The 286,857-nt window shown below is 48.8% G+C and overlaps 1 protein-coding gene, 1 long non-coding RNA gene and 1 other non-coding gene across 3 annotated transcripts; 2 read left to right on the top strand and 1 right to left on the bottom strand.

Annotated features, from left to right (window-relative positions):
- The first annotated feature begins 96,029 nt into the window (after positions 1-96,029).
- On the top strand, positions 96,030-96,102 carry TRNAA-CGC (transfer RNA alanine (anticodon CGC)). Its single transcript has one exon. It is a non-coding gene; the product is annotated as a tRNA-Ala (tRNA).
- A 7,172-nt stretch (positions 96,103-103,274) lies between these two features.
- LOC140688598 (uncharacterized) lies at positions 103,275-105,159 on the bottom strand. Its single transcript, XR_012063296.1, has 2 exons — positions 104,947-105,159; positions 103,275-104,553 (listed from the first exon to the last, which is right to left on the bottom strand). It is a non-coding gene; the product is annotated as an uncharacterized lncRNA (long non-coding RNA).
- Positions 105,160-105,324: 165 nt separating this feature from the next.
- NFASC (neurofascin) lies at positions 105,325-280,735 on the top strand. Its single transcript, XM_072948373.1, has 31 exons — positions 105,325-105,440; positions 185,199-185,307; positions 207,768-207,948; positions 214,728-214,833; positions 215,737-215,933; positions 216,397-216,519; positions 218,980-219,150; positions 229,814-229,925; positions 230,343-230,527; positions 231,826-231,957; positions 234,781-234,924; positions 235,581-235,692; positions 236,044-236,210; positions 236,702-236,849; positions 238,087-238,211; positions 239,086-239,130; positions 240,436-240,537; positions 240,983-241,180; positions 241,994-242,064; positions 243,404-243,626; positions 245,656-245,771; positions 247,368-247,572; positions 248,726-248,848; positions 249,912-250,085; positions 252,505-252,519; positions 257,901-258,140; positions 261,613-261,729; positions 262,935-263,087; positions 268,794-268,925; positions 271,046-271,115; positions 274,510-280,735. The coding sequence occupies exons 1-31, from the start codon at positions 105,334-105,336 to the stop codon at positions 274,739-274,741; spliced, it is 4,335 nt and encodes a 1,444-aa protein (XP_072804474.1). The 5' UTR covers positions 105,325-105,333; the 3' UTR covers positions 274,742-280,735.
- The last annotated feature ends 6,122 nt before the right edge of the window (positions 280,736-286,857 follow it).

The following is a 286,857-nucleotide window of genomic DNA, read 5'->3' as shown; positions in this document are numbered from 1 at the left end:
GATGCCCAAGGTTTTTCCTGAGTGACTGGAGCGCCCATTTATTGAGTTGGGGAAGAATGGGGGGGAGGATATAAGTTCTGTTTTGGAGACGTTAGGTTTGAGATGCCTGTTAAATGTCGAAGTGGAGATGTCACAAAGGCAGTTGGAAACTGGAGTCTGGAGTTCAGGGGAAGAGGTCTGGGCTGGAGATATAAATTTGCATATAGATGGTACTTAGAGTAATGAGAATGGATGAGATCACCTAAGGAGTGAGTGCTGATGGGAAGGAAGGGAGCCCAGAGGCTGCAGGTGTTTAGAAGTGCTTTCTGGCAGATGGGTGGTCTAGGAGAGTGATCAGTCTGGGTAAACTGAGGCCTAGATTTCAAGCATCCTGTTCCCTTCCACCCCAACTCCTATAAAATTCTCAGGGCCTCAGATGCAGACATGGGAACTGAGGCATCCGAACGTCAACAAGGGAAATGGAGACCAGACTGAACTAACTGGGACCTGGACAGGTCCCTGCCCTTCCTTCCGCAGACCGCAGCCTTCCCTTCGGTAGAAGGTGCGTGGTAGGTGCTTGCTCTTGGAGGGTCCTTCCAGCTTGAACTCTCTGACTTTACCTCCAGACAGTCTGGTTGCACTCTGGAGACCTATCTGACCTCAGGGAGACAGTTGGCTTAATACCTCATTCCCCTAATCAACAGTGTATGTTGATCCCTAATAATAACAGGATTCTGAATTTGCAAATTCGCCTACTCATTAACACTTTTTTGTAGTCTCCAAATCAACACTCAGGCGCTTTGTCGGTGGTTCACAGCCTGGTGCAGACTGAGGAAAACTTTGAGCCGCCTGAGGCGCCTGTTCCCAGCTGAGGTCAAATGAGGCAGCCCTCTGCCTCCTTGCTTCAGCTCTCATACTGTAAAGTGTCCTTTTCCTGGTCTATTTGGTGCCACACTTGGTCTCCTTTTTGTGCTTTTTGTTGGTGATTTTGCTGTTTAAAATGGTCCCCAAGCACAGTGCTGAAGTGGCGCCTGGTGTTTCTGGGAGGAGGAAGGCTGTGATGGCCTGACGGAGAAAACAGGCGAGTTAGGTGAGCTTTGTTCCGGAGATGGTGCTGTTGGCCGTGAGCTCAGTGTTAATCAATCAATAATGCATATTATTAGGTGACTTTAATCAGAAACACACATAAACAGAGTTATGTATTGACTGATTGACGAAAATATTGTGACCAGGGGTTCACAGGAAGCTAACCCTGTATTTCCCCAGGAGCGTGGTGCACGATTTGCTAATTCAGTGTTCACAGTGATTTACAGACCACAACGACTGTGAATAAGAAGTAACTGTACTTAGTTGTTTGTTAAACCCTAGTATGGAGGGTAGGATTTAGCTTAGTGGTCAAGTGCACGCCTAGCATGCATGAGGTTCTGGGTTCAATCCCCAGTGCCTCTATTATAAACAAACAAACAAATAAACAAACAAACTTAATTGCCTAATTGCCTCACCCTCCCAAAAAATAAAACTTTAAAAATAAAAAAAAATAAAAAATAAACCAGTATGCAGAGCCCCATGAGAAGCAGATTTACTGACTAGGGTACAGGATCATTTTTGTCTTCCGTCTTATCATATCCAGTCAAATGTGTTTCTCAGAGTTACTTAGATTAGTTCTTTTCTTTCCCATCCCCTTCAGTGTAGGGATATACACTGTATACATTTATATACAATCTGGTTTCTTAGTGTATTCCATTTTGAGTTGCCCCAGCATTCTGGTTATTTCTTTAAACTTTGCATACAGTAAAATTCACTTCTTGTGGTGTATAGTCCAAGAAGTCTTAAAAAAATTATTGTATTATTTAACCACTGTATTTTGGCAGAGGAAGGGTAATCAAGTTTATTTACTTTAAGAGGAGGTACTCGGGATTGAACCCAGCACCTCAAGCATGTTAAGCATGCGCTCTACCACTTGAGCTGTACCCTCCTCGCTCCAACTGGTCTGGACAAATGCATAGTTGTGTATGGACCACCACAGACATGATATAGAACAACTCCATGACTCCAAAAAATTTCCTTGTCCTGTCCCTCCATGGTCAGTCCCTCTCCTCACCACCAACCCCTGGCGACCACAGATCTGTATTTTGTCTTTATAGTTATACCTTTTCCAGAATGTCATATAAATAAATAGAATCATGCAATATGCAGCCTTTTGGATCTGACTTCTTTCACTTAGCAAAACGCGTTTAAGACTGATCCACGTTACACGTTAACCCGTAGTTTGTTCCTTTTCATTGTCAAGTAGTATTCCGCGCCACGGAGGTGCCGCTGTTTGTTTATCCATTTGTTGAGTAAAGAACGTTTGGGTGATTCCAGTTTTGGGTGATTTTGAATAAGCGGCTAAACATCCATGCAGAGCTTTCTGTGTAAACGTGAGTTACCGTTTCTCTATGAGGATTATAGGGTCACATGAATACCAAGCCACATTTATGAGTCTTACTGCTTAGAAAATTCCACAGGTTTTAGGAGCTCTGTGCCAGAAACAAGGATGAAGACCAAATATAGATTTCTTATGATAAATCACTGTATCACAGATGGGAACTGGAAAAGGATGGTGGAAGGATCAGAGAGGTGGTCCAGGTATCAAATAATCCATCAGTAGCTTGAAACCAAAGGTGGTCAAAAGGAGGTAAGTCACCCAGGAAATCACAGAAAGACTTTGAACTTTCCACAAGTCATTACCCTGGGGAAGGGTTGTTGAGCCAACCTCAGGCAGATCTTCTCCGGAAGCGTGAGCCTAAGTGGCATCTGAGGACCCCAGCAGTGAGGTGCGTCTCTCTCCTAGGAGCTGGCTGCTTGGCACGGCCAGGTGAGGTGGACGCTGCAGGCTGGGCTAGAAGCCAAGTTGACTCATCAGCCCCAGGGTGAGCGTCCGAGGAGAGGTTGGTTTGATTGCTCTCACGGTGAACCCTGATGCAGTCACAGCACCAAGGTGTCCCAGTGCTTTGACTGCTCTCTCCCTGGGCTCCTCATGGAGATTGACAGGATCTAGCAACCCAGGTAATTCTATTGTCAGTTTCAGCAGCCTCCTGTACCTCATTAGACAAAAGCAGAGAGAAATGAGCAAAGAAGGATGTCAGCTCCAGAGCTGAGGGGGCCTGTTAGAGCAAGCAGTTTTCAGAGACGACAAAGTAGTGAGGAATTTATCTGGGCCTTCCAAGCAGCCTTTCTAGGCCCTTCGCGACAAAGCACTGCAGAGCGGAGCCAGTGTGGACTGGTCGGGTCCCGCTGCAGGCCCTGCTCATTGAGGGAGGAAATGAAGGGAGGCCAAGAAAGACTGTATTGTCCGACCCTGGGGTCAGAGACTCCTGCTGGTGGTGGAACCTACCAGGGAGGTGTCTCCGGGTGGCCTGGGTGTGAGCAGCCAAGTAGATACAGTGTTAGGAGTCCAAGCCTTATTTGCTTTATCTGGACCTTTAGGATTTCACTCAGGATGGATAAATTGTAATAGACTATGGAACAGGGCATCCTGGGCCTATAGGAAAATAGGAACCCGTTACTGTCCCACACTAACATCCTGTCCCCAGCCCTGGCCAGAAGCACACGCAGACTCACACAGATACACACGTCACACACTCAACACTCACATGCAGAGCCTCGTGTACAAATGCACGCAGAACACTAGACCAAATACCTAGGCTCAAATTGCACGTACATACAACATATACAGGTTCATGCGAAAAGCATTCGTCTACAGAGTTTTATTCTGTGGCTTATGGCATCAGCCTCTTTGCCATCTAATTTCATCTCGGATGTACGGAACTTACACGCGCTTTCACACCCACCCACCATTCTCACAATGCACAGCACACACTCAAACACCCATGGCACAAATGTACTCACATACACACAAACACACGTGCCTCTTCCATTTTCACCGTGCACGAAGGCTCCTGACCACTCCGATGCCGGCCCACACTCCACATGTGGACACCCACGTCCTCACACTCTCTCCACACAGATCAGCAGAGCCACCTCCCTCCTGTCATTGACATGCATCACCTGTCCTGTCCTTAGTTCCTTGCACTTGGCTTCGACTGGGTTGAATGCCAGAGTCTGCCTGGCGCCAAGCCCAGAGCAGCAGTCCAGAAGCAGCTGTCCTGTGGGAATGAGGCTCCCTGAGCCTGGGGTGGATGCCTGCCAACTCTGGTAGGGCCATCAGGAAAGCAGCCCTGGAGGCCGGGCATGAGTCCGCACGTGGCACCTGCTTCCCATCCCTCCTTTCTCCTCCTGGACATTTGGGGGTATTCCAGAGCTTCTCCAAACGAGAAGCATGAGTGGGGCCCAAAAGAGACACCAGCTTGGAGAACCCGAGGTGGAGTCTGGGCTGCTGCCTTTCCCGTCAGCCTTGCTTCTGCATCCCTGCAGCCCATGGTCCAGAACCTGCCTAGGACAATGCATTTCAGCTGATAAATATGAATGTATGTCAGCCTGGGAAACGACCAACACTGCTCTGTGTCGCAGGGCTATCTGTACATTATAAAGAGACACGCAAAAAGGAGGAATTTTTGAGGTTATTATGACCAACACCAGGTAACCAGATCATTTTCTTCCCCAGTTCACCGCACCTTGCGCTATCTGTCACGAAGTCATAGTCACCATTATTTGAACGTCTGCTATGTTCCAGGTACTATACTAAATATTTCATAAACATCTCATTTAATCTGCACAACATCCTTGTTCAATGAATATCACTGTCCCCATTTTACAGTCAGGAATCTGAGGTTTGAGAGGCTGAGTAGCTTGGCCAAGGTCACACGGCTAATAAACAGCAAAGACAGGATTTGAACTCAGGTTGTTGCTTCCCCAGCCCGTGCCTTCCCCTCCCCACCAAGCCTTATGATCACCAGTCACAGAATGTAAATTCCGTTCACACACCCATTAGCTAAGTCTAAGCCCCTCTTTCTGTCTACATTCATCTCTCAGGCTTAAACTCTAAGCCGGATTATAGATGGCAGGGGCTGCATTTATTGAATTCATTTCATAGCACTCAGCGCACTTCCAGGGATATATAGTAGATTACTTTTAAAAATAAATAATGGTTCTGTGAATTTCAAATTGCGTCTGGAGTTAAGAGACCAAGTTCTACCTCTGTTTTTAGAAAAGAACAAACTTCAGAGAGACTTGGGCATGATTCCGGCACCATCACTTGCAAGCAAATGCAACTTTGCCCTTGGCATTTCCTCCCTCTGGCCTCAGTCTCCTCGTTTGTAAAATGAAGTACGAGATGTGGTGATCTCTTGGGTTCCTTCCAAACAGGACTTTCCAAGAGCCTACTGTGTCACAAGATACAGATGGAAGCAATGATCTAAAATCACTTCACGTGCTTAGACGGCAGACTACCTCCTGAATACCGTCTCCTGCCTCCTCCTGTGCACCTTCTTGGCTGATGGCTCCTTCAGGAGTCCAGATGCAAGGTCCTTTCACTGGAGAAGGAAGGTGCCCTCTGACAGCCTGCCTGACAAGACTGGGAGCTTCCCAAAGCCACAGTCAGTCACCCCAGCCAGGTGCCCAACACTTCATGTGTTGAACATTCCCCGTGTTCTTAATGAGTCTGTGTTATAAGGAAAAATGGTCCAGAGAGATGACTGACGGGCTGTGAGAAAGAGGGCTGCAGACAGACAGATGATTTGAGGACATGGGTGTTCAGATTCTCCTGGGTGGCAAAGCCTCCAGGCACCTATTGGCAAATGGGGAGGGAGACAGGTCCTCACTGATGGGAAGACAACAGCCATGCAGGTTCACCCCACACATCCATTTCCTGCCATCAGCACATGATTGGTAAAACAGTATCAGTGTCCTACAAAGAGCTAGTCTGGGAGAAGGGGTCAGGATTCTAGACCTGACTCGGAGGCACTGGTTGACTTCCAGTGAGTCACTCACATCTCTGAGCCTCAGTGTCCCCATCTTTATGCAGCTACATTCTTCCAGGCCTCACCATTCTGGAGGTACAACCAAAGAATAATGGTGCAGGCACTAAGGCTCTAGGTTTCCCCAGGGGAAATACTGGAGACTTGGTTTCCAAATACTCCTCTTCTGGTTCAAAGTCTTCTTGGGACAAGAAAGAAAGTGGCCAGGACCCTCTTCTTCTATACTCATGGCATTCGCCCTCTGTTCTCTGTCATTCACTCACTCACTCATTCCCCCTTTTGTGAATCTCCTGTAATTGGAAGCTCTGATCCCAGCAAACGTGCAGGTAAATGTTTCACCCCAGCATTGAGGTGAGGGGCATGCCTGGTTTGTAGGGCTTGCCAATTGCCAAGGTGTAAATGCTCCCACCAAAGTTAATTTCAAGATACCAAATGTAACATCACTGAATGCAAAGCCAGGAAGAGATGGGCAGAAGTGCACCATTCTATAGTGTTTTCATATGCAGATACCCTAGACACCACGAAAGCAGAGAGAGTAATAAAATGTAGTAAAATAATTAGGAAGTGAGGAATTCTGAGTATTTCTTGCCTTTCCTTTTATAATTTATTTAATTTTAACTTTATGTAATTTGCTTTTTAGTAATGGGCATCTTTTAACAGCTGACTCACAATGTGCCTGAAAAATGCATGGTCCTCCCTCCCACTTCCGTCCTTTCTCAGACACGCCAGGATTTGCAGAGGTCCGTAGCTGCCCTTGCTGTGGGAGCCTTGGATGAATTAGGGGCGTTGACTTCTGCATGCCTGTTCTGTCTCCCTTCTTTAATCTCAGTTTCCTTGTCTGTCATATAAAACATTCCTCCCAGACCCTCCCTCCTCTGTTGGGATGGTGTTGAGAGACATGAGGTCAGGGCAGTAGTGACACCTTGCATCTTATGAAACCTTACAGTTTACTAAGCCCAAATTTCATATTAATTCTCACAATTCTGTGAAGTGAAGCAGATGGAGCAGTGAAGTTAGTGGCTGGACCATTTCACATCAGGCCAGCAAACTTTTTCTGCAGAGGTCTAGAGAGTAAATGTTTTAGCCTTTGCAAGCCATATGGTCTCTGTGTAACTGATTCTGCTGCTATGGGCTGAAAGCAGCCATAGACAATGGGTAAAAACATTAGAGCAGCTGTGTTCCAGTAAACTTTACCTAGGGACGATGACATTTGAATTTCATGTGTAACGAATTCTTCTTCTTTTTTTTGTTTCTTTTTTTCCATTTTTTCCAGTTTTATTATGTAGAATTATTACAGTTCAGCTGCACATGCACATTATATTGCATATAAATATGTATACACAGTATACTGCACTTTTTTTAGTTTTCATATATATACTAATTATTGTTTCAAAGAACAGACTAGATCTTTAACTTTTTAAACTTACATAGTCATCAAAGGAATAAAGCCAACCACAAAATAAGAATCAACAGAACGCGGAAATCCAATCATAAAGGACAGTCAAATGTGCTTACACATATTCAAGAAATCAAAATAATATTCTTCTTCTTTTGATTTTTTTAACCATTTAAAAATATAAAAATCATTCTTAACTCCCAGGCTATGTAAAAACAAGTCATAGGCAGAATCTGATCTGCCAGTAGTAGTTTAGCATCCTTAACAGAAGCAGAAATTAAGCTTCAAAGAGAATATGACTCATTGAAGTTGATATAAATGGGCAGAGTTGGGACTGGCTTGGTTTGGACTCTGTTAAACATTCCACTAAACCAACCTGTCACCAAAAGGAGCCAGTCTTGCTCTTTAATACATCTTTGGGGGGAGGGTAGTAATTAGGTATTTATTTATTTATTTATTTATTCTTTAATGGAGGTACTGGAGAAAACCCAGGACCACATGCACGCTAAGCACACACTCTACCACTGAGCTATACCCTTCCCTCACCTTTAATACATCTTGAAGGACCTGGGGGCGAATTTTCCACTGTGGAATTCTCTGTAATCCCTGGGGGGTTGAAGAGCATCTTTCCTCGCTGTGCTTTTCTGACTCTTTAACTGTCCTGGGCCCTCCTATGCATCAAAGTCAATCAGAAGAGGTTCGGGGACAATGCATAGTTACAAGCCACTTGTAACCCTGCTCCCCTTCAGTTATGGTAGAAAATAAAGAACCCACTGTTTTTACAACTGCTGATTTTATGACTGTCCTATTTCCTCCCAGGCATCCTAAATTTTCACAAAGCAGGACTCCCTCTCTGTTCAAATATTGCGTATTCTCAAGTGTGTGGTCGAGGACTCTTGTTGTAGGAAGAACTCAGTGACTAATGGCTAAACTCCCTCAAGCCATGGTGATGCGTACCAAGAGATCAGTGCCACCCACCTGTCTGATTTATTCTCCCGCTGATTGTACTATTATGAAAAATTTAAAACATCCAGAAGAGCTTGAAGAATTGCGTAGTGAACACCTACCACCTAGATTCTATAACTAACACTTTGCTGCATTTGTTTGATCACAGATCTGTCCATCTATCCATCCATCTGTCTGTCCTTATGCTTCTGACACATTTCGGTGTAGGTTGCAGACACTGGTACACTTAAATTCTAAACATTTTATCATCTTATCATTAACTAGAGTGCAGTATTTGTTTGTGCTTATTTATTTATTTATGGCCTGGTATACATTTTAGAGGCTCTGGAAGGCACCTCCAGAAAACAGGTCCCCATTACACTGGCGCCCTGATGACTTTATTTGGGCATTTCTTTCCCTGACTTTATCAGGGCTTTGATAATGCAGATACCTTTGGTGAAGAGAACTCAACTGCACCCAGTGGTGGCTGGAGTAGTGGAAACAGCCTTTGGCCAGGTCAGGCTTTGCATCCTCACTCCATCACTCAGTAGTTGCATGTTCCTGAACAGAAAAAAAATTTTTTTTTTTAATCTCTCCCAGCCTCTTCACATGTAAAATGTGGTTAATAACAACTACCTTAAGATAACAATGGTGAGGATCACAAATTGTGTTTGTGAATTACCGGGTAAATGACAGTGTGGTAGGAAAACCAGATTGAGAAACTATGTCACAAAAAAGTGAGCGCTCTGTCCGACTTCACCCCGAATCCACCCCAGGAAGATCATCCAAGCTTTGAATACTAGGGTTTAGGCTCTTCTTACCCTTTGGTGAGAGCTAACCACTTCTTTGTGCCTCTACTCTAATTTTAAAACAGAAAACAAAAGAAGATCTACCTGCAAATTACCAAAGCCGTGGCTGGGACAGAGTTGGCTCCAAGGGGAGGAGAGAGAGGCTGCTGCTTGGACTGCAATGGGGGTTGGGGGAGTGCTTTGAACCCCAGGGGAGAGTGAGAAGGAGGGAGGACTGGGCAGGTTCTGTAAGCGGTGGAGACCTGCCCTCCACACCCACACAGCTACCCAGGACACAGCTGGCCCTCTTACAGGGCCTGGGGCACTAAGGCCAAGTCGGCGTGGAGGGACTGGACCCCAGGAGCAGCCCTCACCTCCTTGAAGGGACCCTACAGGTTTGGACAATGGGCAGAAGCCTTTCCCCAAGTTTTCTGAGTTGAGTAAGTACCCTAAACACCCGAACCACCTTAGAGAGGGAAAGGGGTTACCCCGAGCAGAGTGGAATGTCCCACCAGCTAGGTAGGTAGCATCTCAGAGTTATATTTAATTTAGAAAATTAACAATTTATCCTCGCAATGTTCTTTCCTTCTTTTTTCTTCCAGAAAGCCGGTGTCTTGAGAGATGTGCCAATAAGAAATGGTTCCATGGCAGAAAGGGAGCTGGGGACTCTGGAGGGCTTCTTCTCCTCTGGCACGTTTCTGGTCAGAAACAGACCTGAGAGGTCCTGGGAAGACTCTTGTGGGCACAAGAGTTCCCACTCCCATCTGTGGGCAGGAAGAGGGTCCAAGGGAGGGGCCGAGGGAGCTAAGGGGAAGCGGCCAGAAGACGGGCACCTGGAATCCCTTCACCTTCTATCCCAGGACCTGGCAGGCTCTTCTGCTCCCACTTGTCTCCCAAGCTGCTTCTTCCTGTAGCTTGTCTGCTGGAGAGTGAAAAGACAAATAGAGCGTGGGAAAAATTCAGCAAAAATAATTACACGTTCCAACAAATCAATCAGAACTGTATAAACAGCCTCAGGCAGGTGGCGAGTCAGGGACGTTCAGCTCTACACCCGCCCCCCACCCCGCGGCAGCTCCAGTGCGAGTGCCCAGGACGCGGGACCAGAAAGAGTCCTGGATGCGATGTCTGAGGATCCGGGTGTGAGTGCCAAGGCCATCCTAACCAGCTGTGTGAATCCGGGCAGCCCACTGCACCCCTCCTAGTCTCCATTGCTTCACCTAGACTGAGATCCGAATTGTATCTACTACTCAGTGTCCCTCATGGCTTGCAGGAGACAAATCTCACAGGATCTGGTAGATGCAAAAGTGCTTCAGATAATCTCTTGAATCCACCCACTTGTCTCCATCTCTATCAGTGCCTCCTTGACCCAGCTCCCACCACCTTTCATCCAGCCGCTGCCATAGCCCTTACCGACTGGCTTGTATCCACTCCAGCCCCACTTCTAAACTCTTTAGTGAGCTTCCAGCCAGCTTGATCTTCTAGAATCCAAAGTCTGACTATGTACCCAGGGTTGTCTAATCCCTGAGCACTGCAGGGAAAAGTGGGACCAAGGGTTGCAAGGCTAAAGGTTTGGATTAAGAGAGAGAGAGAGAGAGCGCGCTGGAGAGGAGGACGGAAACGAGGCTGGACAATTCAACAGTGCAGGGAATGCGTGATGGGAAGAACATGGAGTGTTCTGTGCTTGGTGTGGTGAGAGGGTTTCAGGGGTCCTGCCCTTGTGTTGTTTAACAACTATGGGGGAAGACAGTTTACAAACATAAAACACAAAGAGAGCGCAATCAAATGCCAAGTGGTGTGCTTCTAATTGTAAAATATTTCTGTTTGCTGCCGAAGCCCAGGGATGCTCATGGTGAAGGCCGGACTTGAGACGAGACCTTTGAGAGCGAGCTGGGTTACAATGGAGAAGGGTGGGCTTTTGAACGAGGGGATCAGATTGGGCTACACTTGGGCAGAAGGGGACACAGCCACGTGGGGAACACGTGATGGGGAGAAGGGCCCCGGCACATGAACGAGCTGGCTGGACTCTATGGGACAGCTGGCTGGGGAGGGGAGTCAGGTGAAGCTGGACTTCAAAGTCTAGCCTGAGGAGATGAGATCTAATTTAGACTAAATGTGGACAATCTGATGAATTATTGAATGGCTCAACGGATAATTTCATAGCTCAGAAGTGGAGGAAGCAAGAGAGAAACTCACTGCTCAGGACTTAACTCTGACTGGCCCCAGGGGATGCTTGTTGGCCATTAAGTGACCAGGAACCTAGAGAAAGTGACTGTCATCCTGGAGTGGTGACAGCAGGCCAGGGCCGTGGTGGTGACAGCAGGCCAGGGCACGCTGGCACGGCCGGCATCGGTGCTAAGTTTGAGGAAAGGGCATTTGAAAAGCCCTCCTTGGGACAACAGAGGGGTCAGTCGCCTAGTCAGAGCTCAGGAATGGTGGTAGAGATAGTGGTTGCTTGGAGGGGTGGCCGAGGTTCACAGATCAGGGCTCTGAAAGCGGAAACCTGCAAGACAGTCATAAATAATTCTAAAGAGAGAAGGCATTGGCTCTTTCTCAACACCACACACACACACACACACACACACACACTCTCTCTCTCTCACGCCCGCATTAGGCATCCAGGCAGTTAATTCTTCCAGACACACCACTGAGAGCGCCAGGAGCCTTGTACCCTTGAAATGGGCTGGTGTCACAAGGCTCATTTCAGAATCCCTGCGGGAGTCCGTAAGGACAGGGATTTCCTCTCCCTCAGCCTCTGCAGGAGGCTCTGGGCCTCCCTGCCTCTGACTCCCAGGCCTCCTCCCACTGTCAGGGGTCTCTGGCCATGCCCCCCTCTCTGGGTTCCCCTCCAGCCTCCTGACCTGACAAAGGCCCTCGCCTCGTGCTCCCCCCAGCATTAGCCCAAACAGCTCAGAGGGAAGTAGGGACAGCATTCCATGCCCCCACCCCAGTGTTATAAAGGGGCTTCCGGGGCAGCTCCTGGTACAGGGCAGGCGCATCAGGCCGAGCGACGCCCTTACTGCATGCTTGCCCTGTGCCATCACTCTGGGCCCTCGGGGTGTGCTAGTGAGCAGAAGCCGGGAGAATTCCCACACCCGTCAGGCCTCCATTCCCAGGAGGGGAGAAGGGCTACAGTGACACGCAGCAAATCGTGTGGCGCATTAGAAGGTGACCCGTGCTACAGGGAACATAGAGCAGAGCGGGGTGGGGGGTGCACTGCAGTTTTAAACAGGGCGGTCAGGGCAGGCCTTCTTGGGAAGCTAGCATTTGAGCAAAAACTTGAAGACAGGAAGGAGGAGGACTGCAGGCAGTGGAAACTACTAGAGCCGAGGCCCTGAGGTGGGAGGGGCTTGGCCTGTTGGAGAAACAGCCTGAAGAGGAGAGGAGGAGCAGGGCGGGAGGTGGGCAGACGTGTGGACTTCGACATGAATGAACAGCTGGATTCAGGCCTCGGATCAAATGTCACCCAAACCCGAGGTCCACCTTTGACCTCTATGCTCCATCCCTTCACCCGGCTTTGCTGTCAGCACTGCTCCTGCTACAGAAGGCAGGGTCAAGAGAACCCCGAATTCCCTGAAGGGTTTCAGCAAAGCATGTTTAAAGGCCAGGTAAGGGAGGGGGGGTCGCAGGGTCGTGATCAGCTCCTGTACCATCCTCTGATTGGTTGATGTCGAGGTAACAGGGTGGTTAACACCATCAACCCCCAGGCGCCAGAAGGTCTGGGGTCACTCGATCTCAATTAGCAAGTAGTTAATTTCTTCCCTTTGGTGGTGGTTTTAAGCATCTGAAAAACTGAGGAAATAAATATACATGAGATGCTGTTACCTGGGTATTTCAGAGAGGAGCTGCAGAGGATGCGGGGCAGGGCCTGACCCTGGGAGGCACCCCGGGGTCCTGCTTGCTCACACTCCTACCACCCAGCAGCATGTGGTGTATTTGTTTTTCATCGTCTGCCTCCCTGAGAGAGGATGGAAGCTTCCGGAAGGCAGGAGCTTTGCCTGGATGTTCTGCTCTGTCCGCAGGGTCTGGTTCATGGTAGGGGCTCTATCAGCATTGCCTGATGTCAGAAGCGCTTGTGAGTGTGACAAGGACAGGGTACCTTTCATACCAGAGGCTGCTGAGAAGCCTGCAAAGGCAGCTCTTCATTCCCTGAACTGCAGGGAACGTTCTGACGCACGCGGGCTCCTGTCGTCTGGCCGGGAGGACCGTAGCGGTGTGCCACGGGGCTCTTTCGTTGGCCTGGATTGCTTGAGGGTAGGGGTGAGCAGCGCGGGCAGGGTCCCCTGTAAGCACTGTCCTGAGATCTTCCTCGTAGGCAGGCAAATATTTCGCTTTCATTTATTCAACAACAATTTGTTCGGCAGCTGCACTAGGCCAATCGCAGTGCTTCTGGACTTTGGTTGGGTGGAGAAGGAGGGAGCAGTTGGAGTGATGCCACCCTAGCCCTTATCAGGAGCCCCGGGACCAGCCTTCACCGTGCAGATCGGTGGAGAACCCCAGACGCACGCCAGGCCCTGGGAATGCAAAGCTAAATAGCACCGTACCTGCATTCAACAAGCGGCTGACAGTCCAGTGGGTGTGAGAGCCGTGTAAACCAGCATCTGCGAATCCACAGCGCTAAACACAGCGATGACGCGCACAGAGAACACCAGGAAGGCCCAGCAGCGGGGCCTGCACTGAGCTGAAGGTGGGTGTTGCATCAGCCTGCAGTCTCGTCTGAAGTGCACCCAAATCCTTGTCCTGCTGATCCTGGAGAAAGGAAGTGACTTGTGGGTTAAGCACCGTGCTCCGCTGGTGGCCATAATTAGTATTCCTGAGAGAGTAACTAACACAATTCTAACATGCAATTCATGCCGTCACCTTCCTACCCATGAGGAGACTAGATGCCACCTGAGGGGAGTTGATGGAGAGAAAGGAGTGGGTGCGGGACCCTCCCCTCCCAGTTCTCTGTCCCCTGTCTCCTTTTGGTGGTCTCCATTTTTAGGTGCCAAAGCTTTCAGGCTCTCTTGGGGAGTTCTCTCTAGTCCTAGAGAGAAAGATTTGATAAACACACTAATTAACACACTTACTCTAATAGGCTCATATCTGGGCGCTCCTCCCGCTATGCTTTCTTCTCTCCCTAGCTGCATCCACTGGGTTCCATTAATTAAAAGTTCCATCTCCATACAGGTGACGTGTCTTCCTGAACCCCTTCCTCACCCCCTGTCTCTGAAGCCAGCTCTTACCGCCCATGTACTGGCTAACAACAGGACCTGATAAATACAGGGTTTCTTGATTTTAGTATGAATTGGACAAAGGCTCCCACGGTTATCTTTGTGGATAAACTAGAGAAATAAATTAGATAACAGTATATTAGATAGAGACTTTTGGAGTTTAATAGCCAAAAAGAGTGTTGACTATTGTCATCATAGAGGTAAACAATGGGGCTTTTTCATTGACCTTGACTTTTTTAATATTTTAATCAGTGGCTTGGATAAAGACTGAATAGCATAAAGTTTAGAGGGAAAGATAATACAAAAATCAGCAAAATGAGGTGTGTAAACACAGACGAGAGACAAACCAGATTGCTGGGTGACTCTGGAGGCTCTCCCTTGGGCAGCCCAGTAGAGTGCTACTCTGTAGAAGGGCTTCAAAAACTTGGGTTGGAACCAATGCCGATACGCCAACTTCTCACACAGTTCATCGGGAAATAGGGCATTTCTTACGCCAACAAGGTTGTAACCCAGATTGCAAAGTTCAGGATCTATCCCCTCCCACCTTCATCATTGATATGCAAAGCGGTGGGGCACCACGTTCCCTTGGCCCACGGCCTAAGCATCCCTCTCCGTGGGCTGGCAAGGGTCTGGGAGGACGGTGTCCATCCTGCTGGCCATTATGCCTGAGCATCTCTGCTTTGAATCAACATTGTATGTCATTTGTAGTGTTTATCCTTGTTCCTTACTCTGTAGATGAGTTAGAACAGAATTTTTTAAAGATAAAATGTTATATAGATGACTATGCTGCATGCAGGCTTAAAAATCAATGATGTAAGTCCACAAGGAGTTGGAGGCTTGGCATCAGAGTTTAAGAGAGACCCATAAGTTTGGTGGACTCAGAATGAGTAAGGGAAGTGACCATATGGGCTGTGACTTGGTCTGTATTTCAGGAGAGGACACGGTGCCCATCTTGCCACCCCACCCCTGGACAACTGTGCTTAGTATTGCCCATTTGAGTCCCAGGAAGAGGCAGAGCTAACGGCTGCCACCGATGTATAGACAGAGCACTTACAAGGCTAGTGGAGCAGCCAAGAGAGCCAGATGGGAGAAGACTAATTGGCCAAGGCTGACAAATTCAGAGTAGAGCTGGCCCAGGCTCATGTTTCGGAGTCTAGAGCAGAAGGGAAGGTCGAGAGAGACAGGGCATGGACCTGGATGACTATGAGAGGAGCAGGGGGAGGAGCCAAAGCATACCATACCACAGGAGCAGGTGGTTACAGGGCTAAGTCAATTACCGAGGAGGGAAACTGATAAGGACTGAAGTCAAGGAAGAGCAGGTTGGAATGCTGCAGCTGAGGAGAACTTCTGGAAGGCTGATGGCTTGGCCGAAGCTCCACTATCACTATCTACCTTATTTTAAAAACTATTCTTTAAAAAAAAATCAAAGCAATGCATAGGTAGTTTTTTGTTTTTGTTTTTGTTTTTGTTTTTAATTCAATAGTACCACGGAGTCTAGAGTGAAAAAATTGCAATCCTTTCTCCCTAATTTTTGGAATTCCCACTTCCTGGAAAAAACTGCTTACAACTCTCTTCTCTGTTTCTTCTGCTTTTCCCCAGCCCTCTATTTCTAAATACCAGGATTATACTGCTCTTTCTTGGTTTTTCAGTTTTAGTTTTTTTGGATCCTACACCAAATTTCCAGCATTTCCACCATACCTGTACAATCACTTCTTCCCACCCTCCCATTATAATATTGTCACCTTGTGGGTGAAATCAATATTCAGTGTTTATGATGCTATGGTTATGGAAATGTAATTCACTGCTTATCGGGGGATACAATGAAACTATTTTATTTGGGGGATAACTTTATGTTTTGCTGGAGTTAATTGTTGCTGTATTGTTTGCTTGCTTGCTTAGTTCTCCACGTACTTATCACAGCTTCATTTCCAATTATCTAGTTGAACAATAAAAATTACCTCAATATGTGCAAACATATTCAGTAGTTTGTTTCTTTTTTTTTTCCTTCTCAAAGATTTCTCTCCTATATCCCTTTTCTTTCTGTTATTTCTAACGTATAGCTGTCTCAGCTTGCTGCACAACTGTCATCATGAGCTTCACTTTATCATTAATTTGAGACTTTCTTTTGCCTCTCTCTTGTGTTAAATTTCTTGTTTTCTGGATTCCATGTTTTCTTCTTTCTTAGTTTATTTACTCTTTTTGGCAGAATACAACTGCAAGTAGCTTCTTGTGAAAGATAAGTGGGAGGTTAATTTTTGAATTCTCGCATATCTGAAAATGTCTCTGTTTTTTACAGCTTTATTGAGATATATTTCACATACCATAAAACTCACCCACTTAAAGTGTACAGTTCAATGGTTTTTAGTACATTCACAGAGTTGTACAAATATCACTATTTAATGTTAGAACATTTTCAACACCCCAAAAAGGAAACCCTGTATACATCAACCCTGTATAGTAATCACTCACTATTTCTACTCACCCCACTTTTCCCAACTCCCTTCTCCAACCCCAGGCAGCCACTAATTTACTTCCTGTCTTTATGGATTTGCCAATTCTAGACATTTCACGTAAGTTGAACCATATCATATGTGGTATTTTGTGACTCATTTCTTTCACTTAACATAATCTTTTTCATGGTTCATCCATGTTGTGGCATGTATCAGCACCTCATTATTTTTATTGCTAAATAATATTCTGATGTATGAATGTACCATGTTTTGTTCATTCAACAGGTGATGTATATTTAGGTTGCTTCTACTTTTTAGCTATTTTGAATAATGCTACTCTAAACATTAATGTACAAGTTTTTGTGTGTGAACATATATTTCATCTTTGGTGTGAAATTGCTAGGTCACGTAGATAACTCTATGTTTAGCATTTTGAGCAACTGCAAAACTGTTTTCCAGAGTGACTGCACCATTTTACATTCCCACCAGCAACGTATGAAGGTTCCAATTTCTCCATATCCTCATCAATACTTGTTTTGTCTTTTATTTTAGCCATCCTAGTGAGTATGAAGTGGTAGCTCTTTATGCTTGACTTTACATTTCCCTAATAATGATGGTAATGTCTTTTCATGTGTTTATTTACCACTTGCATATCTTCTCTGGAGGAATGTTTGTTCAAATCCTTTGCCAATTTTAAAATTGCATTATTTGTAAGAGTTCTCTATATATCCTGGATGTATGTGATTTGCAAACATCTATAATTCTTTGGATTATCTTTTTACTTTCTTGCTAGTGCCCTTTGCTGCACAAAGGTTTTCAAATTTGATAAAGTCTAATTTATCTATTTTTCCTTTTGTCACTTGTTTTTAGTGTTGTATCTAAGAAACCATTACATAATCAAAGATCACAAAAAGTTACTCCTATGCTTTCTTCTAGGAGATTTAGTTTTAGCTCTTCATTTCAGTCTATGATTTATTCTTTTATAACCACTTTTTATTGAAATAGTTTGTTTACAATGTTTTGTTAGTTTCAGGTGTATAGCAAAGTGATTCAGTTTTACATATATATATTATTTTTCAGATTTTTTTCCATTTAAGTTTATTACAAGACACTGAGTATAGTTCCTTGTGCCATACAGTAGGTCCTTATTGTTTATCTATTTTATATATAGTTGTGTGTACATGTTAATCCTAAACTCTTATGATCCATTTTGAGTTAATTTTCACATATGGTGTGAGGTAAGGGTCTAACTTCACTCTTTTGCATATGGATATCTAGTTTTCTCTGACTATTTGCTAAAAAAAATAACTGTTCTTTCCCTCACTGAATTGTCTTGGTACCCTTGTTGAAAATCAGCTGACACTAAATGTGAAAGTTTGTTTCTGGACTCTTGATTCTATGCCATTGATCTATATGTTAGTCCTTATGCCGGTAGTACATTGTCTTAATTAATGTACCTTTGTAGTTCATTTTAAATTGGGAAGTATAAAGTCTTCCAATTTGCTCTTCTTTTTCAATATTGTTTTGACTATTTTGGATCTCTTGTACTTCCATGTGAATTTTAGAATCAGCTTATCCATTCTTATAAAAAGAATCTGGGACTTATGATAGTTATCGCATTGAATCTGTAGATCAGTTTGGGGACTATTGCCATCATGACAATGTTAATTCTTCCAATCTATAAACGTGGGATTCCTTTCCACTTATTTAGATCTTCAATTTATTTTTAAAATGTCGTGTAGCTTTTGGTGTACAAGTCTTGTACTTCTTTTGTTAAATTTATTCCTAGGCATTTTCTTATTTTTACTGTGATTATAAATGGGATTGTTCCCTTAACGTCTTAATTTTTAGATTGTTCATTGTTGGTATATGGAAATGTAGCTGACTTTTTAATATATTGAACTTGCATCTTGACACATTGATGAATTCATTTATTAATTCTACTAGTTTTTAGTAAATTTCTTAGACTTTTCTATATATAAGGTGATGTCATCTGTTAGTAGTTTTATTTCTTCCTTTCTAAGTGGATGACTTCATTCTTTTTCTTGACTATTTGACCTCATTAGACCCTCCAGTATGATGTTGAATAGAAATGATGAGAGCAGATTTCCTTGTTTTGTTCCTGATCTTAGAAGGAAAGCATCCAGTCATTCACCACTAAATATGATCTAGCTGTGGCTTTTTCATAGATGACCATTATCAGATTGAGGAGCTTTCCTTCTATTCCTAGGTTGCTAAGTTTGTTTTTTTTTTTTAAATCATAAAAGAGCTTTGAATTTGTCAAATGGTCTATTGATATGATCATGTGATTTTTATCCTTTATTCTATTAATATGATGCATTACATTGATTGATTTTATTAGGTTAAATCAATCTTGCATTCCTGGGACAAATTTCATTTGGTCACAGTGTATAATTCTCTTTTATGTTTCTGAATTTGGTTTGCTAGTATTTGTTGAGTATTTTTGCATTTATATTCACAACAGATATTGGTCTGTAGTTTTCTTGTGACATTTTTGGTTTCAGTATCAGAGTATTACTTGTAGAATAAGTTGGGAAGTAGATTTTATATATTCTTAAACTTGTTTAATACTTTAATTGGATTGAAAAAAAATTTCTTTTGGAACAGAGGCTATCAAACTTCTGTAAAGGAGCAGAGAGTAAATATTTTAGATTTTAGGAGCCACACATGGTCTCTGTCACATATTCTTCTTTGTTTTTGTTTTATGTTTTTCTTTTTATAGCTCTTTAAAATTTTAAATATCATTCCTAGCTCAGGAGCCATACAGAAACAGTCTGTGACCTGGATTTGGCCCACGGGTCATAGTTGGCAAATCCCTGCTTTAACATTTCAAAGGTATTGCTCCATCCACTTTTGGTTTCTTTCCTCATCCTTTCTATGTAATCTTTGTTGTTTTGCTTTGTTTTTTTCTCTGAAAGCATATATGTTCTATTTGTCACTGGTGCCTGGAAATTTCTCAAAAACATACTCTGGTGTAGGTCTTTTTTATTCCTTATACTAGGAAACCTGTCAATATGAAAACTGCCAACATGGAAATGCATATATTTCCCTTTGGTTCTGGGAAGGCTTTTTTTTTTTTTTTTTTAGCATTATTTATTTGCCAGTTTCTCCCGCATTTTGCTGTTCTCTTCTTCCTGAACTCCTATTATTCATTAATTGATCTGGCTTTCTTAGCTGTTCTCTACTATTACCTGCCCCCCCCATCATTTGTCTTTTTATTCTGACTCCTGGGAGATTTCCTCAACTTAATTTTTCAACCTTTAAAAGTTTTTAATATTATTAATTTTGATATTTCATATATACACATACATATAGAATCCTGTTTTTGTTTCATGGATGGGATATATTCTCCTATATCTGTAAAAATAGTTAACATTTTTTAAAGTTTCCTTTTATTTTTCATTGTATGTTTCTGCATTCTTCTTCTTCTCTCTGTTGTTTTTCCTTTGGGGAAGACTTGTCTAGTTGTTTTCCTCCTGTTTGTTGGTTGTCGATTGCCCGTCCGAATGTAAGAGTGAGGGGCTTAAAACCTGATGAGAAATTCAGCTGTGCTTGTCAATTAGTATGCTTAACTGGTGACTGCGCAGGATCCTGTCCTTTTGAGGGGAGGAGGAAAAAAATACAAATTTCTTTATTTTTGAAAATCTTTTCTACCATGAAAAATTATCTCATCTCCTCCCTAGGGGTAGGAGGAGGTGTAGGATTGGCTGTCAGTGTCCTGGGAACCAAGGAGAGGAAAAGGAGGACCCGAGGTAGCAGAGGACTCGTATTTCAGGATATGGACTTTCATTCCCCTTTGCTCACCCTTGGCTCATCTGTGTTGATATTCCCGGGTACAAAGCCCCTCTAGTCCAGTCTCTTAAGAGAATTAACCTCTACTCTTTTGCTGGGGCATGACTGGGATGAGTGCATAGTTCCAGGGGTAAGCAATTGGATCTGGGGAATCTAAATGCTTCTCGTAAAGATTTTCAACCAATCCCCCTATTTCCGCCCCACCCTACAACTCCCACTGAAGTGATTCCAGGTGTCTCCAATTCCAAAACCTTTACAAAGCTCTGGGGTATTAAGTGGCTCCTTCTCACCGGCTAAGCTTTAATTTTCCTGGTCTGCTAAGTCAGTTATCACTTATACACCATAATTTTACTTTCTAATTTTTTAAAAAAACATTTCTGTTCTATCTTTGACTCTTATCTTCTTTGAACTTGAGAGTTTAAGACTTTACATTATTTCACTCTAACTTAAGCAAGATACTGGAAAGAAACTCAGATAAGTATGTATGATCAATATGTCATGTTTTAAAGGAAATTATTACATCCTTTTAAAAGAAGGTGATTCTATATCCATTGGTAATATTCTCACTGAGGTGCAGTCAGTCACATCCTGTGGATACTTGGGACCCCCACGGCTGGTTCTTACAGGTTCTGGACCTTCCACAGAAGAATTCTCAAGTCAATAAAACTAGAAAAAGTGAAGCGAAATAAACCCAAAGCAATGAGGAAGAAGGAAACAATACAGGTAACAGTAGAAATCAGTGAAATTGAAAACAGTAAAACAATAGAGAAAATCAATGAGCTGGTTCTTTGAAAAGATCAGTGAAATTGACAAACCTCTAGCAAGATAAACCTCCAGCAAGAAAAAGAGAGAAGACACAAATTACCAATATTAGGCATGAAGCAGGGAATAATACTGAAAATTCTGCAGACATCAAAAGGATAAGAAGGGAATGCTACATACAACTCTATACAATTACATTTTACGACTTAGATGAAATGGACCACTTCCTGGAAAAAACAACCTACCATAATCTACCCAATATGAAATAGATAACTTGAATAGCTCTATACTTAAAAAGGAAATTGAATTCATAATTAAAACATTCCCCCCAAAGAAATCTCCAGGCTTATCTTCTTACTGATTTTTTTGGTCTATTTGTTCTGCAATTGTTGAGAGAGGGGTATTGATGTCTTCAACTATAGTTGTGGCTTGTCTCTTTCTCCTCAGTTCTATCAGGTTTTGCTTTACATGTTTTGCAACTCTGTTGTTTCATGTATACATGCTTAAAATTGCTATGCCTTCTTGAAGGCTGATCTTTTATCATCATCTAATGTCCCTCTTTGTCTTTGACAATTTTATCTGATATTAATATTGCCACATTCGCTTTCTTTTAATATTTGCATGATATACCTTTCTCCATCTTATTACCTTCAACCTGACTGTATTGTTATATTTGAAATGAGTTTCTTGTAGACAGCATATAACAGGTCATGTTTTTAAATATATTCTGCCAACCTCTGTCTTTTAATTGGTGTATTTAGACCATTTATATTAAATGTAACTATCAATGTGTTAGGGCTAAAGTCTACTATCTTGTTTGTTTTGTTTGGTTCCTCCATTATTCATTTCTCTGTTTTCTTTTTCCTACCATCCTGTGGACTACTCAAACAATTTTTAGAATGCTGTTTTGATTTATCAATAGTGTTCTTAAGGATATCCTTAAGTAAAGTATTGTAAAGTACTTTCAGTGGTTGCTATAGGCATTGAACTACATGTAGTAACTTATCACAGTCTACTGATGCCATCAATTTGTCTGAGTGTAGTAGAAAACACCTAATATCCTTTATGTCCCTTTATCCTCCTTTTTTGCAACATAGTTTTCTTACATTTTTTTCTCTGCAAACATTTAGAACCACATCAGACCATGTAACAATTTTTCCTTCAACTGTCAACTATTTAGAAAATTCAAGAAGGAAAGCTTATTACATTTACCTGCAGTTTTACTCTTTCTATTGTTCTTTTTCCTTTCTGATGTTCTGACTTTCCTTCTTTTATTATTTCCTTTCTGTTTCAAAACATTCCTTTAGCTATTTTTCAGGGTAGATTTACTAGTGACAAATTCTTAGTTTTCCTTTGAGAATGTATTAACTTCTTTTCATTTATTTTTATTTTTTTTATTGAGTAATAGTCATTTTACAACATTGTGTCAAATTCTAGTGTAGAGCACAGTTTTTCAGTTATACATGAACATATATATATCCATTGTCACTTTTTTTTTCGCTGTGAGCTACCACAAGATCTTGTATTTATTTCCCTGTGCTATACAGTATAATCTTGTTTATTTATTCTGCATTTTAAAATCCCAGTCTGTCCCTTCCCACCCCCTGCCCCCTTGGCAACCACAAGATTGTATTCTATGTCTATGAGTCTGTTTCTGTTTTGTATTTATGTTTTGTTTGTTTTTTCTTAGATTCCTCATATGAGCGATCTCATATGGCATTTTTCTTTCTCTTTCTGGCTTACTTCACTTAGAATGACATTCTTCAGGAACATCCATGTTGCTGCAAATGGTGCCTTGTTGTCAGTTTTTGTGGCTGAATAGTATTCCATTGTATAAATATATCACATTTTCTTTATTCAGTCATCTGTTGATGGACATTTAGGCGGTTTCCATGTCTTGGCCATTGTAAATAGTGCTGCTGTGAACACTGGGGTGGAGGTGTCATTTTGAAGTAGGCTTCCTTCTGGATATATGTCCAGGAGCGGGATTCCTGAGTCATAAGGTAAGTCTATTCCTAGTCTTTTGAGGAATCTCCATACTGTTTTCCACAGTGGCTTTCCTTGCTTCCCTCTCCCACTCTTAATGATTTAGATGTCTTTTACAATTTTGTCTTTATTGTATTTGTAATTCATGGTAGTTATCACCTTTCCAGTTATGAGTTTCTCATTTTTGTAGCATCCTGCTTCTTTTCTATTTAGAGTAGACCTGTCAATATTTCTTTTACCATGGGTTTAGTGTTGCTAAACTCTTTAAATTTTTGCTTGTCTGTGAAGTTCTTTAGCTTTCCTTCTATTCTAAAGGATAGCCTTGCTGGATAGAATATCCTAGGCTGCATCTTTTTTTCATTCAGGACTTTGAATATATCTTGCCACTCCCTTCTGGCCTGTAGTGTTTGTGTAGAGAAATCAGCTGAGAGCCTTATGGGGGTTCCCTTGTAACTCACTCTTGGTTTTTCTCTTGCTGTCTTTAGGATCATTTCTTTATTCTTGATTCTGGCCATCTTGATTATGATATGTCTTGGTGTGGGTCTGTTTGGGTTCTTCCTGTTTGGGACCCTCTGAGCCTCCTGTACTTGGATATCTGATTCCTTTAGGTCTGGGAAGTTTCCAGTGATGATTTCTCCCAATACCTTTTCAATCCCCTTTGTTCTTTCTTCCCCTCCTGGAACCCCTATTATGCATAGATTGGCACGCTTTGTATTATCCCATAGGTCCCTTATATTGTTTTCATTGTTTTTAATATGTTTTTCTCACAGCTGTTCTGACTGGGTGCTTTCTGTTGTCCTGTCTTCTAGGTCTCTTATTTGTTCCTCTGCATTAGCTAGCCTGCTTTGTACAGCCTTTAGGTCAGCTCTCATCTCAGCAAATGAGTTCCCTAATTCTACTTGGTTCTTCTTTACAGCTTCTATTTCATTCTTGACATATTTTATACCTCTAAACACTATTTCTTTTAATTCCTTCAGTACTTTGAGCACTCCCTTTTTGAAATCTTGATCTAGTGGGCCATCAATGTCTATTTCCTTGATTGTGCTTTCAGGGGATTTCACTTGATCTTTTAATTGGGAGTGGTTCCTCTGCTTCTTCATATTGCTCATATCTCTCTGGCACTGTGGCTTAAGGAGTATAAGTTATCTAGTTCTCCTGGAGATCGTGTGCTCTTAATGATTTTATTGAGAGGTCTTTGTGTCTTTGCCCTGTTTCGCCTACTCAGCTTGCTGTTTCCAGAAGCCCTCTGTTGGCGCCTTCATCTGTGCTGCTCCCAGTGGCTGTCGGCTAGCAGATTGCACCTGCTCCTAACACTGGGTCAGGAGCTGAGCTCTTACCCAGTGGGCAGGCGGGTCACTCCTCCTCCTGATGCCACAGTCAGATGCTGCGCTCTGGGGAGAGGCAGGTGGGCAGATTGCGTCCCCTTCCAGCACCGTGGTCAGGTGCTGCATTCCTGCCAAGAAGATGGGTGACCGCCCACCCTTTCCCGGTGCAGGTCACTCTGCTGCTCTGTGCAGCTGCCCGCTCCACCTAGGGTCAGCGCTCTGAAGGTGGGCTTGGAAGACCACGGAATGGCCCGGCCCCTGCTCCGTGCCAAATCTCAGCTCCTTATTTGTCTTGGCGGTGCGAGTTCTCTGAGGTGCCATGGCAGAAAGATCCTATCTGCCTTGGGCTGTAAACAAGTCTCAGTCCTGCCTAGGAAGTTGCAGAGCCCTGGGTGCGGATTCAGGCCTCGGCCTCGCCCCCAACCAGGCACTGCGCACAGGAGGAGATGGCGGCTGTGGCTGCACCTGCTTCTCTTCTCGCAAGAAGTGCCGGTATTGTTGGCGCAGGTCTGAGGAGACAAAGGCTACGGCGCCCCTCCCCCCAGGGCACACCAGACACGTTGCTTTGCTTTTTTTGCAATTTATGGGGGACTGAGGTTGTTCTGCTCCATATTCACTCCCAGCCACAGTGTGCAGCCCCCTGCAGTCCCCCGGGCTGCCTCAGTGCAGCCGCCCCAGTCCTCCACCCAGCTTGGGTGGCCTGTCCCGGCCCCAGCTGCTGTCTCGCGTCTCGGGCTGGGTGTCATGGGGACCCTTTGTGCTCGTTTACTTCAGTTCTGTCGGTCAAGGGGTGCTCAGGGCAGATCTGAGCCTTGGAGGCTCCCCTTCCATCCCACTGGCCACTCTGTTGGAGAAGGGAGACCCAGTGAACGAGCGCCAGTCCTCCTTTGCTGGTCCTGCACTGTTTTGTTTTTTCTTCTTTCTTTTTCCTTTTCTCCTACCAGATTTTTGGCGTCTTTGTCTTTCGAAGAGGGCGGTGTTCTGTTGGAGTTCGGCAGGTGCTCTGGTTGGCTGCGAAGGTCTGTAGATGTGAGTTTTGGTGTATTTGTGGGAGAGGGTGAGCTACAAGCATCCTTCTACTCCGTCATCTTGCTCCCCTCACTTCTTTTCATTTCTGATGGATATTTTCAATGGGTATAGGATTCTGGATTGACAGCTCTTTTCTTTTAGTACTTGAAAAATATTGTGCCACTTCCCTCTGGCCTCTATAGCTTCTGATGAGAAATCGTTTGTCATTCAATTTTTTTTTTCTCCTTTGATAGTGACATTTTTCTCTGAAATATATCAAGAGTTTGTGTTTAGTTTTCAGAAGTTTAATTATAACATATTTTGGTATTAATTTCTTTTGGCTTATCTTGTTTTGGGTTCATGCTGATTCTTGAATATGTAAATTTATGTCTCTTGTCAAATTTGGGGAGTTTTTAGTCATTAGTTCTTTGAGTACCTTTTCAGCCCCAACCTCTTTCTCTTAGCCTTCAGACACTTAGATGAAATGGATGTTAGATCTTATGTTATTGTCCCACAAATCCCTGGGACTCTGTTCTTTTCTTAAATTCAGTCTATTTCCCTTCAGTTATTTAAGATTTGGTCATTTCTATTGTTATATCTTCAAGTTCACTGACATTTTTTAATGTCTCCTTCGTTCTTTTGTTGAGCCCATCCACCGAGCTTTTTTATTTTGAATATTGTATTGTTAAGTTATAAAATTTCCTTATGGTTCTCTTTTATATCTTCTCTTTCTTTGTTGAGACATTTTTCCAGTTGTTTCAGGTGTGATCATAATTGCTTGTTGAAGCATTTTACCATGGCTACTTGAAAATCTTTGTCAGGTGATTGTAACATCTTTGTTATCTTGAAGTTGACATCTCTCTCTCTTTTTCACTCAGTTTGAGATCTTCCTAGTTCTTGATATGAGAAATGATATACTGAAACCTAGATGTCTTTATATTATGTTATGAGATTCTAAACCTTAGTTAAACCTTCTCTTTTATCTGATTTTCTCTGACAAAGCTCCAATAGAGGAATACAGGGTGGATAACCACCTTATTATTGCCAGGTGAAGGTAGATTTCTAGTTTCGCATTCAGCCTCTGCGACAGCCAAGGCAAGGAGATTCCTCATTGCTGCTCGTCTACAGTGAGAATTCCAGCTCTCCACGTGGTCTCCTCTTGCACAGTGAGGAGGCTTTGCTACCATTTATTGATGATGAAAGTCCTGACTCTCTGCTGGGTCTGACACCATTCCAGTGGAGAAGGGGAGAGGAGCCTCATTATTGCTATGAGGGGGTATGAGTCCAGGCTTCCCATGTGACCTCCACTGACACAGTCATGGGGGGTATATTGTTACCAGTGATCAGAGATGACAGCTCCAGCTCCTTGCTTGGCCTCCTCTGCTAGCATCCTGGCAGGTGTGTTGGGTACCTCATTACGGCCTAGTGAGGATAGAAACAACTTAAGATTCCCATTCAGCCTTTGCTGTCTGTCATGGGTGGAAGTAGGGCTATGTTTTCTTTCCTGAGGTGTTTGGCTGGAGTGGAGCAATACTTGTCTAAACATTTGCTGTTTTGTAAGGCTGCCCCTTTCCTGGGCCTTTAACTCAACCAGTTTTTTTTGTTGTTGTTGAAGATTTTTCTTTTTCGGCATGCCTGTTGGTTTTCTGAGTTGCTGCCTTCTTCAGCTCTAAGTCTGGGATGTACGATGCTAAAGGAAAACCCATGGACCTCACAACCATGTAATTCCTCAGGTCCTGAAGTATCTAGCCAGCCTGCTTTCAGCTGTCCACCTTTTAGAGTCTCCTTAGGTTTCTGTTATAGACAATGTCCAGGGTTTGGGGGTATACTTAGCAAGAGGAACAGGGGAAAGTACATCTATTCCATTGTCCCAGAAGCAGGAGTCCCCCATACATTATTTTTTCCATTTTATAAATGAGGAAACAGACTTATATATGTTTGTCCCAGATCACAAGATTCTGAGCAGGATACAGACTAATGACCATTGAGCTGCTCCTCCTGCCAGAAACCAAGGGGCTCAGAACTTGTAAGAGCCAGCAGTGGGGGCCCCAACCATCCACAGGCTGTTGTGGCTCAAATCACAGCAATTATCTGTGCAGCTAGAATGCAGTCTCACATTTGTGTGAGTCTACAGCCAGTCCTCTTTCCTCCTGTGACACAGGCCCGTGGGGCTTGGGTCCAAATATAAGAAAAGTGGTCAGATGAGATAAAGTTTAGACTTATTTCTCATGGATTCAAAGGGCAAAGCTGTCCGATCAGAGAACAGAAACCATCCATCAGAGATGCTATCAAACAGGGTCTCTAAAGGCATGGTTCAATGGACCACCTGCATAAGGATGTTAAACATGTCATTAAAAATGCAGATCCAGAGGTGATTGTGTATGTGTGTGCTGCTAAAGATTGTCATCCACCGCTACAATGGAAAAAAAGGAGAAATATCCATGACCCTGTGGAGCTCTCCAGACTGATTCTCCGGGGGGAATGGCCCCAGTCACCCCACGTGGGTGACTGCCCATGCTGCTCTTTCAATTTCTGGTAAAACTAGCCCAGCGAGCAAGGCCAACCCAGTCCCTGCTTGCAGGAAGATGCCATGAGCCTCACTGCCATGGACACCCTCTAAGGGAAGGGAGATTTGGAGGGGTGGGGGGTGGTTAGAGAGGGACCTAGTCAGAAGTGGCAGATGGTAGAAGACTAATGGGATTAATACTAGACATTCATTAGCTAAGGATTCTGGAAACTTGCCAGCCCTCTCCAGCAAATGGCCCAAACAGCCCCCTTAATAGCATTAAGTGAAATTACAAATCAGAGATGCCGACTAATTTATCTCCCTGGGGTTTCTTTGAGACACTGTGCAGTGGGGGTGGGGATGATCCCTCCGTGGGGCAGCCATGATCCCTCCATGGGGCGTCCACTGCTTCTCTGTCGGTGGCTGAAGCAGTTGGGCCCCTTGGCCAGCTTCCTGCCACCCTGATCTGGAGGGGAGGAGCCAAACAAACAGCCCTGAATCATGGTCAAAGCTTATTCCTACTTTGTACAAAATAGTTAAACAACAAGTTTCTACTGTACAGCACAGGGAACTGTATTCAATATCTTATAGTAACCTATAATGAAAAAGAATATGAAAAGGAATATATGTATGCATATGTGTGACTGAAATTTTATGCTGTACAACAGAAATTGACATAAAATTGTAAAACATCAATAAAATTTTTTTTTAAAAAGCTTATTTCTAAACCCATTCCACTCCACCCCACCCCATAGCACAAAGCTACCCCTCAAAGAGGAGCCAGGTAGAGGCAAAATGCTCAGACCCAGAAATTTCCATGGCCACAAAATTTAGGTTGGAGCGGTGTCCTGGGCAGGGGTCATTGAGAATCTGAGATGCCTCAGATTGAGGAGTGGAGGTTCTCATACATCAGGTACCACTTTTCCTTCCAAGGGCAGGGAACATATTCTGAAGACCATTTGAAGCTTAGAGACTTAGAGGTTTGGGGACCTGAGTTACTTCCCATCTCTTTCAGCATGTGGTTCACCACATCTCTTGAGTCTCCCCGAGGGAAGCTCTTGGACTCTCCTGCAGAGGCCCTGCTGCTTCATCAGGACCCTTGCTCACCTCCTCCACTGCCTTGGCCTGGCTGATGGGGAGATCCATCATCCACTGCTCCTTATGACAAACCTTGGTTACCTCATCACCCACACCCCTCCTTTCTTCTAGGAAGACAGATGGGAGAGTTAACCAAGCCAGGTTGAGAAGTGAGAGCAGACAGTTAAGCAGTGGGGGCTCCTGTGAGTGGCTGAGCCCCCGAGGGGATGGGCTGGTGTGCCAGATGGGGAGACCTCAGCTCCCAGGATGCTTCTGTGTCACCAGCAGCCATCAAATCTGCCTGTCTGAATCCCATTGGCCAGGCTTGTTCTCCTGCTGGGAACAGCTTCTCTGCCCCTCACTGAGACCAATCGCAGCACAGTCAGCAGCAGAGTGGGCCAAAAGCAATTCTCCATGATATTTACAAGGGAGGATGGGATTTAGCACACTGCATTTTCTCTGGGCTTCCTGGGGGTCTGATGTCATCAAACCCACAGCCAGAAGCACCTCAGAGTTGGGGTGGGTGGTGAGCACACGTGTGTGTGGAAGGGGGCCTGCTAAGGCTGCCCACAGTTTTGCATGCACAAGTAAGCGCAGGTGTTTCCAGGTGCCCGGTGAATAACCTTGTCTATACTACATCAAAATGAGAAATCAATTCCGGTAATTACCCTATTTCCTCGATTCTAGTATGGCATTGATTATAAGATGCACCATTGACTTAATAGCTGCTTCAAAAAAAGAGAACCTTTACTCTAAACATGCACATCTATTTTAAGACACGTCCTTATTTCAGAAATGTTAAAACCTGTGTGGGAGAAGAGGGGAGATGCCTGTTATAATTAAGAGAAAATGGTAATTGGGAGATAGTCAAACCAATTGCCTGATTGAATTCATTAGTAAATGCAGTCAACATGACTTATTGGACTGGTCTGTGAGAGAGAAACTTTTTAGGTGAGAGATTTTGTGCATTCGTGTGCACCCTCGACAATGACTCAACCAACCTGAGTTCAATGCCTGAGCCCCTGTCTTTGCCGGTTCTCAGGAGCCCCTTCCCAAAGAGCATCTCCACATGTTCACTGTCAAGTCAGGCATCCGATTCTAACTAGGTGATCCCAGAATTGAAGACAAGAAGGGACCCTCATTTCCTTTCATCTGGCACTGTCTTCTGAGCACAGTTTCTCCCCACCTTTCCGGGGGACTCAGATCTCCCTCCTTTGGTGTCACCATCATGCAAGGCTCACACCTCAGAGCTGTATCACAAGGCCTGGGCAGTCTCTTCCCACCCACTGTCCCACGTGAGGACTGAGAAAGACCATTATCATTTGCCTCCTGCCTGCCCCTCCCTCCTTCTCTTCCAGGCCATAGCCAGCAGCCAAACTGTCTGTCACTCTGTCTCCAGCACCACAGGCTTCCCCAACCCCAGCCTTTGGTGACGCTGTCCTCACCTGGCAGGGCTTTCGATGGTGATCAACACTCCAATCTATTGTTTTGAAGAGGAAAACAGGTGGGCTTTAGACACACACTGGATTGTGAGGGGCCCTGATCACAAGTCAAAGGGGGATGTTATAGTTCAGTGGTAGAGCACCTGTTTAGCCTGTACAGGGGCCTGGGTTCAATCGCCAGTACCTCCATTAAATGAATGAATGAATAAATAAATAAAATCAATCTAATTACCTTCCCCTTCAAAACAAAACAAAGCAAAACAAAAAACAAGTCAGCAGGACACCTGAAAGTTCTGAGGGCTGAAATGGGAGGTGGTAGGAATAAACATCTTTGAGAAAATGAAAAGCAGAAGATTCGGATCCATACTGGAGGGTGGGAGGAACTGGCTGGGGGCTGAGTGAACAGGGCGATGCAGTGGTCCAGGGAGAAGACAGTCAAGAATAAGACTTAAGAGGGAGAGAGTCTTTACCAAGGTGCTGTGAAGAAGGCAGGGATGGTTTCAGGGGCTTCTAGGTCTCTCCCAGGTCCTTCATTCTTCTACTTTCACCTGGTTTTTCTGTTTCATTCAGTGGTTCTCAACCTGGGAGTTAGGGTGCTGCCCCTGCCCAGGAATGTTTAGAAATGTCTGGGGGAGGTTTTTGTTTGTTTGTTTTTGGTGGTGGGGGAGGGAGGTAATTAGGTTTATTTACTTAATTTATCTTTATTTTTTAAATGGAGGTACTGGGGATTGAACCCAGGACCTCATACACGCTAAGCACATGCTCTACCACTGAGCTATATCTCCCCACCCAGGGGAGTTTTGATTGTCACTATAACTGGGTCTCTACTGGCATTTAGTGGCTGGGGCCAGGGATGCTAAGAACGCTGAAGTTCTTGGGATGTCTTGCATGTGAAAGGATTACCTGTTCCCAAAACCAAGATACACAGAGTGGAAAATATTAGTCCCTGCCCTCCTCTACCTGGCCTCTAAGGGCTGGCTTACCTAAATTTGTCCTGACTGCCATTCTCTATCAGACTGATGTGAAATTTTCAAATAGATCTTTCTTAAGCAGCTAAGAGAAGACAGATGGGAAATTATCAAAGAAAGCAACAAAGCATAAAAACAGATGAGCATCAACAGATTTCTGAGTCGAAGGAAGATCAAGTCAATTCAGTCTAGTCACAGACGCACTTTTTTCCCACGCACAGTTCTCCTGATTGAAACAGTTTACTAGGTGCAGAGGCCTCATTTCTCTCCTTATTCTAAGGACACCATAGCAACTCGTAGTTCAGGCTGGTCCGGATGCTGTCCTGTTTAAGCTTTCCAGGGGTCAATTTCTGGACCTCTCTCTGGGTCTGACCCAGAAGGACCATGGGCTTGAATCCACTTCAGTCTTAAGATGCCCTGACCTCTTGGCTCTTCCTAATCTCTGATTTTTCACACTAGTCCCAAGCAACAGGTCTGTCTGAGCAAGGTATGGTCTTCTGATTCGCCTTTTAGGGTAAGAATGAGGCAATGCTAGCAGCTATAACAGAGTACTCATAAGCTCTCATGGCTTAGCAAAATAAAGGGTTTTTTTTTTCACTCACTTAAAATCAAAAACAAGTATTCCTAATGGGTAGCAACTCTCCTCCAAGTGGTAATTCTGGAACCTCGGCTCCTTCCATCTGGTGGTTCCTTCCACATGTGGTTTCTCTGGTTGCCATGCTTACCTTCCACCTTCGACATGTGGTTTCTCTGGTTGCCATGCTTACCTGCATCAAGCCTGCAGAAGAGGAAAACGCCTGGAGGATCACCTGTGGTGGTGTTCATGGGCCAGACGTGGAATTGCCACACAGTGCTTCCTCTCATATTCTGTTGGCAGGAACGCAGACCCATGACCTCCCCTAGCCGCAAAGGAGACTGGGAAATGTAATCTAGCTGTGCATGTAGGAAGACAAAGGGTTTGGTTTGATAATCAGCCACTGATGTCTGCCCAAATCCCCCCACATACGGGCTTTTAGATGTCCTGTTGTCATTTTTTCTCTACTATTTTTGGCTGGTACACAGAAATTTCCTAGTTAAGAATAAAAGACTGGTTCTTTAAAAAGCAAGACTTAGAATTACCATATGAGCCATGATTCCACTCCTGGGTGTATACCCCAAAGAATTTTAAACAGTAATCAAATCCACATACATTCATAGCTGTACTATCTGCAACAGCCAAAAAGTGGAAGCAACCCAAATGTCCATCAATGAAATAAATGGATAAACAAATTGTGATATATACAGACAATAGAGTCTGTAACGGAGTACAGGGACACGTTACAATGTGGGTGAACTTCACAAATGTTATGCTAAGTGAAAGAAACCAGACATGAAAGGTCACATATTACGAAATTCTATTTATATGAAAAGTCCAGATAAGAAAACCTACAGAGATAGAAGGCAGACTAGTGGTTGCCAGGGCCTAGCGTGGGGAGGGGAGGGGAGTGGAGCGTGACTGCTTATGTGTACCGTCTCCTTTAGGATGAAAATGCTTTGGAAGTAGATAGAGGTGGTGGTTACACAACACTGTGAATGCACTAAATGCCACTGAATTGCTGACTTCAAGCTGGCTAATTTTCTGTGAATTTCACCTCATTAAAAAATTTTTATGATTCTAAAAAAAAATCAATGGATGGGATTTTTAAATTTTTGTTTTTAGCGAAGCCCAGCTTTTACCTATTATTCTTTGTTAATTTTTCTGGTCTTTGTCACGTACGATGGTGCATATCAGCTTGGCCTGGTCCAGCAGTCTCCTTCATCCTGTGTTCCCTTTAGAGACTTTGGGGAATTAACTGACTTTTTCCCCCCTAGCTCTTTAGATTCTCCCCTTGGGTTTAGTTTCCTGTAACAAGAAATGCATTTCTAAGATACAGAGTGATGCTGTGTCGGAGAGCTTGTGTGCTGAATAATGACTGACGTACCTTGGACTTGATTATTCTTACTTAGCCACTATCTTAACTTCCATCCACTTCGGAGGCTTCTGAGCTTCCTTCCCACCACACCTGCCCTCTTCCAGGAGGACTCCTTCACCCCTGTCCTCTGGGTGCTGTCCAGGAGGTTGGGAGCCAGGCATTTTTCAGCCTTTTCTGCACACAGGAGCCAAATCTCCACTGCAATTTAAAAAATAGTTTAAAAAAATTAATCATATTCTGCTCATGTTCAAATAAAATAGCACTTAGCATGTTGTTTTGTACTTCTTTTAATATAGAACTTTTGACTCTTCTAGACTGTAAGCCCTTTGAGGGTGAGAACCATGCCTTAATTGCCACTGTATTCTTAGAACTTAATACAGTGCCTGATATAAAGTATTGCTCAATAAATATGAATTAAGGGAATGAACAAAATGTAATAACATACAGATAAGAAAAAGGTTGTTTTCTCATAGGAATAAACAACTTGATTAAAACCATTCTCTTGTAGTGAGAGCAGCTTTTACCTGAAATCAGTGGATTGTTCATTCCTGGACACCAGCACAAAAGAACCATTATCTAAGGCTGGCACGAATTATAAGCAGGCAGGCTCAAGGAAAGAAACAAACTGTGTTATAAATAGGAGTCTATAACTCAGGAAACAGTGGAAAGCGGCAGACCGGGAGCAGTCAGAATAGAAAAACCAGTCCTTCTCATGGAGGAGGGTGGGCAGGCTCTGCTATGGGCAGTGGGGAAACCCAGACAGGCATTCTACTCTGAGTGTGTGCGAATGGGTGATGGCGCAAGACGTGATCTTAAAACCTACAATGAGGTATCACCTCACATCAGTCAGAATGACCATTATTTAAAAGTCCACAAACGATAAATGGGGGAGAGAGTGTGGAGAAAAGGGAGCCCTCCTACACTGTTGGTGGGAATGTAGTTTGGTGCAGCCGTTATGGAAAACAGTATGGAGATTCCGCAAAAAGATAAAAATAGACTTACCATATGATCCAGCAATCACACTCCTGGGCATATATCCAGAGGGAACTCTAATTTGAAAAGGTACATGCACCCCAATGTTCACAGCAGCACTATTTATAATAGCCAAAACATGGAAACAACTTAAATGTCCATTGACAGATGACTGGATAAAGAAGCTGTGGTGTATTTATACTGGAATACTATTCAGCCATAAAAAAGGATAAAATAATGTCATTTACAGCAACAGGGATGGATCTGGAAATTGTCATTCTCAGCAAAGTAAGCCAGAAGGAGAAAGAAAAAATACTATACGATATCACTTGTATGTGGAATCTAAAAAAAGACAAATGAACTTATTTACAAAACAGAAACAGACTCACAAACATAGAAAACAAACTTATGATACCAGAGGGAGAAGGGAGTTGGAAAGGATATATTGGGAGTTTGAGATTTTCAGATACTAACTACTATATGTAAAATAGATAAACAAGTTCATACTGTATAGCACAGGGAACTATATTCAATATCTTACAGTAACCTATAATGAAAAAGAATATAAAAATGAATATATATATGTATATGACTGAACTATTATGCTGTACACTAGAAATTGACACAACATTTTAAACTTACCATACTTCAATTTAAAAAAAAATTCTGAAAAAGAGATGATCTTACAGAAGCCTATCTAAGGGAAAAAGAGAATACGCCAGCAGGATTGGACCTGGGTACAGGGCAGGGGGAGTGCTACGAGCAGGAAGCATGGGAGAGCCATATGGGTAGGTGGTCGGCATCAAGGGAAACTGGCAGCTGTCCAGGCTGTGGGCAAGATTTCTGGAAAGAATGGTGGCATTAATAAGCATCCTGGGAAGCTAGACGGGAGCAAGGCTGGGTCTTGGCTTTGGAGGACCTGGGTTCTTGCCAAGTTTTCTAGGCAGATATTCAGGCCCAGGTAGAGGTGTTTGGTGAGAACCTGGTTACAAACAAGCCCCAAGAACTAGGTCGTGTGGTCAGAGCAGGGCTGGGTGGCTTACTTCTGGGCTCCTGATCAAGGCAGGGCTCCTTAAACCTGTGCTGTGACGGAGGTCAAGATGAGTCTCAGAGGCTGAGGCAGAATTGAGGATGTAGATGGGACTCGAGTGCCAGAGTCTAGGGTCTAGAGAGTGGGGAAGGGAGGCCTTCGGGGCGCAAAGAGCCATTAAAAGTTAGACCTTTGAGAAGCAGACTTATGTGGTTGCCAAGTGGGTTCGATGATCAGGCTGGGTACCTACAAATTACTCCACTGGATTTCATGTGTATACGTCTTAAAGATTTTCTTTCCCCGCAGCACAGGAGATTTACAGTCTTAATGACTGAGCTTATCAATTCTAGTAACCTTCTCTAGAATGGAAGTATATGAGAGGGCGAGAAGAAAGGGCTTATGTCCTGAGGTCCAAGAAGGGAGAGGCGCCCTTCCCAATACCCACAGCTACGGTGGCCACACAGGGTCTTCTGGTGACCACGACCCCACGGGGGGTTTCTCCTGCCTCCACTCTCCAACTAGCCAGCTGGCACACCTCCTTCCCCGAGGGCTCCAGACCAGTAGAGCTGTCTGTTCTCTTACTCGCTGGTTGGGTTGTTCACCTCTTTCTGGATATGTTCCCCCCAGCTCTCAGTACAGCATCCCCAGGCCGGAACCTGGGAGATCCTGAGTAAATTCTGAATGGACGGCTGGCTTGGCTGAGGGCCGGCCGCCTTCTTTCCTGCCTGTTTTGAGTGTGGTTCTCCAGTCTTCTAAGCAATTTTATGAGTTAGCCTGTGGTTTTTCGATAAATTTCCTTTTCAGATTACACCAGTCTAAGTCAGTCCTGGTATTTACAGGAGCCCTAGCAGATATAGAAATTGGAGTCTTAACTGGTGGCAGGAAACAGCTTTAAGAGGACTGGAGGAGTGTTTGGATTTGTAATTTGCCTGGTTGGAGCTGAAGGCAGTGGAAATCCAGCCAGGAACTCTAGCAGCCAGGGTGACTCAAGGGACAAAACAGCTCCTGAAGTTCCCACCTGCAGACAAGGGTACAGAAGCTGCGGAACAGGTGTTCTCAGCGCCTGCCCTCCTGATTTCAGTGCAGCTGTGGGACAGTCACATTCAAGGGTGCCGTCATCTCTCTGCTTTTCTGCCTCAAAGCTTTCTCCAAAGGAACGGAAGAACGCTCAGCCCGTGAGCCGCGTAGCCAGCTCCTGAGTGCAGGGAAATTGACATTCCTGAAGGCAAACCTCAACCAAATGAGGATGGGAGCCAGTGGGTAAATGTTCCCATCCCTTTCCTTCAGAGGACAATTTGGAGGCACCTCCCACACGTGCTCCTGAAGACCCCCAGCAGGAGTGAGCCCGACATATTTAGCAGCTCAGTCACGCGTCCTGTTCATTTTTCTCTCTCTCCTGTCTCGCTCTCCCTGGTCCCCCATCTACCTCCTGATGGAAACTCCAGGTAAACGACCTGCACCCAAATCTGAGTCTCGAGCTTGCTTTCAGGAGAGTCCAAACTAAGGCAGGGAAAGTGTGAAGACAAGAGGAATTCAAGGGTGGGAAGTGGGAGGGGAGATGGAGCGGGGGCTGCAGGTCTGCCAGCACTGGGAAGCTGAAGGAGAAAATGGAAATTCAAATTCATAAATTTCAGCCCAAGGTGTTTATAGAAGCCTGGGGACTTTCTATGACCTTCCTAAAAGGCTTTTTTTCTAGCTCAGTTGCAGGAGTGAGATAGTCAAACTCACTCATAAAGTTTAATCCTATAGGTGGTCAAATGACAAATTTCGTTAAAAAATCACAGCTTCTCTACATTTCTAATGGGAAAGATAAGGCATTTGACCAGCAAAGAGAGGGGCCCCAGCAGCTGGAATGAGGATGTGGGGGAAATTTGGAAGGATTTGAAGTACCCTGAACCTCTCACCCCCACTGAGTCTTGCTTGCCCGAAACAGTAGCTCCGTCCCCTCTGACTGATGCAGCTGTTTCTGCCTGTTTGGAAACTCTGTGTGGACCCACGATGTGCAGTCACCTTGCAAGGGGAGGAGTCACTACGTTTTTTTATCTCCAGAAAGAAAAAAAAATGACTGGAGGTAGATCCCAGCATCCTGGGTGGTGGTGGTAGTGGTTAATTACGCAGTCAAACCCTGGAAGGGAAAATGTACACATCCAAATTACAACATGACATTATTAATTTGAGTCACCAAAAATCTGAAGAATTCAGGTGAAAACAAATTATGAGAGAATAAAGCCAAGGAGAAAGGAATGCAATATTAGATTGTCTAAATTTGAGAATTCTCAATTGAATGTCCCAGCCTAAATCACTAATTCTGCGTTCTAATTCTGTCTGGTCTACTAAAGCATGGGCTCCATGTCGGTTCTCTCTAAATGGAGTTGATAATGTAGAAGTTCCCTGGACACAGGGAGGGGTGTATAGAAGTTAGGGGGGGTGGAAACGTGGAAATGGGTTTCTGTGGGACACACCCACTTATTCTGAGAGGACCCAGAACACACTTCTCTCCCTATTGTCTTGAGAAATATATATTTACCAAGATGTCTAAGGGGCCATGCCCTGTTGCCCTAGGGTTATGGTTAAGGCCAAAGATTAGGACAGAAGTTGCTAAGTATCATACATTCTAAATCTGGAGTCATCGACCCACCTCCATGCAGGACATACAGGGGCGTATCGTCACCACTGACACCATACCTGTCCCCTGAATGTGCAGTGACACCTGAAAGACAGGTGTTAGTCTTTGAGGGGTGCAGTATTTATGATGAGGAGCTATTCCCTCCCTTCGTATGGGCGGAGAGGGGAGAGGCAGAGAAGACTGCCATTCCACATCCTGGTTGGATGTCTGCTTAGCTGATCTGAGCAAGGGAAAGGAGACCCGGGGACAGATGGTGGGGCGAGGTGTGTGTTGGGGGTGAAGGTGGGCAGTGAGTTTGTACTGCTATCGTTTGGCATGGCAAAGACCCACAAGCTTCCGATGGTTGGGTGGGCATAGCAGAAGGGAGCTGGTCTTGAGTTGTCTTGTTAGTGACCCCGTGTGAGGACCGCCTACCCACCAAGGTCATTCTGGCAGCTGGAGACCAGTATTGAGGATGCTCTGCAAGGATTAAAGGGTGGTAGGGAAATAAGCCAAGCTGGAGTCGATCTCTTAGGTCAGGGAAATGCACAGGGCAGATCCCCACAAGGCGCCCCCCTCCCCCTAAGCTCACATACGAGGGTCACATTTGGTGCCTGCCCCGCAAGGGGCTTGATGACCTGCTGGGGAAGCAGGAACAATTGATAGACAGAAAACTGCAGCCTCACCCAGGGAAGAAGGGAGATGTTTGCCCTTTTCCTTCCTGCTCCTCTACCTAATCAGATAACTGCCGAAAACTCCAGGAGCACCAAAGGAGGCCTGATTTGAGCTAAAATGGAAAATCATGGCCCCTCACCTCTTTCCCGCTCCTAAATCAGTTCACAGAGATGGAGCAAAGGGAAGGGCAGGTACCCTGAGGAAAGATCCCGCAATCCCCCTGTGGTAATGCACTGAGTCTCCCCCGAGCCTTCCCGGAAGGGACCTGTGGTCACTTACCAGGGTAACTGTGTGTTGATCGGGTAACTGTATTACCCAGATCTTTCAAAGATTATTAGACACCGGCTCTGGTATAACATTAATTCTTGGGGACCCAGAACACCACTTTTTGCATTGGTCAATGTGAGGCTTTGGAGGCCAGGTGATAAATGGATTTCTACCTGAGTCTGTCTCATGGTAGACCCACTGGGGCACTTAGCCCACCCCAAGGTTATTTTCTCAGCTCCTGATGACACAATTGGGATAAATAACCCGAGAAGCTGGGAGAATCCCTGCCAGGCTCCTGATCTGTGGACTCAAGTCTGTTGTCTGAGGAGGGACCAGGTGGGAGTCTCTGGGGCCCTCTCACAGCTGTGACGGGCTTGCAGCTTTCGAAGGAGCCAAGAGCAGGAGACGTTTCTGTGGCTGGTCCAAGTTTCAATGCAAGCAGCTCTGCCCGGTGCCTCTCATGACCCAGCAGATCCAATAGTGATCAGTGTGTGTGCTGGGTCAGGGTTCCCTGTGGAGCCATTGGAGGGTACCGGCTGGAGACTAGCAGTGGGGGCCCCTGGGGTTTTGGAACAGCCTAATCACTTCTTTGCCCTGTAGCTATTCATGTAAGAAACAACTCTAGACTTTCTTCCAGAACTTGTAGACTGAGCACAAGAAGACACCAGGAGCGCACGCAACTCACATTGCCCATCATGAACTGGGGACGATCTGACCAATAAGCAGAGAAAAGCATGCCCAGCACCACCACACCGCCAGGGGGAAGCAGTGCATTTGGGACTGAGTCAAGCGGGGCCTGGAGACACATGCCAGTTGCACTGGGCTCACTCCCGACACACCTGTCCCCGTCCCGCTGCCACCCCGCCCTCAGCACCCACCCATGGCCTCATGGAGAGTGCCCCATTACCTGTTGACTGCAGAGGGATAAGTGAGTCTGACTCACAGATGGCTCTGTACAGTATTCTGGAATCACACAGTGAGGGACTGCTGTGGTGTCCGAGCATCCCTTGGGGCCAGCCTTGAAGGACAGCAAGGAAGGCAAGTCCTCCCAGGGCCAGTACCACCACAGATCCTCCCGGGGCCAGGACCACCACAGATCCTCCCAGGGCTAGGACCACCGCAGATCCTCCCAGGGCCAGGACCACCTCAGATCCTCCCAGGGCCAGGATCACCTCAGAGTACTTTGACCACTCAAATGAGAAGAGAGGACCTGAGGTAAACATCTAAAGTGACTCATGAAGAGTAGCAAGTGGTTTGGCCCGAGGAGCAGGGATTAGAAAGGCACTACTTAGAAGGTTTCGAGAAGGGGTCTGTGAGTGGACCCATAGCCCCAAACCACAATACCCTCTAGTCTGCCTCCTGCCTCCCGTATGTCCCCACTCTGTCCTCCAAGTGACCGTGCTGACTGCTTGGGCTTCGGTTCTGGCTCTGCCACTTAACACTGGGCTTACACTTTCTTAGACTTTCTTTTCTTGTCTTGTCTTATTATTTTTTACTTAACCTTTCTGTGCCTCAGCTTCCTAACCTGTAATAGGCAAGGCTTGCGGCACTACTTATGACAGCCAAAACACGGAAGCAACCTACATGTCCATTGACAGGTGACTGGATAAAGATGTGGTATATCGACACGATGGAATAAGACTCAGCCATAAAAAAGAATGAAATGATGCTATTTGCAGCAACATGGATGGGCCCAGAGCTCATCATACGAGGTGAAGTGAGTCAGACAGAGAAGGAAGAACACCATATGGTATCACCTATATGTGGAATCTAAGATATGACACAAATGAACTTATTTACAAAACAGAAGCAGACTCATAGGCACAGAAAACAAACTAATGGTTACCAAAGAGGAAAGGGGGTGGGGAATAAATGAGGAGCCTGGGATTAGCAGATACAAACTGCTATATATAAAACAGGTAAACAACAAGGTCCTACTGTATAGCACAGGGAACTATATTCAATATCCTGTAATAAACCACAATGGAAAACAATATGCATATTTATGTATAACGGAATCACTTTGCTGTGCACCAGAAGCTAACACAAAACTGTTAATCAACTATACTTCAATAAAAATAAAGTAAATAAAATAGGTAAGGCTGGTGTGAGGATTAAATAATATATAAGTATTAATTATTATTATTGTTATATTTATAGATAATAAAACAGAAAAATATCGATAAATAATACAGAAGCAGAAACGTAAAAGCAGAATTGGGCCCGAAGCAGAGTGAGCGCTCGGTCCGTGCTAAGCAGGCGCTCTTTTCCCTGCCCTCCCCGGTTCTCCGGGCACGTGCCCAGGCAGACCGGGTAAGGGCACTCTGCCCCACCTCTGTGTATTTAGTCCCCAGCAAGTGCCTGGCATATAGCAGGCTCTCAATAAGTACTTGTGGGATGAACAAATAGAGTCTGGACTCAGAATCAGAGATACAGTCCCTGTGCTGTCATTTACTAAAAAACCTTGGACAAGTCACACAGCAAGTAAAAGCTTCAATTTCGTGAATGACAGCACAAATATTAAGCTGAATGGTAGGAAAGCACCACTCTAGTAGGTCAAAAACAACTGAATATTGGCAATTTCATATGCTTCCACCAAATTCTTACCCCCAGGGCTGAAGGGAGGCCCAAATGAGGTGATGGCTGTGAGAGAGATTTATAAGCTGTAAAGTGCCGTACAAATGTCGCTACTGATTATCATCAGATGTGTGTGGCAGGCCAGAGATGATGTATTGGAGCAGAAGAGTCATTTCGCTTAATTCTGTTTGTATAATAAATAGCGATTTGGAGAAACAGACTAAAATTTTAAATTCACGCGACAGATGGCATCTGAGCTGGATCTGAACTCAGGATTCTAATTAAAAGGGCCCTGGGCTTGGGTGGGCCCCTACGGGAGGGCCGGTGCATTTGAGGGAGGCCTTGCAGAGAACCGTGGGTCTGAGGGGCAGGGGCCTGCCTGTCCTGCAGCCTGTGAGCAGTTAGCATTCCGCGGCTCTTGGAAACCCCTCAGGGATTTATCCGGCACTCTGGTTCCTCCAAGAGCACGCGCTGTATTTGTTCACACTCACTACGCACCTCTCAGACTCCCACGGTGACAGCCTCCCCAGAATTCCTGATGCAATAGGAGTATTCCTGGTGAATGTCAATATGAACAGGTCCACGGGAGCCTACAGCTTCCAGTTTGGACCACACCCTCCATCCCCAGTGACTCTGAGGGAAGAGATCTGATTATAGACCAGGGTTCCTGCTGCAAATGTCCTTCTTGATGTCCTTTCACTGGCTCAGATGGGTGACCATGTCTGATACCATATGAGTGGGGATGGGCTTAAGGACTTCTGAGATCCAGCAGAATTAACACTGAGCTGCCCTTAAGTCAGAGCCCTCCAATTGCTTCTTTTGTGTACATTTTGCCCTCTTTACGTCTCTGTATGAAAAAGACTTAAACTTAGTGTGAGTTTAAGTGATAAAATCACCCACCATTCAAGCTGGAAGGGTTCTCAGAGATCACCCAGATTAGCACTCTTGATGTCATGTGACGTGTTTTAAACTCTGGGCTGTCAGTGATAAGAGTATAAGTGTACGACATAAGATAGTCCTGGGCTCATCTGAATCTGCCCCTCACCAGCTGTGTGACCTGGGGAGCATCGCCTGACCCTTCTGAGCTTCAGTTTCCTCCTCTGTAACAGACTTCTCAGTGTCGTAGAGAGTCAAATAACATATAAAGTGCCCGTCATACCCAGAGTGCTTATTAAAAGTTTCATTTCACTGTGGAATAAAGACAACTTTTTTGACGAATCAATGAGCAGGTAAGATTTTTGGCAACACTAGTCAAGGGGGAAGAGAGGAGAGGCGGGCACGCCAACAAATCTGATGTCACACTTAATTTATCTTGCTTTGGAATATGACTGGCAGGGTTTTTTTTTTTTTTTTTTTTTTTTTTTTTTTTTACCAATTTTTAAATTCAGAAAACATTTACCAAATGCTTATTATGTGCCAGACTAGGTTAAGTTTTGTGGGTGCGGAATATACTAGGATGGTGTCCTTACACTCTGGAAGGTGACCCTTTAGCTTGGGAGACTGACGGGTGAACAAGTAACTGTGATGTTGTTCTGCAGAAGAGGTGCTCGAACAGTGGTATGTACAAGGGAAAGGACATTCCAGGCAGAAGGAGCGGTTTGAACAAGTGCCTGGAGGCATGAAAATCAATTTGGAGAATGTATCAGGTAGGCATAGGCTTGGCAGCTGACAATAGAAAGCTCAAAATAGCAGGGGCTTAAGCAAGCTTGAGGTTTATTTCTCTCTCACGTAAAAGAAGTGCAGAGCCAAGCAGCCCAGGGCTGATGTGGCGGCTTCTCAGTCATCGGGAACCCAGGTGGTGCAAGGAGCTACTGAGACCATGGTCTTCAGAGTCACATTGTCTGGATTTAAATTCTTAGGCCATGAGACAGTGAAGAACTTACCTTTTCTCTGTGTTTCCTCAGTTGTGAAATGAGGATAATGAAATTACCTGTCTCATAGAATTGCTGAGGATTCAATGATTTCATATAGGAAATCCATTTTGAACACATGATGGTGCCATATATATTTTAATATTCTAATATTCTACTCTAACATCCTTAGCACTTGGCTTTCATTTGCAAGGTCACCTCATGGTCCAGAATGGCTGCTGGTGCTCCAGTCATTACACCCCAATTCTAGATAGCTGCAATAAGAAAGGGAAGGAGGACAAAGACCCTACCCTCCAGCTGAGTCAGCTTTCTTTAAACGTTTTCCAGAGTTCCCACACATCACTTCTGCTTATATGCCACTGGTCTGAACTTAGTCACATTGAGACAGGAAGGAAGGGGGAAGGGCACAGCCATTAAAAGAATGACGAACCAATCAGCACCAAGATAATGGTGGAAGATTCAACTCCCAGTAGACCTTGAGTTCCGTTATACACTCATTGTAATATATTAGCATTATAAATGACACACCCACAGGTGCCATGACAGTTCCAAAGCTGACAATAAAGTTCAGAAAGTGGGCGGTGGCCCAATTCCTGGGAATCCCACTCCCTTCCCCAGAGTAGTTGGAATAATCCTCCCACTTGTTAGCATATGAAGTTACCATGCCCCCACAAAAACCAACAACCCCTACACCTGTGGCCGCTCTTCCTTCTGAGTGAGAGGGACCACACTCTGTCTATGGAGTGTGTATCTACTTTTGCTGTAAACTGAACACCCACCCCATGCCTCTTGGCTTCTCTGGCCTTCTGAGATGGCCTACACTTGGTCTACAGAGTGTGTACCTCTCTGAATAAATCTACTTTTACTCCACTGTGGCTCTCTCTTGAAGTCTTTCCTGCACAAAGCCAAGGACACTCACTTGATGGGTCGAGTCCCAGGGACTCAACCAAGACCTGGGACACAGCCATCCACTCATGCCCCATTTTTCTGTATCAACATGGCCTCATTTAGTTGTAAGGGAGGCTTGGAATCCTGGTCTTTTAGCTAGGTTCTCTCAGAAAGAGAAGGAATACAGATTTTGATTGGTATGATGTGATTTATAATAAAAAATGTTATTTGGTCTCCATTTCTGGCAAAGAACTCCTAAAACCTTTGAAATTTCCAGTGATAAGAGCAATAAAGGTGTTTTGTTATGTTAATGAGGTGACTTTGGGAATGTCCCTAGGTGATGAAGGCTGAGGGCTGGTTGCCAGGGAAACCAACAGAGTGATTTGAAGTTTGGAAGTTTCAGTCCCACCCCCTGACCTGCGGGAAGAGGAGAGGGACTAGAGATTGGGTTCTATCACCAATGGCCAATGATTTAATTAACTGTGCCTGTGTAATGAAGCCTCCATAAAAACCCAAAGGCTTTGGAGGGCTTCCATGCTGGTGAATACGTGAAGGTTCGGGGACAGTGACACACTCAGAGAGAGCATGGGAGCGCCACACCGTTTCCCCATACCTTGGGATATACATCTCTTCCATCTGGCTGTTCCTGATTTATATCCTTTTACAATAAACTGATAATCCAGTAAGTTAAATGTTACTCTGGGTTTTGTGAGCTGCTCTAGCAAATTAAATGAACCCAAGGAGGGGTTTGTTGGAACCTCCAGTCTATATAGCTGGTTGATCAGAAGCCCAGGTGACAACCTGGATGTATGATTGGTATCTGAAGCTGGTGGGTGGCGGGGAGGAGTGGTCTTATAGGACTAAACCCTTAACTTGTGGGATCTGATGTTACCAGGGTCAAAACTGGGTTGATTTGTAGGACACCCAGCTGGTGTTAGAGAATTGCTTGGTCATGTGGGGAGACTACCCACCTTCCTCTCACTGCCTAGAACGTTTCCAATTGGCAAGTTGCAGTAGCTGCCGGGGAATAACAGATAAGCCCCAGCAGGTGGGCTCCCACACTGAGATCCCTGACACATCACAGGTACAGTGAGGTGTGAGTGAAGAGATGTATTCAGGTTTTTAACCTAAGTGGATATCTGCCTGCCTGTGAGCAGGGACCGGATTTCTGGTTGGGGAAGGGCAAGTGCGTGCAAAGGCACCATCTCTGACAATCAGTCTCTCTCCACGTCCTCTGTAGCGCTGTTTTCACGCTCCTTCTCCTCCAGCAGATTCCTGTTGGTCTACAATCGATGTGCAATATGTAACCCTGAAAAATGAAAGGTGCCACTTCTTAGGAATGTGCTCCCCTGCCCCCCTCCCCTCTTCGCAGACAGAGCCCTGGAGAACACCAGCACCTGGGGAGAGGAAGAAGAAGAGCCCATGGGTCTGCTTAGGACTCTGAGGGCCCAGCTTCCTGGTTGCTTTTATTGAATAAACGCTACTTTGCATAAGTGAGTTTGCCAAGCACGGGGGTGGAGTGGGCCAGGATTGTTTCTCAAATGAAGCGAGAGGGACTCAAACATGAGTGTTTCAATGTTTACTCCAACTGTGGTTGGTGGCAGAGCAGTGATCCAATCGGAGACCCTTCTGGAAAGCATACCTGCTCTGGAAGCTCTATCTTTAGGCTCCGGGTCCCAGGACCTTGCCCATCCTTTGAGAAGGTGGCCTCTCTGCTGAGCCCCTTCCAGGCTAAAAGATTGGGCTGGCTTTTCTTCAGGACCCCAAATTCTCTGTCCTCAGAGCACTGTTCCTGACCTGTCAGCCCCTGCTGCCCTCACCCAGGTCAGCAGGCGGACTGGCCATGATGATAAAAGCAGGGTGCCCAAGCTACACTTAACATTCAGGGAGATGCAGTGTCTTTGTTATCTAATGCATGTCTACCCCCAAAACTAGTAGCTTAACATGAGAATAAAAACCACACATCATTGTCACTCCCTCAGTTTCTGTGGGTCAGAAGTCTGGGAGAGACTTGACCAGGCAGTTCTGGCTCAGGGTCTCCATGAGGCTGTGGTCAAGGTTTCTGTGGGGCTGCATCATTTGAAGGCTTGACTGGGGCTGGAGGATCCACTTCCAGGGCCACTCACCCATATGAGTAGGTGGTCCTGCTCTTTGGCAAGAAGACTCAGTTCCTCTCCTTGTGGACTTCTGAGGGTGCTTGAAGGTCCTCGTCACATGGCAGCTGGCTTCCCCCAGAGCAGGAGAGCCAGGAGGAAGAGAACCTGGCAGGAGATCTCCTTCTGATGACCTTGCCTCAGAATCACCTAGCATCACTTCCACTACATTCTATTTTTGAGAATTGAGTTACTAAGTTTGGCTCACATTCATGGGGAGGAAAATTAGGTTCACCTGTTGAAGGGAAGCGTACCAAGGAATTTGCAAAAATATTTAAAAACTTCAATATGGGGTTGAGGCCTGGGGGTGGCTGGGATAAAGGAGGCCACAGGTAGAATCCGATGGAAACTTATGAACCTCATCCACAAGCCCCTAGGAATTTAAGCAACTGTGGAAAATTCTGTTGGGTTAGGGTCTTACTGGAGAATCCTGTGAGCTAATCCAGAAATTTCCAAATGCCAGGTGGCTTTCATGTTGTCTCAGAAATGCCTCTATTTGGTTAATACTGATGCCCATGAGGCCTCAAACTGCAAATTGGCATTGCTGCCACGGTTCATTGCCTCCTCACTAGAAAGCACCTTTCCATGCTGTGGAAAGGGAAACTGACACCCCAAAGGTGGAGCAATTTGACTTCCATTCCCCTAGTGAGGCCCAGGGAGGAGTCTGAGAAAGGTCTGACCTATAACCCACCTCTCCACACCATAGCATCTCCCTCCGAAAAATCCAGAAGCTAGCATTTATGGGAAACTTCCAACATGCCAGCAATGCGCCAAGTGTTTTTATGCTATTTTATCCTCCTCCCAACCCACTAAGGCAGGCATGGATCCCTCCCATTTTACAGATGAGAAAACTGAGGCACAGGTTCAAAAGATTATGCTGTAGAAGTAACCCAAGGTCATTCAGCCACTACCAGATACTGTGATTCTCAGCTAGCCCTACAGACTCCAAAGCTAATGTTCTTCATCTCCACGTTCCCCCACCTCATAACGTTTCTAGCTTCTGGAACCACATCTGTTTTGCTGCCTCCATGGTACCTGGACATCTCTTAATTCCCTGTCATAAAGCTGGGTTCTCCAAAATGTAGAAGCCAGAGGGCCACGATTCCTTTGCAGGGAAGCAGGTTCCTATCGCCAGAATCCTATAAACGGGAGCCAGAATCCAACCCCTCTGGTTACTTAGAGCTCCCACGTCACCAACCCCCTTTACTAATGCCAGGACCTTGGGGTCATGAATGGCATGATCAGCTCGGTCGCCAGTCCTGGCAGCAGCGGCAGTCAAGGTCAACAGTGATGGGGGCCGATGGTCTCTTACTCACCTGCCCGAGTGCACTGCCCGTGCATAGAAAAGAAACAGATTTAATTGCTTTGTCAGACAAGGGGACCACAGTAGGCTAGTGCCTTTAGAACTGTGTGTCTACCAGGGATGGGGGTGTTTTATGGGGAGGGTCTGCGGTGCAGAGCAGGTGAGAAGGATCAGGATGTGAGGGTCTTGCATTCTTCTTGCTTCAGAAGTCCACTCAGATACAATTGCATCTCGCGTCATGGTAATCTTGTGTTCACACAACGGTTTCTGGAGTTCAGGTGGTCATTAGAACATGACCTTCTTCCTAGAGCAAAGGAGCCTCGGGGTAGACGGGAGCGAGAGTGAGTGTGATGGGAAGGTTAGGGGATGTTTAGCACAAAAGCAGTTGAACAGAGATGGGAACAGTCAGAGAGAGAAAAAAACAAGTTGCAAGAATTCCAAGTTGCTGGGGAGGGTGTAGCTCAGTGGTAGAGTGCTTGCTTAGCATGCACAAGGTCCTGGGATCAATCCCCAGTATCTCCATTAAAAAATTAAATAAATAAACAAACAAACAAACCTAATTCCCCTCCCCACCTCGCTGCAAAAAAGGAGAATTCCAAGTCAGAGTGAATCAGCAAACAGCTTGAGCATCAGGGAAGCAATTTTGGAACAGAGGCTAGTTTACCGCTTCGCTAATGATTGGCCGGAGCCCCGGGATCCACACCCAGGAAGCCAGATCAGTGTGTGTGGGGGGGTCACACCCACACCGCCTCTAAGGGGCCTGCATGAACAAGTGCTGGTCCTTTAGGAAAGGCCGTGTTTCTAGACATTGAGGCTTGCCAGCTTCTCCGTGAGAGGTTAGTCTGATCAATTCTTCCTGTGTACTGGTGACTGTGATGAATCCCCCTTCCTCAGACGAGGCCAGTTTGTAGCCTGAAAGATGATCAAGAAAAGGGGCGACTCCAAGCCTAGAGATAGACTTCTACTCTGCTGTCTTTGAAGCATCAATGTGGCCCCATCGCGCTGCTCAAATCCCACCACAGAGCCAACCACCAGCCTGGCCTCTGTCTGAGAGACTTCAGGCTTCTCTGGTGCAAAGCAAGAGAAGCCCCTTAGCCCACGACCTCCCTTCGCCGATGCCCGTGGAGGTGGGCCGCTCCCCAACGCCCCTCCCCTTCTCCCCCTACGCCAGGCGGTCTGCTTACCTAGAGCCCGCTGTGTCGGGCCCCTAATCTGTGTGCCAGGCATGCCCTTCTGTACTTAAATATCTTAAGTAATTATTATATAAACGGATGCAGTATGAGCACACACACAAGAGGTGTTTCTAAGAAAATTAAGGTGAATACTCTGGAAAGAGCCCATAAAGGCAACTTACTTTTAAGAAAGAAAGCAAGAAAGGAAGGAAGGAAGGAAGAGAATTTCTATCTAGGTGTGGTTGAGTCATCTGTAAAGACTAGTGAGAAAAGGGTTGGGGAGGTAAGTTCTGAGTCCCACCGACCCTGCACTCAGGTTACCATGCAAATGTTTTCAAGTCCTTGTGGGTAAAACAGAAATCTTTGCTGACGCCTTAGGAGCGTGACTCACGGAAGAAAGAATGAAAAAACTGTGGGTCGATCCTTACGAAAAAGCCCATGACCTTACATGGAAGAATTTGCAAATGTTCACTTATAATTTTCAAGAGAAACCAGTGTTTAAGGTAGAAGCTGTTTGGCTGAGCCCCAGTTCGAATGAGGCTTTTGCCCCAAGTAGGTGGCAGCCGGAGCTTACAGAGCCTAACAAGAGGCCACAGCCCTCACTGAAGGCTAATTAGAAAATCAATGCCTCCAGGCCCAATTGACAATGCAAATCATCTCTGTGAACTCCAGTGTCCTGGCTGCATTAGGCTCATTAGAGCCTGTCAATGGGAAAAGGGCTTCAGATTTCCATAAAGAAGCAGAGATCTTTACTCAGCAGACCTGGACTTAATCGAAACTTCCAACACGGTGACCCCCCGAACTTACTCCGGTTAACAAGTGCTGATGCTCCGTGATAGACGTCACACTCCCGCCTTTGCCAATGACCCCCCTTGCGGTGATGCTCTCTCCTGTTAGGTCCACCTCTGTGCCTCACCTGGGTCGCTCAAGGTTGCAGAAAGAAAACCTTACTGTAAAAACTTCATGACCCTCAGACTGGTACCCAATACCACCTGGTGCTTCCACTGAGAGCTTTTTTCTGGGGAGAACTTTTCTTCCACGACAGGAGACACCCATTTGATAGCATTTCTTCTTGCCTCGAGCCTCCCACGCTTGCTCCTTCACTTCTTACTTTATTGGGAGGATAGAAACCATGTGAAGTGCACTCCCTCATTTTCCCAAAACTTCTTCCCTTTCTCCCCTTCTTCTCCTTCCCCTGGTTATGATCAGGAAAGCTCTGTGAGGGCCAGGACCCCTCTGTTTGTCCTCAGCACCCAGTACAGCGCCTGGGACACGGGGGGGGGGGGCTCTTCAAGATTGATGATGAGTGAATGAATCAGCTGTCCTTTCCTGGTTGACCAGGCCTTCTGGAGAGGAGGGAGGAAGAGTCCTTCACTTTGGCCTAAGCATCGAGATAAGATAAAAATGAAATCATTGCTGTCATTCAGCATCACTGACAAGGATGCTGCACTGAGCCCACCTTTCCAGGCTCATCTCAGTCTTATTTGCATCTGTCACTTGCATCTGCGTGCACTTCTCCCAGCAGGCTACACTGCGCAGGTCTGAGTCCTCAGCGGGTCCACTGCTTGACACATAGACAGGGTCCATGAGAGGGTGCTGAGCTGTTGAGTGTTCCCCAAACCTCACGGTCCCTCTAGATCCCTCCCTTGTCTGCTCTTCCCACATCCAATCCGCTAGCAGATCCCTTCAGTTTTTACCTCTAAGACAGGGATCAGCCAACTTTCCCTGGAAAGGCTCAAACAGTAAATACTGTGGGCGTATGGGCCACATGGTCTCCACCTTAACCACTCAGTTCTGCATGATGGTGTGAAAGCAGCCACAGACACTACGTAAGTGAATGGCACGGCTGTTACCATAAAGCTTTATAAAAACAGGTTTGGACAGGATTTGGCCCAGTTTGTAGAACCCTGCTCTACAGTCTATGTCAAAACTGTTCTTAGCAAAAGAAAATAATGTTGAGGAGAAAGAGCCATCCTTGGTGCCTTCTGTTCTCTTCCAGAAGTAACCTGGGGAGGGCTGTGTAGCCTTACGTGGCCAAGTGCGCGTGCTTGTTTTGTATGCGCCCCAGAGCACCCAAGCTCCTTTCCTGGCCTTGGATAGAGCTCCCACTTCACCCTTCTTTCCCAACAAGCTCATATATTCTAGACAAAAAGCTGGTGGCCCAGCACTGCTTGAATGACCTTTCCCAAGTTACTTAACCATTAAGGACCTCTCTTGTGTCATTTGCAGAACTGGAGGAGCATCGCTGCTTTCCCCATGTATTTAAAATGCTTAGCACAAGGAGGGAGGGTATAGCTCAAATGCTAGAGCGCACACTTAGCATACACAAGGTCCTGGGTTCAGTCTCCAGCACCTCCTCTAAAAATAAATAAACAAACCGAATTACCTCCCCCACCCTGCCACCAAATTAATAATAATAACAAATAAAACAGTGCCTGTCATGGAGCAAGTGTTTAACAGCAGTGTCCGTGTTGGTATTGTTGTGATCATTATATATGTTTGAGAACATGAGCCCCTGAGTCAGTCTGCCAAGGTTTGAATCCCAGTCCGTCACTTACATATAACCTTGGGGAAGTGCCTCCTTTTACCAAACCTGCCAGGGTGCTATGAAGATTAAATAAGTTGTATACAACGTGCTTGGCAAATATGAAGCACTGTGGAAGTGGTTGCTGTCATCATCACTGTCAGGACCAGGACAGAATCCCAGAACCCTCCAGCCTTCAGCATCCCTGGTGGCCAGGCATCATGCTCAGTGCTCAGTCCCTTGCAGAGCAGGATCCCAAAGCTTCCGTCATGGTCCTCTGCATCTCCAAGAGAGCATCTTCTTTCTTGCCTGCTTTAAACCAGTGGATGATACCTTTCTCTCCCCATGCTCTGCTTCCTCTCTTGCCCCTTCACCCTGAGGATACTTGTGTCCCTGGTATTTATTTAGCTCCTATAAGCAGGCTGCTTGTACTGTGGCGATTAGAGTCATACAAACCAGGTAAGCATAGAATTCAGCGTATTAGCTCCCTCAGAGACCTCACTCACTAGCACTGCTCACAGCCTGGCAGGTGAGGAACGCGGGAGGGCAAGGGGCCGGGGTTCATTCCTCTCCTGAGCCCTTCCAGCATCTGCTGAAGCAGCTCACCCTTCCTCCACATTAAGTAGCCAGAAGACTCCTTTCCCCCTTGTTTATACGGGGTAGACTCCACTCTACTGACGTGTCTCCATTGGGATACCTGTGATTTTCCCATCACGCGAGGGCGCTGAGGTTCCTTTAAAGGTCAACGGACGCGCTTTAATTCCAACAGATTTCTAGAGACGCAGATGTCCCCCGTGAGGAGTGTTGCCTGATTAAGTTAAGAACTAGGGCAGGTGGTCGGACTACGTGGGGCAGGGCTGATAGAAGAAAGGCAGGTAACCTTCGGTACCTGCCCTTGTTCTCCATTTAAAACACGCACTTAATTATCTTGCGGCACAGAAACTGTTTTTAGAAGCTGTGAAATACTCCAGTGAGGGAAAGGTTAAAAGAAGTAAAACCTCCCAGTACAAATCGAATGCTTTGTCATGAACAAAACTGTTATAAATTCCTTTTCTCAAAACATTTGCTTGTTTATCTTTTTTCCCCACCTCCAGGCAGCCTCCAGCCTTTTCACAGGTCTAATGCAGGCTGTATGCAGTTTCTGCTTAGATTACAAATGTTAATTATCTCCTCGGCACCTCTGCCTCTTTGTTCAGAGCTCCAAGCCTCGGAGATCAGCTCCATTTTCAACTTCCCCCACTTCCCGCACGAGCTCTGAATTTCTTCTTAAAACAGGTACTCCTTCCAGGGTCTTCCCTGAGCTCTTTCTAGTTTGCTCACTCAGGTTCCTTCCTCCCCACAAGAGTCTTCATTTTATCATCTGACTTCTAAGGGAACTGAGGCTTTATTCCTTCTGAACAGCCACCAAACAAAACAGAAAATGAATCTACGCTCTCAAAAGGAGCTGTGCATTGTAAAAGCAGGGACTGGACCCTTCCAGTCAATGTAGTGCACTGAGCTGATAGAAAAAACCCTCCCTTCACAGCCCACCGCCCCCTCTCCAAAGAGGATGTGCCGGATAACATATAACAAAGGAAAAATTTTAAACAGAGCCAAGCTCAGCATTAAGGGAGAGAAATCCCTAACGCTAGATTAACGAGGAGGAGACTCAAAGTCAGGGTGGTTAGCAGCCGCTAAACCAAAATGGCTCATGGAATTACATAGCCAGCTGGGGGTGGGAGTGATGATGCCTGCCTGGGGCACGGAGACTCGGCTGCAGCCCAGGGAGCAGAGTCGAGCAGTCGTGAAGGTAGTGATTGTGAAGGGCTGACCCACCCGTGAGACAAGAATAGGACAATCTCTACCAACAGCCTTGGAAGTTGATGAGGGAAGTTTGATGTCCTATCTGGCCGTGGATTGCAGAGTCATTCTCAAGACATCGGCATAAACCAACTGGACAGGCTTGGGTTCTAAATTCCCACTATGCCCATGGCACAGGGACCCCAGCTGAGAGATTAACAGCAAAATCCAGCCAGAAACTGTTGAATCCTATAGGACCCTGCAGATGCCTTGTGAGACGGGACACTTCCACAGCACAGGACATGTGGGAATCCCATGGGAAGTCATCCCCACTGAATCCTCACATCCTCACAGTCAAGTATTATATGTCAGATTGAGGAATATACACCCCAATATCTGGGAGTAACAAAACATTTGAAAGAAACTTTATTAAGTACCCCTAAAATGTTGAAAATAATAAAGAAGGTATAAACATCAGGAAAATATGAATAAGACTATATAATAAAAAAAGTGTAATTGTCAGAAAAAAACATACAAAAATTCTAGAAATAAAAATATATAATAGTCAAAACTCAAACACTCAATGGAAGTTTGAATAGTAGCCTTTCCAAAGTCAAAGAGAGAATTAGTGAATTTTCACACTAGATCTGACGTAGTGACTTAGAATGAAGCTCTCAGGGAGACAAAGAGATGAAACCCAGGCTCAGAGGCACAGAGGATACAATGAGCAGGCTGGAAACAATATTTAATGAGAGTTATGGAAAGAGAGAAAGGGGTAAAGAAAATGCTCAGGGTTGAGAACTGTCCACCTAGAATTCTATACCCAGTTCAACTGTCATACAGAAATGAATGTGCAATAGAACTGTTTGTAGACAAAGATTGAGTTTGCTCCTCACAGACCTACGATAAAATAGACTTTTAATGAAATTGAAGATAAAGAAGTAGGTCTTAAAAACTAATAGGAATATTTAAAAGACATATGATCCTAAAGCAAACCTGTGGCTAAGACCCTCAGATTCAGCCCAAAACCTTAACTTTACTTAAACGGAAACAGACTCAGAGAGGTAGAAATGACCTACCCGAGGTCAAATCCAGGTCAAATTGTGCGAAAGAGGCTGAGATACTTACATGTTCTGATATAATTTTCCAGCCATCTCTCTCAGAGGTTTGTTTGGCTTGAATGAAGGGGCCCTCGAACCCTCGGCAGTTACAGAAAGTGAGAGGCAGGGCGTGTTGCTCCAGCACGGGGTTTGTTCAGTTATGTTCGGTACAATATCTATTGGGCTGGTTCTATTGTTTTGTATATGTGTGTGTGATTAAAGACATAAATTCTACGTTTAAAAAAATAACACCAAAAAATGAATAATGAATAAGGAAATTGGTTTATATGTTGGTAAATCTGAGTATCAAATATTTTAAGTATCTAATTTGGGGTAGTTTACTTATGAAATGTAACTAACATCTTGTTTTCACTGAAGATATCATTTGTATGAAATTGCCATTTTTATTGCTTAGTAATTCTTGAACACTGGCTCAACTGAATAGATGGCCGTATCTTGAAAGACAGGAGGGGAAACTCAGATGCACAGCATTGTAAAGATCTTGTCTAGCTCAGGAGAAAGACAGAAATGAGTCATGTTAGAACATATGTTAAGTACATATGTTAAAATGCTAAAGGTATAGAATTCAACAAAAGTGTGTATAAAAAATTACGTGTAATTCCCAAAAGGAAAAAAAAAAAGAATGTATAACTCACCAGTCAAAGTTTTAAAAAATGAATTAAAAAATCCTGGATCAATCCAATGGTGGGCAGGAAAGGAGGGAAAAAAGTGACAAAGAAAAGATTTAGTAAACGGGCTTTGAATTTGGTGAGACTGGAATTCAAAACTTGGCTTTGTCACTTCCTAGCTCTGTGGCCAGTGCCATGGGCAAGTTACGTCCCTGCCTTCCTTCCTGAGCTTCATTTTCTTCAACTGCAGAATGATGGTCATCAAATCCCTGCAGGGTGGTGGTGAGCAGTGAATGACATGTGAAGTGGACGGCTGTGGCATACAGTAGGTGCTCAGCAGTTGTCAGCTCTGCCCTGTCTTCCGGTCCTGCACCACCCTCACTGCCTTAATCACACATGTTAAGGGAGCTTTCCCTTCTAGTGATGTTTGTCTTAGGGTTTTTTCATCAGGGTTCAAAAGGGAAGAAAGATGAAAGCTCTGTAAAGTACGAAATGCTCTATGTTGTTATAGGAGACTGTTGATCCTGTTTGAAGCCTTTGAACCCGTTTCCAGGTCCAGTGATGCCCTGGCTCTCATCGTAGTCACTTCTGCTTCTCCCTGGTTCACTGAGAAGGAGCTTTCTTTCCCCCACCCACATTCATTTATGCATTCATAGAGCTGAGTGTCTACTATGTGCCAGGAATTGAGGGTGCTCATGTGGTTTTTAACACTACTGGACGTAAGAGTCCCTCTGAGTGGCTTGCTAAGCAATGCCAGTTCCCCCGAAGATTTAGATTCAGTGGTAAGGAGTCCCGGAATGTGCATTTTTAAATTAGTGCGCCAGCTTCCTCTGCTGCAAGTCATTCTTGGCTCAGACTGAGAAAGGTCGGCCTAGCTCTTCGGGGAGTCAGGGGGGCTTGCCCTGCATCTCCTCTGTGCCTGCCAAGCCTTCAAGCTTTCTGTTGAAACTGCGGAGCAGAGAGGGAGGGTATGTTGGAATCTGTTTGGTGGCTTCATCCTCAAGAACGTGGGCCGCCTTTACCTCCCATCTTCCTCCTCCTCAGAGGAAATGAGCCTAATAGCAAAAGCTTTAGGCCTGATGGATCCTGTCATTGGGCCAAGCACCTGTGAAAGGCATGTTTGTAAGGAGTGGAGCCCAAGACTTCCTGCAGGGCTGCCACTCTACCTGCTCTTTGAGTCTGCTGTGGCCGCTGTGTTACGAGCCCTGACATTCCTGTCCACTCTGGTCAGATGTGAAGTCTCCAGCCGCGTTAGCTCAGCATCTGCCCAGGGCTGCCTGGGTTCTGCCTTCACTATCCTCCAAGGAGATCAGCAATTCTGCTTCTTGGTTTCACTGGACTGTGGAGAGAGGGCGAAGCCAGTCTTTCCAAGGGAAAGCCTGCTGGACCACACGCACAAGTGTGCGATGTGTCTCTGTCTGCGGGGAGGCCAGCACCAGCGTGATGCAGAGGCCTGGAGTCCAGGTGCTGAGGTGCCCTGGTTCCCAAGCTGTTCTGATGGATCTCCTTCAGCCCTGGCCTCTGCAGGTGGCCCACTCTTTGTTCTGGGTTACCTTTTTCTCAGCTGTTTGGAGTCCAAATCCTTTCTCTCCTCCACACATTTTGCTCTTTCTAAATGTCTTGCCCACATCCCTGGGCCTACCTGGTTCTTAGCTTTTCACAGACATGGCCCGCAACATGCAAGTTTCTCTTAAGGGAGACAGTTTATCAATTTACTGACTGTTAGACTGTAAAGGGCTTTCAAAATCATCTAACAGAACCAACTGCCTTGCTTCAACCTCCCCCTCTACATTTTACAGGTGTGAAAACGATGTGCAAAGGAAAAAGTGACTCCTGTTCATTTAGGTCACAAACATCCACGGACACCTCGTCCTCAACACCAGTTAGACCCAAGGCAGAAACGATAGCATTCAGATGCAGACGGAGGGGGGAGTGGCTGGGGGCAAAAATTTAGGGAGGAGAAGCAGCAGCTTCAGAGCTCTGCACACAGCCTACGCCGTGGCTCTCTGCGTGACTCGGTTGGCTGTCCTATTCCTCCTGTTTCTAAAAAGCACAGAACATCTTTCTTTCCATACGATCTCACTTACTTTCAGAGCAGTCTTGGACGTCAAGGGAGACGTGGCTAGTTCTCCCCTCCTACATACCTGAGAAATCAGCTGAGTCCCAGAAGACTCACTGGATTTGCCCGTGGTTGTAGGGCCCAGACTTTGAACCCAGGTCTCTGACTGCCAGCTCCACGCTCTTTGCATCTCTGATTGCTCCCCTGTGAAGGGCCACTTTGTCAGCCCAGACTGGCAGTGCCCGTCCCTTTAGGGAAGAAGCAGGAAACAAAGGCACCTCCCGTTGGCCAGTCTTTCTCCCAAGGTGGAGGCACGATTTGTCCCCACGGCAAAGAAAGTGAGGACCATGACAGGAGCTGCCACCGTGGGAGGGGGATGGCCCTTGTGCAGTGTTGCTTGGGGGGCCACGTGGAGGGGACATGCCAACGTTCAGTTCCGCACACAGAATGTTGGGAGAAATCCCTCGACTGTCCAATCTTCCTGCGCCCAGCTTTCCCATTGTTACATAACCACAACACTGAGGCTTTTTTCTTCCTCATTTTTTTGGTCTCAAGATCCATGAAAATGTATTGTCTTCTTTCCACTATCTAGGCCTAAGAGAATCCCTCAGAACAGAAACCAAATAAATAACAAGAGGCAATTCAAGGGATTTATGTCCTAGTCTGTCACCTCTCTGCACTTCAATTGTCCCAGCTGTTCCATGAGAATAACAAAACGTGCCTTGGCCCCCTCAAAGGGCTGATATGAGACTCAAATGAGAGCATAAATATGAAAGCGGCATGAAAACAGAGAGCACCGTATAAATACACAGGCATCATGGGTGAACATCCATTAGCATCACAACAATAAAACCTTAGCTCCCAAAGCTTCCTGCTAACCACCCTCCTCCTTCAGAAGGCAAATGCCGGTGAATCAAGCTGATCTCAGGAATTTCTCTCTTGATAAAGTATCTTCTGTCCTGTGCAGTTCATTCAGCCCCATCACCTCCCCTTTCTTTATCTACATCATCACCTTGAGACTTGGTCTTCCGGAAATAGTCACCTTGAGGGCCTTTAAGATCTCTGTTCATCAGAGAAGGCATCAACCATGCTCACTAGGCTGTGCTTACGGTGAGGAGGAAGGAGAGTCAGACGTTTCAGAAAGCTCTTTAACAAGAATTTTCAGAATAAAACTTAGTTATTTAGAAAGCTCAATTTACCAGAACAATCCATTTCATGAATGTTCTGTTAGTCAGTCATGCTGCCTTGTTACCTCCAAAAGCTTTCCAATAAGTGTTTGTTGAACTGAATTGAACTCCACAAACCCTGTCTTCTCTCACCAGGGCTGGAGAAGGATGAGGAATGGGATCCAGCCAGGTGCCTCCAGCCTGTGCTTCTCTGAGCCAACTGGAGGGTCCCCTCTGCCACTGACAAGGTCTTGGTGGGCAGCATTCGAGAGCCATCCCCTACAGGGCCCTGAAACAAGTAGTAGTCCTGGGAGACAGCAGCAGCCCAGTTTCCTCCTGGTAACTGGAACCAATCGCCTTAACTAGTTATGGAAACTCTTGCTCTGGCTGTTGGTTCAGTGACAAGAGGAGCCCCCAGTGGCCAGGAGGGAGTGTCAGCTTCCAGTTTAATGGCACTGTGGCTATGTGTGTTCCCTGTGCAAGTATTCCTCCCCTGGGAGCTGAGATCTTAAAACCTACCAAGATAGAAAGAGTGCACACATCAAGAAAAAAAATTCTGTAAATGTCTTCCTAGGTATAATCGTGAGTGGTGTCATTTTCACCTCTTCCACTTGGTTTTCAGATCTTTACGTTTTGGCTTGGAGGGAACTGGCACCACTGTTTGGTCAAGTTTAAAGCATGTATGGCATCCTGTAGGATGACGCCCCAGGCTCTCAGGGTGTTGTCACCCAGCTCAAGTCATAAGTGAGCCTCTGTTTGCTATTCCACTCTCTGTCAATCTCCAGATAATGAGGTCCATGGCAGGATCACTGAATGCCACGGGCATGAGCCTATTACTGCACAATTTTTGCATTGATATGAGTCCCTTTGTTGAAGGCCAGGCTGTATAAGATATCATGACAGTGAATAAGGGAATCTGTAGATCCCCTGGTTCCCTGATGACAGTGTTGGCAGAAAAATTTCAGGCAAGGAAGATAAATCTGTCTATAGACTAGGTATCTATTTCCATGAAGACAAAGAACTGCCCCTTCCAAGGTGGAACGAATGCAACAAAATTAGGTGATTAGCTGGTCCCCATGGTAGCCCTGGAATGGTAGCCTTTCCAGGGCTCCGTGTTGCCCTCTGCTACTAGCAAGGTGGGCCCTCAGCCATGGTGATTGCCAGAAGCCGCGGTGAGAGGAAATCCCGATTGTTGTGACCACTTCTGCCACTGTGGCCAATCTATACATGGGCCCATCAAGCAAGCCGCAGGGTCCATAAGGGAAAGAAGTTGACTAGTGCCACAAGGCTGGTCATCTTGTCTACCTTATTTTTTGAAGCTTCCTCTGCAGTGAATGATCACAGCGATCACTTCCTTGGATCATTTATAACTCCACAAGATATTATTCTAAGAGTTTTATCCACATATTTCTTCCCCAGTTCTCTTTGTCATATCAATCTTCCATTCTTGGTCTTTCCAAGTCCCTGACCAGTCAAAATAATATTTTAGCACTGCGCACTAGACTGTATAGATTTCTTTTTCAGCCCATCTTTCCTTCCAAGCAAAGAGATATTCTTGTCCAAGTTTCTGCCCACTGAGAAGTTTTTTCCTTCATCACTGTCTTTCAAGGCTGCTCTTAGTGGGGCTGTACTGTATCAGCCACTCACCTCTGGCTGGTGCCAACACAGAAACAGGTTTATCTATAAACCAGGCTTACAGTTGGTCCTTCTTCTATTAACTGGCCATGGAGTTTCCCATGAGACCGCTGATGTGGGTTGAGGAAGAGATGGTAAAACAGTAAGAGTAAATGCAATGGAATGTGGCATTGTAAACTGACTATACTTCAATTAAAAACAAACAAAAAAAGAGTAGATGCAATGGGAGTCTCAGTCAACTGACCTGCACCACCCAGACCCACTCAGGCCTGGTTTCCTATGTACCATCCCCATTTGATAATGGAATGATGCTGCACACACCTAACTTTATGATTTGGCAGATAACACCGTAATGAACAGCTCAGGTCACATCATCACCTGGTATCCTTTGGTCAAAGATTCTGATACTTCGAGGACGTTGCACCCACTAGGTCATGAGGCCTAAGTGGTGGAGCAACTTGTGCTTCAGCCTGGGCTTGGTATAGAGCCCTCTGTTGCTCTGGGACCCACCCTAAAATGGACAGCCCTATGGGCTGCTGAGCAGATGGGCCACAGTGGAACACCCAAATGTTGCTTTCAAAATTCAAAGAGTCTCGTCAAGCATTGGGCCTTTTTCTTTTTGGCGCACAGGGCAAAGTGGAGCACTTAACTTCTAACTTCGGAAGGGCTAGCCCAAGATGATTTAGCCCACCGGATCCATACGATACAAGAAAAATGGGGCGCAAGAGGATGGCCATGTCCAAGGCCCTAGGCGAGCCCCTGGGATGCGCCCGCATTACGTAAGGATCCTTGGCTTTGCACAGGAAAGCAAGAGTGAGCCATAGCTGAGTAAAAGTGGATTTATTCAGAAAGATGCACACTCCATAGATAGAGTGTGGGTCATCTCAAAAGGCAGAAAAAAAAAAATAGGGCAGGAGAGAGAGCCCCAGGATCCAGGGTTGTTGGTTTTTACGTATGGGCTCAGTAGCTTCATATGCTAACAAGTGGGAGGATTAGTCCAACTGCTTTGGGGAAGGGGCTGGGATTCCCAGGAACTGGGCCGCTGCCCACCCTTGGACCTTTTATGGTCAGCCTTGAAACTGTCATGGCTCCTGTGGGGGTGCCGTCTAGCCTGCTGTTGTATTTTAATGGATGCATATTGAAACTCGAGGTCTACTGGGAGACGAATCTTCCACCATCTTGGTGCTAATTGCTGTGTCATTCTTTTAGTGGCTGTGCCCTGCCCCTTTCCCTCCTGTCTCACCCAGACATCTCACCACTGTGTCAGGCTTCTAAATTTTGGGAGGTTTCTCTTCCTATCCCCTGACACGCCCACACCTTACCGAGGCTTTAGGGGTTCTTGCTGCACCCTGCTCACCAAGTCCATTGACATGATGTCATCAAAGTAATGGACCAGCATGAAGCACTGTGAGGTACCAAGGCTCCTTTGGATTATATGAAAGCAGGAGAGTCACTGTAACCCTGAGGACCGTGGGTGTAGACCCCTGTCTCAGCCAGGTGAAAGCAGGCTGCTTCTGATTGTTCTCACTAATTAAGATAAAGAAAAAAACCATTTGCCAAGTCAATAGCTATCTGCCAGGTGCCATCGCTCTAATAAAGACAGCACGTCAGAACAGCAGCTGCGGTCAGCAACAGCTGCCTAATCGAATGTAGCATGATCTATAGTCATTCTCCACGACCTACAGTGCATTTGCCCTGAACAAATAGGTGCTAAACAGGGATACGACTGGAACCAGCATCCCTTCATCTTTCGAGGCTTTGATGCTGCCCCTAATCTCTGCTGTACGCCAGGAACGTGGTGCTGCTTTTGGTTCGCTCTTTTGGCAACAGGATGGGCAGTGGCTGGCTTTCCAGAGGCTTCCTCTTGGCCTTTCTCACCGAGTAGTTCTTACTCCATGGATCAGGGAATTAAAGCAAGGACTCTTCCAATTGCCTTTTTTTGTCTGTTCCATGGGCCCACTAGAGTTATTGCAGGACAGCTCACGCCAAGATTTCAGTTATCATCAGAACTCCTGAGTTCCTGCTCTGTCTGATGGACCATGGTGGGTTTTAGGATCCCCAGAAATTAGCATCAATTCAGAGCTAGTATCCAGTAACCTACATAAGGGTTGTGTACTTCCCTTTCTCTTGTGCCCAGTCACCCTGGCAACTGGCCCCTTAGGTACCTCTGGGGAAGGCGTGGAAGAAATTTACAGGACACACTTTTGGTTACATTTTAGGCTTCCATAGAGGAACCTGGCCTCTCCTCTCAGTCAAAGGGTTCTGAGTTTGTGAATGACCTTGTCTCAGCAAACTGGCTGGGAAACTAAGAATGATCACTACGGCTGCTTGGATCCGCTTTCTACCCACCACAATAATCATTTTCCCAATTATGTAGATCTATGCTGTCTAACAGGGTAGCTACCAGTCACATGTGGTTACCAGGTACTTAAAATATGACTGGTCCTAAATGAGATATACTTGTGTGCAAAATACCCTCTGGATTTCAAAGACTTAGTACCAAAAAAAGTAAAATATTGCATCAAGAGGGTTTTATATTGATTATATGTTGAAAAGATAATTCTTTAGATATGAGTTAAATAAAATACATTTGTGAAATTATTATCATGGTTTCTTTTTTACCTTTTTAATATGTGGCTACTAGAAAATTTAAAATCACAGATGCGGCTTGCGTTATATTTGTATTGGACAGTGCTGATGTAGATCAGGCAATCTTACAGCAGGTTGCACACCTGTTTCCTTCCTTTGAACCGTATGATCACTTAGTCACCACCGTAAGTCCATGTGGGACAAAACAACCTGATTACTATTCTACACTTGCGGTTTATTAGCGGAACCGAGCCTACTTTGTTTCCAGTAGGCTATCACTGGGGGTCTCATTTTTGCAATTAGTGTTAGAGATCCCAGTTCAGTGGCAGCATCTCCCACTGTTGTCTCTGACCTGCGGAGGACGGCCACCCCAGGGCTTTTCAAGGATGCTGTCTTCTTACTGATGAATTTTTAAATGCTTTTGTGAGGGGAGTATCCTCTGTGCCTTAACGGAGGGATTAATCAGGTTGCATGGAATAGATACATTTCAATTTCCCATCTCCTTAACCTTTGGATTCCTCTACAGTGTGCTAGAGAAGTTTGTCAGTACTCAGCCTCATCAGACACAAGGCACTATCAAGTCCAGTATTTAATTACTCAATCAAGAAAACTATTAGAGCCACTCCCAGGTGCTTAAACTATATAATATCACACCTTGAATCCAAGGCAAATTCACCCATATTGACAAATTTGATCCAATCCAACTATATTTCATCCTCCTTGGCCTAATACTCTTGGCATCTATTCACAGATATATATTCCCAAGGTTTTTGACAACACGAGTGGGAATGCAATTCCTTCACAGTATAACTGTCTCCTCCTGGAGAAGCTCTTACAAATTCTCCCCTGGGCTGTGATGAGATGTGACTGTCACTGTGAGTCTGGTGGCAGTGAGACAAGCTGGGGCTCGGTCTTGAGGACAATAGATGTACCTCTTGGAAGACAACTGCCCTGTGTGAAATAGGTAGGTCTTTATGCAAAGGACTGCTTTCTCCAGCAAGAGAGTCAGAAGGTCTAGGGGTCCACCTACCTCCATTCCATTTGTGTCATTCCAAATGTCCTTACCCCAACTCAACGTCCAACTCCTGCCAAGCAGTGCTGTAACATTAGCATAGAGACCTGATAAAGTTGTACATCTCACAGGCATTGCAAATCTTCAATCCACACAGTTGGACTTTAGGCCTGACCCACAGTTATGTCTTCTCTGAGACCGCAGGAGATAAGGATTTTAAGGCCACCACAGCAACTTCCTGGGTCTATACTCATGTCTTGAGTTGGAAGTTTTAGGTTTAAATCTCCTCGATCTCTTTCTCCCTCATAAACTCTCTAGCACAATCAGAAGTAACAAGCTCTCCCTGCAAATATTGTAATTACCAGGGTTACCATGGTAAGTGAAGCAGCCACTTGGTCACTTAAAACTTTGTTTCCCACGGACTGTCCGTCCTACATCACTCTCAGTGATAATTTGAATAATTTTAGTGCTGCATCATGGTTCAGTTTACCAGGGTCCCACTTCATAACTGATCTAGCAATGAGGTCATTTATGCAGTCATTAAATAAGTGAGAGCCTGGTCCCTGAATCTTACTTGGAAGGCTGTTTTCTGGTACTACACTTATTACCAACTATCATATTAGTCAAGATCTCAGCAGGAAACAGCAGCTACACCAGGTGGTATAGATAAAGCTCTCTCTCTCTCTTTTTTTATTGACGCATAGTCAGTTACAATGTGTCAATTTCTGGTGTGCAGCACACTGTCCCAGTCGTGCATATACACACATATATTCATTTTCATATTTTTTCACTAAAGATTATTACAAGATATTGAACATAGTTCCCTGTGCTATACAGAAGAAACTTGTTTTTTAATCTATAAAGCTCTCTTAATGAAGAGCTGTGAAGAGGTCTGAGCAGGGTTAAGGGACCAAATGAAGGCTGCTAAGGTGCTCAGTGCTGAGCAATGGTGTAAAGCCATCGCTACCCAGGGCTGAAAAAGCAATGGAAGAAATAGCATCACCAAAGGAAAAAATGGGAGGTGGAGATATGGAGCAGGGGACACATGGCAAGAGTTGTTGTCCACGGAAGGTCACAGCCACCGCCAGAGACATGACACAAATGCCAGGGAAGGGGCAGGTGAGAAATACCCATTGGCAGACCCAATTGGAAGCCAAAGGACAAAGGAACCCAGGTGACGCAATCCAAAAAAAAAGATGAGCATCCTGGGCCTCGAGTGACACAAAGAAGGGCTGAGAATAGAGTTGAGAGAGGAGGACAAAAAAGTTACCAGCCCTCTAGGTGTTGCATTTTACATGAACAAACTCTTAATCCTTTTAACCTAGTATCAATAAGGTGTGTACTATGATAATCCCCATTTTACAAATGAGGAAACAGACTTGCTCAAAATTATACAAATAGCATGTGGCAGGGCTGCAGTTTGAACCTGGGCAATTTGAACTTGAGTTTTAATTCATGCTAAGTGAAATCAGTTAGGCTGGAGTAGAGGGTTCAATTAGAGAAGTGGAGACAGAGATGGGGGCCAAAGCATGGAAAGCCTAGAAGACTGGTCTAAGGAATTCTTCAGCTCTCTCTCCACATCTCCTCCCACAATGCTTTCTCAAGCCCTGTAGGAATTAGGAAACCCATCGACCCTTTGCTTCCTCTTCTAAGTAGCCTGAGCAAGAGAGTCAGCCTCGAAGAGTCTGCCGAGTGCTGCTGGCTGTGGTGGGCTCTTGTTGTCTGGGCCTCCTGTTACCCATTTCTTTCATGTAGCAATTATTTCATCATATTGTTCGGAGGGAGCTGTTGTGGGACACAGGGCAGACCGCTGAGCTGGTGACTCGAGGTGGAAAAAGAATTTACCAGAGATAAAGGAGACGAGCGAAGGAGTTTACTAGCATGTGCTGCCACAGACAACAGTGGGTCACACAGACAAGAGGTGCCTGTGTGAGCCCCGAGGGGCGGTAGTTGGGGTGTTTTATAAGGCAGGGTGACCAGCTGGCTGATCGGCTTGTGCACAAGTCTGACGGGTTGTAGCTGAGGTAAGAAGTTTAGGGTCTGGGAAGGGTGGTGGTTTATGAGTCTGATAAGGTGAGCTGAAATGAACCAGCCTGATGAGACGTTATTTAGGGCTATTAATTTGTCAGGGCAAACAATAAAGAATGTACCTTATCTGTTGAGGGACAGACATCTGAGAGCCTGGAAATGGGGGTCATTGGACTTTGAGGAACATCAGTTGGCCCCACAGGAACCTCCTTCCACCCCTCTCAGCTCACATGTTTGGGGCTGAGGTCCTAAGCAGCCCAGCATGTTGCATTGGCCCAGGGACAATAATTAAAGATGCGTGCAGGACCCAGGTCAGGTCGAAAGGCGCCAACAAAGGTCGATTTCTGAAGTTTCATGAGAGAAACAAGAACCTGAGAGGAACTGAGGTTACAGCTTTTGCTGCCAGGTTTTCTACAAATGGAGCCAAGACTGAAGCCAACGCAGAGGACAACAAACTGAGAGGTGACCAAAATCATGTCCTTGGGACAGGTTTGAGCCCTGAATCCAGCCATAGCCACAGCTGGCCCATCCTTGGACTTTTGTTACATAAGCCATAAATTCTTTCTTTTTTTTTCCTCTTTCTTTTTAAAAAATATGTTTTATTTATTTATCATCATATTGTTTATTTTTTTGGCTGGGGAGGTAGGGGAGGTAATTAGGTTTATTTATTTTGGGAGGAGGTACTGGGGATTGAACCCAGGACATCATGCATGCTAAGCATGCACTTTACCAATTGAGCTACACCCTCCCCTCTTTTTCTTTCTTTCATTCTTTTTATTTATTTTTTTTTAAGAGAGTTTTCTGCCTTTGGTAATCAGAAGGCAAACGAGAGGAGCAGGTCCTAACCGTCTCTGGAAGGTGCTCCATCTTTGCCCTTTATCCCACAGATGTTTAGAAGCCTGGGGAGTGGGGCCAAGAAGGAAGAGGTGTGTGTGAGATGGCAGAGGGTGAGAAGGCCCGGGAAGAGAAACGCACCCTCTGGGATCAGAGACAAGATAAACGCTTGAATCAACACACACCCCCACAGAGGTGTATTTAGTAAACTTTCTTTCTCACAGGGCTTGAAAGATCAAAATTGCTTTTTAAAAAATAATAAAAAGGAAACAGCCACTGTGGTTTCTTCTGACACCAGCCCAATTTCTTGGCTGTCACAATACTTCCAAATAACATGTGTTAAGACTTCGCTGGGCTGTCTCTTTCCCCCTCAAACCCAAGGCGAAAAACAGCAGCAAAAGCCTGCAATTCCAGCTGCATAATAATGTTTGATCAGAGGCTTCCTGAGATCTCTAATATTCCGGGAAGGTTTATAGCCGGAATATAAACCTGATGTTTTACCCCACAACTGCAAGATGGCTTCCTGCAAATATAATTCAGGCTAATGGCGCAAACCCAGGCTAACAGCCTGAACTACTGGGTTTGTTACATAGCCATCTTGGATAACCTTTGAAATCCACCTGGTCAACCTTTACAACTAGAAAAAGTGCAGGTCGTCATTGTCTTCCTTGTGGGAGACGGGCTGCTGGAGTTGCAAAGTTACATTTCCCTGTGGCCCTGAAAGATTTCTCCCTCCACCCGCTCAGACTCCTAAAGTCTCTCTTTTTTTCTTTTCTTTTTTTAAAGACATTTGTCTAAATATTAATTTGATTTATTCTGATGAGCTTTAAAAAAAAAAAGAGGAGCTATTTCCCTCTTTCACAGACCCATAAACACCCAAAAAGGATATCTGTATTCATTCACATGTATTTATTCATTCACATTTTTTCCTCCAGGTATAGCTCAGAGGAAAAAATGCAGCTTCTTGTATTCAAGGTTAGTCTTTCCATCTATTGTTTTGATCCCATCTTACATTTAGGACTTAGTCTCCACTTATTCTTACTCTCTCCCATATTTTTAAAAAGCGTGCGATTAGCTTTATTGAAGTGTAATTTACATATAGTAAAATGCAACTATTTTAACAAATGGGTGAGTTTAGGCAAATGAATACACCTGGGTAGGCACTAGCCCTGCAATCAAGATGTAAAACTGTGCTGTCTTCCCCGAAAGCTGCCTCCTGCCATCAGTTCCCCAGCAATCACTGCTGAGAAGTGACAGATGTGATTTCTGTCACCATAGATTAGTTTCAGCTGTAATAGAATTTCCTATAAATGGAATTGTACGGAATGCATTTTTTTTATGTTTGACTTCTTTTGCTTCTAACACATTCCGAGATGCATCCTGCTGCGTGCATCAGTAGTTCACCCTTTTTCTTGCTGTGCAGTATTCCATTGTATAGATAGACTATTGTTTATTTATCCATGTACCTGTTGATGGATTTTGGGGGTGTTTTCAGCCTGGAGCTATGAATATGATTATATAATCTTTGTGTAGACATGTTTTCACTTGTCTTGGGTAGACACCCAGAAGTGGAATTTTGAGTTGTATGGTAAGTGTATGTTTGCTTAATAAGAAACTGCCAAGTCTTTTCCCAAAGCGGGCATACCATTTTACACATCTGTCAGAAATATGTGAGAGGGCTACTCACTTCATATTCTTACCAACACTTGGTATTGTCACTCTTTTTGACATTTTAGTGGATGTGTAGTGTCCCCCTCAGTGTAGTTTTTATTTTTAAACAACTTCATTATGATATGATTCCTTTACGGTAAACCACACATATTTCAGATGTACAATTTGATGACTTTTGATAGATGTGTACACCAATGAAACCACCACCACAATCAAGATAGCTAATATTTCCATCGCTCCCCAAGAGGTGCAGTTTTCAAATTCCCAATATTCCCTCCCCACCCTCTAACCCCCGGGTAACCATGAGTCTGTTCTTTATGTCTGTGAGTCTGTTTCTGTTTTGTAAGTAAGTTCATTTGTGTCTCTTTTTTTTTTTTTAGATTCCACATATAAGCGATATAATACGATATTTTTCTTTCTCTTTTTGGGTCACTTCACTTAGAATGATGATCTCCAGATCCATCCATGTTGCTGCAAATGACATTCATTATCTTATTCTTTTTTATGGCTGAGTAGTACTCCATTCTACCCTCATTGTAGTTTTAATTTTCATTTTCCTATTGGCTAAAGACGTTGAGCATCTTTTCATGTGTTTGTTGGCCATTGTATCTCGTCTTGTGAAGTGTCTATTCAAATCTTTTGCCTTTTTTGTGTTCTCATATTACAGAGTTGTAACACTTTTACAACTCATAAAGATACATTGATATCTTTATTTTAAAATATTATATATGTAAATATACATCTGTTAGTCTTTTCATTTTCTTAAAGGTACCTTTCAAAGAGCACACATTTTAATTTTGGATGGGTCCAGTTTATCTCTCCTATATGTCTAACCCTTGCTGGCTCCTTCCCTTCAGCACATAAATGTGCTCAAGTCCTGCAATAACTACCAAACCAAACTAAACAAAACCAAGACAACCACCACCTCCGCCTCCGTCTCCAAAAACCCTTTATTGAACTCGCATCCCTTACTAGTACTGCTGTATCCTTCCTCATGCACAGCCGAGCAGTTCAAAAGAAAGATCTCATTTATTGTAGCTACATCTTCTGAAACCCATCCCCTCTTTAGCCTGCTCCCACCACTTCACTGTGAAATCTCTGGCAGAGTCATGGACCCCAAAGAACAGCTGGGTTCTAAGCTCTAGGAAAGCAGGTGCATATGAAATTCACCACCCTCGGCTTGCAAGGGCAGGGCTGGGGGGCAGAGCCTGGGTGGAGGCGGGGCCTGTGTGGTCTGGCAGACGTTGGTGGGGACTGGGAAGCCCTTTCACCACTCTCTCTTGGTGTTTCAGTCTTACTTTCTCTGGGTTTCCTCTAATGTCTTTGTGTTCCCACCTAAATAACCATCACATCAACGCATTCCCTCAAAGATGACTGATGGGGAGTGACCTTAGGAGAGCGCTTGGTGAGAGTAATCTTTCCTGGCCTCCATTCTGGTGATGCCACCGGCCCCAGCCCTTGGCTTCTCCATCACTCCACTCTCTTCAAGCAGGCTCCTGGAGCTTATTGTCCCTGACGCCCCTGCGGTGCTGGCCAGCGCCCACACTCTTCTTCTCCTATTCGTTCCCTGTCTTGCTTGGCAAATTCACATTGAGTACCTATTGTGCACAGAGCTCAGCAACAAAATCGCCGACTTCCAGTTGTGTGTCAGATGCTGCCCTCAAGAAGCTCACAGTCTTGATGGTGAGACAGTTGCATCATGTGTCATCACAGTGTGACGTGTGAGAGGACAGCCCAGTAACAGCCAAGGCAGCCTGGGGGACTTAGTGCGGGTAAGGAGCTCCACGCACTGGGACAACTCCCACCAAGGAGGGTGAAGGCAAGTGTCAGGGAAGTGAGGTGTGAGGGCACAGGCCTTTACGGTCAGCAGATGAAGGATGCTTAGGGAACCTGTGGGAAGCATCACAGGATGTAAGTACTGCAGGACGTTAAGTGTTTTCTCTTTTAACAGAAGTGGGATTGTAGCCAAACGTATGGCTGGACTACATTTCCCAGCTTCCCCTGGTGTTGGGTGGGGACACAGGGCTAAGTGGTCAGCAGTGGAATGTGAGCGGAAGCGGCGTGTGCCACTTGGAGCCAAGGCTTTGTGACAGTGGGTGTGCCTCCTTCACGCTCTCTTCCCTTTCTGAGAGCTGGACGGGGATGATAAAAAGGCCCTATGGAGACAGTAAGTAGAGCCACAACATGGAAGGAGCTTTGGCCTTCCGTGACTGTGGAGCAAAGCCACCCTGCAAAGCCAAATAATCAGCCAAGATTGTTACATGAGCAACAAATACACTTCTAATGTGTTAAAACATGGGAGCTTTTGAGTAATTTTTATTGCTGCAGTATGGCCTGCCCTACATAATACATTCTGATTATGATGCATTTGTGAAAACTCTACAAAATACTCACGTATGGCTAACCCTAAGCCTAACCATAAACCTAATCCTAATGTTAAACCCTAACCTTAACCCTAACCCTCACGCTAACACTATACTCAGCCCTAAACCCTAACCCTAGCCCTAAATCTAGCCCTAGCACTAACCCTAACCCTAGCTTTAATCCTAGCCCAAGCCCTAACCCGAAAGAAAAAAAAACCAAAAACTCATGTGTGTATAAAAAAGAAGTGGAATGAAATATACCGAGATGTTAATAACGGTGGTTATCCACAGGTGGTGGGATTATGGGAGGAGTGCATTTTCTTCGCAATTTTCTGCCTTTTCCAAATTTGTGACAACAAGCATGTATTATTTTATAGTCATGACAAATATAAATTCTCTAAATTCAGGCAGTTACAGAGATAATAACAAGCTGAGAAAGAGCCTCACTACCGGAAGGCATTTGGAAAGGCTATTCAAGCACAGAATTTAAGGACAGAAAAAGCAGCGGGAAAAAGCAAGAAAATAATTCAGTGCCACATTCACTGAGGACCTGGTTATGTAAAGAGAAAGAGCAGGGACATGACTGAGGACAGCCCCAGTCCACGCCCACCTGCATTCTCGCCCGCCTGCCCACCTCAGGCCTCTGTCCACCTGAAGCCACGCCCCGGTGCTACTAGCAAGTGTCAGGAGGGAGGTTCTGTTTTACCTTCTGTTTGTATTTTCCTTCAGATAGTGTAGGGAGCTGAAGCTATACACGAAGTTAACAGAGATTCTAGGACCAGAAGGTGGGGATAGGAAAGGGGGCACAGGCGGGACGTAGAGGCCGCACGTGCTTCCTGAAACCTACTCCGCCCTTGTCTCCATGAGAACATGAAGTCCTGATGGTCCTTCCACCCTCTGGCCCCTCGGGCCACTGGGTACTTTTTCTCAGCCCACCTTTCAGCTCCTCAAGGTCCATCCTTAGGCCTCTGCTAATACCACACTCCCTTCTGAAATGGTTTTATCCTCTCCAGCGCCTCCCAGGCTTACCCTCCATTAGCTCCAGATCCAGACGGACAGCGGCCTCTGTGGTGTCTCCATCAAATTCCACCACTTTCCACTTCCTTCCAGGGACCCTATCTCACCACCATCCAGCCCAAAGAAACCTGGGTGTTTACATCTTTTTTTTTTTAATTGACATATAGTCAGCTTGCAATGCATCAGTTTCTTTTGAGTGTATCCAGTTCCCTTCATCACCATGGCCACGGCCTCTATTCGAGCTACCACACTGCTCTCATTTTTCTATAACAGTCCCCTAATCTATGTCCAGAACCTCAAGACCCTCCCCTTTCCACACAGCCCCAAGAATGTATTTTTCCCTAACTTTAAGAAATTGTGAAAGACTTCTTATATATAGAAAAAGACATTGGGAATAAACAATAGAATCAATATCTGTATACCTCCCCCTTACCCAGGATTAACAAGTGAGAACATTTTCTGCCTATTTTCTCACAGGTAAATATTTCTAAAACACATTTACAACTTTTACAACGTCACTTTCTTCATTCAGAAGTCTCAGTGGATCTAAATTGCACTCAGCATAACTTCCAAACTCCTTGACCTGTCTGTCTTTTAAGACCATCTGCAGTATTGCAGTGGTTCAGAGCGTGGGCTCTGGAGTCTACCACTTACCAGCTTACTTAAGTAGCTTATTAGTACGTAATTCTCTGAGCGTCAGTCTCCATGTCTGTAAAATGGGGATGATGCCATGGGGCTGTTTGAGGAGTAGCTGAGACGTACAAGTTGCTGAGCATAGTATGGGGCACCTGTTAGATTTCTACTTCTATCCCGAATTCCAAGGCAAGAGAGAAAAGTGAAGAAAAGAGGAGGGAGGCAAGGAGCTTTAAAAGAAACAGGAAAGGGAAAGGAAGAGGAAAAACTGAGTATAAGGAAAGAGGGAAAGAGAGGGACTGAGAAGATGAGAGGAAGGACATCTAAATGGAGAAAAGGAAAAAAATGAAGGAAAAACATAGCAAAGGAGGTACTTTTCCCAGGACAAAAGAGGCCCTTTCAGGATGAAAGGGAACTGTCGTGTCTGGGAGGATTTGGTGTGATCATTAGGGATGAGGAACTAGGGGTCAATGTCAGCAAGGGCTCCCCAGGCACCCCAGTGCCAGGGCTTGGTCACTGGCCCTGGAGCAGCTCCAGCAGGGGACAGTGTGGAGCAGCTCCAGCAGGGGGCAGTGTGGGGCCCTTCCCCGCTTCGCCCACAATTCACTTGCTCCCTCGGGATGCTGGGGAAACACCAATTCTGTTGATGCCAAGTTACTTGGATAGATTCTGCTACTCGCTGTTTGAGAAATAGGACAGGCATAGAGCTTTCTGGAGATTAATTTTTGATTTATTGGTGGTAACAATGATTTATTCTGATACACCCCAGGGTAAAGAAAGGGCTGTAAATATTTTAAATGCTGTTAGCTGGTGACAAGAAACATCGCTGGTTGGAGAGCAGGGCAGATGGGAATTTCAAATGCCTTCCCTAAATTACTTAAAAGCAAACTGTGAACACTTGCTAGCTTGTTTAAGATGGAGGCTGGGGGCAGAGGAGAGAAACGTATTGCATTGTTATCTTATTAACTCAGACAACATCTTATGTTTTCTCCGCAGAGTCCATTTGCTTTCCCCACAGATTGGATTGGATTGGCTTTCACAGCCTGCTGAGGCAATTTAAGGAGACAGCTTTCAGACTCTCACTCCTGAAGAGAGGAGTGATCAGGGACCAGAGCCACTGGACCCACGCTGTCCTGCAGGACCCAAGGAGCCCAGGACTGAGAAGCAGGGTGAGATGGTGGGGAAAGCCTTGGACCACGAGTCCCGGCCTGGCTGTACAACCCTGGGTGGGTAACTTTGACCCTGAATCTCAGTTTCTCCACCTGTACCATGGGATGCTGGCCCTGCTGGTGTGGCAGGCTGAAGACTGTGAAGTATTTGGTGTGATTCATGGAAGAAACAGCCCCCTTGTGTTTGCTTTTACAGCCTTCTCTCCCCTTGGTTCTCACATAAGCCCTGATTCTCAGGCAGAGAAGGGATGGCTATTCGCCCTCACGTGACACGGAAGCTGTGGCTGAGGGAGGGGAAGTGGGTGACGGTTAGCGTCAGGCCCTCTGGAAGCCGGGACTAGTGCGAGGCTGTAAGGCGCTTGCCCCAGATGTGCAAAATTTAAAGAGGTGCCAAAAAACTCAGTAATCCAGATGAACAATGCTTTAATGCAATATTTTTAAAGATCAAAACTAATGCCAAAATCCACAATGAACAAAAAATGCAATTTTAAAAATAAAGACAGAATCAGTTCCCATCTCATGAAACAAACTTTCTCTTCCCCCTGAGCTCAAAGGCGGGGGTTCCCTGCGGCAGAGGAAACACTGCCTGCGGCTCGGTGTTGGGATTTTGTCCCTCTTGGCCTCTCAGTTCAGGTTATGATGCTTTTACTTCTCTAACCTCCAGCTTTGCCCCCAGAGGCAGGAGAGCCGAGCCGCCTGCTCACAGGCTCTGGAGTACAGCCCGGCTGCCCTTCAGCCCCTGTCCCATCGTTTACTAGCTCTGGGGTCTTGGAATGCTTGCTTTACATTTTGTAAGCCTCAGTTTCCTATCTGTAAGCCTCGGTTTTCTCATCTGTGCCTGCCTCCTGGGGTTATTGTGAGGATTAAATGAGATAATGTGCAGAAAGCATTTAACAGAGGGCTAGGTCCATAGTAAGTGCTCAATAAACATTAGTTAATATGTTAAGCCCTAAAACGGCATCATGTCCTCAGCCCCAAAGTGAGACAAATTATTTTCTAAAGAGACACGATAGTACCTAGAAGGAAGGAGAAATTCACCCCAGGACAGATCTCCCTCCACTCCTGGAAGCCACTGGCAAGACAGTACAATCTGCTCGTTCCTGAACCCTGACCTGCTGGACCACCTGCCACAGTGTCTGTCTATCCCCGCCAGGCGGAGCAGGTGCTGCAAGCCAGCGACAGGCCACCATGGGAAAGCAGACCCCAGGGAGGCTGAGCTGAGGGTCCTGGTGGTGCAGAGCTCCCCATGGGCACTGCAGCTGGTCCTGCTTCCCTTTCGGAGTTGGGTGTGTAGCGTGGAGCTAAATTTATGGCCCATCTTTAGCAAGCGCGTAATCCTTCCTTTCGTGCATTTGGTTACGAACCTCCATCTGAGATGTACGCTCTTCCTTTGCCTTTGTCTTGTTTCCCCTCGCTTGTTTTAATTTACTTTAAGCTGCCTTAAATCCACTTCGAAACAAGGTGAGGAATAAATAAATACAGCCTATCTGTATTTAAACAGCTTCCCATTGTAAATGTATATATTCTTGTGTCTCTTTTCCAAAAATGACTGCCTGCTGATGCCTGCAAATGGCTGTGTTTGCTTGTGCTAATTGTGTAACTGACTGGATTTGAAATTGAGAGCTCTGATGAGTACCTAGGAAGCAAGGAAACTGAGGGTTTTCATTTGCAGTATAAAAGGCAGGGTTGGGCCCAGGTGTCTGCCCTAGGAAGAGTCTATTAAAGGCAGTGGTTCTCAACTGGGGCCAACTTTGCCTCCCAGGGGGCATTTGGCAAGCTCTGAAGAAATTTCTGGTTGTCACAACTCCGGGTGCAGGGGAGGCATCTGGCATTGCTACTGGTGTCCAGTGGGTGGAGGCCAGGGAGGCTGCTACACACCCTGCAACACGGCCCCCAAACAAGAATGGTCCGGTCCCAAATGTCAACAGTGCTTGGCTGAGAAGCCCTGGCTTAAGGGGAGGCTAGTTCTGGGAAGAGGGGGAAGGGCAGAGGCTTGTATACATAGAAACCATGCAGGCAGACTTCCAGCAAGAGGGAGCAGCTGAGGGCCCGTCCCCTCAAGTCCCAGGCGTCCCTAGGGCTCCCAGGGGGTCACAGGAGAAGCGAGAGCAACCTGGGAAAGGAAGGCCTTCTCAGTCCAGGAGGGGCCGGGCTCCAGCTGGCTGGGTTGGAGAGGGAGCCTTTCGCTCAGCACCGAGTAGATTCCAGTTGCCCTTCTGCCTTTCTCCAGTGGGATCTCGGCCCCACCAGGCCTCCCTTCCCACTGTGCTGGCCTGGGGAGCCCCAGGAGGGGGCCCGTGGGTGGGAGAAGCCATGGGAAGGGGCACCTCTCTCTGCGGGGTGGCGTCAGGCTGGCCAACTCTCTTCTCCAGGCAGCCACGTGCTCTGTTCTGCTAACAACCTGCAGCATCCCCATCCACCCCTTCTGGGACGGGGGCCGTCAGAGCCCCTGAGCCAGGGCTGGGGCGCTGCACCCGTGGTTTCTCCACGCCCTGTCATTCCGCAGACTCTCCTGATTGGAGTGCATCACCTGCTTCTTTCAGGGATCCTGGCCGGCGCTCTCTCATTCATTTACTGAATGTTCACTGAACACCTACTGTGTATCCAGGCAGCGTTCTAGGTGCTCAGGCTACAGAAGTAAACAAAGAAAAGGTCCCGGCCCACCATCCTCTCACCTTCCACCTGCAAAAGCCTCACCCCTAGTGGGACGGAGCATCAGTGTGTCCGGCTCAGCGTCACACCTGTAGCGTGTGTGGCCTAGTGAGGCAGCTTCCTGAGGCTACACCCCCAGACCAAGAAGCCATGCTGTCACCCTGCCTGCTACAGCTCTGCCATCAGCCAGCTCTGCACACTTGGGCCAGTCACTCAGCCTCTCTGGCTTTCATTTGCCTTGTTGGTAAGTCGAGGGGTTGGACCAGATAACCAAGTTGCAGATTTTCTGCACTGGAATTAAAACGTCCTGGCCTGGGTTGCTGCCCAGATCCCAGGTTGAGGGCAGCAGAAGCAGGCATCTTGTGGCAGCTGTGCACAGCCCAGGCCTTCCAGCGGGGGGCCTGATGGGGGGGGGGGAAGGGCTGGGAACTCCAGGTCCTGCTGTTGGCTGTCCTGGCTACCTTCTGGGGTGTGGAGATGGGGTGAGCTCCTCTGAGCCCTCCGAGGCCTTCTGACTCCTTCTGACACCCTTCCCTGCCAACCACACCTCTCTCAGGGCTATTGTGTTCTCCCAGGCCCAGGTGCTGCAGGCCAGGTGGCCCCAGGCCCCCAGCACAGCAGCGCTGTCCTGCTGGTGCCAGCTGGCAGGCCGAGCAGCTTCCTCCCAAACTCGCACAAAGCTTTCTGGATGCTACCAGCTGGCTAGGCTGGCTAGAGACCATGGAGGCCCCCTGTCTCAGGGTAGTGTTGCCTCCACCAGCCCAGACTTACAGGCCTTGCTCCTGCCCTGACGAACCTTCTGGGCTAGACCTTAGCAACCTCCCTTTAGAAAGTCAGCGGAGATGGAAGATGGGGCCATGGCAGGTGAGCAGTGCCCACGTCAGGCATGCTGAGTCTGCGTGAAGCACGGTGCTCCATGACTGGCGCCTTCATAGAGAGAGCATCGCGCTTAAGCTCACAAGCCCTTGGTGAGGTGGGTCTTCGCACAGCCCTTTCTCAGTGAAGCCTCGGAGCTTAAAGAGGTGACCTGACTGTCCCAGGGTCACACAGCTAGCAAATGGTCACATGACTAGACAGGGTCCAAACCCAGGACCATGGGCTCTGACAGCTTCCCTTCACCCCACACGGTTCACTGTACGGAGCCCATCCCATCCCTTCTCCCTGCAGGGTCCGGCGCACAGCTTCCCGGCCAGGCCCACCCCATCCGATGCCGGCAAATCAGGTCTTGTGGAGCATCTTCCACGACACCTTCCAGTGGGGCCGGGGTCTAAGGAATGTCCCACCAGCCTTGCCTCGACCTGGGCTGCGGCTGTATGGGAGGCAAAGTTTGCTAGCCCAGCAATCGGGGACAGGGCCTCTTCTCCCCTTTGAGTCTGCAAGAGGCCAAGATGAGAGAGTGTCCTTTTCTCTCCATCAAACTTCTTTTCTTGGCTGGATGAAGAGTCCCCTCCTCCCTCCCTTCTTCCTTCCTTCCCTCCCCTTCTCTCCCATCCACATCTTCCTCTTCTCCAACACACCCAGTCATTGACTTCCCTTGTGCTCCCAAGAACCTCGTGCACACCTTGTCACAGCCTTGTCACCTGGCTTTATAATTGCTTCTTATTGTCTGTCTCCCCCAGCCTCTTAGAGCTCACATCCCTGCCCTGGCCCAGTGCCTGGTAGGCTAAGGGCCCTTGAGAGAACCCAGCACCTCCGTTTGCTCCTTCCCACAGGTGCAGGGACTGCTGCTCTGTGCCCGGCTCTGGGCTCGGTGCTGGGAGGTGTTAGAACCAGAAGACTCCTCCCTGCCTTCAGACTCCTGGATAGACATGAGGAGATCAAGACAGTCCATGGGGATTTTACAGTGACCTGAAAAATAGTCAGACTTTTGGAAAGAGAGTATGAGGACAGAAGCTGTCAGAGAAGTCACTAAGGGGGGGGGCTCCTGAGGGATGCATGGAGTTGACTGGTGAAGGGGGGCTTCTTCCTGGGGTGGGGGAAAGGGATGGACAATGAGGGCCAGGTGTGGAGGAGGCAGCTCCCCAACGTTGGCCAGATCAGAGGGTTGGCACCGGGGGAGGGGTGGGAGAGGAGGAAGAGGACTGAGGGCAGTTCCTGGTCCACCCCTGCTTCTTTAGCACCCGCCCCTCCACATGCTGATGGAGGCCCGCGGATGCACACGCTCACTCTCTCCTCACGGCAGCCCGGTGGGGAGGCAGGCCAGGTGGACAGCAGAGCTCACAGAAGCTCCGAGAGGTCCAGCAAGGGTTCAAGATCAAGAGTCAAAGGGCAGAGTCAGCCTAAACCAAGACCTCTGGGTTCCACAGTAGGGGGTGCCCGTGGATGGCAGCAGTGGCCCACAGGGTCCACGCTCACTCATTCATTCCCCAGGTATGTCTTGAACACTGGACATCTGGGTGCCAGGGCTTTGCCAGGTGGGCGTAGCGTCTGCCTCCACAGAGCCTGCAGTCTAGTGATGAGACAGGCTGTCAATTTTTTAAAACTCTTATAAATATTTCTATATATATAATTACAGTATGTACTTCATTTTAAAATTATAAACCTCAATTTTTACACATATATATGAATTTTGAAGAAAAAGTGCAGGGTGTTATAAGAGCAGGTACCAGTGGAGCAGGGGCCCGGATTTCTTTAGAGGAGGTCCTTAAGGACGATGGCTGGGAACTTCTAAAGCTCTGTGGGTCTTTGTTCTTAGATGTAGTGATGCGCTGGTAAGTGGTTAGTAACTAGCTGGGGTGGGAGGTCGGGAGCCCCAGTTATTAACAATGTCAGTTTCCCAAGTGTGACTGTGCCTGCCATGGCCGGTTCCCTGCTAACAAGGTGAAGTCCCTGAAAGCAGACCGCAGACATGCAAGCACGGGCTCTCATGAGCTCCAGCCAGGGGCTCCAGCACACCACTGGATATGCTCTTTTGGGGGGAGTGGGGGCTTTGAGGGGGCTGTTGGGGCTCTAGAGCACCCCAAGTTACTCCTCCATGCTCCCCTGGCCAGTCCTCCTCTGGGGAGATGGGAGAGGGTTGTTCCTGGCCTCTTACCTGGACCATGTTTGGGGACTTGCATTGTGGGTCACCGGCTGACCCCTACAGGTGAGCACAGGGTCTGGCCTGGCAACCCTCTCACCTGCTGTGCTCCCAGTCAGGTGTCACATCAGGTGAGTCTCCTTCCAGGCCTCTGTGCTGTGCATACAACACACAGGGGACAGTGCCCTCACCCAATCTTCAAAGCAACCCCTGCAGCCGGAGGTCAGGATGAGCCGCATGCCCCCTGCAGACAGGGTCGTGACACTGCCAGTGCTTTCAGTGTCAGGGGTTGACAGGGCAGGCAGCTGTGTCATGGAGAAAAGAGCACCGGTCTTGTAGCCAAGACCTTGGATTTGAATCTCAGCTCTGCTGCTTCCAGACAAGTCATGTCACCGTTCCGAGTCTCCCTCTCCTCCTCCGTGAGCTGGGGGAGGGGCTGGTACCAACCTCCGGGCATTGTGGAGGGCAGGATGAGATGACCTCTATGAAGGCACTTTCTTGGTGCTGGACACTTGAAGCCTGAATCCTGGGCCTCTGCGTGTAATTAAGTGTAAACTGCAGTGACCATTTATATTCTACAGGATCATGGCATCTGGGCGCTGGAGTGGGCTGAGGAGGTTGTAGATTCCTTCTTTCTGCCCTGTTGAGAGGTCCCGTTACAGTATCCCTGATGGCGGGCGCCCTGCTTGATCTGATCTAGAGGCCCAAGTGCATCACACGTGGGAGCCCCAGATGGCACCCAGGGTTGGAATGTTCTTCCTTTCACCGATCTGAAATCCGCCTCTCTGTGTCTGTCAGCAGCCCTCCCCTGGATGCACACATACACTCTGACACACATCAGCAGGGGCATAAATATTTATGACATGTGGCTAATGCAGGCGGCTCATAGGATTCCCAGCGCTTCAGATGGGAGCTTTTTGCACAAGAAGCCTTTTATCTGGGGAGAGGTCCTGCACAGGGAGTGGTGGATGCAGGCAGCAGAGAGGAGCCTCGGCCTCTCTGAGTGTTTGGGAAGCCCGCCCCTCACTGCAGCAGCCCCAGTGTCTGAATTTGAAGGGAAGGTCACCTGGCAGCCACCATCTTGGTCTCTGGAGATAGAGAATCAATCAGATTTTGGAGGCTTTTACTCAAGAAGCCCCTTCCTGGCTCTGCAGGGCCAGCCTCAAGGTGAATGGGTCCCTAATCAGAGGGGTCTAAACGCGCCTCACCTGACTGCCCTGAAGCTGAGCTCTCCCAGGTGGTAGAGCAGAAGGTTCTCACTCCTGCCCTCACTGGCTTCCAGGTTTCCTCCAGAGCTGAGCCCAGGGAGGAGGTCTAGAAGGCTGTGCTAACTTCCAAAAGGCCCTCAATAAAGTCACCCTTCCCCACATCCCCAGCACAGGAAATGCACACATTTCAAAGACTTCAAATGGTGCAGCAAGAGCTTGTACACATGTGGGGTCAGTTCCTCCCACGGCTGGCCAGCCGATACCCCCAGTGTGAACATACATACTCTGGAGCATCCTGGGGAGACTGGACTCTGGACTCTGAGAGGGGTGGTGAGGAGTGGTGGGCAAAGGGCTGAAAAGAGGAGTGGGACAGTGCTCAGCCTGTGCCTGGGCTTCAAGCTTGGAGCCACCCTGTCCAGGTGCCCCTCTCCCGAGAGCATCCACAGGGCAGAACCTGAACTGGGAGGTGGGGGAGGGGGAGTTTCCCTGGAAGGGAGTAGGATGACTTCTAGCTGGACTCTTGATAAAGCAAGATTTCATCAGCCCAAAGCCTATCTTCCATACCCTTCCAACCCTACACCCTAAGCTACTGCCCCTCCCAGTCTTAGATTCTACACCCCTTTTCTACAAGTATCTCATTTCATTCCACTTCTCCCTTCAGCAAAACGAGTTTTATTTCCCCCACCTTGGACAGCTCCTCTTGCTGAAGAAGAGGAGAAAGTAGGGTGATGAAGAGTGTGAGACTGAGAGCTGGGCTGGGCGCCCCAGATCCTCATGTATCATTTAGGCTGGACCACAGGACCTTCTCCACAGGAAATTGCCCCTCATTCCACCCAATCCCAAGATCAGGGCAATCCCTGCCCCACATTCTCATAACGCCCTGGGCACATTTCTATCACCACGCTAACGACATTGTATTAATTTTGCTCATGTGACTGTTTTCCTCCAAAGACTGTAAGTTCCTTGAGAGCAGAATCTGTGTGTTGTTTATTCATCTTTGATTCTGGCATGCCCACCACAGTGTCCAGCACATAGTAGGCACTTCATAAACGTTTGATGCAAGCTCCCCTGAGCTTGTGAAATTCTCGAGAGAAAAAATGAGCTTGTGAAATTCATAAGAAAAGAAAATGAAGCCTCAGTACCCACGTATCAGTGGTTAAGGTCGGGGGAGGGGGGTGGGGAAGGCAGTAATAGAGAAGAGAGACCGGCTGGCATTTGTTCATGTTTCCCCGGACACTGTGTGGGTGGAGCCAAGGGCGGCCACTGCAGCAGTGGGAGGACGTGCAGGGTTCTGGGCTCTTGGGGATGAAGCCAGATGCAGGCTGCTGTCTCTGCGGGAAAGGACCACAATCCCTGCAGCACAGAAAGTGACTGCACCCCCAGCCCCCCAGGACCAAGTGCCAGTATAAGGTGGGTGAGCAGTAAAGACAGCTAAGAGCTCAAGACCTCTTTCAGGAGCGTGCCGCTCTGGTCTTAGCACTGAGCAGGGCACAGAGATGAGTGAGGCCCAGGGCCCCACCTTCTAGGAGCTCCCAGCACCTCTGGGGAGGTGAGACTCACAGTGCCCAATGAGCAGCGCAGCCAGGCTGCAATTGCAGACTGCCTCATGTGGTGTGACTGTGAGTGTCCTAGGGTGTCAGGGATGAGAGGGGTGACTCGTTACCACAGCCGCTGGCATTCCAGGTGATATAAGGAAGCACAGACACCTCTAATGGTACCCGTACAGAAGGTCTGCAGATCCCACTAGCCACACGTTGAGAGAGGGGGGAAGGTCGCCTCCATAGGCTGGAGGGAGGGAGTCAAAGCCTTGAATGAGCTTTAAGAAAAGAAAGCACTTAGTTAGGGAGAGAAGAGCAGGGCGGACCCGCGGCCACTCCATCCACTCAAGTCTGGGAGGAGGATGAGGGTGTGTAGTCTGCACCGTGGAGACCCTCCCCCCAAGGATGACTTTTTTTTAAGTTTCAAATCAAATCATTTAGGAGAGAGGGTATAGCTCAGTGGTAGAGTGTATGCTTGGCATGCGCAAGGTCCTGGGTTCAACGCCCAGTACCTACTGTTTTTAAAAAAGTTTTTTAATAAATAAATAAACTTAATTCCCCCCAAATAAAATAAAATTAATTAAAAATAAATTTAAAATTAAATTAAAGCATTTAAAAACTGTAAATAGTTTTAAAGGGTATTCATTAAAAGACTCAGCTCCCTGCTACCCTGACTAGCTTCTCAGATTCCACTGGCACCTGTCTCTTGTGTTATCATTCCAGAGATTTCTAAGAATATAAGAGTTTATATTTTAACACAAATAGCAACACACTAACTTGTTCTTTTTTAAATTAGAAATATGTAGGTGATTATTCCATTTCAGTCCCGATAGAGTTGCCATATTATTTTTGAAGGCTTCATAGTAATTTATTGCATGCATGTGACAAATGAACTTAACCAGAGCTCTGTTGATGTAGAGCCAGGTTGTTTCCAAGTATTTCCTGTTGTAACTGGCATATAAATAATATTCTTGAATATATGTTATTTTACACATGTGGTATATCTACAGAATAGCTGCATCAAGAATGTACATTTTAAATTTGAGATATTACCAGTAATCCTCCAGAGATACTGCTGTATGAAAGTACCTGTTTCCTTCCTTTCCCGCAGTGCTAAACTTATTTGATCTTTTGCCAATCTAAGTAAAACCGATGTCTCATCATAGTGCTAATTTGCATTGTAAATGAATTGAGCATCCATACACATGTTTAAAAGGCATTATTTTCCTTTCTTTTCTGTGAAATATTTAAATCCTATGTCTATTTTTTTCTATGAAATTGTTGGTCCTTTTCTTATTGATTTGCAGGAGTTCTTTATTTATTAAAGTTACCTGTTTTTTATGATTTTGCAAATACTTTCCTAATCTGTCATTTGTAGCTTGTAGCTTTTTTATAGTGATTGTTTTATCTTGGCGTTTTTTGTTTGCCAAGTAGAAAAGTGTGGTTTTTATATGTCTGAGCTTATCCGTCTTTTCTTTCATGATTTTTCTGGTTCTTGTAGAGTTTCCTTTTTATTTTTAAATATTTGATTGATGATATAGAACAAATTTTGTAGGAATGATTGCTTTTTTCATGTAACAGTGTAGCTTGGATCTCATTCTTACCAGCATATGAAAGTCATTTCATTCTTTTCATTATGTGAATAGTTATTCTATCATACAGATTTATTATAATTTATTAACCAGTTGCCCAAATTATAGCTAAATCATTTCCACATAAGATGCCATGATAAGCAATAATGTAATGAGTAAGCCCCTTAAAGATATCTAAAACGTAATTTAGTTTAATGCTTCTGAAACTATCATGTGCTTATGAGTCATGTGGGGATATTGTTAATAAGCGACTTCTGATTCAGTAGGTCTGGGGTGGGGGCCTGCAATCCTGCATTTCTAATAGGTTCCCAAGTTATGCTATGACACTGATCTGTGGATTCACATTTTGAGTAGCGAGAGTTTAACCAACTTCTTGTATGAGTCTTCAGTTCCTTGTAGCAGCTCATCCATGGGGGATCCACAGGGGAGTAAGTAGCATTCACAGGCCTTCTCATTCCATCTCTGAATGGATCCATTTGAGGGTCTTCTTCTTATTAACTCAAATCCGTATTTCTTGGCCCTAATTCTATATCCTGGATCTGAACCATCACTCACACACCAGCTCTTCAAATTTCTGCTAAGCAGATTTCTTTCCTATGTCTTTTCTTCAAGCAGAACATCTCCTCTTCACCTGCTCCCTATAAGGCAGGAGTCGTTGGGAGGGCAGTGGGGGACGTGGGGGACGGGGGCAGGGGGGGAAAGAGGGCTGCCCTGCCCCGGCATCCTCTTTTTGAACTCCAGTCTCTGTTGTAAGTTTTTCCATGTCTGCTTGTCCAGGAACAGTCATTAAGTCTTCTCAGTGCTAAAGGTCAAAGTCATGTCTTGCATCTCCCTGTTCTGAAGAAGACCCTCTCACACTGACAGCGGTGGTGGGGGGTTGGGGTTGGGGAAGAGATCGCAGAACTGGAGATAGGATGTGCTGACAAAGGCTTAACAACTGCTCTCCAGAAGAGGAAGGAGCCTCCCCGATCTGCAGCTGATTTCCATGGTGTAAATTCTCCCACCGTGGCTGATTTCAGGCTAAGCAGCGTGCTGTCACTGTGCACAGTGACACAACATTATACAGCATTTCCACACCACAGACTGAATAACGTAAATAACCTCAGGACAGAATAGACTGTATTATGGTAATTAGAAAGTGATGAGTTTTTAGTGTTTATTACCTTTTTAAAATATACTTTACTTCATTGTAGCTTTTAACAGTGGCTGTGTGTAACAATTGGCTTGCAAAATATTTTGGAAGTTCAACCATTGGCTATTTTTTTTCTTTTGGTGGAGGTACAGGGGGTTGAACCCAAGACTTCGTGCATCCTAAGCGCATGCTCTACCACTGAGCTATACCCTCCCCCAAACCTGGGCTCTTGTAAGCCTGTGTAGCTGCAGCGCTTTCCTGGTGGGCGCCTATCTTGAAAGTTGCAGTCTCTCCCCCGTCTTGAGCCTCCTGGGAGAGAGCAAGCCAGGCCTTCTTCTCTGGAGGCCCTTTGCTCTCTGCCGCCTCTAAGACCCCTTCACCTCTTGTTCCCAGCCTTGATGGCCGAGGCCACATTTCCAACATCAGCGTTCTGCTGCCCTCTAGTGGCAACCCCTGCCCTCTGTGGCTGCCTCAGAGCTTAATCCCACAGCAGGACCCACTGGCTCCGGCTCTGGGGCAGGATCAGAGGCGGCTGGGGGCAAGTTAAACAGTCTCTCTCTCTCCCACTCCAGCCTTCTGGAACCCAGGGGGGCCCAGCCCAGCGAGTGAAGGGCCTTCTAGACCTGCTAGCACCGCCTCATCCCAGATTTATGGTTTCTCACTGCCCTCTGCCTTTTCGGAGGGGTGGTGATGAGCCGGGCAAATGACTCTTTCCCTGGCACTGTGGTGCCATCTAGTGTCTCTTCCCTGTCAGCGACATATGCACCTGCAATGACAGCCGAGTACCGGGCACCTCTGAGAGGGAGCGGCTCTAAGGGAATTCTGACTCCAGTGCTGTCGTTTGCTGTTGTTTTTGCTTTGGGGCCCCACGGGGAACTCTCGCCGGTCATCTGCATTAGAGTTCGGGCTTCCTGTAATCTCAGAGCAGCCGAGAAGAGGCGGGAAAGAGAAAAGGCCGCGTCAGCGCTGCACCAAAGCTTTCTCCACAGGGCGGGACCTTCTGGCTGGAATAGCCCCAGTTAGAGCTGAACTCTCCAGCTGGGAGGACCCTACGTACTACTGGGGCTTCAAACCGTATTGGCCAAGGCCCTCAGTAAGAAATACGTTTTGTAGCATAACAACCCAGGACACCCTGTGTAGAGAAGGCTCAGGGAGCAATATTTACTATATTTACATGTGCAGTGCATTTTGATATCTCCATAATTTTCTATCTTATCCTTTCCATTAAAAAATGTTATCACAATTTAAAGTAGAATTCACCGCTCACGAATGAGTTACCGCCTGCAGTTTGCAAAACATTGGCCTAGGCTGACCTCCCATTTCACTGAGAAGAAACAGCGGACCAGGAAAGAACACACTTGACCAATAACAAATCAGGGGCAGATCCCGATCTAGAATTCAGGTCTCTGAGCTCGTCTGCCCTCACTCCGCCGCTCCTCTGGGCTCTGTCCCAGGCTTCGCTTTGCACTGAAGTCCAGAGGCCTCACTCTCTGTGGCCCTGATCCAATTAGGACAGACCATCAGGATCTGACTGCAGGCTCCTCTAAGGCCCGGAAGTTGGGGATTGCCAGCTGCTCTCTCTCAGGTGGTCCCATGTGAACTTCTCCTGTTCCAGCACAAGGTGGCAGTACAGAGAAGCAAACGGCTTTGCTTCTCGAAAAGGAAAAAAAAAAAAAAAAAAAGGCGTGGTTGGCTCCTTAGCATCTTTGTCTGAGGTCAGGAGCCTGCGGGTAATATTTTACCGTTTGGAACTCACTTTCAAAGGTTCAAGGGTAGGGGTCTACTTTTATGACTGAACAATCAACAATAAGCGTTGACGGAAATACAAATCTGTACAGTCTTCCTAGAAAGTATTTTGTCATTATGCTTAAAAATGTTTAAATGTTCAAACCCACAGATCCAGCAATTCCACTAGCAGGAATTTAATATAGGTGCTAATTATATACACAAAGATGTTCACTGCAAAATGTTATATTTTTAATGGAAAACCCTAAATAATATCAACATGGAATTAGTTTTAAAATTCTGGCACCACCACCACAAAAAAATGTACACTGTGCAGCCATTAGGTATAATGACGTAGGATGTATCAAGCCATTTATAAAACAGCGTGTGTGCTGTGACCCCATTTGTGTAAAGTGTCAGGGATTCTCTAGGTAGTGGGGTGAAGGTGGGGTGCTTCCTTAAAGAAGGGAGGCACTTGCAGAAGTTTTCAAACCATGTAGCCTTCCTTAACCCCTCGCCCCAGGAAACTGTGATTTTCTCCTCCGGGAGAGAATTGCCGGAGGTGCACACATACCTATTTGTGTGTGGGATGTGTGTGTGTGTGTGTAGGATGTTGGTGGACGTTCACCAGAAGGGGAGCAGGAATTGGTTCTGAGAGGTGAGATTTTCAAGTGGTTTTTCAGTAGTAATAATAATACCTTGAATAATTATGATAAAATATAGCTTGCTTAAGCATTCACCTGTTCAGTAACATTTGGGTTTTCAAGTTTTGGGCTGTTACAAATAAAACTGCTATGAATGTCCACATACAGGTTGTTGTGTGAGCATATTTTCATTTCTGTGACATAAAAGCCCAAGAGTGCCACTGAGACTTGCTGTGTGGGCTGGGATATGGTCTGTCCTGGAGAATGCGCCATGTGCGCTTGAGGAGGATGTATATTCTGCTGTTGGGTAGGGTGTTTCACAGATGCTGTTAGGTCCAGTTGGTTTATGGTGTTCTTAACGTTTTCTGTTTCCTAAGCTGATCTTCTGTCTAGATGTTCTATCCATTTTTGTAAAAGGGGTATTGAAGTCTCTATTATTGTTGAATTATTTCTTCATTTCTGTCAGTTTTTGCTTCATGCATTTTGGTCTTCTGTCATTAGGCACATATATATTTATAATTGTTTTATCTTCCTGATGGATTGACCCTTTTGTCATTATGAAATGTCCCTCTTTATATCTGGCAACATGTTTTGTTTTAAAGTGTATTTTGTCTGGTATTAGTCAGTATAGCCACTCCAGCTTCATTGTGGTGGTGGTTTGCAGGATCGATCTGCTTCTTTCAGTCTGTTTGTATCTTTCAATATAAAGGGTATCTCCTGTAAACAGAATATGGGTAGATTTTTTTTTTAATCATTATGCCAATCTACCTTTATTTGGATTGTTTGGTCTGTTCATATTAAATGTTTTACTGATGCAGCTGGATTTACAACTGTTATTTTGCTTTTCATTTCTCTATACATCCCATTTTTTTTGTTTCTCTTTTCCTCTTTTACAGCTTTCTTTGCATTAGGTGAATCTTTTTAATGTAACATTTTAATTTCTTTAATGATTTTGAAACTTCTGAAAAATTATTATTTTAATGGTTGCTCTAGGCCTTTTACCACATACATTTCAACTCACTACAACCAGGTTCAGAGTTACACTAGCTTAATTCTAGTGACGTTAGAAGTGTTACTCCTATATGGCTCAATTTCCTTCCCTTTTGTGGTACTATTGTTATGGCAAGGAGATTTTTTAAAGTACAGATTTCTACATCAAACTAAAAAGTTTCTGTACAGCAAAGGAAACCATCAACAAAATGAAAAGCAACATATAGGATGGGAGAAAAATATTTGCAAATTGTATATCTGATAAGAGGCTAGTATCCAAAATATGTAAAGAACTCACATAACTCAGCAGCAACAACAACCGCAAATCCATTAAAACCCAGCAGGCGATCTGAACAGACATTTTTCCAAAGGACGTGCAGATGGCCAACACAGTCATGAAATGGTGTTCAGCATCACTAACCATCAGGGAAATGCGAATTAAAACCGCAGTGAGATATCACATCACACCTGCTAGAACGGCTAGTATCAGAAAGACAACAAAGAGCAAGTGCTGGTGAGGACGTGGAGAAAAGGGAATCTCAGTTCGCTGCTGGTGGAAATGTATACAGGTGCAGCCACTATGGAAGACAGTATGGAGGTTCCTCAAAAAGTTAAAAATAGAGCTACCACATATGATCCAGCAGTTCCACTGGTGAGTACATGTCCAAAGGAAATGAAAAAACTAACTAAAAAAGATATCTGCACCCCATGTTCACAGCAGTATTATTTACAATAGCAAAGATGTGGGAACAACCTAAATGGCCATCAATCAATGATTGGGTAGAAAACGTTTGAGGTATGTACACACAATGGAATATTATTCAGACATAAGAAAGAAGGGCATCTTGCCATTTGTGGCAACATGGATGGACCTCGAGGGCATTCTGCCAAGTCAGACAGAACAAGATACAGAAGTCAGAAAGAAAAAGAGAAATACTTTATGATTTCATGTATAAGTGGAAGTTTTAAAATAAAACAATTGAACAAACATAACAAAATAGAAAGAGAGCTACAGATACAGAGAACAAACAGGTGGCTGCCAGGGGGGAGGCGGGTGGGGCAAGGAAAGAAATAGGCGAGGGAGATTAAGAAGTATAAACTTCCAGTTGCAAAATAAGTGAGTCATGGATATGAAATGTACAGTGTGGGGAACACGGTCAGTAACTATGTAAAATCTTTGGTGACAGAACTAGACTTAACTTGGTGATCATTTTGAAATGTATAAAAATATGGACTCACTATGTTGTATAACAGGAACTAAAATAGTATTGTAGGTCAATTATACCTCAAAAACAAACAAATTCATGGAAAAAGAAATCAGATTTGGTTACCAGAAGTACAGGCAAGGTGGGAGGGGAAATTGGATGAAGTTGTCAAAACACATAAATTCTCAGTTATGATAAATACATACTAAAGATGGAATGTACAACATGATAAATATAATTAATGCTGCTGTAAATTACATATATGAAAGTTGTCAAGAGAATAAATCTTAAGAGTTATCATAAGGGAATTTTTTTTCTATTTCTTTAATTTTGCATCTATATGAGATGATACATGTTCACTAAGCTTATTGTGATAATCATTTCATGTGTGTGTAAGTCAAATCATTATGCTGTCCACCTTAAACTTACACAGTGCTGTATGTCAATTAGATCTCAATAAAACTGGAAGAAAATGCAAAAAAAAAGAATACATGGGAAAATTTAACTTACCCAAAAATTTCTATGAAGTGAATTTTTTCATAACTTACATGACGACGACTAATTTATTCTGAAGTCATTGGGTGCCCAAACTTGACCTGTCATAAGGCAATTAATTATAGCTGTATTCATCTCATTTAGTATGAGTGTTCATGCATTTCACTGCAGAAGTACTAATGTGTTTGATTTACAGGATGCTGCCCCAGACGTCACTGGGGTCGTATAATGTACAGTATCTGCAACAAATTGTCTTCCTAAAAGTCTGAACAATGAACTCTAAAATACATCTGGCTTATCTTCCCAAAAGCTTCTTTTACAGAAGGATGGTCACTTGTATTTCTTCAAGTCCTTTTGGTCCAGGAGAAATTCCAGAGGCTTGAAGTTCATGGCCATGGTGAAACCAGAACTCCCCATAAGGAGCCTCTGAGTGACCACTGAGATGCCAGCTTCAGCCTCTGTGTGGATCAGTCAGACTATGGCCCTTTGAACGTCACCTGCTGCAGAGCCCTGGACCATGCTTCACTGGGGAAATTTCAGAACATCCTGGCAGTGGGATGTGATGTGATCAACCTTGACAATGATAGCAAAGTGGGGGATATTATTTACTAGATACACTCACACTCATGTGGGCAGTCAGCCACACCTACATGACTGGCTCCCAATAAGCTCAGGCGAGCTTCCCTGGCTGGCAATATGCTGTATATGTTGCCACTGTCTACAGAAATAATCGATAAACAACCTCTAATAGGAATATAAGAGTTTTATTTGAGCCAAAGTGAGGAATATTGCCTGGGAGATGCAGATTCAAGAAGCACTTGAATTGTGTTCCACCAGACTACTAAATGGGGGAGGCTTGCAAAGGCAAAGCCCACAAAATTACACAAATTATTTGTCGGGAATTAGAATTAGAGCTGGCAAGGAATAAGGGTATTTGTTAAGTAAGGATTGGTTGGGGTCCAAAATGGCTGCATAGTTACAAAGGGGGACCTTGAGGCCACAGGTTGTAGCTGGCAGCTGCTAGCAAATACGTTTTGAGAATGGCTGGTAGTGTCCTTGAATCTGATACAACTCAGAAAATTCAGGTTCTGAGTAATGCAGGAACGTGTCTGACACCACGTTGACAATGGCCACCCAGCTCCATTTTGGATGCTTGAACCACAGTTAAACCATGTTGATGTTTAAATGCATTCTTTTCTGTGATGGTTAAAGCGGATGTACAATGCATGTGTGGTAGGCCATAAAGCAGGCTGCTTTGGTCAACCTAAAGTTCAGGTTAAATGAGGTACAAGGCTGAATGACTTCCGCATACCTCAGTATGTGAAAATTCCTTCCACCACCACGGATTGTTGCTGGGAAAATTTAGCACTGTCCACACGTCTCCTCTGGGAGACAGCACCTGAAAGTCTTTTCCTGTTGGTCTCCTGGGTCCTGACCTATGTGTCTGTTCCCTCTGTTGATTTTAATCTGCTTCCTTTCACTGTCATAAACTGTAACCATGAATATAACAAATTTTCTGAGTTCTGTGAGTCTGTCTAGTGCATCACTGATCCTTCAGGTGGTCTTGGGGATCTGTGAGACTGCAGCCCCAGCTTCCTCCCTAAATCAGACTCCAAGTGGACCCTGAATGCCAAGCCCTTCTGTCCCATTCTCACTCTTCCACATGCCCCCCCACAGTGACCAGCTGAATGTCCTCTGCAGATCAGTGTGCTGCAGCTAGCTGCCAGCTATCCTCATCCCCAAGGTCGGGGCCCATGGGAGCCAGTGCAACTCCCTGAGCTCCCCTTCAGCCCAGCAACTGAACACTAAATGCTGGTGGGGATGTGGAGCAACAGAACCTCTCATTCATTGCTGATGGGAATGCAAAATGGCATAGCCCTGTGGAAGACAGTTTGGCGGTTTCATACAAGATTAAACAGTCACCTTCGCTTTCTGGCTTCTGAGCTGCTTCCCAGCCACAAGTCCAATTTTGGAACTAAAGCTTGATTTGGACATGGCAGTTTCTTAGCAATGACTTCATGAGATCCTATATAGAAAACTTGCCCCAAACCCCACGCAGTTGAGGTTCTGCGTGGTCACAGCCTCCAACGAGTCACTTCCGTTCTGCAGGCTTCAGTTCCTTAGCTTCCCTTGGGAAGACCGCTCATAACGTGTGGTGTCTGTAAGGGCCTCACCAGCTGCAAAGTGGTCTGCGTACTTCAGGAAAGAATATTTTCAGAGAGAGCACAGAGCGTTCTGTCCTGACTAGCTATGGACAGAAGTCAAAATTCTTGTCTATGTTTCCTTTGTCTCCACTTTCCTTAGGAAAGAAATATTTTCTTTTATTACTAGCAAAGAAAAAGAAGATTTCAAGAAGCTTTGAAAAATAGAATGTAATACCCTGTATCATATGTCGTGAGGGAAATGCAAATTAAAACAACAATGAAAAAAAAAACCCAGCAACAACAGCGAGGTACCACTACACGCCTAATAGAATGGCCAAAATCTGGAGCATCGGCCCCAAATCAACTGAACACGAAACGCCGGTGAGGATGTGGAGCAACAGGTCCTCTCATTCATTGCTGGTGGGAATGCAAAATGGTAGAGCCACTTTGGAAAACAGTTTGGTGGTTTCATCCAAGATTAAACACACTCTTACCGTGTGATCCAGTAATTGGCTTTTACCCAAAGAAGCTGAAAACTTTTTCCCATATGAAAACTTGCACACAGATGTTCACAACAGCCTTACCCATAATCGCCAAACTGGGAAGCAACCAAGATGTCCTTCAGTAGGTGAATGGATAAACACACTGTGGTCCATCCAGACGATGCTATGTTGTCCTGCACTGAAAAGAAATGAGCTATCAAGCCATGAAGAGACATGGAGGAACCTTAAATGTATATCACTCTGTGAAAGAAGCTGGAAAAGCTACCTACTGTGTGATTCTGACTGTAGACACTCTAGAAACGACAGAACTATGGAGACAGTAAATGCATTCATGGTTGCCAGGAGCTGGGTGAGGAATGGGTGAATTGTCAGAGCACAGAGGAATTTTGGGGGCAGTGCAAACACTCTGTATGATACTATAATGATGAATACATGTCATTAATACATTTGTTCAAACCCATAGAATGTACAAAGCCAAGAGTGAACCCTAAGGTAAACTGGGGGAGACAATGATGTACATCGTAAGTTAATCAATTGTAACAAATGTACTGTTCCGGTGAGTGACAGGATATGAGGGATCTCTGTACCTTCCACTCAATTTTGAACCTAGAATGTATATATGTGTGGATATATATATATAACTGAATCACCATGCTGTACACCAGAAACTAACACAACATTGTAAATCAACTATACTTTAATTTAAAAGACTATTTAAAAATCTTGAACCTAAAACCTCTGTTAGAATATAAAATCGTAATTTAAAAATAGATTTGGGCGCAGGGGACACATTGACTCGTGTTTTTATGCGTCCTTTGCCCTGTTTCTTTATGGGCGTCTGTTAAATTGGCTGTAACTATAGGAATGCTCCCTTCCCCTCTCATTTGACGTAATCCTCCTCCCACCTTTTCACCAAGGCAAGTCAGCCTTGGCCACAGGTTTTACCTTCACTGTGACCCCTGCCCCCATCATTCTAGGGGCTTTCCTGTCTTTTTGCCCCCTCCTGCGGTTGCCCCAGCAGGTCCCTGCGTGGCAGGGCAACAGCACTCTGGTGAAGAGTTTCTCCAGAACCACCAGAGCCCAGGTGATGAGATGGGTATCATTGCCCTCCTGACTCCAGCAAGTGTCCCAGCCTCATCCCTCCCAACACGTCTAATGAACCAGAAAACAGAAAATTAACTTCGTGAAGATGCATATGGCGTTCCCCAGGATTAGGGTTCATCCTCATCCCTTCCTCTCAAGACACCCTCATCCCTCTGCACCCCTTTTTGTTCCCCATCCAGCAGACCAAGCAGAGACCAGAAGGATTGGAAAGCCTCTCCACCAACCACCCCAAGGTCATAGCAGAGTGACCGAGTCCCCACTCCCCCTCAAACCACCACTGCACCCCTAGGAAGAGGAGCAGTTCACAAAAGCTAAAACCTAAAGCTTTAGCTTAAACAGTCATCAAATGTTGCTTTCTGCATTTGCTCGAAGACATTCAGCTTCTGGAACCACAGCCCATGGGTTTGAGTCCGATTCTTCAGTTTGCCAGCTGGGAGGCCTCGGGCAAAGTACTTCACCTCTATTTTCAGCCTTGGTTTCCTCGTGGAAATCAAATTCACTGGTGTAATGAATCAGTGTGTTTAACAGACATCAGGTGTTTACACGAGGGACAGGCACACAGTAGGCACGCGCTGTGTGAGCTATTTTTCTTTGATGTAAAAATGTACAAAATTACTTACCAGCGAGATAACTAAACTTCCACCATCCCATTTCTGTCTCCAGCAAGTCTGAGCAAAACTCCTGAGCCCTGAGGATATGCCATGTTCTAGAACTTTTGATACAGCACCAATGACCCCGTGCTGTAAAGCAGGGAAGCAGGGAAAAGTGGGCCCCAAACCAACTCCAGCCAAAAATCCCTGTAGCTAAGGGTTTGGCCCTGCTTCCTCCTGCACTGAGGCTAGAACCCCTTTGCCTGGCATCAAAGCTTAGGCCAACCTCGCTTAACTGTGGGTCTCCATCTTGGTCTCTTACTACTGAACACCCTAAGGGCCTTGACTAATTATTAAAGGAGCCTTCCCTGTCCCCTAAACCAGTATTTTGAAACATCCATTTTTATACCTTAGGGCAAGGCACCACAGTAAAAACTGAGAGAGCTGAAGGATTTTCCTTTCTTTTATAAGGTGAGAAAAGGGCTATCTTGAATGCAATCCCCTTCTCAGATGATTTGAGAGAAACAGAAATATGAAGGTTGAGGACCTAGAAATCAGTTCCCTCAAAACTGCTCCTGTGCACATACTTGGAAAGTCTTCTGCTATGTACAAAAATAGATGTACCCCGTCTTGAAGCCTGCTGTTCTAAGGTGCAATGTCTTAAATGCAGAGGACACTTACTACATTTAAATGTATTTATCTCAAAGAAGAAACAGCAGAATCAAAAGCACAGAGACAGGAAATCCAGAGCAGGTTTGAGGAACAGAGGGCAGTCTGCTCTGGCTGAAGTCGAGGGTGCAAGCAGAGAGAATTCTAGGAAATGAGGCTGGAAAGGAAGGTTGGATCAAAGCACCGGGGACTTGAACACCATGTCAAGGTGTTTGGGCTTCAACTTCATTCCATAGTCACTGAAGAGTCTTGAGTAGAAGCAGTGGCTGTGGGATGATGGCAATAATCCTTTCTTGGGAATCAGAAGAGCTGGGTACAAAGTTTGCCCTGGTATCTGTGGACTTCAGGGAAGTCCCTCTGAGGCTTTGTGTCTTTGGTCAAGTTCCCTAGAAGCAGAGCCTAAGACAGGGATTTGGATGCACAACTATTGAAGGTTTACTCTCAGACACAGAGCATGGGAAGCAGGATGAAGAGAAAGCGGCCAAGCCGGTAAAGATCTTGGTCTGATCCACAGGGGCTCTGGGTGTAACTCACTCCATGGTACAGTCCTCCCTGAGGTAAGGGGCCAGGCTTAGCATCCTGCGTGAGTCATCACTGGTCATCACGCCCTGCAGGCATCCCCGGGAGCAGCTGCTCCTGTCAGCAGAGAAGGACAAGGGGAAGCCATTCAACACCTGGCAGCTGGCGATGGGCGTGCCGGGCTCTAAAGGGGCAACAGAGTCCACTACAGCTGGTTTCCGCTTCTTTAAAAACAGATCTAATACATCAACCTCGCTGAGCTTGTGGTGGGAGCCATGAAATAGAAATTCTAGACTAGGAAGTGGCAACAACAGGGAACAGAACCGTGTGACTGCGCAGCTTCAGGGCAGTAGTGCCAGAGCCAGCCTGTGTCAGCTCACAAGAGCCCACTGCTAAATTTTCAAGAACTTGGCTGTGAAACAGAATTGAGATAGGAAAGAGAGGGTAGCTATTTCAGGAATGACCTAGCAATTAACACCAAGATGGCGGAGATTCAACTCCCAGGAGGCCTTGAGGACCAATATGGCGGGAGGTTTGACTCCTGGTAGACCTTGAACTTCATTACACATTCGCTGTAAGACATTAGCATGGGAAATGTCACTCCCACAGGTGCCATGACAGTTCCAACTAAACTCAGAATAAAGGTCAAAAAGTGGTGGTGGCCCATTTCCTGGGAATCCCAGCCCTTCCCCAAAATAGTTGGAGTAATCCTCCCACTTGTTAGCATATAAAGTTACCAAGCCCATAAAAACTGTCGCCCTTCACACACTCTCCTTTCTGAATGAGACGGACCACAATCTGTCTACCGAGTGTGGATCGCTCTAAATAAATCTACCTTTACTTAACTGTGGCTTGTTCTTGAATTCTTTCCTCCATGAAGCCAAGGACTCACACTTGGCTGGGTGCATCCCAGGAACTCAGCCAAGACCTGGGACATGGCCATCCTCTTGCCCCACATTTTTTTCCTGTATCAGAGTCATTATTTAAAATTAAATTATATAAGCTTATAATTAAATAATTCTATTAAAAACTAAAGTAAGAAATAATTCAGTGGGGAAGATATAGCTCAGTGGTAGAGTGTGTGCTTCGCGTGCACAAGGTCCTGGGTTCAATCCCCAGTGCCTCCACTAATAAATAAATAAATAAATAAGCCTAATTACCTCCCCCCCTCAAAACAAACTAAACAGAAATAGTTCAAAATGCATCATTCCCTAATTATTCCACTACATTTTTCTGCTGTCTATGATATTGACATTATTCATGTCTGTGGTACTGGTGTGATAGTCAGCTACTGTGTGTCTCTTCCCACCTCCACATGCTGTGACTTCATACTGGTACCTTGATATTGACTATGGTAGGAGAATTGACACCATGGAAATTAGAAAATGCTACACATCAGAGCTTCTCATTTTCCCCCCAGTGAACTTATTGTTAAATATTTACCAGCACATTCCTTGCTTCAGACAGACTCATTCTCCCCTTAACACACAAAAACATGCACACAATAGCCAAATATTTGACTGTCCAAGGAAGATTCTCCCTGGGCAAGGGGAGGGGTAGGTGAGAAGCTTTTGTTTGTTCTTGGAATTTTTACAGCTGGGTGTTATTAAGGGAAGAAACAACACCTGGGGGAGTTCGCCTCCCGTCCCCCCACCAACCATTTTTGCAGGTAAGATCCACCTGGTCATGGTACCTGGTCCCTACGTAGCAGAAGGAGCTCATGGCATATGAAAATTTCTCAGATGCTATGAGTCACCTTAAGTTATGGCTGTTCAATTCATTTCAAATGCTCTCTGCATCTGAGAGATGGGCACCACTCATTCCAGCCCCAGCAGGAGGGAGTGAATGACAGGGACTCACTATGACCCAGGAGCTCCCCAGCAGGAAGATCGCATTTCCCCATCTCCTCACACTTCAGAACTGAAAGATTTAGTCCATTTGCAACCCTGAGAGAGAGAGAGAAAGAGAGAGAGCGAGAGAGAGAGAGAGAGAGAGAGAGAGAGAGAGAGAGAGCGCGCACGCGAGAGCAAGATTTCATTATGGAGGCTGTTTTATTTACAAAGTCATTGTTATCTAACAGAAAAATGCTTTGTTGTAAATGAACTCTCAGAGGACCCTTAATGGGAAGCCTGCACACATAGTTGTGAAATTGTGACAAATCTTGGGTTTAGGGCTTAGAAACACACATCAGCCAATCTGCCCAGTCAGATCTACTCTCCTGAGTCCGCTCACCCAGAGGAGGTGGGAGGCAGGAGGGCCACCCATCTTGGGCCTGGCCTCTCCCACTGAGCTTACAGACATGACAATGTATTGATGCATATTTAAAGCAGAAGTTTCCTCCTGCTCATTTCCCAGGGGGTCTGTGCTAATAAATTGGCATTCATAAGATAAACTAATTGAGGGTGGCCAGGCCCACAGGCCAGGTTCTCAGCTGCTACCTCCTGGCTCCCAGCTGATGCTGACGCTGGAAGCCAGCGGGAATTGTGCTGAGGGGCAGAGGGTGGTAGAGGGCAGAAACAGAGAAGCTTGGGTTCTGGAGCCTGGGGTCTGGAGTGCAGGGCCCTGGCTTGCTTCAAAATGGAAGTTCAGCCTGCTCTGCTTTGCCCCAGCCTGGAGGGTCTGGTCCACTGCAGAAGGAAGCATCCTGTACCATTTGGACCTATGGCTCCTTTAGCAGAATGCGATCATAGCCACACAGAAGGTGGAAAGGACCTGCAAGATAACAACGGCCACATTTTCCAGATAGAAAACAGAGACACGGTTGGACAAAGAATTTTTGTACATTTGCTATGTGCAAGAGGCAGTGGCAGAAAGACAATTTGGAGGCTGAAATGTTGCAATGGGTAGGACATTTCGATGGTTTATGGAAAACAAAGGGAAAGATTGTTGTAAATCATACCTAGAAAATCAGAGACTACCATCTCCTGTGGTTGCCACATAAAAGACAAATATCTGGGGGGCTGTGTTTCAGTAGCCAGATGTTTATTTCTGTCAAGTATAGTTATTTCTCCAAGAAATAATTCTAGCCAAGGAAAGTTCATTTCAAATATAAGAAAGGAAACAGACATTAGTTTTTAGGCTATGAGGACAGCCAAACCTCTCTATATTTCCTTTCTTTGGTCTGTTCATTCTTTGTATATTTGATGATACCCAATAATAATTTATTTACTTCAGCTAACCTGTGTTTATTCATCAACAGGGCATTCTTTATACTTATAGATGTTCTCGTGACTGCCTTAGACCATAAATGTCTGTGTGATTCTCTGAGCTAGCACAGCACCACCTACTGGGAGGGACTTGATTCATCAAGGCCCACTCGGAACAGCTGTGCAGGTTGTGCACTGCACAACTCCAGGTGGCACCAGTCATGCGTTAGTCCAGTGCTGTTCAGCAGAACTTTCTGCAATGATAGAAATGGTCTTCAATCTGTAGCTGAAATGTGGCTAATGTGACTGAACTGAATTTGTAACTTTAGTTTATTTAAATTAAAAACCACCTGTGGCTAGTGGCTACTGTCACTGGACAGTGTGATCTGTACTCACAGCAGCTCTGCTTTTATTCATGCATTCATTCATCTACTGAACAAATATTTATGGAGCTTCAGCTGTGAGCAGCATGCTATGCTAAGCTCTGTGAATGCACCGAGAGTAAGACACGGTCCCTGCTCTCAGGAAAATTCCAGTCTAGTTGGGGAGATGTGTTTACAAAGAAACACGCTATGAGGGGCGCTTTACCACATGCACTGCTGCCCAGGTGAGAGGCTGGGCCTGGCAAAGGGAGAGATTTTTTTTCCACCGGACAGATGTGTCAGCTGTGTCTTAAAATAGGAGGACACCACAAAGACAGAATGAGCCAGAGGTTTCAGGAAGAGGAATTGTTTAATACGTTTTAACCATTTGGTTGCCATGGCATGGCTACACCTGTGGTTAGCAGCGCACAATCCCTCTCAAGACTATTTGCACAAATGCATCTGTAAGATAGCTGCATTGAAAAACAAGGAAAAAGAAAAAAACCTCTGGGTTTTCTAAATGCCAGGATTCCCAGCTGGGAAGGGATCTTGTTCATTCCCGCTTGGGGACAGGATTATGAAGCAATCTGCTTAGAAATCAGTCTTTAAAGGCTGCTGGAAAGGCCAGGTTTCCTATATTTAGAGAGAGAAAGAGTCTGAAGCTGGGCTGTCTTCTTGCTGGCTGGCTGGTTGGAGGCAGCAGCAAGAGAAATGTCTGCAATCGTTACTCTTGTCAATAAACAGGTGTGGTCATTCATTGCAGTAGAGAAGGGCTCCAAATATTCTACTTTCTCTAATATATTTGTGTAGCTGAGGTTTGCCCCAAATGATCATGGCGGGTAGCCTTTAGATGGGGACACATGCCCTATACAAGAGTAGGCATTGGGGCAGCTGCAACCTTTGCCTAATTCACAGATCACGGAGCAGGGATGGGGCCATAAGGCAGGCTTATACTTGGGGCTGGTTACCCTCTCTTTGCGGGCCTCACTTCCCCTCTGCCTGCCTCCCTGTTCACTGCCCAGTCTACCAGCAAAGGGACTTCACTTGCCTAGGGTGGAAAACTCATTTCATATCTTGGGGAGGGCTCCAGATCTGGGAGCTAACAGTGTGAACACTGTGTGTGTTTTTCAAGTGATCTTAGGGGCTCAGTTCTCCTGCTCTCAGCAGTAGATTTTTTTTTTCCAGAGCAGAAAGTGAGCAAGCAGGGAGAAAGATGCTCTCCAGCCTGGAACGAGACTACACCTTTCCATTCCTTTGCCTAGTCTTCAAGGTGGGGGGCTGAAAAGAATAGATACTGAAGAAGGTGCCAGATGTGGGGACGATTAGGGGCTTGTGGAAAAGACCACCAGCACTGTGGTTTGGCCAAATGGGAGAAGGATCAGTGCCCATTTGGTTCCCTCTTTCCTTCCCTTAAATCTAGGTACACATTGAGATTTGAACTTTCCTCCTGACCTAGGGAGAAGGGAGGAGATGTTCAGGGAGAGGCAAGAGAGATGAAGGCTTCCAGCTTCTTGGAGAACCTATGGAAAATCAGAGCCCCCCAGTGGCTCCTCCCGTTGTTTTTTCTGCACCTGCCTCCCTGCCCCTCTGCACTGCCTGGGACACAGATTTCCGGAACGTTCTAAAATTTGCTCCTTCTTTACTCCCTATGAGCATGCCACTCAGCTTGCTTTTCCACATCCTCGCCCATCCACCTTGCTCTACCTTAGTGTGGCCATCACTCTGTTCTCGTTCTTCCACAGGATGCCAGAGCCTGTCCCCCAGGGACAGTGTAGGGAGCGTGAGGAAGTGGGGAGGGGGCATACTTGGGAGTCCCGGAGATCTTTGTGTAACTCCCAGTTCCACCATCTTCAAAGTTAGGGGGCAGTCCCCAAGACCTCCCGCACTTCTGACACCAGCTACAAGCTTGGCCCCTCCCAAGACCACCCCCAGGTTCAATAATTTGCTGGAAGGACTCACAGACCCCTCTGGACACGAGTACACTCACAGTTACGGTTCATTACAGGAAAAGGACACAGAGTAAAGTCAGCCCCAGGAAGAGGCGCACAGGGCGGAGCCCAGGAGGGCTCCACACGCGGAACTTCCGGTCGTGGGGACAGTGCTATGTCCCAGCAGTGATGTGTGAGGACATGCACAGAGTACTGCCAGCCAGGGAAGCTCACTTGAGCCTTGGTGTGAGCCCGTTCATTGAGGCTCAGTCACGGAGACGTGGCTACCACTCACGTGGTTGATCTGAGTCTCCAGCCCCCTGGAGGTGGTGCCCCAAGCCCCCACCATAAACCGCATCATTGACATGACTATCCACTGTGGCTGACCCTCCCTCCCGCCCCCAAGGTAGACAAAGACGCTCTTGTCACACAGGACATCCCAAGGGTTTAGAGATTACTTCCCAGAAGCCCAGGGCAAAGGCCAGACCTCTCTTTGGACAAAGTTAATCCTTTACCACATCCCATCTGTGTGATGTTACAATTTTACTAACCTCACTGGGCCTCTATTTCCTCATCAGTAAACTGGAGACAATGACGCCCATCTCACTGGGCTTTTGTGCTGATTCGGTGATCTGACATATGGGAAGGTCCACGAGCATGAAAGGCGTCAACAAAAATCAGGTCCCTCCTGATTTCCTCTAGGTGCTCTGTCCTCATCTCCTAAACTGGTCCAGAACATCAGTCCCTCTCTATTCTTCCAGCATCTTACACCAACTTGCTTTTATTTTTTTTCCCCAGAAAAAGATAATATTCTACATGTTATTAAGCTGCCCCTCTTTTTAAGAGATGTGTGTGTGTATTGTTATTTTTTAAAGTGACTTCATATCTCTCCATTGCACAGATTATCACAATGTATTTGATCACTGCCCTCTGAATGGGCTACATTGAACATCCTTGTGCATACGTATTTTTGTGATTTGTGGCAGTGGGTCTGCCAACGAGATTCCAAGAGGTGGATCTGAGGGGTCAAAGGCTGCATTAAAGTCTTGCTCTGTATCAAGTTAAACCTCCAGCAAAAAATTCACGGAACTGCCCATTTCCCCACACCTTCTGAGGACCATGCAGAGAAGGGTGGTTGGAAGGGTATGACACACACTGGTGGGCCCTGTCCCTCAGCATCCCCTATACCTGTAATGCCAGTGCTGCACTGAGACAGCGTGGGGGTGGGGGTGGGGGCCTTCTCTTGGCCTGAGCCCGGGTTAAGGCCGGGCCTGTGCAGTTTGGTTGGGAGCCACAAGATTTTGCGGCATGTAAAAGTCACCAGTGACTCACTTCTCACCATGACAGAGGACACAAGGAGGGAAGGTTCAGGTCTGGGGTCAGCAGAGTCCATGCCTCCTGGGGTTTCAGCTAGAACCAGAGATACAGACTCAGGAGAGAAAAGGAAGCAGGAAGGCCAGATAAATGTCTGGAAAGAAGAAAGCAGCCATGTTCTGCCCTTGGCGTTGAGTCAGCCTGCTCCTGACACGCTCGGAGACCAGCCTGCACTGGCAGGAGTTGGTCTCTGTCCCGAGTCTATCACCAGTAGGTGGTGCCCCTCCCCTGGTCAGGACAGCCAGCAGCCTGGGGACATGGCGGCCAAGGAAACATCTGCTTTGCCAGCCGCAGGTCCTCTGGTGACTATGCACTCCCCTCAGGCCCAGAAATAATTTCTTTATGCTCAGGCCATGAGACGAGTTCTGGTTCAGTTTCAGCTAACAAATCACTGTGTGAGTTTCTGTTTCTCTAGGCCTCGGTTTTTTTTGTTTGTTTGAAAAAAAAAAGGCTAAGAAGAGAAGGCTGGGTAATAGCTAACATTTGTGCAGACCATTTTGGTTGACAAAGGGCCTTATCTCATTGGTGTTCACTTTACCCCCATTTTACAGATGAGAAAAATAAGTCTTAGAGAGTTTACGTGGTCTACCCAAGTTTATCTTGCTGGTCAGCCAGGACTTGCTTGGCAAATCCTGTGTTCCTTCAACTTGACCATACTGGAAGATTCTAATATTGTAAATATAAGGTTTTTAGTTCCCACCCTGAAATAATTAAGTAGTTTTAATTAGGTGCTTTGAATTATTCCTTGAGCAGGTTACCTGAGTTTTGGTTTTCTGATCTAGAATAATCATAAGTAATATTTATTGAGTGCTTATTATATGACAAACACTAAACTGCATGAGATGTTTCATTTATCCTCACAACTCTCAATGGTCCTAAAATTATCCCCATTTTACAGATGGAGAAACTGAGGCTTGGAGAGATCAACAGCAGTGCACTGGGCATAGAGAAACCAATAGAGACGGGAACACATCAGAAGGCTCTAGGAGAGAGTCTTCAAGAAGATAAAATTGATAGACTACCTGACAGGTCTGAACAAATGGACATAGTTGACAGAGAATTTAGAGTTGAATTATAAACAATTACTATATATCAAACAAAACAAATAAACAAAAAATGACAATGCTTAAGTCCAGAAAAAAAACCCAAAAGTTTGGAGGAAATGAAAAAGTCAGTGGTGAATAGGATGTAAGTAGTTATAATAAGTACTAATTCTGATATAACCAATGTCAAGATACGACTAAATTGGGAGGCTGGAGAGGAGGACAGGAGGGGTATATGTGAGGTGAAGAGGGTCCTTCATAGGGTAGAATCAAGAGATAATGCCTAAAACAGAAGCAAGAAGGAGCAATATGGCACGTGATTTAGAGATACGGAGGCAAATAGCCAAAGAAACAGATCAAAAGAGTAAGAGGGATGACTTCCAGAAAGGGGAACGCATGAGGGAAACATATTTTATAAGAGATCCTATAGAATGATTTGGCTCCAATTCAACTACATGCTTGCATAGCTTTAATACTTTTCAAGAGAAATAAAAGGAAAAATAAATAAATTGCCCCGATTCATCCATATCTGAGTTGGTGGAGGTGGGATCTGAATCCCAGCAGGATGTCTCTAGAGCTAAATGTCACTGCCACTGTGCCATAGTACCTGACAAGTGTCTCCCTCCCAGCACTGTGAAAAGCCAGTGGACGCTCTAAACAAGAAACCCAGCAGCTGACATGCTTAGAATAAATGCTTAGAAAAGGGAAATTCTTTATTCCGTGGGGACAGCCACAATTGGACACTTCCAGCAGGGAGAATAAGAAGGGTCCTGCCTTGGGTCCAGGCCTGAGGGGCCCTGGTGCTTTGAAGCATCTTCTAATTTTTTTAAGTGTTCTCCCAGTGCCTGGGGCTGGCTGGGGACATCTGGACGGGGCTCCTTCATTTCCAGATTCTCCCCTTCAGAGAATTTTCTAGCGCTCTACATCCTCTCCTACATCTCTCCAATGGAGTTGGCCAGACAACCCAAAAAGCTCCAGGACTGGCTGCTATAGGGTCATCCCAGGGCCTCGCTCTGGGAGGATGCACCATTTTATTCACAGGATTGTGTGAGATTTGGTTGCCAGAACGATGTTGAGACAAGATTTTGAGTGAATTCAAATTGTTTGTATTGACAGGGACCCTGCAAAGTCTTTTCCCCGGGGTCCCTGACACCTAGGAGCATCTATGCTTTTAGGTCTTGTCTTATCAACCCCTCTCTTTCCCATCACAGAGCCTTTGACCAATAGTTGTAATTTCAAGTCTCCGAGCAACTGTCTTGAAGAGTGGGGCATTTTGTTAGGTACTTGAACGATTTCATATATCACTGGCAGTCATTCGTTCCTTCAGAAAGTATTTGTTCAGCACCTGCTACGTTCTAGGGCTGGGGACAGCATGGGGACAAGATGCATCCCTGCTGTCCCAGAGCTCACAGGCTGGAGGGGAGACAGGGAGGCAGGAGGGTACAGCTCAGTGAATGGGGTACCAGGGCAGGAGCTGGGCTGAGCAGCACAGAGAAGGGGGCTGAACGTGGTTCTGAATGGGACCTCGGGGGGAGCTGCCAAGGGAACTGTGGTTTGGGCTGGGGGGTAGACTGGAAGCTTCTTCCAAGTGCTCTTCGTAGCCTGAGAGTCTGCGATGTCCCACTCCAGATCCTTCCACGGTTTCGGGTGATAATGAGCTCAGGTCGCTGCTTGTGCACATCAGCCAGGGCCTAACAGAGGTTCCATTTCTGAGCTGGAAGGGACCTGAAGCGATCATCCAGTCAACTTTTCGTTGTTCAGTGGAGAAAACTGAGACCCAACAAAGAAGTGTCTTACCCACGTCAGAGAGTCACAGAGTCAGGAGGGGCCCTTGGGCCTCTGGCCTCCCAGTCCTGGGCTTCTTCCACCTTAACTCAAGGCTGGGACAAGGCCTGAGCCTCCTTCAGGGAGATGAAACTTCCCATTTTTAAAAGGGGACCATTCCACCCCCAGCAGGTGTCACAACATTTCTCACATCCCCAATTCGGGACCCAACAACCCTTCAATCAACAAACGTTCCTGGAGAGTCTATCAGAAGCAAGTCTCCCTGGGAACACACGCTGTCCGACAAATTTCTGCCCCCAAGAAGTCACAGTCTGATGCTGGAAGGGCACATACAGGACAAACACGTGATACCCCTGGGTCTCCAGCGCATCTCCTCCCGTGTGCCTGGTGCGCAGTAGGCGCTCGGCGGACGGAAACGGGCACTAGTTATTCTCATTTTCAACGCGAGTCCGCAGAGAGGCCCGTGCCTCGGTGAGAAAAGAAAGGAGGCGCTTTTCTTCCCGGTCCAGGCTCTGCAAACCGCCCCCCAGCGCGCGGGGCGGGGCGGGGCGGGGCGGGGCGGCGCAGGAGCATCCCGCCCTCCTCCTCCTCCTCCTCCTCCTCCTCCTCCTCAGTCCGGGTCCCCGCTCGGCGCGCGAAGGGAGGGGCGCGGGGGCGCGCACGCAGGGTGTCGGGGCGCGCCGGGCTCGCGGGGACGCGCACGGGCTGGTCTCTGCCCTAATGCGGCGGCTGGCGGCGAGCGGCGCTGCAGCGGACGCGGGGGAAGCGGCGGCGCCGGCAGCGCACAGCGCCGACTGCGCCCAGGGCCGGAGCCCGAGCCCTCGCAGGTAGGTGAGCGCGGACACCGGCGAGATGGGGCTGGGGGTAGGACGGGGTTCATGGAAACCCATCCAGAGACACCCCCTTGTTCCCGCCCTCCTCTGTCCGTCTCCGTCCCCTGACCTGTCCCCATCCCCCTCCACCCACATCCCCGACCTCCTCTCCACAACGTTACCTGCCCTGAATCCATCCTATGTCCCAGTCTGGGCCTTGCCCCATCCAGCTCCCAACCCCCTGCCCGCCCCAACACCTTTTCTGTCTCATTGGCCGTATCCCCTCCCCCTTCCTGCCCCCTCACTCTTTTCCCCTTTCCTTCTGCGCCTGCCTCCTCCGCGAGCCCTGCCCTTACCTGTTTACCTCCACACCCCACTTTGTATGACCCCATCCCTTCTGTTTTTCCTGCCTGGCACATCGGCCCCTCTCCTTGCCCTCCCTCTTCTGGTCCCCAGCTCTTACCCCCATTACTCCAGGTGCCTGACTCTCCATTAGCTCCTTCACAGTTTCTATCCTTCCCAGGTCCCCTCTGCACACCCTGTCCTAGCCCCTTCCCAGCTGCCTCTTGGTTTCCTCTCCAACATAGTCCGTCTCAGGAACCCCATTTTCTTCCCCTTGGCTCTTAGCTGGCCTGTCGCCCATCACCTTCCCCACCTGCCCTTCCTGGTGCTGTTTGTAGTCACACGGCTTGTGCTGAACCCCCTCACCTGCCGCTGGGCCCTCCTTCCCTGCTTGGGGAGGCCTAGGGCTCTGAAGGCCCTGTGTACTCGCTGTTGCAGAATCCACTTATAACCTTTTTCTGTATGTTTGATCCTATTTATGGCTTGGGGGCAAAGGATGCTGGGTGTTAGCAGGCCTCTCTTATGTTCTTCTTCAGCTGCCCTCTGCCCCTAGTTCAGGTTTGTTTCCTAGATGGACGGGGGGAGGAGGTATGAAGCATAGGGAAACCAGGATTGGGAAGAAGCAGGGTTCAAACAGATGGCTGAGCATTCTCTTCCTGGTCTTCATCTGAGCCCTGGGATGCAGAGGCCTGGAAGAGGAGCCCCACTAAGGGCTGGAGAATTTGGGATTTTGGAAAGGATTCTTCCTCAGCCTCCAAGTCAGCACTTTGGCATCGGAAGCTGTCATGAGTGGCCCATGGGCTGGGCTGAGAGTGGGCAGAGTGCTGAATCACCTAGACTCTGGTCCCCATGGCAGCCCCTCTCCTGCTCAGAGCCAAGTTCTGCTCCTGATTCCTTCCTTGGCATTTGGCAGTGGTGTGTGTGTGTGTGTGTGTGTGTGTGTGTGTGTGTGTGTGTGTGTGTTGGGCAGATACCCTCTTCCTCAGTTAGGGGAGTGGGTGACAATGCCCCTTTCTTGCCTGTCTGTCTCCCTGGGATGAGGGCTTGGTGTGTTTTATCTACCCTTGGAAATGTGATGAGCCCTGCTGCGCCCCTGTCAAATCTCCTGCAAGGGCAGACCTGGTTGGGCAGGAGTTGAACTGTTTATGTGGAGTTGGAGACCGGCTGGTTCAGAACCCACCAAACTTGAGACATAAGTAGGGGAAGCCCAGGGAAAATGTGTGCAGAGAGTGGGAGCCCCTGGGGATGGGGCCATACCAGCTGTGGGAGCAGGGGGTAGGTAGAAGCAGCAAGGCAGAGACCTATCTCCCGCTGGTTTGGGGGTGATTGGATCTGGTGGAATTGCGTGGCAGGAAGAATTGAAGATGGGGGGTGGGTCTACCGGGCATCTAATACATTCTACCTTTTGTCCTGACAGAGCTGACACTTCTGAGAGAGTAATTTCTTCCTCTTGTGTTTGGTTTCAGCTGAAGGGGTGTGTGTGTGTATGTGTGTGTATGTAGAAAGAGAGAGGAAGAGAGAGGAGAGAGAGAGAGAGAGAGAGAGAGAATAACACAAATGAGGAGGCTCACTCACACTTAGCCCAGAATTTGTGTTTGCCACCGTGAAACAGCAAATGGCAGCCCAATTTCCACCCTGGGGACCTTAGCTAAAATCCCAAGGCTAAAATTGGAGGTTAAGAGCAAATTGCTGACAGATCCTGTCCCTTCTCCTCAAGTCTCCCTCACTTTAGAATCTGAGTGGACTCCTGATTCAGCTCATGAGCAGCAACTCTGAATGGGACTCAGGCAGTGCCCAGCAAGGGCGGGTGGTGTGTGGCTGGGGCACTGGCTGTCCTCTGCTTTGTCAACCTTCCGTGCCCTCCCATCATGAGTGGGGGTGGGGAGGGGAGCCTTCCTGGCATCAGCGCTCCCAGGTCTGCCTGCTTTTCTTGGTCCAGGGAGGAGGCATCATCACCTGGAGCCGTTGTCGAGAGCTGATTGGATTAAGTTTCTGACGTTGAAATGCTTGATTGGGGCTCGGATTAAATGGGGGATTCTGATAACAATGTACATGTTTCTCAGTTTTGTGCAATGAATCTCACCGCTTATCCCTTGTTTGACATCACAAAGGCTACACAGGGATAAATTGAGGCATGCAGAAAGGGAAGCCAGCTCCCTGCAGAGCTGGAGCGAGAGCTGGCTAGCTCCCTGTGGGCTGACGCAGACCGTGCTCACTGGCCGGATCTTTCAGGGGCACACTGAGGAGGTGGCTGATATCTGGGGGTTGGGTTCTGGCTTTGGATATCTGCGGAGGGAGGGAGGTGCAGAGGAGGGCCCTATTTCTGCAGTGACTGAGAGACAGGATTCCAAGGCTCCCATCACTCTGTTGCAATGTGTTCCCTTTTCCTGGCGCCACTCTTCTCCAAGACCATCCAAGAGCTGGGGTGGGAGGATCATCACTCAGTCTAGAAAAAGAAATTCGAGAGAGGCAGAGAAGTTCAGTACTCAGTCTGTTTGGCCTCGGGGAAGAAGGAGGAAGGAAATGAGAAGAATTTAAGGCTCGTTACATATTTATTCATTCAGCGACTGCTAATGACAAGTGCTGCTCTGCTAGGTGCTGGATCGCAGAGATGAAAGGTAAGACAGGGTCTCTCAGAGTTGCCAGTGTCATGGGGAAGAGAGACAAGAAATCAGACAAATAACACAGATAAGCTTGAGTGCAGACATGGGGACAGGGATGTTGAACAGCAGCATCTTTCATTCTCGCGGCATCAGCCCCCCCTCCTCCGCAGCTAGGAGATGCCATCAGAGTGATGGCTCAGGGCTGACCCTGAAGTTGACTGTGAAGAAGGAGGTGAGGGAGGAGGTGAGATGCAAGATGTCACCAGACCTCTGGCTTGAGGGGGGAAGAGAGGATTCTGGTGTAGCTGCACCCTGCTGGGTCCTGCTTCAGCCTGATGGGAGGAACTCTGGGACAAGAGCGAGGCTGCTTAACTCTCCTATTCCCATTTCCTAAGCACTTGCATTTTAGGGGCAAAGTGTGGTCAGAATATGCTTAGAATGTCAGCGTGAGTTAGAGGAAAGAAGCCCAGTTTCTGCCCTCAGGAGCTCCTGTCTGGTGGGGAAACAGCAAAGACACGCACAAGTATGTGCTCAGAAACCAGATGAGTAAACACATGGTGAGTTCTGGTGTGTGTGGAAGGGCCTTGGAGTTCTGGGAGGTTAGAGTCAGGTGGGAGTCATCAGAGAAGTCCAGGTAGGGGAGAGGAGGTGGGTGGTGATGGGGGATCCTTTAGAAGTTACTCTCTTGAGCACAGGTCACCACAAGCACCCAGCTGAACTGGGAAGGAGCCTGAGAACAGGGACGCCCAGCCTCACCCTCGGAGCAGTTCATTTCATTAGTGTGTACGGACCCTTGGGATGTATCTCAGGAACTAAGCATAGAAGTCGAGTTGGAAAGACAGAAATGAAAAACAAATTATAATTCAGTACAGGAAGTGCTCTAACAGAGGTTAGCTGGGTTCCTGGCATAGTAGGAGCACAGCTTCACGGTCCCGGTGGGCGGCAGGACCTGGGCGGTTGCACCGCACTGTTTGGACGGACTTGCACTTTGGCTCAAGCAGCCTGATGTCAAACTTTTGAGCATTTACTCCAGACGCCCAGCTGGAGACCAAGCCCCGCTGCAAGGGCAGATGTTACACGCATACAGCCTGGTCCCTGGGGCTGCAAAGGAGCGCTCTGGGAGCTAACGGCTGCGTTGGCTGCTTGAGTAGGCACTTTGACATCTTTGCTGACCTGGTCAGATTGTGCCAGCCAGCTTGAGAACTCTTACACCAGCCTCCTTTCCTTAGGTTTTGAGACAAGTCAGGAAAAATAAAAGTGACATAATACAATAGTCATCATTAGAGAGCGCTTACTATGTGCTAGGCACCCTACTGTGTGCTTTATATGCATCCTCTCATTTAGTCTCCGTAAGGATTAACCCTACAAAAGAAGTATTGTTCGAATCCTGGTTTTACACACAATGAAACAGACCCAGAGAGGTTGTAATTTAAGACTGTAGAACAGGTAAGTTGCAGAACTAGAATTTAAACCTATATTAGTTTGACATCAAATTCCATGCTCCTGTCCTGTAAGCTCACTGCCCCTGGTAGGACTGGAATGCTTTATCCACTTGTGCAAGGCTCTCTAGGGAAATCTGTTAGAAGTTAGCAGGCATTTTTGAGTACCTTCTGAAGAATACGGAAATCTGGTTCCTGCTTTCAAGTAGGGGAAATAAGATGGAGACATGTGAAAACTCTTGGAAATAACGTAAGATGTTGGACAGTAAAATTCCAAGGGAAGGAGTGATGCCTCAGTGTGGCTGTGGGAGTCAGGGAGGTGACATGGTATCATAGAAACTGCTCAGCCTTTGACATCAGACAGACCTGCATTCGAATCTTGGTTCTTTCACTTACTGAGGATCCGCAGTTTCCCAGTCTGTAAAATGGGGGTATTAATATGAACCTTGAAGAGCTGTTACAAGGATTAAATGGAATAAGGCAGTGAAGGGCCCCACACCCTCCCAGGCTGGCAGTAAATACTCACCACATGCTAGCTGCTCTACACAGAGGGGTGGGAATGGACCTTAGCCTTGAAGAATTGGTAGAATTTTAAAACGGAAGGGATGATGAGAGTTTTCTAGATGAGGGCACCCACCAGGGGCATAAGCAAAAACTTGAGGGAGTTCAGGCTTTTTGGGGAAGAAGTGACGTGCCTCACCCTGTCTGCTCTCCCCAGGCCCCTGCAGTAAATTCTTACATAAAAGTATGTCCTCATGCAGAGCATGAGGGACTTATATTTTACTTCTGGCTCCACCGTTAACAGAGCTTAAATATGTTTCTCTCTCTGTAAAGCTAGAAGATTGCTGAAAGTCTCTAGTCCCAGAAGCCCGTATCTCTGGGATTATGTCATTGATTAATTTCTTGTCTTGCCTTTCCTTTCCCAAAAGCCATGCCATGAAAAAGTTGGAGTGCCTGGGGCCCGGTGGGTCATCCCCTCCTGGCCCCTGTGGCTCCCCTCCTCCGAGAAGCAGCTGCCTGAGCATCTGCCTTCTCCTTCACCTGCTCCTCCTCACTCTTCCCCTCCCAGGCTGGGCCAGCCCCTCCTGAAAGGCCTCCCTGGCAGCCCCTCTCCCCATCATTATGATGCTAATCGTGTTGTTAATTTTTCTGAGATGCAGAAAGAAAGCTCCAATCTGTTCTAATGAATTTAATTAGAGAGGGGCTTGGAGGGCTTCAGAACCTCTTACCAGGATCACAATAAACAGAGTTAACGAGATAAACAGCTTGGGATCAGTGGCTCAGGGCTAGGAAGGGAGGATTTCTGACTCAGTCCTAGAATGAGGAAGCCCCTGGCACTGGCGGCGGAGGAAGGCTGTGCGGGCTGTTTTCCACCAGATGGGTTCCCTTTTGAGCTCCTTCTGCCCGCCCCACCCAGCTCTGTGTATGCAGTTGCATACTAAGTTCTGCCCTTGGGTGACATGACCCTCTAGAGAAGTCTTATCCTTCTCGTCATCATCACTAAACATTTTTTGGGCACCTGCTGTGTGGGTAAGGAATACTGCACCATCTTCTAGAGCAAATTGGAGCCTCATGGGACCTTGTCTCTACCCCAGAGGAGATAAGAGATATATGTTCAAACATAAGAAATATTTGCTAATTCCAGACAGTAAATGCCTGAAGGTTGACAGGAGATTACATAGGACTTCAAAGACCTGGAAAAACCTCTTGCAAGAGGAAGTACTTGAGATGGGTCTTGAGACATCAAGACTTGAAGACCTAAGAATCAGAGCTGCTGGAGGAAGAGCAGATTGAAAGGCAGGGATGCGCAGGGGATGTTTGAGTCAGGACGAATAAACGGCATGGCTCGGAAGGTGGGTGCATGTTGTTTGGTAGTGAGGGGCGTGTCTGGAACAGCGTATTGAGATGTGATCCAAGAGGACCCTGAGTGCTGGAGCCTTCACTCTCCTAAAGCGGGGTCTCACTGCTTTCTTTCTCTGAGCACTTGGGACGATCAGCTTGGGGAAGGGTTCAGGACAGGATGATTCTGCCGTTCATGCTGAGTTCACTTTCTTGGATCCAGCTGAGGCCAATTGGGGTGGGTTGACCAGATACTAAATTTTGTTCTCGGATCTTGTGACTTTCTGGGATGAGAGTGAATGGCTGGCAGAGGAATTCCAAGGACTTTCCCCACTAATGAGAGTTTCCTGCTTCTTTACTGATGCTAGCCAATTTGCTTTGGCAGTGGCTTTTTTTGGGCAAATATTCTGTGGAATCTTCCAGTTCCAGGGTCAGTGAGTTTCATAACTCTTCTCTTTATAAGATTAAGAGTTCTCTGAAGGTGTGTGTGTACCTGTGCATGTGCCCTCGTGTGTGCATACTGCTTATGTTACTGAAATTCTTCCAACTGGATTCTGGTTCTAGTGTGATCATTATTTGTAGTGCAAAAGTTTTTAAACATTTCTGGGCCTTAATTTCTCCATGTGCAAGAGGGAAAGAGTCATCCCTGTATCCTATTGTATATAGATCCATACTCTGAATTGTATATAAATCCATAAACTGAATGCTTTGAGAATAGAATTTTAAACATGAGGAGGTATTATAACTGTCATTTTTGACAAGAAATATAATATTGAGCTGAAATTTTAAGTCAATTCTCTCTCCCGCTTGGAAATTCTTGACTTGTGAGAGACTAGCCAGAGTTTTACTTGGGGGCACCAGCAAAAACTATGCTGTTTGTTATTTTCCATGACTTATCTGGGCTTGTGCATAATTAGCAGTGGAGTTAGTACATTGCTGTCAGGTGTTGGCTGGCCTATCCATGTGTGTTTGTATGGCAGACATTATTACAATGCCACTGTTACGATACCCATTGTGTGGTATTTTTCCACATGTTGGATGTGACGTGTTCTTTATGAAAGAAAATGCCTCTGAAGCCACAGGCAATTTTCCTATGCTGATGAAGCAAGGACAGAAACTGGATCTCTTTCTGATCATCGTCACAGGCTGAATGGAAATGAAGCCTTTGTGACTCATGTTGGGAGTTAAATCGGAGTTCTCTGGCTGATCCCAGCCCTGAGCTGAGCCTTGGCTTGTTTTTACATAGTATTCATTCCATCTGCAGTTAGTCTTTGAAGCCTCTATTTTGTGCATAGCACACTTCTGGGTGGCAGCTCGTCTTGAGAGAATCTTCAACTCATAGAATGTTAGAGATGGTTTAGTCCCGTATCATTATTTTACTGATTAAGAGGAAACTGAGATAAAGAAGGATGGCATGACTTGCTTATGGCTGCATGGCTAGTTGCAGGCAGGGCTAGTTCTTCCACATACCAGACCACTAGGAACTTTAAAAACTACATAAGAACCTACTGACTGTACAAGAGGATATGTAATTAAGTTCCCTAAAGCAAGATCTAAACTAGATATCCTTTGGGGTGTCAGAGAAGAGAAGATACCAATGTAGACTAAAGTCCTTTGGGGAGATTTTGGTGGGGTGAGGGAGCGTAATCAGAGGTCTAGAGGAAGGAAAGTATGCTTGGGCGTTGAATTGGCCAGGCTGGGACAGTGGAAAGTGCATCTGGGGGGGCCAGTTGAGACCAGACTCCAGAGACTCTTGACTCTGACTAAGGAGTTGGACTTTGTCCTGGAGTTGGTGGGGAGCATTTGAAGCTCCTTTGCTGAGCTCGCTCTTGCTCTGAAGGCAAGATTGTGGTGTTAGGAGAATTGAACGGGAAATCCCTTCACAGGCACCTAATGGTATCTGGGGATAGTCCCTTCTGTTGGAGTGCCTGGGGAAAGGGGGAGTCCTGAAACCTTTTCTGGTAGGGAGCTTGCTGCTGTCCAGGGTCCTGACCTGCCCTCTGAAAGATTTTTCTCCCAGTGATGCCAGGTTAGAAGGTAAAGCCAGGGAATGCTTAGAAGCACCCAAAAGGGATCTGGAAAACAATTCTGGCTAGGACTGGGTAGCATGTGGGCTTTCTGGCAGCGAATCAGTTTGCAGCATCTGACTTCACAGTCCTTGTGATGAAAGCAAAAGTTTGGGTTGGGGGAAACGAGTAATGGCCCTTTTAAGGAGGAGCGAGCATGTGTGTGCACATATGCATGCTAAAATGACCCAGTTTGTAGCCCTGTAAAATCTGCCTTAGAGTCTTTGTATTTACATGAGTATCCCAGTACATTGCTTCTCTCGTTGTGAAAATGTACTCTTTCTATTCAATGTTTCAGAGTACCTAAAACCTCTCCAGCACACATGGAGAGAGCAACAGAATTTCCCAGAAGACCTTACTCTGCTTCAAATGAAACGTCTAAATGATCAACAGTAGTGCTGTCCAATAGAGCTTTCTGTGATGATGGACATGTTCTGTATCTGCACTGTCCAACATGGTAGCCACTAGCCACAAGTGGATACTGAGGACTGAAATATGGCTAATGTGGCTGAGAAGTGAACTTTTAATTTAATTTAATTTTAATAGCCATGTGTGGCTAGTGGCTGCTGTATTAAACTGCACAGCTCTAGCGTCAGAATCCTTGTAATTTGCCGCTTACCTTTGCTTATTTGGCCCTCATACCTAAGCCTCTTTGACTTGGGGTAAAAATGGACTACTGGATGGGGATGAATTTGACACAGTGCTGGAGAAAAACCCCATGCTGAATGTGAACTGCAAGTCTGCTCCTGGGCTGTGAATTGTGCCCTTTTTACTTGTCCCAATGAGAACAACCATACATGATGCACTGCGGTTTTCCTTTCGAGGGCAGGGAGAAGGCTCCTTGGATTCTGGCTCTGGTCCCAAGGACCTGATCTGAGACTTTTTGGAGCCTTGAGTGGGCCAGCAACACAATGTGTATGGCCCTGGACAGTTGACTCTGCGCTGAAGTGAGGGACAGATGATTGCTGTTATATCAGCACATCTGACAGTCAGCAGAGCGAAGTTCATGGTCTTGATCTATCTCCCTTTCTGACTCAAGGCATCATTTCATCTTGTTTACCTCGTTTAATGGATGAGGTGTGGGTCCGTGGTAGAGGTACCAGAGTGGGGAAATGTCTTAAAATGCCAATCAATAAACAAGTAATAATAACCTGCCAAAAGACTGGAGCAGAAATTTCCATGTGTTGGCACGTGCCAGTGCACAGAGATCTCTGTAACCGTATCCTAAACACATTTGGTTTTTCTGGGTCTCTGGTCTTAGGCTTGCTATGTAGAAGTCTGGTTTCCTAAACCAGATTGTGTGTGCTTTTTAAAGCCATGCCTTACAGTTTTCTTTCATAGAATCTCAGTGTTCTGATAGTAATCCTTAATAAATGCCTGCTTGTGAGTAGCTCTTTGTTAGCCTGGAGCTGTGGGTCTGACTCCTAGAAAATGTGTGCACATGAATACAAATAATATTTATCAAGCCCCTGCTGGGCAAAAGTCTCTGTACGTGGTACTGTGGGCAGTGACAAAGGAGGAGCCAGGGATAGTTGATCTCAGTCTAATGGGAGAGCAAAGGCAGGCACGTGTGAAAAATCATACACGCACACACACAACCGATAGACAGAAACAAAGACCGAAGTGGTGGCAGGATACAGGGCTGGGGGAGGGGTGCAGGATGCTGGAGGGGCCGTTTTATGTGTGTGTCTCTGTCTGGCCGTCTCTCGAGGATTCCCTGCTTCATGAGGCTGCGCTGGTACCAGCCACCTCCATGCCTGCAGTGACAGTGCCGCCTTTATGGTGGGTCAGGCAGCTCGCTGTCTCACGGGGGCTGTGCTGAGGCGCTGCTGTCCTGAGCTTGCCTCTCCTGTGGTGAAGAGCGCTTGGGGGGCGGGGTGGGGGGAGTGGGAGAAAACTGTGAAGGGGGAAGGAACTCCTTTTCCTTCTTGTCACTTAAATGGTAACAGGGTCCACTCTCAGACTCCGTCCTTGTCCCAGGAGGGGCTCGTTTGGACTCCAGCAGCTCTTGTACGTGCAGATCTGTGATGCAGTCTCAGGTGCAGATCTGGAGGAGACAGGAGAAGCTGAGCTTAAGGATGTGGCTCTTCACAGTCACCTGAGCCTCCTGCTCTGCTCCCAAGGGGTGCGCACTGCCTGGTGGGGGGCAGGTGGGCTGCATCTCCCGGCTGGGGCTGGGGAGGGACTTCTCTGGTTGACTCACAGGGAGGAGTCTGCCCTTTTCCGTCCTCCATGCGTGCATGAGTCACTGGGGATCTTGTGAAAGTGCAGAGGCAGAGTCAGCAGGGCTGGACTGGGCCTGGATTCTGCATTTCTAACCAGCCCCCAGGTAATGCCAATACTCCCGGTCAGCAAACCACATTCTGATTGGCAAGGCCGTACACGTGTGTTCTCAACCTGGCAACACATTAGCCTCACTGGGCGGAGATTTTTAAAGATACTGATGCTGGGGCCCACTCTGCACCAAATAAATCACGATCTCTGAACATTGGATTTGGGCACAGGAGTGTTTAAAGGCCCTCCTGGTGATCCTAATGTCCAGCCCAGGCTGAGAACCACTGGCTGTCTGGATGGTTTTTCTCCCCCACAGTACCACATACAGAGACTTATGCCCAGCAGGGGCTTGATAAAAGCTGATCTGCTTTTTACCTGGCTATTCTGTCCTTACCCTAGGAGACTAAGAGCCTCGAGGGCACAGAATGTCTCATGTCACCAGCCTTGCCCTGCCGTAGTCCTCACTTGGAAGGTGGGCTCACTCCATCGCTTTGGCCACTGCTCCCAGGGATGTACCATCAGCCATGAGCGACCAAAGAATGTGGCTGGTCTAGAGGTGGCCAGTTCTAACTCCCAGAACCAGCCAAAGTGGGCACCCGGTGCCTAGAACCATGCCCGGCATGTAGTAAACTTTCAAGAAATAGACATTGAACGGATGATTGTTCCAGTGTGAGGTGGCAGAAAGGGCACTGGATTAGGGGTCTGAAGAGCAGACGAATTAGGGATCTAAAAGGACCAGAGCAAGTTAGCTTTAATTTTCTCAGTTGCGAAATGGGGATAACAGTGCCTACCAAATAGGACAATTTAAACAGAGTAATGTAGGAGAAAGGGCTTTGTAAAGAGCTCGTGTTGTGCAGATAAATGATTGTGCAGGGATTCATTTTAAAAGCAGCTGGCTAAGCTCTCGGTATTGGTCTTCCAACCCCTGCTCTAAGAGACCCTCCCAGGTCCCACGGTGCATGCTTCTGTCCACAGAGCAGCGAGGGGCGAGGGAGGAGCTGTCCACTGGACACCTGCTCTGGGTCAGGTGCTGTGCTGGATGTCGGCTTTTATCACCTCCTTGATTCGTCACAACCTTTGGATTGGATGTTCTTATCTCCATCACATGGGGACAAATGGGGGCTCTGAATGGTCCTGAAGCAGGATCTCTCCAAGTGACAGAGCTGGAACTAGATCTGACTCTGGAGTCTCCCCATCCTGGCTCACTACCCTGCGGGCAGCTCTGGGCTCTCACGTGGGCTGACGGCTCCTTGTTTGAGAAGCTTTCTTGTCTGGGAGCCACATGTACTGAGAGTGAAGTAAGAACCTGGGCATCACAGAAACTCCTGTCTTCACTTAGGGAATGGGTCTGATGGCACAGGAGTCCTGGCCACCATGGCGCTGGAGAGTCGCTGCTCAGAGTTGTTGTCAGGCCCCAAGGCAGAGGCTGTGACGCCTTCCCTGTAGAAGAGTCACCATCTGTCCCCACCATCCCCTCCCTGCTCGACAGAGCCACTGAACCCAGCTCTCGTCTGTTTTGCTTACCTAAGCTTACCTTTCATTCTGGTACTGAAAGAAAATGGGAACCACAAAGGGAACAATCTCATGAGCCTCCCTTTATCTGCAGGTGGAACATGGGCAGAATATTTTCATCATCTGCTGCTCACGCTCCCATCCTGCGGTGTGTGTAGAGGGGTCTCCTCCAATAGACTTAGCCCCGGGAGGGGGTCCCAGTGTCTGTTATTCTCCCGCCCACCAGCTTCAGCAATGTTGCCCATGTCACAAGGGCACATCCCGCCAGGAGTCAGCCTGGCTAAGCTGCTCAATAAAAGAGGAGGGAGGGCTGATTTGCATGGTCTGACCCGTCTGGAGGGATCCGCCTAGTCCAGGTGCTTGTCTGTCTTTACCTAGAAGACTTCTTTAACTCAGGACCTTATCAGGTATTAGCTGAGACTAACTGAATCCACACTGAGGAAGAGAACTGTACAAGTTCACTGGGCGGGGAGCAAGTATGACCACGTAGATGCTGCAGGTTTCCCACGGTGGGCTTTGGGTACAAATTTCTAATGCTCCTCATTGAGAAATGACTAGCTCTCTGTTCATATCTGGCCCACATTTGTCCTCTTGCTGCGTTCTAACTTGGCTGATTTTTGTCTTACGTATTCCCTGAAATTCTGTGCTGAGCTCCCTGCATCAGAACCAGTATTGCAACATCCAGAACGCTCTTAAACTTTATGAATTGTTCAAAGTTTATTTTTAAGTGCAGACAGTTTATCCGTTGTACTGCTTCAGTATGTCTCTGCTAAATACCCATTTTATATTTGGGTTTTTCTTCTTCTCTTTCTCTTTAAGAATGTCTAGTGTTGAGCTCTGTTTCCTGTCTCTGGCTCTGCATGGTCAGCTTGCTGCCCCTCATGGGAATGAAGACTTCCAGTTAGGAAGACTTCCAGTTAGGCCTGGGCTGAAAGTGCATCCCGTCACCCGAAAGCTTGGCCACCCACGACCTGTCTGTGTCATTTAACGTTGTTAAACACCCCGTCTGACTGTAGAGGTCAGGGTCTTCGTGCTTCATCTTTTCACTCCCGTGGACTACAGCTACTCCAGGGCAACCTGCCCTGGGTAGTTTAGGGATCGGCATGAGTCTGCTGGGCTTCTGGGACTTGGATGGGTTGGCAGGTGGGGCCCCAGGTCTCTGGCTCTATTCCTGTAACATTTAGCCGCCTTCACAGCTGCGGGGGCCTCCACTCCTCACTGACAGCTGGGGACTGTGAGATGTGCACGTTAGGAGAAAGCAAAGGTGAAAGGAGATACAGCACAGGACTGTGAATGCTGTGTGGCTGGGCCCTTCGGGAAGGTTCTGGAAGGCTGATGTGGGGCAGGAGGAAGGCGAGGGTCAGGGCCCCATTCTGCAACAAACTGGGAAAACCCTCTCTGAGCATATCCCCTCTTTCCTTTGTATTCTTAAACCTTGAAAAATAAAGAGAAGGCTTTGGGATGGCATCCTAAAAGGTTACAGTGGGGCTTCTGAGAGCAAGAATGCTTTGTTTCTTCATGGGCTGGTGACGTCATCTGGGGTCAGCCCCGATGCTGGCATGTTGGGGACAGACCGAAACAAGCCAAGGACTACTCAGTGGTGGCTAAAGATATTCTGCTGGCTTGGACTATTTTTGCTCCAGATCATTCATCTGCCTTCTCCCCTTTCTGCCCTCCCAGGTCTGTTTCCCTCCGTTCCCAGTGTGGGATGCCCAAGGGCATGCATCCGGTCTGGGAAGCAGAAGTGTACAAGAGCAAGACTGCCTGGGTTCCAATCTGTGTCTCTAGTCACTAGTTGAGTGATCTTTGGCAAATGACTTAAATCTTCACTAATTTTCGTCTATGAAACAGGGAGTTAAATAGTACCTATCCTGCATGGATTTGGTAAGATTAGTTTAGATAATGCACATGAATTTCTTTGCCTAAAGCCGAGCAAATAAGAAGTGGCTGATGAAAGTGAGCCGTTGTGACTTCCCTGCCGTCACTTCCTCCTGGTGGCTTCCTGCCCTACCTTAGTCAAGACACCTAACGGCTTTGGGGAGCAACCAATGGTATTTCTGAGCCTCAGATAGGTGCTCATTTGTGTGCTAGGTCCTGTGAGAATTACAGTGGAGAAGAAGAGGCAATCTTTGCCCTCAAAAACCTTGCACTCTAACTGAGCAAGCACACTAGGCATCCATGTGTGGTGAAGACTGCTAACTACACAAGGTGATGAAGAATAAACGCACAGGCATGGTTTGGACCATAGAGCTCTTGGAGTCTGAGAGAGAGTTCATTTTCATCTTGAGCCTGGGAGACTCAAGAAGGAGATTTAGGATGGAGCCTTGAAAGATGGAGCCTTACTCTTTCTATGCCCCTAATGAGCTCAGTAGGGAGGGTCTCCAAAGGGGAGGGAGGGTAATTCAGAAGAAATGGACAGTCTAGTCCCTTTAAGCCCTGATTTCCTAATTTCATGCCAGCCACATCTATAGAGAAAAAGGATGATGGGCCAAAAGGGATGACTTTTCTGAGGCACAGACACAGTGAGGAAACCAATATAAAGTTAAATCAACAAAACAGAGGTAGAAGTGAGATGCACGTATCAGGCCAGGGTATGAGAGTCCATTTCGCATATGAAGCCACTTCGGTTTCCTTGTTCTGCTTCCTATAATCTACTTGTATCCTTATCATACCCTTGCCACACCAGGTCAATACACTGAGCTAATGTGGCATTTCCACTGTAGACGTGGGGAAACCAAAATGTAGAGAGTTGGGGACCCGGGGAGGAAGCAGCATGAGTCAGGACAGAGCCAAGCCGAGTTGCCTCCCTCCTGACCCTTGGCCTGTGGATTCCTCGTCTCGCTCTCTCCTGGGCTTCTCCTGTGACACAGGTCTCAGCTGGTGTCTAGTGTAAGGCCAGCCCTGGATCCCGAGGTGGGGGAGGGAGGGCAGGCCACCACCCAACGCAAGACCTTTTCCCGTTCAAGCATCTCTGGCCCAGAACACCATGTGACCATCCCTGCACCCTCCCAGCTCTGGCAGGGTTTCAAGTCCTGGTCTCAACAGCCACGGGACTTGGTGGCCAGGCCTGGGAACAGCCCATTGTCTTCTTGCATCACCGCTGGCTGTGTGGCTGCTGGCTAGCTTGCTTGTTCAGTTTTAATTTGTTTTGTGTGGGCTGCTCTGAGCCCTATATTCAGCCACAGCTGGGCAGCTGGCACCTGCTCAATGTTTGGCCCAGTCTAGCCTAGGATTCTCCGTGGTACTGATGGAAGACCGCTGGCTCTGTGTGTGTGTGTGCGCATGCGTGTGGGGGGTGGGCAGGAAGGTGTTAAGCTCCATGAAAAGCAGACTTCTTTCTCTACAGGGGGCTCATTTTTGAGTGGAGATAACTCAGGCTGATGTGTGTCTTTTGGGAGCCACTGTGGTTTTCTTCTTGCAGGTGTGTGTAAATGGACCTTGGTTATCAACCTGGCCACCAGTGGGAGGACAGGAGGTGTGCTGTGGTCATGGGTTCTAGGCGTTAGTAGCCCGTGACCTCCCCCATCCCTGGTTATGGTCATCGCAGCAGCAGCAGCAGCAGCAGCAAGAAGAAGAGTGAGGTTATCATAATGACAGCTTCCAGGTATTCAGAGCTTACTATGAGCTTAGGGCTTTTAATAGGTGTCTTATTCCACACTCACCCATGACGTATTTCCAGTGGCCTTGCTTTACGGGCAGTTTGGAAAGGGAGGCACAGGAAGACTGATGGGTTTTTTTCTGAGGTCACTCGGCTAGTGAGCTGTGCGGTGGGGCCTCAACTCAGATCCTTCTGATTCCAGTCGGACTCATCTGGTGGAGGGGATTAGATTTTTTTATTCATTTTTTAAATGGAGGTACTGGGGATTGAACCCAGGACCTCGTGCATGCTAAGCACACACTCTGCCACTGAGCTGTACCCTCCCCCTAAGCTCTTAACCTTCGTGCTGTCTGAATGCTGAGGAAATCCTTCCCCGCCAGAAAGTCCGCTGTAACCCTGACCACCACCCTGTTCCCTCCTGCTGGAGGAAGAAGAGGCAGAGGTCTGACCAGCTGATGGGTTCCTTGGTTATGGGGGGGCCTTAGAATCTCGTGGGATGCTGAGACATCTGAGCTTGGGGAGACCCTGGGGTTAAGTCACGTTATGTCAAGCCCCTCACTCTGCATAGGAGGAAGACGAAGCCTGAGGAAGGGACTCACTCAAAGCTGGACGGCAACGTGACGGCAATGCGAGGAGTAGAACCCAGTCTCCCGGCTCATAGCCCTGGGTTGTCTCGCCATCGTCTGTTAGCAGAGCACCTTTGCTGCCCCACGGCCCTGCTGCCACCTCCCCAGATGCTGCTTTTCCTGTGAGCAGGAGGCATGGGGGCAAGGAGTGGTGGTGGGAGTCGTCAGGTTTGTCTCCTTCTGAGGCAGAAGCTCACAGGACCCCTCCAGAGCCAGAGGAACGCAACTGCATTAGTCTCCGCTGTGATGCTGGCAAGCGCATGAACACAAAGCCAGGTGGAGGCTGGTGTGGGCCTTGGGACTCACTTCTGGCTCTGCCTTTGTCTTCCCATTAACCCACTGGAAACAGTGATCATTTCCCCAAATCGCAGAGGGGTACACTGAGACTGAGGGACCCAGAACCCCAGCCAGGGAAGTCTGGGAACTTACCCTGTCCTCGTCCATCCTCTGTCCAGGCACTGACACTACCTCTTAGCAGGGCTCACCAGGACCCAGTGGGTTGGATGCCATCCTACAATTCCCTTCATCATTATTTTTTGTAAATCGTGTTAAAGTAAAACATGCATACAGTAAAGCACACGAATCCATGGTTTATATTTCATAAATGTTAGTTTGCTGATTATAAAGGTAAAAGTTATACAATTTGAAACAAATGAACAAATAAGGAAACCCAGTCACTTAGAAATAACAACCGTTAAGGTCTGATGTTTATGCTTTCAGCTGATCTTATTCTGGTTTGAGAGTCATGCTAGTAGTTGGCTGTTGGGGACAGAGGACAAGGACAGGGGTCACAGAGGGTCCTTCTTAGGATATTTCACTGGTGGTCCTGGCTACAGCTTGACGTCTTCTTTTCCCCCCTTTTTAAAAAAATTTGAAGTATAGTCAGTTTACAATGTTGTGTCAGTTTCTGGTGTGCAACATAATGTTTCAGTCATACATATACATACATATATTCCTTTTTATCTTCTTTTTCAAAATAGATTACTAACAAGATATTGAATATAGTTCCCTGTGCTACAGCCTGATTTCTGACCTTTACCTGCAGCTTAGAAACATTATCATCCCCGCCCCACTGTTAATAAGTCAAATAATCAGCAGTAACACCGTGCAGGCCATTGTTTATTGAATCGCCTGCATTGTTCAAAATACAAAAGTCAGGTTTGACGCTTTGGGAAGAGAGTTCTAGAGCACTTGAGGTCAGGTGTGTCCCCAGGGAGACCAGTTGGCTGGGTAAATGCTGGGTGTTCACACACATCTGAGTTGGAGCCTGCTTCTCAGGCCTCCCTTTGGGGCTCATGAGCAAGGCTTAGAGGGCAGCAGCCACTGAGTGGAAGGATGTAGCCCCATTCTTGGGCTCGTCAGCCTCAACTATTTGTGCCTGAGTCTTCCTACGGAGATCGGCTTCCACTGGGCATTGAGTCATTTTACGTGAAGTGTTCAGAAGGGTACGTGGTGCTGCCCGAGCTCTGCCAGTGTTCGCTGATCCCACCGTCATCATGCGCACCATCTCACTCTCCATGCTGGGACAGAAACTGTCAGAGCTGCAAGGGACCAAACACGGGCTGCTCTGTGACTCTCAGACTTTAGCCTCATCAGGGCTTCTTAGAACACGGGTTGCTGGGCCCCACCCCCACAGTTTCTGAGTCAGGAGTTCTGGGATGGGGCCCAAGAACGTGCATTTCTGACAAGTTCACAAGTGCTGCTCCTGCTGCTGGTTCAAGGACTGCACTTGGAGAACCACTAGTCCAACTCTTTCATTTTTGCAAGGGTGGGCCTGCTATGGTCTGAAAGTCTGTGTCCCTCCAGAATTCCATATGTTGAAAACCTAATACTCGAAGTGATGGTGTTAGGAGGTGGGGGCTCTGGGAGGTGATTAGGTTGCGAGGGTGGCGCCCTCATGGATGGATTAGTGCCCTTATAACAGAGACCCTAGAAAGCTTAGCTCATCCCTTGCACTGTGTGAGGACGCAGAGAGAAGGCAGCTGCCTGCAACCTGGAAGAGGGTCCTCACTAGAACCTGACCACAGTGGCAGCTACCAGAGCTGTGAGAAGTCTGTTGTTTTTAAGCCACCCTGTCCGTGGTGTTTGGTTGTGGCAGCCTGAAGGGTCTAAGACCGCACCACGTCCTGGTCCATTATCCTCCGGGAAGTGCAGCAGCTGGGGGGGTGAGGGACTGCTCTCTTAACGAGACAGAAGCTGTCCCAGCTCTGTGGAAAGGGGGCAGGAGCAGACACAGCATGACTCAGGGCTGAGGGATAGGGGCAGGAGTGCAAATCCTGGCCACCCCCACCCCTGCAATTTCAGTTGTTCATCCAAGAACCACTTATCAAGTGTCTCCTGTGGGGAAAGGGCCACTCTTGGCGCTGCTTGGGGGGACCACGCCAACAGGACAGTCTGTGTTGCCACAGCGTGTCCCCCTCTCCTCCTGTCTGCTCCGTTGACAGGGCCTCACCCTCCAATGGACTTTGGAGTCACCCTGTCACTGCTGGGTGCACAGGGAGAGGAGAGGGCTCTGAGTCGAGAGGCCAGATGCCAAGCCTCCTTCTGCTCTGACTCATCAGGGGACCTCAGCTCAGTCATCCTCTAGGCTTCAGCTTCTTGATCAGAAAATTCCGTGCAGCAGTAGGTGGGGTGACGGTTGAACAAGACTCCTTCCCTAGCCTGTGATTCGAGACCTCTGGGGGCTCTCGGATGGCTGATGTCGTCTGACTCCTTGTCCGTTGTTGCTGAGTTAAGATCCTTACTCCATGCTTCCCTCCTTAATATGAAACAGACTGGGGCTCTCCTGGTGCGTGGGGTGTGAGGACTTCGAGAGCAGGTGCCGTGTTCTCTGCTGGACCCTGCCGACTGCAGGGCTGGTTTTGCCCTGAGAGTTTTACTTTGCTTTTCTTAGTCATCTATTGTTTCGTTTATCCATGATGGACCGTGAGTGGAGACAGGACACAGATGGAACTTCGCAGAGCTAATGAGGCGCACAGTAATAATCCTACAAATGTGCCTGAAGATGTTGCTCACCAGATTGTATTCATTTAACCAGAATTTTTATATAGCACATCAAGATGTTTCTAGTACTCAAAAAAAAGTGATAATTATCCCTAAAGTGGATTTTCATTCACTGGAAATAAACACTATTTACACCTATAACAGAGAAGTGCATGCAGATTAGTCTGAATGTTTCTCTCTTGCAGAGACAAAATTTCAAATTTACAAAGCACGCAAGATAAGAATTTCCAACTTTATGATGTGAGAGCAGCTTCTGACTATACCTTAACATTCGATTAAATTGCTACACTATAATTTGATCTCCAGGCCTGACGTGATACAATATGCCATCTAAAAATGTGTTAACAAGTAATGCTTTTTCTTATCTAGTTAACCTGAGCTAAATTGGACAGGATATGCCATTTGCTAAATTGGGAAGGAGGAGAGTTGAATTTATGCAGGTAATAATCATTATTAAAGTTGGTGTTAAAACTACTCTTTATAAAAATTTTAATGATAACCTGATCTAAAATGGCATATTTTTAAACTGAAAAATATGCAAAAATAACCAAATCATGTTAGCACTTTCTTGGTGTGATTACAAGATAGCAAGATGGGAAGCGTTAACAAGAACAACCTCTAAGATTTCCTCTGGCTCTGATACACTGGGATTCTAGGATGGCGTGGGGTCTGAAAACCACCATGAAAGCCGGGAGAAGGTAGTAGATTGACGGGGGTGGGTGGTGGACACGGTGTGCCCCCTTCCCCGCAGATTGTTGTTGGAAATGGAATTAGACACGTTCTTTGAGAGTCCAGATGTCAGAACTACAAAAAGCATCATTCTGTCCAACTAACCCAAGAGCTTTCTAACCATTAGACTCATTGGATCCTAGAATTGGAAGGGGCCTTAGACATCATCTGATCCTACTAGAGCTGCCCCAAATAACTGAACTGAGAAGCCTTGCGTAGTGTGAGCTCTGTGTCTCAGGGAGCATTTAAGCAGAGGCCAATTGCCCCCATGCCTGGGATGCTGGCCTGCCCCTCTGGCCTCCATGGCTAGAACCTGCCCGTGGGGCTCAGAAATGAGTGTGGCCAGATGGACACTACTCTCGCCCCTTCTCTCCCATCAGCTGAAAGTTGCATTTGGCAAAGATCACTCTGGGGATGGATGAGTTTGGGGCCATGTCCTAGGACTCTTGGGAGCTTTGCTGTGACACCATAGGGGCTTCCCGTGGCCTCGTAGGCGTGCCTCGACTGGGTGAGCAGGCCAGGGTGTCTTCAGGGGCATCAGAGTTTTAGCCACATGTTTGAAAGAGGCAGTAATGCCCTAGACTAGAGGAAAGGCCCTTGGACTTGGGGCGCATCTGAGGCCCCTCCTAGCCTAAAGCATCTTCTGTATGTGATGATGTGATGGTGTCAGTACACACTGTCTCCGTGCCGCTTCCTCCCAGCCTGGCTTGCTGCTTTTCTGACCACTGAAACAGATGGGAAGCAATGTCGTGGAAAGCCCAAACCCTAGATAATCTACAATCCACGTTTGGTTTCCAAATGACCTACTGCATAGCTTTTTTACACAGATTATCTTTTCTAATTTTTCTTTTGTTGAGGCTGAAAACAAATGCTTTGATATACTTCAAGTCCATATTAGAAGTGAGGTCCCCACTACATTTGCTGCAGATAATTGATTGCTTTTAGTTCCCCATAATCACATTAGCTTATATTCTTTTATGTTAATCCTCTTCAGCTTTGGTCATTTCCTCTGTGTGTGTGTCCCTCATATCCCCCACTTAGACTTGACTGGCTTCTCTGAGCCCCAGCCTAGAGCCTTCTTTCTGCATCTCTTTACAGTCAAGGCTCAGTAACCGGCTCTCATTACTTTGGGGTGCAGTTAGGATGAAGCCAGTTGAAGCATAGGGTTTATAACCCTGAGCTGGTCCTTTAGGCTCTGTTTCTGTCTGGGGGAGGCGTTTGCTGCATATGTGTGTGTCCTGAACACAGCTGTTCATACAGCGCACACTCCTGATGAGGTGTCAAACCCATGCCAGCCGCTCTGTATCTCACTGACATGCTGAGAGAAGGCTGATGCTCTTGGCTTGCCCGCTCGGAGAGTGAGAAGGGAATCCCCGTGGTGAAGGTGCGAATGAGTTTCTCAGCTGGGTTCTCAGGACACCCTCTTTCTGCCTGTGGCTGTCACCATCAGGATCCTCTAGGCACACCTGGCTCTCTGTTGGTGGCCGGAAGAGGGATGGGGGAGGGGCTGGAGAGGGGTGGGCCAGAGGAGAGCGGATTGGCTTCTTCTCTGCTCTTCTTGGTGTGGAGGGGGGTGCCGAGGCTCCAAGCAAGCTTCCTGGGTTTCTCTCAAACCCAGACCTGACCGTAGTGGAATCTGGCTGCTAGATCGTTTGCTTACTGCCGCTAGGCTGCCTGCTCCTCACTCCAGCCTGCAGCCTTTCTGTCTGACCTGTGCATAGATGCTCACTGAGAGCCTCAGTTCTCGCCACTCCTCTCTCTCTTGTTCACCCAGTCCTTGGGCAGTGGGCTCATCCAGTGAGCCAGGGGTTGCGTGTAGGTAGCCTCGTCTTCTCCCGTTTTCCCCACGGGGCCCCTTCGTTTTGTGCCCGCTTGGTGAGTGCCTGTCCCAGGGGAAGGGGCCAGCTCAGCAGCTGGGAGCCTGGCCCTAGACAGCAGAGCCCGGTTGGCTTGCCTCCCCCCACCCTCCTGACCTGGGAAATCCTCTAAGCTGACCTAATTACCTGCCACGAGGAACAGCGTACTGATTCCTGGCAGATGTTGCAGTTTGAGGAGGGAGCGGATCCTTGGACAGGTGGGTGTGTGCCACTCTGGGATTAACCTTTTGTTTGCTGTCTCCCTGGGACAAGTGTCTCCTTTCACTTTGCCATCCCTGTGGGCGTGAACCCTTTCAGAGCTCTTCCAGCCTGTCTGTCCTCCCTGGTCATCCATCCATCTCTGGTACCCAGGAATCACAGGCCCAGCTCAGCACAGACCTGCCTCACCTGGGGCGTTTCTGCTCCTCTGTCTTGGCGGGGAGCATCGTCAGGAGATGGTGTTTTCAGCCAGAAGCCCCAGTCTTTCCTCCTTCAGGGTCCCCTTCCACCCCTGCCCACATAGGAGCTGTTCAGTCCCCTGGAGAGTCCTTGGTGGGAAGCAGTTTTCCACTGAACCTTCTCCAGGCTTCACTGTGCTGACAGCTGCTCTTCCAGACCCCCCAGCTTCGGGGACGCTGGAACCCTGGGGGGTGTTGTGCAGGGCAGTTCACCTTGCTTATCAAGCAGCTATGGAGTGTGTGCTTTATGTTAAGTTTACAGAGCGTAGTCTCATGCAGTTCAGCGTGCAGGGTTCTTTACCTGATCGGCCTCCCTTGAGCTTCCGTATAGTGGTTCGAGAACTCTGATTGGGAGCCTGGATGAGTACCCTTGGGACTCAGGCTCAGTCAATGAGGGAGGCATGGAGCCAGAATCAGCTCTCAGCCCACCTGACTCCAGCCACAGGCTTTCGCCACCACCACAGAGGCAGCATTAGTGCTTGGCAGATAGACCGTATGTTTGCGACTTAGTCCCTTTCTCAAGCTTATAATCTCAATATGGGAAGAAGACTTACACGTGGAGAAAAGGACTCAAGAATGCCATTCCAGGGGGAAGGTATAGCTCAGTGGTAGAGCACATGTTTAGCATGCAGGAGGTCCTGGGTTCAATTCCCAGTACCTCCATTAAAACACAGAAATTAAAAAACAAAACAAAACAAAACAAAGAACACCATTCCATTAACTTTAACTGGCACCTGGTTAACAGCAGTGGAGTTAGGAGGGAGAAGTCCGCTGGTGACTAGGGTCGCTGGGGAAGGCATTGCGCAAAAGTCAGGCTTTGAGGTAGATGTTAAAAGATAAGTAACGTTCTGATGCATGGAGAAAAAGAGAGAAGATGATACATAAGGAGGCAGAGGGAAAAGGCAGAGTGAGGAGACCTCTAACTGCACAGTGAGATGTGTGTGGGGAGCAGGGGGTACTGAGCGATCACTGATCATGTGCATGTGTGCGCATTCTGGATGTAAATGTCTGTCAAACATACATAAAGGTAGAGAGACTAGACCTCCCATAACCTAGGGCTTAACTTTAAGAAGTTATTTATTAAGATGCAATTTGCATGACATAACATCTGTATGGATTTGCCTGTTCTGGACATTTCATCTTAAAGAAAGCATTTAATATGTAGCCTTTTGTGTCTAGCTTCTTTCACTTAGTTTTCACTAATCCACATTGTAGCATCTATCAGGACTTCCCTCCTTTTTATTGGCTGAATAATATTCCATCATATGTATACACCATAATTTGTTTACCCATTCATCTTTTGATGGACTTTTGGGTTGTTTCCACCTTTTGGCCACTGTGAATAGTGCTGCTATGAAAATGTGTGTATGTGTACTTGTTTGAGTACTTGCTTTCAATTTTTTTAGTGTATGCCTACGAGTGGAATTGTGGGGTCGTATGGTAATTCTGTGTTTAACCTGTGGAGGAACCACCAAACCGGTTTTCCCAGTGGCTGCACCATTTTACATTTCCACAGTGATGCACCAGGTTTCCAGTTTCTCCACATCCTCCCCCAGAGCTTGTCCTTTGACTTGAAGATCACCCCTCACAGTTTTACGCACTGGACTCAGTACAGCAGGTGCTGTCTCTGTCTCACAATGGGGCCCTAAGGCCACCCACCTTGTGCCAGGGGCCTTGGATGCTTCTGTCTGTTATCATTCCATGTTGCCCACTGGTTCTGCCTTCAGGGCAGCCTTGTGTTCACTTTGGTTAGGGAACTGGGCCCCGGGAAGTGGGATGACTCTGCTGTGGTCGTCCTAACCAAGAAACCCAGGACGGCTGCAGTCTCCTGCATGGCCTGGCCCTGCCTTCCCGGCACCAGGTCTGCTGGCTGGTTTCTGGGCTGGGCTGTCCTGTCTCTCACGTGCCTCTGTCTCCCAGCTTCAGGCCCGTGGAAGCCCCTTATATGAACACGTGGGATGTCAGAGTTCTCTGGCTCTGCTCCTGAGTTGACGTTTTCATTCTGTGTGGCACCAGTATGACGGCTGGCTTTAAGGAAGTCCTATTTGGTTGGTGTATTTCTAGGGCTGCCATAACAAAGTGCCACGGACTGAGTGGCTTAAACAATGGAAATTTATTTCCTCATAGTTCTGAAGCCTAGAGTTTCAAGGTCAAGGTATCGGCAGGGTTGGTTTCTTCTGTGGCCGCTCTCCTTTGTTCGCAGATGGTCCTCTTCTCCCTGTGTCCTCTGTGCGTTTCCCTCTGTACCTGCTCTTCTATAAGGACTTTCTATAAGGTGCCTCTGTCCGATCACATTGGATTCAGACCCACCCTAATGACCTCATTTTACCTTAATTTTCTCTTTAAAAGGCCAAAATGCAGTCCCATTCTGAGGTACGGGAGGTTCAGACTTTAACACATGAGTTCGGGGGACACAGCTCAGCCTGTAACAGGTGGGTAGGGCAGCAAGGGTGCATGATGGTGAGGGAGGCAGGGAGGCTGGGAGGGAGGGAGGGTTAGGGGGCCGTTGTGATTTTTCTGGGCTCCCGTTTGGTTTCGGAGTGACTCTCTTTGAGGCAAATATGGAACAGGTGGAGGAGAGGAGATTAGTAGTGGCAGTGAAGAGGGCACTGGGGGCTTTGGGGAGGTGGGAAAGCAGTGTCCAAGATCAATAATTTATTCCTGGATCCCACGCAGGAGGGCGTCGTCATGGCAACAGGCCGGCTCTGAGTGGCTGGCCTGCCGGCTGCCTCTCAGGGCTGCCTCTCCTCACGCTACCCTTGCCCTCCCTCCCTCCCACTCTTTTTTCTGTGTCTCGGGAGCCTTCTCCTGAGGTGGAGCCCGGCTGCGTTCAGTGCGGGACTCTGGGCTCACAGCAGCTCCTTCCCCACCCTGAGTGCCCCTGGGTCGATGACTAGGGCCACAGCCTGGCTCCTTTTTTCTGGAAAGACCCCCCAGAGGTCATCTCACTGGCTTTTCACCTGCCGGTCCTCTCGCCTTAGTGCAGGTGCTCCGCCTGCTCCTTTTTCTCTCAGCCTGTTTCACACCGTCTCCCGACACCTTCTAACAAGTGAGAAGAATCAACCTCCAGCCACGCCCACTGCGCTTGGTGCCTCCGTCCCTGGAGAGATCGATTCAAGCAGGGCAGCTGGGCGCTGCCTCCCCCTGCCGTAGCCCCCAGGGGAGTCGTCCTTGCTCTGCCCATCACTGGCTGCCGAGGCCGGTCCGTCGTTCCTTCCTCCTGGCCTGAGTGCACGGGAAGATGCTAGGAGCATGCGGCTGACCAGAAAGTCTGTCCTCCCCACCATATTGTAGGCTCCAGGGTGCCCAGTAAATACTGGCGCTCTGTCGTGCAAGAAGTGAAAGCAAGGTTTGAAAAAGGCCTCAGGTAACGACTGAGTCAGAAACAGGCCTTGCGTGCGTGGGTCTCTCTCCACATCTTTTCCCGGAAGCTGGGTCTCTGGTCCAACAGCTGCACTGAGCCTCAGCGATTAAGACCATTGAATTTTTAAAGTCATTTTTTCATATGTGTTCCCATTCACTACTCCCGTGATTCACTGGCTGTCACAGCTAATAAGGGATCTGAGTTGGTAATAACCATTTAAGACTTAATGTTATTAGTCTTGTAATTGCTGCTAAGGGTCTTGTCTGGTCTCTTAATTTGCAAATCCTTGCTCACAAAGATTAGGAAAACATACCCCTAAGCTGGAGGCTGCCAGCGGGGCTGGGTGGTTGGAGAGCAGCCTCAGCTGCCTGGCTGGTGTGTGAGTTTCCTGCTAGAGCCTGGAGCTGGGCAGGCAGATAGGCCCAGGGAGCATCTGTGAGTCCCTTGGAGACTTGGGGAAAGAAGGGAGGGGGTGCCTTGCCGAGGTGGCGACCTGAGTTGCCCTCATGCAAGCAGCTGCTGGTGGGGAGGAGAGTCTTCCCTGCAGGGGAAGGACGGCTTCTTCCCTGCCCCCTCCCCAGCCCACGGGCTCACAGCCCCGATGACCCAGAAGAGATAACAGTGATGTCCTAATCAGATGGTCCTGATGCTGCAGGCAGAGATTAGAGCTGACAGGAAAGCCAGCTGCATTAGAAATGGCCTCCTCTGGCTTTATCTCAGGAAATGTCCCGGCTTCTCACCACAGGGGATCTTTTTTCACACATGGCTTGAGCCCTCATCAGAAAGCATTTATTGTGGGCTTGATGGTTTTGGTGGGGTGAAGGGCCAGGGCAGCGGCTGGTTGTCACTGGTGTGTGGGCCAGTGTCCCCACACCATCACCTCTCTCCCACCTGTGACGCTCTTAACACTGCCGCCAACCAGCCAGCACTGCCGCCCTCCGAGCTCCACTCTCCTGCCAAAGACGAGCATAGAAACTCTGCCTGCTTCTTTTTTCTTTTTCTTTTTTTGTGGTAAAATGCACATAGCATAAAATTGAACATTTACCCATTTTGCAGTGTGCAGTTCAGTGGCATCTCATTCATCCACAGTGCCGTGCATCATCACCACCACCTAGTTCCAGAACACTTCCGCCACTCCCAGAGGACACCTCCTGCCGACTAAGCAGTCCCTCCCCGGTCTCCCCTCCTGCAGCCCCTGGCAACCACTAATCTCCTTCCTATCTCTATGGATTTGCCTGCTCTGGACATTTCATATAAATGGGATCATACAGTATGTGGCCTTTTGTGTCTGGCCTCTTTACTTAGCGTAATGTTTTCAAAGTTCATTCACATTGTAGCAGGTGTCAGTACTGCCTCCCTGTTGTGGCTCTGGAATATTCATTTGTATACACCACATTTTGTCTTTCTGTTAATCTGTTGATGGGCATTTTGGTTGTTTCCTGTGCATAGTGCTGTTATGAACACTTCTGTACAAGGTTTTGTTTGAGCACTTGCTTTCAGTGTTTGGGGGTATGCACCTGGGTCTTATGGTAATTCAATGTCTTTTTTTTTTTTAATTGAAGTAGCATCAGTTACAATGTGTCAATTTCTGGTGTACAGCACAATGTCCCAGTCATGCATATACATACGTGTATTCATTTTCACATTCTTTTTCATTAAAGGTTATTATAAGGCATTGAACATAGTTCCCTGAGCTATACAGCAGAAACTTTTAAAAAATCTATTTTTATATACAGTGGCTAACATTTGTAAATCTCAAACTCCCAAATTTATCCCTTCTCACCCTCTTTCCCCAGTAACCTTAAGATTGTTTACAATGTCTGCGAGTCTGTTTCTGTTTTGTAGATGAGTTCATAGTGTCCTTTTTTATATATATATTCCACATATGAGTGATATCAAATGGTATTTTTCTTTCTGTTTCTGGCTTACTTCACTTGGAATGACAATCTCCAGATCCATCCATGTTGCTGCAAATGGCATTATTTAATTCTTTTTTTGGCTGAGTAGTATTCCACTGTATAAATATACCACAACTTCTTTATCCAGTCCTCTGTCGGTGGACATTTAGGTTGCTTCCGTGTCTTGGCTCGTGTGTATAGTGCTGCTGTGAACATTGGGGTACATGTATCTTTTCAAATTAGAGTTCCCTCTGGATATATGCCCAGAAGTGGGGTTAATTTGGTGTTTAACTTAACAAGGACCCACCAGATTTGCCCACATCTTTACACGTGCCAATCTCTGTCTTCTTTTGAGAGAGCGGGCAGCCTGCTGCCTATGCTCATCCTAGGCTAGGACCTTTGGCAGCCACTTTTGGAAAGGTTCTGGTTCCTAACACCTGGTCAAACACAGTGACGTGGGTGGGCACAACGAAGGACTCTAGCTGTGAGATGGAGTGATTGTTATTAATGATATAAGCAGATCTTACTCATTCGTGCAAGTCTTGTCCTGCAGAGCTGCACCGTTTGAGGGCTGCACACTTGTTCCTGTGACGGAGACAGTGCTCAGAATCTTGTTTCATCCTCCCTGGGAATAGTCTTCAGAGATCTTCCTTTGATAATCACTCTTTGCTTTTAACACTAAACAGTATTCCCAACTGCGTCACCCACCGTCTTTCCCATTGTTAGCTCTATCTTTCAACTTAAGGGAAAAAAAAAATCAAATCTACCCACATAAGATAAAAATTTGCCACCTTGGGGGCCCATCAGAAGAATATGCCACAGGCTTTGAAAGCAGTTCCCAAAGAGAAGCTTCAGAAATGTTCTGGGCACAGGCAAGTGCATTGTTGGAATATGTATATAGCCTCCCGAGGGGACTTCTTTGAAGGAGTCAGCACTCATTTGAATGTCTAAATTCTGGTGTTTCATTTAAAAGATCAGTCAGAAAGCCTTATAGGCGTACAATAAAAAGACGATGCGAATGGTTATTGAATTATTGTACACCTCCAAGAAATCAAGAAAGATACGCATTTTAGGAATTTTAGGGAGACAGAGTCCAAAATGCAACCCGGGAGTGTGGTGGAATGTTTAACACAAAATGGCCTTGCCCAGCTGCTGGAGAGGAAGGGGTCAGAGGGCAGCCTCTCCCTCTTCAGGATGTTTAGTAGGGCAGTTAGGTAATCCCAGCCGTCAGTCTGGCTGGGAAGGGGACCACGTACAGAACGCCCGTCGATCATTCTCCATCTTTGGAGACGATGTCTAGAGAAGGGAGGTTGGTGAGAAGTACATGTGAACTGGTACCTTGGTGAGTTGAATTTTTAAAATTTTCAAAGAGCACATCTCTTGCTATAGCCTGGATAACCCAGGGGTTCCCTTTAAAGGTTAAATATTTCAGCCAGCTTTGGAAATCTGGCAAAGAACTTTGGGCAAAGCTCCTAGGCCAATGTGCTGGGTATATCTGACTCACTAGATGGTAGTGTTTTTCTTCTTTGTTCAAAAAGCGGAAGTGAGCTTCGAAGAGGATGAAACTAAAGAAATCTAGACAGTGGCCTGAAGGGAAGGTGGTGGGTCTGAGAAGCATAGTCTGGTTCTTATGAAATTTCAGAGGCAGATTGGAGCCTGGTGACACTGTCCCCATTATACAACCAGGACCGAGAAGTGGATGACAAGCTCAGTGGAATTTCAAGACTAGATCCCTGTACCACTCCATCACCACAGTCACTCACTCCAGGTTTTGAAGACTATCGCCCTCTGGGGAAATAGTGCTTCTGAAGTCTGTTTCATGTCTTTGTCACATTTATTCTAACAATCATTTATTTGGGATCAGATGTTGATGGGTTTGACAGCAAAACAGGGAAGGATGCTGCAGTGATTTTTTTTTTAGTTTTTTATTTTAGTAAGTATATGTGTGTATATATATATGACATAAAATTTGCCATTTTAATGATTCTAAGTGTACAACTTAAAATTCACAGTGTTGTCCAACTGTGACTACTCTTCCATTTCCAAAACTTTTTCATCACCCCAAATAGAAACTTTGTAACCATTAAGCAACAACTCTCCATTCCCTGCTACCCCAGCCCCTGATAATCTCTAATCTACTTTCTGAGTCTGTGAATTTGGCTATACTAGGTCCCTCATGTAGGTGGAATCATACAATACTTGTCCCTTTGTGTCTGGCTTATTTCACTTAGCACAGCGTTTTCAAGCACGACTCAGAACTTCATTCCTTTTTATAGCTAAATAATATTCTGTTGTATGGATATACCTCATTTTGTTTATCCATTCATCTGTTGATGAACATTTGGGTTTTTTCCACCTTTTGGCTATTGTGAGTAATGCTGTGATGAACACAGGTGTATAGGTATCTGTTGGAGTTCCTGCTTTCAGTTTTTTGGGTGTATACGTAGGATTGGAATTATTGGATCATATGGTAATTCTATGTATAACTTTTTGAGGATCCGCCAAACTTTTCCCCAGTGGCTGCACCATATTGCATTCTCACCAGCAATGTAGGAAGGTTCCAAGTTCTCCATCTCACCAACACTTGTTATTTTTTTTTCTTTCTGATTATAACTTGCCAGTAGGTGTAAAACTATCTCCTTGTAGTTTTTCTTTTTAAATTTTTGGGGAAGGTAATTAGGTTTATTTATGTACTTGATGGAGGTGCTGGGGATTGAACCCAGGACCTCGTGCTTGCTAAGCATGCACTCTACTAGTTAAGCTACATCCTCCCCACTCCTTATAGTTTTTTTTTTTTTTTTGACCACGGTGTTTTTTTTTAATCGAAGTATAGTCAGTTTACAATGTTGTGTCAGTTTCTGATGCACAGCATAATAGTTCAGTCATACATATACATACATATATTTGTTTTCACATTCTTTTTCATTAGAAGTTACCACATGATATAGCATATGGTTGCCTGTGCTCTACAGCAGAAATTTGTTGTTTATCTATTTTATATGTAGTAGCGGTATCTGCAAATCTGAAACTCCCAATTTATCCCGTCCTACGCCTTTTTCCCCTTGGTAACCATAAGTTTGTTTTCTATGTCTGTGAGTCTGTTCCTGTTTTGTACACGAGTTCATTTGTCTTTTTTTAAGATTGCACATGTAAGTGATGTCACGTGGTATTTTTCTTTCTCTTTCTGGCTTACTTCACTTAGCAATGGCAATCTCTAGGTCCATCCATGTTGCTGCAAATATAGTCCGGATTTGCATTTTCCTAATGGTTAAGGGTGTTAAGCATATTTTCATTTGGTTTTTGACCATTTGTATGTCTTCTTTGGAGAAGTGTCTATTCAGATCCTCTACCCGGTTTTAAATTGGGTTGTTTGGCTTTTTGTTACTGAGTTTTAGGAATTCTCTATTAATATTCTGGATATTAAACCTTCATCAAATGTCTGATTTGCAAATATTTCACCCCTTCTGCAGATTGTCTTTTCACTTTATTGATAGTGTCCTCTGCTGTGCATAAGTTTTAAATTTTCATGAAGCCCAGTTTATCTATTTTTTTCTTCTGTTGTTTGTGCTTTGGGTATCACATTTAAGAAACGGTTACCAAGCTCAAGATCGTGAAGATGTACCGCTAGTTTTTCTAAGAGTTTTATTGTTCTACCTCTTATCCTTAGGTCATTGATCCATTCTGAGCTAACTTTTGTGTGTTGTGTGGGATAGGAGTCCAACGTCATTAATTTGCATGTGTAAATCTAATTGTCCCAGCACCATTTGTTGAAGAATCTGTTCTTTCCCCCGTTGCGGATTTGTACTCTTGTCAAAAATCAGTTGGCCATAGATGTATGGGTTTCTTTCTGAACTCTAAGTTCTGTTCCATTGGTCTGTCTGCCCTTATGCCAGTGCTACACTGATTTGCCTGCTGTAGTCTTATAGTCAGTTTTGAAATTGGGAAATGTGAGTCTCTGGTTTGTTGTTCTTTTTCAAGATTGTTTTGATTATTCAGGGCCTTTTGCAAAATAACCACTGTAGTACATCCTTTTTTATGGATATGAGGTCTGACTTCTGCTGGGTGAATGCGCAGAGGTAGCGCTGCTGGACCACAGGGTGGGAGTATGCTGAGCTTTAGCGCACACTTTCAGTCTTCCAAAGTGATTTGCCAATTTATTCTTCTCCCAAGAGTGTATGTGTTTGAGTTGTATCACATCTTTATCATCATTTGGTGATGTCAGTTCTTTTGTAGACTTTCAGCCTTCCCAGTAGATTGCCTCAAAGTAGGAGTCAAAGACTGCTGTTGTCTTCAGTGCTTTGTTCGGGTGATCTTTGTCCCAGCACCCGGCCTTGAAGAGTGCTACCTGCTCCCTCCCCCATCAGCAGCAGCCAGGGTCTTGCTCCGAAGGCTGGTGATCTGGCTGGCGGGCAGGCAGGATAGGCTGCATCTTCACGGTGCAAAAGCTCAGCCTGCGTGAGGGAACCTTGGGATTCGGAGTCTGCGTGCAGGGTTGCTAAAGGAAAATTGGTAACTGGACTCCAGCCTGGCGGCAGTGGCAGGCCTATGAATTCTGGTGTGGATGAGGCTTTTGGAGCTGTGCCCAGCCTCTGAGAGGTCGGTTCTTAGGTAACCATGCTCCACAAGAATGAAGAAGCTGGCAGAACTGTCCCACTTGACCTTGGGCATTTGTTCCCAGAAGATGCTCCTTCAGACAGTGCAGAGCCTGGGTCAGGAAATGGTAAGTGGTTTTTCTTAGCCCGACAGCACACTAGGGCTGGGGACTCTCAGACCCATGTCTTGCACTTGCCCAGTTCTAAGGGCCCCAGAACAGTGAAAGCTGTTTCTGTTTGCAGCTTGCTGGGTAGCTAAACTCAAGTCGTATCGGTCAGTAAATATTTACTGCAGGCTTCTGTGTACCGGACATTGAACCAGGCACCTAGGGAGCTACAAAGGACAGGAGGAAGTTCCTGACTGTAAGATCTTCATTGTCCGGTAGCGGAGGAAATACTTGCACACATCATTGCAATGGAAAGAGAATGGGATCTGTGCTTAGATGAGGGACAGACATCATTTGTTTGGAAGCCAGAGGCAGGAATGGTCACATCTAGCTAGAAGATTGGACTGGCCTCCTAGAGGAGGTGGCATTGGCACTAGTCATTAGGGGATGAGTAGGATGTTGTTAGGCAGAGACGGGGTAAGGGAATTCGAGGCAAATAAACAGAAAAAGCAGAGGTGAAGGTGCTATCTCGGGCTTTTGGAAAAAAACAAATGTAGGCCGATTACTGAATGCTGACAAGGAGTTCCCTAGATGTCAGCCTGGGAGAGGTGGGTTTTCTTCTGCAGAAACAGGGAGCCCCTGCAGGGTCTGCACGCAGAGAGCTCACTCTGTGTTGTTCCGACTGGCGAGCAGCAGGCAGACCATGGGACTGCCCCATCCCCTCCTGGTTCTGCTCCTCCACACACCTGTACGTGCGTGTGCAGGCACACACACAGATATGGTACACACATCAAGATACAGATACATACCACAAACAGGAGTATAGGAACTGGGACAAACACACGCATTGAAACCCAGAGACCCACACATCAGTACACACAGCCATATATCATAACCTGCACATATGTATGTGCACTCACATACGTACACAGTGATACCAACCTGTACACCCAAGGAGACACACAGTCTGTGCCGCGTACATGCACTGGGACACCTGGAGCCATGCAGAGACAGGTACCCAGACATACGGAGTCACACTAATAACGTAAGTCACATATACCAGCAGACAGACACTCTGAGACAGTCATACACGTATGCCCACCAAGCCAGGCAAGTCGGCATGCTCACTTAGATATACAAACATTGAGACATTTTCACACACACAGGGCCAAGCAGCGCATATTCACACTCCCTGGGGCGTACCCATGGCAACTGAAACCCCTCCCCAGAGAGTCACAGGTACGTGGCTTCATGCAGACTCACAAGCACACACTCCCACGTAGGCGCAACCCCAGACAGACCCAGGCAGCAGTCACACCACAGCAGAGGGGGGCCCAGACTCAGGCCCCACTGCTCTGGGGACTCCTGTCATTCTCATCCCAGGCTCCCTTCTAAGTGACTTGCTTCTCTCTGGCCTCTTCCAGCCTCATGTAATGCTGGGGCCTCAGCACTGGCCCAGCGCTCAGCGGTGCTCTCAGCCCACCTGCCGCTCGGCGCAAGGATTTTATAGCCCCTCCGACAACGGCCACCAGCTACTGCTTCAACACTCAGACAAAGTCCTTCATGACGGCACATTTCCTGTTGGAGTAGAAATTGCTTTTCATTCTGGAAAATGAGGATTATGTGCCTAGAGATGAGACTGGACCCTTAACCACAACAGTTAACAGTTCGCAGATACGGTTTGATGTAGCACAGGGAGCTACATTCAATATCTTGTATACACAAGAAATTGACACAACAGTGTAAAATGACTATAACTCAATAAAAAAAGGATAAAAAATAGCTTGTAGTCACCTGTAATGAAAAAGAATAGGAAAAAGAATATATATGTGTGTGTGTATAACTGAATCACTGTGCTGTACACCAGAGACTCACACAACATTGTAAATCAACTCTACTTCAATAAAAAGAAAAAAAGCCAAAACAAAAGCAAAAACAAAAAGCCAAATATGGTTTGAGGGCCTCAGGCTCACCCAGCCCTGCTCTGTCCCCACGATTTGTAATGGGCAGTCCCTTGGCCACACTCTGGCAAGGTCAGCAGTCCCCCAGGTCATTCCACTGCTGTTCTGTCTGGTGTGGAGGAGTGGGTGGGCTGGGCTTGGCACGCCAGGGCTCTTGGAGGGGGCTGTGGATGGCGGGGGAGTGATCCTGGGGGTGGGGGGTGGAGCAGGCGGGAGCTCTCCCCCAGGCTCGCCAGCTGTTCTCACAGCCCTTCTGGGCTGGCGTGGGCTGTCCTCTGCGAATGTGACCCACATTCCATGGCCAGCCCCGCAGCTCTCTGCTCTCTACTGCCGACCCTCCCCACTCAGTGTTCTCCTCTGGTGATCTCTCTGGGTTGAGAAAGGAGCTTTTATCTGCAGGTGGCTCTGAGGGACTGGCCAGCATGACTGCCTTCATGACAAAGAAAAAAAAAAAAAAAAGCCAAGGGGACTCCAACGCAGTGGATGGCGGGGTAGGGGCAGTGGCTACCCTGTGGGTGCCCACCCACCCCCTCAATCTGGATGCTTTCCTGATTTTCTCAGAGTCTTGCCTCCCTTTATTCCTCTTCAGTGTCAGATAAATCTGATCTCTTTGCCCCTCTCTACCTGCTGATGTGGAAAAGGGGCTGCCTCTGCCTCCCACCTTAGAGGCACTGCTCTATCCAGCTCTGAACCTTATGCCAGCTCCTCCCACTCTGTGCCTTTTTCAGCTCTCCTTCCCGCACTCTTACAAACTCCACCGGCTCCGTGTTCATTATAGGCTCAAAAGCAGCCTCTGGGAAAAGGCCCGGCCCCGGGCAAGGTGTGGGGCTGGAGGCCGCCAGGGCCAGGGGGCTGGGCTGTCGACTGGACCCTCAATACAAGGCAGCAGTGGGATGTGATGGTCAAAGGCAATGTCAGATGGGCCCCCCCAGAGGAAAGGCAGCGTCGGGGACCAGGGCTGCCCTGTGCTCTGTGCTGGGGGTGGCACCACACTGTTACAAACTGTTAACAAAAGTAATTGATGTTCTTTGCAGGAAGATTAGAAAGTATAAATAAGCACAAAGCAAAAATGCAAATTATCTGCAATTTCACTACCCAAAGATAGCCATTCTTATCCTATTTTTATAATCTGCCCTTTTCACTTAATTTTTCATGTTATAAAAATATTCTACATTATTTCATCATTTGAATAACTGTAATATTTCATTGCTTAAGATGGTAGTAAGAATCATCGTATGTGTCAGGCACTGTCATCAATGAATCTTTGTAACTTGAGTTGATACTTTTATTTTTAAAATTTTTTTGTGGGGGGAGAGGTAATTTATGTTTTGTGTTAATTTATTTATTTTAATGGAGGTACTGGGGATTGAACCCAGGACCTTGTGCGTGCTAGGCACACGCTCTGCCACTGAGCTACCACAAGTTGATACTTTTATTATCCAAATTACACCGATAAGGGGAGAGGGGCACAGAGAGGCACAGAGAAGCCAAGTAACCTACTCAAAGTAACACAGCCAATCAATGGCAGGACTAGAGCCATCATTTCCACACTCTATAGCCTGTCACACTGTGGACATGTCATTTCCCCTAGTGACGCTGTTCATGGTGTTTCTAATTTTTTCTCATTATAAGCAATATTCTGATGAACCTTTGTGTGACTTACATACTCTTAATTATTCTTGATTATTTACTTAAGATCTACTCTTGGAATGGAATTTATGGAACAAAGGGCATAAACGTTTTAAAGACTTTGAAGTGTATTTCCAAACTTCCCTCCAGAGGGATGTTATCCGGGTTCACGCGCACCAGCAGGAGAGGAGAGCTGGGCCTTACACTTTAAGGGAAAGCCTGACCCTCGGGTGTTTGACCTTCGTAGGGGAAGCCGGACGGTGCAGAGACTGGAAATGGTTTCATGAGGGGCAGCTGAAGGAACTGGAGATAATTTGCCTGGAGAAGATTCGGAGTGTTGGAGGGAGGGTGAGGGCACACTCATGGCTGTCATCAAACGTGTGATGGGCTGTCAGGTGGGAGAGGGAAAGGTTTGTCCTGAGGCCCTAGAGCAGAAGTGGACCGGGGGGCTGAAGTTGAAGTTCACGGAGAGCCATTGTCCTGTGCGGGGCCAGCGCCCTGGCCTTGGATGTGTAGGGTGGATGTCGAATAAATGTTACGTGACCTGCTGCGGGCCCTGGTTGGGTTCACACGGGGGAAGGCCGGTACCACCTCTGCCGTGCTGTGCTCCCCCACAAAGCATTGCGTCTCCGCATCTTAACTGGGGGGTCCGCTCCCCATTGCACCCTTGCCTCAGGGAGCCTGGCCCAGCCTGGTACATCTCTCCGTCTACTCCCGCAGAGCCTGAGCAGCACAGCCTGGCTTGTGTCATGGGCCACACAACTCCTCCATTATGCATGAGGGGACCCAGCGGTGAGCAAGTGGGGTGGGGGCGGGGGGATGAGCGGTTATTAATAAACAAGTGTATTGTGTGGAGTTCCATTCACAGCCCTCTCAGAGGACGTGGTGGGCTTGAGGTCATAAAGCCCTGTTTATGCCACGCAGGGCTGGGGAGGTGGCAAGTGGGAGGCGGCAAGGAGCAGGGAAGCCAGGAGTTATTTTGATTCCCCCGAGGGCAGGGCTGCTGTGTTTGCTCTGAGGCCAGCATCCAAGGAGAAGGTCTAGCTAGGATTTTTGCTCAGGCCTCCATCTGCCCCCTGGGATGGCCTGGGGTCTAAGAAACGCCTAGTTTTGCATCCGCACCTGTCCCCATGGAGGCAGACTGAGGACGCACTGGATGAACTGGACCACGACTCCTTCAGGCCCTGCCCCTTGTCCTCCTGTCCCCCTCCCATTTCTCCTTCCAGGTGAGTCCTTCTGCTTTGCCCTCAAAAATCTCCCAAGTGGCATGTTTTAGAATTGCATACTTTCCTAATGATGCTGGAATTGTGCTTGTGTATAAGGTCTGCGAGAAGCTTCGTAGCCAGAGAGTGGGCCATTGTGGTGTGAGGATCAGGAACACGAAGCAAGCAGGCTAGAGGGGAGAGAAGCGATTGTGATAAATGAGCTGAAATTTAAGAGAAAGAGAGGCAAGGGCGAGGGTGGGCAGGGAGCTTTGGCCTGAGGAACAGGGGTGTCTGGGAAAGTGAGATGCTGAAGGGCGTTCTGGCAGAGGGAGAGCTGGGGGCCGTGGACCTGATTAGAGAGCCCACGTTAACTGTGACTCTGCCCTCTCCTCTGTTAGTCTTTCCTGAGCCTCTCCCTCTCTCTCCTCCAGTCCTTTACTCCCGGATCCACCAGCCCAAAGCAGCCCTCTCCCTCCAGCTCAGCCTGTCTCAGTCTTGTCATCTCTGGATCTCAGGTCGGGAATGCAGAAGCTGCTGGTTGGAAAGAAGTGAGAACAGCCCATTTTGCTGTCAGTGGGCTTCTATGGATGGAGGGCAGTCCCGGTTCAGGGGAGTCTTGGGCCCCTGTCACTTCATGAGGAACCAGAACAAGGGAGAAGTCAGCTGCCTGGGTCACCTGGCTCCGTCAGGAGCTGGTGGTGTTCCCGCTGACCTTTGGATGTGGCTCTCGCCAGGAGCTACCTTGAGTTAGAAAACCCTTTCATCTAAGAACAGCTCTGTCTAAGAGATGTGTGCTGGTTTGGTTGTCAATTGGGAGGGAAAAGGAAGGAGGTGGTGGGAGGCCTGTCCTGCCCTCTTCATTATGCGGGGCTCCCTGTGGCAGGGGTTTGGACCAAGGACCCTACTTAACCTAGGAAGATTTGAGACTGCATTAGGGCCAGAATGGGCTGATACTTGTTTTTTGAGTCATCACATCTTTGGCTCAAACCAGAAGGGTTAACCTCCCCTAAAGCAGGCAGGGCCTCCCTCTAGGACTCGGAGCGTGCAGGCTGTTCCCATATCCAGGACACAAAGCAAACAGGGCAGGCTTCCTTGAGCACAGCGCATCCCTGGTGTCGCCTGCCCTGGTCCTGGTCTCAGTGTGGGGGGGTGATGGGAGGCTTTGCTGAGACTGCAGCTCCTCCTGGGTGCTCCACTCCTGCGGACGCTGTGGTCACTCGCTTCCCTTCCCCTCCCACAGTCTGAAAAAGCTGTGACTATTTTTAGAAGCATCTGCGCACTCTTGGGAGCACTATTTCTGTGATTTATCTTCTGGGCTGGATCCTCATCTACTTAGCTGGAGAAACAGCTGGACGTGGGAAGTGGGGGCATGTGTGTGGTCAATCCAACGGGAGTCAGACCGGCTGGGCATCCTCCACCAAGCTTTTCGGGGGGGCTCCTACTGGCTGTGTTTATGGTTGTCGGTTGCTGTGGGAGGTTCCTGGAAGGTCCAGGAACAGAGACAAGGGGCTTCCTCATGGAGGCAGGCAGGCTGAGTCACGCTGTGAACACTCGCTCTCTGAGGCTGCCGTGCTCATGGTTTACCGGGAGGAACCGGCAAGGTGGCCTCCCCCAGCGATGGGAACACCAGCAACAGTCGTAACAGGGGCGACCGTTCATTGAGAGCTTCCTCCAGGATCGGCACTGCTGGAGTCTGGACATCTGTCGTCTCCTATAACCCTCCCCACACCCTGCGCTGTCCTCTCTCCAGCCCAGCTGTTTCTCCAGCTCTCGCACCCTCTCTAAGTAGAAGAGCATCCAACCTGTGCTGTGCTTTGCTGGGATCCAGAGGAGCAAAGCATGTTGCCCAGCATCACACCGTCCGCCCTGGCTCCAGAACCTGCTCTCTCGAGCCCTTGTGCTGCGCTGCCTCCCAGTAGGAGGCAACAGTGTGTGTTCTTTTGGTGACCACAAGGCTTGCGGTCAGATGCAAGGAAATTCCCTGACAGTGAGAGGGGGCTGTGTAGAGTGTTCTTCCTTAGAGATCTTTGAGAAACATCTAGTTCTTCAGGAGAGGGAGGAGGCCTTCCTGTAGGCCAGACTCTGGATTGATGGGCACTCGAGGGTTTTCTTTCCTGGGCTTTTGACAGCTCTATTTTCTGGACCCCTGATCAGCATGGCCTGTTCCTGAAAGACGCCAGACTGTGTGCCTTCTGGGCAGCTTCTGGGCTCCTGGGCGCAACAAGTGCCCGCCTGGGATGTGGGATGTGGGAAAGGCTGGGAAGGCTGGAGAATTCCCCAGGCCTCGAGAGGAAGCCCTACAAGGGGCAGCTGCTCCTGGGAGCTCGGGAACAGCCTGCGGGTTAATGGACTTCCAGGCAGTTGTGCCTTGTTCACTTAGAAAATAGGACTTAGCTTTGCCAGGGCCCCTGTTCCCGGACCTTTCCGCCCAGGATACAAGCACCTGTTCATGTGTATTTAGGGATGGCTGCTGGGGCTGCTCCAAGCTGAGGCAGCATAGGGGCCAGAGCAGAGAGCCCCTTGGTAGGATCAGTGAGCCATCTGGGTGGGAACGGGGGCTTCTTTTGGCAACCAGCTGCAGGGCTGTTTATGTGGCTTCTCCCCCTCTGTCACCCTGATCTGTGCCATGGGGCAGCCTCAGCAGGGTAGGGGATGCTGTCTCCTCCCCTGATTTGCTGCAGTGAGGAGGGGGTGTAGCATCCTGGAGGCAGCGTGATGGAGGGGTCAGACACATGGGTGGTGGCGCCAGACTGTCTGGGGTCCAGTCCTGGTTCTGCCCCTGGCTGGGTGACCTCCTGGCTTCCTTGTCTGTCAAGTGTGGTATTAATAGCACCTGCCTCTTGGCCTTTGTGAAGATAAATGAATTAATCCATGAAATCCTTTAGCACAGGAGGAAGGAGGAGTAGGGTCCCTCTTTCCAGGACCATGTGGCCACTTTGGTCTCGCTCTCTCACCCAGGGCCCGGTTATCTTATGCTGGGCCAGGCCGTCAGGGGGGAGCGGTCCTCACCAGGCGCTGGTGGTTCTGTCCCCTGCTGCTCACCTGGGCTCCGGTGAAATAGCCCAGCAATCCCCTGGCTGCTTCCTGCCGCCACCCCTTTTAGCTCTGGGAGCCAATGCTGGTTGGACACGCAAGGTCCAGGTCTCCTGCTCCCCTGGCTGCCTTTGGCCCCATTTAATTCGGGTCTCGGAGGTGAAAGCTCTCTTCTGGTTTATGCCAGGTTTCTGACTTTACCGGTCTTCCTCACAGCTCAGCTGTCCCCAGCAGTCTGGGGGCCTGGGAATCGAATCATGACTGCTTTCCATCCCCTTTCTGCCCTGTGACGGGCTCTCCGGGGCCCTGCCTTCAGTTCCTGCACTTCCAACCCACCATCCTGCACTCACCTCCCTTCCTCTGCCTTTCTGGCTCCTGGTCCTAATGCCATCTGCCCCAAATCATGTCCTTTCTCTGCCAGCACCCTTCTCCCCACCTCTGTCTTGTCCCTGGTCTGAACCTCACCAAGTTTATTATTTTTATTTTTATTGAAGTATAGTTGATTTATAATGTTGTATTAGTTTCTGGTACATAGCATAGTGGTCTGTTTATATATATTTTTTCTTATTTTTTTTCCTTACTGTAATCCACTGAATATAGTCCCCTGTGCTATGTAGCAGGACTTTGTTGTTTATCTGTTCTCTACGTTAGTAGTTTGTATCTGCCAATCCCAAACTCCCAATTTATCCCTCTTTCCTCCTTTCCCCGCCTGGTAGCCATAAGATTGTTTTCTGTGTCTGTGAGTCTGTTTCTGTTTTGTATATAAGTTCATTTGTATAATTTTTTTAGATTCCACATGTAAGTGATATCACATGATATTTGTCTTTCTCTGTCTGACTTACTTCACTTAGTGTGATAATCTCTAGGTTCATCCATGTTGCTGCAAATCGCTTTATTTCATTCTTTTTTATGTCTGAGTAGTATTCCATTGTATATATATATATACCGTACCTTCTTTATCCAATCGCTTATTGATGGACATTTAGGTTGATTCCATGACTTGGCTATTATAAATAGTGCTGCTATGAACATTGGGGTGCAGGTATCTTTTCAAATTGGAGTTTTCTCTGGATATATTCCCAGGAGTTGAATTGCTGGATCATAGGGTAAGTCTATTTTCAGTTTTTTAAGAAATCTCCCTACTGTTCTCCATAATGGCTGCACCAAACTACATTCCCACCAGCAGTGCAGGAGGGGTCCCTTTTCTCCACAGCCTCTCCAGCATTTATTGTTTGTGACCTTTTGAATGATGGCCATTCTGACTGGTATGAGGTGATACCGCACGTAGTTTTGATTTACACTTCTCTGATCATTAACGATATTGAGCATTTTTTTATGTGCCTATTGGCCATATGTATATCTCACTGAAGAAATGTTTATTTAGGTCTTCTGCCCATTTTTTCAGTTGGGTTGTTTGGGTTTTTTTTTGTTATTGAGTTGTATGAGATGTTTATATATTCTGGAAGTTAAGCCCTTGTCAGTCACGTCGTTTGCAAATATTTTCTCCCATTCTGAAGGTTGTCTTTTCATTTTGTTTATAGTTTCCTTTGCTGTGCAAAAGCTTGTAAGTTTAATTAGGTCCCATTTGTTTATTTTGCTTTTATTTCTATTGCCTGGGTAGACTGCCCTAGGAGAACATTGGAACAATTTATGTCGGAGAATGTTTTGCCTGTATTCTCTTCTAGGAGATTGATGGTGTCCTGTCTCATGCCTCTTCCCATTTATACTTCTCAGGGACTCACGTACACTTTGCACGCCTAAAGCAGACATCTGTTGACATTTAAAAGTACTTAAAGGCGCACATTTTTGTTTCCGTATAAACACAGCAAACTCTCTGGTGGGAAACTTAAAGGAGGCCCCTGTGATGTAGTCAGCTCGCATTTATAATCCCTTTTGAAAAGGAAAGGTAGCTTTCCACTTTGCTCTGAACTGAGCAGGGTCAGGGTGAGGGACGTGGGGGGAGGAGGCTGGTGTAACGCTTTCCAGCTGCTCCCAGTCACTGCCCTGTGCTTTTGCTATATATCCTCATTCAGTTCTTTCAATAACCTGAGGAGGCAGATACCACAATCCCCATTTTATAGATGGAGAAACAGAGAGGTTAAGTGACTTGCCTACGGTCACACAGTGATTAAGCGAGAGAGTCAGGATTTGAGTGTCTATTTGTTTCTCCTAGAATCATGCAGCCTCTAAAGAAGGTGGGTTGGATGGGGATGTTAATGTAAACATCTGAATTTTGGTTACCCTGGAGCTGAATTTCTGATTCTGAGCAAATCCAGGCATTCTGTTTATGTCCCTTCCTCCTAACTCTCCATCTCTTGGCTGTGGACCTCTCTGCAGGGAGGAGGGGAGACCCCAGCCTCCCACTACTCTGTCGGCCTGCAGAGTAGACCAGGAGGGTGGGGACACTGCTGAAGCTGTCAGCTTCCCAGAAGCCACACATGCCTGAGAAGTGACTATATTTTCCCAGAGAAAGAGAAAAGAAAAACGAATCTGGAAGTGCCTGAATGATAACAGTATTAGAAAGTTCAAGTGCTTCTTCTCCCTAAAAACAGGCTATGAAGGCACGTTCTGCAAACTTCTTGCAGATTGTCCAGGAGGCCTGAGTGCTGGGAGCCTGCTCAGTTCACAGGAGTAACTGCTCCCAGTCTCCAGCCCCTCGCTCCCCTGCGGGGGGTCTTTGTAAGGGAAGCTGTAAGTGACATGGTAATGGGCCTCGCGCATGCACCTGCCGAGAGCCAATGGTAGGGACCAGCCGCCGGGGGGGGGGGGGGGGGGGGTGTCCCCCTCTGCCAATCCCCAACCAAGACAGGATGTTATTAACTAGTTCTGAGGGAACATTTGGAATTCTTACTTCCATCAGCCCGAGGAGAGGTCTGATGGGGTCTTTGTCTGCCTGACTCTGAAATTCTGGGGTTGGTGGGGAGATGTGGAGGAAGGAGGGGTCTGCAGGCTTCTTAGACTCAGCATAGAATTGCCCAGTAAATACTCAGTCATTTGGGATGTATTGTCTTCCTTCCTGAGCCTGTAAGATTTGCCTCCTAAATTACTACTAAAGCGTGTGGCTCTTACCCGAGCTCTTAGGGTTTTTTTTTAACTTTTAAAATAAATTGTATTGAGGTATAATTTACATTCAATAAAATGTACTCATTTTAATGGTGTAGTCTGATGAGTTTTGACAAATATACACACCCATGCTACCCCCACTCCTATCAGGATGTAGAGTATTTCATCACCTCTAAAAATTCCCTTATTTCACGGGCAGTCAATCTCCCCAGGGACCTGGCCCCAGGCAACCTCCGAGGGGTTTCTGTCATCGCAGACTGGCCTTGCCTGCTCTGGATACCTGTTTGTACATAGCTGGTCTCTTTGTGCCACTTCCAGGGTTTGATAAGCCTCAGGGGAGAATAAGAGTTATTTGAGTCACACCTGGGTCCCACCCCTGCCAGGAGATTTCCCAGGTCCCTGCACCCTCTCCAGCCTTCTTCCCTGAGCCCCTCAGCCGACTCCCACCCTCGTTTGTGGACACAGTATACATTGGCCGAAGGACCCTCCCCTTCTTCTGCTTGAGTCTGGGAGAGGCGATTTCAGGGAATTCTGGCCTCTGGCTGAGGAACTCAAGATGTGGGGGATTCCATTCTTAGCCGGGAAGTGGATGTGGGATCCGGGAGGGAAGGCCTGCGGTGTAGGGGTGGGGAGGCAGCCAGGGATGTCCTCTCTCCTCTGCAGGTTTTGCCTTCCCAGTTGCGGTCATTCTTTGTATTGAAGGGAGTGTGAAAGCTGGAGGGAACATTCATCCTGGAGTGCCAGGGTCCTTTTGAGCGGATTGAGGGGCAGGGAGGCAGAGGAAGCAGTCTTTGGAGGGCAGTTTCTGCAACAGGTGCTGGAGGGAACCGGCCAGCTCCTTACACCTTGGTCAGGTCCAACCCAAGGGGTCTGACACTGAGGTGTGTGTCCTGCCCACCCAGCAAGGAGGTATCAGAGGACAGGCAGCAGGGAGCTTGGCTTGTTGGCCACTCTGTGGGGCTGTCCCACACCACACTCTTGGGCGTGTGCTCAGGTCTGCAGCTCACCCTCTCCCTGGGCAGGTGGGAAGGCCAGCAGACGGGACTGCTTCTTACACAGCAGTAGCGATCCCAGGTGGCAGCCTGCTGGAGAAGGACACATTGCTAAAGATTTGCTACAGTTTTTCTCACTTTTCTGGGACCCAGTTGACCCATGTTACAAGAGGGCCTATTTTAAGGGTATTTTAAGATTGCTTTTAGTCCTTGGGGAAAAACCCAAACCAGAATGTTGTCATTATAGTATTTTTTTTCTTTTTCTTTTATCATCATCATTATTATTATTACTTCATTGTGGTAAAATAGGCACAATGTCAGATTTACCATTTTAACCATTTTTAAGTGTACAGTTCAGGGGCATTAAGTACATTCACATTGTGGTGCAATCATCATCACCATCCATCTCCAGAACTTTCCATCCTCCCCAACTGAAACTCTGTATCCATTAAACACTAGCTCCCCCAGCCTCTGGTCACTGCCATTCTACTTTCTGTCTGTCTGAATTTGGCTACTCTAGGGACCTCCTGTAACTGAAGTCAGTATGTGTGTGTGTCTGGCTTGTTTCATTTAGCATAATGTCTTTTAGGGTCATCCATGTTTTGGCAAGTATCAGAATTCCATTCCTTTTAAAAACTGAATAATATTTCATTGTATAAATAGACCACATTTTGTTTATTCATCTGTCAGTGGTTATCTGGGTTGTTTCTACAGTTTGGCTCTCATGAATAATGCTGCTGTTGCGAATGTTTGTGTACAGATGTCTGTTTGGTCATCATGGTATTTAAAAGTTCAGCAGTGCCTCCTAGCAACAACTCTTGCTTAAACCTGCTGCTGACCAAGGGCTGGGAGTCAGATGCATTTCTCCTCCCCAGTCTGCCACCCTGTCCCTTCATACTTAATGCCTATAGCAAATGATGTGTTTCAGATACTTCAGTCATGGATGAATATTGGGAACTCAGGTTTCCCAGGCAATGGAGTTGACTTCCTTTTTCTAGAAGCTTTCTTTTTAGTGTGTCTTACTTACTTTTGACCACTAGCTCTCTTCTGGAGTTTTGAGTCCATTAAGCTTCTTAATAGAATATCTTTGTTTCATTAAGGAAGGAAAAGAAACTAAATTTTATCAGGCGTCTACTAATGGCTAGGTACTGTTCAAGGTGCACACTTCACTTCCTTTGCCTCCCTGGGCGGCCCTGTGAGGCTGGGACAAAGCCTGAGTTTTAAGGACAAGGAAGCAGAGGAGAGGCTCAGAGAGGTTAAGCTACTTGCCCAAGCTCACAGAGGCCAATTTCCATACACCACCTCTAAATACCACCTTGATCCTTCAAATGCAAACGAGCCAGAGAAATTTCCTGGCTCTTTTCTTTCACAGTAGAAATCCAGGCCTGGAGTTCCCCTGTGATTTGAAAAGGGGGACCCTTTGGGCTTTGTTGCCCTAGTTCTGTAAAATACAGGATTATTAATCAAGGTTTTGTTTGTTTTTCCAAATATACGAGAGTAGAGAGACGAGGATCCTGAATCCTCATGTCCCCATCACCCAGCTTCCACAAGTTGGACACTTGGCCAATCTTGTTTCATCGGTCCAGGTTCTTGTTTTTTATCTGTGGGGTCCCCCCAAGTGGAGTGGCAGCAGCTGGTGTTTTCTGGAGGAGGGAAGAGGAAAGGGCATTCTGGGCATCGTGAAACTAAATCACTTCCCAGCTGGAAGAGTGTTAATTGCCACCGGTTGGAATCCCCTCTGATGGTTCATTATTCGCTTGGCTACAGAACACCGTCCAGGAGGCAGGGGGAGGGGGACACATCTTTTGAGAGGCCTGGCAAGACCTGGCGGGTGGCATGCAGAGAGGCTTCCCTTTCTTAGAGCTTCTTCCTCCTGCTGGGTGATTTTATTGGAATTTTTCTAAGTGGGAGGAGAGAAGGTTATGTGGGGATAGCCGTCCCCTGAGGGGAACAGCCAAGGCAGTCTTAGGATGGAGCAGGGGCCATAGGCTGGGAAACCAGCCTATGGGCTCTTCAACTAGACTTATTTAACAAACATTTGAATTTGAATTTTTAAAAATATCTGCCACATGCCAGGCACTGAGCTAAATGCTGAGAATCCAACTATGAAATGTTGGTTATCTGCTCTTGAAAAATTTGTGGTCCCCACAAATTTTAGCTAATAGCAACTAACATTTGTGTGTGCCAGACACTTGATGTACATTATCTGATTATGAGTACAGAAAACCTGTAAGATGGGTACAAGAATGCCTACTTTATAAAGAAAACTGAAGCTCACTGCATCCCACGCAGCGAGCCAGGTGCTGGAGCAGATTATGCCGCGCTGCCCCGTCTGAGCAGGATGTGGAGCGTAGGGAGGGGAGATCACAGGGTGGGAGAAGGTAGGGGGGACAGGGGACCGTCTCAGGCTGCAGGAATGTGCTTATAGAAAACCCTTCCAGATGTGCTTTCTCATGGGATTGGGGCAGCCAAATGGTACATTTTTCCTCTCCACTTTACAGAGGATCGTGGGATTTATTTTTGTTTTGAAGACAGAGCAGTTCTTGGGAGGAGGGGAAGAGTGAGGACTGGACCTTGAGAAAGTTCTCCCCTGAGGCAGCAGGAAGGGATGGAGAGAAGAGAAGGAGCTAGGTTTGCTCTGTTTTTATTTAAAGGAAGACAGCATCTTGCGAGGGAGGGGAGGTGGAAATGAGAGGAGTCATTTTAGGTATAAGGAAGGTGCAGTTTCTGATCTGGTTCAGCGTGGTCCAGGTATCAAATGGCTTGGGGTTCTTGATGCGGGGGGCGGGTCCCCAGTTGCAGGAGCAGCCACCGCCCTCCAGGGGTGAAGCTGACTTGGTATGCCCAGTTTCCCAGTTTCTCTTGCATGGAGGCCTGCTTTGTGCGTTTGGACATATTTTTTAGGGTCATATCAGCTGCTATCTCTGTAACAGGGAACAGTAAATGATTTATTTTAAAGGAAAACCTGTGACTGTCTTTTCTACTCATCCCAGGAGGCCCCTCATCCCTGCCCACGTTTTAACCGTAACCCATCGGATAAGGTAAATGTAGAAGGCTCTGCCTGTCTGACCAAAAAGGGATGTGAAACTTTGAAATGAGAGTCCCAGGCTGGGATCTCCTTTAAGTAACAGGGAGAAAAGGAAAGTATTTATTAGCATTTATTACCATTTTAATTTTTTTCTATTTTAATTTTTAATGCTTTTTTTTTTTTTTGGTCATGAGATGGGGTGAGGTGCCACCTGGCTCAGTGGCGGGTGGATGGGGCCTCCCAAGTTTCTTCCAGCTGTGTGATTTGTTTTTTTTCTAGTTGTCCCCACCCTGAGTTCCAAGGTAATATAAGAGTGAGATTTTGTGCAGGATCAGCTTCAACTGGAGAACATCCCATCTTCAAGTCAGCGTACAGTCTCCATTTGCACCTTGTAGACAGAGGGAAGAAACGGATGAGAGCGGGTGAGGACACCTCTTTCAGGAGTTGAGGGCTTTCCAAACCCACAGGAGAAAAGCGTGTCTCCTCTCAACACAGCGGCCAGAGTGATGCTGCCTGCCCTCCCTTCGGGGACTGCAACTCACAGATGCCGGTTGCTATGGATACGGACAACTGAGGCTCCCCTGGGGCAGTGGTGGCGACGGTGAGGCCTCCAGGCTGTTTGTTGCAGTGATACAGGGCCTGGTGTCAGTGTGTTCCCCAGGATGGTACCTCAGCATGTTGGGCAGGGACTGACCTTGGACCAGCTCAGGGGACCCCAGGTGGCCCAGCCTTGGCGGAGGGTGGGGGGAGGTGGGGGAGTGGGGCGTGTGCACCTGAGATAAGCCACATCTGTGGGGAGCCGCTGCTCTTTAGGTGGCAGGTGGGGGGCAGTTCAGGGTAGGAGGCCTGTTCGTTGGTGACAGATGCTCCGGTCCTTCCTCCTTTCTTCTGACTTTGGAACCTGGCAGAGCTAATACAAACAGCTGCCCAGCCTGAGTGCCTCTGGATTGGAGACATGGCCCAGCGAAGCTTTGCTGTGAGTGGACCCTTCCTGGAGGCTGCAGGGAGGTATCAGGAAGAAGGGGAGACTTAGTTTGTGTCATCAGGGAACTCCCGGTTTGAGAAGGGAAACAGCTCCTGCGCTCAGGGGACTCTCAGTCTGATGGGGACAACCAGAGGCACAGGTTAGAGGACAAAGACAGAGAAGGGAAGAGCCAGTGACCTCCCTTCACACTTCCATGAAGTCAGATTCCCCCCCACGGTGTACACAGCACCCTATGTGGGCTCCTCGCGCCCCTTCCGTCCCCAGGCACCCTTGCTGCTGCCACACTGGGCTCTGGGCTCTTCCTCAAGATTCCAGCTGGCTCCTGCCTCGGGGCCCTTTCTCACTATTCCCTTGGAGCTGTTTTCCCCATCACCTGACTCCTCCTTCGCCTTATTCAGGCCTCTGCTTTGGTATCATTTCCTGGCCACCCTGTGTCACAGCCCTTCCTTTCTTCCCAAACCCCTCACTTACCCTCTTTCCCTGCTTTATATTTTCTTGCTCACTGTTTGATTGCCTGCCACCCCCACCTCCTCGCTCCCGGAAGGCCCGCTCCTGTAGAGCTGGGGCAATGTCCTGTTTACCCCTGAGTCCCGCTGCTGAGAACATCCCCCGGCACAGGTGAAGTGCTCAGTGAATATTGGAGACTGAGGGACAAACTGTGGAGCTCGGTGGATTGCATTAGATTCTGTGAGAATGTTTACGGTGTGCTTCTGTATTCTCCCAGTTGTAAAGAGAAAGCTTCCCGATTGCAGTTCTCATTTACATTTGAAAGGCATTGTTCTTAAAATTAGATTTTGGTTTCTTAAGACAGCACCTTTCACACTGGGGTGTCCAGATCCCTGGGGGTTCTCGGATATGCTCATGGGAGTTTGGGGATTTTTTTTTCCCTTTGGAGGATGTCTATGTATTAATCGAGTTCGGGAAATCCATGTGTAGCTGTTGGAAATCTTGCACATGAAGTCTCATGAGGTCAGGCGCATTGGAGGCGGACTCTGGAGGACTTTCTGGAAAACAGATCTTGAGCAGTAGTTGGAAAGAAGGGGACGAGACAGAAAAGCTTTGGGTGACTCGCTTTGAGGGCCTGATTTATAATGCTGAGAAGACATAAGGGTGAAGCCCTCTCAGGCCACCGGGGAGCACGTGTGCCTGGTTGAAATGGAGTCTGAACTTGGGTAGAACAAGGTGAAGCACTTAAGTCGAGGGCACTTCCTGCTCTGAAAGCCTGAATTTGAGTGACAGCTGTGCAGGGCTGGGACCGCCCTGGAGCGGTCACCCATAAGCTCTGCTTTCTAGCCCCGTCCTCATCACTTACGTCTCACTGAAGTCATGTTGGCATGATGGCCCCCCCAGGGAGCACTGCCCACCCCACCCCCGCCTCCTGTGGCCCGTGCAGCTGGGGCATGGAGGGTGGACGGGAGTCAGCTGGCAGGTGGAAGATGACCCAGCCCTGGGGAAGGCGGTCCCCGGCTCACCAGCTTGCAGCCCTTTGTTTAACTGGGAATCAACCAGGCCAGAGGTCAGCATTTTCCTTGGGAGACTGTCAGGGTTTGCCTGTGGTTGAGGGGGAGTGGGGTCCAATTCCCAGGGAGTGGGCCAGGATCTGGCCCTATCTCCCACATCAGCTGTCCACTGTCTGCAGCCTGGCTGGTGCCAGCAGCATGTGATCCGCAAGGCGGCTTCGGCAGTCCAGTCACAGCCTGTAGACCTGAGAAGCCGGGCAGTCCTTTACAAGCCACGCAGAGGCCCACTGGTGGCAGGGGTGAGATGCCCAGAGAGTTATAGAAGAGCCAACCCGAGCCTGGCTGTCCCGACACCCAGCTCAGTGCTCTTCCTGCCGTCTCCTGCTTAGGACAGGAATCCAGGTGGACAATGGGGTCTGGCCAGTGATACATCAGCACCTCGGTTTCCGCCCGTGTGGCTCACTCAGAAGTACTGCAGTTTGCTTTGGGACATTAAAAGTCAATGTATCCCATTCTCTGCCGGAGTAACAGTTATTCTCCTTGGACACGTGGCTGTGATGTGTCTTCCTTACCCTGTCGGGCTTCAGGCAGAACTGTGTCTGGGGGATGATCAGCCCTGCAGTGAAGTCTGTGTATAGAGTGGCCCCCAAATGAAAAGGCACCTGGGGAGAGGACGTTTGTGCCCTGCTCTGTCCACAGCTTCCTCGTTCAGTCTTCTACGGGCGGTCATCTCAGCGGCGGTTCCTAAAATCACCACGTGGGCTTTGAGGTCCTTTCCTCCTGCAGCCTCCCCCCAGGCCTGGAGGGTGGGAGAGGATGGGGGTTAGGAAGGGGGCAGGCAGACCCGGCGGGGGCAGGGAGAAGATTAAGTCGGGGGTGTTCTAACTCCTTAATTTGAGATCTTGAGGAATGAGCCATGTCTAAGTGCTAAGAGCTCTAGTCTTGGAGTCTAGGAGACATAGATTTGTACCCAAGTCCCCCCTCTTAACCTTGAATGGGCTACTTAACCTTCTTGAACCTCAGTTTTCTCATCTGAGAAGTAGAGTTAATAGCTCCTGGCACACTGCACTGTGTGAGGATTCACTGAGCTAAAACACACCAACAGAGCACTTATCCGAGTGCCCAGCACCTAGTAGGGATGCAGGATAAGGTAACAGCATCCTCTCAGCACCACAGGTCGGCTGAGTGCCTACACAGTGCCCAACACTGTGGTGGATGCCACGGAAAATAAAGAGAACCAGACGTCAGCACAAAGTCTGGCTGAAGAGAGAACTACACATAAAACAGAGGACAGTGCACAACATGCATATAAACCTAAAATGGGGAGGTTTAGATCATGAGGGTGTTGGGGAGAGAAGATGACTTTAAAGGCCTTTTGAGGATTAGGAAAAACCTTGATATATATTCAAAATAATATTCCACTTTGAGTATCTCTCCCCACTGCCCCTCCCCACCCTTCCCAAAGTGAACGCTTTGGAATAAACTGTGTGGAGCAAGGAGGAAGTCCTCTGGCTGAGGGGCCAGTAGCCTGGGGAACAGAACCCCTCATCTTCACGCTCGCTTCGCCCTCGCAGGGGCATGGTCCACGGGCACCTCCTTCCCGAAGACCAGCGTCTGCGTGGCTAGACAGACAGAGTATTCCCCATCTTTGCTCTCACTAGACTCTGTGGGATGCTAGAAATATTTTTCAACCCACCGAAGGAGAGAGAATCAACCAAGGCTGGTGCCAAAATATTCAGTAAATTCAAAAGAGTCTTTTGTTTGACAAAGAAAGCAGCCGGGCTGGAGCCTCCTCTTCTGATCTGACATCACAGCTTGGTGGGCTGGGCCTCCATTCTTGTCCAGCCCCCACTCCCGGGCTCAAAGGTCTTCGCCTATTCAGGGTTCTTTAGGAAAGTGCAATTCTCTTTCCACCTGTTCAGCAAATCCATCAGCCCCTCCGGCCTTAGTGGCGTCACCTGTGAGATGGTGATGACAGTTCCACTTGCTCTGAAGGGCGAGTTTGGCTGGGTGGGGTGGGCTTTTGCTCCACCTCCAACTCTCAGGTCTGAGCTTGGACATGGCCCCTATCCGGATGGGCGCTCTGTGATGCCAAACACAAAAGTCTGTCATCATCCAGAACACGTGTGTGCTCTGCTTTGGAATCCACCTGTGAGCCTGTGGCACGTTCATGCAGTGTCCTCAGTGACGGGCACTCTTCTTCCTTTTAGCAGGAATTTGGTTTCGGGGAGCAGCCTAGTCAGGACAATATAAGTATATGACCTGATTGAAGACCCTTTAGTTGCAAACAAATGATGCTGATTTCATTCATTTTCTAAACTGACTCAGGGAAAGGTTCCAAATAAAATTTCCAAAGTGTTTTCTACGAGGACTGCATCCTCAGAACACAGGTGGCAGGCTCTTATTAGTTTAAGGACCATACTCATTTGGACATTAATTCTGACTTTTTAAAACATGAATTTGCTACATTATATTTACCCTCATGTTTTTAAAAAAATGATTATCCTCTTCATTACTATTCATTTCCTAATGCATTTGTTTTATGTTGTTTGGATAGCTGTGCTTTTTATTTTCTTAAAAATGTGGCTTGCCCAGTTCATTAGCAGTGATAAAAACATAAAATGTTTTAGCTCAGTGGTTTTGAAACCAGTCTCAGCTTGTTCAAATCCAGGTGGCTGGGTCCATGCACAGGGCTGCTGATGCAGGAAGTCTGGGGTGGGGACTCAATAATGAGCATCTTCAATATGCTGCTCCTGGACCATATTTTGAGACTCCCCTGGCCTAACTGAAAGATCAAATCCAACCCCTTTTTGTACGTATCAGTAAACTGAGGTATCAGGAGAAGTGACTCCATTACCAAGTGTTATATAATGGAATTAGTGACAGAGCTCAGTCTGAAACCCAGGCATTCAGTATATTCAGTCTAGTGCTTCCCAAATTGCTATTTCTTGGTTGGAGACGGGTTAACATGAGTGTAAGTTTTTCAGATTGTGTAGGACCCTCCTGATTTAAAATAATCTGGCTTCTTTTCCCCTTTAGTACCACTGTGTCATGATTTTTATTTCACCACAGAAATAACTCGTGCTTGACTTGCTTTTTAAAAAATTATGATAAAATACACACAACATAAAGTTTACCATTTTAGCCATTTTTAAGCGTTCTAAGTATACATTGTTATGCAGCCGTCTCCACCATCCACCTCCAGAACTTTTGTGTCTTCCCCAGCAAATATGCTGTACCCATTAAAAAACAGCTCCCCATTTCTTAGTCCTCCAGACCCTGGCAACCACCATTCTACTTTCTGTCTCTATGAATTTAACTATTCTAGGTACTTCATCTACGTGGAATCGTGCACTATTTGTCCTCTTGGGACTGGCTTTTTTCACTCAGCAGTGTCCTCAAGGTTCATCCATGTTGTATCATGTGTCAGAGTTTCCTTCCTTTTTTCAAAATTGAAGTATAGTCAGTTATAGTTTGTCAGTGTCTGGTGTACAGCATAATGCTTCAGTCATACATACATACATATACTCATTTTCATTATAGGTTACTATAAGATATTGACTATAGTTCCCAGAAGAAAATTTTTAAATCTATTTTATACATAGTAGTTAGTATTTGCAAATCTCAAACTCCAAATTTATCCCTTCCCACCCCACCTTCCTTTTTAAAGCTGAATAATATTCTTTTGTATGTATATGCTATATTTTGTTTACCCATCCATCCATTGCTGGACACTCAGGTTGCTTCCCCCTCTTGGTTATTATAAATAATGCTGTGAACATGAGCATAGAAATATCTCTTCCAGTGCCTGCTTTCAGTTCTGTGGAATATATGCCCAGAAATGAAATTGTTGGATCATATGGTAATTTTCTGTTTTAAGTTTTTGAGGAACCTGATTTGCTTTTGACTCTGGGAGCTTGAGGCTAAAAATATGGATCTGCTATTAACAAATTAGTGGGTACACAGATCTGGACCAGTCCATGGCTCTTATCCATCTGGTGCTAATGTTGGAAGGTGAATCGGCTGCCCTGAGGCCTTGTGATAAAGAGACTGTTATTTCCAGTTTACTATCGGAGACTGCAAATGGTCTTCTAGGTTTTTTCTCTTCCACTCCTTGGCTTTGCTCTGACTTCACTGCTGCCCGTCTGCATTCATATTTGTCTCCCTCTTTGTCTTTGGGCCTTTATCTGATAGTTTGTATTCCTGTCCATCACATCTTGCCAGCCCCAAAACACTCCTACTGCAATGCAGAGTGAAGTCTGGAACCAAAGGGTCCAACCCCATTGCACTGCATCTTAAATTCTCTAGTGGAACATGATGGTCATCTGGGAGGCAGTATGCCAGGTAATGGGGTGGGAAGACCTCACATACAGTGGAGATTAAGAAATACTCCTAGAATTAATGAATGAGTGTGACAGGAGGGCTAGGATGCTGCCAGGCAGGGTTCCAGGGCTGGACATTTTGTAAGAAATAACCAACGATTTGGATTGGTTTTTACCACCATCCAAGAGTCCTGGGCTCCACCACCAGCAGGGAATCTTGTGCTGCTCTGGAATTAGAGGTGTCCATTGGGAAACCTAGTGCTTTCTGCTTCCGAGTAGGTGCCAGCATGAAGGCTCAAGCGTGTGTCTTCTTGGGGTGCACTCTAGCCTGAAGGGATCCAGGACAGCGACTCCTGGAATTGTCAGTGTTGGGGGCTGAAGGAAAAGAAAGAACGGGCTCTAGACTTGCCAGCTCACACGGTTCTAGCCCGAGTCTGCAAAACCCAAATGTCTCTCCAGCTGACTCGAGAGGATACTGTGAAACTTCAGAACTCAAATTATTATGTTTTTAAGTTTAAGGAAAATTAAGACCACACAGCATTCTCTTCCTGGCTGATTTATAAAATCCTTCTATCAATCAGGTTAAAACAATAGCAGCCCAGGTGTAGAACTCCTAAAAGGCGTGTTATCAGTTACCATTTTTCCATCCTACCCCAGGTGAGCAAACTGAGTGGCTAGGTTACTTTTAACATTTTTTTTTCTTTTAAATTATAAAGCAGCAAGATGCCCATGGTTGAGGTCATCAGAAATGACTCTTTGGGTCTAGTTCTAGTGCTCTGTTATTCAGGTTAACAGAGGAGAACAGTGAAGCAGGTGTGGTAGTTAATCCACAGAATTCCTGGGTTGGCTTAGAATAGCATCATTTTCACTTGTTTTGTGTCAGTGAGATGATACTGCCTTTCTGTGTAGTTTCATGGTTTATAGTTTACTTTAGCCACGTCTCTACACAGCAGTAAATGTCTTGTTTGATCCCGGGACTTTGTGTTTCTCTTCCTCCAGGCCATTTTCCCAGAAGGAGGTAGTCCAGACATCTACCTCCAAATGTGTATTATCCTTGTTTCCTTTCAGTCAGCTTAGAATGGAGACTTGTAAGAGCTCCCAGATCCCAGGAACAATCAGGGATGGTAAACGTACTGGGTGGTAATTGGTGATCTCTCTCTGGTTGCTGGGAGCTGTCATCAGGTCTTCAAGAGTACAGATTTGTAGAATCCATTAACATCAATGCTTGCTACTAATTGTACCCAGACCCCACCTTATCTCAGCATCCTGCTGCTGCTTAAAAGGGTAATTCCCCTCTGGGAACTCTGGGGAATACCCTTTCCTGTTGCTCCCTGTGTAAAAAGGAGAGGATATAACAGAGTCCTCAGGGCTGTAACAGGGTCATCACATCAGACCAGCAAGGTCTTTGTGGGCCTCCCCTGTCTCTGAGAGCTGCTCTCAGACACCTGCTTAAGGTGCTGCAGAACACAGAGGCAGATGCGGCTGACTTGCTGGGTGTTAGACCTGCAGGAAGAGCTAGTCAGTGTTTTCAATCCCCTGAGACACCTCCTTGGTAACATCCATCCCTCCCAACATCCAGCCATTCAGATAGTGTTTGCTCAGCTTATGCTCGCGCTGGGAGTGGTCCCGGGGCCAGAGGCCTGCCATGTGCCTTCACAGAGGCTCCAGGATGCTTGAGGAAGCCAGACTGCTCTACATGAAAACCTAGGCAGCAATACAAGGCAGGCCTTAGGGCACCCAACCCCAGCATTTTATAGGTAAATAAAGGGAGCATGTGAAACTCAAGCTCTTCTTCCTAAACTAGGTGTGAAGTAATACCAGGAGAAGTGAAGTATTTTGAGCATCCTAAGTAAAAGGACTTAAGAAAAACAGTGCCTGTGTCTTTGGAAAGTGGGGGACCCTATTCCAAGAGGGGTGGTAGTGGGGCGTGGTGATGCACACATGCTCCGGTGTTTGCCCAGTGGCCTGGGGCCCTGGTCGTGGGCCGAGCCTCCTTGAGTAAGCATGGTGGGATGGCAGAGAAGGTATTACCTCATTTGAGAGCTAAAGAAATTGGGTCTTCATGGAAGCAGCTGGACATTAGATGCGTAACATCCTACTTGAGAGGGAAATGCAAAGATCTACCCCCTGGAAGGATCCCAGATTACTTGGCATCTGGCCTGGAGCCCCCAGAACACAGAGCCTAAGGCTTACGTGCTACAGCTTTATCAGGGAGTCCAATCCCAGAGAACGAAAGTAGGAGAAGGCAAGATGCAGGGAGGGAGGGCGAGCCAACGTGAGACTGCAGTGTTGATCTGGCCACTTGGTATCAAGCCCAACCAGTGGTTCAGTCTTTCTGGACAATCAGGAGCAGAAGGCATCCCCTCTCCCATGGGTCAAAGGCTCATCCCACTGGGCATAATTGCCCTGCATCTCTGGCTTGTACATGCCTGGGCTTCCTGCGTAAGGCCTGCTGTGTCTCAACTTCCAGTGTCAACAGGAAGCTCTAGGGCTGGAAGCAGGAGTTACAGGAAGAAGGCACACGTCAAGGTGCTGCTGGGTGGTGCCCATGTGAAGTGGTAGCTCTCCCAAAGCTGGCCACCACAGCAGTGTCTGGGGCTGGGAGGAAAGGCCAAAGTCCCTAGAGAAAGATGGGGCTGAGAGGCACTCAACCACACACCTGCACCCCGTAATGGACGGGAGGCAAGATGGATTTTGTTTTCAATACCAGCAAGGGTGCAGGGCGTAGACTGGGGCTGCGGGGCAGGGGGTGGTACTGGAGCATGATTGGTTTCCCTGTGAGAGATGGAGAGGAAGAGGAAGGATGCCCAGGGCACCAACAACAGCCGCCATTTGGTCTGCTGCAGCCCAGCCGCTGGTCACACTAAGCTAGTCTACAAGGAACTTCATCTTCTCCAGTCCTGGCCTCCGTGGAGCCCTGCACCTAACTCAGCCCTTGGGAAAAGGTTCTGTGGACTCCTCTGTTACTACTGAGCACCAAGGCCGTGCCGTGCATCTGTGTAGGCGTGTGATACTTTTTGGGGGGAAAAAATAAAAGAGCAAGCAATACACAAGCCGAAGGAGGGAGACTCAGGGTTGGCAAAAATGAATCATTTTGAATAAAGTGAATGTCTGACACTGACTGCCCATTTGAACACTGCTTTTACTAGGTTACATTCACCCTTCCTTTTTTTAAAGTTTATTTTATTGAAGTATAGTCAGTTACAGTGCATCAATTTCTGGTGCAGCATAATGTCCCAGTCATGCCTATACATACGTACATTCATTTTCATATTCTTTTTCTTTAAAGGTTGTTACAAGATATTGAATATAGTTCTCTGTGCTCTACAGAAGAAATTTGTTTTTTATCTATCTTTATGTATAGTCACCCTTCTTTATACTCTTGAATAGTTAACCCCTTTCCTCTTTGAACTCGTAAGACATTCAGTTCTTTAGTAAAAGGAACAACACTGTCTCCTGCTGTTACCAGTTTTCTGTTGCTGCTTAAGAAGCCACCCCCAAAATTTAGGGGCTTAAAACAACAACCATATCATTTATTCACAATTCTGTGGTCAACAATTTAAGCAGCACTTGGTTGGGACATTGTTCTAATGGTCACACTTGGAGTCACTCACGTGGCTGCAGTCACCTGGTGGCCCAGAGAGGACCGGATGATGTCAAATGGCCTCTCACGTCTGGTCTGGGGCTGTGCTGTGTAATCCAGAAGCAGCTCACTGCACGTGGCTGTTGAGCACTTGAAATGTGGCTGGCCTGATTTGAGACGTGCTATCAGTGTAGAATACACTGTATTTTGAAGACTTGGTAACTGTATCGAATGTAAACTAGTTCATTAATAATGTTGATATGTTGATTGCATGTTGAAGTGGTAGCTTTTTAAATCTTGGGTTAAATAAAATGTATTAAGAGTAATTTCACCTGTTTCTATTTCCCTGTTTCTTTTTGGTTTTTTGAATATGACTGTTAGAAAATCAAAAATTACATATGTTTCTACTGGACAGCATTATGCTATACAAATGAAGTATGTAGTTGCATTACAAATGGAACAATGTTTACAAAACAGAAACTGACTCACAGGCATAGAAAACAAACTTATGTTTACCAGCGGGGGAAGGGGGTAGGAAGGGATAAAATGGGAGTTTGAGATTTGCAGATACGAACTACTATATATAAAATAGACAAACAACAAGTTTCTACTGTAGAGCACAGGAAACTATATTCCATATCTTGTAGTAACTTATGGTGAAAAAGAATATGAAAATGAACTCGTGTATGTTCCTATATGACTGAAGTATTGTGCTGTACACCAGAAACTGACACAGCATTTTAAACTGACTGTACTTCGATAAAAATAGATTTTAAAAAAAAACCCAAAAGGAATGATGATGTAATTTCAGTTTACACATGTGAATGATGGAATAGGTAAGTGGTCCTACCTTTCACCTCTGGCCCGTACATTTCACTTTGATAGAAGGATACAGAATTATTTAAGGTTGGGGAGCCTGAGGGAGGATGCAGAATTTTGCTTTGTAACGCCTCTGTTTTGTGAAGGAGGGAAACAGAGACCCAGAGGGTAAAGCAACTTGAGAACCAGAGCCCAGGACTCCTGCCATCCAGGCCTTGGCTATGCTGCTCACGACCCTCACTGACATTTGATTGAATCCCAGGCTTCTCAGTGGACCATCTGCTTTCCCAGCTTAGGTGCTTTCCTCTTTCTAGACATCCCCAAACCCTTCCCGACCCCCATCACATCTCATGCCTCCAGCCACAGGCAGCCCCACATTTTATATTCAATACTGAGCACCAGAAGCAGATATGGTAGCTCAGAGCCCTACAGTCTGACATTCTGCTGTAATCAGTCGGTGTTCACTCACCTTGCCTGACCAGGTGGGACAAGATGGGGAGCAGGGCCCCCAAACCAACCTGGAATGAAGAAGGGTAAGTAGAGACTGTGATTAGTGACAGTCACTAGGCTGGGTTAAAGCACACCCACCTAGCCTTTTGACCCAGGTGCTCCAGGTCCTAAGGACGTCTGCAACTTCTGCGGCCACAGCAAAGCAGAACTGTACATATACCCTGCCAAAGCTTGAAGATAAATCCTGTTAGGTAGCGGGAAAACAGTTACCAGGTTTTGTAGTGATTCTGTTGAGACTTGAACTAAAGCACAGTAGGAAGCATGAATAGTGAGGGACAGAGCAGTTAGATACTTGGGAGACAAAATAGATAAGAATTGGATGTGGGAGGCTTGGGGAAAGAGAGGAGTCTGCTTCTCAAGTCCAGCCAGGTGGTGTCATTCACTGATAATGTGACAGTAAGAAGGAGGAAGAGGTTTGGTAGAGAAGATCCTAGGTCTGGTTCAATGACGTGTTTTGTTTTGTCTTATTTTGTTTTTAATTGAAATTTGGTCACTTACGCTGTGTCAATTTCTGGTGCACAGCACAGTGTCCCAGTCATGCATACACATACATACATTCATTTGCATATTCTTTTTCATTAAAGGTTATTACAAGATATTGAATACAGTTCCCTGTGCTCTACAGAAGAAATTTGGTTTTTATCTGTTTTTATATGTAGTGGTTAACATTTGCAGATCTCAAACTCTCGAATTTATTCTTTCCTACCCTCTTTCCACTGGTATAAGATTTTCTACTATGTCTATGAGGCTATTTCTGTTTTGTAGATGAGTTCATTAGTGTCTTCTTTTTTCTTTTCTTTTTCTTTTTGATTCCACATATGAGTGATGTCATATGGCATTTTTCTTTCTCTTTCTGGCTTACTTCACTTAGAATGATGACCTCCAGGTCCACGCATGTTGCTGGAAATGGCATTATTTTAATTCTTTCTTAAATGATGTGTTTCTAAGGTACCTATGGGAGATCCAAGTGGAAATGATCAGTAAACAGCTGTAAATGTGGGTCTAATTGTGGGAGAGAAGGAAGGACATGAGAAATGGATTGGAAGTCTTATTGAGTCGGAGGTGATTAAAACCATTGGCAGAGATAAGGTTCTCCAGGGACTTTGTGTAGACTCAGAAGATACTGCTTGAGAGTGAGGCTCTGGGAAATAGCTGTGTTTAAAGTACAGGGAAGGCCAAGAAGTGATCTAGTTAACAGGGGCTGGTACTTAATCTGTAATTGCTGAAGAAAAGGAAAAAGAGATACCTGGAATGTTGTGGGCCATATGTTTAGAATTTTATTCCCCAAAAGGCTTTGTACATAGGAGACGTGCAGTAATATTTGTTAAGTTAGATTCAGTCGCTTTGTATTGCACTGCACTGATTTGAGCTGAATTGAGTTTACTGCTTCCGTGGCTGCTCGAGCAGTTTTAGGCGTTTCCCCTGCTCCACCCAGCTTCTCCCCTTTCCCCTCCTCTTGTTCACTGAGTCCAGTATACAGCAAGAACTTTGTTGTCAATGAAATATTTCAAGGTTTTAGTGAAAGAGGCTTAAGTAAAAGGACAAATTCATTACCTCTCATAATAGGCAGCCTAAAGGTTGGTGGCTTCAGCTTTGGGGCAGGACTTACCTTATAAAGGACCCAGCTTTTGTGGGCTTTCCTCTTTGGTATCTTTTTATTTATTTATTTATTTATTTATTTATTTATTTATTTATTTATTCATTCATTCATTCATTCATTTATTCATTTATTTATTTATTTTTAATGGAGGTACTGGGGATTGAACCCAGGACCCCGTGCATGCTGAGCACACACGCTATACTGAACTATACCCTCCCCCTCCCCCTGTTTGGTATCTTAAGTGTGTTGATTCTTAGTCCCCAGGTTTATCACTTCATGATTTTGGGATGGTTGCTATACTTCCAAACATCATATCCTAAAATAGTCAAGTTCTTGTTCTTGGTAGGAATAAAATGTCAGGTCTCTGCTGTATCTTTGACAGAGCTGAAAATCTTTGTCAGAAATTTCCCTAGCTGACTTCCTCTTATGTCTCATTGGCCAACTTGGCCATCCCTAAACCAAGCATGAGCAAGGGGGATGGTGTTACTGTTGTGACTTAGCCAAATCGTGGCTCATCTCTTGGAGGCAGAGGAAGATCCACCTTTCCTGGTACCACCAGAAAAAAATTGGGGTCCCAAAAACTAGGGAAGAAGGAGGAATGGATGTTGGGTAGGAAACCAAGGGTATCTTCCATACCCATATTTCTGGTTCTTGTAACTTAGGCTTGAAAACATTCAATCCAGCATTTATTGAGTGGCTACTTGTATAGCAAGAAATTCCACCACTAAGACAGGTAACAGGTCAGATCTTAAGATAACTGCGTAGACGCTTCTGCCTACCACCTTTTTTTGGCCTCTGTTATTCCTTGGAGGTCTCTCCTGCTTGGGCTACTGAACCAGCCCTCTGGGTTCTGCTCCGTTCTAAACCAGTATGACAGCCAATTTCCTCACCACCATGGTTGGTGCAACTAATTGACTTTGAAAATCCCATATTCTCATCGTCCTTGTTCTGTTTGTCCTCTGTACTCCTGGTCTCCCCTTCAGCTTCTCCCCTTAAAATACTTTACCACCGATTTTCCCTTCTGTCTTTGATCAGTCCCCCTCAGTCCCGCTTCCATCGGTTGGTCTCAGTGTCACCCTCGAGTTGGTTTGCTTACTCTCTTCTTCCTACTCCACTCACCGTCTTCCACCTTGTGCCTTGCACGACTCCATTATTAAGGAGTCACCTGCTCACCTCTGCTGACTGTTCCTGATTTGAGCACAGTCCCTGGCTTCGAAAGTTCCAGTGGGTCCCCAGTGCCTGTTACATGCAGTCTCCAGCCTGACAGCAGGATAGCTGTGGAGCCAACAGCAGTGTTGTCTGTGCAGAACAGACTTGGGTGAGAGAAGAAGGTGTTGAGGGGTTTGTTAACTTCATCTGTATTACTGGAATCTTTTACTGCAAAAATGTATTCTGTGTTACTTGCAAAATTTTCTTTAAAAAAAAGAAAGAAAAATCCTCTAGCCTAGCATTCAGAACTTTCCACATTCTTTCCAGCTTCTCTCCCACTGCTCTTCTGCACGAACCTTCCTCTCCATTCAAATTGGCATCTTTCCTGCCCTCAAGACCAGCCTTAAGTTGTTGCACAAAACACAATCCAGAATCAAATGACTCATGCCTTTCCCGCCTGACTTACTTCATTTCTACCCCTTCCTTAAGCTTCCGAGACCTAGACTGTCTAACAGCTTGCTCAAAGCCCCCATCTCCCCTCCTGGCAACCCCCACTCCTCCCCATAAGTCTCCCACATTCTCTTCCTTCTCTGAACTCCGATGCCCTTTTGCTGTTGCACATCAGGATTCTGAGCACATCGGCCCCTTTGTGTCATTGGTCTCTGCTCTTTGGGTACTAACAGTGCATCCATTCTCACTGTCTCTGTGCAGTCACATTCTGATTTTTGCTGATAACACTGGATGTGGCTGGAGTGACTGAGACAGGATTTCACCTTACAAAAGTGAGCTTTAAGATGTGGTCTTTAGATCAACCATTCTTCAATTTTTTAAAATAAGTTAAAAAAAAAAAACGCACTTCGGAATAGGGAGTGTTACAGGGAGGGGAGAAGGGAGGGGTGGGGAAGATGTAGTCTCCAGAAATCCATTGCCTGTAATCTGGAACACCTGAACTGTCCACTTGGCTCTTAGATGTTTGCTTCACGGTAGTATCTCTGATATGGTAGCCTTGAGGCATTACTTAAATGCCACCTTGTTATTTACGATTTCTTATTTATCTCATCCTCCTGAAAAGGTCGTAAATGTCCTGGACTGTTTTCTGTTTTACTTATTTCTATCTACCTGCACAGTGTGTTTCCTAGTAAATGTTTATTGGTGTGATTCTTAATCCTATTTCCTTACAAAGTTTTCTTCATAGTTGTTTTTGCATCAGTGCTCAAGACGTCTTCATTTTTTAAATACTGAAGACCACACATTTGAATTTGAGGGCTGGTGTTTCCAAACCCCTTTATATAAGTAAGTGGGCGTTCTAGGGCTATAATCACCTACTGGGAGGTACAGAGTCTTCAAGTGCCTTCTCCAGGTTTCTGCTTTGCTCCCGAATCTGTAGGAGGTTAAGAATGAAGGGAATTGACTCTGCCAATGGGATAGGCTGCCTGGAAATGGCCCGATCCACTGGTTTCCTTAAAATGATTTTGTTTAGAAGCTTCTGAGCCACACACAGCTCTGCCCACTCTCTGGCCTGAAGGCGACAGCATGGAGTGGGCCAACAGGAACGAAGTGGAGGCGGGGGAGCCAGAGTGGGGGACTCAGAAGAGCTGAATGCAGAGAACTGAGGTTCACTGCCTGCAGTTGCTGCGAAATTGGTGGGAGGGGTGGCACTGCAGCCCTCGCCTGTGGCTGCTGCTTGTTGGGTTTGGTAATTGTATTCTGAGTAGCATTTAGACTGGCATTTAGACAGGCCTAGAATGTGAATTCTTGCAGGGGAGGCAGGCAGCACAATCCCTCTTTGTTTCTGTTCTTTGAGGGCTAAGGAAATAATTTTTAAAACAATACCCTCCTTCCTGGGCTGTCACTTGTTTGTTTGCTCTGAGGACTTCTCAGTAACTCTTTGGTCTCTGTTATGTGTGTTTAAACTCTGGGCTCCAAACCACAGGCAGGAATTGGTAGAAGGGAGGGCTTGGGTTTATATGAAAGATGGGGGATGTATTCACTGTGACCTTGTACGTATGTTGGACACTCATACAGGGCCATGGACCAGGGTCTCTCATTCACTTGTTCCTTCAGGCACCCATTCAGTAAACACATTCCACGCCTTGGTTTTGTGTCCAGGACCATTCTTAGAACTATTTGGGGTGGAAAAGAAGCAAAAGACATGGTTCTTGGCTTAAGAAGCTGTAGGCAGCTTATAATAATATTATTATTAATAATGGCTTACACCACTTATTGAATCTCTTTTACTCTGACCAGAAATCAGGCTGGAGACATTATAGATAATTGTTCAGTTTAATCAGCCAGCATTTCTTGAGTGCTTCTTGTCTAGGCACTGTGCTAGGGACTGGGGTGGGGAGCTTCGTCTAGCAGGAAAGACAGATGATGTTAAACAAGTGATTATGGGTTTGCGAGTGCCTTGTCACTCTCAAGGGCGCTCCTCCCAGCAGCATCCGATCACCGGCAGCTTGTTAGAAATAACAAATGTAGGGCCACCCAGACATGCTTTATTTTAACAAGATCGCTGGGTGATTCATTTATATGTACATTGACGTGTGGGAAGCGCTGGCCAGCAGGCTGGGATTAGCTCGATCTCCTTTCGTAGAAGATGACGGAAGGCCTCTCCAAGGCAGTGACTTTTAAACCCAAATGTCATGAGAAGCCAGCAAGAAAGAAGATGACAGGTGAGTGGGTGGTGGAGCGAGTCTCAGGCAGTGGGAACAGCCTCTGAGTATCCGGGACAGTGAAGTCCAGTGTGACAGCCCAGCACAGGGATGGGCAGGAGCCAGGTGGGGAAGGCCTTGTAAACCAGGGTAAAGAATTTAAACCCAATGAGAATGGATGGAAGAGAAATACTGTCCCCAATTTATAGAAGAGGAGACCAAGGCTCAGATAGGGTGAGTAATTGGCCCATAGCCACACAGTAACTCACTGGTAAACTGCTAAGAGCTGAGATTTATATCCAGCGCTCTAATTCTAAAGCCCATTTTCTGAACCACTACATAATTTTGTCCTCCCGGGCCATTAACAAGACAAAATATACACACCATATAATTTTTAATGCATCTCAGTATAATTTAGGATTTGAAGAATGTTATAATGGCTTAAATAAAACACAATGATTAAATCTGGAATAAAATTAAACCTGTGAACCAGGAGGAGATATAAATTCCACTTGAGCACAGATTTTTTCCCTCTAAGTTTCTTAGGAGATGCGATATAAAAGGAGGCACCATAAGTTACACAGATAACCCTTGTTGTCTGAAAAACTGAAGAAGACCTCTTTTTCAGGAAGAACCTTTTTCTTTTTCCTGTCATTAACGGTAAGAGGAGGCATGAAACGATTAATTGTGAGGGTGAAGCAGTCTGATTACACGAGGGTTGTGTTGCTAAGCTGAGTGAGCCCTGGGAGCCTGCCTTCCTTCCTGTCTGCTCAGGGGTGGGCGGCAGGGCTCACGGGGGCCAGAAGGCAGGAGGGAGGGGCAGGAAGGGAGCAGAGAGACCCAGGGCAGCCAGTGTGGTCCACGTCTCAGTCCAGATCTGTGAGGTTTGGGCATCAGAGGATGATCTGAGTGCCTGATCTCCTCCCAGGAGACTCGCCGGCTCCCGTGTGGTTCGCTGAATTCTGAGAGGTCCAGTTGGCCATCCCAGCCACTGCAGGGGAGGAGAGGGAACAGGCCCCTGTCCTTGGTCTGGGGGAGGCTGAAAGAGGAGCGCCTGTGTTTGTGATGTCCAGGCTGAAGGGGAGTAACATACCCGCCCCGGGGAGCCCCCAGGCTGATGGGAGAGAGAAAGCACAGACGTAGGGGAGTAACTAAGAGCACAGTGCTCAGAGTTACCAAATCTATTTTAAAAAAAGAAGTCAGAGCACTTCTGGCCCCACACGGCCACCAGAGGACCTTGAAACCTGACAGTTGGCTGCTGCTTGCCTTTCCCTGGCCAGCTGCAAGAGCAGCCGTTGGTCATCACATCTGCAAAATGAGAAGCCAGCAAAGTCAGTAATGTCACAGGTGGTGCCCGTCTTGGTTGGATTGGTCTTCTCTGCCCAGGCTTCGTTTCAGGTGGCACTTACAGCCTTGGCAGGAGGGAAGGAGACGCTCCCGGAGGTAGCTGGGCGACACCCAGGTGTTTCTCCATTTCCCTTGTCCAACCCCAGCGTGGTTCACAGCTCACACTCCGCTGCATGGGCCGGGGTGGTGCACCGGGGACAGGCCCGTTCCCAGCCCTGCAGAACAGCTGTGACTCCCAGGTGATGTTCTAGGGCGCTGGCTAGCGTGCGGTGTGTTCCTCTGTCCTTGGCAGAAAGGGACTCCTTCTGTCTCCCTGCCCTTCCTCCCCAGCGCCTCCCCCTGGAAACTGTGACTGCCGATGTCGGGCAAGAGCAGAGACCCTGAGGTCTCCCGAGAGCGACACTGATTAATCAGGAGGTTCTTGCTTTGTCCCACAAATGACTTACATGTCACCTTGAGCAAATTCTTCTCCTCTCCTTTACTCTGCTACCAGGACCACCGTTTTCCCATCAGTGTTAAACTAAGGAGGCAAGGTGGACAGGAAAGACCACGGGATGTGAAGTCATGAGGCCCAGGGTCAATTCCTGGCTCTGCTGTTCCTAACTGTGTGGCCTTGGGCAAGATGAATCTATTTTTCCTCAGATAAATGCTTTTTTAAAAATCATTTGAGCTTCAGTTTTCTTACCTGTAAAATGGACATGATGACAATAGTATCTACCATCTGGGAAGTTATGATGATCAATTATAGTGAATATGTTGAAATACTTTGATAATTGTAAAGCATTTAATAACCAGCGTTAGTTTTCCAAGAGGAGGTGGATACCGTTACCTTTCCTTCTCACATGGTAGTGGTGGTGATCATATTGAACAAAAGGTCATACACGAGAACAAAAAGTCTATTAAAATATAAGAGATGAATATTAGCCAAAGTAAATACTGAGTCCACAAGGTTTGGGACCCTGAGTGGTACGGCTCATCCGTGGTCAGTGCTGTTAGGGCTGAACGGGGAAAGGATAAACCGGGCAGGTTTTAGGCTCAGAGAACGAGTCTGGTAAAAAAAAGTAAGACTCAGAATCGTGGCAGTAATACGTAATATGAACTGCTGCCTTTCAGACCAAGTGCTGGGGAGAGGCAAAGGAATCCAGGAAGCCTGCATGGAGGAAATACTTTTTGTTATAGCTACATGGATGAGTATATTCACCTACTCAGCAGATGCTTTTTGACCACCTGCTGTGGGCTGGACGCTGTTCTAGATGGCAGAAATATGGCAGCAAATAGATAAAATCCCTGTATTTCAAGGAACGTACATTTTAACAGGGAAAGACAGGCAATAAACCGGGAAAATAAGTCAAGTTAAGATGCGGTACATCAGGAGGTAGCAAGTGCTAAGGAGCTACAGATGAGGCAGGTAAGGAGGATAGGGAGTGTTGCTGGGGCAAGGTGGTCTGCGATTTTCGATAGGGTGGCTTAGGAACTCCTTACTGAGAAGGGGACATGGAAACAAAATCCCAAAGGAGGAAAACAAGATAGTAGGCAAGAGTGGTGGTGTGGATCAGGAGAACAGCAGTAGAGGAAGTGAGGAGAGAGCGGATTCCTTTTAAAGGAAGAGGCGATAGGATTTGCTGATGGCTCAGCTCTAAGGTGAGACAGAGAGAGCGGAGTCAGAGATGACCCTAGGGTTTGCCGTGAACACCAGGAAGGGTTGTCATTAACCGAAATGGGAAAGGCTGCATTGGCGGGGTAGGAGGAAGAAGATGAGATCAGGGGCTGAGTTTCAGACTCTGAGGCGCCTGTTAGAAATACAGAGATGCCAAGTCGGCAGTTAGGTATGTGGGTCCGAATTTCGGTGGAGAGGTCCTGGCTAGAAATTTACAATTGGGAGTTTTCAGTGTATTGATTGTATTTAATGCTGTGAAACTAGATGGAGTCACAAGACAGAGAGCCCGAGTGGAGAAGAGACCCCAGGACGAAGCTGGGGCTCTCCAGCATTAGGAGTTCCAGATGCCAAGCAAAGAAAGTGTTTCCAGGAGGACAGGGTGATCACTTGGGTTCAGCAAGAAAGATGAGAACAAGGAATGTGTTTACCATGAGACTGACACTACGGAGGTGACCTTGGTATGACCAGTTTTGCCTGAGCTGTGGGCGGAGATCTTGACTGGAATGGGTTTAAAAGAAGTTTGGAGAAGAGAAATTGGAGGCTGTAAGTGTGGGCAGGTCTGTAAGGAGTTTTCTTGTAAAGGGCATCCAGAGCCAAGAGAGAGGGCAAGGGAAGGCCCCAGGCGTTAGGTTAGAGTAAATCACGACATGTTTGTAAGCTGATGGGAAAGATCCACGAAACAAGGAAAACCTGGTGAGGCCAGAGGATGAGAAGAATTGCTGGAGCACTGCTGCTGAGTGGGCAAGAGGGACGGGGTCCAGACACGGACACGGGAGAGAAGGTGGCGCGAACAGGACAGAAACAGGCAGGTGGGCAAACGGAGCGGTGGCGCCCGTGGAAGGTCTCGTTTGTTGCTTCTGTTTCCTGTCAAAGAATAAACATGGCCATCAGCTAAGAGCAAAAGGGTGGGGAAACCCCAGTTTCTTAAAAAAACAAAGTATAAAAGAAGAAAGAGAAATGGAATCCCAGTTTCTTAAAAAAATAAAGTGTAAGGGAATAAGAGGTGAAACTTACAGATGGAAAGAGACATAATAATTATCAGCTAACGTGTGGACTTTATTTGGATTCTGATTCAAACACTTAAAAAAATGACATTTGTGAGCCAACTGGAAATTTAGACATTGAATGGATGTTTGATAATAATAAAAGTTATTGATAATTTTGGAGGTGTGATGTTATTGAGGTTATGTTTTATAAAAGGGTCATCTTTTAGAGACAGATGCTGAAATATCCGCAAATAAAATTATACAATGGCAGGGGTTTGCTTCAAAATAATCAAATAGGGAGAAGCCTGTGTGTGTGTGTATGTGTGTGTGTTAGATAATGTGTGATTGGCCTTGGGTCAGTAATTTTCGATGTTGGTTGATGTGCGTATGGAAATTCATTATACTTTTTCCTGCTTCATAATAAAAATTAAAACCAAGGGATAAAGAATGGGGAAGGAGTGGTTAGGCAGTTAAGGAGAAAGGAGAAGGTATGAATTGCCATCTGGGGGTGGGGTGCATTCGATTGTCACATGCCATTAAGGGTCCACTTGAGAGTCAAGAGCATGAATTTAAAATGAAGCCAGACAGTATGGAGGTAATGTGTGTCCCCAGCCATGACCAGCTGCACGTGTGTGGGCGCAGAACAGTTGGAGCGTCGTGGGCGTAGCCCACCGAGTACAGGAGTTGGAATATCATCTTCCCATGACACTGATAAAGTCTTGAAGGACCAGGGTCTCGTCTTTGCTTCAGTGACTTCACGGCTGATCTGACTGGCCGATTCCCCAGCCCACTCACGTGTGTTGACTAAACTCACACTGTACCGCAGGTACTTTAAAATGATTTATTTGGAGATGCTAGGTGGAGGAAGGAATGGGGATTTATTGTTTAAGGAGTACACAGTGACAGTCTGGGAAGATGAAAAAGTTCTTAGGATGGATGGTGATGATGGTCACACAACAAGGTGAATGTACTTAATGCCACTGAACCTTACTTAAAATGGTTAGAGTGGTAAATTTTGTGTTATGTATATATTTTATCAGTTTTTTTTTAAAAAAGATTTACTTGGTTGCATCTACAAGAAAAGAAAATAGTGGGAATAGAAGTGGTTCCAATTGCCTTGTGTCCCGTGCTCCTCCTCCTCGGTCCTAAATAGTGGATAATCTTGGTCTGCACATCCTCTCCCCATGTGCTCGTGGCTGGGACAGGTGTGCTGTTAATGCCCCTCATGAACAATGTCAGATCCCCGTTTTCACTTGTTAGCTTGTTCTGTGGAGGATGTTGTTGAGGTCCAGTTGGGAATCAAAGAATCATCTAAAAATGCAATGTTCCCACATCCCTCATGATGATTCATTCAGCTGTTGTAGAGTGCTGCCCTCAACCCCTCCCGTCTATCAGTCTGTGATCTTTCCCAAGACTCTTCCGTCTGAAGCAGGAGCCAGTCTTTCATTGGATCATTTCTTCTAGGTCCTAGTCACAGGACTAGGGGTCCAGTTGCTATGAGGTGCCTGTTTTATCTTCCTTACGAAGAGATTTCTATAAATTAAAACATTTCTCTGGCGAGGTCATGCTACCGTTGCAAATTTGTCTCTCGTTCACAGTATAATTTAAAACCAAGACATATGGAATATGTAAACTAAGTAGGGTTACACCTCTTCTTCCTCTTCGGCATAATAACAATTTTCTGAGGTAATCACAAAGAGAACTTTTAAAAGTCCCTTGTATGGTTTGCTCATCTTTGCATCTTCCACAGGGCCACTCACAAAGTAGCGGTTGGACTGTTCCCCTGTTGCTGTGAGCTAGGCTTCGGCATGGCATCAAAGGAGTGTGGGCTCTGGGGATACCCACCGACTTTGGTTTGAGTGTGGGTTCTGCCACTCACACAGCTGAGAAACCCTAGGCAAGTTTTTTTTTTTTTTAACATCGCTAGGCTTCAGATTTCTAATGGGTAAAATCAGGATAATATTGTCTTCCTTATAGGAACGTTGTAGGGGTTAAAAAGGATGGTTACTGTAGGAGTGGATGTCTGTTCTTAATTTTCCCTCATTGCTGCTGCCTATTTTGACAAACATGGCTAAGAAAGGATTGGAATGTAGATAGCTGTGTGACCTTAGAGAGATCATTGACCATCTCTGAGTGTCATTCACATTTCTTACCTGTTTCTGCCTCACTTTTTTCATCACATTGAATGATGGAATTCAGTTAGAGATTTCTGAGATCTCTTTCATTTTAGGTAATCTAGGATTTCTTTGACTCATTGGAGCAGATTTTTTTTGGAGGAGGGTAAGATGGGGGAACCTCAGGTACATAACATTGGATTAACCATAATCCTCATTCTCATCATTGGTCCATACATTTCCTGCTGGTTTTCTTTCTTTTATTCTTTCTCTTTCTTTCCCTCCCTCCTTCCCCCTCCTTCCTTCTTTTCTTCCTTCCAGTTCATCTATCGTTTACTTATTTATTTATAATAATATTGTAAGTACCTGCAAACCACCTACAACAAAAGATAGGACTTTGATAATTATCAAATATCTAATCCTGCATCGCACCGCAGCCACCAAGCTATCCTGTCTACCTCCTCCACTACCGCAAGTAATCATTATCTTTTTTTTAATTGTGGTAAAATATACATGACATAAAATTTGCATTCACACCATGTTTAAATGTATAGCTCTGTAGTTGTTATGCAACGAACCTTCAGAATTCTTTTCATCTTGCAAAACTGAAACTCTGTACCCGTTAAAGAGCAGCTCCCCATCCCTCCTCCCCTGGCAACCACCATTCTGCTTTCTGCCTCTATGAAATGTGACTAGGTGCCTTGTGCAAGTGGTACACAGTATTCGTGCTTTTGTGACTGACTTATTTCACTTTGCATGATATCCTCAAAGTTTATCCATGTTACAGCACACGTTAGAATTTCTTTCCTTTTTAAGGCTACATAGTATCCCATTGTATGTTTATACCACATTTTCTTTATCCATTCATCCGATGATGGACACTTGGGTTGCTTCTACCTTTTGACTATCTTGGATAATGCTGCTGTGAACATGGTTGTGCAGATATCTCCTTGAGACCTTGCTTTTAATTCTTTGTTGTATATAGCCAGAAGTGGAATTGCTGGGTCATATGCTAATTCTATTTTTAATTTTTTGAGGAACCGTCATGCTGTTTTCCAGAGGCTACACCATTTTCATTCCCACCAGCAACATAGGAGGTTTCCAGTTTCTCCACATCCTCACCAACACTTGTTATGTTCTGTTTGTTTGCTTGTTTTGGATATAGCCATCCTGATGGGTATGTGCCAGTGTCTCATTGTGGTTTTGATTTGTGTTTCCCTAATGATTAGTGAGACTGAGCATCTTTTCATGTGCATGTCTTTGGAGAGATGTCTATTCAAGTTCTTTGCCCGTGTTTTAATCGTGTTGTTTGTTGTTGTTGAGTTGTAGTAATCATTATTTTGAATCCTCTTTTCTTTCATTTCTTTTTTGTTTATTATACAGTTTTATTGCATAGCACTCTAATTCGCTGATTTTGCCTCCTTCATAATATTTCATTGTTTGCCTCTACCACAGTTTAATTATCCATTTCTATGTTGATGAACTTTTGGGCTATTTCTAGGTTTCTCCCATGGTGAACAGTGCGGCTAGGAATATTTTTGTACATGTACCAGTGTTCTCATGGGTGTTATATCTAGGAGTAAATTTGCTAAATCATAGTTTGTGAATGTTCAACTTGAGGGGGTGATGTTAAACTTTTTCCAAAGTGGTTGTACCCTTGGATAAGAAATCCTATGGCTCTTCAACCTCTTTCAGCACGTGATATCATCAGATTTAATGTAAATTGATGTCTCATTATGGTCTTGATTTGCATTTTCCAGAGCACCAATATGTTTGTTAACTATGTGCATTCTTGCTTGTCTCCTGCCTATGTTTCTATTGGATCATTTATCCTCTTATTTACTTTTAGAACTTCTTTTTTTTTTTTTAATGGAGGGACTGGGGATTGACCCCAGGACCTTGTGCATGCTAAGCAGGTGCTCTACCACTGAGCTATTACCCTCCCCATTAGAACTTCCTCATATATATATATATGTGTGTATAAAATTGAGGTATAGTTAGTTTACAATGTTGTGTCAGTTTCTGGTGTACAGCACAATGCTTCAGTCACATATGAATATACATATACTCATTTTCATATTCTTTTTCACTGTAAGCTATTACAAGATATTGAATATATTTCCCTGTGCTATACTCTTTATATACTCTCGATCATGATCCTTTGTCAAGTGTGTATATTCAATATCTTCTCCTAGGTTTTAATTTGTCTTTTCATACACTTTTAGGAGTTTTTTCCAAGTCAGGTTTATTGAGGTATAATTTACATAGAATAAAATTCACTTTTGTTAGATGTACATACAGTCCTATGACTCTTTCAAACATGTACAGTTATGTAACCACCACGATAATCACATACAGAGCATTTCCATCTTTCCATAAAGTTCTCATGTACCCCTTTTTGGTTAATCCTCCCACCCCCAACCCCAGCTCCTGGTAACCAGTGATCTTGATTAAGTACTTAGAGTATGTGTTTCCTAGAATGTCATAAAAATGGAATCATATAGTCTTAGTCTTTTGAGACCGGCTTCTCTTACTTAGCATGATGCATTGGAGATGCCTCTGATTTGCTGTATGTATTACTAGATCATTTCTTTTTATTGGTAAGTAGTATTCCATTGTATTCTGTACACAGTTTATTTATCCACTCGCCTGTTGGCAGGCCTTTGGCTTATTTCTAGTTTTTGGCAATTATGAATAAACTTGCCATAAATATACACATGTAGGTTTTTGTGTAGAAATATATATTCGCTTCTCTTGGGTGAATATATAGGAGTGGGATTACTGGATCATATGGTAACTATGTGTTTCATTTTCTAAGAAACTGCCAAACAGTTTTCTAAAGCAGATGTACTAATTTTTTCATTCCCCCAGCAATGTATGCAAGTTCCAGTTGCTTCACATCCTCCCCAGCACACGGTAGTGTGAATTCAGGGGACGGGAAGGTTTGACCATTATTCTAACAGGTGTATAATGGTGTCTCATGGTCTCTCACTGTGGTTTTAATTTGCACTTCCCTAAGGACTAGTGGTGTGGAGCATCTTTTTGAGGGCTTATTTGCCAAATGTATCTTCTTTGGTGAAGTTGGGCGAAGATCTGTTTAGATCTTTTGCTTACTTTCTGTTGGGTTATTTGTTTTCTTGTTATTCAGTTGAGAATTCATTGTATATTCAGCAACCAGCCCTTTATCAGATTTATATTTTTGAAACCTTTTCTCCCAAGCTGTGGCCTGTCCTTTCATTCTCTTAGCAATGTCTTTCAAATGGCCATGCAGCCCCCCGCACACCCCCCAGCCCATCCTGGGTGTTCCTCCTCCTTGCTGTGCAGCAGGCTTCATGCTGGGTTCCCCACTATCACCAGCAGTCACCCTGGGCACATGTGGAAGATACTGGTTCTTTACATTGTTTACTGTTCTGTTTGGACTGGTCTAATTTTGCTGGAACAGTGAGTGAGAGTGCTCATATCCATCGTGAACTTTCCAGAGTGAATGCCCATCTTTCTTGCATTTAGAGAACCTCTTTCTCTTCTCTTCTTGCTGCAGGCTGCAGAATGCAGGTCCAGCTGTACTGAAATAACACTGTCCGATTTTAGCTGGATTTTTTTTTTGCACATTTGGAATGTGAGACTCAGTGAAGCAAGTTATCAAGGAAGGCTAACAAATCTCTTTTCTTGGAAATGTCATTGTTGAATACTCAGGATGCTCTTAGAATTGGGCAGTTTTTTTCTGAGGAGAAATAGCTTTTTAAATACAGCTGAGAAAGTGTTTTAGTTTTTAAAGTTTGATCAAAATTCTGTAATCTGTGCTAGCCTGTAAGGGAGTATGTTAAAAAATTATTTCCATCCAGTCTGTATTACTTGATGTGGTAGCAGATTTTTCTTCCTAATTTGTTTTACCAGTGCCTAACATCAAACTGATCTGCCAAGAGAAAGACACGAGGTATAAAAATTGGAAAGAAGGCGATAATATTATAATTATTTACAGATGGTATAATTAGTTATGTGGAATACAGACTCAACTGAGAACTATTTTTAATTAAACTTTTTATTTTGAGACAATTATAGATTCATATGCAGCTCTAGCAAATAATAGAAAGATCCCTTATATTCTTTGCCCAGTTTCCCCCAATAGTAATATCTTGCAAAACTGTAGCATAACATCACAACCAGGATATTGACAATACACTGTCAAGGTAGAAAGCATTTCCATCATTACAAAGACCTCTCTTAGTGGTCTTTTTTTTTATAGCCATACCGATCTCCTCCCACCACCACCCCTCTTTTTTGACCCGTGGCAACCACTAATCTATTCTGCATTTCTATAATTTTGTCATTTCCAGAATTTTGCATAAATGGACTTACACAATATTTAACCTCTTAGGATTGACTTTTTTTACTCAGCATAATTCTTTGAAGATTTATCTAAGTTATTGTATGTTTCAATAATTCTTCCCTTTTTATTGCTGAGTCATGTTCCGTGATGCGGGCATACTGCTGTTTGTTTAACCATCCATCCATTCAAGGATACCTGGGTTGTTTCCAGTTTGGGGCTATTATGAGTAAAGCCACAATAAACATTCTTGTATAGGTTTTGGTGTGAACGTAGGTCTTTCTCTCTCTGGGATAAGTGCCGAGAAGTGCACTTGGTGGGCTATGTGATAGTTGCATGCTTATTAGTCTTTCACGAAACTGCCAAACTGTGTTCTAGACTGGATGTTCCATTTCACATTTCCACCAATAACGTACGAGTGATCTAGTTTTCCCACATTTTGTCAGCATTTGCTATTGTCATGGATTTTTATTTTGGACATTCTGATAGATGTGTAGTGATATCTCGCTGGGTTTTTTTTTTTCTTTTTACTGTGGTTTTAATTTGCATTCCCCTAATGGTTAATGATGTTGAACATCTTTTCAAGTGCTTATTTGCCATCTGAATATCAACTTCAGTGACATGTCTTTTTATGCCTTGGGCCATGTTCTAATTGGATGGTTGCATCTCTGCTGTCAAGTTTTAAGGTTCTTTATATATTCTAGAGCTCGTTCTTTGTCACGTGCATGGTCTCTCCCACTCTTCATCTTACTTTGCAAAGTTTTAAATGTTGAAGTCCTGTTTATCTAATTTTGCTCCTAGGGATCATGCTTTTGGCATCAAATCTAAGAATAGTTTGCCTGGATTTTCTTTTGTTTTTATTCTACAAGTTTGATAGATTTACATTTTATGTCCACCATCCATTTGCAGCCCATTTTTATATAAGGGCTTAGGTTAAGATTCTGGCAGGGTGAGGGGGGTGGCTGTGTATCCTGTGGATGTCCAGTTTTTCCAGCACCATTTGTTGAAAAGGCTATCATCCTCCGTTGCTTTTGCATCTTTGTCAGAAGTCAGTTGAGCATATTTGTGCCAGTCTGTCTCTGGGTTCTCTATCCTGTTCTGTCGATCTACATGTCTATTCCTCCACTAATACCACATCATTTTGATTACTGTAGCTGCATAATGAGTCTTTCAGTTGGGTAGATGGATTCCTCCTATGCATTTCTTCTTTTCAAAATTATTTTAGCTATCCTAGTTCCTTTGTTTTCCCATATAGATTTTAGGATAACCTGTCTATATCTACTAAAAATCTTGCTAGGATTTTGATAGTGGTTGCATTAAACCAGTGGCACCAATTTGGGGAGAATCTACATCTTTACCATTTTGAGTCTTCCAATCCATGAACATGGTATGTCTCTCCATTTATTTAGATCTTTGATTTATTTAGTCAGCATTGCATAGTTTTTGGCATACAAATCCTGTACGTGTTTTGTTCATTTTATATTTAAGTATTTAATTTTTACAAAATGTATCTGTGTATGCATAGACAGTCTCTGGAAGGATGCACAAGAGACTGGTAATAGTGGCTCACGGAGAACAGAGGCTCAGTGGGACTGGGAGGCTGCAGGACGAGGTTGGGAGAGAAATGTACTTATGTCTACTGTACTTCTACTGTGTAGTATTTTGAGTTTCATATCATGTGAAAGGATTACCTATTCCAAAAACAAACAAAATAATTACTTTAATGTTTAAGTAAGAACCTTAAGTGAGAGACAGAGACGGAGTCTGTGTTCCCTGAATGCTCAGACTAAATATCCAGGGGGAGGAGGCCCGTGAACCAGGATTCAGGAGATGTTTGATTTTGTACTTCTTCAGAAATAGGCACTTATAGGATCATAGGATTGTGAGGTGAAAAAGTGTTAGAGGTTCCCTGGACCCACTTCTCTTCTGTGGCAGAGGAAGGACAATCTGGAAATGAACAGTTGCTGAGAAGAAATCTATAAGTGCTCCCCAGACTTTAAGATAGAAGAGAGAGAGCAGTTTGGGAGCTGGTGAGCAGCCCCAGGCGCCCCCTCCCCTCCTCAGTCTGACCTGCTTTGCCTTCTTCTTGTTACTGAGGAGCATGTTCATCTGTCTACTTTGCCCCCTGACAGCCCAGGCCTCATTCCAGGGAACCCAGCAGGTATCTGACCTTCTGGAATCTCGAGGCAGCACCCCAGACGTGCCCAGCAACCTGGCCATGTCCCTATGAGTCATGGAGCCACTCTTCTTGCAGCCTGCAGGGTATCAGGTGTCTTTCTTGATCCCTGATCTTCCCCAGAGCATCAGGTGTCCCTCCTGGAAACTTCCTATCCCTGGGCCAGGTGGACAGTCTATGCACTCACTTCTCATTTAACCTGAAGTCCTGAGAGTGATGATAAAGGTATTGAGGTGATGGTAATCTCACTCAGCTCTAAGGGTTCTCTGTCTGTCTTGATGTCTGTCCATCTATCTTCAAATCACAATTCTCACTGGATCCTCACAGCAACAACCCCATAGGGCAGATCAGATCCTCAATTTTCAAATGACAGTAAAATATTTGTACAAAGATTTGTTTTCCAAGTACTTTCCTAAAATTATCTCACTGCAGCCCCCAATACCCTCAGATAGGAAAGGAAAGTCTTATTAACACAGATGTAAAAGATGACAATATTAAAGAGGCAGCTGTGAAATAGTGGGCCTTTGGGAGGGCATATGGGCTTGAATCCTGACTCAAAGGGTTCTTTACACGTGTTTCCTCCAGTGTAAAGTGGGGCTAATAATACCCATATCCTTTGTCCTCCTGCTGGGTTGTTGTCAGGATTAAATGACTATGGCTCAGGAGAGTTTTAAGAATTAGCATTCTAAGATTTCTCATTTGTCAACCCGTTTTGTCATTCAAAATTTATTTTTATTTTGAAAATGTTTTACAAAGAGAAGAGAACAATATAATGAACCTGAAGTACCCATCACTCTCTTCAACAATTACCAGTACAGGGCTGGTCTTGTCTCGGCGACATCCCTACCCACTCCTCCCTCTTTTGCTTTATTGTCCAGATTTCAAAATAGTGAAGTATGGCCCTAACATCTCCCAAATGTGACTCATAGGGTTTAAAAATATTATTAGAGATTTGTAAGATTTAAACATATTTGTTATGTTTCAATTTATTGCAGTCATGACCCTTACTGATGCTCAGCTTGACCAGGGAAACCTTATCCTGGATAGCTTCTGAGTCTTTTTAGCATAACTCTTGTAATCGTTCACATTTGGTTTGCTTTTATGGTGTGACAAGATGTTCTAGACTCACCTTATGTATTTGCTGCATCAGACATTTCTCCAAGAAAGTCTGATTCCTGTGGAGGGATGGTGTATAGAGTTCCTAATCTGATTGCTAGGGGTGCTCACTCCTACTAGGGTGATCCTTGTTTCTAGACCTTACAGAATAGAAAGTGTGTGTGTGTGTGTGTGTGTGTGTGTGTGTGTGTGTGTGTATGGATCTAAGATGAAAAATATGGAGCTCATCCTGATACTCCCAGCTCAGTCAGGACTATAAAATTTTAACCTGATCTCATCAAGCTTACATTTGTATCTTCTTTCAGCAGGAAACTCTTGTTTCTCAGTAACATAAATATTATTGTTCATTTGGTTTATCCCACAATACACATACAAAAGTCTCAGAATAACAATAACAATAATAATAATACCATAGTATCATCAATAATACGATTATTGGAAACAGTATAGGACTTTTGTTTGGGAGGGGCAGGTGATGAGGCAGTTCTTTTCACTCATAGGATATATCCCTCCAAGGACATACAGTCCAACTACTGTGGTTTAATTTCTCTATGTGTAGTTATTGTCAACCACCTGGACGCATAGACTCATTTGTTGCATTTTCATTTTAGGGATTTCTTTTAAAACTATTAATTGTGTCTTACAATCCAAAGCAAATCCACAAAACAAGGTATATTCAATGTCCCTGTTTCCTCCACCTCATTCCTCCCCCTCCCTATAGGTCCTTTAAATTTTATTTTATGCTTTAACTTTTTATCATCTTTTTAAAACATAAGCAAATATGTATATATCTTTGCATTCATTCCTCCTTTCTTAAATAAGTGGTAGCATATTAAAACCACTTTTTCCTACCATGTTTTTTTTTCACTTAACAATAATCCTGGAGGTCACAACATAGGCATCATATAAGAAATATTTCAAAAAGATTCCTTGAACTTAGACTGCTGGGTGAGAGTAAATGCATACTTATTTTAATAGATATTACCGCATCTCCTCCTGCAAAGGTAAATGTTACCGTTTCCTGCAGACGCCTTTTAATGTTAAAGCAAATGACGAAGTGAGTGTACTGAGAAAGGCAAAAAGATCACCCAAAAGGACTGGAGGTGGGGCTCGAGCCCTTGAAATACCAACTGATGGCCTAGTGGTGTGACCCTCTGTCCTGTAACTTCTCGCCATTTTACAGATGAAGAAACTGAGACACATGTAGGGAAATGATCCACCCTAAATGATATAACAAGCTAGAACTTAAAACCCATATCTCCTAATCCTAAAATTAGATCTCCTTTTAATATGTCATAGATTTATTTATGGTGAACTCATTTTGATTATCTGTAGATAGGAGAGAAAAACATAGTAGTTCTCCTAAGTGAGAAAATTAATGAGATAATTATGGGTAAATTCTCCCTTGAGAGTAGGAGGAGAGATTCTTCAAGATATGGCTTAACTCCTTTAGGTGACTAAGAATTCAGCAGTTTGATTATGGTGTTGGGCCACAGTAATGATCTTATGGAGAGAGAGACGGTCCTCCTCCCCAGAGTCCAGCATGTTTATGCACCTTGCAGAATCTTCCCATTTCTTGCAGAGTGCTTTGAATTTCTGTGAACAAAGGTGCCGTTATGCTCTGTAAAACTGCCCAAATGGGTGTGGACAAAAAGATGTAATTTCCCAGTGAATGAACAAGCTGCAAAGCACAGAGCTTTTTCTTTTTCCTTCCTGGAGTGACCCTGGGGTTTTTCTTTGTGCTTGCTTTGCAACAGGTTGATTGACTTATGTGCAATTTGGGACACTGGAGTTTTCGTTTCCGCTGCATACTGGAAGGGAGCCTCCTCTGGTGTTACAAGAAGGAGGCTGAATGAGGCAGAGACGGTGAGTGGGGCCTGGGCCTGGGGCCTGTGTCTCAAGGGGTAGGGGTAGTGTGGGAATTCTTGCCTCCTGCCCCTTCTTTTTGATGAGACAAGTTTCTTTGCCAGGCCCTTGGATCTTCCAAGGGGACATCTCCTTCCTTCTCCTCGGAGTCTGCCACAAAGCCAGAACTCAAGGCTCTCCTTTGCAAGGAGGCTGGCGCTGGGGAGACACTTGCTCCTTTTTCTCCAGCCGATGCTGTGAGCCGGCATTAGCCCTGTCATTGTCCCAACTGTCCACCGCAATTAAAAAATTGGGAGACAGGTGTGTTTGTGGCCCGCATTCCCTCTTAGCCTGGCCTGCACACCTGGAAGCCTCCTGAGTGACAGCCCCAGCATATGGGGGGCAGTCCGAGAACCGCTCCTCTGGGCAGGGCATTGGGCCTTGGCAGATGGGCAGCTGTCCAGGGCACAGTAAGCAACTGAAACTGACATCCCTGTAGCCACACCCTGTGTCCAGGGTCTACATTGTTCTGTTACTGGTTAGAATTTCCTGCTATTCCCAGCAACTCCTGTTTTAGTCTTAAGGCAGAGGTGGCAGGGGAGGACATGCAGGAAGCAAGGGCTACAGTTGTAACCAAGGAGTAATTGGCATTGAATCACAAGCTAGCAGCCCAGAGGCTTCTGAGCTGGAGGCCTGAACAGAGAAAGGTTTCCCTTTTCTTGAGTTTGGGCATCTCTGCTTTATTGCTCCAGCTCCCTTTCCAGATGTCTTTTGTTCTCCCAGAAAGAGCTGGAGCTTCAGGCTGGGAGGATGCAGGCAGGGAGGGAGTTGAAAGTTAGAACAGAATATGCTGATGACAAGGCTTTTGGCTCTGGACAAAATCTAGCTCTACTTGCTTTGTGACCTTAGGAAAGTTTCAAACCACTCTGAGCCTGATTTTCCTGGTTTATACAATGGGAATAATGAACTTCTTGTTGTAAAGATTCAACTAAAGATTAAACATATAAAATACCACAATAAAGTTGTTTTAAAAATTACAAAAAAAAAAATATAAAGAGCCCTGCACTGCCTGGCATATAACAGGTTTATAGTAAGTGTTCAGTAAATGAAAGGTATTACTTGTCATATCCGCAGCAGCTCAGACATCCTTGTATTATGAAGGTAGTTTCTATGTGGGTTCCTTTAGGTCTACAACTTGCCGTAGACCAGTGTCGGGTTTCGGGGAACACTTGGTAAATCCATCTGACCACAGGGCGTTTCTACCTGATTATTGTTATTGAGTATTGAACTTGAACATAGTGACAGTGGCGGGGGGAAATGATGATGGGAGGCATCTGATTGCAAAAGTAGTATCCAGCTTATTATAAAAGGCATGTAAATCTATGTAAAACAGCGTGGGAACAGATCCCCAGGTTTGTGACAGAATCGGGAGTTCGTCCAGCTTTGTGTCACTGTGTCCCCTCTCTTGGCACTTTTTCATGTCCCCTCCCTACTTTCTATCTCTGTGTCCTGCTTAGACCCCTCCATACTCCTCCCTGGGCACACACACTGTGGGTCGCCTAAGCAGATCCCTGCCTAAGGGTCGCTTCACTGATGACAGCAGCATCGCTGCCAGCTGCACATCTGGCTGGAGCTGGAGTCACGCCCTGCTGCATCCTGCCCGATGCAGAGCAAACCTCTTCTAGCTGGCACCTCTGGGCACTTCAGATCTAATCTGCAAGCCCTAACATTGGTTCAGAGCTTTTATTTTTATACTGCGTTCCTTTATATTAGTTGTGTCCTCTGGCATTCAAGACAGTTCTGTGTGTTCCCATTTGATTGATGAATAAACTGAGGCTCAAGGAGTTATTTCTCTGAGGACCACAGAATGAATGAGCAACAGAACTCACACTAGAACTCAGATGTCCTGAATTATGGGCCATTTTCCTTGCCGAGGCACCCACACATCAAGAAGGGTCAAAGGGTCAGAAGACTTTCAGACACACAGAGAAACTTGAAAAAAAGAAAAAAGAAAACAAGAGTGCCCACCTATAGCTACTGAGGGAACGAACAGTAAGTTCTGAGAGGAGGACGGCTGCTTCAGGTTCTTAAGAGGGTGGTAACAGTTCTTGTTACTATAATCAGCGCTGGAGAACTCCCTGGGCGCAGGGCTTTGCGTTTCCCGTTCAGTCCTCCTCACAGCAACCCTAGGAAATAGGGCGCATTATTACCTACATTTTACTGGTGACAGAAATATAGAGAGATGAAGGAACGTGCTCAGAGCCCCAGTAGTGAGCAGGTGTCAGCATGTGAATTCGAATTCTAGCAGGCCAGTTCTGGGACCTGCACAGTTGACCGTTTGGGTTTTCTGGGTGCTTTGGGGCTGCGTAGCTGTTTCTAAGAGAGCTTCCTGCCAGTTCCAGGTAGGAATCTGATTTTGTCTCTCCATTCTGGAAGCCTCACAGGAGCAAGTCCTCTGTTGCTCTGTCCTCCTCCCCTCCAGCTCTTCTCCTTTTGTTCTGGGCCACTGCCATCTGGAGCTGCCCCAGGCATCTGCTCCCTCCCCAGCACACCCCTCCCTCCCTCCTCCTCCTGCAGCCCCAGTGTGAGGCACCTTCCCGAACTCAGACTCATCGCCCCCCTCCTCCCCCAGTGCTCCAGCTCCCAACTCTCACCGGGCTCTCAGAGCAGGCACCTGCCCTCTGACACCAGGCAGAGGAACCATCCAGCTTCCCCAGGCTTTCAGTTTCTCAAATGGAGCCATTTGGTTTATTGCTTTCACACTCCTCGGCCCCTCTGCCTGTTGGTGAGAAGCTGGGCCTTCTGCCTCCAAAACCATTGCAACAGGCCGCTGTGGCCAACGTGGGCTCAGGACATACCACAGGCGGCTGACCGGGGAAGGGCCGTGGAGCTGCATTAGGAACTGTTTTGCCTCCCCACTCCCGGCCCCATGACCGGTTCCGGGCCCCTGAGGCAGCACGCATGGTGCCTGTGCAAATACCCATACTTTGCTCTGTGGTCAAGGAGTTTATTATTCATTCTTAGAGCCTCCCACCACTGGAGCCAACAGCGTCTTCGGTATAGGCATCATAGCTGCCAGCATTTTGCACCAGACTTCTAGACAAATGGTGCATCTTATAATGCGGGAAGCGATCTTCCCTGTCTGTTCCATGTGCCCCGCCCCCTCCTCCAGGCTCCCATATTTTCCCTTCTCCTCCAGCCTGTAGGAGCCTGCCAGGATAGCAGTTGGATCCAGACGGATGTCTGTATTGGATGTAAATGCAGAGGGTGGAGGGAGAGGAGGAACAGATGCGCTCCCTCCTGCTGTCTTAGTCCCTTCCTCCCTGTGCCTCCTTATCACATCAGACAGGAGTCTTAAAAACGTAACTGGGGTGTGCTATCCTTGGAACACCAACAGCTAGACCAATATGAACAGCAGGATGGAAGTCACCTCTGAAGAACTGACCTGGCTCCCCAGGGGCTGACTCCAGCCAGATGCAGCTGATGTCAAGGTCATGGGAAGAAGCTGGCATGAACAGGGGTAGAAGAGAGGGTGGAGGGGTGGGCAGTTTCCAGGAGTGAGAAGTGCTTTGGTTAAGGAGGCAGGATAGAGGCAGGAGAGAGGGGAGCCCAGAGCTGCTTTGGCTGGGCTGGAATCTTGCAGGAGCCCCCGCTTCTATCTGGTCCACAGTAGCTAACTCCTGTGTAGATAACCGTATGTTGGCTCTAAGAATGAATAATAACTCCTTGGCTGCAGAGCTAACGTATGGTTATTTGCACAGGCACTGTGTATTTTGAAGGCCTACAAAGTAGATCTGTAGGTTCCAAAGTCCAGCTTGTTCAAAGCCGCTTAGCAAAGCGGCGTATCAGCCATAACTTGAGGGGAAGGAGAAAGGACCAATAGTTTTTGAAAGCCACGTTTGGGCCAGGCCTTGAGTGAGATGCTATCCATATACATTAGCCCATGAATTCATTTAATATGAATTAATTCATTTGATTAATAATCATCACAATACCCTTATAATAAACAAGTGTCTTATCCCACCCAAAGACTAGAAAACTGGGGCTCTGAGAGAGAGAAAACAAGTTGCTGAAGACCATGCAGAGGTAAATGGCTAAGATGGGACTGACGCTCAAGTGTGTGGCTCCAAGTCCACGCCCCTTCCGTGTGCCAGACAGATTATGCTATGTTACTTCCTCTTGAAGCCGCATCTCAGAATCCATGTCTGGTGTGTGTCTCCGGCTCTGCATGGTTTGCTAGTTCCTGCCCTGTTCTGCTCTGAGCTGGTGCTCACTTCTGTGAAGAGCACAAGAAAAGGAAAGAAGACACTGCCCCCACCCTCAGGAAGCTCAGAGTCTGCTTAAGGGGCTGGAGGTCATGTCTCTTTCCTCCACCCCAAGCTTCTCCAGTAGTCTTGCCCCCCCCACCCCCCACCCCCTTTTTCTTTCTGCTTGAGCTCATCCTGGGGTTTTCATATGGCTTTAGAACCCTGGTCTGTTGAAACGGGGCTTGGAATCCCACAAATAGAGGGTGGAGTAAGCAGCTTAACGTGAGTGATGTCATGAGCAGATGGGTCCAGATGGTAGGTCCTCAGATGGACGGTGTCCTGGACTCAGGGAGCCTGGGAACGCATTGGTCAGTGACTAGAATGAGGAAGCTGGGGTTTGGAAGGAAGTTAGCTGGGGGTTGCACAGATGTCACCTTTTAGGAAGGCTGCCGAGAGAGACTGGTTCCAGGCTGTCTTTCTGCAGCATTCCCTGTGTACAGCATTTTGCAGTTTACTGTGGAGGTAGCGACTAGACATACTGTCACTTGTTTTGGGTGACATGCAGGAACTTGGCTCTAGGTCTTTTTTTTTTTAATCAATATTCAATAATGGAGTTATGAATCCCAAAGCCTAATTTTTTTCTTAAGCTTTTCATTTCAACTGACAAATTTAACAGTTCTCGTCACAACTCTCATAAACGTTAACAATCATTTGTTTGATTCCATCAGTAAACTTAGTTAAATTCCTTGGGACATTCGAAACTGCATTTATAAATTTAATCATTCATTTCCCTTTTTGAAGTATCACAGTTTTCTAACAATGTCTTCCGAGTCCTTACGTAATTAATTCTTTTTTCTAACTAATATTTTCCGTTGTTGTAATTTTTGTTTTTTTCCAATGGAAGTACTGGGGATTGAACCCAGGACCTCATGCATGCTAAGCATGTGCTGTACCACAGAGCTATACCCACCCTCCTTCTCACTAATATTTTAAGTAACAGCTTTATTGAGATATAATTCACATACTGTACAATTCACCCAAATAAAGTATATAGCTCAATGATTTTGAATATATTCAGAGTTGGATCCCCATCACCACAATTAACTTTAGAACATTTTCATTACCTTCTCCTTCCACAAAAAAAAAAAACCCATACCCATTATCAGTCACTCCTCTTTCCCACCAGTCCTTGTCTTCTTCTGGCCCTAGGCCATCATTAATGTATTTTCTACCTGTATAGATTTGCCTATTCCAGAAAGTTCATACAAATGGAATCGTATGACATATAGTTTTTTGTTTCTGGCTTCTTTTACTTAGCAGGATGTTTTCAGGGTTCATCTGCATTGTAGCATGTGTCCATACTTGGTTCCTTTTTTATGGCTGAATAATATTCCATTATTTATAGCTATACCACATTTTATTTCTCTGTCATCAGTTGATGAACATTTGGGTTTTTCCCCCTTTTTGGCTCTCATCAGTTATACTGGTGGAAACATTTCATGTACAGGTTTTCTTGTGGACATACGTTTTCAGTTCTTTTTGGTTATAGAACCAGGAGTGGAATTGCTGGATCATATGGTAGTTCTGTTTCACCTTTTGAGGAACCTGAGGTCTTTTCCTACTAAATTCAAGCCTCCCTTTGAGGTCTTCTGCCTTCAGTCTCTGTCTTCTCTCCCACCCAGGTCCCTCCTTCTTACCCTCTCAAATCTTGGGCTGCACCCTTGGGGACAGTGGATTATGTCACATAGGAGTAGGAGTCCTTCCTCCTCTAGTCTTCCGCTGAGCCACTTCCCTTTTCCAGCAGGCCGGGGGAGTGGGCTCTGCTACCCCAGGCATCTTCTCCCCCACTTGGAGAGGAGTGGGTTGCTTCACAGTCCTCGCTCCTCTCTCTCTAGCTGTGAAGAAGATGTGTGTCGAATTGCTGTGAAACTTTCTCCCTGAGGTTAGAAGACAGGGAGATGAGTGAGAAGCTGGTTCTTGAGTTGTAGAGAGGTGGGGATCCTCTTCTCCTCCCTGGAGGTGGCAGAATTCCTCCCCAGCCCGAGGGAAGGTTGTTTCCTGTATCTTTAGCTGGTGGCTCCAAGGTGGAGGCTGTCTGCATAGCCTGCATGTTAACTTCTGTTTCCTTTACAATCTGCTTTACCTACTAATAAGGGGACTGGTCAGAGCTCAGTTAACTCCAAGAAGGTCCAGTGAGTGGAGCTGGAATAATGAAATTCACAGATATCCACAAACCTCATTGAAGGCAGCCCCTGCGCAGCATGTCAGAGCAGCTGCTCGGACTACATTTGAGAGTCTTTTCCATTCTATGTATGTTTGCTAGTCCTGTCTCTCTCAGAGGATGAGCGAATCAGCAACAATAATAATGAGAAAATGCGCAGCCCCAAAGAACCTCAGACAGCTGGCCGGGTTGTAGCAGCCGCGATGTTCCTCCCAGTGTGCCCAGCAACTGCCACCCTGTGTGACAGGCTGTCCAGGGCTGGGGTCAAAGAGGCAGGATGAAGCAGCAGCCCCTCTTCCTCCATGTATCAGGCTGTATGTACAGGGATGTTCATTGCAGCACTGCTGTGATAGAGAAAAAATAAAGAAAAAAAATCTAAAGGTCCTCTGCAAGCAAGTGGTTAAAAGATTTGTGGTAGACCCACACCACACAGCGAAGAAGCAGAAGGCAGCAGGTCTCCATGGCCAAGCTCCGTGTCTTAGTGACCCCAGCAGCCACGCCCCGGCAGCGAGGTGCAGGTAGCTCCCACCCTAGAAGGGGGCACGTTCCTGGTGGATGCAGCCTTCGTGTGGGGCCTGGCTGCCTGGCGGCTTATGAGCACCAGGGTGCCTGGCAAGTGCTTTGTGCCCCAAAGAGCCTGTTGTGAACATGAGAAATTCACTAGATATTCATGGTGGGCCCCTTGAGGGAAAGGTCCCTTCCCCCTTTCTTCCTTCCTGTCCCCACCCTCCCTCCCCCTCTGCCCAACTTAATAAATAGCCAAGTGGTTCAGGTTTCAACCTATAGATTAGTTCTGGATGTTGAGTGGGAAACAGCTGTTTTCAGCCAAATCCTTAATCCTAAACCCAGGTGTCCCCCTCCACCTGCTCCCCGGGTGGGAATCGGGGCCACCTGATACGTTGTCCCCCCACCCCCTACTCCTGCTGAGACCCCGTGGCCTCTGTGAACTTAGCCGAGGCAGGGAGAGGAGGGGCGGGCCTGCTGGTGCCCCTGTCACGTCCACGGAGCGGATCGCTGTCAATGGTTAAACACACAGCCCCTCACTCCTCCCAGATCTCTCCCCCTGACAATGCAAGGGAGCCAAGCATGAAACACAGCAGATGGAGACCACCCCCCTCCAACCCTGAGAAGGGAGGAGGGGGAGAGGGGCTTGAATCCCATATACAAGGTGTCCTAGGCTATTGGAAAACCCTGGAAGACAACTGGTCCAACCCTACAAGGGAGGAAGCGGGGTCTCCCCTCCCGGGCACAGGGAGAGGGAGGTCTGGAAGCAGGCTGGTGAGTGCTTTCTTAGACTGTCAGGTCCTTGGGCCCCAGAGGGTTTGGTGTAGTTACAGCCCTGAAAAGGGGAGGTGGGAGGATTGTGCAGGCAGACAGACTTTGTAAAGATGCTAAGATTGCGGTCATTTCACAGGAGGAGAAGAGGAGGTGGGTGAGATGTCCTGCTTCGGCGGGGTTCTCCGAAGAGGAAGGCAGGAAGCTCCTCTTGTGGCTTCTCAGAGAGCCCTGTCTTCCTCCTCCCTGCCTGGCGCTCTGTCTCTTTGGGACAGGCTGATGATCATCAATAGGGGGCATCCTGGGTTTCCTAGGAAACCTGCCTGGCCTTCGGGTGCCTGTGAGTGGAGGGAGTGAGCGGGCTCAGGTCACCATCTGTTGCGTCGTTCCTTCTTTGGCAGGAGAGATGGAAGGGAGGTGGGGACCGGAGGCAGGGGGGAAAGCGGGGAGCAGGGTCGTCCGCGGCGCCCAGGGCAGTCCCTCCGCTGAAGGTGACCTCATAACCAGGGCAGCTAAGGCGAAGCCTGCAGGATGAGGGGATGGGGAGGCTGGGAACGGAGGTGATGGCCCTTCTGGAGTTAGTGCCTGGAGCAGCTGAATCCCTGGATTCTGAGAGTCTGTCTGTGGGATGGAGAAAATAAGGTAGCTCTGACTGAGGTCAGTCAGAAGCCCTGACAGGGAGTCGGGGAGGATTTCAGAAGTAAAGGAGATAAGTGTGTCTGCTGAGCGGGGACAGGGTCCACTTCAGAGGATGCTTAACAGATATTATTATTATTAGGTTATTGTTATTTGCATTACTCAGGCTTATACTGTAACAACGATTTTATCCTATATGACTTAACCAAGGGTTTATACCATATTGTACTTACTCATTGAGGGTGCGTCTCTCTCAGGACGAGGAAGTATCTTGTAAGATGGCTGTTCACTCACCCTATGAAAATGTATTGTACTGTCTTACTGCAGAAGGAAACACAACGTGGACTCTGACCTCAAAAAGCTCAGAGTCTGCTGCAGGAGATGGATGTGGGGACAACTGATCCCACGGGCAGGAGGACATGGCCACTGGAACAGAGCATGCTGGGGAGCGCAGCAGAAATCGCAGCCTCCTTTCTGCGGGGAAGGCAGGGTCAGCGTCGGGGAGGGGTTGCCCCTGAGGGCCTTGGCAAAGAAGGGAATTTGCACGGTAGAGAGATAAGGGGATGGCACTTCCAGCCTGTGCAGAGTGGGAGCAAAGATGACCAGAGGGGCAGAAAGCACCTGCCTTGTTTGGGGAGTAGTCCGAGGCTGGGGCTGGGCTGGAGCCCGTGTGCAGGTGCTGTGGGAGCCAGATCACAGGGGCTTTTGGCTCTTAGGCCAGCTCCTTGACTACTTTTTCTGCCAAAATAGACAAGATTGAAGACAGCCACAGGCAGGACACACACTGGCTCTTTCTCTGATCTTCAAGAAAGAAAACAGAAAATGAGTGAGAGTGTGATGATTATAGTGGTAACCTGAGCCACTCTGATGTTATTTATGTATAAATCATTCGCAAGTGTTCCTGATCTGTCCTGGGAACAAACTGCTTGAGAAATTCTTACATCCGAGTCCCGAGTTCCAGCTCAGGCGCCCCACTCCCACCCCCGCCCAGTGTGAGATGCTTCTGGGCTCTTTTCACATCTCACGTGGCCCTTCCTCACTCCTTATGTTCGTGTGCCTCTATCTGCTCTTTTTGTTTCAGCTCCTCTGTCTGATTTCTGAACAGGTTGTTTCCGGGCAGCTATGGTAACGAACCCTGCTGGCGTGTTTGGTTTTTGTCATCGGATGCTGAATGGCTGAGTGGTGCGCTGGCTCTGTTGGGCTTTTACTATCGCTCTGTTCCCTCACCATGTCCTCTGGCAGTGATGTAAGTGTATCTGAGTGTATTGCTTGGTTGGTTCTTGTAGTCCTGTTCTAGTCATCTCATTAGTTTATTCTAGGAGCTGACTGCTGGCACGTGGCCCCATAGCACTAACCTGTTGGTGTGCATATCTGTCTCTAGGCGGCAGTTCAGGAGCACAGCCTTGGATACCCACAGAGCTGTTTTGTTTACAGCTCCGGGCATTTCAGACTACACATTTGGTTCCAAGCTCATGATCGCCTTGAGCCCCAACCCCTTCCAGACTTTTCTCGTTTTTTTTATTCTTTCTTTCTTTCTGTTTTTCCAAAATGGGGATGTAATTCATTTAATTTGTCTATTTATTTCAGTGGAGGTACTGGGGGTTGAACCCAGGACCTCATGCATGGTAGGCGTGTTCTCTACCACTGAGCTGTACCCTCTCTGTTTCTTTATGCTTGATGCCAGTTATTAGCATCATCCTAATCCAGTTTCCCCACCTAGAAACCTGATGCCATCCCTCCTCTCGCCATCCGCTACCAGTCAGTCATCAGATCCCAACCCTGTTGCTTCTAACCCGGAAACTGTACCCAAATCTTAGGGAGGCTGTGGAAGCCATCAGGCCATCTGTCACGCGCACACTCTTTCTCACACCTGCCCAGGGGCACCTGTAGAATCCGGACTCTGGGAGAAGGCTAATGGAGGGACAGGGAGGAGGCAGGGTTGAGAAACCTCACCCCGGGCTCTGCTCCCAGAGCAGGCGGATGCTGTAGGGCAGAGTGTGGCCACGTCCCAGGCCAGCCTGCCCCAGGGCAGCAGGACCGGCAGACCACAGGCCCTCTCTTGGATTTAGGTTTTCCTGATGAAGATCTGTGCACGGTGGAGTCACTTGAATGGTGAAGTGGCTCACGTTTGTACTATGCTTCTGGTGCCTCTGCATTTTCCGTTGGATCCTCACAGCCATCATCTGTGGCAGGCAGAGCAGGAATATTTATTTCCATTTTTGAGACTTTTAAAAAGGCTTGGCAAGCAAGTAATTTACAAAAGGTAAGTGGCAGGACTGAGACCTTTACTTGGATCTTTCTTTCCATAAATATTCTCTCCCTGGGCCCCTGCCACGCAGTGAGGACACAAAAATGAGCAGGGTATGGTCTGAGCCTCAGGCATCCACAGAGAGGGGAGAACGCTGCAGCCAGTGATGAGCAACCTACAGCCCTCGGGCCAGTTCCAGCCCACTGCCTGTTTTGTGAATAAAGCTTTATTGGCACATAGCCACGCCCATCCGCTCACTTATTGTCTCCGGCAGCCCTCGCACTGCGGTGAAGTTCAGCAGTTGTGACAGAGACTGCCTGTCTCACAAAGCCTACGATATTTACTGTCTAGACTGTTACAGGAAAGGCCTCCAACCCTTGGTTTTACCAACCCTTGGTTTAACCACATAGTTTGCCCGTGTGCTCAGTGTCCCAGAGACGCAGGTTTAAGCTACAGGGGAGATGGACTCAGCTCTGCTGGGGGCTGGGGGGCACAGGGGAAGCACAAGGAATTCTTCCTCAAGCAGAAGATGTCTGAGCAGCGGGATCTTGAAGGCTGAGTAGGAATTAATCACTTGGCAAGGAGGGAATGCCTTTTCAGGCACAGGGGATGGCACTTGTACAGTATAGAGGTTGTAAACGGTGTGGCATGCTTAGAAAATGGCACGGCATTCGGTTAGGAAGCATTCAGGGTTTGGATGGGGTTGGAAAGGGCTCCAGGATCCTGATCTGCAAGTGTCTTACACAGGAGTTGGATTTGATCTTACACATTGATGCGGAGATACGGAAAGGTTTCAGCAGAGCACTGCTATGTTCAGGTGGGGGTTTAGAAATATCACTGTAACGGCAACACAGAGAACGGATTGGAAGCAGGCCGATTGGGAGGTTATTGCAAACATCATGAGACATGATGTGTGTCAGACGTAAGCAGGTGGGAACGTGCAGAAGGGAGGAGAGTGAGAGACACTCGGAAGGAGACAGTCCAAGGGCTTTGGTGCCTGAGTGTGAGGTGTGAGAAGAGGTGAGATTTAAGGGTGATTCCGGGTGTCTGGCTCTGATGACTTAGCTGGCTACCACGAACAAAGACAGGGAATAGAAATGGAGGGTCAGGACTCTGATGGAGACACTGAGAACATCACGCAGAAGAAGAGGATCCAGCAGTGTGATTGGTGTCGCCACAGAGGTTAGTAGGGCCAGAGAGGAAACAAGGCTCCAAACTGGTGTTTCAGAGGCTAAGGAAGAAAGGGTGTTGGGAGGGATGGATGGGGTAGTTGATGGTTATTAATGCCTCCAGGAGTTCGGGCGAGGTAAAGACTGGGAACACTGGGTGTGGCCGTCAGGAGGCCAGTGGAAGGTCCCGAGAGGAGAGGAAGAAAGTTCCTTTTTTTTGGCCTGTTTGATGTATGTGTGAAACAATGTTGTCCAGCAATAAACCAAAATTTTATTTTGCCTAACAACAACAAAGATGGACATGCAGCACAGTGTGGCCTAAAATATTTGTTGGATGGGAACTAAATAAATAAAGGCAAAAGCCATTGACCATTTATTTAAAAAACAAAACAAAACAAACTTCCTTAAGAAGTGAAAGGAAAAAAAATCAGGTAGGTATATACAGGGCGGCTGTGGGATACAGAGAATGATCTTTTGGTTTCATTATGAGAGAAACTTGAAGCTCTCTCTCTGGGGAGGCAGGGAGCCAGTTGGGAACAGTTTGGGAATGCAGGAGAGAGCAGACAGTTGCTGGTCCGCGTCCCTGCAGGGTCGGGGCTGGGTCCAGGCAGAGGCAGGCAGACAGGAGGAGGGAGAGATGCTTTTTAATACAGAAAGTGGAGGTAATGGGAAGCGTGTGTGTCCAACCAACGTTCTAGGGGCAATTCTGATTCTGATAGTCCTGTCAGTTGCAAGTGATAGAAAACTCAACTCCAACTGCCTTAAAAACTCGAGGGAATTTTTCATGTAAACATACATGGAATTTAAAAATCCACAAGTAGGGCTTGCTTCAGGAAGTGTTCGATCAGTGGCTCAAACAGGGACAGGAAGGATCAGGTCTTCCTGTGTCTTCTCTCTGCCTTTGACAGTACTAGATTGTCCTCATATTACTCTCGGAGGCCCCCGTGCTCTCACTGCCTGAAGCTCCACCCTCTCCCTCCTGGGGGTTTCTCACTGGGTGTCTTTAGAAGAGAGGGGGAAACTGGTCTTTCCCAGAGCTTTCAGAGACGTCTCCACGAAGCCCACTGCCTCTGGCTGGATGAGTCGTTCCTAAACCAACTGCAGTGATGAGACGTAGGGAATGCTCACTTTTTAATACTCAGCAGAGCCCAAGCCTGGAACTGGTGTAGGATCACTCTGAGAAAGAGGTAGAGATGAATTCGCTATGGATATTATGGACTGAATTGTGCCCCCCACCCCTAATTCATATGTTGAAGGTCTACCCACAGTGTGACTGCATTTGGACATAAGCCCTTTAAAGAAGTAATTAATGTTAAGTAATGTCATTAGGGTGGGTCCTAATCCAACAGGCCTGGTGTCCTTATAAGAGGAAGAAACACCAGGGGTGCGTTTGCACAGAGGAAAGGCCATGTGAGGACACTGTAAGAAGGCAGCCATTTATAAGCCAATGAGAGAGACCTTGGGAGAAACCAGCCCTGCTGACACCTTGATCTCGGACTGCCAGCTTCCACAACTGTGAGAAGATAAATTTCCAGTCTATGGTACTTTGTAACAGCAGTCCTAGCTGATGAACACAGGTACAGTGGATGGGAGAAGGATAGCAAGGATGCTGGATGAACATCCAGCAAAGGCCTACTATGTTCTCTGTGTGCTTGAAATTGTGCAAGTTGAATAAAACACTGTCCCCAGCCTCCAGGAACCCATTGTGTAGCTGGGGAGAGAGCAGTCTATGCCAGGACCTTGCACTCTTTGCAGTGAGTATGTCCCAGAATTCTCTGAGAGCACAGAGGGTGAAGTCCTCATGCAGCCTTGGGGAGATAGAGTGTTCCAGAGAAACCAAGGAGGGCTTCCCAGAGGAGGAGTCACCTGCCCTGAAGCTGGAAGATAACAAAAAGTTGATGAAAGAGCAGAAAAGGCAGACTAGGGAAAAGAAAGTGATTTAAGTAAAGTTAGTGTGAAAATAAACAAATGGCATCCAAATGAGAACAAGCAGGGGCTATTTCTTCAGAGGGAGCTCTAGCAAGGGAGTCAGACACCATCACTTGCTTCAGCAGAGACTCAAAGACAGAGAAGGGAGAGGACAAATTCATAGTGAAGGAAAGGGAAGGCTCCAGGCATGCTCGGACTGACGTGGGCTCCCGGAGGCGGGCCAAGTGGAAGCACGGCTTCCTGTCTGATGGGTCTGGGAAGGATGTTTGTCTTTCCCTGGTTGGACTTGGGGAGGCAGTACTGGTAGAAGATCGGGAAGTCCCTGCCCAAGTCCCGGCCATTCTGGGCTGACTCTGCAGCAGCTGTGGGCCAGGCTTCTGCTGTTACAGAAGGGGTGGCTGTCTTCTGTGGGGTCCTCTCTCAGTGGCGTGGGTGAGCGGGCGAGGACTGCTGGTGGAACTAGAAATGATTCGGTAGAGCTGGAGGTGAGTGGAAGTGGGGGGCAGTGAGACGGGGCAGGTAGGCAAGGGCCTGACCAGGGAGGGCTTTCGAAGAGACATACAGGACAGAAGCAGCTCTGGTGGGGATGGGACGGGAGTTGAGCAAGGGGTGTCGAGGACCGCAAAGAGTCCTGAGAAGGCACCCCAGGCCGCAGCGCAGCCATGCTGGCCCCGGGAAGCCCGGTGGCTTCGAGTCGGTGCCGCACTGCTGCGGCCCAGCCTGGTGTGCTAGGCTTCCCCCCTGCGCCCTGCCGCTGCAGCCACGTGCGCTGGGCGCAGGGTTTCTGCACTGGGGAGCTCAGGTTGTTGCACAAGGGTTTTCAGTTCTTTGTTTTACCAACAGAATCCTTTCTTCAAAGAAAACCTTTCGCAAGAGCCCACTGTCAAACAAGGACTGTGAAAGAGCTCACTGCCCCTTCCATCGTCCCCACCCCACCTTGCAGAAGGCCTGAGGCACGTCCAAAGAACCCACCCAGCTCCTCTGGACCCAGTGTAAAAACCCAGCTCTCAAAGATTCTTAAGAAATCTTTCAGCTGTACCCTCACCACCTGGAATACTTGCTGTGAAATCCCAGGATGGCCATGAGGCTGGTAACATTGGGTGATTTCATTGAAATGGTGGGGCAGTTTCTGGGTTTTGGAAGCTGAGGGGCAGCACCTCTGGCAGGGTCTCCCTGCCTCCACTGTTGTCCATCTCCATTCTGCCCTCCACAGAGTAGCCAGAGTGGCCTTTACAAACAGATCTCATCCAGTCAGTCCACCTCTTAGAACCCTGCAGTAACTACCTGCCATGCTTATGATATAATTTAACTCCTTACTTTGGCCTTCTCAGCCCCCCCTGAGTATACCCTTGTCTCCCTCTCCGACCGTGACTTGTTCCGTTCTTCCCCATGTGCCCTCCAAGCTCCAGCTACACTGGCCTCTTCCAGTTCCGTGCATGTCCCCATCTGCTTCCTGCCACAGGGCCTTTGCACAGGCAGTTGGTTCTCCCTGCCTAGAATGTTTCTCTGACCCATCTTTACAAGGTTAGCTCCTTACCATTTAGATCTTGGTCAGTTTTCACCTTTTCACAGAGGCCTTCCTTGACCATTCATTTTCCTTTATCTCATCACCCTATTGTGTGGCGGCTTCTTCTTCTTTTTTTTTTTTAACAGACTTTGTTTTTAGAGCACTTTTAGATTCATAGCAAAATTGAGTGCAAGGTACAGAGATTTCCCATATGCCTGCTGCCCCACCCAGGCACAGCCACCCCATCATCGTCATTCCCTCCAGAGTGGCACATTAGTTACAACTGATGAACCTACGTGGACATGTCATTATCCCCCAAAGTCCACAGTCTACAGGAGGTTCCACCCCTGCTATTGTACATTCTGTGAGTTTTGACAAATTTCAGTGACATGTATCCACCGTCACAGCATCTTACAGAGTAGTTTCACTGCCCTAAAAATCCTCTGTGCTCCACCTGTTTATTGCTCCCTCCCCTCAAGCCCTCACCTTTTTGCTGTCTCCATAGTTTTGCCTTTTCCAGAATGTTCCATAGTTGGAATCACACCATCCGCAGCATTTTCAGATTGGCTTCTTTCACTTAGTAATACGCATTTAAGTTCCCTCCGTGTCTTTTCATGGCTTGATAGCCATTTCTTTTTAGTGCTAAATAACATCCCATTGTCTGAATGGAGCAGTTTATTTATCTATTCACCTACTGAAGGACAGCTTGGTTGCTTCCAAGTTTTTGCAGTTATGGGTAAAGCTGCTATAAACCTTGCGTGCAGGTCGGATTGTGTTTTCTCCATTGCACTGACTGCTGCCTGATTTACTGTTGTTGTTGTTCGATGTTTATTTCCTGTCTTGCCTGCGGGAACGTGAGCTCTGTGAGAGCAGGGAAGCCTCCTGTCTGATCTCTGTATATTCCCTAGACCAGCGCCTGCCCCCAGGCCTGGAAGTGAGTGAATGGCCAGCTGACTGCTGCCCGGAGGTCCAGGGCGGGTTCTGTTGCAGGGGCCGAGGCGCTGCCAGCTGAGCCGTGTCTCAGCACCGCCAGTCTTTCCTCCCCGTCACTTCCGATGTGTTGTGACCACCGGTGCAGCCTGCCCGGGACGGGGCTGCGAGAGTGCCGGGAGCTCCCGACGGCAACAGCTTGCAGGAGCTGCGGGCCTCTCATCCGTCTGCCAGGGACAGCTTGTGGAATCAACACCAGGGGCCCCCCAATCTGGGGAAAGAAAGCCAACCAGGACCCAGATAAAAGGGAAAATAGAAAAGCAGACTGTGACTGTGGATGGATAATTAGTATTGCTCCTCGGGGCTGTTGCTGGTGGGGTCCTGGAGGTAGCTGAGCGTTCAAAGCCCGCTCAGTGGCAGCAGCTGACATCTCTTAAGCTTGTGCCCTGTGCTTCGCTAAGTGCTTAATACAGGTATTGGGTATTGAGTCATAACAGCAGCCCTTTGGAATAGGCGCTACTGTTATCTGCATTTTGCAGACAGAAAATACAAAGCTCCGAAGGTTTAGTACTTGCCCCTGAGCCCCACCTCGTAAGCGGGGAGCAGCTTCAAATCCAAGGTCTTGCCACACAGCCAATGCTCTCCAACTCGACCAAGCGAGGTCGTCATGTCCAGCTGTCCCCACCAGTGGCTGATCATCATTCAACTCACATATGCTTTCCTGGGTCCCACCTTAGGTATTTTGAATTTGAATCTCCCACAAGGCTTGCAAATTTAAAGGTCTTGAGTTCAGGGAGGTTGTCTAAGTGTGTGAAGCATCCCCATGTGAGATAACAGAGATTGTAAGGGCATTTGAATTAAAAAAAAATTTTATTTTAATCTACAGGCCTGGTTTGGCCCCTACCTGGGAGTTTGAGGGTCCAGGGATCTGTGTATTTACATGGTGCCTGTGTGATTCTGATAAGCATCCAGTTTCCTTCCTGCAGGGGCACACTGTGAGCAACACAGCTCAGCAAATGCCATTTGCATTCTTTATGGAAAACTGAGTTCAGTGCTTACATACAGAACACTTCATATTTGGGTGACTCTGTTCTCTCTCTTTTGTCTCTTTCTTTCTTTCTTTCTTTCTTTTCTTTTCTTTTTTTTTTTTTTTGGCTTCTCTTTTCACATAGTGGGTTAAAGAGCAGGGACCTCAGATATACAAGAATTGAATTAAATATATTCCCTGGTTCATAGGACACCATCAGTCCATGCCAGATTTCTCTCCTGGTTTTATTTATTTTCGTTCTTTCCTTCAGTCTCTCCCCCTGCAGTAGAGTGGCCCCCCAGTGTATTTTATATCCTTATAGTTCACCTTTTGCACGTTTGATTTGATATAAAAGGAACATTCAAACACATCACAGTGGTAGCATGTACAGGTGGTGTGCTTCATTTTGATAAACGGTATTATAGAACGGCTGTATTTATTAGATTATTCTTCCTTGCATCTGAGAGCAGCACCTGCCTTTCCAGCAGGTCCTCCCATTTGATTCTTCTTGTGCCCTGTGGCGCTAAACAGAAAAATTCCACACCCTTTTCCAACTTTCCAAGATAGTCATCACCGCCCATTCTTCTGCAGCCTTGATCTCCCCTCTCGCAGGATATGATGGTGTCCTTATTCCTCCACGGGATGCTCCGCAGTTAGGTGACATTCCCCTTGAAGAGCCCTGACCACTCCATCTCCCCTCCCCAGCCCCTGCTGGGTGGTGTACCTCTCCACCCCTAGTGATAACCTGCATGCGATTTGTTTATTCATTCATCCATTCATGGACATTTGGGCTGGTGGTGTCACCTCTTGGCTATTGTGAATGATGCTGCTGTGAACATGTGTGTATGTGTGCTTGTTTGAGTCCCTGTTTTTAATTCTTTGGGGGCATATACCTTAGAACAGAAATATGAGGTCATATGGTAATTCTGTGCTTCATTTTTTGAGGTACTAGCAAACTATACATTTCTTTTTGTTAATAGCAATTTTATTTGGGAACTGTCGTACATATTGAAAGACAGGGGAAATGGGTGGAAAAACCCTGGGCTAGGAGTCAGGAGACCTGGGTTCTATTCCTAGCTTTGCCACTAACCAGGTCGGTGACTTTGATCATATCACTTCCCTTTTCTGGGCTCTTGTTTCCTCATCGGAGAAGTAAGGGAATTGCAGGAAGCTAAATAATCTTTGAATTATCCTCCTCTTTTAAGATTTTATTGGAAAAATTGGATTCCAGAAGACGGAGAGAGAATTGTCAAACAGCTAAATGTGATTATTTCTCTGTTCTTTTCCTGCTGTTTTTAAATTTAAAGATACTCCAAGTAAGGGGGATTTCGTTTTGCCAATGTGTTTCTAGTTAATGAATAGCTTCTGGCTTCCTGTTTCCATCAAGATTCCCAGAAGAAGATTTCCTCTTTCCCACCACTTGGCAGCTCCTGAACAAAACATGGCGGCCATGGAGCCAAGACTGAAGCCATCCCACTGTCCTCCTGGAAGGATACCGAGCCTCCCCCTGGTGCTGGTTCCCTTGGTGCTAAGGTTTCAGTCGGCTAGCCTGAGTCTGGTGTTTGGAGATGTAGTAGCCGTGGAGAGGCATTAGCGGACTCTTTTTGAGACATCATAGAGTGTTAGGGGGAAGAACCAAAGACTCCTGTGAAGCCTTCCAGCCAGATGGCTCCCCCTGGAGACATTTTCTCCTTTCTGAGCTCTCTTACAGCTGGATGACCCCCTGGCCAGGGTGCCTGTATATGGAGGGAAGTTTTTTCTCCCCTGAGTGGGAGCCTTCACGGTATTCTGCTGCCCAGGTCCAAAGCATGTGCTCTCCTGCGCCCCCTGGTGGTTTTGTGGGGAAACATGAGGCTTAGAGCATGTGATCCAAGTGGTTAAGTTCAGTCATTCATTTGCTCATTTTTTACCCATCAGTCACATAGTTTTGAGTGCCTGCTGTTTTAGGCACTGTGTTAGAGTCTAGGAATAAACAAGGGAAAAGTCACCTTCCCTTACAGTACCTCCCCTTTTATAGGGGGTACAGATGAGTGGCTTTTGGAGTGAATACAAAGTGACAAATGCTATAATGGGGGGGGGGGCGTGAATGATGTTCAGGAGCACAGATAAGGAGGTATATAAGTCACACTTGGCATACCCTAATGAGAGAGGGCAGATTCAAAGAGTGTTCTAGACAGAAGTTAATCTGTGCAGAAGTCAGTCAGCACAGTAGAGCATTATGCACTGAGACCTGGTAGAAGACCTGTGTTGGCAGGAACACAGAATGGGAGGAGGAGGGTGATAATAAGTGACCTTGCAGATGGGACTGTATCACACAGGGCATGAACTTTGGCTTCAACTTTTGGGCAGCAGTGAGCAAGTGTGTTTGACTAGGAGAGTGGCGTATTTATATGAGCATTTGAGAAATTAATTTATATGGAATCACATAGACCCAGAATTGCCAAAGCAATACTAAAGAGAAGGAACGAAACTGGAGGAACAACCCTCCCAGACTTCAGACAGTACTACAGAGCTGCAGTAGTCAAAAAAGCATGGTATTGGCACAAAAACAGACATACGGATCAATGGAACAGAATAGAGAGTCCAGAAACAAACCCACACGTCTACAGTCAATTAATCTTTGACAAAGGAGGCAAGAACATACAATGAAGAAAAAGGCCTCTACAGCAAATGGTATTGGAAAAACAACAGCAGCATGTAAATCAGTGAAGTTAGAACACTCCCTCACACCATATACAAAAATAAACTCAAAATGGCTTAAAGACTTAAACATAGACAGACACTATAAGACTCCTGGAAGAAAACATAGGCCAAACATCCTCTGACATAAATCTCAACAGTATTCTCCTAGGGCAGTCTACCCAGGCAATAGAAATAAAAGCAAGAATAAGCAAATGGGACCTAATTAAACTTATAGGCTTTTGCACAGCAAAGGAAACTAAACAAAACAAAAAGACAACCTACGGAATGGGAGAAAGTATTTGCAAGCAATGCAACTGACAAGGGCTTAATTTCCAGAATATACAAACAGTTCATATAACTCAATAACAAAAAAAAAAAAACCCAATCAAAAAATGGACAGAAGACCTAAATAAACATCTCTCCAGTGAAGACATACAAATGGCCAATAGGCATGTGAAAACATGTTCAACACCGCTAATTATTAGAGAAATGCAAATCAAAACTACAATGAGCTATCAACTCACACCAGTTAGAATGACCACTGTTAAAAAGTCCATAAACATAAATGCTAGAGAGGGTGTGGAGAAAAGGGGACCCTCCTACACTGTTGGTGGGAGTGTAGACTGGTACAGCCACTATAAGGACAGTATGGAGGTTCTTTAAAAAACTGAAAATAGACTTACCATGTGATCCAGCAATCCCACTCCTGGGCAGATATCTGGAGAAAAATAAAATTCAAAAAGACACATGCACCCCAGTGTTCATAGCAGCACTGTTTATGATAGCCAAGACATGGAAACAACCCAAATGTCCATCAACAAATGACTGGATAAAGAAGATATGGTATAAAAAAAAATATATATATATATATATAATGGAACACTACTTGACCATAAAAAAGAATAAAATAATGCCATTTGCAGCAATATGGGTAGAACTGAAGGTTGTTATACTAAGTGAAGTAGGCCAGAGAAAGAAAAATGCCATATGATACCATTTATGTGAGGAATCTAAAAAATAATAACAATAATAATAAGGACACAAATGAACTAATTATTTATAACTAAGATGATTGATTTCTTGAATACATGTAAGCACATCTGACTGTCCTTTATGATTGGATTACCACTTTCTGTTGATTCCTATTTTGTGGTTGGCTTTATTCCTTTGATAACTATGTAAGTTTAAAAAGCTAAAGCTCTAATCTGTTGTTAGAGACAGTAATCAGTACATATATGTAAACTAAAGAAAATGTGCAGTATACTGTATATATGTCTTTACATGCAATATAACATGTATGTGCATGTTATATTGCAGTTCAAATATGTGTAATATTCTACCTAATAAAATAATAATTGTAATAATTCTATGTAATAGTAATTCTACCTAATAAAACTGTAATAATTCTGCCTAATAAAACTGAAAAAGAAAAAAGAAGCCCATCAACAGATGATTGGATAAAGCAGTTGTGGTGTATATATACACAGTAGAATACTCGCAGCCATAAAAAAGAATAAAACAATTCCATTTGCAACAACATGGATGGACCTAGAGACTGGCATACTAAATGAAGTAAGCCAGATAGAGAATGAGAGATGCCACATGATATCACTTATATGTGGAATTTTTTTAAAATGACACAAATTAACTTACTTACAAAACAGAAACAGACTGACGGACATAGAGAACAAGCTTATGGTTACTGGTGGGGGAGGGGGATGGAGGGATAAATTGGGAATTTGAGATTTGTAGATACTAACTACTGTATATAAAATAGGTAAATAAGATCCTACTGTATAGCACACGGAACTATATTCAATACCTTGTAATAGTTTATAATGAAAAAGAATATGAAAAGGAATGTGTATATATATATATATATATATATATATATATATATATATATATATATATATATAGTATGTATAACTGAACCACTAAGCTATACACCAGAAACTAACACAACATTGTAAACCGACTGTACTTCAATTTAAAGAAAAAGTCTTTTGGACAACCAAGTTTTCACTCATGAAACGTCTGACCCCCAGTGCTGCCACCTTCACCCTGCCCCTCTCTCAGGATCAAAGGACATCACTGTGATCTTGTCTGTGTGCCTGTACCCAGAACACACTCGGCCTCAGATCCGCTCAGCACATGTGGTTCAGAGAGGCTGGGAGATCGGTGCATCCCTCACTGGCTCCGTGTGTGGCGTCTTCCAGCACTGGCCTGGGGGCCAGTGTTTGTGTTCACGACTGTTCTGTGCAGAGTTGCCCTTTCTTCTAGAATAGTGGTTCTCAGCTGGGGGTGGTTTTTGCCCTCCAGGGGACCACTGACAATGTCTAGAGACATTTTTGACTTGGGGGCAGGAGTGGGCTCTGCTGGAATCCAGTGAGTAGAGGCCAGATGCTGCTCGACACCCTGCAAAGCCCAGGACAGTTCCCCACACAAAGAATTGTTCGGTCCCAAAAGTCAGCAGTGCAAGGTGAAGAAACCCTGTGTTAGAGCATCGGTCTGTGACCAGGGGGACCCTTGGGTCCTCAAGGCCCTGCAGAATGGCTAGAGCAAACCCTGAGTTCAAGAAAAACTCACTTGTCATATTTCTTTCCGCAGCTGAGCTCTGTCCGGGAGGCCCAGTTACAGCGGCTGGAGGCGGCAGGACCACGTGGGCCGGGGCGCAGGGAGCAGGGCCCAGGGCTGAGGATGGCCGGGCAGCAGCCGCCGCCCTGGGTCCACGCAGCCTTCCTCTTCTGCCTGCTCAGCCTCAGCGGGGCCATCGAGATTCCTATGGATCGTGAGTCTGGCTCTGTCCTCTTTTTTCCTCCTGATCTGGGGCAGAGGAGTTGGAAGGGAGGAGAGGTCAGGGGAGAGTGAAGACCGTTCGAAGAAGGCTGGGGTCAAAGGAAGCAGTGGCTTCTGGATTCAGAGCTGGGTTTCTCTCCAGAGAATCAATGCAGGCGGCCTCATATTTGGAACCTGAGACCGTAAGTCGCAGGGCCACCTCTCAGGGCTGTGACTGAGCTGAAGGCTGCCTGCAGCCGGCTGAGCGGGACTGAAGGCGGCAGAGTTTGGAAGCCTGTTTGCCGCTCAGGAGTTCTCCCCTCCACACCCCTCCACAGCCCGCCACGGTCTTGACTTACCTATCGAAGTGGAGTTTCCAGGGGCTGAATGTGGTGGACAGTTCTTATTTGCCTTTCTGATATACTCAGGTCTTCTTGACCGAAGTCATGAGGAGGACAGATGGCCTGGGGAGGGTCTGGAAGGAGATTATTTTGCGAAAGGCTGTGGCTAAATGAGACGTTAGCATAGCGCCCCATTACAATGCCCCGTGGGAGAATCAGGCGTTGATTTCTTCTGTTTGCTTTCAACTTTCCCATGGTAGAGTTGAAAAGTAAAATCCGTGTCATCTGTTTCCCATTGTGGGGGCCTTATTTGGCCATCAGAACCATAAGGTAAGGGGCTTAGAATGCTGGCCTAACAGCTGTGCCTCCACCGGCCGTATCTGCTGTTGCCTTCGTACACGGCCCATCGCTTGGCAGCCGTGCTCCTTGGCCCTGCATTTAGATGTGCACCACCTCGGCCACAAGTGTGACACTTCTGCCAGGATGCCTTGGCATCCCAGTGCTATGACGTGGACACAGCACCTCTGTCCCCTGTCCCCTGTTTCCAGGAATAGATAGGACCCACATGGCACCAACATTGACTTGGGCTCTCTCCAGGTGACAGGTGTCCTGGGAGGGGTGGGAGAGTGATACAGCCTCCGAGAGGTCCCGACTGAGCTCTCCAAGGCCAGACCCTGGGGCCTGGAATCAGCACAGCTTGCAGAAGAGTTACAGCTGTCTCAGCACCGCCCTGCACACCCCACTTCAGTGACAGTAGCTGCCCTGTGGAGTGGGCACTTCCGGATGAGAGAAGGCCAGGAGAAACTAGAAGTTGTACCCAGAAGCAAGATGGACAAGGGTCCTGTTGCCCTCCGATGGCCCCAAGTGTGTATATGTGTATGTGTGTGCGCGTGCACGCACTTAGTGAGGGAGCGGGAGGGGCGTTTGAAGGGGACTGTTCCCATGGAGACCATCTGCACCGCTGGCTCAAGGACAGTTTCTCATTAACAGTCCCAAGCAGACAGTCTAATAAGGAGCATGATGAGGTCACGTCCCTGGAGAGGAGAGAGGGTGCAGAGGAAACTGGGTTATGGAGGAAGTGATGAAGGCTCATTCCTCTTCGGCCGCTTCCCCTCTCTCACTCACCTGCCGCTTTGGTCTCCAGGGCTGATGGGTGAGGTGTTCCTGCAAGGTGAATGAACCTGTAAACAGATGGCTCCGGAGTCTGTGTCCGGAGTCTGTGTTCGGAATCTAGAGTTTTGAAGCTCTGGGTGGGACACCTGCCATCTCTCCAGAGCACCACCCGTGGGGCAGAGAGCTGCAGGGACCCTGACCTGCCACCTCAGTGCCCTGAGGAGGGCCTGGAGGACCTCTTCTCCTGTGTGTTCACAGAAACACCCTGCTCACTCAGGCTCACACAGCGAATGAGTGATGGACTCAGGAAAAGAACTCCCCCCATCTGGCACAGAATGAGCCGCGCCCCTCCCTCTGATAACCCTGCCTCCTTCCAGCTCTTGGAATTCGCTGGAATAGCAGCTGCCATGTGCTTGATGGAGAGTTAAGTGCTTTCCAGGCATCTCCCGTGATTCTCGCAGCTAATCCACGAAGTCGGTATTATCTTTAGCTGACAGGTTAGAAATCCAAGGTGCAGAGAAGTAAAGCTGTGTTCTCCGGTTCCTAAGTGGCAGGACCGGGATGTGACCACAGCGGCTCTCTGAGTGAAGAGGGGGTCCTTCCGCGCCATTCTCGGTGCCCTGGGTGTCATGGCAGGAGACTCCTGCTGCCGCCCGGAGCTTCCTACATAGCATGCCTCCCTGGCCGTTGTGAGCACAGTGGCCACGGTGACGACTCTAGAATGAGTCTTCAAAAGCTGAACGCAAAGCAGGAGCAAGGCAGGCCCTTCAGAGAGCAGCCAGTTGCCCTGGGGAGAGGCCCTCTTCAGCCAGGAGCCTCCCTCCCAGCGGGCCCGCACGACAGACACCTCCCAGATGATCTGAACCCATCCTTCTGTCTCACCCTGGGCTGAGGCCCACGGAAGGGGCCGGGGAAAGATCAGGCTTTCTCCCCTCCAGCCCCGGTTTTACTAAGATATTACTGACCCATCACACGAGTCAGTTTACAGTGCACAACTCAGTGATCTGCTACACACACACAGTACGAAGTGATCACCACACCAGGCTTAGCCAACACACGCATCTCCTCCCCTAATTACCTTTTTGTGTGTGTGGTGATAACTTTTAAGATCTCTCTTATCTACTTTCAGGTGTATAATACAGTACAGGTAATTATAGCCACCACTCTCTACATTAGATCCCCAGAACTTACCCATCTTACAGCTGAAAGTTTGCACCCTGTAACCAACCTCTCCCCACGTCCCCCACCCCCAGCCCCTGGCAGCCACCATCCCACTCTCGATTTCTTTGTTTGACTTTTTTAGGCTCTACCTGTAAATGGGAACCTACAGTATTTGTGTCTGTCTGACTTACTTCACTTAGCGTAATGACCTTGACCTGTGTTGTTGTGTTGTTGCAAAAGGCAGGAGAGGTGTCTTTACCCTCTGTGTTCATGCAGCGTTTTATTCACGATAGTAAGACGTGGGAGCAGCTGAAGATCAGGCACCCTCAACTTTGGCTGTGTGTTTGCTGGGAGGGACTGAGGGGCTCGGCCCGAGGCTGCCCAGCCGGCTGTGCCCTCTGCTCGCTTCCCTTTTGGGGGGCATCCTCTGTGCCTTGAGGACCAGGGTGCTGCTTCCGCCCTGGGAAGCTTGGGCACAGCAGGCTTCCTGGAACAGACCCCTGGGCCGCGGCACAATCCCTCATTGAGCACTCGGCCTCCCCTTCCCGCCGCTCTGCCAGCAAAGTCACATGTACCGCCACCCTCACCACCCTGAGGAGAACAGCCTGACCTTTGGAAAAAGCAAAGGGTCGCCCCGTCAACCAGAGATTTTGCCAAATAAGTGAGTCTGCTGGCAGCTTGCCCCTCCGCCTCCCTCCCCGCCTCAAGGAACTCGGCATGTTTCTCCTAGGAGCCCGCAGAGGAGGGCAGTGGGCTAGGAGAAATGTGTTCCCCTCACTGTCTTCCCATATAGTGCTGGAGGGCAGCCTCAACAGCGCGCGCGCGCGCGCACACACACACACACACACACTCTTACACTCCAGCCTCCCAGGGATGGGTGCCAGGGGCCGCAGAGAGCAGAGCCAGGGAAAGCAACGAGGTGTGCGAGGAAAGAAACCTTGCAGACTGGGCAGGAAGCTCCCTCACCCCCTGCAGGGCCCCTCGGAAGACTGTTCCTCCCCCTTGGAAGCCAGAAAAAGCAGATTCATTCTCTACTTGACATTGTCATCCGCAATTTCCGTAGGAGAGAAGGGCAGGTGGGGTGACATGGGGGGCGGGGAGCTCACAGGACTAGCTGGGTCGCCCTGTCCCTAGGCAGGCTGTCCCCGCTGTCTTCTCCCTTGGCAGCGGGTCTTCTGGGCTGACTGTGTCCCTGTAATAAATCCCTCGGTAGCACAATGGTGGTTGCAGACATCAGGACCTCTATGGACAAGGAGTTTCTCAAGAGGCCCCAAGCCTGGTTTCAGAGTGGGACTGGGGACAGCATCCTGAGAGTCTCCGCTCCCCCAAGCTCTGTCTGGAGTGTCAAGGAGAGCAGAGGCCAAGGCCCCACCTGGCCAGCTCGCCTCTCTGGTCAGGGATGGGTTTGTGAAAAGAGCTCACGACCGGGAGCAGGAGAGCAGATGCTCATGCCAGTTCTGCCACAGACTCCCTATGGGGCCTTAGCTGAGTGGCCTCCCTTCCAAGAATCTGAGATTCCCTGGGCAACGTCTAGGCCTCTTTCTATTGAACCAGCCTTTGACTGTATGAAAGAGAGGCTTGAAGCCCATGTGGGCAAAGCGGAGCCTTTGTGAGGCTCCCCATCAGGGCGAGGCCAGAGCCCTCAAATGGATATGAGGACCCAAGAGACGCCAACTGTGAGATGAAGAAACCAGGGGCCTAGCTGGTGGCAAGAGGAGTGGGTCGGTGGCAGCCCTGCCGCCCCTGACAGTGGCCCCTTCTACCCACCTCCCTCTCTGTGCCCAACCCCACCATCTTTCCAGAATTACCTTCCTTGGGCCCTGGCAGGAAAGTCACGGACGGGGATGGATGCTGAAGTAGGTTACAGATGTGCTCAGAAACCAAAGATTTCTGCTGTTCCCCTGGCCTTTTCTTTCCTTTTTGTTTCCTGCCCCAGACAAATGATAAAGCAGATAAAATTTCTCTTCAGTGCCCCAGTAGACCCCACGACCCTGGCCCACTTGAAAGAATTACTCTGAACCTTTTCACAGGCCTGACTCTCCAGACTCACACTTACTGACAGCACGTAGAGCAGGGCACTCATCCCTGCCGCCCCCCCCCCCCCGCCTCCCCTCCTGTCTTCTCTCTCCTGTGACTCTTCTCGCATCTCTAGGCCCTGTCTTCAGTCTGCCTTCTCCAGGCTCGCCCCTCTCTGAGCCCCTAAACTCCTCTTGTTCGTCTCACTGTGGCCCGGTCAGAAAGCTGAGAGGTCACCATGGCTTCTAAGAAGCACTCACTCTGAAAAGGTCAGCCCACCACACCAGCGCAGCATCCCCACCAGCGTGAAATCAGAGTGGCACGTAGTAACATAATCGCGTCATGTGTCTGATCATATCATCGTAAGGAAAAGACAGCACAAAAAGGGACAGCCACACCTGTTCTCTTTTCTACAGACAAGTTTTAACCAAGCCCTTTTCCCTACAAAGAATATACTCTCTAAAATCTCGCTATTCAAGGTGTGGTCCACAGACCACCAGCACCAGATGTGCAGTCTCAGACCCCACCCAGACCTGCTGAGCCAGAGCCTGCCTTTTAACCAGATCCCCGGTGCTTGTCGAAGTGTGAGAAGCCCGAGCCCCAAACATGCACACACCTGTGCACCGTCACATGCACGTCTCAGGCAAGGGCTGGGGACAACCTGTGCCGCCTGCCTCTGGTCCCCGCTTTGTAAAAAGCATAGAAAGGAGCCATGGGCTCTGCTCCCTCCCCAGAGTTGTCCAGAAGCAGGGTTGTACTTCTGCCGTGAGCAGGCAACGGTAATTCATCTGTCCCTCGAGTTTTCCAAAGGATGGCAAAGGAGTAGGCGGCGAGGAGAGGAGAGAAGATGCTTTCAGGTGTGAAAGAGAAGAAGGTGCAAAGGGAGGAGTGAGGTCTGGGGACCTAGCTGGGTCCTCAGGCTCTGCCCCAAGCGGTGGCTTGGATCCACTCCTTCCCTAGTCCCCCAGCCACACTCTTGCACCCCCGGCCGAGGAGTCTGCTTTCTCGAGGGCATCTGGAGATGATGGGTGGCCCCTTCAGAGCCCAGCCTCTTGTGAGCAGCATTGCCACTTCCGATACGCGGACTGCCCGGAGACCTCTTCGTTTGATCAGAAGCTGGTCTTTCTGCTCAGCTGCGCAGTCTGGTCTCGTGGGGGAGGCATCACCTTCTCCATGAAGCACTCACTGGGTCTGTCCGCACCCCGTCTTGGCTGTTCCCCTGAGCTCTGCAGCTGGAAGGAGAGAGCCGTGCACCGTGCGCTCCCTCCCCAGGCCCTCCTCGCCCTCTCCCCGCGCGCTGGGCGATTAGTCGTGTCCAATAACCGATAACCATTGTCGTCTTTTCTCCCCCTCACAATGCTAACCCCTCGGAACTAACAGCAAGCATTCAGAATGAGCGTAAGTTCCCGGGCGTCTGTCTGCACTTGTGCCTCTGGGAGGTAGGAGGGCAGCACGGAGGGGCGGGAGAAGGCCAGGGGAGGAGATCCTGGGGGACTAGTGACCTCGCCACCCTGCTTGCTGGGGTTTCTTGACACCAGAGCCCTGTGGTGAGGTCCCTGACCACAGGGGAAGCGGAGAGGCTCACCCAGGGCATCCTATTGCTGGGACAGGCAGAGGAGCAGGTGGGGAAGAAGGACCACTGCTCCCCCATCCTCCAATGGCCAGTGCAGTAGCACCATGGAGAACATTGAAGCTCGGGGCTGCAGACAAGTCCCTGGTGACTAAAGTCCCTTTCTTCTCCAGCCTTACCACAGTTTGGCCAACTGTTGACCCTCCAGAGCTCAGAACCATCATGGCCACAAGGTTCTGGAAATCAAGCTACTTATTGTTCGTTTATTCATTCAACAAACATTTATCAAGAACTATTGTACTAAGCACTGGAATATAAGAATGGGTAAAACAAAAAAAGCCTGGCCTTCAGTTTCTCACAAAGATACTACAAGATCTTAAAGAGATTCTTCTTATGCTTGGTGTTTGACACACACCCCCTTTCCTGCAGCCCCTGTTTAGGGAGCTGGGTCTCTGGAATGGGGCCCTGTCCTCCCCCTGCTTGCCTGCTTGTCTGGGTGGCTCCCAAAGCTCTTAATTTCAGCCGTCCCCCGAGTCAGGGACCGAGGCAGGTACCTGCAGCCCTGACTGCCCACTGTTTGTGCCTTTGCAGTGTCCCAGCCCCCGACCATCACCAAGCAGTCAGTGAAGGACCACATCGTGGATCCCCGTGATAACATCTTGATTGAGTGTGAGGCCAAGGGGAACCCTGCCCCCAGGTGAGTGCCCTGGCAGGTAAACCCATGGTCCTGCCCAGAGCTGTGAGCCTGAAAACAAGCAGGGCCTCTCTTGCCCCCCGACCCCGAGGGCAAGAAGCAGTCACCCTGAGGGGTCGGGCGGGATGTCGGTGACCTTGCTTCTGAGGTTTGGCCTTTCTCCCGTGGTCTTTTGTGGGGACAACAACTCTGTGACACTGAGGAGCCGCTACCACTCCTACTTCTTTTAAGGTTATATCCGGGGCAGCCGCAGACACACGCGCCCCCCCCCACGCCCCCAGGAGAAGCAGACCATGTTCTAGTCTCTCCATTCTGGGGCTCGGTTTCATTAAGGCTGCTTTTCCTTTCAAAGCTGCCCCTCCATTTTATCATCTACACCCACCGCACAGTGGTGTAGGTAATCTGGGCCATTTTGCTTTGACTTTAGAGTTGATTACCAAACAAGGGCACAGGAGGGGCAGAGCTGGCTCCCTGATGTGTTTGGGTTGGTGGAATAGGAATTTGGGTTTGCATTCCTAGTCAGAGTTTGGGAGCGCTCGGGGGTGGAGCTGACTCTGGATTTTTAAAACATCAAAATGACTGCCTTCTCCTCCAACAAGCATAACCCCCCAGGGGCTACTTGGGTCCCCATCACCTAGAACCATGACCCCAGCCTTGGTGGGGTGAAAATACTAAGGTCAGGGACCTGCCCCACAGAGCCATCTGGGTGGGACCCGGGGACTCGGCATTTTGTCAGGCATCCTAGGGGGGTTCTGCTGCTCGGCCAGGGCTGGGACCCACGGCTACGGAGGAGTGGTTGTGGGCCTGGGTCAGAGACTAGGGCCCCGAGATTCTGGCCTGGAGCCTGCCCTGTTACTCTTTGTCATCCCTGATGGTTCCCCCTGAACCCCCGGTGTTTGTCCGCAGCTTCCACTGGACTCGCAACAGCAGGTTCTTCAACATCGCCAAGGACCCCCGCGTGTCCATGAGGAGGCGGTCTGGGACGCTGGTGATCGACTTCCGCAGCGGCGGGCGGCCAGAGGAGTACGAGGGGGAGTACCAGTGCTTCGCCCGCAACAAGTTCGGCACGGCCCTGTCCAACAGGATCCGCCTGCAGGTGTCCAGTGAGTGCGGGGCGCGGGGCCCGGATGCCCTGCTCCTGGGTCAGTGGAGCGTCACTCCAGAAGGGCCACTCCTGCCCTTGGCCAGCAGGAGCCTTGGTGCCCTGCATGTCCTGCTGCTTTTCTGCCTCTGAGCAGGGAGGTATCTCTCCGACCTCAAAAAGGCTCCTGGAAAAGGAAGCTTCCAGACTAGTCTTGAACAGCTTCAACGGCCACTCCAGGCACAGCGCGGGGAAGGAGAGGAGCCTTTAAAGACGGGCATCCATTGAGACAAAAGGCCTCTCTTCTCCGGCCTCTCAGGGGCTGTGCCGTGCTTGGATTCACAGGCCTTGTCCCTCTCTCATGGCTCCCTCGTTCTCGCATTTCCTCTTCTCTTTGCCCTCCTTGCAACCTGCCTCTAACCCTGCTCCTCGCCCCAGCCCAGACACCGCCCTCATCGCATCCTCCTTTGTCTGTTTCTCCCCAGAATCTCCACTGTGGCCCAAGGAAAACCTAGACCCTGTCGTGGTTCAAGAAGGCGCTCCCTTGACGCTCCAGTGCAACCCCCCACCTGGACTTCCGTCCCCAGTCATCTTCTGGATGAGCAGCTGTGAGTCTTGGGGGCCCAGTGTTTTCTTTCTATTTTAATCTTAGGGAGTGAGTGGGTGTGTTAAATGGGGAGGGGGTCTTCCCAAGGCCAGAAGACCTTGACTTGTGAGAAGCAGGTATAAGGTGGCCATGTGGCTGAGAACATGGGCTTTGCAGAGAGAGATTTCTTGGGCTCACTTTTTAGCCTGGCTGCTATAAGCTGTGTGATTTTGAGCGAGTTACTTAACATCTCTGGGCCTCCGTTTCCTCTTCTGGAAAAAATACGGCTGATGACTGTACTTACCTAATAGAATTACTATAAGGATAAATGAGTTAATACATCCAAAGTGCTTATAACAGGGCCAGACACACAATAACTGCTCAGTAATGTTTGTGATGATGAAGAAGAGCAAGAAAAAAGGAATGCGAACGAGGAGAAACTTTTTCAAAGGCTGGCTGAAGATGGGTGGATACCAGGCCTCCTCTTTCAATCTTTGGTTCATCGGGATTTACTCCAGTTCACTCTTCTTGGAGGACAGAAGGGGGATTCAGGAAGGAAACTTTTGCTAAAAGAGTGATGGGGAGACAGGATATTTAGAGTAGGGGGACAGAGTACCATCATTCAGAGCTTGTCCTGGCTCAGTTTTGCACAGAAGCTCACTTAACTGCTCTGGACCACTGTTTTTTTCCTGTGTTTTCGATCAAAATAAAGGGAGGGTGGTGCCTTATGAAGCTGGATAGAGGGCTGCTATCTATCGGAGAATCTCCCTGGCTTTCTTCCTCCCTCCCTTCCTGAATGCCTTCCCTTCCTCTCCTCCCCCACCTCCTCCCCTGTCTGTCCATCCGTTCATCAATCTATAGATCCTCCTCCCTGCCTATCATCCATCATTCCATTCATCCCTGAATTCTTACTAGCCTGCTTCCAAAAGAGGCCGCTTTCAGTTGTCTTGCAAGATGCGTATGACTTTACGCTCAATCACTGTCCCTCTCTTGCCTCATCACAATGTGTGTTTGTGGGGAAAGCCGCCTGGCCACGGGCTGGAGGCTGGTTTGTTAGCTGACTGTTCAGACTCCCATTTCTCGTCCATTGCATCACACTCATCACCAAGCTGTGTCCATGCTACCCGCTGAGAAAATCTCATGACCCTCCTCTTTCCATCCTCTCTGCCGTCTCCCCAGCACGGGCCACCACCAGCTTTTCCCTGGGTTACAACATCACCTATAACTGGCCTCCCTGATCTTTCTAAAACTGTAAATCTGACTGTTTCGTTCATAGGCTCAAAGTCCTTCCTTGGCTCCTCTGTCACCTCTGACAAAGTCCTGACTCCTTTCCGGGGCACTCGGTTCCCTTCCTGATCTGGTCCCCTCCGGCTCCCCAGCCCCTCTCCGACCTCCTGCCCCTTCCCACCTTGACTCCCTGGCTCAGGCTGTGGGTTCTTACCTTTAGCACAGACTGTTCCTGCTGCTTGGAAACCTCTTAGCTCCTTTCTTTTCTGCCTGGTAAGTGTCATGCAACCTTCAAGCCTCAGGCCTAACCCAGAATGGACGGGGCGCTCCTCCCAGCTCACCCCCTTCTCATCTAGGGTTCTCCACTCACTGCGCTGCATTGCATTTATCTGCTGTCTCTTCTGCCTGATCAAAGGCACTCTAAGGGTAGGAACTGTCTTTCTTATTTATCTTTCTTTCCACAGCGCCCGACACGTAGTGTAGGCCTACAGTAAATCTTTGACAAATGATGTGAGAAGTTTACCAGCCCATCATTGTAAAGTTGGCACCATTAATCTTTAAGAAATGGTGACTTGAAAAACAGTCGTCAGGAAGGCAATACTTATGAGTAGTCAGCCTTATTGAGTATATTTTTACAAACCTAACCACCTGGAAACCTGGCCATTTGAGTTTACATCAGATGCAGTGCTTGCAAAAATAGAGATAATGTAGTCAGTGTTCTTAGCCACTCCCATGATGTCATGAATTCTAAAAAGCACACATTTTCACGTTTTCACATCTCTGAGACTGGAAGGTATCCTGAAATTGATGGTATGCATCATTGATCAGTGTGCATCTTATAATTATAATTCATGATGCTTTTTTCTTTCTTGGAGATGGATGGAGGTTTGAAAAATAAAATAGGTGAATTTGACTCCCGACATGGCGAGCATCTGAAGGACTGTGTTTCCTCCCTCTGGCCTCCGAGCCAGCCAGATCTTTTGTGGCATGAACAGGAGGTAGAAACGTGTGGTCACAGAGCCTGGACATGGTGGGCAGGCAGGTCTGAATTGAAATCCTACTCCCCCATCACTGCTCCTGCAACCCAGATGGTGCTAAATCCTCTGCTTGAGGAGTTGAGAGGATTAAATCAAGTAATGTCACATTCCTGGCCCCCACCTGGCCCTCTGTAGGTGCTCAATTGCCAGAATTTTGATGAACTTTATTACCATCACCATTACTGCTAACTTCCCACTGTACCTCTGCTTCCGTACAGCCATGGAACCCATCACCCAGGACAAGCGTGTCTCGCAGGGCCATAACGGAGACCTGTACTTCTCTAACGTGATGCTGCAGGACATGCAGACGGACTACAGCTGCAACGCCCGCTTCCACTTCACCCACACCATCCAGCAGAAGAACCCGTTCAACCTCAAAGTCCTTACCAGTAAGTGCGGGCCCCTGCCCAGGGCCGGGAGCTGAGCCCAAGCAGCCCCGGGCACCTGGGTCTGGGAGGAGCCTCGTCCCCAAGGCTGACCTAGAAATCCTTCCATTTCATTGTGCCTGAGCGACTTTGGCTGCCCTTAGGCAACATCTCTTGATTCTGCAGCCTTGCGTTAAACTCGGTCCCACTCTAAGCCAGTGCTTCTCAAACTTTGGTGAAGTGGGAGTCATCTGGTGAACTTGGCCCCCACACCCAGGCCTAGTGCTCCCCCGCCTGATGGTCCCAGGCCATCCAGGTGTTCGGGGGACGCAGCAGAATTTGAGGAGCACTGCTGTAAGTGGACACCCGGCATCTGGCTCCCGCAGTCAGCTTGATTGTTTCTTTTACTTCTAGTCATTGTTTGGTTATCTTTCTTTCTAGAATAAAGCTTTAATGTGGGCTATCCAAATTCGTGGGTACAGCAAAATGAATTGTATTGGAGTCTGTAGTATGTATATGCTGGACCACATGGAACTGTTCCGCTTGCAAGTTGCAGGTTTATATTTTAGCTTTATTTGTTTTCATTTTTATTCCCTGATTCTGCTTGGCTGGTACCAAAGTGAATCAGCGTTTCCTGACCTATGCTAGCGTTGGTGGCCCTCCACCCAGGAGAGAGAGGAGCTAGTCAGTTGAGAGACGCACTGCTTGCCGGGGACCAGCTTTGGCTGCAAAGTCCCCAGCCTGCTCAGGACAACGGAAGGTGGCTATGTTGGTTTATACCGTGGATCTGTAACGTGCCTTCTGTAGAACAGCCCCCGCAGAAGTCCTTCATCTGTCTGACTCTGATGTGAAGGTTGTTTTCCATCCAAGGTGGACCAAGGTGGTCGTGGGGGAGGCCAGGCAGAGGGCACCACGTTGGGGCTGGCAGGTTCCGCAGGTCGAAGGAAAGAGGCTGAGTCCTGACCTCCCAGAGCCCACCCGAGGGTGGTTGACGATGCCCCCTGGGTGGGCACAGGAGGAGGGGGAGAGGCTTGGGGGAGCTCATCCTTCGCTCAGGACAGGTGGGCACTGACCCCTCTGCATTCTCTCCTCACCTGTCCCTGGGGGGTGGGAACCGGTGATGCTGAGAGTCAGCCCCGCCCCGCACGCCGTTCTCACCACAACGTCAAGGACCATCCACAAGAAGCAGCCTCCTTCCTGTGCCTTTTCTCCTGTTGTGGGTTTTTTCTCTTTCTTTCTTTCCTTCTTTCTCTTCATGTTCTACCCTTTTCTTTGTCACTTCCTTCTTCTCTGTTTCGCCTCCCTTTTTCTTTCTCTTTTATTTCCCCATCTGTCTCATCTTTTTCTCTTTGAACCCCATGTCACCCTCCTCTGATCCTCCCCCTCCTGCCTCCACAGCTCCCCACATGCTGCTCTGAGCTGCCCGGACTCAGATAGCCACCGGGATGGCCAGCAACCCAGGGACAAGCCCCGTGTGTTCCTGGCAGGGCTGCCCAGCTTCAGCCCGCTTCCTGCCTTCTTCCTGATTTCCTTATTCTGGACCCAGGCCCAGAGAGGACCCCTGAGAAGAAAGTTGGGCTGTCCGAGGTGTCTCCCCAGGGCAGGGGTGACTGCCTGGCAGCTGGCTGAGTGAAGGAGGACAATGTGGTCTGCCCAGGACCTCAGAGTGGCCTGAGCCAGGACAGGGCAGGCAGCATCGGGCGGTGGGAGGGGCAGGAATGTCAAGAGCAAGATGGTCCCTGGACAGATTTGCAAATATTAACTACTATCTATAAAATAGATAAACAGCAAGTTTCTTCTATATAGCACAGGGAGCTATATTCCGTATCTTGTAGCAACTATAATGAGAAATAATATGAAAATGAATATATATATGTATATGTATGACTGAAACATTATGCTGTACACCAGAAATTGGCATGTTGTAAACTGACTATACTTCAATTGAAAAAAAAAAAAAGATGGTCCCTGGACAGCCTTTAGTGCCATCACCTGGACCCTTCTTTCCCGGCACGGGGTGATGCATAAAGTCTTCCTGCTGTTTGGGGACTGAGTCAAGCAACCCCCTGCAGTCCTGGGCAGAGGCCCTCACTGTCACACGGGGTAGAAGCAGGGAGATCGAGGTGGTACGGAGCCTTCCTCTGTGAAACTTAGTAGTTAGAGATTTCAGTAACATTGAGAAGCTGGACGTTCCAGAAACATCCTTTTCTCTACCAGAGCAGGTAAAGGATTCTGCTTCACTTCTGGGTCCATTACTCCACTGAAAACTCTTTCCCCCAAGCTGAGAAATCCCCCTGGTGATGGGAACAGAACCCTGCCGGCTTCCTGGAGTTCTCCCAGGGGCAGCTTTGGCTGGGAGCAAGTTCTGGGCATCCGAGCCAGCCCAGAATTGGGCACAGGTGCTTAAAATAGCTCAGCTGTGCTCTCTCTACTTTCCTGCCTGGAAAGGACACAAGCTTTTTCTTGAATCTTCAGAACCAGGTCTGGGGATGGGAGGCACAACAGGCCAACTGGGACAGCTTCAAAGCCTGTTCTCACCAGGGGTTTCTATCACAGTCTGCCCAGCCAGGAAGAAATAAATCTCATCACAGCCAGTTTTTGATTACCTGCATGAAAGGAAGGAGAGAAAGATGTCTAATACAAAATACTGGGCGATACCAAATCACTTTTCAATTTTGTTTTGGGATGCAGTCAAAGACGGACAGTGAAGTCAGACTGACAAAGTGCTGCCTGTCCCCCTCTGCCCAGCCCACAGTGGTTCCGGTCTCCGGTTCCGGCCCACCCCGACCCCTGCGGGACCTTCTGCCACAAGAGGCAGCCACCGAGGGAGGAGGGCTGTCCTGAGGCAGACAGTGGAACACTAACCCTGCTTCCTTCGAGTGTCTGTGTCTAAGTGACCTTCTTAGGGGAGTCAGAAAGTCTCTCTAAGTTTCTGAGATGACTGTGAGGTCAGTCCTGAGCTTGGTGGCTTCTGGAAAGAGAGAGGTTTTGATTCACCTGGTGGCCTGGGGGCAGGAAGCCAGGCTCCCTTTCCTGTGTGTGCCACGTCCTCCCCCAGGAGAGGACCGTTGCCTCCCAAGTCCAGTTGCTGCCCCCCAACCCCTTTGCCACCCTGTCTCTTCAATCCACTGCAGATCAGTTCCCACCTATAGTTCCATTTCAACGCAAGCCGACTTCCCAGACACAGGCTAGGTCTTTTACAACACGCCCCATTTTAAAGCATAGTTCTGAAGAATGAAACTCCTGCTGGGTATTAAGGACATTTGGGAAGCTATGAAACTCACAATTCAAAATTCGAAATTCACAATTCGCAATTCGCAGCAATTTGCAATGCGGGTCCCAGAACAGCTCACGTTGCTCCCACCCCCCCCCCCATGAGTTGTAACAGGATTTGATCTGCCTTCAAATATGCAAATATGCTGGCAGCACCTCTCCCCCGGCAGGCAGCTGGGCTTGGTCCAGGCTCTCAGGGCCGTCTGCTTGGCTTCCAGGCGGCCGTTCCGCCCCCCACCCCATGCTGGCGCTGTCAAAACTTGACTCCAGTAGCTGGAAGGGGACGGTGGTAGGAGAATGGAAAGCTACTTGAGGATGTTGGCATGATTCTGTGCCCTATTCCAAAATGTCTTTTCCACTGAGGCTTAAATGCCCACAAGTTTTAATCACCTAACATTGGAACCGAGGCCACTGATCCCGTTCCTTAAGGAATGTCTTCATCCCGAGCTAGTCTTTTAAGGCTCTGGGTCTCCAGCTCAGTCAGCAGCTTTCCATGTTCCCAGCATAGAGCCCACAGCTCACACACTCTCTCCTGCCCCAGGCTCCCCTCTTCATCCTAAAATCTGAACCTCAGCCTGGCTCCGCACGCCTCGCTGGATGGGTAGCCTCCTCAGAGGGGGGCCTTTCTGCCAACAGACACATCTCGGAGTCCAGGGCGGTGCCCACCTGGTCGGGGTGGGGAGTGCTCGTTTCTGGTCAGCACAGGATTGTGGGATGCTGCCAAACGGCCCTCTGTCCCTGTCTGTTGATGACCTGTTTCTCTGTCTTCTCCCCTCACTCCCTCCCACCCCACGCAAGTTAGCTTCCGCTCAGGTAGGGCTTGGCTCCTTCCCCAGGGCTCACTAACACTCCTTTCTCTTTAGCTACCCCAGGAGCTGGCCTGACCCAGAGGCCTAGGAACTGAGGGTTTGGTGGGGAAGGAGTTGTTCAAAAGGTTGCTGTGAGATGCCACTAATTCCTGTCTCCTTTGTCAGAAAATACAGTAGGACCAAGCAATCAAAGGTCAAACCTAATTTTTTTTATTAAAAGTGAAACTTATCATTGCCTTCTTTTGCAGGATTTAACCTTTTCTTTCCTTTTGGGGGGCTGTTTTGTGTTGCTTGTTCTTCACCAAGCGTATTTCCTTTCCGAATTTGCTGTGTGTTTCCTTTGCAAAAGCCCACTGGTGCTCCTCGGCTGTTCTGTGGCTTTGCATTTCTGTTGTTCTCTCCCGTTTATGCCTCCGTGACCTGTCCGTGACCTCTCCGTGGTCCCTGTTTGCTCACCCTCTTTTGTTTATTGCAGACCACCCCCATAACGACTCGTCCTTAAGAAACCACCCTGACATATACAGTGGTGAGTCGCCGTGGTGACCTGGGGAGTAACCTTGCCTGTCCTAACCCCAGTTTGCCTAACTTGACTGACACCGTGTCATTAACTCATGCTGGGGGCCAGGTCGGACAGGTGCCAGGTCAGGGCACCGAGGCTCACCAGGACGAAGGCGGCCAGTGTGGGAGTTGGAGGCAGCTCCTGTGGTGGTGTGGTCTCTTCGAATGTGCCAGCCTCCAGCTGTGAATTCTGGACAAGTTGACCATTCCAGAGTAGGACTTTCAAAGAGCTTCTTGGAGGGTTCAGGAGAAAATTAGGAATCAGTGGTGGATGGACGGAGAATCTCTGATAGAGGGGTTCCCATTGTCAGGAGGAAACAGGAAGTTGAGTTCCTGTCTGTGGTTTAAGGGATACAGAAAGCTCTGTAGTGTGTGCTTAGTGAGCTTTTACGTGTCTGGATGTGAATTGCCTGCTTTGTGCTCCAGCCTTAGTTACTGGGGTTCTCACGTCGCAGGTCCCATAACTCTTTAAAATCCATCTGGGAAAGAGGCTAAGAGGCTAGCTCTGAGTTCCCTTCCAAGGTAAGTATAAATGAAGCTGGACCATCCGCTGCAATCTGTCACCTGGGCCTCTCCTCTCCTCTGGGAGCGCACGCAAATCCAGTGCCCACCCTTCCACACATTTGCAAGCCACAGAACCATTTCCGGGAGGCATATTTCTGACTCATCACACAACTGGTTGCCCAGACTGATGAGCAGAGTAATTGGCTGCTTCCGCACCTGCGCTACCCCCCAGCCATGGCTCAAGAATGTCGTGTTTCCCTTGAGCAGCCGGAGGAATCATCATCTGCTGCCTCCGGAGAGGCAGCTGGTCCCCGTCATCAGTTACGCCTCGGAAGCTGAGGCTGCAGGTCCCCAGGGGGGTCGTTGTGGGCTGAGATAGATGGGAAGTGTCTGTATTGTGATGTGCTAATATAAACAATGATCGGTGTCTGAAATGGGGGATGGGGAGAGGGCGTGAGAGCCGGGGAGAGAGGCTGTCCTTAACTTGGCACCAAGCAGCCAGAGCCACACTGAGATCCTGCCAAAGAGATTTACTGCCCGAGGAAGCAGGGGACCTTTGCTGGATTCTGGGCATTGTTTGTTTTCAAAATAATGGGGCCAACCACCATTGTGTAAGAGCCCCAGAGCACTGGTGTGGAATGTTCTGCATTTTTTTAATTGGGTTCTGCGTACTGTATTATGGAAGTATTCTTAAAGCCTGAGTAGATCAGAGCCAGAAGGCTTCTCAGAGCCCATCAGGCCCATGCTCCTTGCTTTATATAAGACAAACCATTGAGGAGGACATACAGGTAGAGTTGTTCTATCAACGATGTAAGTTCGAGTGGTTTCAGCCACTTAAACCAGTTTGTGACCAGTGGCAGCTACTATTATAAGTGAATAGATGGGACTTACTAGGAATCAGCCAGAGCTATGCAACCAAGCAGAGCTCACAGGCTCTCACAGGAAGATCGACCTCATCTCCTCAATCCAGGGTAGCACAGAGCTGACCAAGTATGACGCCAGCTGGAAAGGACAGGAAGTCAAAGTGAGACACATGTTGAACAAAGGACAGCTAGCTTGAATGCTTCTAGAGAGAAGCAGAAAGTGAAAAGGAAGGAAAGAAGACAAGGTCCTTCCTGAGTTCAGGGAGCTGGACAGAGAGAGACAGTGTGATGAGCGACGCCCAGTGCACCTCTCAGCTTGGCTTTGAAATGTGCCACATCTCTTTTGTAACAGTAGGGCCACCCCCATAATTAGACTTTGTCCTAGTGGTTTCTCTAGTGGTTTGGTATCCCCTGAACATATGCCAGATGCCCCCAGACCTGCTAAGTAGCAGGGGGAAGCTGGTCTGAGATTGTAACTTGCCACTTAGAATTCATCCAGGCCAGGAGACAGGAAATTAAGGGATGCACTCTGAGGCAGACTGCCTTAAATTAAACTCAGGCTCCAGAACCTACCATTGAGTGATGCTGGGCAAGTCATTTAGTGTGTCAGAACTTTAATCACCTTATCTGCAAAATGGGTATATTCCCTGCCCCCAAAGGATTGTTGTGAAGATTAAACAGGACAGTGTGCCTGTGGTTCCTAGTATGTGTCAGACACATCATTGGTTGATAAGTGTGACCACTGTTGGTGTCAGAGGGGATGGTTTCGTGTTGACTGTGTCCAGTACAAGTGTTCTTTGCTTCTGAAAATAAGAGAGGCATGGAGAACTTGAAGAGAAGCTTAGGGGAGAGAGGTAGGCACAATTATGGGAAGAGAGTACTCTGGTAGGAGAAATTTTAGAGCAGACTAGAAAAATGAAAGCTTTTCAGAATCTCAGCTGCGCTGAGAGCCAGATGAGAGAAAAGCTCCAACTGCTCCCTGAGGCACTTGGGTCAGATTTATGGCAGAGATTTCCCGGCAGTAGGAAGTATCAAATGTTACTAGACAAAGAGTTTTTCTCGTCTTCTGAGGTGGTTTGGTCAGCTGTTCCTAGAGCCAAGAGTCAGATGAGACGCCAGGGATCCAGCCCCATGAGTTCTCAGTTCTCAGAATCAGAAGCAAAGGTAGGACCCAGCCACCCCTAAAAGCTGTTTTTGGCAAAGATTTTCAGATACATCTGATTCATTGAACTCTTTTCTGCTCACATGGAGTATTGGACAGAGCAGAGCAACTCGGATTTTCAGCAGTCCTGACCTGTCCTCTTGCATGTGATAACTGGGGCATTTTTCATGGGCTCTTTAAAGCCGAAGTGGTTGAGGCAGCGGCGTCTCCCAATGTCCTCCTGCTGCCCACATTCCCCTGGCAACCCAGGAGCCCACCCTTGTACCACAGCCTGTGAGAGCAGGAGAGGATGGACTGCCCTTGGCCTCGAGGTCAGATGGGCACACATGGGAAGCTCTCCCTGAATCCCCACAGACATGAGCTTTAGCATCTGGACTCTGAGCTTGATCAGATATTAGGTCCAATTCCAGCCCTAAGATGAGGGAGTGAGAGAAGTATCATCGAGCTGGAGAGGCTGAATCCCGCCTCTCAGATGTGGTGGGATCCTGTGATATCCTAAAAAGGTGGGACCCGAAAAGACTCTGCCATCTTCTACCCATTCAGAGTCTCATGGAGTCATCACCTTTGTCACCACGACTCTTCCTGGGTCTGCTTCTCCAGGGAAAGAAGTTAGCTGCCCTCCCTTGGGAGCAGTGGCTCCCAAAGCCAACAGCTGGATTATCCTTTGTAAATTTTCCTGTCAGTCTGTTTCACATAAGACCACACTTCTTCACGATCTTCCCTTTGGGTCCAACCTTCTCATCCCTTAATGACGCCGTGTGTCACCCTGACTCCTCTTCAAGCTTCCAGTGGCCTTAACAATCCTGTTGAGATGCCTTTGGAGCCTCTTAATTTCCAGCCCAGCTTCTTTTTTTTTCCCAGTTTGGGCTTGAGTTTATTCGATAGCCGCCAAAGAGAGATGGCATCTTAGCTGAGATGGTGAGAACAATATCCGAGGAAAACATAGTGGAAGGACTTCACCAGAGCAGCTCATTACGACAAAAGAAAGATATATATCTTTCTCCTTGACCTCTTTTGCCCTTCAATTTTGGTTTTCTTTGGTTTGAGTAAGAAAGATATTCCCAAAGTCAGAAGTAGGAACATCTTTCAAGGGAGAAGATACAGAATAGATGCTAGGACAGAAGCTTTGGCCCCAGGTGGTCCAGAATCCAAAACATAACGGGCTTGTGACCTTGGCAAGTCTGTTGACTCCACTGAGCCTCAGTTTCCTCTGTGGAGAGTGGGACTAATACAATCCAAGTTTGCTGTGGGAATTAAATGTGATGGTGATGGAGACGGAGCTGAGCCCAGCCCTTGACCCATAATGACTGCTCACCAAAGGGCAGCCCCGATTGGTACCTCTGCTTTCAGGATGTTCTTCCCCATATTTTTGAACTTTGGCTCATTTCCCAGGAGCTTCTCCTCCTCTGGGAGGGCCCTGCAGTTGTGAGCCCACAGCCGACGAGTGAGGTGTTGCCGTAACCTTTTTATAGTCACAGCTGCAGCGGGGCAGGGCAGCCACGGCGCGTCTCGTGTTCGTCCCCCACTTCCCATGCTTAATGCTTTGCTGGTCACGGGTGCTTGTGGGCTGCACGCTACGGTGTGAATTAAGTGTCCGCAGCGTCACACGTTGGTTTCTGCAGGTTTTGTTCCCAGGTGGAAGGAGTATGCTGACTGAGCTTCCACATAACCCCAAGGTCCCCGGGTCTCAACAGATTCACCAAACTGGCACCAGAGCCTCCTGCCCTGAAATCTTTTCTTTACGACGCTCTTGACCTTGTGTTGTCTGACCGTTTGGGTGATTCCGTGACGATGGGCGGGAGGAGGCTGCCGCTTTGGTTATCAGGCTTCTGTGGGACTGGGAGCCGGATGCTATAAGAGTTGTAGGTAAAGATGGTAACCAATTAACCACATAATGGATTAACCCCTTCCGTAGCCACTGTTGTATATGTGTGTGCTGGGGGACAGATGAGGACATCTACAGAAAGAGAGAGAACGTGGGGTAAACTGACGCCTTATTTTGTGTTCTCTTCTCGCCTTGCATTCGTTCATCCCACAGACATCCACTGATCGCTTGCCATGTGCTGTAAATTGTGTCAGCAGCCTCACTACCTCTGCATTTGTCTCCTCCTTCTCTTCCCCTTGACAAAAGGATAAAATAGACGCCACCTGTGTGAAATGCACTCCCCGGAGTGCTGATGGAGAGCTCCCCTAGGACAGGATCCCCACTGCTCCAGCCAGACTCCGGCTAGCGTAGCAAGCCCAGCGATGTCACAAAGACAGATATCCCCCTGCCACTCTGTCCTCATTGTTGTCAGCACCCAGTGATGACACCTGCCCTCCGCCCAGAAGAGAGCCTTGTTCTCGCTCCAGGCGTGTCTGAGGGCTCCCAGTTCCTGGAGCTCTGCCTCCCCCCCTCCCCCCTTTCCAGCTGAGTCAGAGACCCATTAAACCCATGAATAGGCCCAGCTTATATTTATATTTTCAACTTTTCTTGTTTACAATCATACGCCTCTTGAGCAGGGGGTGACTCCTGCAGTTTCCCTTTGGCTTTGGGGTTCCTCATTGCAAAATCCTTGTCCTTCTCTGTTCCGTGGAGCTGTGCAGAGAGCTCTGAGGGAGAGGTGAGGCTCAGGTAAGGTGGGGTCCAGTGCGCTGCGGTGTTCCCAGGCTCGCATGACCCCTTCCACAGGGAAACAGCCCGCCTGAAAGTGTCAGTCTCTGTGCGCCATCTGGCCTTCAAAACCTGCGCACACATGTCACTGATTCGAGCCCCCGCGGCTGCTCCAGCCTCGTTGAATTGTAGATCGCCTCCTCCATCTTGGCTGCCACTTGCCTCTCACCCCTCCCCCAGTCTCTCACATCCAATTAACACCCTCCTCCCCAGCCCCCTTCCAAAGTCATTAGTGAAGAAGCAGAATGGTCTTGGCCCCAAAGTGATTTCCTGTCATCCCTGTTTATTAATTCTCTCCATGTCTTTGCTAAACCATTAATAATACTCCCTGTATCTCTGATTGTTCATCTGAGTCTTTGTGGCTTCATCCCAGCTCCTTGTCTCCAGGGTCCCAAAGAGCAGGTTATCCGTCCTGTGACCCCAGTATGGGGGCCGTCTCTTTCTTCCACTGCTGCTGAGATGGCTTCCCCTGGGCTACCGTGCTGGCCTCTGGATCCTAACACAAGATGCTCAGGGAGTAAGCCACGCACTGCTCAGGCAACCCCTCCCCCATTCCAGGGGCAGAGAGGCTTAGTGAACCCTGAAGGAAGCCGGGCTCCTCTCAGCATATCCTTTCAGAACTTAGAGCCGCTCACACACCTGTGCCAGTGGGGCCAAGGAGCCCCGCGCTTCCTAACACATCTCTCTTAATGATGCCCCAGCCCTTGGGGTGGTTTCAGCTGGGAGGTCTGGGGCTTGGCGCCCCTCAGGGTACGGGGGTAAGCAGGAGGCAGGATGACATTTCTCTCTAGCCGGACAGCTTTGGCCTAGCCAGGTCAGCCCTGCGGGCAATGGGCTCACAAGAACTTGTTCTATCCGATTTCAGCCCGAGGAGTTGCAGAAAGAACCCCCAGCTTCATGTATCCCCAGGGCACTGCAAGCAGTCAGATGGTGCTGCGTGGCATGGACCTCCTGCTGGAGTGCATCGCCTCCGGGGTGTACGTACGGTCTGCACCCCCACTTCTGGCCATCCTCCAGGAGGATGGGGTGGGGGTTGTGCATGATCTGTTCTCATTGCATTTTGGTGGTGGGGGGTGGTGCAAAAAGAGAAGCAGACAGCTCCTAGCGAGGACTCTGCAAATCGTAGTCATCACCATCCCATTCTGGCTGCCTTCCTTTTTTAGAGAATGAGGAAAGGAGACGGCTAGGCTTCCCCTACCAGACCCTCCTGTGATTTCAGATAAGTCCCTCGGGCACCCTGTGGCCGAGCATCCCCTCTGCATAGGAAGGATCAGCTCCCAGAGGACATGCGTCCTCCGGGGACTTTAAAGACACCTGGGTGTCCCAGCCTCTGTACAAAAATAGCAGAGCCACATTTAGTGATAAGTCCCTGTTTCTCACTCGGTCCCTCTTAGCCCAACACCAGACATCGCGTGGTACAAGAAGGGGGGAGACCTCCCATCTGACAAGGCCAAGTTTGAGAACTTTAACAAGGCTCTGCGGATCACCAACGTGTCCGAGGAAGACTCTGGGGAATATTTCTGCCTGGCCTCCAACAAGATGGGCAGCATCCGGCACACGATCTCGGTGAGAGTAAAGGGTACGTTGTGTGTATTTCTCATTATGAGGACTTTGCCGGCCCTACACTCCGTGACCACCCTTCCCTCTACGGGTGGCCAGGGCAGGATGAGTGGGAGAATCGCCCAACACACTGATTAGTGGCGATCGTGACCTGCAGGAATGGTGTCACCCCCTGGATGTGAATGTCTATGTGCATGTGTGTGTGAGAGAGAGATAGGTGGGTATTAAGGGAGGGAGATCCTCCCTGGCCATTGCCCGACAACTCTTTGTCCCTGGGGTTCCTTCAGCAGGTGCACCTTCTCCCGTGACCCATTTGAATCACCCAGAGCCTTTCCTGTCTTTCGTTTTGCATTCCAGGTCATGGTGTGTTGTCTTAGCCCTGTGCTGTCTGTGTACTTGTGCATGGTTCTTTTTCAAAATGAAGAGTCGTCATGGCCCAAATTATTTTTTTTAAGTCACTTCCCTCCCCCCAAAGCAGAGATGGCCCACCTGAACTACGGGAGGCAAGAGAGCACGTGGCTTTGCGGGTCCCAGCCATGGGTGGCGCTTCTCAGCCGGAATGGTGGGGCTGAACGGAGGATGGGGATGATGCTGTCTGATGCCACAGTGCAAGAACTTTCTTAGCACATGTTCAGTTGACCTGTGACCGTGATTTCAGCACCACATTCAAACCAGGAGTTCTTAACCTTTCTTGAAGTTGCAAGATCTTTGGAATCTGATCCAAAGGACCCTCCTCTCGGAAAAATACGCAGCCACATACTCAGAAAAATTTCCAAACAGTTGGAATGGGTGGCCAGCTAAGAGCTTCTGCTCTAACCAAAGCTCAGTGCCTAAAAGAATGAATAGCAGGCCTTTCCTAAATGATCTGGTCTAGCAGCAGCAGTGACAGAAATCTGGATGGGACAGCTCCTCCCTTCTTTAGCACCCTCCCTGACCTGAGCCCTTGGGTGCACATCATGAATGCCTGGGGAGCTCTAAAAGCATTGGCTGCCCGGCTTCCCCAAGGATTCTGATGTAGGAGGTCGAAGATGGGCCCTGGCATCCATGTTTGTGAAAAGCTCTTTAGGAGGCTCCAATGAGCAGCCCCAGTTTAGAACTGTTGTTCTGTGAACTCAAAATAAACCAGTCAGCATGTGTGGCCCCAAGTCGTCGAAAGGCAGGCTGGATCATCATCCTATTAGGATGAGCCCTGGGCAGGTGGCCAGGGCCGGGAGCTGACACTCAGGGGCTCCTGCCTTCCTAGAGGGAGCCCATTTGATTTCTTCTGCCTGCCCGTGTCACCTGACACCCCTGCCTATGCCTGTCCTTGTCTTCCAGCTGCTCCCTACTGGCTGGACGAACCCAAGAACCTTATCCTGGCTCCTGGCGAGGACGGGAGACTGGTGTGTCGAGCCAATGGGAACCCCAAGCCCACCGTCCAGTGGATGGTGAATGGAGAACCTTTGCAATGTGAGTAACGTACCACTGTCCCACCTGCCCCTGCTCTGTCTCCTGTTGGAGGATCCAGATCCCCAGCCCTGTGGACCAGCCCTGTTGCACCAGAAGTGAGGGAGCAGTCCATCTCTTTGGACGTCTCAAGAGGGAGAAAACCTGCCTCATTTGTGTGGGAGAGAACAGGAGGCCTGCGGTTCTGTTCCCATGTTTAGGGGATTTCTGCTCCCTTGGAGTTTTCAATCAATTTCTGCATTCTGCCCTTAACTGCAGAGCCCAGTTCAAGGGCTGGGGACCTCGGCAGCATCCAGAGAGTATGCATGGGCTCTGAGTGATGGCTGGGACTCAGGAGACAGAGCAGAGCTTGGTAACTCATTGCCATTGTTTGCCCAAGTCCCTCTCACTGCTGAGGGCAAAATAAGAGGCAGGGTTATGCAACAATATGAAAGGTGTAGTCGCATACGAGGGGAAGCTTCCCTGTGAGCGCAGAGATGCACGCTGCAGTTTCATTCCACCCGGAAGGCTGGAGTGTGTGCCTCCAGGGCCCCTTCGAGCCAGAGGTCTTGGTCAAGTTTTCACATCATATTCACTCCAGTTGCATTTACATTTTAAATGTCATGTCCTTTCTCTAAGGGATCAGAGGAAATGCGAACAGTGTTATCCACCAGAGGGGGCAAAAAATAGATGGTGAGAACTCAGAGCAACAGCTGACAGAAGCAGGTGGAGAGGCAGGGACACAGGTGGAGGAGGTGAGCACGCACCTCTCTAGACATCTGTTGTGTGCCAGGCACTGCACCTCCCTCTTACCTCTTTAATCTCAAACATTAAAGATGAGGAAGTGAGGTTCCGATGGGTGCAGGGAACTGCCCAAGGTCACATGGCTGGTAAGCGGTGAAACTGGGGACCGCTGTGACAGCGCAACACGCCTGCACCGTCTAGCACTGCGCATCTGGTTGCCCCAAGAAGCATCCTTCCCCTGGATATGAGCAGCATGTGCATGTAGCCCCCCTCTGCCCTTCTCCCTGTTTGGTAGCCGTTTGGAGACAAGGCAAACAAAGGTGCTAAACATCACAAGCAGCACTGAATAAATGCAGAGTCCAGGATTTGCAGCTGAGCCGTGGTCCTGGGAAGGTCCCCCATCACTCAAGGGAGTGGCCCGGAGGAAAGCCGGTCTGTGAGAATTGCCGGGCAAGGAGGCATCAGGTTGTTGGCATCGGCTTTATTTGTGCCTTTTTGCTGAGTGGGGACTCAGGAAGGAGGATAAGGATGCTGACCTCGGCTTTGTTCGCCTCCTGCTGACGCCCCAGTTCCGGCTCAGACTTGCTGTCTGTTGGATGGCGCCCGCGAGGCCAGACTCTGTGTCCTCCTCTGCCGACTCCTGGGGTAGGTGTGAGCCAGCCTGGATGAGTTCACGGATCACGCAAGCCAAGTCATCTGGCCCAGTCCAGAAATGATACAGAGGAAAGGCACCTCCTGGAGGTGAAAGACGAGAGAAGTGGTGATTCTGTACAATTTTAGAAAACTTTTATCTGCACAGTTCGTTATCCCGTCATCACTCTCTTATCTTAACTTTCCTCAGAGTAGGGGAAGGATGGCAGTAATGCTTCCCCATTTGACAGCTGAAGGAAATGAGGCACAGAATGAGTTATATGATTTGCCCCAGGTCTTAGAGTGATACGGGGACAGTGTGAGAGCCCACGGCCACGCCCCGGCCCCTGCTCTCTGCTCCCTGCGAATGGGACCAGGAGGCCTGGAGGAGGGAGTGGTCTCTCAGTGTGAGCACACGTTTTGGGAAGATCAGGGAGCTTTGGCAAATACAGGGATTCCTCTGGCTCCCAGCAGGCATGAGCCTTCGCGTTTAACCTTGTGAGTGTCTGCCAGGTACTCTGCTCAAAGGATGGGAAGGTGGCTGGTCCCGTCTAGTTCTATATTGCTTTATTCTTTTCAGAACACATTTGAGTTTAAATGATAACAATGATGATCAGTATGTGCTCTGCTCATACACAGACTCTCAGATCATCCTCCTAAAACCCCGCAAGCTGATATGTTATCCCCATTCTGCTGACAAGGAAACTGAAGCATTAGAGCCATTGAATAGAGCTGGCAGGTAATGTGGTTAGGATTCAAACCTCTCCTACTTCCATGAATTGGGAGTTTGGGATTTGCAGATACAAACTACTATATACAAAACAGATAAATGGCAGGGGAAGGTATAGCTCAGTGGTAGAGTGCATGCCTAGCATGCACAAGGTCCTGGGTTCAATCTCCAGTACTTCCATCAAATAAATAAGTAAATAAGTAAACTTAATTACATCCCCCAAAAAAGATTAAAATAAAATAAAAATAAGCAAATTATAAAATAGATAAACAACAAGGTCCTATCCTATAGCACAGGGAATTATCGTCAATATCTTATAATACCCTATGATGAAAAAGAATATATATGTGTGTTTGTGTGTATAACTGAATCACTATGCTGTACACCAGAAACTAACACATTGTAAATTGATTATACGTCAATTAAAAAAAATCCATAATATGGGGGGGGGAAAGCCCTCCTGTTTCCAAAGCTCACGATCTCAGCCACATCTGCCCAACTGCTGTGTAGGTCTGACTGGGACTCCTGTTCACATTGCATGGACTGAAATAAACTCCAGCAGGTTCAATGGTGGAGCCAAGATCACACAGCCAGGCAGTGGTGGGGCCGGAAGCCAGGTCTGAGAGCCACCCAGTGCTGCTGCCTCCACAGCACCCCAGTCCTAGGAGGCCTGGCCAGGGTCCCAAGTGCCCTTTGCCCTGCCCTCCCCCGGTTCTCACCAGGAGCATCTTTCCTATCTGTAGCGGCACCACCCAACCCAAACCGCGAAGTGGCCGGGGACACCATCATCTTCCGGGACACCCAGATCAGCAGCAGGGCCGTGTACCAGTGCAACACCTCCAACGAGCACGGCTACCTGCTGGCCAACGCCTTCGTCAGCGTGCTGGGTGAGTGCGCCCCTCCCTCCGCTCGCCCTCGGTGGAGCCTCCCTGGGGCTTGCTCACCTCGTGGGTGCGCTTTCTTCTCCGGAGGTCAGCCAGGCTGGTGGGGTAGGAGGGCAGCAGGATCGGGGAAGCACCGAGACCCAGGATGAGATTTGCAGGGAGGATGGAGGACTTAAAATCCACTGAGCTGATGTGCGGACCAAGTTGATTTCATGCTAAGAAGTCAGTCTTAGCCTCTTTCCTCCCCGGGGGAGAGGATGGACCATCTCATCTCCTTGGTGTGTCCAGGCTGACTCTCCGTGGGTTCTCCATGGTCTCAGGGTGGGAAACAGTTCTGAGTATGTTCATGGCTCTCCTGGAGCAGGGAGAGGGCAGCGGGCAGGTGCAGCTAGGAGAAGCCTAGGTGGAGAACCTGCTGGGGGATTTGAGGGAACCCTTTGTAAAAGCTGGACTGGGTGTCGGGTGGATTAAGAGCAGATGGATAAGCTTCCTCCTTCCTCACCTAGTGCTGAGAGGCTTCTTAAAGGAGAGCGGTTGATAGGGGAAGGTACCCTGGGGCTTGGGAAGCTGCCGTGAGGAGAAGGCACGTAGAGATAAGACTGATGCGCAGAGAGGAAGGGGAGACTCCCCAGCCAAGACCAGTTCTCTGGGGGTTGCAGACGTGCCACCTCGGATGCTCTCAGCCCGGAACCAGCTCATCAGGGTGATCCTGTACAACCGGACGCGGCTGGACTGCCCGTTCTTTGGGTCTCCCATCCCCACACTCCGATGGTAAGTTCCAAGAGACCAGGCTTCCTCCACAGGGTCGTTTGTCCCACCTTTCTCGCTCCGTCTGGCCCATGATAGGTATTCAGCAAGTCCTGGCAGCCTTAAAAGGTTGAAGCTGGGAGGAAGTAGACAGATCATCTAGGTCAACCTCTCATTGTGCCAAGAAGGAAACTGAGGCTCAGAGACTTGCCAGGGCCACTCAGTGGTTGGAGGCAGACCCACAAGGCTCAGGGCTCCGGGTTCCTAGCGCCGGGCTCCTACCCATCCCTGCCTGGGCTCTCGAGTGGCTGCCGCCCCCACTCCCCGGGCTGGCCCGTTCTCAGTATGCTGTGTGTTCTGCTGCTCTGTTGTGAGGTTTAAGAATGGGCAAGGAAGCAACCTGGATGGTGGCAACTACCACGTCTACGAGAATGGCAGTCTGGAAATCAAGATGATCCGCAAAGAGGACCAAGGCATCTACACCTGTGTTGCCACCAACATCCTGGGCAAAGCTGAGAACCAGGTCCGCCTGGAGGTCAAAGGTAAAGGAGAGGGTTGCTAGGCAGAGGGCGGGGCGGGGAGGCGAGGAGGCCATATCCCCAAAGTTATCCCACGTGTTACTCACTTTGAAATGTCACACCTAATTCTTAATCCCCAGTAGGACCTCCCTCCAGATCTGTGTGTCCTCCCCGTGGAAGTCCCGCGGCCAGGACCTCCCTCTGGCCTGGCGCTGGGAACACTGAGTCATTATCTGCCTGGCCCATATAGAATTAGTCAGGGACGCCTGCTTCCCACACCAGCGCCCCACTACCACCCCAGAAGCTGCGCCACATGTTCCCGAGCTGAATAGAAAGGATGTGGGGATTGTCTACCATTTGGGATCACCTCCCCTACCATTCATGTAACCGAATCCTATTTCTGCCACCTTCCGTGGTCCCGCTAACTTGGCGGTCATGCGTGTCACACTGTGTGACCACACGGGGGTGGTGGCAGAGACTGTGTCGGTGGTGAGCTCCCGGGGGCTTCTCCGCAGACCCCACCAGGATCTACCGGATGCCTGAGGACCAGGTCGCCAAAAGGGGCACCACGGTGCAGCTGGAGTGTCGCGTGAAGCACGACCCCTCACTGAAGCTCACGGTCTCCTGGCTGAAGGATGACGAGCCGCTGTACATTGGAAACAGGTCTCTGCTCCTCCCTTCTCCCTGCCTGCTGCTCGTCTGGGGCGTTTTCTTGTTCCCTGCTCTTGGTGATGCACTGAAGAATCCAGGGAATCCGTGTCTTGTGCGTCACTGCAGAATGCTGAGGAGGGCGTGACAGCCTCAGTGACTCCCCCATCTCAGAGGAGACCCGCACCTGCACCCCTGCACCCCACTCTCCCATCAGCGCTCTGCTTCTCTCTCCTTTTCCTCTCTCCTCCTTCTCCTTTCTACCGACTCCTTTCTCTCTTTCCTTTTCTCCTTCTCTCCCCTCACTCCTCCTCTTTTCCTCCTCCTTTTGTTTCTGTCACAGCCAGGACCCCCCTCCCCGTCCCCTCACCCTGCCTGCAGTGCCCCTGTTCCCCAGCAGAGGGCAGGGTTTGCCCGAGCGGACTCTAACCGTTGTGGTTTGTGTGGTTCTCAGCCCTTACTGCATCTGGGACGATTTATTAGGCACACGCTGCCCCCTCCCTCATCCCAGATACAGATTTAATTGGAGTTGGGGGAGAGCCCAGGCAGAGATAGTGTTTAAAAGTCGCCCCCCTCTGTTGTTTGTGATGTGCAGCCAGGGTTGAGAACAGCTGGTCCGAGCCTCCCTCACAGGCTCTTGGCTGTACCCTCTTCCATCTCCGGGACAGGTGGGGCGTGGCTACCAGCTGTTTCCAGCGATCATCTGGTTTTTTGCAGAGTGTACCCTGTGGGCAGGCACAGGCATTCTGACACTCAGCGATGCTCACAGTCCAGCCTACTCTTGGGCACCTTCCTGTTTCTGTGCGAGACAGTTCAGAGGAACCCAGGGCACTTGGCCAGAGCATGGGCACCAATCTGGGCTGAAGACAGAGCTGGAAGTACAAAATGATCTGCCTTTTGCGGGGTGGGCCTAACTGCGCCGTCATTCAGGAGGGGAACACAGCACAGGAAAGGCCCAGAGAACAGAACCAGAGTGGGACTCGAGGACAGCGAAGGCGGGTCAGGGCCTCCATCAGGCACTGTACGTGCTCAGGTTGACGTGAAGACCCTTGCCTCTCGTGAAGCATTGAGATGGAGCCTGGTGTCCCCTAGGAGAGGCTGTGGCCACCCAGACTCTGATGCTGCCTTCTCCTTCCTGACTCACCATCACCCCTCCAGGGAGAAAGCAGATGGGCAATGCCTGACACCCCCATCTCCCTCCTTCACTGCCCCCTACTTGCCCTCTTCCCAACCCCTCCCGGGTCCTTTGCAGGATGAAGAAGGAGGAGGACTCCCTGACCATCTTTGGTGTGGCAGAGCGCGACCAGGGCAGTTACACGTGTGTCGCCAGCACCGAGCTGGACCAAGACCTGGCCAAGGCCTACCTCACCGTGCTAGGTAACTGCCGCTGCCCATCCTGGCGCTGACCTCCACCTCCCCCCTCCCCCCGAGGCCAGAGAAGCGGTGGATGGTTCCCAGGGCGTTGCCTGTGGCCAGCAAGCCAGCTAGGGTGGTGGTCCTCCCACCTTCTGACCTCAGGGTTAGGCAGCTCCTCCTTTTGGAATGAGCTGGGCTGGATGCCCTGCCTCCTGAATGAGATCGTTAACTCACCCAAATCCTCAGTGAAGGGGGCCTGAATGAGAGCAGGAATGGACAGGGGTTCTCATTGTGGTCATTTTTTACCAACGTTACAGCTAACTCTAAACCACTAAACCGATTAAAACGATCCATCCTTCAAACAAGACTGAACTTTGTGTTTGTCCTTCCGACACCCTCTGCTGGCCTTACTCGCTGCCCACCTTTCTTGGTGGGATTTGACGGGGAGCCTTGCACTTAGGCGATCCCGTCTCACCCTGCCCTCGTCTCCAGGCCAGACTGTGAACACTAAGTCCTCCCAGGCCTGGGGAGGCAGCCTCTCCCAGGCAAGCGAACCTCCTCCTCACCTCTGCGCGCTCTCCGGGCGCCCTATCGCTGTTACTGTCAGCGGCTTTCGTCCCTCCCCGGTGGACGGGCACAGTCACAGGGAGCGGAGGGCCCAGGCACAGAAGTAGCTTTGGGACAGGAAGGAGACAGAGTTTCTACCCCCGGCTGTGGAGGAAACACAGGAGGGCCTTCATCAGGGGGGTTACTCTCCATGGACGTTGGGGAGGGGGGCGGCGGTGAAGATGTGCAGGGGCAGCCATTCAAGCCGGAGCTGTCTAGCCCCACCCTCCCAGAACGCCTTTATCCCCAGATAACCTGCTAACCTGGATAACCCATCTTACCTTTGCAGCTGATCAGGCCACTCCAACTAACCGTTTGGCAGCCCTGCCCAAAGGTAATTCCTACTAATCCCGGGACCCCGCCAGGCGCTCCCTGGGGGTTTGGGAGGGCTACGTCTAGGAGGGGGACGACGCTGCAGGACAGGGTGTGCTGTGTGCAGGCCAGCCGGCAGCACGCCCACCCCCAGCCAAATCCGACTCCTCTCCAGAGTCTCGTGTCCCTGAGCCCTGTCACAGCCCTATCACAGCCCTGAGCCCTGTCACAGCCCTACTCTGTCACCTCCCTGAGCTCCATCATGACCCGGGTTCCCGCTCCTCTCACAGACTGAGCTCCGCCTGAGCGCCTGCTGTCTCGCCCCGCCCCTCACCTCTGGCCACGCCCACCACTCCCGGGAGGGGCCTGGTCTCCTCCCCCAGCTTGGCTTCGGAAGTGTGTCTGGTCCTGTCGCGAAGGCCCGCTTGCTTCGTTATCCATAGGCGCACCTGTTTTGTGGCCTCCTCACAGCTGCTGCTGTATGCCCATTTACAGTCTGCACACATGCGTGTGCAACACACATGAATGTGGGCTCCTGACTCACCTTCCAGATCCTTCCAGTAGCCAGCCAAAAAATGTGGAAGTGGCTGGTTCCAGGAGCCAGGATGGGGGAGAGACCATGCCTGTCCTCACCAGTCAGTGGCCCAACGGCTTTATCCCCAGGCCAGGACGGCACCCACTTAGGACATCTAAGGAGACTGGGGCCCCAGAAAGATGCTTCCCCACTCTTGTTGGGGCCCCTCTGTCCTGCTGTCCATCACTGAAGCTCCTAGACTCAAGTCCCTATCTCGTCCCTGGCCTGGTCCTCTGTCTTTGTCTGCCCTCCCCCCATTCCCTTAACTGGTCTGCCCTGCTCAGCACCCCAGGGTGACACCCCTTGGGCTCCTGCCCCTTCACGGCTTGGCACACAGAGTAGAGGATTATTATGAGAAAACGGGACAAAATCCCATACATCCTCACCGGCTTTCCTAAAGGTTGTGACCTTGGGTCTAATGCACAGGGCAGCATTTTCCAAATGCTTGCCCCCCAACAGCATCCACAGAAGTGGGGGAGGGGTGGTCCCAGTTTTCTCCATGTCCTGCATCCTTCGATACTCTTTTGGGGGTGATAGAATTTGGAGGTTCTTCTTTGTTCTTCCTTGAACCCTGAGGGAAGGGGGTGGCCCCTGTGCTGACCCTCCAAGGCCAGCTGGGGTTGGTTCCTGCTGATGGTGACCTCAGCCCATCAGGGACCTGTCCTTGGGACGGTGTCCAGGACTGAGACCAGCACAGGGACTGGCCGGCTCTAACTCGGGAGTCCTGCGTGACGTCTTCCTCTTTGCTGCCAGGACGGCCTGACCGACCCCGGGACCTGGAGCTCACCGACCTGGCTGAGAGGAGTGTGAGGCTGACCTGGATCCCGGGGGACGACAACAACAGTCCAATCACAGGTCAGCCGGGGGCCCCGCGCGCCCCTCCGGAGAGGAGGGGCGGTGGCAACCTGGAAGGCCTTGCCCTGCTTTCTGGTCCCACTGCCTCACTTGATGTGAGCCCTGGGCTGTTTTTTTTTTCTTTTTTATCATTGGAGTGGGGGGTGGTAATTAGGTTTATTTAATTTATTTTATTTTTATTCTTTAATGGAGGCACTGGGGATTGAACCCAGGACTTTGGGCATGCTAAGCATGTGCTTTACCACCGAACTACACTCTCCCCGCTGGGCTGTTGACAGGATGCAGGGAGGCCTCGGTTCCCCTTTCTGTGTCTTGGGAAGACCACCTGTGCCTTTGTTTACCCAAAGGAGATTAGACAGACTAACGGAAACCCGGAGGGAGCGGCCTTGAGAGAGAACTCACTAGCTCAGCTCCTCGAACAGCTCTGTCTTCCTCGCCCCCTCAGACTACGTCGTGCAGTTTGAAGAGGACCAGTTCCAGCCAGGGGTCTGGCATGACCATTCCAAGTTCCCGGGCAGTGTCAACTCAGCCGTCCTCCAGCTGTCCCCGTATGTCAACTACCAGTTCCGGGTCATCGCCATCAATGAGGTGGGCAGCAGCCACCCCAGCCTCCCGTCCGAGCGCTACCGAACCAGCGGAGCACGTGAGTGTTGAGGGCTAACGGGTCCGAGACCAGGCACCCAGACTTCAAACCGAGTCCCCTCTGGCCCCAGCCACACGAATTCGGGCACGTAACTTAACCTCTCCAAGGCTCAGCTTCCTCATCTCTGAAACTGAGAATACTACCATCCCGGGCTGGCTGTGAGGATTCCTTACATTTGAAATGTAATTTGGGTTCTTACCATGATGCCTGGCATACAGCAAGCACACAATACATGTTAACTGTCATGTTTGTTATTACTAATATTACTAATAGTATTAATAATTCTTGGTGATCTGCTTTAAAGGGAAAAGCCATGGCAACAGTTTGCAATAGAAACATACCTTCTGATGTTGTATCAGATTTCTCCACACACTTGGGTAGTGGAATGTTTACATTTCTGAAACCACACTGGCTCACTGAGGGTGGAGATGCTCCCCCAAAATATTAAATGCTGGATAAACCAGTCTGGTAACACATTTAGTGGCTAATCCACAAAGGGGATGATCCACATTGAATTGGCTGTATGGGCTATCTGAAGTGTGGAAAGCCTTATGATAAACGCTGTCCTGTAAGGGATTAAAATTCAAAAGAAATCATCCCTGCTTTGGGGGTTTAAATCTTAGCTAGGAAGGCACGTCATACCCGTGAGAAAGCGGCAGAGCAAGTTCACTTGCTTATGGGATAGAGTGTTTAGAAAGATGCTGAGAAAAGACAGAGCGCAGAAGGGACCAGTCGGGTTGGGGGAGAGGAGCTGCGTACTGTGCCCTGTGATGCACAAATTGGACTTGATATTTGTATCCATTTGGGTTCCAGCCCCTGAGTCCAACCCCTCTGATGTGAAGGGAGAGGGGACCAGAAAGAACAACATGGAAATCACATGGACGGTAAGAGCCCCTCCCAGCCCGCCCAGGAAGGGCCGGCCTGCCTAGCAGCCTGAGCCTGGGAGCCCTCGCCCTTTATACCCGGGACCCCTCGCCCTTTATACCCGGGACTCCGGGGTCGCGGGGTGGTCAGACCACCTGGCTGGTGTGGAGGCCACTCTTCCCTGCATGGAGCATCCAGAAACCAAACAGGTGGACGTCTGAGAGCAAGATTTAAGACAAGAGCAGGAGCAGTGGTGACCGAGGAGCAAAGACTGTCAGGTTGGCAAAATCAGCATCCAGCAGAGTAAACGGACTTCTTTAGAAGAAGGAGGGATTTAGATGACTCTCTAGGAAAGATTTAGCCTAAACACCAGGACCTCGCTTTGGGGTGTTCTGGGGTCCTCCTACTGGAGATTGTTGGGAGAGGGGAGAGACCAGTGGCTGAGTGGTCCTCCAGTGCAGGCCACCTGTAAGTCCAGGATGGACAAGGTGACTCAAAAGATGCCCCCAGGCCAGAATTGGGAAAGTCCATCTTCATCTTGGCTCACTGACCACATTTTCCAAACCCAAAACTAGGATAGGGGGCCTCAAAATGACTTTTTTTCAAATCACTTCCAAATTTAAGAGACTCAGATTCAGCCACTGAAATATTAACATTTTTGTGCTATTGCCATGAATAACAGAAACAGAGAGACACAATGTTTGGGATCACTGACCACCCCCATCTTCTGAGGGCCTGGTCTCACAGCAGACTTGACAACTGGGCTGAGCCCAGACTTAAGACACTGGGGCTCATCTTCAGGACTTCCCAAGGGTTGGTTCTTGATCCACAGCTCTGGATGACAGGCTCCCAGGGGACTGCTTCCTGGCCCTTAGGGAGTAAAGACAGAGTTACGCCCACTCTGGGTTCTGGCCTTTTGGGAAGGACAGGGCAGACACGCATGGATTCAGTAGGACTAAAATCTGGAAACTGAATTCGTTGAGAGCAGGCTAAACCAAAACTCCTTCCTTTCTGGCTTTGGAGATCATTATGTCACTGCCTACGTTTTGTTTTCTGGTTGCTCCATCACAGGAAAGAGTCCTGTCGCCAGTAAAGCTTTCGCACCCTGTGCACCTGCCAAGGGGGTGGGAGTCAGAGTGACCAGGGCTTGGGGGGAGAATCTGCATGCTGCTGGCTTCATAGGACTCTGGGCTCTGGGGGGACTCAGCATTGGTGGGTATGTTCTCCTCAGCTCTGCAAGGAAGCTGGTCGCTGTTGGGCAGGTGGGGCAGGGTGCCGGGCGCAGGTAGAGTGAAGGCTGTGGGAGGCCGGGCCTCCTCGCCCGTGCCCTCTCCACCCCTGCCATCTCTCCCTGTTCAGCCAATGAATGCCACCTCCGCCTTTGGCCCCAACCTGCGCTACATCGTCAAGTGGCGGCGGAGAGAGACCCGAGAGACCTGGAACAATGTCACGGTGTGGGGCTCCCGCTACGTCGTGGGGCAGACCCCCGTCTACGTGCCCTACGAGATCCGAGTCCAGGCCGAGAATGACTTTGGGAAAGGTCCTGAGCCAGACACTGTCATCGGTTACTCCGGGGAAGATTGTGAGTACCCTCCCCGCCCCCACCCAGGACCCTCACCGCTGGGCTGCTCAGGCCACCCTCGCAGACCAGGAACGCCTGGGGGGGGGTGGGGGGCCGTGGGACTTCCGAGAACATCCTGGGAAGACAGCCAGTTCCCAGGAGAGAGAAATCCTCTGCAGTGGCCTAGAGTAGATGGGCCCCAGAAAACATCAGGAGTGGAAGCGTTATCATCCGAACACTAGTTAGAATTACTGAACATGGTTCCCTAGGCCAATGCACTCATTTTATGTACGTGAAAACTGGGGTCCTGCAAGGGAGACCCCTGCTACTATTGCACAGTATTAAATGTCAGCTTTGAAAATAGAACCCAGGCTTTCTGGTCTACCTAACTGCCAAGCCTTGCTAGCACCAAGAAAGACTTCAGGACCATGCATCGCAAAGGGCCATAATTAGACTCCTCCGTAGGGAGCAGGGCCACAGGCCGGACTCTTCCCCCGGAGTCCCAGGAGAATCCTTGAGGGATTGAAATCTTGCGGGATCGAGGTCTGCGGAGCCCCCAGCCTGGAGCTCCAGACCAGCCACCCACTGGCATCCCCACTGTTGCTCTTAACTCCTGGAATTGAACATGAAAAGAGAAGTTCTTTGGAGGCTGTGTCTGTACTGTCAACAAGATCCTGGGTGTATATGTAGAAGTATGTGCCTGGCTTTCCAGACGGTGGTGGCCTCTCTGTCCCCAGCACATCAAGCTTGTAGGCTGCTGAACAAAGCAGGAGGGTCGGTGGCACCCCTCCTGCTCAGAGCAATCCGTGCCCTGGTGGGTCTGGGTTTGATCCAAGAAGTCTTCAGGTGGACGGGGTGACCAGAAGGAAGGGAGGAGAGTCTTAGGGAGGAGCAGAGCCACATGGGCCGGTTCTGGGCTCAGGAGGAAGGCCAGTGGTGCTCGTAGCAGTGAATGGGAGGCAGTGAGGGTTGGGCCCTGTGCCCCACTTCCCTGGAGGTGATTATGGATGGGACCCACTTGGGAGATAAGTAGAGGGGATCAGCAGGCCTTCTGTCCGTCCCGCTCCTCATCTCCATGGTGGCAGACACCTCCAGACAGAAGCCGGTGGGGACTCCTGGAGGGTAAGTATGGAGAAGACAGCCTCTGGCCGTGGACGTCACACACTGCCCCGCAGCCTCCATCGCGTCTGTCTGCCCTGCGGGTGATGCTGTAGAGGGGATGGGGCGGAACTGCTTTTGCAGCAGAGTAGAGAAAACGGAGGTGAGAATCAGTTATAGGGGAGGGAGTGTCCCTTCCTTTCCAGGGAGCCACAGGATCAGAATCTTTTCCTGAATTAGGTTATGGCGTCGTCAGTCTGTGGGTAACATCCCCTGCAGGGCCTGGAAGGAAGCAAACGCCACTTAGGCGGGACTAATTCTAAGACGAGGACAGGGTTAGAGGGAAAAGAGCAAGGTCTGGCAAATGACCTGGAGGGCCAGCAGCATAGGATGCCATTATGCCATTGGCCTGGAGGGGCAGGGGCAGGTGAGTCTCTGCGGCCAGAGAGGGCTGCCTTTGGGTCGAAGGGTGCAGTGCTGTCATCCTGCAGCCCTGCAGAGGCAGCCAGGGGAACAGATACCATCCTCCCCTTCCTCCTGCCCTGGGATCTCCTGTTGGCGCCTCCTTTTGGGCAGACCCATCTGGAAGCCTGAGAACAAGGAGCCGTGCTGACACAGTCCGGAGAGGACGGCTCCCGGGTCACGGGGCGGGGTGGGGAAGGTGGACAGTGCAACGGAGGGGCAAACTCCCGGCATACGAGGGCAGCACATAACTGCCCTCCATACGTGTAGGCAGATCCCTCCACTTGGACTGCCATCCCTTTGTCCTGAGCCTCCCCCGGCTCTTCCAAGTACATGCTGATGGAGGAGGCGTGGCCCCTGCCCTCGGGGAGTACCCAGTGTCCAGAGTGGAGCGGAGGTACGGGCCAGCAGAGAGCAAGTCTGAGAGGGGACTTGAGTCCAGGGGCCAGCCCAGCCTGCATAACTAGCTCTCTGTCCTGACACATTGCAGATCCCAGGGCTGCTCCCACTGACGTTAAAATCCGAGTCCTGAACAGCACAGCCATCAGCCTTCAGTGGAACCGCGTCTACTCCGACACGGTCCAGGGCCAACTCAGAGAGTACCGAGTGAGGAAGCCAGCTCTGGGCCCCGCCTAACCACCCAGCTCGCTAACCAGGGTGAGGGGGTAGCAGATGCGGGCCGGCAGGTATCTGGAAGGGGGTCCCAGGGAGAGTTGTTGGATCCAGAGTTGATTCAAGAAGATGATGTCTAGGGCTAGCTGTTCAAAAATACACCCAGAAAAAAATGATATGCTCCCAGACGTACCCTGCAACAGGTATGCGGGGAGATTCTGCTCAGCAGAAAATGACGTGAAGGGCACTAGGTCTGGGGCGACCTTATGTAGCACGTTATGCTCGTAATACGTGTGTGTGTGTGGACACACATGTCTTCGGAAGCAGTGTTGAGGCACCGCTGAGCTGCACCCCTGCCCTCCCCTAATGGTCCCTGCTGGGCTGCTTGCCTCACCCAGTCTGATCTCATGAAGCCCCCACTAACAGGCAGAGACCCTAGAAGGATGGAAATGCCTTCCCTGTTGTCACAGCCAACTCCGATGATTGAGGTCGGTTCTTGGCCTCTCCTGGCCTTCTCTTCCACCCCTGCCGTCTGTCTCTTTGAAAGCGTGAGCTGAGGTGAGGGAAGAAGGAGAGAAAACCCGGGGTGATGAGTAGCTCTGTTTAAAAGTTCCTGGGGAGGCTGTAGCCCTGGGGAAACACGGGTTCTGTGGCTTAGAGGTCATCGACAGTTGGCTGATGGACAACTGGGGGCACAGAGGGAGTCAGTCTCCTCCTGGGCGATGAGTTTGGTAGGGAAGGAAGGCAAGATGATATATACGCTTAAATGAGCTCTTCCCCAACTGTTGACTTGCACCCTTAACCTACTTGCCTGGAGACTTTTTTGGCTAAAGCTCCCATCGGGTCCCCCTCTCAAGTCTGGACTTCCTCCTGACCTTGCCCTTGAAGGCACCAGGTGATGCTGGTGTGACAGCCTGACCTGGGGCTTCTCATCCCCTGCTCATTAGACCTCGTGTCTCAGGCTCTCTCGGCTGTTTCTGTGACACTACCCCTTGCACAGGCTCCCCCGCCCTGTCCCCCGCAGCCTGCTCTCCCACTGACTTGGACACGCCACTATCCCATTCCTAAAGGTCTTCCAACAATGTTAAAAGAAACCATTTGACTTCAAAGGATTCAATCAACTCTCTCTTATATTCAGACTTCTGGGGGTACCTGCTGCTTTTCAACTCCTGTCTGCTGCCAGTCTAAACCGTACTAAATCTGACTCAGGGTGACGCGGTCTTTGAGCCCAGAAAAGAGCTTTCCATGCCTGGACCCTTGGCTCAAATTTGTGGTTCTGGCGCGGACTCCCTGAGCAACCTCCCCCCAAGCTTGGAGATGAGTCTCAAGACGGAGCGGCTCAGCTGTACGTTTGGCTAACTTGCCTGGTCCCCGGAGAGGTGACGTGGCTCAGAAAATGACCGAAAGCAAAAACCTCTGCTCTGTTTGACATCCACTCACTAGTGGCTCACGAAGGGGGGCGTCAGGCCCCTCCCCCAGCCTCTGTGGGACTGATGTGGCGAGCCAAGGGCAGACCGGTCACTGCCGCCAGCACTAACCACTAACCCGCCTGGCCCGGCCCCCCCTCACCGGCCTGCCTCTGTCCTGAAGGCCTATTACTGGAGGGAGAGCAGCTTGCTGAAGGGCCTGTGGGTGTCTCAGAAGAGGCAGCAAGCTGGCTTCCCCGGCGACCGCCTGCGGGGCGTGGTGTCCCGCCTCTTCCCCTACAGCAACTACAAGCTGGAGATGGTTGTGGTCAACGGGCGAGGCGATGGGCCTCGCAGTGAGACCAAGGAGTTCACCACCCCGGAAGGAGGTAGGTCTGGCCCGCAGCTCCCCGGGTGGGGCAGGACGAGGGGGGCGCACCCAGGTGGGCCCGGAGCGGCTCCAGCGTGGCTTGGCCCGCACTGCACACGTTGACTTCTGCGTGACCTCGAGGAGGGATGACCTACGAGCTGAGCAGCTCCAGCCGTGCCCCCAGGGCATCGTCACCGAGGTGGCCGCCCTGACGGAAGATTGGATGTCAAGACTGTGCGTGATTCTGGACGAGCTGTGCGCACGGACTCCCGTGGGAGGGCACTGCGGGAGCCGGGGCCCCTGCTTACCGCCTCCTGAGGGAGCACGGACACGCTGATCCCTCAGAGGCATCTGGTTTACCAGCCCCAAGGACCTTCACTCTTGTCACCACTGTAATCAAGGCTGTGCTGAGACTGTGCACCCTGCAGGGGGCACCCTGGTCCTGGAAGACAGACTCTTGCCGAGGTCCCAGCCCATCTGTTCTGCCGGTGCTCTTGAACCAGCCTGGCATTTGCTCTGCCCTCTCCTGTCTCTCCTTCCTCCTTTCTTCAGTATTATATTCCCCATTCTTCTCTCTCCCTCCTTTCTCCCTCCTTTGTTCTTCCCTCTTGTTTCTTTATTCCTGTCTCCCCTCTTCCTCGTCTGGTTTTCATCATCAGTCTCTCCCTATCGCTCATGCTCCTGGCACGTGTTCTGTTGTGGGTTACTTTCTCATCACCCCTGAACCCGGCATTCTCAGCTCGGAGGCCAGCTGCTTGGACCCAGTGGTGAGAATCCTTGTGTGAGGATTGAGACCTGCTGCCTCTGTCACCAAACGACTCAAATTGGTACCCTGCCTGGGAATGGCTCTGCCCAACTTGGAGGTTTCTTTGCAGGATCAGAGCCTCACATGTGCTAAATCCAGGGTAGTTGCTAAAGGAGAACTTGACTGACTTCCTCCCCATGTAAACAGAGTCTGAGCCATGTGTGCCCTAAAGCTGGGGAAATGCCATTCAGGATGGGGCGATGGACACTGGCCACCTCCCGGTTCTCCGGGTTCCGGCTTAGCGACAATCCAGCACGGGGGTTGCCCAGAGGTCAATGCCTTCATATTTGTGCTTTGTTTTCTGTGTTTTCCTCATCCTGTCCCCCTTCTCTCCCCCATGTCCCCCACTCTCTCCTCCTTCCCCAAGTACCCAGTGCCCCCAGGCGTTTCCGAGTCCGGCAGCCCAACCTGGAGACAATCAACCTGGAGTGGGATCATCCAGAACACCCCAATGGGATCCTGACTGGATATACTCTCAAATACGTGGCCTGTACGTTCTGCCCTTCTTTCTCTTGGATAATCTGAGAATCAGAAACCCTATTCTCACCACTTATCCTAAGGAATCAGGTAGCCAGCCTATGGGTACAGAGGGCATTGTGGAGGGATGGAGGGGCCGTAGAATGAGGGGAGGCAAGTGAGGCCCAGTCCCTGCTCTCCTGACACAGCTCCCCCAGCAGGGGGCTTCTAGTCAGCCCGGCGGCGAGACAGAGAGGACTTCCAGTCTGATGAGGGATTCGGCCCCCTGCCCGCAGGGATCTTAGAGTCGCCAAGTCTAGGAGAGAGAGTGCCTCACCTGGTGTGATTTCTGTCCGATGGGGCAGAGAGTACATGCATAAGAATCCACGTGACACTGACACGTGGAGATACCTTAACAGGATGCCTTTTTTGGGAAGGCAGCTGTCTGTACAGCTGCCAGGGAATTTGGAGCGGCTCAGTCAGGAGCCTGGGTTGGGAAGACCTCACCTAAAGAGTTCAGCGTCACCATTCAGGGGCAGGAGTGTTATTCATTTGAAAACCTTTCCGCCTTCTAAAGTAGGTAATGTACCTACAGAGGGCCAGGTGTTGTGCTGTTAAGGATTTTAATAGCCAACTGTGTGCCTGTGTGCTATTCTGAATCCATCTCTAGACCTGACCTTCCCCCTTTGAGTTACACTGAATAAGCCTTTTCCAAAGAAGACATTAACAATCTGAAGTTCTAGTGGTTTTGACCTAGTTCTGTTTGAAAGGAAGAAAGGAACTCAAGTTTTGTCCTTGTTGAAAAGGCTTGAGTTGAATCTTTCAAAATCAGCCTCATAGCTCTGCAGTGAGCCAGCGATGAGATCAGTGGGAAAGTGTTACCCCTGGGGTGTCATCAAAGCACCGGAAAGGAGTTCTTGCCCCGCACTCGGCCTTTGAACCGTCTCCCATCCCCGAGTCTTTAAGGTCCCGGGTAGGCTCCACGGGGTCCCCTGTCCAGCAGAGTCAGTGAGGCTTCCTCCTTCCAGCTGCAGACTGTATGACCCGTCACGGTCAACGTTGCTAAAGTTCAATTCCACTTACCTATCTCTCCCCAGTTAATGGAACCAAAGTAGGAAAGCAGATAGTGGAAAACTTCTCTCCCAATCAGACCAAGTTCACGGTGCAAAGAGCAGACCCCGTGTCGCGCTACCGCTTTTCCCTCAGTGCCAGGACGCAGGTGGGCTCTGGGGAAGCAGTCACAGAGGAGTCACCGGCGCCTCCGAATGAAGGTAGGTGCACTGGGGCAGCCTCGGAGCAAAAGGGCCCAGGTAATTCAGATGCCTAGAGAAACACTGACTTGGTTTGTGGCTGCCCAGCCTCTTGGGATGGAGAGGAAATGAGGCTGCAGGCCCTCAACCCTCCAAAGGAGAGAGCCCTCCTGCGTGCTGAGAGGTAGGTGCCAGCTGTGTATCTGCAAAAACGCATCTTCTTACTGTTGCCATCAGACCTGGGTCCCCACTCGGCCTTGACCTGCTCAGCTACTCAACCCCTGTCGTCTTTTCTTCTAATGGGGGATTGAGGAGGGGAGTGTGACTCGCAGCTGAGCTGAGGGCACGAGAGAAAGCGTGCTGGAAGCAAACGTGCTTGTGGGCTCCAAAGAGCAGGGACGGTGTTCGCCTGCGGAGGGAGGCAGCAGTATTGTCGAGATGGCCCCACGAGGGCTCTGGCGACGCCCCTTCTTTTCCCAAGAGTGCGGGGCACCCAGGAGGGGAAGGAAAGTCCGCTACTGAAGCTACTTCCTGGGATCGAGTAAAGCAGGAAATGTCATCCCTCCTTGCAGCCTGAATTGAGTTGAATTACAGGCCGGGGAGAGGAAGGGGAGTTGGGAAACAGCTGATTTGCCAAACCAGCTCCACAAAGAGCAAATGTGTTCCTCTCCCCGTTCTGGTGTCTTCAGCAGCGCAGCCCCCTGCCCCAAGCTGCGCCCACCTTAAACCTCCACCAGAGGGCGCTCCAGGCCCAGCTGTGCCTGTGCTGGGAGCCCCCTCAAGCCTGCGAGGCTGTAAGAAGCCTTGGTGTTGGCCAGACCGCAAATGAGAGGGGACGGGGGCTCTGCCTCTCCAGAGGTAGGGTGGTCTGTTCAACAGCCATTTCTTGAGCATCTAGGACATGAGGTGCCAGACACTGTGCCAAAAACGAGGGATATGAAGGTAATAAGCTCACTCAGTCTAGAAGGATAGACAGCCACAGGACTATCTAATTGTAATTCAATGTGAGAAGTGTTATGTGTTTAGATGACGGAAATGCAGTGGCTTGCAGGGGCGGGGGGTTTATTCTCCAAGCGAAGACCAAAATAGAGGGGATGTGCGTAGGAATCCTTGAAGCTGACAACACGTTACGTGTCTAGCGCTTTCCGCGGAAGGCTGAGGCCTGGCGGCCTGACCTTACTCTGGATCACACCTCCTGAGCGCCCTGGACCCCAACCCAGGAGTGCCTCCAGCCTGGTGCCACCTTATCCCCAGCTTCCCCGTTCAGCTTCATAAGCAGCCCTGCATCCCTCCCCAGCCTCCACTTCCCTGGCCAGCAGACCAGGCAGAAGCTGGAGGAAGGCCGACAGTGTTTTCTGTGTCCCTCCCTGCCCTTGTAAACCAGGGAGTGAGCCACCCAATTATTCCCCTCCTACTGCCCCCTTCCAGCCTCCCGGGGACTTGGGCCGTTTACTAGGGCCCAAGGGCAGACCGGGGTGATGCATTTTCTTGATTACTTAATTCTCTAAGGAGACACATAAAGAGTCTCCCCACTGCCCGTCTCCACCCCCCACCTCCACCCCCCATCTCCACTCCCCATCTCCACCCCCCATCTCCACTCCCCATCTCCACCCCCCACCTCCACCCCCCATCTCCACCCCAGTGCAGAACATCAGGTGGACAAAGCCCCCTGGCCCAGCCCCAGCGACCACCACAGGGAGGATCTGCAGCTCCAGGGGACAAGAGAACAAAGAGACTTCTCAGCCCAGGGATTTGCAGCAAATTCAAGAATTCCTTTTAGGGTTCTCAGCCCACAGCTGGGTTTCTTATTTTGTAGGATGTAGTGGGGCAGCAGAACATGAGGACGGGGATCAGGGCTCCAGTCCATCGCAGTTCCCTGGCCTTCCAAGGCTGGGATGGTTTGGGGAGGGCTCAGTCAAATACGCACCCCCCCACCCCAACACTATTCAACAATAATGGAACCTTCCCTTTGACCGGGGTTGGTGTCCTACACCACCGACATCTTATGTCCTCAATTCCTGGCATCACTGAGGGTCACCCAGCCTCCTTCATAAAGGTCAGCCCAGCCCAGCAAGGGAAGGACACACCCTTGGAGAAGGACCTGGGAACACGGCACTCTGGGTGGACTGTCCCTGCTCCCACCTTTTAGGTGTCCTTGAGTAGAGGTACAAGCAGAATATATTAGAAAGGTCTCCAAGGCCCAAGGAAGTTTTTTAATGGGGACATACCAGACCCCAGTGGAGTGGAACATGATCCCCAAACAGCAGGTGGCAGCCTCAGGGCGGTGGCCACCACCTGGCCACACCGTCTGGGCCAGTTTTGAGCCAGAACCTTCTCTGTCCTGTGGTTGCTTGTCCTGAGGTTTCACCTGTGCTCTGTTTTCTCTTCTCTCTCATCCTTTCTCCCTCTCTCTGGCTCTCTTGGGCGCCGTGTTCTGAAGCTACTCCGACCGCAGGTACCGTACCAGCAGCCGAGGTAACGGGCATGGCATGGGGCACGCAGGTGGAGCCCAGCCTAGCCAGGGCGAAGAAGGAGGGAGAGTCTCGGGGTGAAAGCATGCTCCAGGCTCACCCTTTCAGTGCTTGGCAAGCCAGACTGTCCAGGAGGATGTGTGTGGAAGATGGAACCAGAGGAGACCAAACACATTTTCCTCCCTTCGCTACTGAAGGAGGATGGCATAGACAGGGCCCCTCCCACGTGGGATCCAGGCCTGTTCTCTGGAGCTACATGATTGCTCCCCCTGAATCACCCGAGCCTTTGCCCGGGCTTCACACCTCAGAGCCCAGAGAGAGGGCCCATAGCCTTTGGGTGGCCCACTGTGCCCTCGAAGGAGTAGGGGCAGCTGGCTCCCGTCCCCTGGTCAGGCTGCTGTCCCCTGGAAGGGTGGCCTGTGGGTGAGCACGCTGTGCATGCTGGCCCTGCATGCGGCATGGGGCCCGGCACCAGCTCTGCCTTCCATCTCGGGTCCGGTCAGTGAGGACGAGGGAGCATGTCCTGGGAGGGGGTCAGGTGTCCCAGGACCTGGAGTCGCAGCAGACGCCGTGGGCAGATTGTCCCCTCACCCCTCAGAAACTCACCTTCTCAGAGTCTCTGGTGTTAAGTCCGTCTCCACTCTCGGGGCCTGGGAGGTGGACGCACTGTGGAAGTGAGGAGTTGGGCGGGCAGGTCCACGTGGGCGATAACCTACCAGCCAGGTCCCTCCTCTCAGTCCTCAGGCTGTGGGTTTGAGGAACATCCCCAAAGAAGGCCAGTCCTCTGGCCAGAGGAACTCAGCAGGGACCCCAGGGTTCCTTCCCCGGCCCTCCTCTGGATCAGAGCAAAAGCTGCGGGGCAGGGGTCTGCCGGAGCCTCCTTAAGCTCGAGGCAGCAAGGTGAAGCTAGAAGCAGGCGAGGCATCAGAGTTGGCTTGTGAAGAGGATGCCATCGTGCCCAGCTTGGTTTCCCTCCTTTCACTCATTTACCGCCCCCCCCCCCATTTTAGGTTGGTTCTATTTCTGTTGCGCACCCTGCTTCCTTCAGTTTGTGTTTGTTCCACCAGTGAGATCTGTGGCTGGTGCGCTGCCATCATCCTTCCCTTCCCCAGTCCCCTCCATCCCCCTCCCACATAACCCAGGCTGGCCGGGCTCAGTGCCTCCCCACCTCTTCCGGGATGTGAGGCCGAGAGGTGTCCTGGGCCCGGAGACCAGGAAGAAAGCTGTCCTTGCTTGCCCTCTGGGGGTTGTCCTGACTCCCTGGTTCAAGTTTGCGGCGGAGATTTCCCCTGGGACTGTTACAGTAGGTGCTCAGTGCAGCCTGAGCCGGCTCAGGGGAGGTGGAAGGCGAGATGCAGGGAGGACGCTGCATGAGTCACCTGGAAGCTCTTTGGCCAGGCAGCTTGCGGTCCACCTCCCCCATTCTGGCTCCCAGGACCCAAGGCAGGTGGGTCTGGTGGCAGGGAGCCTGCCCTGCTCAGTGGTCATCTGCGCCGGTCTCACTGCCCCTCTCATGAGTGGCAGGTGTGAGGGGGAGGGGTATGATTCCAAACACCCCACTTCCTACTTCCGTGTGGAAGAGATCCAAGCTCATTGTGGGGTGCCGAGGGAGCCAGGGCCTCTGTCCATCAGTCAGATGTGTTTCTCAGGCTCCGGCTTCCGCAGGACCTGGTGGGAGAGGCACACTGTGCTTCTTGGTGAATAAGCTGTGCTGATGACATCAGCTGTTCCCAGCTTTAAATGCGTAAGAACCTCCTGCACCATGTGCAGGTGCCAAGTGATGGAGCCCAGATTGGACACTGTTGACACAGGCCTGGTGTCCGGCCCTCTGCTCCCTTCCCTCTCATCCTCTCTAAACCTGGACGTTTTTCCCCGAAACTGATCTGGTCATATCTTACCCAGTGAAGATAATATCTGCGGTCTCTGAGGATTGCCGCCCGTCTGCGCCGGCCATCTGTGGTTTAGCCAGGGTGGGCTGTGCACCATGGGGACATTTTTGGACTGAGCCGTCCACCTTGGAATGTAGAAACTGCCGGCCTTGTCTTTGACTCAGATCTGCAAATGCTTGGTAGGCAGTTGCATGGTGGCTTCCGGGGAACGAAAGGTGAATAAGAGCTATGCTGTCACTCTCAATTTTCTCCGTCTCCTGCGTGATGTCCCCCAAAACTCTGGTAGAAAACCCTTGGCCACGGCTGGGGTGCTTGCCAGTGTGCATTAGGCAACCCATGAGGTTGCCGCTGCCTTCGGTTAGGGGTCGGGTGCTTCCAGGTCCAGGCCCACCCTGGGTCCCCATTACTCTCAGTTGCCAGGCTGGTGATCTCCACTAGGTCGTGACCAGCGTGGTTCTCCAGCCCATAGTCCCTGCTGTGGCTGGAGATGACTTCCCAGCCCAGCAAGGTGTCTGTCCAGCCCGTGGGCCACTCTGCTTACAAAGCCCACTTCTGGGCCTTACTCTCTTTTTATCTGCTACCCCAACCCCGCCCCGGGGGTTGAAATCATCTGAATCCCCTTGGACCCGTGCACTGGACAGCTTCCTGTGGAACACCTGCCCTCCCTTCCCGCCTGGGCAAACCGCTGACAACTCACTCACCTGACTCTTGTGTCCCTTCCCTCAGAGCCTTGCCTTCTTGCCTCTGCCCTCTCAGTCTCTGTGACCCGGCCCGGCCGTGGGACAATAGACACAGCGAATGAGTGGGTCAGAGAGGATGCTGTGTTGCCGGCTGTGACCTGAGCCAGCTAAGGTTGCCTCCTCCACTGTGACTGCTCCGGGCGCCCTCCGGGAGGATGCCTGGGGAGCGCCTCCTTTCCTCCTCCTCCCTCCTGCTCCCCTCACGCTAATACCTGACTGTTGCTGATGCTCCAAAGGAAAAGCATCAAGGTAGCCATCATCAGAGAAAACCCTTCCTCCTGTCACACTTGGCAGAGGGAGGGGACGAGACTCTGGCCGCATCCTCAAAGTCGTTTCTCATCCTGTCTCTGCCCAGCTGGCCCAGCACGAAAGTCGCTCTAGCCTAGCCTCTCTCAGCTTTGTTTCTAGGGCTGCTCGCCCGAGCGCCCAGGAAAGCATGTGTGAGCCTGGCTGTTGGCCCTGCGTGAGTGTGAGTGTACGTGTCTGCTTGTACGAGGACCAGGGGCCACGTGAGTGTGTACAGCTTTGGGGACATTATTCAGGGGGCTGGTAAAGGCAGCACCACTGTGCGCATAGGAAGGGCGGCTGAGGTGTCTGCACTGCACGGAGTGGGATGATTTAGGTTAAAAGGGAGTTGAAGGGGTTTGATGACACCTTTTAAATAGTCATAGCAAAAGGGAGCGTTGTGAACATTGCATTTGCCGGAAGTTTTTAGAAAATATAGCACTGATAAGGAGCCAAATCAGAGCAGTCCTGTCCAGATGGACAAGATAGCTCCTCAGGGTTCCTTCCAGCAGCTCGGAGCAGGGGGAAGAGCCCACGTGTGTCCTTGGCACCAGGAGCTGCCTTTGCTTCGTGGGTCTCTCAGCCTCGTGTGTGTGTGTGTGTGTGTGTGTGTGTGTGTGTGTGTCTTGGTGGGTGGGACATGCAGATCCCCTCGGGCTTACCTCTTATAGCACTGAGCTTCATTCTAGACCAGGGGCCGCCTTGGACTGAAATACATCCTTGAATAACGACCGTGAGAGGGAGACTTGTTCCCACGGCACATCCCTCACCGCCCTGATGTCTGTGAATTGACTGGGGTTTGGGGAATATAGGCACCGTCGGCCTTGACCTTGTCCAGGAATCTCTGGAATGCATGGGGCGTAGTCAGCTGCCCAGTGTGACTTCTGTGGTCAGTGCCCTCAGGGCCCAATAATGCCTCTGACCTTATAAACAGGGAGGTGCCTGGGATCCGGGAACAGTCCCTCCTTCTCTGTAGGGGACTTGTAATACTGGAGGCCCAGGGGAATGAAAGGGCTTTTGTTGGTCAGGCTCTTGTTGAGAAGGCTTAGGATCTTACAATTCTTCCCTGAGGAAAGCTCTCTGGCTGTTCTCTCTCTGGCTCCCTCCCTGCCCTGGCTCCCTCCTGAGAGTTAGGGGTATTGTTTTCCTGACCTTCTGGCGATTTGAAGTGATGTTGCTTGGGTGGGATGTCACTTTTCCTTGGAAGTTATAGTTGCGTTATGTCTTAACATCCCTCCCTACTACCCCATTAGCATCGACAGTAGAAAGTAGACTGTGGTCAGATCACAGGAGATAGAGGGCAAGGAGGAGAGGTAGCTCTGTCTCACCCTGATTCACCCATCATTCTTCTCAGACCCTCAGCTTTGGCAATCCTGGAACTAAAGAGTAATAGGCCAGCCCTTTGTTAGCATCCGTGACCCTTTTGTAGAAGGAGAGAGGGTCTATGGAAACATTGTCACAATAGGCTTAGCCCCCTGGGGCTGACCAATGTCAAAGGGTAGCTTTGGATGGGAGATGAGGACATGAGAGTTAGTGCAGATTTGAAATCCTCTAGAGACTTTTGCAAAAAAGCAGCCTGGCATGTGTCTCACTCGCGTCCTGGGATTCCTCTGTTCACTGTGGGCTGGGAAGACGGTGCTACCGAGCACAGGCCACACGGTGGTTCCATTAGTGCCCCTTTCCCATGTTCTAATAAAAGGGAAAGGACTTGGGGTGCCCAGACTCCAAGTGTCCTAGAGAGAAAGGCAGTTACTACAGGTCAGGGTGGATCGGGGGTAATTACACGAAGGCCCATCACTGGGCAGAGAAGGGAGGCGAGGCCCGGAAATAAACCAGAGCTGAGACCCTGGGGAGAGGCTGAGCAGTGGAGGCAGGAGAGGTGAACCGTGGTGCAAGGCTTCCCCGCAGACTGGGGAGCCTTCTCCCTTTGTCACTGGGTTTGGGGGATGTTAGAACTCAAGCAGGCTGGAGAAAGGGTCCTTTCAGAGTGAATGGTTGGGAATGGCAGGTCTCCCAGGGCCCCTGCAGGACAGGGGCTGGACGCCTGCCCACCTCCAAGGCCGGGGCTCCAGGCCTGGACCCAAGTGGTGCTGCTTGGCCTGTGCTGGGTGGCGCTTGGCCTGGGACCCCAGGTCGTCCCTGGGGTCTGAGCAGCTCGGTATGTGTCCATCTTCATCACTGCCCTTGGCTGGATGCATGCTGGGTGCTTTGAGCCATACAGACCATGAGAAGAAAATGAAACGCACTGGCTTCATTCTCTTCCTCCCCCACGGTCGTGCCCTCTTCCACCGCGACCCGTCTGAGCCAGTCCGTCCTGCTTGGGGTGTGGGAGGGGCCTGGTTACTGAGCTGCATCCCTTCCGCGGGCTGCCTGCCTTGCGCGCGGGGCCGTGCGTCCAGCCTGGGGACGGCCAAACCAACCAGACTCGGCTGTTTTACGTTTCCCTCTCAGCTCCTCCCACGTCGCCCCCGACCACGGTGGGTGCGACCGGCACTGTGAGCAGTACTGAGGCTACTGCCACGGCCGCCGCCACCACCGAAGCCACCACAGTCCCCACCACCCCAACTGTCGCACCTACCACCATCGCCACCACCACCGTCGCCACAACTACTGCAACCACTGCCGCCACCACCACCACCACCACCACGGAGAGCCCTCCCACCACCACCAGGACTAAGATACAGGAATCCGGTACTGCCCGTCGTCCGTGCTGCCCAGACAGGAGGGGGGGCTGGGGTGGTGCCCACCAACACTTCCCTTTGTTTCTGCTTTGAAAACACAGGTGGTGAGACTCTCAGTCTGGCAGCCTAGAGGTTCAGAGCATCCTGCCCCACACTCTGTGGGTGGTCCCCACTGCTCATGCCCCCGTTCTAGCCTCAGATCCCTGTTCTTCAGCAGAGGGCTGCACCCCTCGGGCAGGACCCCCGGGTCCTGGATGGTGGGGCTGCCTCTAACTAGATGCTGAGTGGTCAGCTCAAAGGGAGAGAGTGTGGGGAAGGGAAAGGGCCTGACACTGGCCACCTGGCCTGAGAAGTCTTCCTCCTCTCGACGTGTTTCCTCTGGCCTCGCAGCAGAGGGCTGGGGACCAGGGAGTGGCTGGCCGTGCCAGGCAGCTCTGTTCCCGGAACCCTGTGCCTCCTTTGCCCCTCTCCCCCTGAGGCACATTTATAGATTTTTCTTTTAAAAAACCAGAGCTTCCAGTAGATAGCCTTGCCAAGGAGTCCCGTCATGCTAGAGGCTGCTCTGCTGCTCTCCCGCACGCACCCCCCCCCCCGGCCCAGCTACACACACACGGAGGGAAAGTCACAGCCTTTCTAGGGGCCCCGGGTGAGAATCGATCCCCACCAGCCTGCTGAGCCCAGAGAAAGTGCTGTTCCTGCATCACGCAGCCAGGCCAGGAAGCTCTGTGCTTCCAGCGCGAGGAGACCCCTCGGGAATCCAGCAGTACCTCTAAGAACAGACATCAAACGCTCTTATTACCACGGAGGGGGGCCCTCCAGTGCGGAGCCCACGGGCCGGCTGTAAAATCAGCACAATGCAGTTGGCAGGGCTGGCAGGAAGCACCCAGAACCTTCCTCCAGCAGCTGGAGAACTTAGGTCCCCTCCGTGTGCAGGACAGTCCCTTCCCCTTCCTTGCCGTCACCCACCACGCCCCACTTCCCTCAGCTCCTGAATGAGGATGGAGGCTTAACGCACGAGCGAGCGAGTGTTTTCTTTGATTCAGTTGCGCGGAGCTCTGCAAGCCACAGTAGGAGACACAGCATATGTAGGTGACATTATACTCCTCAGCCCTTGAAAATGCTGATTGGCTTGAAAGCTACAAAGTTGAGAATTTAAACAACATGCTCTTTAGGAAGAAGCTGGCTGAGGAGAAACCTGCTAGGCTGTTACAAGCTGCCACCGGTTCGGAGTTTGGTGATGGGTGTTCTTGGGGCCACAGGGAGGCCTCTATTGCATTAAGGTGGGCCTCCGTGCCCCACTTTAACGCTTTGAGTTCACAGAAAAGATGCACCAGGATTCAAGACAGGGTGTGGGTCTTGCTTGCTCATGGAAGGAGCGGCCTTGCTGCCACAGAGGACTAGCCCTGTGTCTCACACCCCAGCTTCTAACTGCCTGAGACACCTCGGGGGGCCGGGCCACACCCTGACCTTATTCTTAGAGTGCAGGGGCTCCCCTCAACATCCTCACCTCCCTCGACACAGCAGAATGACTCTGTTGTCCAGGATTTTCAAAAGGAACATTCCTCTTTGTTGTGTCTTACAACTTAGGACAAAATGTTTCCTAAGTTTACTTACTCCTTTCCGGGGTGAAGTGGGACTTTTTATTTGTCCTTAACTGGTCTTTTTCAGATTTCAAGGGATAGTCCTTAAGTCTCACATCCCAGGAGTCGGCAGAACAACCCACGTTTCCCCTCACTCCATCCTTTTGTTTCTATAGAAATTGCTGGCTTTTCTTCTTGGTGACTCTCTTTGAGCTTTTCAGTTCCTTCATGATCATCATCTTGGCCTCTCTGGATGGCAGTATCTTCCTCCAACTCCCACCTCTAAATCATTGTGGCTCCCCATTGCTTGACCTTATCTAACCATGCCCTAGTCTCCATTTAAGACAGTCAGACTTGGGCCAGGATTGTACTGGTGATCAAATTGTTGAAACCCAAGTTCTCTGGATATTTCCAGGACCCAGAGCTAAGGAGGAGAAAAAAAATCTCAAGTCCCCAAATCATAGCTGATCGTACTTCATTCCCAGTAGCAGGAGCCATGAGATTCTAAGGAGCTGGGGTTGGGGCTGACTTAAGCAGCCAGTACAATGGGAACTTGTGGCAGCTCAGTAAAGAAGCCAACCTTCTGCCCTCCCCCTGGAGGGTGCATGGTGCCTTCAATGGAATCTCTTTCTTGGCCCCTCACCTAACACAAGTCGTGCTCACCTACAACTGACAGCGTTGTAGTAGAGAAGGCGCTTGTTTGAAGTGAAGACCAGGAGATCTTTGATCACTTCCCCAGCCCCGCAGACTCAGTCCCACGTCAAACAGATAATGAATAAATGCATCACCAATGTACTCTATTCATTTAGTTTTGACAAGTGAGTTGGTGACAGTGCCCCCTTGCATGCTAATAAAATATACAGGAGCCACGCTTATAAAGTCTTTGAAATACAAGGCTTCATGCTAGTACTCCACTCTTCAATCTTTGCTGGGAAATGGGGTAATCAGACTGCTGGGATGCTTGAAAATGATTACGTTTGAAGATTAGAGCCATTCTCCTGTCCACGGGCTATGCTTTCAGACAGCGCGATGGCTTTGATAAAGTAGCTCCCAGCTCATAGGAACTAGGTAATTAATGTCTTCTGTGTTCCATGGAAATCAGACCTCAAAGGTGTAGTGCTGAGCAGCCATCAGAACAGGGTTCTTCTGGTGTCTGGACCACTGAGCGCTGGGTGTCAGGAAGGAGTTACCGGTCTGGCCCCACCGCGCCCATGGAAGGGAGAGGAAGGATTCGTTCTGTCTCTGCTTGAGATGCTGAGTTTTAGGCCCCAAGTCCCCTTAGACAATCTGAAGCTATTTTTCACATAGTTCAGCGTCTTGGTGACCAAAAATGACCCCCAGGGCTCCTCAGACCAGAGTTAGTGGCTAGGTTACCATTCTCCACCCCCAGTTTCAGGAGCCCATTAAGGCCCTCCCCTGTTTGGTCCTGTCCTTTCTGCAGATCAGGACCCCCTCTCTCCTTCCTGTAGCCGTCTATAGTTGAGGTGACAGAGGCTGGCACACCTCCGCCCTCTGTCCGCATCCTAGCTAACACGGCTTCTCCCTGGCCCTTTTCGCTGCACCGTTCAAATTCATGATAAGGGACCTAAAAAGGGAATAAACGCAGGTTAGAGCCGCCAATGGTCTGGATCAAACTCACTCTTTCATGCCCACCCCCATCTATGTGGACATACAGACAGTGTCCAGCTTCCCCCCCCCCACGTGTCCTCCTGACTGTATCTGCTCGTACCTGGATGGCAACCTCTGGCCTGGCCCCCAAGGCTGCAGCTTGGAGCTCTGTCGGGCCCTGTGCACAGCCACGTCCTCCTCTGCCCCTTCCTGGCCTTTGTGTGTGTGTGTCTGTGTGTCTGCGGTGCTGCCTCCCTTCCTCACCACTAACTCCTCTTCTAACCCACCCCCCAGCCCCCGACGAGCAGTCCATATGGAACGTCACAGTGCTCCCCAACAGTAAATGGGCCAACATCACCTGGAAGCACAATTTCGGGCCCGGAACTGACTTTGTGGTTGAGTACATCGACAGTAAGCATTGCTGTGCGGGGTGGCGGTGGCGGCGGCAGCTGCAGCTGCAGCCCGTGGCGTAGATGCTGTTAAAAAGATCCGGTGAACTCCCCCAGGCTCAGGGAGGCCTTTCAGCCGGCTTAATTATGGCCTTAATGAAGTCGATTCGTGCTCAGGTGGTAGCCAGTGAGGTGGGAAGCGCAGACGCAAAGAGAAGGAAGGGGTTTCTGCAGCCATTAGCGAAGGTGCCTGTGCCGGGGGCGGGCGGCCTGGGGAAGGGGCCCTTTGTCTGTTTCCTGCCCGGGATGAGGGCTCTGATGGCCCCCAGTGGGCCAGATCTCACCTCTGCGTGGATCTTCCTAACTTGGGATCCATGTTTTCAGCTGTCTCCTCTAGGTAAGGCTGGCCAGTCCAGTCTTGAGGGTCCAACTGTGCTTTGCTCCCAGAGGGACACCAGCTGCCCACAGTACAGAGACCCCAACCAGAGTCATTGTCTCAAAGAGCTGGTGGCTTGAGCTGAGCTGTTCGCTCCTCACTGAGCCTTGGGAGCAAGCGTACAGGCTGATTAAACTGTAGAGTGTGGTCAGGACATCTGCCTTCTCTGAGCGGTTCAGACCCACCATGCTGGCCTCTTTGGCACCTGCTGGAAGATTCACCCAAAGCTCTCTAAGGAAGAACAAAGCCAACTGTTAGTTCTCTGTGGTTGGAGAGGGCTTCACATCCACAGAATCTGGAATCTCTAATTCGGTTCCCCCCACTCCCCCGGCCCCCAGACACTCAGGCCCTCGCTTCTCATGTGTGAATTCACCACACGGCTAGAAACAACAGGGCAACCCAAGGCCGAGAGCCGGGACTCAGGGTCCTGTCTCACCTCCAGGTACCGTGGGGGTTGCTAACTTGCTCTCTGACCCTCTCCAGGGTCACAGAGCGCTGGCCAACACCCTGAGAACTTAAGGAAGCAGGTCATAATGTGTTCAATGCTTAAGACTGTGGTGAGAAAGAAAACTTCCGGAGAGGGAACGGTGTCCCTCAGCCGAAGGGCCGTGGGGCAGGAGAGTCCGCACTGTGCGGGAGGGCTGGCGGAGCTGCCCGGTGACCTCCTGGTCTGCATGACGGCCCGGCCCCTCCCCCCGTGCTGCCCCTTCGACAGGTGCCCAGGAAGCTCAGCGCTGCCCCTCCGGCTCCCCGTGCTTGGCCGCGGGCTGACTGAGGTTTCTGTTCCCCAGGCAACCATACGAAAAAAACTGTCCCCGTTAAGGCCCAGGCCCAGCCCATACAGCTGACAGACCTCTATCCCGGGATGACATACACGTTGCGAGTTTATTCCCGGGACAACGAGGGCGTCAGCAGTACCGCCATCACCTTTATGACCAGCACAGGTGAGAGGGCGTCTGGCCCGGCTGTCCCCGGCAAGCATGGGGCATGTCGTTCTCATCCTCGGCTCCCTGCTTGTGTCTTCTCCGCGGGAAGAAGACCCACCCCCCCATTCCTCACCTTGCATGGCGGGCTCAGCTCCTCTTACATGTCGGTCTGCGGCTCCCGGGAAGACTCAGAGGTGCCGGAAGTGCATGCCAGGGGAGAGGAAAGCACGCGTCCGACCCTGTGGGGGCGAGTGGGACATCAGACGAGAGGCAGAGCGCGTAGAATGAGGTCAGAGGAGAATGCCTGGCCTCCACTGTCCTTGAGCCCAAAGGGCTTGGCGTGTGCACAAATGTGGTCTCTGCGTGTGGGTCTGGGGGCAGCCTGCCCCGTGGGCACAGGGGCTGGTTTCCTGCACGTGGGGTTAGGGGCTAGGCCCATCCAAGGGTCTCAACCCAGAAATCTTCCCAGGAACCAAACCAAGGGTCAGCATGTGTGTCACTGCCTTGCCACTGTCCTCTGTTGTTTAAAAATTCCGAGGGGTGTGCCACCAGTCATTTGGAGCTTTGTTTCGGTTTCATTTTGCCCAAGTTTGTCGTGGCTTAAAAGTAGTTGACATTTTGTCGTGCTGGGGTGGGGGAGACGCTTTCCCAGCGCTAGGAGAGTTCTGAATCTATCAGGGCTTCAGCTGTGGATGGAGAAGCTTCTGCATTGTACCCAGTGAACAGGCCAACGGGAGCTCAGGAAACGGTACAAGGTTCAGAGATCTCCCTGCTGGTCAGGGTGGCTTGCAGTCTGCAGAGCGTGAGGGCGTTGGCTTGTCTGTGTGTGTGTTTCTTTAAAGTCAGCCAGGCAAGGTGGCCAAGTGGCCAGTTTGCTAAGCCATGGGGTAAGGGTGAGTGTGGGGAAAGAGACAGAGAGGAAAGGACCAGTGCCTGACCCCAGGGACTGTCCTAGTCAGATGCAGGTTACTAGACACAACGATTAAAGAAAAAGAAACCCACAGTGGTTTATATGAATTGCTGAATGTGGACTGCTCTTCCCGTGCTGGCCTGATGAGGCTGATCCTCTGGGAGCTTGCGTCTTGAGCTCACTGCCCATGCATATAAATGCCTCGCTCCACCCCTTCTAGCCTGGTCCCTCTTGGTCTGGGTGTCCTGGCCTCCCTGTGTCTCTGCCTGTCCTGCACGTGCCCATGCCAACAAGACTCAGGGAGTCTGAGAGTCCAGCTGCTGCTTGAACCTAGCCAGGCCAACTCAGGCAGGATGTCCACGAGCAGCCAGGCCATCCTGGGATCCAGGCCAGGGGACTGGACAGTGGACTGAGCGGAGCAGGTGGCTGGACTCTGCCTGACTCAGTCGGGGTCCCCCGGTGTTGCTCACCGGTGCATGCATTTGATGTTGCTTCATTACAAACTTGAGTCCAGCACAGAGACAGAAAGCAAAGATGAGATTCAAGGATGGAGGTCCATCCTGCAGAATGCAGCAAAAGCCAGCTCAGCCTGCTTTCAGAGTTTGACTTCTCCCCATGCTGAGCCCTGGGGCTGCGGGCCAGGCTTGGGGAGAAAGCCAGAGAGAAAAGGACCAGTGTCTGCCCTCAGGGATGTCCCAGTCTGCTTTGACAGATTAAACGTGCAATACAGAAAAAATAATAACAATTGCCAATACCCTTCTGAACATTGACTTAGATGTTCATTTCTTTAAAAAAATTGTTTTTTAGTTATTTACTGAAGTGTAGTTGATTTACAATGTTAGTTTCAGGTGTACAGCATAGCAGTTCAGTTATACATACACATATTTTTTTTTCAGATTCTTTTCCATTATATATTATTACAAGAAATTGAATATAGTTCCCTGGGCTATGCAGTAGGTCCTCAGGTGTTCACTTCTCTTTTCCTGTGGTTGCTATGGAGAGGCTGGTCCCATAGCTTGCCCTTGGAGTAAGTGAGATATTTGGCACTTCCAAGTTTTCCAGACTCCTCCCAGTGTGAGCTGGAGAGGGCGGGTTTAGGACCCTTGCCCCGAGTACATACCGCTTACCTTCCTCACTGGCTGGCTGGAAATTACTATGTGCAAAGCACATAGGGAAGGAAAGTACTTTCTCTTTCTGAAGTTCATGTGTGCCTGTGAGTGTGTGTCCAAGATCCTTAGAAAAATCCACAAAGGAGTGGGTGGACTCCAGAGCCAAGTTCACAGAATCTCCCAGGTCCTTGTGTCTCATCGAAGCAAGTTTATGATCATCTCTGGGCCCAACCACTGGTCATTTAGGCAACCACAAGCCATCACTTTAGTCCATAGACTCAAACCTACCACAGTGGTTCAGGCAAGAAAACCACGAGGAACGCTAACAGGCTCCCTCCCAGAAAGACCCTATGTGGAAAGTTAATTACCTTCTTGAAGCTTTTGTAGCCAAAGAGACCCGAGGGGCCACAGACTCATAACCCTGGACTCTCAGAGACCTGTCAGCATTTCTGTCCTGGGTCGGCGGGATGGGGTGAGGCTGACAGTGGGCCAGCAAGACAGACAGCAAACTGCCTCCGACCTCAGGGACGCAGGGACGAGGAACATTAGGGGACCTAACTGTAGTCGGCCTCTTCCCGCTGTGTCTGAGAGAAACCCGGGGTGGGGCGAGGTGGGGGTGGAGAGGTGTGAAATGATGTTTAAGTGAGAGCAGGCAAGCCGGACTGCGTTTGGAGAAAGCCCATCCCTGCATACTCGGTCATCTGCCCCATTTCTGAAATAGAATTCTTCTGCCGACTTTGAGTGGCTGGCCTCTCACCCGTGGCCAAACCAGTTTCCTCCCGATTAGAGCTAGGAGTCTCGGGAACCGCCTTGCAGGGGAGTTGTCCGTTTCTGAGCGAGGCTGGAGGACGTAGCGTGGAAGTTGCACAAAATGTGGCCTCTAGTCCAGAGTGAGAGGCACTTGGACCCGTGCTCGCCTGATGAGCAGGTGCGGCCCTGGCATTAGTCCTAGCAGAAGTGGTGAGTGTCAGTGTACCCTGGCCTTTCAGAGTTGCTGTTACCGTGTGCGTTAGGAATCTGGAAACATGCTAAACGGGTCAATTAAGAATGGTGTTCGCAGACCGCGGTAACTGCCCTGCAGCCTTGCAAAAATGCCTTCCGCCATTCAGAGTCCATGTGTGGGGTCACGTGTGACTGAAGTCATCATGTCCTCCGTTTCCTTTGGTTCTTGAGAAACTAAGCCACTTTGATGGGATCTGGCTGAGCCCACCTTACCCCACATCCCACTTGGTTTTTGCTTTGTTTTTTACTGCGTATCATTGCCGTCGGTGAGTTTTTGGTGTACAGCATAATGATCTAAGATATGTGTATACTGTGAAATGATTACCACGGTGAGTTTAGTCTGTCACCACACATAGTTACAAAGTCCACTTGGTTTGAACAGCCTTCTGTGTCCAGACTTCACAGAAAATTCTTTGACCTTTGCAGTGAGGTTTGAAGGTCATGTTTGAACTTCACAGGGTACCGTCAGGAATGGAAAGCTACACTTAATTTCTAAATTGTCCATATGGCCACTTTCCTGGAATTGTGACTTCTCTCCCAAGAGAAAGGAGTCTTGTGGAGATGGCTGTCAGGCTGTGTCAGAACCAGCATTGGCAAGGTGGTGGAGCAAACAGGTCTTTGCAGACGTTAAACCAACTTCTCTGCCAAAGGTGGGGACCACCATCCACACACAGGTTGAAGTGACTCCTTCATCCCAATGCCCAGCTGGCACGTGGTCAAGCCAATATCCATGTGACCCCCAGCTGGTATCAGAAAAAAACACCCCAGGTTTACCATAGCATATTGGGATTCAAATGGTTGTTAATCAGTAAATAGTCAGTGACCACCTGTTGTGTGACCAGCATCGTGCAAGCACTAGGGGGTTTGAAGAATCTTTGATAGTCAGGACCCGGGAAAGAGAACAATTAAATGTTACATCATGTGGAGTACTTGGGGGTGAAATCAGAGTATGGAGGTTGGTGTGGGCATTTGCTGAGGCAGCCATCTGAAAACAGGAGCAGCAGATGCAAAGGCCCTGAGGCAGGACTGGGAGTGTCCTGTGTGGCTGAAGTGTACGGGATAGTGGAAGATGGGGCTGATGGAGCCCGACAGGCCAGGATACGGTATGGAGGTGTTTTCCTACTAGTAACGAGCAGCATTGGAGATTGAAGCGAGGAAGCGAGCTGATCCTACATGGGAGTTGGGAAGATCTCTGACACTGTGTGGGAAATGGCCCCTGGGAGCAGGCATGGCAGCAGGGACGGGACTTCCCCACAGCGTACCTGGGTCAGGGTAGTCACAAGCCACGTTCTGGGACTCAGCTGCTTTTCAGCCTGGGGCCGCCTGGGCAGCCAGAGCGCGGAGAGCCTGGAAGAGCTTGTTTATCAGTCTTCATTGTTTATTGAGACTATCTCGGTGCAGTGCACTTGGCTGGATGCTGCGAAGACTATAAAGACAGTGTCTCTGCCCAAAAAGAGCAAAGGGTAGGATCGCACCCAGGTACCTGCCCCCACAAAACGGCGTGTGATGCAGACCCTGGAGCATGGCAGGTCTGCCCTCTGTCTCTTGTGCTTCTTCCCCGGAGGAAGCTCTGAGTCTTGGCTCTGACTTCGTCGGCTTTCAGTTCTCCCAGGGTTGTCTGGCTCTCCCAGGGGCCATTCTGCTTGCTCTGCTGGCCCCAGGGTCACATGGGGTGTGTTCTGGCCCTCTGATCCTTCCAGTCCTCTGAGTCTTGGTTTCCATGGAAGGCTGCATCTTGGGAGGTAACTTTTGTTCTCAAGTCCATAGAAAAGAAGAAGGCAAGTGACTCCTACCCACCCCACCCCTCCCGATCCTTAACCTTAGCCACTGGTCATCCAGGACCCCATCAGATGGCCCCTGAGCTCCTGGTTCCCAGCCCCGCCCACCTGCCCCTCGCATCACGAAAGGGTCTGCCCACTTTGAGACAGGTCTACACACGTCCAGACAGGGACAGCAAGGGGCGCACTGTCAGGGGGTCTCCACGTGCAGAAGTGGTCTGGAAGCAGCATGAAGCCCCAGCCTCGCTGCCAGCCCAGCTTGGGGTACCCAGGCAGGGGCCGTCCTTGATGTCAGGGAGCACACAGCCCAGCTAGGGAGGGGAGACGTGAGGAAGCACAGGGCATCTCAGGCATCTGCACCCCGCCTGGGACCCACTGCCAGGAAGCCTGACTGGCTTCAGGGCTGTGCTGAGGGGAAGAGTCCCTGCCCTGGGCTGCGCAGGCCCACGAAGGTGTTCTTACAGGGTTTTTGCCATGAGACCACTGCCCCTGTTCCCTGATGGGTAGCGTGCCGGCTCCCGTTTCTTCACTCCTGACTCGTCCAGGGGGCATCGTAGCCAGTCCTTGGCCTCCCTCAGTCCCCACCAGGCTGGGCCCAGCCGTCTGGTGTGCAAGAATGCCCGGCCTCATCCTTAGGGAACTTCCCTTCCTAAAGGGCCTGCTCAGCCTTCTGCTGCTTATTCTACTCCCTGCCCCCCTTTCCCTGCTTCTTTTCTGACCTTTTGACCTTGGCTTTTTAATTACTTTCTCTCTGTCCCTGTAGCAGGGTAGTTAGGGCCAGAGGGCTGCTGGGCGGTAGCATCAGGCCGCAGGAGCAACCCGGACGTGAAGTAGCTGAAGTTTTTCCCTCACCTCCCCGTCCTCCCCTCCTCACCTTCTCAGTGTGAAATCAGTCATGCGTTTGCTTCTGGCCCTCCCCCCCCAGCTTACACCAACAACCAGGCGGACATCGCCACCCAGGGCTGGTTCATCGGGCTTATGTGTGCCATCGCACTCCTGGTGCTGATCCTGCTCATCGTCTGTTTCATCAAGAGGAGTCGAGGCGGCAAGTACCCAGGTGAGACGTGTGGGAGGAGCGGGCGTGGAGGGCGGGGCCAGCCAGCTTTCCTATGAGCCACCACTGAGCCCAGGTCCCTGGCCAGATCTGGGGGGCGCCATTCTTTCAATGAGCACAGCCCTTGCCAAGCTTGGACATCCAGTCCTCTGGCCTGTTCTGTGTGTCTTAGAGTTGCCAGAAAGCACTTGAGTTAATTAAGCTCGCCTGAGGTGGGCGGATGGTGCAGTCCAGGCAGCCAGAGAGGGGATAGAGGAACCCTGGCTCCCATGAAGAATGGCCTTCCCTCCCCTGACTCACCACCCATCTGCTCAGTAATTGGCTTTTTTCAGCCTGAATCTCATTAGGATCCTCTGTCCCAGGGAAAGAGGAAGGAGAGATGCATTTTCTCTAACCATGAGACAGACTGGAGCGTGGTGGGGTCTGAACAGAAGCAGCACATCATGGGAGGGGCTGCAGAGCTGGGCCCTCAGCGCGACTGGGTGGAGATCACAGATACCTGAACAGAGGGTCAGATGCTCCGACGTGAGGAGCAGGCAGAGGCTGGGGGTGGGGTGCAGCGATAGGGACCCTCAGCCCTTAAAGGGCTTCGGGCTTCCGCAGAGTCCCAGAGAGGCATTTCTCTTCTGTGGCCTCAAGATCGTCCAGCCCAGACAAACCAAGGTCAAGGACAAGGACCTCTGGCTTTTTTGTTTCTGGAAATATTGATTGTTTTTCAAACAGGGGCAAGAAAGCCATCTGTCTGATGGGGTGGGTAGGGTGACAGGAGACAGGATAATGGATCACCCTGAGACTGAAAGTCTGGCTGGACTACAACATGAAATTGCTCCCTGCCCCTAGAGCCATTGCCAGACACACCCTGTGCTCCCCGGATGCCAGCTTCTCCCGCTCTCCGTGAACAAGTCCTCCCCCACGACCCCCTAAAACTCAACTCGGAGCGGAGATTCTGGTTTCTTTTCTCCCCTGCCACATACCCGCAGGCCCTAGGATTCTAAAGAGTCGTGCCTCTCCTTCAACTGAGGGAGGGCAGGAGTTACACTTCTTTATTGGTGAATGATGGGTTTTGTTTGTTTGTTTGTTTTTTGCTTCGTTGTGCTGCATTGGGGTTGTTATCCTTCTGTTAAGAGAGAAAGACAGAGTCAGGGAGAAGGGCGGCCTGACGGAGTTCACTCCCTGCTCCCAGTGGAACTGGAACACCTGAGAACTGATCAAATAAACCCTGAGCCTCCTCTGCCCATTCCAGAAAGTTCTTCTTACAGCTAATCTTTCCTCCAGCTGCAGGGGAAGCCCCTAGTCCATCAGGAAGATGAGTGAACCAGGATCCGTGTGGCCTGGGCTCCTCTCTGGACTTTGTTCAGTTACTAATTAGTTATGTGACATCTTCAAGGTCTCGCTTCCTAAAATAGGGGTGATTTTCCAGCCTTGTACCTCGGAAGGAAACATTCAGAGTCATTCACCTAAGTGTCTGCTGTGTGCCAGGCCCTGTGTTCCATGCTAAGGACACTAGGAGAGGTGACCTGTCCCTCAAGGACATCACAGCTGGCACAGTAGGAGGGTTGCAGCCCAGTAAGACAGGGCCCTGGAGGACCCAGACACAACACAGGGGAGGCGTGGGACAAGGGAGTCACACAGAGGTCAGAGTTAGGGGAGCACCTTCCATTCCAGTGGTGTGTGTGGAACGTCCCCTCTGCCCAGGGCGCTCTGCTGGGAGCTTTGAAGAAACACGCAGCTCCCCATCCTCAAGAGAAGAACTGGCATTCCGTTACGGGCATAAGAAACGTGCACAAAAAAATTATAACACAGAACAGGATGAGAAAGATGCCAAGGAAAGACCACATCCCTTTGGGGTTTGGGGAAGACCTCATGGAGAGGTGGTGGGGAGCCGCGTGGGAGGTTTTCGTTGTCAGTGGAGATGGAAGGAAAGAACCAGTGATGGGGAGGAGGAGGCAGATGCTCTTGGCAGCTGATTAAATGTGAGAAGGAAGAACAAGGCGGGCACCGATGTGCCTTTTTGGGAGGGAGTCACTGGACCCAGAGGCGGTGTCTCCTGGAGGAACGGTCAGGGCCCAGCGGAGCAACAACACCCTTAATCATCTGTGTCTCTTCTTCTCTTACTGACCAAGTGCGAGAAAAGAAGGATGTTCCCCTTGGCCCCGAGGACCCCAAAGAAGAGGATGGATCCTTTGATTACAGGTGTGTGATCTCCTGGGCTCCTGCTCACACACAACACCCCGCTGTCGGGTGGGCTCTCCCCACTGCCCCGGAGGCAGCCCCCTCCCCTCCAAGCTGCTCAGCCGGCCTGAGAGGCCACTGCATGGATGTCCCTGCCCGTGGGGCTGTCACCTCTGCCTCTCTGATAGCGCCCCACTGCCCAGCCCAGGAGGGAGCACTGCCCAACACACATACACTCATTTGATGAACAGCATTTCGTTCATTCAACCACACAACTCAGATTAATACTTCATTCTTTATATGTGTGTTTCCACCTTTTTGCTCTGAGAGTGGGTTCCAGGCCCCCCCTGCTGTGCAGTGAGCTCTGCTCTCGGTTTCCTCCCTGCCCACACTCCACCCTAACCCTGAAGATGATGACCCAGGAAGTCACATTGTCCTAAAGCCTCGACTAGGTGAGGGATGGAGGCCGGGGGAGGGCAGGGGCGTGGTGTTCCAGGCCTTCTCCTCACGAACGGGAATGACCTCTCTGGGCTGCAGCCTGGAATAGGGCTTGGCGAGGCATCTGGTCCAGGGCCTGTGTCCCAGATGAGAGGACCGAGGCGCCCAAGATTCCCGCACTCGCGCCCCTGTGAGCTCGTGGCAGAGCTGGAGAGGCCAGGGGCCTGACGGCCAGCGACTGCCTTTGTCCTGTGCCCATGCTCCCTCTCAGATCTGGACGGGCCTTTGTATCTGGCTTCCCGAAGTTGTAATCTGTCCATTTTAATGGCAAGTGCACTTTGGGCAAAGGAACGATGCAGAGTGGGTCGTGGAAGTCTCATTCCCAGACCAAGTGTGAAGGGAGGAAATGCTTTGATCAAAGCCCTCCTTCCCCACCCCCACCCCATCATCCTCTGGGACCAAGTTACCCCATCGTCCTCTGACCTCGCCTTATCCTATCTCTGGCCTCTGCCACTCGCCCATCAGCAGCCTCTCTAGCAGGATCAGACCAATGGGCAGCGGAGCCACTGCGCACATAGGAGCCCATCTGGTGGCTTATAGACAGCATCTATCCATCCAGTCCCTGCATCCCCGTGAGCTCCCCAAAGGGCAGGTGAGAGAGGCCCACCCCCGGCTGTCCTCAGCACCCCTGATGGGGCCCAGCTTCCCCGTGGGTCGAGAGCTACTCCCTGGCCATCAGTTCTAAAGGCCTTCTCCCCTCAGCGCAGCCCAGGATGGGGTGAGGATGTCCTCAAATAAAGGGCTGAGTAACCTGAGCTGTGAGAAGCCACTTCCGCAGGCACCTCTGCTCCCCCAGACACCAAAGCTGTCAAAAACACCTGCCTCCTCCCCACTCCAACCTTCTGGCCCATGGACACTGAGGCTGGGCACACACGTGGTGGCGCATGCATGAGCTCACGCACCGTGCACACACATGTACACACACACACACACGCCCTTTGGCTTTGGCTCTGAGGAGGCCTGCAGTGCCCATCCGAGAGCCCCCACTTGGATGAGTCCAAGAATCTGAACCTGGGAAAGGGCTGAAATTCACACATTAGGGGTAAAACCAAGTTTCTGGGTGGGACAGGCCAGAGGGCCAGGCAGATCGGCTCACCCTGCTGTCTGGCGCCACGCTGCCCGTGCACCTCTCTGGTGGGGCTCTCTCTGCTTCTCTCTCCTTGTCTGTCCACCTGGTTCTCGAAGGTCTCCTGGAAGGTAGGCTGAGGTGGCTAGACCCTCGTCATTTGGCTTCTTTCAAGCTTCCCTTAGGGGAGGTCTGCTCTTTCCAGACCTCGATCCCCTTTCCCCGAGAGAACTGGACACATGGAAACCCCTCCCCCTGCCTCCCACCTGGGCTGGGCCATCCTGTCCAGTGGTTGCAGTTAGCTTGGGGGGCCTGGAATTCCTGAGAACCACATAGACACGATTGGCACGTCCTGCAGGGGGTGTGGAGGGCTCTGGGGGGAGGGTGCCTGTGCGAAAAGATTGGCAGGTGGGGTACGGAGCCTGGCCATTAGAATCTACTGATTCTCAAAATGTAAGTTCCGCCGCCTGAACTGATGCAGCCAAACCCGGAGACCCACTCGCCTCCCTTGGCCGCCTCCCCCACGGCTCTGCCATCACAGAACACAGTCAGGCCGGGTAATGGGGCCACAATCGCTCAGCGCGTGGCAGGAGTGGGCTGAGAGCTTTCCATCTACTGACGCCCAGCTTCCCCGGCTCTGGCTCACCGCCCTCCCCTGCCAGCTGTCTTTGCCCAGCTCCGAGGTTAGAAGCGAGAACTCACTGCTCACCACAATGGCAACTCAGCCATCGTTTGCCGCAGGCCCAGGGAGGGCTAAGTGTGGCCTGGGGCAGGGGAGGGGGTGGGGTGTCAGCTCAGACTGCCTGGCACCGCCGTGGTCCTGTCTGCTGGGACCCAGACTCCTACTGCTGGTCCGGCTACCTCCTGCCTGGGACCTCGTCTCTCTGAAGAACAGCCAGCAGCACCTGGTCCCTGCCTCTGAGCCTAAAAGAGCAGAGTTTTCCAGCCAGGGAAAGGGATGCGGTGCCTGAGCAGATGTCTAGCCCACTCGGGGTGCCTCACTTCCTGGGGGCACAGTGGGCTTCTCAGCGGGTAGATGCCTCTTTAACTCCCAGCTCTCTTTGCACAAAGGGAGCTTGAGGGCAGGGCCTGGGGCTGGGAGGACCCTCTGAGCCGTGCTAGTTTTGTCTCAGGTGGCTGGCCCCTCCTCCCTCTTCCCCTTGCTAGCCCCTAAGCAGCAGTGTCTGTTTGTATATGAACCAGAGCTGAGAGTAACACCACCAAGACAGAGGAGGGAAAAGGCTTGGGAGAGGTTTGTCTCTTTAAGGCCCAGACCCTTGCTTTTTGCCAAGGGCAGAGCTTTCCAGATAGAGTCTCAGATTATGGAGAGTCAAAGCTAGTTGAATCCTCTTGCTGGAGGAACTGAGGCCCAGTGAGAAAGAGAGGCTTTCCCAAGGCCACAGAACCACACAGTGACACCTCGGGACCAGAACGCCAAGTCCTTGACAGCCCTCAGTCCTTGACCCTTCCTGTCCCGCCTGCTCTACAAGCAGCTGGCTGTGCCTCATCATGGGGCAGTGTCCTCTGCCTGCTCCCGCCCCAGAGAGCAGCCCACCCCCATGGAGAGGACCCCAGACCAGGCGTCCAGGAGTTTGGCACCATCCCAGCTCTGCTCCGCATTCCCCCTCACCTGGGAGAAGATGCCGTCCTCCCTAGGCCCCAGCTTCCCTTCTGTAGAACTGGCCGGCCAGGGAGGGCGATGGAGGGCTGGGCTGGGTCAGCCCTGGGGTCCCATCCTCTGAGCTAAGGAGCACTCATGCCTGGCAGGAGGCTGGAGGCCCTCTCCCGCCCCACCTGGGCTTGGGCTGCACTGGGTGGGCCGGCCCTGATTCTCTGTCTCTCTCCGGCCAGTGATGAGGACAACAAGCCCTTGCAGGGCAGCCAGACATCCCTGGACGGCACCATCAAACAGCAAGAGAGCGATGACAGCCTGGTGGACTATGGCGAGGGCGGTGAGGGCCAGTTCAACGAGGACGGCTCCTTTATCGGCCAGTACACAGTCAAGAAGGACAAGGAGGAGACAGAGGGCAACGAGAGCTCGGAGGCCACGTCGCCTGTCAACGCCATCTATTCTCTGGCCTAACGGAGCCCCCGAGGCACAGCCACTACTTTGCAAGTGGGAAGAAGGGAGAGGGGGAGACGAGCCACTGCAGACCGACCACAAAGCCGCCACCACCTTCAGGGACAAGGGTACCACAGGGACGTCTGCCAAGCTGTGAGGATCAGTGCCCACCCAGCCAACCGCTAGCCCCCTCCCGATGACCCCCGGCATCCCGGGGTGCCAGCTGTGGGCGAGCTGGAGCCATGGCTCTGCCGGAGGGAGCCCGGGTCCCTCGCTCAGCCTCACAGCCACCCCGAGCCTCCACCCACGCTGCCCGCCCTCGGCCTCAGCACAGCTCCTCACCAGTTTCTCTTGGTTACAGTACTTCTCGTTGTCTTTTATTTTCGCTTTGTCCATCTTCCCTTCCAAACCCAACATTTCCCTTTCCTCTTCCCTTTGAAGAAATGTCCCTGGAAAAAGAAAGAACAGGTGGATTCTCCCCCAGGAAACTGCAAAGATAGGCAAAAAGGACGGACCGTAAACGAACATAGTATTCAAACCGCTGCTGGGCCAACGTATTTCCGAAGGATGCCTTTCTCGCCGTATGCCTCCCCGGGCCCCCAGCCCATCTGCCTCAGCCTTGCCGGTTTGCTGAGCTGGGCTTGGCTCTCTTCTGGAAAATGACAGTATTTTTGGCAGGGAGAGGGTGGGCAGGCCGCCTTGCCTGGCTCTGGTTCAGCTGGGAGGTGGGCTTACCTCTTGCTCCTCGCTCTTCCCCTGCCCCTTCCTCCAGAGTGTCCAGCACAAGAGCTGCGCTGACTGAAGGAGTTTGAGGAACAGGAGTGGGTGATGACGGGAAGGACTTCAGCTCTGGTGACCGTGTACCTCAAGCAGAAGACAACCAGGCATCTGGTCCCTGGGGAGCTGTGCCCACCTCGAGAGACAAGGACAAGGGCTGGGTTTGGGCTTCCTTCCTCTCCATCAGTGAAACTCAGGACGTGGGAGAGAGGGCCACGCCCACTGGGTCCAGAGTCGAGGGTGCCCCCTACCTGGCGGGGTCCGCGCTGCCCTCCAAGAGCTGGACCCCTGTGATGTGAAGTGTGCTGCTTGGGGGTGGAAAGCACTGCTCCCACTGTCGTCTCTGTATGATGTTGAAACCGGTGTCTTACCGTGTGTGGATGGGGCCCTGCTGCCCCCGAAACTGGGCTGCCATGTCCTTCCCTTCGGGTGTTCACACATCAGGAGACCCCTGCAAGAGCGCGGCACCAGCAGGAAGACTCAGTGCTCTTCGAATGCCTTATGCAGCTCTGACCTGTCCCTGCAGTTCCCAGCCCCTCCCTGCAAGCCTTGACGCCTCCAGGGACGTCTGTCTCAAGGAGAACGGGGCGCCCTATGCAAGTGTCACAGCAGAGCCAGAAGCAGCCTCTCGAGTCGTGCCCAGCAGCCCGTTGCCCCAGATGGAAACACTCAAGGACCTACAGTTCTTAGAGACCCAAGGCACCGCCTTCATCCTCCCCACCTAATCCATTTTAAAACCAAAGGTACCTAGCCTCAGAGAGAGAGAGAGATCTTGAGCCTAAGAGTAACCCTTCAGCTGTTGCTGCAGCTAGCGTCGGTTTCAGGAGGGTGAAGCAGACCCCCAGGACTGGACCACCTGCCACAGACACAGCTTCTGATTGGAGCCTCCAGCTGCTTGCCAGGGAGCCTGGGCAGGAGCAGGGCTGTATCTTTCAGAGATTTTATTGAAGCATCATTTGCCAGAAGTTCAAGCCGCAAAGGTATTAGCAATGCTTGCATCACTTAATAATCAGTCAGCTGAAGGTCAAGCCCGCTGACACACGTACTCTGTCTGCAGGTAAGAAAATGTAGCCCGGAGCTGAGCCAGTTTTGTTTGAACCTGAGAGCGAGTAACCGTCCTTTGGCCCAAGCCGTAGCCAGGTGTGCTGCCCAGAAGCCTGAGGGGCAGCTCTCTCTTGGCGGAAGGGGGCAGGGTGAACAGTAGGGGGCTAGGGAGCCACTCTGGGGTCCCCTCCCCTGGTTTTCTTCTGACACCTGCCTAGATCCAGCTGGGCATTCCTGCAGCCTAGGCCCAGCCTCCCTGAAGGGACTGTCAGGGAAGTGTGCCTGTGACCTGAATGAAAAGACTGGCTTTTCCAGAAAACACTCTGGAGCTGAGCAGAGTCATCAGTTTCTCAGGCCCTCATCCCACACTGCACCCTCTGCGCCAGGGAACTCATTGCACCAGAAACAGGCTCTTTGGGCCAGAAGGACTGTGGGATGTCGTCACACCCATCCCCTGCCTCTAGAAAGTCCCCCACACAACTGACAATGGGGGAGGGAGAGAGGGAGGGCTCCTGCTGCCAGAGGGTCTTGGGCAGAGGCGAGTCCTCAGCCTGTCTTTGCTCCTTGGCTGTGCCCTGCCAGGCCCCGTACCCCCACTTTGCGTACAAAGATAGTGCCGTCAGCCCCCTCCCAGGTCCGTCTTGCTGAGATGTACCCATCCCAACACGTGATCACGACTTTCCTGGCAGGCAGGAGCAAACCCGGGCCTGAACAACCAAGTGTACCCCAAGCAAAGACGGCAGGTGCTCAGAGAGGTGTGTGTGCTGCAGGGCGAGGGAGGCAGCCCCCGCCAGGAAGAGGAAAGTCGATTTCCCATGGAGCCCAGAGTCCACCCGGCTCAGTGGGAAGGCAGTATTGTCCAGCACTCCCTGCCGGCTGGGGCTCTCAAGCAGCCACCCCAAACATACCAACAACAGTGCCAGGAGAGGGCGATTCCACTGGTGCTCCGGCCTGTCTGCAGGGGCAGGAGGCGTAGGTCATCGCGCAGTGGCTCCAGGAATTCACTGCCTGTGCTGTGGTCTCACATTCCGTGCTCAGCCGGCAGGGCTGCGGCTTCCTGGGCTCTCAATTGTCCTCTCGTTCACTCAGCACATACTCTTGAACAGCCAGTCTGAGCCGGGGACACCACGGTGAATAGTCAGGTGTGGCCCCTGCCGTCACAGAGCTGGCAGTCCTGGGGTGGAGTCTGGGGACACCGTGGGCACTGACTGGCAGCGCTCTGAGTGTTTAAGCCGCCAGTGGCTCCAGGCTCAAAGGGAGGAGCTTTGGAGGGAGAACTGGGTCCGCAAGGCTGGGCAAGGCAGGGACAGTCCTCCTTCCTCAGCTGCTTTACTCTGCCCCTTGGGGCAAGATGCTTAACTTGTCTGTATTTTGGTGCCTGCGTCTCCCCTAGTCAGCCCCTCCTTTGAATACCTCTCCCCACAGAGGGGCGGGGCTGGTGTCCCGGGAGTACGCCCCTGCAGGGCCAGGGGACAGCTGCCGCTCTCCCTACCTAGGTTATGGTGAATGTGACCCTTCTTTTTTCACCTTGCTTTTGAGGAGATGGTTGAGTTTAAACTAAAAACTAGCCCCTTCTCTCTGCCCTGAGGGCTTGGAGGCATCTGGTCTACCCCCTTCCTGGCAAGTCCCAAGGCTTAGAGAAATGTCTACCTGTCCTCAGGGCCACAGTGCCATTTCTACTCACCCTGCAAGGGGGATCCGCAACCTGGGCCCAGATGATGCTTTCGTAGTTTCCCTGAACACAGCTAGCCTTAGTAAAGGGTGGAAACAGATCTGAGGACATTTGTGGGTTTTCCAGCTAAGGGACCACCTCCCTGCACGCATCCAGCACCCACACAGGAACACGCCCACACGGACACACGCACACAGCAGACCGAGGTCCCATTGCAGGGCCGCACTTTCAGGGAGAACAGTCCAGATTATGTCCTTGTCTTGAAGTGGGTGAGTCCACAGCCAGGCCTGCTGGAGGTGAGATGTGACAAGCTGTGTGGTGCAGTGCCCAACTCAGGGCGGAGGGGAGGGGCTGCCCACACTGCGCCCCATTTGGGCGATTGCTGTGGGCAAAACCAAGAGAGAAAGAGTCTGATCAAAGGGGAGGGAACCTTCCCCAGGAACAGCACAGGCAGCAGATCTTTAAGAGCCCCAGTCACAGGGCAGCCCAAGCAACACACTCCTGCCTCAGTCTTTGCAAGGCTGCTCCGCAAACACACTGAAGCGGGAAGGCCTCCCAGGCTCTCAGCTGGAGGGAGCTGGTGCCAGGAATCACTTCTTGTGGGCGGGCACAGAGCACTCTCCCCACTGGAGACACCCCGGCCGCCACTCCAGCAGCCCCTGCCACACACGCACAAGCCCATGGTTGTAATTTGGTCCACCCTGTTAGATCCTCTGGAAAATCACCCTGTGGATTCTGGTTGAGCTTTGCTTGATGGCTTAGGAATAGCATATAAGGAAGCGCCTGATATTAAAAAAAAAAAAATCAGAGGACTCAAACGAATGAAACAAAGAGCTTGAAATGTCATGAGGACACTCAGTGCCCTGGGCAGAGCCCAACTCCTAGGCAGCCCCGATTTTAAACCAGGCAGGGGCCACCCCATGGGAGTTCAAGCCAACCTGTGGCTGTCCCCAGCCTACCCAGCTAACCCTTTCCTTCCCTCCGCTACTGAGTATGGGCCTTCCTGTGACAGGTTCCAAGAGGAACAAAGGGAAAAGAGGATAGCCATCCAGGGAAGCCACTGGCCCCCACCAGTGTCTCAGTCCACACCCGAAACCAGTGCTCCTCTATCAGGATGTTAGTATTAACTGGATGCTTCGTAACTGTAGGGATGGAAGTGAAATGGACAAAAAGGTCAGATTAGGACAGGGTCAGATTTCAGCGTGCAGAGGAGTCACAGAGCTGATCTAGTTGCCGGGACTCGTGGTACGCTAAAATCTCAGGACTTGCTCGAGGTCACACAGCTCGTGAAGCAAGGTGAGGTTAGGGCTTGAACTCAGGCCTCTGACTCCTTGCCCAGTGTTCTTTCATCTCACCGCAGCTGCCGCCCGGGAAACAGAGGTGTTACTTAAGATGTATCCTGCTGGTTCACTGTCTCATTCCTCTTTACTGCTTCTCCCACATCCCCCTATACCTCCCCAAACGAAAGACACAGAGGATTTTCTGAGTCCAAGAGCAGTCAGTCTGTGCCAGCCGCTGGTGAGCCTGGCTGGGCTGTTAAGGGGAGACCCAAGCCAGGACCAGAGAGTGACAGCTGACTGGTGTTTGTCACTGTGAAGCCTGCACTGTACCCTAGGGTGGTGTCTCTCGCTTCGTGACGCATCGGGCCACCAGCATGCAGTGTCCCTCGGGAGAACAGGAGTGGAGGGCTCTGTCCCCTCCACCCATGGCCGCAGGGTGCCGAGGGGCAGCAGGGCCCGTGGAAGCTCTGCCACCCAGGGATCTGCTGGGCTGGAGTTCAGCACATGTAAAGACTTCAGTGAAGCAATAAACACAAAAATCTGGGAGAAGAAATCCAGAATTTTGTGCACTTCTCTGTTTCTTTTTCAAAAAGGATGCAGATCAGATGACCCTGACCTGTTCCCTTTCCTGATTCCCAAATTCGACGGCTTCAGTCAGTGTTGTCCCTCTGCCCGGCTCCCAGCTCTCTTTGCCAACCTCACATTCCTCCTGCACTGAGCATCAGTCGCCTGTGACGTGGCCGCCTTCTGTCCTGGTCCCACCCGCACCCACACTGGGCCCCGCAGGATCTCTTGCCCTGCACCCTTCCCCCAACACACACACATTTTCCAGTTTGTTCGTTTCAGCGGGAAGTCTCCCAACGTCTCCATCCCTTCCCACATACCCACACACCCACAAATTGGTCTGATCTTCTTTTCATTGGTTAAATATTTAACTCGCCATGGCACACCTTGTTTTAACCCCTCTCACGTCACGTTCTTTCCTTTTGCGAGTTATTTTGCATTAACCAACGTCAGCGACAGATGAGTATCTGAGGGTGTCACGCACGACCTTCAGCAGGGAAGGCTTCTGGGCCGTGGAGGACCATCTAATACGTGGACTTATAAACTGACTGCATGAGCAATGAAAAGGCCAAATTATTTGGAATTTTTTTTTTGTTGAATCACTGTAAAAATAAAAACTGATTTCTTTTGTATAGAGAACACTAAACGTATAATAAACGTTGTTCAAAATGAACTCTGGCCATGTAGTTTGTTCATTTCCTTCCTAGGGAGAAGAGGGATGTTGGGGGCGGTTAATGACAGAAATGGGCACCAGTCAGGATAACGCACAGAATTCTGTGATACCGGCCCCCATCTTGAACTTAGTCTTATCTTGGAGAACTTGTTGGCACAATTTGTGTTTTAAACATAGAGGGACTGGTATAGGGATGTGTACAGCCATAGAGACACCCTTGATTCAACACAGCTGCATGTGTGCTTGGGCACCACCACTTCTTACGAAGTTCTGTGTTGGGACGTTGGGAGAAGGAAAGACGTGCAGTGATGCTCTGCCTCCTGGCCGCTCCTCTTTTGCTCCCCTGCCCTGAGACGGGAGAACACTAGCGTATGCCCTGCCTTGTGCCTGGCACAGAATAGACATTTAATATTGTTGAAAGAATGAATAAAACTGCTTACAAAAAACCCAAAAACCCCTCCTAACAGACTGAGGAATCGCAATCCACAAGCAACTGGAGAAGGGAAAGAAACAGAGGGCGGTGTTGGTTAGAGACTCTGCTCGAGCTTCCCCACCCCTCCTTTCTTGAAACTTTGGCCTGTAGTTGTGCAAATTCCCACTGAGGAGTGACCCACGACCATTGGCCAGGCAGGGTGCATGGTGAGAGACGCACCCGGACGTGGTAAGCCCCCGCCCTTCCCTCAGGGGAACAGAGAGGGGGCCCAGCTGAGCGGGGGTTCTGTTGTGTGGAAAGATAATGAACGGTTTATAGGCAGTAATGGAAAATCAGGGCTAAAAGTTTCCCATGCAAATGCAGACTCAAATCTCTTGGTCAAAGAACCACCAAGTAACTGCCTAACTCACCTGTGTTTATTCTCCCTTCAGAAGTTCTCAGAAAAGATCATTGACTTGGGTTATTGCTTCATTAGTTTAAAATAAGACCTTGTTTCCAGGTCTGGCTCCTCCTGAATCATTGAGTGTATCACACACCAACCCTAAACCTTCCCGTTCACTTGTTAGAATACAAGAAAGGTCTTATCAATCTCAAGTTCACAGACTGTCTCAGAAATTTGCCCTTCATGTCCACTGCACTGTCCCACTGTTAGTCCAGGATCTCTTCCAGAATGGACAGTGTCATTGCCTCCTGTGGAACAATTAATCCCCCTTGAAACTGCAACCAAAAGGATCTTCTAAAATACCAATCTGATCATGTCACTCCTTTCCTTGAAACCTTCAAGTTTGCTTCAATACCAAAGTTTGTTACGATAGGATAAAATCTAAACTCCTTGATTTGACATGTTAGACCTTTCATGATCTGACCCTTACCTCTGCAGCCTCATTTTTGTTTTAACCACTCCTCACATATACACTAAATTCTAGCCATTCCAAGCTATTTCCAGCTCCCCTGACTTGCAATAATTTCTCATACTTCTCAACTTTGGCAATTCAGTTCAGCTCAAAAGCACAAATTCATTGATGTACTCTGGGCCAATTAGTGACATAAAGTAGTAGGACAGAGTTCCAGTCCTCAGGAAACTCAGACTGTCATGGGAGACAGGTAGGCAAAAGCAATGCTATAGTGTCCAGGACAAAGGGCTCCGTAAATGTGGGTTGAACAAATAAATTGTGGCCCAAAGGTGGGTCAGCTTGGAGCATCCTCCTCTCCACCTTCCAGACCCCCCTTCTGGATTGTTCATAATCACTGGAGTTGACACTCACAACCAGGCCTTGTAACACCTCACTCTAGTCTCGTTCCTCTTTCCCAAACCTCTCTAAACACCTTTTGCCTTACAGAGCAGCTCTCCTGGCCTCTTGGAAGGCAGGCTATGACCTCTGTGCTAGATAACACACATTTAACAACCAGTGCGGGTGACACCACTTCAGGAAGTGTTCCCTGATACCTGATGTGGCCACACAAGTATACCCACACACACACACACACACACACACACCCCAGTACAGTCTGACGTCCCCTCGCTGTGTCCCCAGATCACCTGTTTTATCTCTCTCATGGGGGGTTGGCATATGACATTTATTGTCTGTTTCTTTCACTAAATTATGAACTGTGAACATTCTGAGTGTAAGAGACCACTTTTTATCTCTGTGTCCGCAGGCCAGCCTGGCACACAGCAAGGACAAAATGAATGACTATGAATGAATAAGTGAATGAATGAATGTCAGAGACAGCTAGCTGTGCCTTTGAAGAAAAAAAGATGTGGCCAGGTGAATTCAAGATTTTTGTGTCATCCTCTGTGAATATGGGATATTTGGATTTTGAACTTAGATATGACATTTTAGGGGCAGAAGGTGGGCCCACTGGCCCATTTTTAGAGCAGGAGCCGCCACTCAAGGGGACAGAAGTGGGGAGATGAAGAGAGCATCTTATTTGATCTCAACGTTGATCTCAATTCGACTGAGGCCAAACAAAGAGAGGCCTGCCTCTCTTCAGAGCCCCCAGGGACCCCCAGAATATCTGTCATCCTTCATCCTTGTCTTCTGAAGGCTGTGCCTCCCAGTCCATTAGAAATGCTAATCTCCAGCATGGAGATGGATTAACTGACCCAGTGGGAGGGGACAAGTCATCTTCCAATCTTTATTAAGAGTGAAGGCTATTCCCCTCTTGCCCAGCTGCCCCCAAAGGGTTGGAATCTGGGAATTCGTTATAGACCCTCTCATCAAGGCAGCCTGTACCGCTCAACACCATAGTATTAGGTGGAGGCAGGGGCGGGGGGCATTTCAGCCTCCCCCTCCCCGCTTAGTGCATCAAAGCCCATTTGTCTGATGTCGGTTCCTGCTGGAGCATGGACCAGGCAGTGGGCCTCAGAGCAATTTGGAGCCACAGCTGCGGCCCAACCGCCCAGCTCCCCACCCCCACTCCCACCCACACCCCCCCCTAGAACTTGCTGCCAATTCACCCCAGGCCCCACGGCAGAGAAGCACGGCTTTGTGCAGACTGGGAGCAGTCTGCAGGGTCCCAGACTCTCAGTCCTGGCTTGGGTCCCCTAGGAGCTCATCTAACCCACCCTAAACAGGAATCCTGACCCCACCGCCTCAAGTAAGGGACCACAGCAGAGGGCAAGCTGTGGCTGGAGGGCAATGGGGGTGGGGTGACTATTCCACTCTGAAATAAACCAAGTTATTTAGCATATATTTAACATCACAGTTGCCTTCTAACAGGGCTGAACCCTATTAGATGGAGGGTCCAGGACTGAGCTGAGTAGGGAGTTTGCAGACAGCAGCAGGAGAAGCCTGTAGCAACAGGGAGAGATTTTAGAACTCTGGGGCAATGCAGCATAAGGGACAGCGGAGGAACAGACACCAAAGAAAGATTAGAGTAGTGGTTTCAAAGCATGGTTCCTGGCACTATAGAGCACAACTGTATTCAATTTCTTGTAATGAGCTGTAAATGAAAAGAATCTGAAAATACACATATGTACGTAAGTGTGTAACTAAATCGCTTTGCTGTACACCTGAAACTAACATTATAAATTGACTGTAAGTTCAGTAAAAAACAAGAATTAAAAAAACAGTATGGTCCCCAGGCCAGCAGCATCAGAATCATCTGGGAATTTACAGAAATGCAAATTCTTGGGCCCCATCCCCTCGATTAGAGGGACACAATGAGAAGGCTGGGCACTCAGGGATGTGGCCCTGCCCGGCGCCCCCAAATTATCAGTCAAATCTACCCAACTGACGAATTAGCTTCTTGTGAGTAGATGTTTTACACAAAGTAGGAAAGATGTTGAATTCTCCATCCAAATGGATGCAGGGTGAAGCAGAGCCCACAGGAGAATGGAGGGGGCAGAGCATAAGCCCCCAGGAGTCAGCAAAAATTATGGGAGAGACTCTGACATCCACCGACCATGGAATTGGCAGGGAACTGAGCCATTTATACACTGATGTCAAAGAGGTAAGAGGGCACCAGATGGTATTTGGGTCACAGTGCATTTACATGAGGTGACTTAGGAGAAGAGTAACTGATAATGTTGACACCAGCCAACGGTGCGAGGCAGAGTGCTGCGCGCTCTATGCAAATGCTCCCCTAAGTGCACACCAGCTCTCTGAGGCAGGTAGCCGCAGCTCCAAACGGCTGAATAACTTGCCCAAGGTAGATGACAAAGCCAGAACCAGCTGCTAGGTCTGTCTGACTCTCAAACCTCAGCCTTCACTGGTATACTCAGGTGTGAATGGGCATCTCCGTGAAGAATTAGCCCTGGCGTTGTGATTCGAAGGTTTCATGCCAGTGCGGCCCCTGCCAGCTCTTCCCCGGGATCTGGCAACAGTCCGCCCCTTCCTCCTGCTCTGCTGTGGTAGGACATGTGGCTCCCGACTCCACCCCAGGAGAGCCCTGGACAAGGTTGTGGGTGCCATGCCGACCCTGGTCATGTGATGTGGGGCAGCGAAGCCATAGGCACACTTGTCCTCCTGCAACTGAGCCTTGAGTACTGAGGAACAGCCAGGTCTCCACCAGCAGACCAGGGCCTAGCTGTTTGACCCCGGCCAGGTCACTTAATCTCACTTTGCCTCCCTTCCTTCACCTATAAAACAGGGATAAATGTGGGAGTTTGAGATTTGCAAATGATAACCACTACATACAAAAATAGATAAAAACCATATTTCTTCTCTATAGCACAGGGAACTATATTCAATATCTTGTAATAACATTTAATGAAAAAGAATATGAATAAGAATATATATATATGCATGACTGAGACATTATGCTGTAACCACATTGTAACTGACCATACATCAATTTAAAAATTAATTTAATTTAATTTAATTTAAATAAACAAGGGTTGTAATTGTTAGCTACCTCTTAGGTTGTCGTAAGGATCAAACTAGTTAAAATATGAAAAGTGCCTGACTCATAGTAAAGCACTAGATAATAATTTGTTGAATTTAAACTAATGATTGAATCTCCTTACACGTCCCTTTCTTCTGCCTTCTAGAATGTTCTCCCTAGCCTCGACTTCTTCCTTCAAAAGTCCTTCCCATCCTTCCAGACAGGCTGAAACCCCTCCTTTCATAAGTGCCTTGGCCCACAGGGCTGTGTCTCTTCAGATTCTCTTGACCTTCCTGCCTCCCCTGCCCCTTGGCCTTCCGCATAAGCTCCCAACCTGTCTCCTCTGTGCCTGGCCAGTCTACCGACCTCTGGAGGAAAGGCCCAGCGGCTCAGCCTCTGCAGCTTTGTGGTGCCTCGTGCACAGCAGGTGGCCCCCTGATCTTTGGGACCCAGAGGTCCCTGCAGAGTGAGGAGGCCTGTTTGTTTTCAAGCTGTCTGCGTTACTGTATTTACTGCGCAGTTAGTGTTTTAGTCTGTGTGGTATTGACGGGGGAAGGGAGGCAGGCAGTATTTATCTTCCTAAAAGCAAGTTTACCAGGCTCCAAGTGGTTGGCTGTAAGGGCCGGTGATGAGTACTGAGAGCCAGAGGTTCATTCTACAGCCCCATTAATTAACCTTCCCAAAGTCCCCTAAGTGCTCTTGTCTCCCTTCCTAAAGCCTAGGAACCCACTCTCATTTATCGGAAAGGACTGTCCATCTTTCACCTTCCTCCCTCCTGCCCCTTCTAGCTCTAGCCTGGCTGTTAGGACACAGCCCGACCCTCTATCCACTGAACAACCCAAGTGGCAAAAGAGAATGAGGCTAGACATCCAGAACGCCTGGATTTGCACCAAGAGAGAATGACCACAGGACAGAGCTTAGCCAGTGTCCCCTCCATGAGCTCTCACAGCCCTGATCTAGACTGAATTGGGTGTGATTGCCTCCCTGGGACCACTTCTCTTAGGTTTAGGAGCCCAACTCCCAGGCTCAGCGTAGGAGAAACCGCCTCTTCCAGGCCACAGATACAAGACTCTGACTCCTTCCTTCTCAATACTGACATCATCGTTCCCCCAGGAGGGGAGTTTGGCAAAGACCATCATTGATGCGATCAGCTCTGAGGTCCAGAGAAGCTAAAAATCTGCCATCCTTCTCCCTCCCAAGGCCCAGCAGCAATCTCCACAAGAAACAAAAAAGCAAAAGCCCTTCCTCCTGAGCCACAAGGGCCTCTTTTCCAAGTTTTCCACAGGGTCGTGCCTGATGTGGCCAGGTAATCAAGGCGACAGGCAACCGCAGGGGGCAGAACATGGGCTGGACCGGACAAGCACA

This window comes from Vicugna pacos, chromosome 23, assembly GCF_048564905.1.
Source record: "Vicugna pacos chromosome 23, VicPac4, whole genome shotgun sequence".
In the NCBI taxonomy this organism is placed as follows: Eukaryota; Metazoa; Chordata; class Mammalia; order Artiodactyla; family Camelidae; genus Vicugna; species Vicugna pacos.
Note: the sequence above shows the minus strand (reverse complement) of the source record. Positions and strands in the feature narration are given on the sequence as shown.

Bases quoted from the DNA above. Each gene is read 5' to 3' on its own strand.
- NFASC (XM_072948373.1), top strand. From the start codon at position 105,334: ATGCGGCGGCTGGCGGCGAGCGGCGCTGCAGCGGACGCGGGGGAAGCG. The intron at 230,528-231,825 runs GTACGTTGTGTG...CTTGTCTTCCAG, and splicing joins GATCTCGGTGAGAGTAAAGG to CTGCTCCCTACTGGCTGGAC. The intron at 247,573-248,725 runs GTAGGTCTGGCC...TCCTTCCCCAAG, and splicing joins GTTCACCACCCCGGAAGGAG to TACCCAGTGCCCCCAGGCGT.